This window comes from Sus scrofa, chromosome 12 (genome assembly GCF_000003025.6).
Source record: "Sus scrofa isolate TJ Tabasco breed Duroc chromosome 12, Sscrofa11.1, whole genome shotgun sequence".
NCBI lineage: Eukaryota > Metazoa > Chordata > Mammalia > Artiodactyla > Suidae > Sus > Sus scrofa.
In genome coordinates, this window is record NC_010454.4 from 10,337,974 (window position 1) to 10,626,331 (window position 288,358).

General features: G+C 40.9%; 3 protein-coding genes and 1 long non-coding RNA gene across 14 annotated transcripts; 2 read left to right on the plus strand and 2 right to left on the minus strand.

The window, feature by feature from the left end:
• On the minus strand, positions 13,986-42,658 carry KCNJ2 (potassium voltage-gated channel subfamily J member 2). 7 transcript variants are annotated; one of them, XM_021066222.1, is made up of 6 exons: positions 42,484-42,658; positions 37,276-37,352; positions 33,440-33,527; positions 24,958-25,055; positions 21,584-21,702; positions 13,986-19,065 (listed from the first exon to the last, which is right to left on the minus strand). In XM_021066222.1, the coding sequence occupies exon 6, from the start codon at positions 18,840-18,842 to the stop codon at positions 17,559-17,561; it is 1,284 nt and encodes a 427-aa protein (XP_020921881.1). In that variant the 5' UTR covers positions 18,843-19,065; positions 21,584-21,702; positions 24,958-25,055; positions 33,440-33,527; positions 37,276-37,352; positions 42,484-42,658; the 3' UTR covers positions 13,986-17,558.
• LOC110255979 lies at positions 24,381-26,696 on the plus strand. The gene has a single exon (XM_021066710.1). It carries the CDS (start codon positions 24,405-24,407, stop codon positions 24,885-24,887), a length of 483 nt encoding a protein of 160 aa, XP_020922369.1. The 5' UTR covers positions 24,381-24,404; the 3' UTR covers positions 24,888-26,696.
• Positions 55,199-200,450, minus strand: KCNJ16 (potassium voltage-gated channel subfamily J member 16). Of its 5 annotated transcripts, XM_021066712.1 has the most exons (3): positions 200,360-200,450; positions 192,897-193,061; positions 55,199-58,559 (listed from the first exon to the last, which is right to left on the minus strand). In XM_021066712.1, the coding sequence occupies exon 3, from the start codon at positions 58,472-58,474 to the stop codon at positions 57,215-57,217; it is 1,260 nt and encodes a 419-aa protein (XP_020922371.1). In that variant the 5' UTR covers positions 58,475-58,559; positions 192,897-193,061; positions 200,360-200,450; the 3' UTR covers positions 55,199-57,214. The 5 variants fall into 5 exon arrangements, with proteins under 5 accessions (XP_020922371.1, XP_020922370.1, XP_005674131.2 ...); XM_021066711.1 differs by lacking the exons at positions 192,897-193,061; positions 200,360-200,450 and adding an exon at positions 110,488-110,649; XM_005674074.3 differs by lacking the exons at positions 192,897-193,061; positions 200,360-200,450 and adding an exon at positions 79,914-81,335.
• Positions 112,539-123,037, plus strand: LOC102166398. The gene is made up of 3 exons (XR_002337049.1): positions 112,539-113,075; positions 120,291-120,455; positions 120,801-123,037. It is a non-coding gene; the product is annotated as an uncharacterized LOC102166398 (long non-coding RNA).

The window sequence follows — 288,358 nt, forward strand, 5'->3', positions numbered from 1 at the left end:
CCAGCGCAGGAACCTCCATATGCCGCAGGGGCAGCCCTAAAAAGACCCCCCCCCAAAAAAAAGTGTTTATTGATGATTACCATAAAGCCCTGGGAATGTGAATAATGCAGTTTGTACAGAATAATGGAAGCAGCAAGGGAGGGAATTACAGCCTGGCAGCCAGGCAAAAATATCCAGGAGATAGAGTCTCCATCAATAAGAAAATGCTGTAGCCCTAGTAGGATGTAAGTTTCTTAGGATCCCGAGTCTATGTGAAGAATTTATGTGTCCACTGGAAAAAAGCATCTATACTGAGCATGGCAGATCAAAGGCACATCCAGTTTTTCTGCCTGGAAGCTGTTTCTCTCACAGCATATGAAAGCTGGTGGATGAAAAGAAAATGAAACATCTTCTCCTGCCCTTTTCCCTCTTAAGAAGCTTGCCATGATGTTAATCTTTCAGCAGGTCTCAGAGTGGGTCTCCCTGGTGTGTGTTCATCTCCTGGGGTGAGTTTGACTGCTGGACATGGAGACAAGTATCTTAAAGATCTTGGTACCAAATCCAGCCCGGTCAACACAGTTCATGGTAAATACGTGCTTCTGCAACTGGTACATAGCCCTTTGGCAAACCAGCTATGAGGAAGCTCAAGCACCTTAGGCAGAAGGGTGTTTTGCAATTGACTAGAGCTCAGTTGCCTTATACCATGCTTACTCTCCATGGCACAAACTCAGACTGCACAGCAAAAATATGCTTGGAAGCCACAGCGTATGTAGATTCCCTAACGGCGTGATTCTTTGGAGCTGGAAGCCTGAGGAAATCCTGAGGTGGATAAAAATGTGCCTTGCATAAGTCAGAAGGAATTAAATTGGCCGGCCTGCCTTCCCAGGAATGGATCAAAATGCCTGTTTCTGGCTGCTGTGGGCATCAGCTGCGGGCAGTGATGTATTCCTGGCCTCCTCTGCTGCCACTCATGCGGCAAGAGGAGGAGGGACGGCATCGCTGCCCCCTGGCAAGAAAGACGTGTCTAACAAGAGCACCGTGGGTCAAGTTGCAGCAGGAGTGATGGCAAAAGCATGGGAATGAGTCAATGCAGGCTCAGAACAAAGAGCGTATTTCATGGAAGCCTCTCCAATGTACATGTTGGGATGTGCTGAACAGTCGGCTTGGGTGGATATGTAGCAGCATGTGAAGGTGATTTGCATAAATGTGAACTCATGCCCAGAGAGCCAATGTGACTTGCAAATTTACAACCCTGAAATCGTGCAAGATGTACACAGAGGCGAACGCAGCGTAAGCAAAGCCGTTGCTCCCCTTGACGGCTGGTAAACCTTTAGTGAACCCCAATCAGGCACGACTAGGATGGGACTGATTGAGGGGTCCTCGCTCATTGAATTGCTGAAAGGCCAAGCCCGGGCCCCCTCTCACCCGAGAAGGTAAAGGTTATATTGTTCTCCGTGAGGGTGATAACTTGGATTCACCCTAACTGGAAGAGTTTAGGAATGTAAACACGAGTGTTACTTTGACTCTCTCTGCCTTCCAGCAGCCTTTTTTTTTTTTTTTTTTGCTTCTTATGGCCAAACCTGTGGCATATGGAAGTTGCCAAGCTAGGGGTCGAATCAGAACTGCAGATGCCAGCCGACAACACACCCATAGCAATGCAGGATCCAAGCCACATCTTCGAGCTACCCCATAGCTCATGGAAATGCCAGATCCTTAACCCACTGAGCAAGGCCAGGGATCAAACCCAAGTCCTCACTGCTGAGCCACAATGGGAAATTCTCCCGTAATTTAAACAGTTACCAAGTCCTGGACATTCCTCTTCTGCACCATCTCTGGAATTGATCACTTTCTTTCCGTTCTCAAGTTCAAGTACGCATCACCTCTCACCTGAAATATTGCCCTGGGCTCTTGACTAGTCTACTAAGTTCCCGTCTTCATCTCTTACTCCTCTAAGCAACTCTCTGTATTTGACACTTCATCTTCCTAAAAAGCACACGTCATTTTAGCTTCCAAAATAGCTGCATCATTCCCTCACTCAAATATTTCAATGGCTGCTCACAACCTTCTATTTCAAGAACAGCATTTCAAATCCTTGAGCTACCTTCTGATCATACTCCCCTTGAATGTCACAAAGTAGCAACACCCTAGACCAGAGCTTCTCAGCTGCTACTCTCTTGACATGTTGCACTGAATAAGTCTTCCTTGTGGCGGTCTGTCCTATGCATCGTAGGCATCATAGAAAGTTTAGCAACCTCTCAGTCCGGATGCTGACAGCGCCACCCCCATCTTCCCTCTGCTTGTGACCAAAAGATCTCTAGGCATTGTCAAAAGTTCCAGCAGAGCAAAATCCCTGCCCTATAGGCAAGATGGGTCTCTCGAGGTCATCGAGATTCACCTTAGGTCTCCCGTGTTTATATGTGGGGGTGCAGTGGACCCTCTGCTTGAAATGTCCTCTCTCCCACCTTTATCCACTCAAATCATACCCATCATGTCAGGATTATCTCCAGAGCTCCATGGGATGAAAAGCCTGTGAACCAGACTCCCTGAAGAATATTTTCCTTCATCTTTGCATCACCATAGCGCTTGGTGTATTTCCTAAGCCATTTATGTTAGCTTGTCCATTTTCCTTTCATCCAACAGTTAAGAATATATACAGAAGCAAATCTGGGGCTCATGATATACACATATAAATATTAATGGCACGACTTCTGTAAGCCACTCTCTATTCCATTTGAATTTTACTTCCTATATGTGTATCTTTGCCTCTAGCAAAAAATTGCATCTTTTTGTATAAAATTTTTACTGGCATATAAATACTAAAAGAAAAATGTCTTTATGTAATTATCTCAAACTCATTGATGCATACAATAATGAGATGGTTTCTTTTTATCAAATGTAGTAGAAAATAAACCATAACTTCTTTACATAGAGGAAAATAAAAAACAAAACCTCTTGTTAGCTGGACCTTAGAAACCAACCGATCTGTCCTTTTCATTTCTTAGAAGGATAAATGGCTTTCCCAAGGTGGTAGGTCTAGCTTCTTATGGTCAAGATACGTATCCAGGGCTCCTGTTCAGAGTCTATGGCACTAGACCTGTTGCTCCTCCCTGGATCAGCAACTTGTGCACCACTTGAGCCTGCTACTTAAGACACTCTGGGGGTGGGCTCACCTCTCCCCGTTGGTCTAGTGCAGGAGATCTCAAATGCAGAAGGAGCTAGAGGACCTGTTTACATTCAGAGGGGTCTTTGGCCACATGCAATCTTTGGGTGAAACGTAAGCTGATGTGGGTTCCCAAGACCAGACTGTGAAAAGCAGCTGTGCTCCATATCAAATTAACAACCTGACCTATTTCCTGGAATTTACAACTTAATCCAGACTCCTTGTTGACGTAGTAAAGATTTTTATTCTACATGAATCACTGTAGTGTCTGTTTCATCTTAATTTAGGGAGTGAATTTGCATCAAATTTAAAATAAAAACCCACTAAAATTCATTCGGCTCTGACTTTTATCACGTACCATAGGGTGCTGAAATGCTAAGCAGAAGGATATGAAGGAAGAGGAGAGAGTTGAAAACCTGTTAAGTTTTGGGGGTTTTTTGTTTTGTTTTGCTTTTTAGGGCCGCATTTGCAGCACATGGAGGTTCCCAGGCTAGGGGCCTAGTCGGAGCTACAGCTGCTGGCCTACACCACAGCCACAGTCACGCCAGATCCAAGCCGTGTCTGCGACCTACACCATAGCTCACGGCAATGCCAGATCCTTAACCCACTGAGCAAGACCAGGAATTGAACCTGCAACCTCATCGTTCCTAGTTGGATTCATGGAATCCGCTGAGCCACAACAGGAACTCCAAAGTTTTTGTCTCCTTGAGAAAAAATAGACAAAAATGGAAGCAAGTTCTAGGCAGTTTCACAATGATTTGTTTAAATACAGTTGTTAAATATTTAAGGACAACCAGTAAAGTAAGATACATAGAATGTAAATATAAAAGCCAATAGAAGAAAAAAACCAAGATAAATGTATCAATACATTAATGGATGGAGAAGAAAGAAAGAAGGAGCAAGGAAAATGAAAAGTATGTGAGTAAGTATCCATAATAGGATAATTATAAATATTCTCCTCAAATTTAAAATAAAAATCAGATGTGTAAAAACAATCAAACATAAAAAGATAGAGAATAAAGAGACAGGGAAAGGATAGACCAGATAAATACCAAAAAAAAAAAAAAAAAAAAAAAACTAAAGCAGCACTGCCACATTAGTGTCTGACAAAAAAAATTCAAGGAAAAAGATAATTATTTTATTTGATAAACAGTAATTTGCCAATAATTTTTTTTTTTTTTTTGCTTTTTTGTTTTGTTTTGCTTTGCTTTTTTAGGGCCTCACCCACAGCATATGGAGGTTCCCAGGCTAAGAGTCGAAGTAGAGCCACAACTGCTGACCTACACCAGAGCCACAGCAACGCAGAGTCTGAGCCGCGTCAGCAACCTATACCACAGCTCACGGCAACGCCGGATCCTTAACCCACTGAGCAAGGCCAGGGATGGAACCCGCGTCCTCATGGCTCCTAGTCAGATTCGTTTCCACGGCACCACAATGGGAACTCCTGTAATTTGCCAATAAGATTTAACAACATGTGCCATTAAATGCAAGTTATAGGGATTGCCTGGTAGCCTGGTGGTTAAAGATGTGGCATTGTCAGTGCTGTGGCTCGGGTTCGATCCTTGGCCTGGGAAAAAAATTCCGCTTTGACCCTCAACTGGCCAGGGTCAGAGAACTCGAAAAAGCAAACAAAAAAACAAAAAAATAGAAGTGGAAATGGACTATTCCACCACGATGGTTGAGACTTAAACACACGTATCTCAGTAGTCAAGAGATTAAACAGATTAAAAAATATTTAAGGGTATTGAGTGTTTGAATTATATAATAATATAATTAACAGTTATACAAACACATAGACCTTGCACTGAACAAAGAACAAATAAACTTTTATTTCAGTCATGGCAGAGTCACAAGAATTGGCTATTATGTTTTAAAGAAAATAATATATTATGTTTTCTGATCACAGTTCAATAAAATTAGGTATTAAAGGAATTCCCATTGTGGCTCTGCAGTAATGAACCCGAGTAGTATCCATGAGGACGCAGGTTCAATCCCAGACCTTGCTCAGTGGGTTAAGCATCTGGTGTTTGCTAGGCTGTGGTGTGGGCCAGCAGCTGCAGCTCCAATTCAACCCCTAGCCAGGAAGCTTCCATATGCTGTGGGTGTGGCCCTAAAAAGACAAAAAAAAAAAGGTATTAAAAACCAAAGGAATGAGATAGCCTTCCTGCATGTACACACACACACACAAAGCACTCAAAAAAACCCCAAATATCCAACTGGACCTTTTAAAAGACTCTTTTTGATAACCTTTGGATTATTAAAAAGTGATTAGAAATTTTAAAAATACATATGAGAATTCTACAAATCCAAAAACCTATAGATTCTGGCAAAAATCAAACTCAGATGATATTTTACAGACTAATGCATTTATTCTAAAACAAAAAACACAAGACGGGGGAAAATGAACTATGAGTTCAACTCAATCATCTTGAATAAGACCTAAAAAAGGAGGTATCTTTTCCATGTAAAAAAAGATCTGAAAATTATAAACAAAGAATGAATTTATAAAATGAAAAAAAATGAGAGTCACCCACAATCCCACTATTCTTTCCCTTCCTCTAACCATAACACATATAAGGATCAATCAGTAATTCAAGTCAAATGCCTCAAATTCTGTGATGTTTATCCTATCAATATCGAGCAAGTCCCCTTTCAAGTGAGGACCCTGGGTGTTTTCATGAGAGTATTTAGTTTGACGTGTGTGTGTGCAAGTGGTACGTGTGCACACGCATGTGCTATGGTGGAGCGATGGGCAAAAGGAACCTCCTCATCATTCTTTGTCAGGAATACCGCTTTCCTTTTAGAAGAATTTGTCAAAAGGGAAAAAAATGGCTCATTTTAGCAGATTTTCCAGAAAGTTTTTGGTGACATGAAAATTTGCTAAAGATGTGGCCTGCAAAATGAAGTGATAAAAACAGTGAAGGAAAAAAAAATATGTATATATATATATATATATATCAGGAAGTGATCGGGAAAGAATCCCTTGGAGTCCAATGAGGGTTAATCACTTTGGGCTCTGAGGTTAACAGAGGAGGTTTTCTTATACAACCAACCCTGATAGAAACACCACTGAACTTCTGCCAAAGAACAAGATCACTTTCGTTTGGCTAGAAGGTCCAGGAAGAGCCAATCTTTCACATTTGGGAAGCGGTCGTGTTTTGGGTCAATAAAACCATTTTGTTTAGCAGAAGGTATCTGGGGCACTTAATGGGTTTCTTGTTTGGGCATTGACACTACTGGGAGGTATGCCAGGAGACTACACTCTTCTCTTGGGAAGAATGAGAAGAAATAACCAGCATGTCCAAACAAGCTGCGAAATCCTATCCCTTTTGCCCCCTGAAATGAGTCCAATGCCCTAAGATAAAGGAAATCCATTCTGTAATCTGATGGGTTTGTTACCAAGCCTTTTGCCAAGAAAAACACCTTCCCTTCACATAGTGCCAGGGTCCAGGTGCATAAACTCCAGTACAAAATAAATAAATAAATAAAATAAAAATCCTTGGCATTTAATGTATATACTCTAATGACAGGTAACACTATAGATTTTCCCAGCAAGGGCAAGGAGTGTGCTTCCCTCTCTTGCACAGACACTGTATTGGAGGTCTTTTGGTTTGATTGCCAAGGTCAGAGCACAAATATAGAAACCTAAAATTAGATTACTACCATCCTTGTTGTCGTTCTCAGGGCTCTCTGAAAAGATGGCCTTTGAATTGCCACCACTCATCAGCGTTCTAGATATTCAATGCATGGTGAATATTTCTCAAATGAGATGAGCTCTTTTTTCTTTCTGGGTTGGACTTAAATGTCGTCAGTTTGGGGTAAAAATTATGTGAGAAAATGAAAACCTGATACCACAAGTATAAGACTCATTTGTATCTATCCGTATACAGTGCTTTATAATTGTTGAAGCACTTTTACAAAATCTCTCTCCCTTTACATCTCACAAAATTCTGCTTTTATTCTTATTTTCCAATAAGCAAACCAAGGCTCAAAAGTCTTAAATAACTTGTGAAAGGCAGTTTCTTGCAGCCATTGCTCTGTAGACGATGACCTGGGTTACAAATAATATTTCCCTAAGTGGGGTTAAATCCATCTTTCACGGAAATAAAGAGATAAGGGAGAAAGCAAATCTGCTGCACAAAACTTATAGGCATTCCTTTAAGGATTTCTTCCAATTGCAGATTTCTTTTAGAGACTGTATATAAACAGTATATATGTGTGTGCACATGTATTTGAAGGTCATCAAACACAGCTTTAAATGTCTTATGGCTCTGAGTTCAGATGGATTGTTTCCAGGGCTCTTACTGTTGCTGTTGTTGATTTATGTTTTTGTTTGCTCCACATCAACGTATGAGAATTCAACTCCTCTGTGCCACAAAGACAGAGTGATAACCTCCCCTGAGTGGTTGTCACACACCTTTAGAGGAAAAAGTCTGGAAATTCTATATTCACTAAAGTAAAAAATTTCCACTCTTAGGTAGTCAAGGAAATTCCTCACTTCCTCTTTTTTTTCTGGCAAGCACATAGCTAGGTGTCCTAGGCATTTAAATAATATGGCTGGTCTGGTTTTACCAATGGCACTAGCTGGACCAGCCACATTTTTTTTTTTTCTATTCTGCAGACTGCCAGCTCTCCCAAAGGGGAGAATCCTTTCATATTTTATTCATAAAAAAGACTTACTTCGAAGAAAGCCTTCGTCGAGGGCGCTCCCACTATGTAAAATGATGAAAGGCTTGTCCTCCAAAACAGGAGAACAGACAAGGCAGATTCACAGACATCAAATAGGATTGTATTCTCGCTCACTGGACACACCTCGTACCTTTGCATTTTCCTTTTTAAGTAAATTCTATATTGCACAGAACTGCATGCAAATCACTGGCAGGAAAGAGCAACCCAAGCCCTTTCTAAAGCGTGCACATGTGCAGGTTCAAGATGGCCTTATTTCAGTAAAGAACAGGAGAAACAAGTGTCAAGTTTTTCTTCTAGTAAATGTAGGCCATCAGCCCACTGGAAGGTGTAAAGGACAGGGGCAGAGACCCTTGATTTTAAACCTTTTCTTCCAGGTGAATACTGCGGTAGGACCCCTGCTGAGGTATTTGCATCTCCCTCCCCCATCTCTCCATTGGGAAAGGAGCTTGTTTATTGCAAGTAGGAACAGGATCTTAAAAAAAAAAAAAGTAATTTTGTGGGCCTTCTCCACTAATTGCTATTTTGGCAGTCTCCTGTCCACTTCTTTTTATTATCCTACAAAATGATCGTAAACCTATAGAATGTTTAAGACTAGTGAACGCCTACAGGCAGAGCAATTGCAGTAAGCCCCAGTGAGCTTAGATGGCCCAACACAGACAGACACTGGCAGCGGATCTTGTTTTAAGAGACCCTAAATTCAGGTGTCATGTATGAGCCAAGAGAAGGCAGAATTTCAGAGGCAAACTACCTTATCATGGTATATCTGGGCCTCGCTTCAGTTAAACCTTAAATGAAGGTTCCTGCTTGCAAAGTTCAACTGTTTTGAAATAGAAGGGAGAAGTGAGCTGTAGACTGAGGCAAAAGTACATACTGTATTTATCATCGAACACAGCTTTTTATATAATTACCTCCTTGTGCACTTTTTATTTTTGGTTCTTGAATAAAATCACTCAGATGAAATTAAGGAGTGTGCAGGAGAAGGTGCTTCGATGCTACTTTCTGTCTCTATGGCAACCCTGGGGCATCTTATTCAGCTGCCTCATTGACTGAGTGTGCCCAGTGATGCAGGCTGGAACTAAAAGCTGAGCCTAGAAAAGGCAGGAAGGAGAGCATCCTTGGTCTCACAGCCACCAAAGAGCTCATGACAGGGATTGCGTTGAATTTGTAGATTGCCTGGGGTACTGTAGTCATTTTGACAGTATTGGTTCTTCCAATCCAAGAGCATGGTATATCGTTCCATCCATTGTGTCATCTTTGATTTCTTTCATCAGCATCTTATAGTTTTCAGGGTATAGGTCTTTTGTCTCTTTCGGTAAGTCTACTCCCAGGTAGTTTATTGTTTTTGATGTGGTGGTAAATGAGATGGTTTCTCTGATTTCTCTTTCTGATCTTTCATTGTTAGTCTATAGAAATGAAATCAATTTCTGTGGGTTAGTTTTGTATCCTACAACTTTGCAAAATTCAGTGATGAGTTCTGACAATTTTTTGGTAGTGTCTTTAGGATTATCTAGGTACGGTATCATGTCATCTGCAAACAGTGAAAGTTTGACTTCTTATTTTCCAATTTGAATGAATGGGCAATGGGGTCCTACTGCACAGCACAGGGAACTGTGTGTGACTGGGTCGCTTTGCTGTACAATAGGAATTGAAGAAACACTGTAAAGCAACTATACTTTAACTTTCTTTAAAAAAAGAGCTCATGACAGGGCAGAAGAAAACCTCTAGCATGTAAGATCCACTTTCCCTAGTTTTTGTATGAAAGGTTGCCATCTGAGCTTGCTTTTGCCAAGTTTAGTTCGGGATGTGTCCACACTCGCCTTTGAAATGTCTCTGTTGGTAAATAATCTGTTTTAAGGTCCTAACGCAGCTATTTATATATTTTAAAGGAAACTCCTATCTGCTATGCACGCTTTCCTTTGCAGGATCAAATAAAACTTGCTTAACTGGGACTTTAGATATGAAAGTATATTAGCACAAACTTGAAAAACAAAAGTAAATAAAACTACATAGTACAAGATTTGATTCATCCATCTGTCATACAAGAGTGAACCTAGCTATTTGCCCAAAGACAAAGATAGTTTCACAGACCTAATCCAAACTGAGTTTGGGGTCATTTAACATGAAAAAGCAGAAGAACAGTACTGAGGGGGGCAAAGTTTTTACAAAACCAACTCAAAGGATTCCCATCAACTTGTTGCAAAAATAGTGGAATTCATGTTGACATCCCTGTATGAGATTTAATTAAGTGAAGATTTTTCTGTATCTGGAGGGCAAGAACTGTATCTCTGTACCTAATACATCACAAGTATTCAATAATTGGTAGTCATTATTATACATAAACTTTTTATATACACAACTCAGTTTTAAGATAAAATAAATATACAAGAGGACCACCCATTTTCCAAACTGTGATCTATTGAAGACAAAGGCCATTAGTACCGTATAATAACACCTCAATAAATTTTTGTCAAACTGAATAGAATTTTCTAGAAGCCAAACCCCTTAAGAGGGTCAACCTCTCAGAATATAATCTCACACTTGAAAAAAAAAAAATCTCTGGTAATTAATACTGTCGCCACAAAAACCTTACACTCAAGCCATGTCTTTTGTGTCTCACCTGTACCTTTCTAGATGTTAGCCATACAGTCCTTATAATGGGTCATCTGGTTTCCTCAAAACCTCAAAATATCAGATAGTCCCAAGAACCAAAATGGTGCCAAGAACAAAATAGCAGCTGATAGTTTAATGCACACATTTCTAAGCACACCCCACCAGGTAGAGATGCACTTAGTAGCTCGAATCACATAAGGAAACTTTTTTCTTTTTTGGCTGCACTTGTGGCATATGGAAGTTCCCTGGCCAGAGATCAAATCTGAGCTGCAGCCACGACCTCTGTATGCTGCATCTGTGGCAGTGCTGGATCCTTAACCCACTGAGCAGGGCTGGGGAGCTAAGTGACCACACTGGGAACTCCAGGAGATGTTAAATAATACATCCTATTTGTTTTGGCTGCACCTGTGGCACGAAGAAGTTCCTGGGCCAGGGATCAAAACCCACAGCACAGCAGGGACAACAATGGATCCTTAACCTGCCGAGCCATCGGGAACTCCGGCATCCTATTTTTGAATGAGGCAGAGAATTATATGAATTGTACGATACTTTAGAAAATCACTCCTCCAAAACAATGAATGGCCTCAAGGCAACAGATTTCAGTTATTCCAAGAGAACCACTTATGTGCAATTATTCATCATTATTATTCTTCCTATTTAGTAACACTCCGCTGAATCTGGCTCATTTTCCCCTAAACTCTTCCCTTCCACATTCTTCTTACCTGCTTTTCTCCTCACTTCCCCAACAATTCCCCTTCTCTAGCTTCCGAAGGAGATGACTGACTCATTTCAGTTTGCCTAGAACTTTGCCAGCTCCAGGACTGCCAGTCTGGCATCTCAGGGAAACCCTTTGTCCCAGGCAAACCAGGACAGCCGGTCACCCTGTTTATTCCAGAGCCAGGTACTGGGATATTTTTATTGCACTCAAGCCTTCTAGGTATCACCTTATAATTCTATTTTTAAAAAATCAAGTTATTATAACAATCCTCATATAGTGGCTCAAATCATCAGATCACCAGGCTCCTTGATCTAAACTGTTTAAAAAAAAAAAAGGCTCTGATATCTTGAAATATACTGATCATGGACCAGGTTCTTTTCTGAACATGCACAGAGCTAGTCTGTGTGTCTGTCTGTCTGCCTTCCTTTCTTTTTTTTCCCTTTCTTTTCTTTCTTTATTTCAACTTGGGAAAGCAAATCTGATTGATGTGGTCAGTTTTTGAGCATGAAAATGGAAATTTCTTGGGAGAAAGACATTTTCTTCTTTGCAAGCAGTATCTGGGGAGCTGGAGTGGGAGGCCTTGTTTGGCTGGCACTGAAAAGAAGGCTTAAGCAGAAGAACACTGAAATTCCACCCTGGCCTTTTCTTTTGGTATATATATTTCATTTTTTTTTTTTTTTTTTTAAAGAGCAGAGACCCATCTAGCGTCCAACTTGCTGTCTAGAGTTAGCATTATAGATCTTGTTTAATGGGAACAATCACCAGGAAGATTGTGTTCCACCTCAGGTGCCCACAGGGGGAGGAAAGCAGACCTGCATGATGTGGTGAGGTGCTTGCCACTTGGTTAGTAACAGAGTTCTGTGGTTTCACCTCGGGCCAGGTCTAAGCAATTCCTAGCTAAGTGAAATTAATCTGAAGTTTGAAATGTACCCAGATCCCACAACTGATGCTTAAATTTGTCATTAGTCTACACTTGTGAGTCATTCCCTCTCCCTTGAACCCAAGGAGCAATGGTGGAGCAGGTTATGGAGGAGTTGGGAACCTGTGCTCATCCATGCTGTGCAGAGAAAAAGAATGCCTTCTCATCATCTAAGAGAATAAACACAGAGACTCAGCGAGGCCTTTGATTAAATGGTGAAACTTTTCCTAAGAATGCCTCCACGTGGAAAGTAAACACAGCCCAGTGCTAAATGGCCTCGGCTTAATGCTCAGCTCTAATATCTACCAGCTGTGTGTGCTTGCATAAAGTGCTCAACCTCTCTGGGCCTCAGTGGCCTCATTTCTTTTTTTCCTTCCTTCCTTCTTTCCTTCCTTCCTCCCTTCCTTCCTTCCTTCTTTCTTTCTTTCTTCCTTTCTTTCAGGGCCACACTCAGGGCTAAGGGTCAAATCAGAACTGTAGCAGCTGGCCTCCACCATAGCCACAGCAACATGGGATTCGGACTGTGTCTTCAACCTACACCACAGCTCACGGCAAAGCCAGATCCTTACCCACTGAGCTAGATCAGGGATCGAAGCCGCATCCTCATAGATACTAGTTCCCACAAGGGAACTCCTCAGTGGCCTCATTTCTTAAAGAGGGATAATAATAGTACCTAATCTATAGGGTCATTGTTAAAATTAAATTATGTAATAAAGAACTTAAAACCATCTTGAAACAGAGTAAGTGCTCTATCAGTGTTTGTTAATATTACGCAGCATCCCATATTTCAGAATGGAGATTTTTCTCAATGTTTCCAGGAGTGAAAAAGAGTTAAGCTATTTGAAATTTGCCAGAGGAATTGGCGTTTTCTCTGAGATCACATATCCCTGGTAACTTTGCGCCCTGAAACACTAGCTAGCTTAGTGGATTAAGCTAAATTTAGAGGCAGATAAAACCTGAATCTGAATACCAGCTTAGTGATTCATGAGCTTTAAAATCCAGCCTCAGTTTCTTCATCTGTAACAGAGGTCCATAACTCACAGCTCCTGGGCCAAATCCGGCCCACCACCTGTAGTTACAAATAAAGTTTTATTAAAACACAGCCACACTGTTCATTTTCATATTATCTGTGATTGCTTTTGCAGTGCAAAGGCAGAATTGCATAGTTGAGGCAAAGACTCAGTTCCACAGAGCCAAAAAATATTTACTGCCTGGCCTTTTATGGAATACATTTGCCAACTCCTAATCTATAACACAGGAATCATAATATCCTGATTTGGTTTTTGGAAAAGGATATGATATAAAAGGCAGAACGCTACACAGTTAGGTTCGATAAGTAATAACTATTATTGTTATACAGAGAATGAAAATCTTAATCTTATACTTTTAGTTTGGTTTGACTGTTTTCCCGTCTATGTTCTCTCCACCTAAGACATTCTGTCCAAAAACAAAATATGAGCTTGACTTCCTCTAACTTGGATTAAAGTAACCTGCCACCCCATCATACCTGTCTGTTTCGGAGATTTCTATGGCTCTATTCATTCCAACTCTCAGGGTTTATGTCTCATTGTTTGGGAAGCTTTGCTTTCTATCTCAGAGGCTACAGTAATCATAACAGGGGGCCCAAAAATTCTTGCACTGATTTGTTTTCAATTTTTAATTTTTTATTTAGAAATAATAAAATAAGACATAATATATAAAAATATGTACAATCCATGGTTTGTGCAGTACATTAGGAAGACTTCAGATACAAAAAGACAGCAAATGGGAAAATAATAACTATCACGATTGTCCAAGGCCGGGATTGTTCAATTTACTGGAACCCAGAGCTGAAACCCAACATAACTAGAAAAGGGATTCTAGTCGGGAGTGAGTGACAATGCAACACTTTTTTTTTTTTTTTTTAAGAAAAAAAAAACAAAAACAAAACTGAACATCGCTAGACACAGAGTGAAAAACGACTCACTCTACTTCTTAGAACAAACTTTTTTACCTTTATTGAGTGGCTGATCCTAAACTACGAACCGACATTTGTTTTTTGCCAGGGTAACATGATTTGGGGAATAGAACCCACTGAATAACATTGAGGTTTGAGATGGGCGTTTATAGGGAAGAAAGGAAGGGAAGGGAAGAAATAATACATTAATAGGAGGAAAAAAAAAAAAAGGTAAAGCAAACTTTCTCCAGGAATTTGGAAATGACTACAGTGCTACAGTGACATCCTTAAAATGTCTGATTCAAGTATACTCTTAGAGGGATAGAAAACTATTCCTTTCTCAATAATCAAAATAGAATTCACTTTGCTACCTTTTATTTAAAAATAGGATAAACAGGAATCTATGCCTCTTCCCCAAAATAGAATGCCCATATAGTCATGGGCAAAAATTCTTTAAAAGGGAATCATTCCTAAATAAAATTCAATGGGGGGTTGCTTGCAACAGAGAAGAGACACAGACCTGGGGATAGGCCCCAGGTATTCACGGTGAGTCTCTTCAGTCTGCACTATGATGACAAATATCTACTAATTAAGGAGACCCAGTCAATAAGGACAAATGTTTTGAAGGTAAAATGCAGCAAAAAAAAAAAAAAAAAAAACCAACCTTGTGCATTATCTGTGTCTTGGCTCTTAACAACAAGAAAAATTGCCATTTAAAGCTTGTAACTGTTAAAACACTAATAACCAGAAAAAGCTTTCAAATGAACAGTCCATGCTGAAATAAATAACAGAAGAACATAGCAATACGAACCTTATAAGGCTGGTAAATATTTGCTAAAACCATGCTAACCGGTAGCATATAGGTACTAGCTCCCAGAAATGGCTGCACTGAAATTATACTTTCTATGGCAATTTTTTTTCCCTTTACAGACTTCTATTTACATTTGGCTTTAAATATGAAAATATCTGATAAACTTTATAAAATGTACACTTTAAAAACATAGCTTCTGCAAAATTTTCTCGGAAAAAAAAAAACGAAAACAAACAAACCTGTGCACCAGAAATTTTAGAATTTTTTTTTCTCTTTGTCAGAAAGAAGTTGAAAGATCTCCCTCCCCCGTTCTTGCCCCCACCCCCACCCCCTTTCAAATAGCTCAAGTCTTTTTAAGTGGCAGCACTCTGTGATGGGAAGGTGCCTTCTCTGCGGTCACCCCCCTTCTCCACTGTATCTTCATTTAATTTACCTATCACTGAATACTCTTTGGTTTGATTATTTTCCTTTGCAAAAGTATCGAAATAGCAGCAGCTGAAAGTCCTCCATCTCCTCTCACCGTCCAAGGCCAAACGGTGGGCCATGGACAGAAGACTAAATTCTCTCGCCCACTCCATCCCGGTTCCTCCAATTCTCTGAACAACTTCCCAAATCTGCCTTTAAATTTGGACTTAAAGCAGCATCCACTCACTTGATAGCTCTGACTTGGTTTTAATGAAAAGAATGCCACAGTTTTCAAACCCGTCGGCTTTGAAGGCTGAGAACGGCAGAGACTGTCATGGTATTGCAGGCACCGCATTCAGATATGGCTGTTCAAGAACCAGAGACCATCACAGGCATCAGTTTACAAAATACAGGATTTTAGAACAAGCTGTTTTTTAATGGCATACAGGGACATAATACCACGAGAGAGCTGATTCGGAGACTCCAATTAAAAAGAAAAGTCAGCAGCCCCAGAATTCACAAATAAGGAACTGTCGATCTAAAGAGAGTTCCGTTATGGTGAGCTAGAGCAGAAAACAAAACAAAACAAAACAAAACAAATGTTTCTGGCAGGTCAAGCAGCCAGGCAGGAGAGGCTTCTGGAAAACCATGCGTCCCAAGAAACCTGGTCTCAGGCGCCACAGGCAAAAGGGATCAGCTCCGATTCAGGCCTGAGTGTACACCCATGAAGGGGAAAGAACCCTTTTGACCACTGTCTCCTTTACTTGTGACTGTCAGAATTTCTACGGCTCTTACTGACCCTAAAATACTGAGACATTTTCATTCCTACTCTACTGTTCAAAAAAAAAAAAAAAAAAAGGCAACATTCCCCTCCATCCTGAATATTTGAGCTGATGAGGTACAGAAAATGGTTTGTCCACATCTCACTTTGGCATTCACTGCCCGCTCAGGCGCTGTAGGACTCACTCCAGACCCAGGACCGGCCTAGAGGCCAGGCGTGGCATCTTTTGGAAGATGAAGTCAAGCTGGAAATGTACTGACAATCCGGGCGAGGAATTCAGCCGCAAGGGTTTAAACCTATTGATCTTTCATGTTGGATGGCTCAGCGTGAAGGATGCCAGCTAGCGTCAACCTAGGTCTTATGGAATAAATTTTGGAATGTGCAAAAATGGAAAAAAACCAGAAGAAAAAGTCTAAGAGCACATCATCATCTCTCAACTTAGGTGTTCGCCTGGCCAGCACCACCTCCAAGGAAAGAAGAGATGTTTCTATCACGGGGGTGTGTGTGTGTGTATGTGAATTTTACTTCCCCTGTCTTCTTCCTCCTATCATGTGAAAGTTACATGAAAGAACAAAAATGTAAAAGCACTACACTCACGAGACTGTGTGTGTGATGTTCTGTTTTCTGAATAAGGTGCGAAAGGAGAGGGCAGTTCAAGGTCTTGCTGAGGTTCCAAGTTAGTGTCTCTTGATGTCAAGGCAGCTGTGGGGCTTGCTTTCCTTTTTAGTGTAAGCTCCACTGTGCAAAAATGTGCATTATCTTTGGTATTTTATTCTAGGTAGTCTAACTTAAAATTTGAGATAACCCATTAACATCATGGAGGAAAAACAAAAACAAAAACCAACAACAACCCGGAGGCTACCATTTGGCTAGTGTTACATAATGCCCTTATGTAACCAGAGAGACAGAGAGACAGAGAGAGAGAGAGAGACAGAGAGAGAGACAGAGAAATCAATTCTAGCAAACAAATTACTGGCCTCAAAAAAATCAGGCTCTCGTTTTGGCAGCTAATAGCCAAATACTTGCCACTTTGAAGCACATATCATGAGCTTTCAACCAAGTTCAACACTGACTTTTAAATTACACAAAAGAAAAAACTACACTGCAACAATACAATTTGTGTTCATGTAGTTAGCAGCTTTTCAAAAGTTAAGGCAGAGTCTTGCCTTTAAAACATTTAAAAATGTTATGCCATTAAAAACATTCTTGTTCCCTAAAGAGAAGCATTCTGGATAAGTCAAACACCCAACCAACCAAGGCTTGCCTGCAAGTTCAAGTTTTGTAAAAACACAAAACACAACATAAACACCCCACCCTAACTTATTCTACAACATGTATGTGCCATCATCGGGTCACGGGGAGGCATGTTTAGTGCTTTATGTTAATCTTCGAGCTTACAGTCCTTCTTTGAAGCCCTCTGTGCTAACCTCAGTCCCTCGCGGCCACTTGTCTCGACCCACCTCTTCACCAGTACCGTCGTCTGAATCACTGTTTTGGGCCTTTGACCAACAGACTGTGTTTTAGAGTAACTATTCCAGAGGCGGGTCCAGTCATATCTCTGACTCTCGCCGCAAGGGCCTGGGTTCTAGAGGTACGCTTGCCTGGTTGTGAAGGTCTATGTCCGGGGGGGTGTCCGTACTCGTGCTTTCTGGGACTCCGTTTTCACTGTCGTCTTCCTCTTTGCTTGTGAGGGCCACTTCATTTTCATAGCAAAATGAGTTAGCGTTGGACAGGATGTATTTCTTTTCTGCTAAGTCCCTGGCACTGCAAAGGGGAGTGTTGGGTACCTCGTAAGTCTTGTGGAACCTCGAATAGTCCACCTTGTAGTAATGCTTCTCTTCAAAGAGAACAGGCTCATAGCGGTGGCCCCAGAGGATTTCGTTGGCCAGATACGAGCTCCGGCACTGTGTGGTCATGGCGGTGGCTTCGACCATGCCTTCTAGGATCACAACAATTTCAAAGTCTGCATTGTCAATGTCCTGCTTACTCAGATCATATAAAGGACTGTCTTCATCTATTTCGTGGACGATCGTGATTGGGGACACCAGAAATATACGGTCAATGCCACTGTCAAACCCAACGTTGATATCTATTTGATCCAGGGGGATGTACTCCCCTTCAGAAGTAATTCTGGATTTGAGGAGCTGCGCGCGCACGTGAGCCTCCACCAGGTGGCTTTTCCGAAGGTTGCCCACCCGCCACATCAAGCAGAGCTTGCCATCTCTCATGGCGATCACCGCGTTGTGACTGAAGACCAGGGTCTCGTTTCTCTTCTTGGGCTTGGCCATCTTGGCCATGACTGCTCCGATGATGAAGGCGTCGATGATGCAGCCCACGATGGACTGGAAGACCACCATGAAAACAGCGATCGGGCATTCGTCCGTGACACACCTGAAGCCGTAGCCGATGGTCGTCTGGGTCTCAATGGAGAAAAGGAAGGCGGCCGTGAAGCTGTTGACCTCGGACACACAAGCTTTGCTCTCCTTGGATGCATCCAGATCCCCATGGAGCAGAGCTATCAACCAAAACACACAGCCGAAAAATAGCCACGAGAGGACGAAGGCCAGGCAGAAGATAACCAGCATCCACCGCCAGCGAATGTCCACGCACGTGGTGAAGATGTCTGCCAGGTACCGCTGCCCCTTCTCGCCCACGTTGATGAACTGCACGTTACAGTGGCCGTCCTTCTTCACGAAGCGGCTCCGGCACTGCTGCCGGGTGTGGACCTTACTCTTCCCGTTCCCAAAGCCGTTGGCAACCGCCAGGGTGGCCAACTTCATGCCGTCTTCTTCTGAAGAGACAATGCTGTAGCGGTTGGTGCGCACACTGCCCATCGCTTCGGCTGTGGACGCCGGCGCTTCTGCTTTGGAAAACAGTCTGAGTTTTTGCAAAACCCTTTGGAGAAACAGTTTTGAATGTTCGGTGAGGACACACACACACAAAAAAAAATAAGGAGAGATGGGGGTCTCCAGGAGCCTTGAGGTTCTGTCTACCAGGGTCTGTCTCCTGACATGCGGAGTCACCTTAGCAACTCAGCTGACATCCAGAGAACACGTCCTGCAAAAACAGAGAGATCCCTCATTACAGGAGTCATTATAAAAGGGTTCTACACCCTAGGCAACGTTTCCTAGCAAGACATGGGGTCAGATGTAGATAAACAGACTCCAGGTTGACTCACTGGGTTTCTCCTTTCTTTGTATCCCCTCCCCCCCCCCCGCCCCCGCAAGTATTTTCTTATTTTAACGAAGTCATCGAACACAGAAGAATTAGTTACCTGTGACAGTCTTTCAACCAAAATCACAGGTTCCCCCTTTCCCCTCTTCTTCTTTTCTTTTTTTCCCCCAACAAATCTGGAATGTTCTCTTTTACAGATCCACCTCTGTCCTCTTTTTCTCTTCTTTTGCCTCCTCTACTTGCTCTGCTCCCGAGTGACTAAGCAAAAGGAAGACTCCCTTACTCCAAGGCTTTGTCATGAAGCTTTGTGAACTCGGACATGTCTAGAGAGCATTTCACCTTGAATGTAGAATGTTACTATTAACTGAGTAGCAGGTGCATTCTGGGAGAATACTGGAGCCTTTGATGACAGGGTTGAACTGCGAAGGCACAGACTATTCTGTTTAAAAGATAAAACTGAGCAGACAGCCCTTATAATCATCTGAAATGGATCCCACTTTCTGGAGACTGTTTGGGCTTGCTCCATCACTTCACACACTTTAGAGCAGCCACTGTGCAGAAACGCCTGATAACATCTTTGTTAGCGCAAGGGATTCTGACTTCAAGACGCAGGTTTGCTATGGGGGATACAGAGCGAGTCTGTTGCCTAGCAAGCAGAGTCCTGAAATTCTCTGGAGATGGGATTGCCATGTGTAATGACAGGCTAGGAAGTAAGCACCTTTGCACCCAAGGACCAGGTCTTTAGCGGATTGAGATAAAGCTGGAACTCATTTCATGTAAGTCCAAGTCTGTGTTTTCCCAAACAGAGACAGCTTTGTAGGAGTACATTATAAGGATCAGGCAGCTTACTTTCACTTCCAGGGCTACTGCTTGCCCTGTGTTCCTATGGAGAAGGTGCTCACCTTCACTAAATGTGAACAAACAGTAGTTTTCAGTTTTCTCCTCTTGCCCCCCCCCCCCGTAAAAACCATCGACTGACTTTCCATTTTTGCTCCAAAGAAACAATTTTTCCTTGATTAACAAAAGCCTAAGAGAAAGTCTAGGGTGTTCTGTGAATCAAAGAAAAATTTCTTAAACTGAATATAGCACAGAACTGAAAAATAAAAGCAATTCTCAACTTTTCAAACAACCAAATCTATCTCTCGTATTAAAGGGGGACAATGAACAACAGATGGGGAGGATCGGAAATGTGTTGAAGTCCTGATGCCGAGGATTCCACTTTTCCTTTCTCCCCCCAAAACCACATTCAGATTAAGCAGTTAACAGCACCAAGTTCAGCCAAGCCAACCACAAACAAAGAAAGCAAATCACCACTCTGTTTTCCTGCACCCCTTTAGAGAGAGGCAAGGTGCACTGTCTTTGAAAATGCCTTGTTACAGTCTTTTCACTTCTCCCTCTTTATCCAAGTTATTATGCAAGAATGTGCCCCAACACATTTTTCCTGAGATTAGTCATCTGTGAAAATTGCAATGTGTGTTACATTTTGGCAGCTTTTGACACCTAAATGATGCCCGATTTGAAAGTGCCTTTGAATTATTTTATAAAAAAAGAAGTTACTGTGCCTTCACAGCCTTCCACCTGCTTCAGTGTTTTGTCTGCTTCCCCATGAAGTTTGTACTTGGACAAAGGAAACAAGACTTCTGTTCCTCGGGGTTCTAGATCCTGGACATAAAAATGATTTTTTTAACAGTGATTTCAGCTTTTTTTGGCTCATATGAAATTGCCCAGCATTTCTACACAAAAACAGAGATAATAACGTGGTACTGAAGGCAGGTGCAAAGGTGTGTGGTGGGGGAGCTCATCTAAATAGCGTTTTATCCTTGAGCTCTGACTGACTTCAGAATCTTATAGTATAAGCTGACACCAAGAAATTCCCTTTTCATGATTCAAAACAATCCTTCCATCTGAGTTACCATTAGGGACCATGAGTAGACAGTCTCAAATTTCTTCTGACTTATTTCTGCACTCTTTCCAGATTAAGGCATAACAACCATATGAAATCTAAAGACTGAATTACAACTTTCCAAAAATCTTGACCCCAGGACATTAGTTTGAATTCCACAAAACACACAATACCAGCTTCCTCCGAATAGCTTTCCGCATTTAGAATCTTGAAAATAGCCTGTATTGAGCGACTATTATTGTCTTATTTCCATTGCTAATGACAGAATTTGTTCCATATGCGGAGCATCATTTAGAAATTCTACCATTCCTGCCTGGAAAGGGGAAAAAATATTTTTTGGCAAAATGGAAACTTTTGTCACTTCTAGTAGATATGCTCCAAAACAGATTTATGTGTGTATATGTGTGCACACACATTACATGTATTCAGACTTTTGTGGAGCTGATGACAGAGCAAAAATCTAGAACCTGCCAAAGTTCGATAGGGTAATTGTCTTACTCGTTCACTATGAAGAATGTCTTTCCTATTAACCTGCCCACATGCCTGAGTGGCTGCAAGCAAGCAGAAGACTTCCTTGTCTGCTCTTCTCACACTGAAAATCACCAATTCTTGAGCATCTGGCAAAAGAAAAAAAGAAGAAAAAAAAAAAGCCCTTTAATTTGGAATAGGGCTTTCATGCAACTTCATTTTAAGATAGAGTCAAAGTAATTTTTTGAGAAACATCTGATTAAGAATAGATGAAAACATCAAGTGATTCGACTCCCTGATGGGTACGACTCTGGAGAATTCGTATCTGAATTGGTGAGCTGTGTGTGCATTCCCTCTTGTCAGCCAAAATATTTCAGGGCCTGGTCTAAATGTAATAGATACAAATAATCATTTTTACCCACAGTATAACCAATGAGGTAGAAAGTATTTCTGGGAAATGGAGAGGCTACATGTAGTGCTGTTCATGTTAAGACTATTTATAGGCTGAGCCAAAATTAAGCATAAGCAATGGAAAAAAATAGTTCAGCTTCCATCTCAAGGTGGATGTTAAAGGCAAGAGAGCTGCAGAGAAACACAAGGTCCAGGAGACAGCACGGTGCAAATGAATGAATCCGGATCATTTGTATCATAAAGGAAAGAACCCTACTATGGATTATAAGAGAGCAGAAACATGTAATCAAGAAGAGTAAATGAGAATAAATGGGTCTCCTAATATGGTAGCAGCATATAGTGAAAAAAAAAAAAAGTTTGTAAGTACGAAAAGGAAATAAGGAGAGGAGAAGAAAGTGCGCTGGGCTGAAGGAGAGGTCTGCTAATGAGTGTTTAGAGCAGCTATTCCCCAGCTGACGCCATATAGACGAGCCTGAGTGTGCTCTGGGCACATGTTGCTATGAGAGCGCAAATGCTAGCGAAGTAACCTCTTAGAAGCGCAGTAAACAGAAGGGAGGGGGAGGGGCCGAGGGGGAGGGGAGAGGGATGCCCGCTTATCTCTGTGAGCTCTACCAGGTTCCTATTCAGTAATGCATGTAGCATCACTTAGCACGTGTAAACGCTGGAAAATACACCTCTTTGGTAAACAAAACTATACAGTAAAAGAAAAAAGCCTGAAACAGCCGGTCTGTTCAGGTAAACAGCGTGGTCAATCGTTCACACTACTCGAAAGTCATACAAGGACGCTACAGCCAACCAGAGAGTCTAGAGCCGGAAAGTCTGAAGGAAGTAGAAATACCGTGTTATTTTTTAATGTCAAATTCAATAGAGTTCGGTACAGATATTCCTAATGGATATCAATAACGTAAAAGAAAGTGCCCCCCCCCAAGAGAGAGGGGGAGGAGCTGAAAGCGAAGTGAAATGACCTTGACCCCAACTCTCACGCTTCCCACCATCCTTAAACATCTCTTACTCCTGAACATGGCGATTTTTCCGGGTAATAGCAAATATAAATAAAACACTTGGGGGCCGGGGCAGAAGTGAGCAGGAAGAAGCTAGCAAGTGTACAGGTAATATACAGGAGACATATAACAGTGGTTAGCCAGAAGAAGTCTGGCAGCCTACCGAGTATGAATATGGAAAGAAAAGAAGTGGTACAAAGCAATATTCATTTTTTTTGCATAGCCAAAACACGTTTACAATAATGCCTTATTTCTTAATAGGTAAATTCAGAGTTTATGAAAATCCCCAGGATTCACAGCCTTATCCTAGTTATGATCCTACTGATAGGATTACCCAGACGCAGGCAATAAACTGCCCATTTCCTATCTCGGTTTTTTTTTTCAATTGTCATGATGAGTCTATGTTTTATGATGCAATCTTTTGCAGAATCAGGTCGTTTTGACCACTGTGCTTCCCTGAAACCACACTGCCTTTAATTTCGGTATTAACACTATTATTACTAAGAAAAACAAGTTGCTTAGGGGAGAGTGACAGATGATGTAAAAGTTTTGCGGTCTTCAGGCTCAAAGCCAACCCGAGCTCCCGCTCTCTTCCCCAGGAAAGCAACTCTGAGACGCTCGCTCGGTTTGGAACTGGAAGCTACACTTGAAGCAATGACAAAGGGGGGGGGGGGAGGAGAGACGCCAAGGATCAGGACTAGTACCGAGTGCCAAGATTTGCCAAGATTTGAGACCAGTACTCCAGACGCACCCCCCATCCCGCCCCCGCCCCTTTTTTTCCCTTAGAGTGAGAATCGAACACAGGCTCCCTCGCCCTTGTCTCCAAACGCTGTATCTTGCTACAGCTGGTGCACTGGAAGTTATGAGCACAAACAGATGCTGCAGAGAAATCTGTTTCTATTGCTCAACTGTTCCAAGCATGTCTCAGTATTTTTAGCTCTGGGGATGTTCTGGTGCGCACACAAACTCTATAGGCATGATCTGGGACTCCGGAGCGTGGGTGAGCGCTACAACAGCGTGACAGCTGGGCACCTCTGGAGCAGCCGGGCAGGGTAGGGTCGGGGACGGCAGCCCGAGTCCACTCCCCAGGATACACAGGCAACAAGAGAAAAGGAGGGAAGAAAATACACAGCAGCCCTTACCTGTTGCTGGCGCAGGAGCATGGGGACATGGAGTGGAAGTGGGGGGTTACAGAGGCATGTAAGATCCAGTAGTTTGTGAAAGCGAGTGAGCCAAAGCAAACCAGAATTCCCAAGACCCAGCTTGCCGGCGCCGGGGAAGGCTGCGCGCTGGCTAGGGCTCCAGTGCGCTCTGCAATATCCTGGGCTCTTTTGAGGCCGTCCGGGAGATACCGCCTGGCCCCGCCCCGGCCGCTGCCGACCAATCGCAGCGCGCCTGACCGCGCGGCCGGCCCCGGGAACCTCGGCGGGGAGGGGAGGATGCTACACCCCGGCCTGCGGCGCAGCCAGCGAGGAGAACCTGCCGCCGCTTCCTTCCCCTCCGCCCTCCGAGCCCGGTCTGGGAGTCCGGCGGGGCCGGGGAGGAGGAAGTTGCGCCCCAGCTGGGACAGCAGCAGGTGGGAAGCTCCGCGGCCGGGCTTTTGCGGCTGCCTAATTGCAGCCTGGCCTTTGGGCAAAGCTTCCTACCCCTTTCCGAGCCCCACACTTCCCTTTTTCTGTCCTCCGTGGCGGCTGTGCCATGCGTGTATCCCAAGGGGCTTGCGGGGTGCCTGTGTCCGGGCGAAACGCTGGCAGCGGTGGAGGCTTCCACCTCAGCCGGGGCGCCTCTTCCTCTCCCCTTCCCTCCCACCCAAGAGCCCCCACGTCCCTCACAACCCCCGCGGAACCAGCGGTGCGCGGAGGAGCCGCGAATTCAGTGGGGAAAGGGACCGCGACCGGCGCGCAGAACCCAGCTGGATTTAGACGCGCGCAAGTGTTGCAACTGCCTAACCGCTTGGCTCTTCCTTCTCCCGACTGCTGGTGAATTACTTACAAGCGCCTAGACTGCTCTGGAGGGTGAACGACTCGTTCCCTCTCGCAGTGTCCGCCCTCAGTTTCTTTTTCCACCAGCGCCCGGCACGCTCTGCTGATCTAAAATCAGAGCAATTAAAGAGTAATGAATTCTCTGGAACGGCAACTCCTACAGGCACTCAGCTCTGCCCTCGCACCAGCGCCTCCCAGCCCTCATTCCCAGCAACCAGGCAAGAGCATGTAGACCCTTTCAAAAGCTATGTCAACGTCAGTGTTAACCGGTCCGGATCCTCGAACTTTACAGATTAAACCGCGCGCGCGCGTGTGTGTGTATGCGTGTGTAAATTGGGGTGGTGCATAAATCTGAGTACTTTGGTGTCATAGTGAAGCTTTGCTCTCAAAGGACACAGTATATTTAGGTGTCTCTTCCTTAACACTCAGTTTGAAATCCCTGTGTGTGTTGCATGTTTATTACTTCAAGCGATCGAACGTGTCTTCCGTGCAGTTTATTTAAGCCTCTAAAAGGCCTCCTAGAGACGCCAAACTCCTTCAACAAACTCGCTGGCGTTCTGAGCGGCAGAGCCCGGGGGATTGCTGTGTATGGGCGAGGTGAAACTGAACAAGGAAAGGGTCTGCACCGGTACCCACCTCCTAGCCTCATACCCGCACATGGCCCCTAGGAGGTGCTGGTGAAATGCGCTACGGTTTTGCAGATGGCTCTTAATCCTGCGTTATGCCGCTTGCCCCAGCACAGAGCAAAGATACTGAAATTAAAAGGGTAAGGAACAGGCTGTGCACGCGGCGTGACTCTGATAGCCAAATACTTGCTTGATACAGTGTGCAAGCCCTGTTACCCACCATCTTGCCTTTTCAAGCCCTCTCCGTGCGAATCAGGCTTCACACCAGGGAGGTCTAATTTAGCATATTAAACCAAGTGTTATTGGTAGACAGTTTGGATTAACGCTGCAAAATAGATGGATACATAGGAAGCCAGGCTGTAGCCTAAATCTCAAAGAGCCTGGAGACGGAGAAGCTGATTCATCTGAAGGGCAAGAGGCTGAGGAATAGTTCATGGGGCTGCAATAAGCTTCTTCTGAAATGTGTTTCCTCATGGACTTCTTCTAAGAAACAGGAGCGGTCTAATTAATCCTTTAAGGAGTATTAAACCTCAGTGAAAAGAGGAAAGTAATTATTTATATATGTTCTCTTAATTATGATTCATTCTGTGCATCTGGAGATGGCTAAGAATTTTCCAAACCCCCTGAATGCACAGAGACAACACTTTTATTTCCAGGTAATGAGCTCTTTTGGAAAACTAGTCACCCAGAAGGCAACGCCATTTCTCCGGAATTAGGGTTGAACTTGTTTTGCGTTAATATGCTACTCCAAATAAATGGAAGGCACCGCAGGCCAAGAGTTTCACGTAATAGGAAAAACCTTTAAAGAAATGAATGCAATGTTAATAAGATTGTGGTTGTTTGTATAAGCTTATTTATGGGAGGGGGCAAATAAATAATGTATCCTGGTCTTTCTCATCATCACTTTCCCCTCCCATGGAATGATATGCAGCAAGGCTTATTTACTGAAGTAGAAAATTAAAGAAAAGTTGATTATTTTAATGAATAAAAATTTTACCTTATCTTAATAAGGAAGCATGAAGGATTAAATTTTGTCAGCAACTGAAACTTTGTTAAGTGCATGAGAGCAGTGATTAACTTGATTGCTTTACCTTATTAGGGAAAAAAATATAAATGTGCCTTTTAATTAGTGAGTGACTTTTCACTATATCCCTATTAAGAAAATTCTAGTGTTCCAAAACAGTCAGCGTTTGGGTAAATATACTTTTTATAGCAATACGTGATACAGATTTCTCTAGTCAGAGTATATCTTTTTTGGCTGGATCGGTCCTTATTTAGCAAAAATCCCCATTAGTTTTGGACACCAGTGCAGTTGGGTGTTGGGATCCATCTGTGAATTAAATTTTTCCAAGGAAGTGACAATTATGCTCTTACTGATTCCTTCCACGGTAACCACCTATCATATTAAAGCCAAATATTAGTCACAGTCTAGATCTGCAGTCAGATTATGAATGATCGTGTGACACAGAAGGAGATTGTTCCACTGGGAACATAAATCTTTCCTTGGCACTTATGCTAAGACCACCAGCAATCAGATATATTCTCAGACTTCCATTAACCATGTAGGCTGTCCAATTTCACAGTGATAAGAGATGAGAAGCTCCTGTCATCTGCATCTGCTAGGCAGAAAGAGCCACTTACTAATCTTCACAGTGATAATTAATAGTAGTACATAATAAAGAAAGAAATGTTATATTGAATTTAAATGCAGACAGGATGAGTTTATAGCCTGCTGCTATGAGGACAAGGCACCTACTAGGGAATTTTAAGCCACAGAATGTTATCTTACCCATTGGAAAACTCCTTTGGCAGTTTCACTTACTGCACTGGCAAGATTTAATCTTTGTATTAAATTCAATAAAGTTACTGGTTGAGTAGCTGCTTTGTACCTGACCTATGTACAAGGTGATCTGGGAGACACAGAGCCCTAGAAGGAAGAGTGCCTTCTTTCTAAGAAGTCACAATCTCTAATGGAGAAGACAGACCATGCACATGTGAAATCAAATGGCCAAATGACAAGATAAGGCAGCCTATGATTTAAGTTTTAAAATGGATTGTGGGAAAAAGAAAAATCTGATGAGTTTCTGAGAAGTAGAGTGAAATGGAATAGAATTTATGGTGAAGTCTTTATAATGAAAGACTTAATATCTATGACATAATAGCATGTGTAGCTGTGTTAAGGATGCTGAGAGCAAGCCAGAGGACAGGATCAGCCCCCTCGCTAGTTTGTATCCTAAATGTCCATTATGCCTCCAGCTCTGTCTACATATGTGTAATCATGTGTATAAATTATAAGCTGCTTCTAAGAACGGCAGGTCCTTCCTGCAAGCCACTGCCTGCACAGACAGCTTCCTCTAAAGCTGCGGGAAGCAGTTGTGGTTTATTCCAGCCTTATTTGCCATTTGTCACCGCTGCAACACACAGTGATGAGATGCCTGATTTATCTGGCATTCCTGGGAAGGCAGCATATCACATAACGGCTTTTCTAAATAATTGAAATTTGTTTGATTTGGAATTATTTTCTGTTACATGCTATATGCATCCTCAAACTCTAACTGGTTGTCTCTGTAGCACTTTGTCAATATTTCTAGTATAGCACATTTTGTTCCTCTCGTGTTTTTACAAATATGGTTTTCTCTATGCCTGTTTCCACCTACCAATGGGGAGCTTTTCAAAGTTCTCTGCCATGTTTTTTTAATCTTTATATTCTCATTTTCTTGCACATGACTGAGTAAATAAATCAATCTCAGTAAATGTCACTTGAATGATGAAATGAATGAAAGTAACAATATGTTTGAATATAACATCTCTTTTGAATCATGACTCAGGAATGACTCATTACAATAAACATAAGCTATTTCATTTTTACCTGCAATAGAGAAGGCTTATCAGGATACAAGAAGAATAGTGTCTTCTACATCAAATGACCTAAGACTAAGCTTATTTAAGTCTTTCTGCATATTTTTCCTTCTTCTCCATCAAGGAGCCTTCACCTGTCATTTTTGCTTCTGCAAATGTGCCTTGAATCTATCAGGCTGTCACCATGCTCTGCCTAATTTGTTGATTCTAATGGGCACTGGCCTGAGAAATCACATAACCGAGGTTGTTTAACAATACATGCAAAGCAAAAGTAAATATGATCTAAAGGGTTTAAAGTAGATGTATATTTTTGCCATAGTATGAGTGTAGGCTAAATTTGGAGTTACTTTGTTTTGGTTAGTTTCCTTTTTGGATAAAAAAGCTTCAAGATATGGACTTATGATATCTAGTTTAGCTTCTCAGAGCATTTAAACACAAAGATCTTGTATTTGCTGTGTTATGAATAGTTCAGAAAGTGTTCTGGATAAGTAAGACACTGTGTTTGCAAATAAGCATATGTGTATACTTTTCTGTACAAAAAACTCGTGCACTCATTTACTGAGAAATCATTTGAATGCTTATTATGTCCTTTTGTATGGTCTTTATTTCCATCAAATATGTTAAAACCAACAACAGGGAGTTCCCACTGTGACTCAATGGTAACGAATCTGACTTGTGTCCATGAGGATGTGTGTTCAATCCCTGGCCTCACTCAGTGGGTTAAGGATCTGGCATTGCCAGGAGCTAAGGTGTAGGTCACAGGCAGGGCTCAGATCTGGCGTTGCTCTTGCTGTGTCATAGGCTGGCAGCTGTAGCTCCAATTCGACCCCTAGCCTGGGAACTTCCATATGCCATGGGGCAGCCCTAAAAAAAAATAAAAAATAAAACCAACAAGAGTAAGTGAGATTGCTTTTTAAGAAGCTAACACTTCCGGAGCAGCTGAGTTATTGTTTAGCCACTTATTCTCTGTCATGCTCTGGAAGTCTTCATTTATCTCATCTGGGTGAGACATTTACACTCCAAAAATACCCTATTCATCTTAGGGCCAGACCCCACATGACTGCATTCTTAACACAGAGATTGTGGTGTTTCATTTGTGTTATCTGTGGCATGTTAACTTTCTCAAAGGTAACAAGCCTATAGCTTAGGTTCATTCTCTTTTTACATGGATGGTGGTTCCTTCTGTCAGATAGCCCTGCCAGGAGATGCCTACAACTTGGCTTTTTCCAGAACTGACAATAACAGCAACAAAACAAACAATTTCAGACAATCAATGCTAGTCGCTATTGACGACATTTAAGGAATTTGCCACAAGCTACAAAGAAAGTGCAAAATGTATTTTGAGTAATTTCAATAATACTGTACTGGTACTTTTGAAAGAAAGGGTACCTACATAATTGAATATCTAGGCTTGGGGATATGGACTTTAACAGTTTATGTATGTGGGGGTTTTTTTGTTTGTTTTTTTTTTTTGGTCTTTTTAGGGCTGTACCCTCAGCATATGGAGGTTCCCAGGCCAGGAGTCTAATCAGAGCTACAGTTGCCGGCCTATGCCACAGCCACAGAGATGCAGAATCTGAGCCACATCTGCCACCTACACCACAGCTCATGGCCACACCAGATCCTTAACCCACTGAGCGAGGCCAGGGATCAAACCCTCATCCTCATGGATGCTAGTTGGGTTCATTAACCACTGAGCCACATTGGAAACTCCTGTATGTGGTTTTTTAGCTGTAAAGTATATTTAGGTCTTTTTTTTTTTAATTGTGAAAATAATATATGCTCATTGTGAGAAATATACAAGATAAAGATGAAAATTATAGAATAATGTGGGAAAACATAAAAAAGAAAATAAATCCATATTCCCACCACTATAAATGCTTTAGTATATCTCTTCTCTTTTCCCTTTATTTCTGTTTTTTATCTTTATATATTTTTTATAATTTTAAATGTGTCATACTTTTTGAAAAATGAGTATCATACTTTTTATATTTAAGCATTTGTCATGCAATTAAAAATCATTTGAAACCATGTGTTTTAATGTTTGCATATATTTTATTTCCATCATATATGAAGCATGCTTTAATTAATCATCACCTATACATATATTTTTATATTCATGTTTGTTTTATACTTACAAGGATACATTAACTGTCCTTGTAGATTAATGTTTATCTTCACCTCTATTTTCTTAGAAAAGGGTTCCAAATGTGCAATTACTAGGTCAAAGGGTATGATCTCTTAAAACTTTTTCTGAAATTGTAGTTCTTTCAAATTAAATCCCTATGCATTGAATTTCAAGGATATTCTAAATTATGACCTTGACAACAGGGCTCGCATTGGACAGTGGGGAGAGTCTGGACTTTTGGTCAGCCTGATATGATTTGCAACACTGATCTAGCTCACTGTGAAAGAGTCTTATAGGAATTAGAAATAATACATGTGAAATGCCCAACCCGCAGAGATCATTTTTTAGACACTTTCCCCTCCCACCCGTGTTACTGCTACCAGGGATGATGAAAATGACCAGAGCAGTAAATAAAATAACTTAGTTGGAGGGATAAGACACTTTGTTAAGACCTTAACATAATATGTCTTTAAATAACATAATAGTCTATTGCAGTGCCTGATTAAGTGCTAAAATTGTAAACAAAGAGGCATTCAGGAATACACTATAGCTGTATCTGGAAGTAGAAGTTGGTATTAGATAAGAAAGTAAAATGTATTTTCCAGGTGATAGTCAGGACTTGAATACATTCACGAATAAAGGGATGTTAGAATTGAACATGAAATTGGGGCCAGATTTTTGACCCTGAAGACAAGCATGAGTTGACGCTTTAGTCTTTAGACAAGGAGGGAGTTACAGATGAGTGAGTTGAAAGATAAGAGATGTAAGCAGAACTGTCAGAACATTAATCTGACTGTCATTTCTTCCTTCATTGCTTTTGGCTACAGCCCTATCATGTGATTTTTTTTTTTTTTTTGGTTCTTTTTTTTTTTTTTTTTTTTTTTAGCTTCCCAAGTCCTTGGTTTAATTTACCAAGAAAGAGAGATACAGAAATTATGTTCCAAGAGAGATCCTCATGTGAGTGGAAGGAAGCTGCAGATATGGCTTCTAAGCCTGCTGACTTCAAAGCCAGTGTTTCTTCCTCCCCTTGCTGCAGAATACAACTTTTCATAGCTGCTCAGTCAAATCTGGAAATCCTAGAATAGGACATATATTTTTCATAGACACTTAGTAATGCCCCCAAAAGTTATTCCTACCCTGACTATAGTATGTAAAGTTTGGCCTTTTTCTCTTTACATGGAACCTAAATTCTCAATGGCTCAGTTTTCATGCTTCTCTGTGGCAGAATTTCTCCCATTTTAAAAATAAATTTGATGACTCTCTGAGGATTTGATCAAATCCTCCTTCACTGATGAGTTTCTGTACTGTGGGCATATAACCTCAAGTTACAATTTAATTACAAGTTTCTGAAAAATTTATATTTTGATATTCAAAGTCCTTGTGTATAAGTTGCAAATAAATAAAACCTGTATTACAACTATGCAAAAGTAAAATGCTTGTATACTACTATGGCCAATAATATTGATGGCAAACAATAACAGAACAAATAACATTAATAGCATTATATGATTATTTAAAGAAAATCCATATTAGATCACTACGCATTTTATAGGTGCTTATTAAGGTATTTTAACGTACTAATTAGGGTCAAATCCAGCTGTTTTTTCCCCTGCGTGTACCTTTGAGCTCCATCCAGTCCATTTCAAATGTTAAAGAAATTCAAATGAATTATCATTTTAGATAATAGCCTTTTAGAAAATAGAGTTTATGGTTAGCAACAGATAAACTCTGGCTTTATAACACAGACTTAAATTCTGTCACCCAGTGTTTCACCTTCTGATCTTCTTATCACCAAAGAAGATCTCGTTTCATAACCTGTATTTGTACCAAAATCTATTCTTTTATACGTTTGCATAACCGAGCCACCACGTTTTAGCCAGGCAGGAACTGACATTATAAATAATGCTTTTTTTGTAACCTGATTGTCATTTCCCTGCATATAAACTGAAATACGTGAAGACTCACACTCTACCTGTTAAGTCAATTTGGGGAAAACAAATCAATTAGGAGGAGCTTTCCTGTTTATTGAGATTAAACCTCTTATATCTGTTAACATATTCAATAGTGCTTCCAAAAAAAATCCTTGAAAAATAATGATATATTTCCAACTCGGGCAAGGGTCAAACTTCAAAGTAATTGCTCTTCATGCCTATGCCTATAATTTTTATATAAAAAATGTAGGGCCTCCCCAGTACAAGATTAAGAAAAGGAACAAATATGCTTCTTTTAAATTAATTAGCAGAAAACACACATAGAATTCTATCAATTGATCTAAATAAAGACGACACCTCTGAAAACCTCATGAGAGGTTGAGAACAGCTAAATTTTGACTTGTAGTTGCTTCCTTCTGACAGGAGACCTGTAGTCAGCATGGAGTCTCCATGTCTCAGTAACCTGCTTTCATGATTCTGATTTCACGGTGTTCAGAGTTCAATTATATCTTATAATGTGCAATTTTTAAAAAATCATCTACTCACCCATTGCACCCGTATTTCTTATGCACTGAAATATGAAAAATTCAAAGTAGAGAGTGGCAAATCTCTCAGTATTTTCCAACAGTAGAATAATCTATAAATCTCTGAGGCTCAACCGCTTTCCTATTTCCGCAAAGCACTAGCTAAGTATATAAGTACATAGCATAGGCAGTTTCCTTAGAATAGAAGACAATGAAAATGTTATTTGCATTTTCTTGCGGAAGTGATCTGGACATCTACCTAGTCAAAGCATCATTTAGCACAAAAGACTTAGTCACCAGTGCCCCTATCCATAGTTTCAAAATCCAGGCAGTATAATGGAAATTTATGCAAGGCTCTTTAATCCCGGGCTCAAAATGAATCTGTGCTCGTCCGTAAGTGAATTAAGCACAGAAATTAGTTTACCCCTCTCTATGTTCTATCTTCTTTCCTCGTGCTTTGCTTGTCTTGGTTCATTTTTTTTTCCTCCATGGTCCGTACATTATTTCAAATCCTAGAAAAAAAAGAGAGGGTTTGGGACCCAAACATAGCCAATAATCAAGGCAGAGTGCCCAGAATTATAGGACTATCATAATTTAGTATTTGGTTCCTCTCTGGAAATGCAGTTCAGCATCTGCACGATTGCAGCTCCACAGACACCCTTGAAAAAGCATTAACCTCTCAAAACAACATGCTAGAAAAGCACCACGCACACTTGGTAATCTAAAACACCAGCCCATATCCTGCAAGTGCACTCAGAAAAAAAAAAAAAAATTTTTTAAGTATCTCTCCGTTAGAGACAGCATCTTCTGTGAATTGACTTATAGGCCATGACATTAAAAAACAAGAAAAAGAAAAAAGAAAAGTCAAGAAAAAAAGAACCCTAGGCATTGAGAGATGCCCTGTTTCTTCTCTTATGTCCAGAGCCTGCTTCTGTGTCTCCAGCCAGAGGCAGCCTGACCTGCAGCCCATTTCAAGCCACATAGGAACTGGTGTCTCTCCTAGGAAAGACCTCACCCCTAACTCCACTGAGGACCCCCGCAGATCAAGAATATTTTTTCTCACAGGACTGATTTTGAGCGGATCTGGGAGTTCAGGCTCGAAGTGAATTTCCTAATTTCCTTTCTGTGCAAATACCAAGGCATTTATTTCTCTTACGTAATTTCCAGAGAGTCGGTTACATGACTTCTATTCTGTTGGGCTACTGAGGGACCTTACCGTCAAACACTCACCCTGGGTGAGAATGGACCACGGACTGATCTATGACTGCAAAGGAACTTAACAATTCCTGGAAGGAAAAGGGTTAAGTGCCAGTAACAACAGTATAAATTTACACATGACCTAGTGTGATTACACTTTTATTCTCTTCCTTGCAAGGAACAATAAGGGCAACCTCTGTAACTAACGCTGCTAGTCTAAAACCTTCTCCCCGAAGGACGTGTTTTCACCCCCTGCAGATGACCTCAACAACCTTCTGGTCAGAAAGGCTCTCCAGACAGAGGGATGTACTTGCTGGTGATTTTTCCTTCCAAAGGCTCGCAAAGGTTCATGACGTCATGGGAAAATCATCTCAGCTATTGGGCTGAAGGGAGCAGCCTTATGCGATTGGTTTGTGCTGGTTGGATTCTGGCTGACAAGTGCTAGAATTATAAGCGCCCCAATCTTAACTTGCTAGGAAGGAAGATGGCTTGAATAGCCAGAGGACTTGGCTTCAGAAAGAATTATGGGCAGATAAAAGCCACTGCAGTGGCTTAAGTTCAAAAAAAACCTGGCTCTGAGAATAACACCTTTCATCAGGCGCCACGCGCTGCCTTCTTTCTTCAAACTATCTGAAGAGCATGATCTAACAAGGGAAAAGTAGTTGGGAGAAAAATAGCGGACCTCAATTTGTTTCCCTTACAGATGTGAGCAAATGCTCCCAAGAGTGAATGAGAAAGGTGCCTGTCTTTTCTGTCCCGAGCCTGTGTAGAGGTGGTGTCTCTGGATGAGCAAGCCTAGGGCTGCAGACTGAGCTTTCAGCGGGAGGATTTCCTTGGCCTTCTGGAAAATGGGAGGAACTGGGTTGCAGCTTCTTTTTCTGCCAACTCAGATCGCTTAACCACCCAGCAGCCCCCTTTCCTTTTCTCCTTATCCTTTCTCCTCTAGGAATTTTCCATCAGCTGTGAGCAAGGTCATCTGTAATCACACTAATGGAAGAAGGTGCTCTTTTGCCCTTGACTGTAGATGCGTCTGGGTGGTCTGTGTTCACCTGTCGAGCCCACTAGTGCTAGAGGGGCAGCCACTGCTCTGGGAAGGCCCTGCCAAGGCTGCCCTCTTCTAGTCCCCCTTTTCCTCCTCCTTCCTTGCTCTCTGCACCTAAATTCCTCAAGGAAAACCTCTCCGTTTCCTGGCCACTGAGCTCAAATATCCAGATCTGCAGATATCTAGAAGGGCTAGTCTTGAGGACTTTTGAACGCTATTAATTCAAAATAGTATTCGAGGAGTTCCTGCTATAGCTCAGCGGTAACAAACCCGACTAGTATCCATGACAATGCGGGTTTGATCCCTGGCCTTGTTCAGTGGGTTAAGGATCCGGCATTGTTGGCATTGTCGTGAGCTGTGGTGTAAGTCGCAGATGGGGCTGGGATCCTGAGTAGTGGCGGCTGTGGAATAGTCTGGCAGCTGCAGCTACGATTGGACCCCTAGTCTGGGAACTTCCATAAGCCTCAGATACAGCCCTAAAAAAGACAGTATTCAGCCCTAAAAAAAAGATAGTATTCAGTACTGATGTACTGATGTACTGAAGTACTGATGAAGAACTGAATTAAAATGGAAAAAGCTAGCAGCCCAGGAAAAAATAAAGAAATATTTGGAGATAACGCCATTGGAAGCTTTTTCTTTTCAAATCAATTCTTCAAAAGCTTCTTTGCATGGAGGAACTTCCCTGGCACCAGATAGGGCCAACTCTGAAATGAGTTCTCCCAAGCATATCCTGCCTTTGTTCATGAAAAAATAATATAAAATTGAACATTTTTGATGGGAAAGTATCTACATCAGGAAAATGACCCAAAGTAGAGAAACAGACTTTGTAAGGGACTATCCTTATATGAAAAGAGCCATAGGAAATGAAATCTTTTTCTGAAACCCAGCTTTTTCTAAGACTTTGAATCAAGGGTGTCAGACTTTCCATGGTCATAGAACAGGCATCTGCAACCTATAGCCCACAGACCAGATCTGGCTCCTTATCTATGCAACATATCAGCTAAGAATTTTTTATGTATGTATGTATGTACGTATTTTTGTCTTTTTAGGGCTGCACCCACAGCATATGGAAGTTCCCAGGCTGGGGGCTGAATCAGAGCTGCAGCTGCCAGCCTACACCACAGCCACAGCAAGGCCAGATCCAAGTTGCATCTGAGACCTATACCACAGCTTGCGACAATACTGGATCCTTAACCCACAGAGCGAGGCCTGGCATTGAACCTGCGTTCTCATGGATACTAGTTGGGTTCTTAGCCCTCTGAACCACAATAGGAATTCCTGTTTTTATATCTTAACTGATAGGAAAAAATCAAAAGCTGAAAATATTTTACAATATTTGAATTTTATAACATTTGAATTTTTGGACTTATAAATAAGAGGGCCATTTGCTTTCATGGTGTTGCTGATTGTTTTCATGTTCCACTGCAGAGTTGAGTGGATAAGACAGAGACCATATGGGGCCCACGAAACCTAAAATATTTAGTTTTTGGCCCTTTACAGTAAAAGGTCTGCTGACTGCTGGCCCAGGTCAATGCTATGGAGCCTAAGGCCAAGCTGAGTCAAAAGGATGTGAATGCTCCTGTATCTCTGATTCTAGTTAGGCTGAAAACATTTAATTGAAAGATTCATTTAACTGGTGGGGCCTCCTTGTCAAAGTAGAGATAAAACACTCATAGATTTATTTTAGGATTAACTATATGATGATTGTAAAATATGCATTCAAAAAATACATAATCTGGTCAAGCTCATTTTTGTTGATATATTTTGATCAAATTCACTTACGTATGAACATGAAGGGGCCTCCAAGTGGGTTCGTGAAATAGAATTAAGGTTACTATTAATATCGATTCTTAAAACTAGTGAATGTCAAAACTGATTCCACAGCAACTGAGTACATTTTGACCTATTTTTTCAGCATTGTTTATTTTCTCGATTTTTGCAAATCTAAAGCTAGATGGTTTCAAGCTTGCGCTTCTGTAAAGAGATCTGAGAGTCTGTGAAACTACCAGGAAATTCGTTACCTTTGGATGGCCTCAATTCAATCTTTAATTTGATCTCATTAGCTGTCATTAAGTGCTGCACTCAGTGGTGTGTGGCACTGAAAAACATCAAAAACAACAAATAATTGAATAAGTCAGATTATTTTGCAGTAACAACAAAAAGATGTCCTGAAAAACATTTAAGAATTTCTTTTAATTTTGAGTGAAGATTATAATTCCATTTCTTTGAGAAAAAAAAAATCTTTGTTTATATCAAAATCTATATCTGCACCTCTTTCTATATTTGATTTCAGTGTCATGGTTAGGAAGTAATAAGTAAGGCACCACACACTTCAAGTAAGAAATTTAAGAGACACCAAAAAGCAAAACCAGAAAACCAGTAACCAAGATAAGTGATAGATTAATGCACAATTTTTAAAAGTAAGAAACAATGCAAAATAACCCATAATAAGCAAAAATCATTATTTCATATATATGTATATATATACATATTTATATATAAACTCCAACTAGATATATTACTCCAACTAGTATATATATAATGGTGTGTGTGTGTGTGTATTAGTTGGAGTTTATATATAAATATGTATATCTATAATAGTATATAGATTTGTATAATAGTATATATTAGTGTATATATAGTATACATATACTAATATATATACTAATACATATTAAATAGTATAATAGTCTGTACATACTATTATATATACATATATATATATATATATATATATATATACACATAAAACCCCATTAAACATGCCTAGATGTCTATCTTGATCTTATTCTGTAAGAGTTAAGTTTTTGCTCTATTCTAATAGCAGAAGTTAGTATTAAGGATATAGGATTTGGGACGTCTGCTCATTTGAGCACTTTCTTTAAGAGGAACAGAAGTGGCGCGTTCCATCCTAAGTCTCCTGGCCCTTGATTGTTAAACAATATGAAATGCCAAGCCCACGGGCAGACCCCGAGAACTAGATGTGCAAGTCTTCCTGAAAACACTGATTTTCAGTGAGCTTGCTTCTCATAGGTTTGTCACCTGACATTTTATTTTTAACACAGTTAGATAGTAGCATTTGTGATTGTACCTACCTGGGGAAAAATTAACTGTTCAGACTATGTGGCCTAAGGGGGTAAAATTTTCAGAATTGCATTTAGAAGTCAAAGAGAAACATCATGGGGGTGGGTAATGAATATGAAGATTATTGGATTTTAAAAATAATAACTGATTGCATTTTGTGAGAATCCCAGAAAAAAATTCATCCATTATTAAAAAGAAATAAAGCCAGGACGTAGTGATATTAGTTACCTCAAACAACATAGGATACCCTCAAATCCTTTATATTTAATGTCACTTTTTTTTATTTGAAAAAAAAAAGGATTTTAGCAATCTTCAAGGTTGGAAAATCATGGACAAATCAATTTTCTTTTTTAAACCCTGTTTTTAATTATGTAAATGTGGAAGAGGGAGTTAAAAAAGATCTTCCCTAAAGTTCTGCCAAGAATTATTTTTCTGTGATCACTTTGGCCAAACTAAAACAGCAGAAATTTTACTTTTTTAATTGGCTCTCTTACAAATTTGGTTTACTAGAAATGAAATTTTTTGTTTGTTTTGTTTTTTGCTTTTGAGGGCCAAACATAGAGGTTCCCAGGCAGCATACAGAGGTTCCCAGGCTAGGGGTCTAAACAGAGCTACAGCCACAGCCACAACGACGCCAGATCCAAGCAGTGTCTGCCACCTACACCTCAGCTCATGGCAACACCGGATCCTTAACCCACTGAGAGAGGCCAGGGATCAAACGCCAAACCTCATGGTTCTTAGTCGGATCCGTTCCTGCTGCACCATGAGGCGAACTCCAAAATAAAATTGTTATAATTAGTTTTTAAATTTTTGCATGAATCTAAGTCCTCTGGGAGGCATATAATTTAAATTATTATGATATAAACACAATTCAGTATGAGACACAACCTTAGTCCTCCGCATCCTGGGTTGTTTTAGTTCTTTGACATTCGACATGACTTCATTATGTTATTTTGTTCTCTTTGTTTTCGCATAGTTACTTGAATCTGATGGTCTCTAAAAGCTGATCTAAAGAGGCTGTTATTATTAACACTATTACTATCAGCGTTAACATTGTGGTTTCAATACGTGAAAAGCTAAGCTAGGGACCACCACTTTCTTTCTTCCTGGCCAATAACTGTATAGAAGTTTAAAAACAATGATGTTTTGTCTTTTCCACACAATGTTCTTACAGGAATACAGATTTCTTTCATACAGGTTTTTGGAAAGACTAAAGAGACTGGTAGCTATCATTGCAAATAATCAGAAAACAAGAAGTAGTGCATTTGATACTTTCAAGACTGTTTCCTCTGTAAATAAACACGCCAGCAAGTTTTTGTAAACCTCTTTCTTGTTTATAGATTATGATAATCAACGAAAATCAGTGATTTATTCTAGCGACCTGATCAACAGGGATTGACTATAAACTACATGTAAACGCATCCCTCATTCAACTACTACAACCGAGTTTACAATAGCCACAAAGTATGCATAAAAATAGCATTTTTACATCATGAATGCCTTATTTTTCAATACTTTTAAGAATACACACTACACATGTCCCATTAATCAATTCGGTTATGCATGCCCGAACAGACCCAAACACGGCTTTAAAACTACTTCATTTATTCACAGAAAAACCTATTATCAGACATGATTCATCACTCTCCCTTTAGGACACTTTCAATGAAAAGTGAATGTATTTAGTTTTTATGTTCTGATAAATCAATTGCAAACAGGCTAATTAGATTTTAACATCCCCTGACTGTGTGAGCTCTTAAAAGAGAATTTTAGGGAGTTCCTGTTGTGGCTCAGTGGTAACGAACCAGACTAGTATCCATGAGGACGCCAGTTTGATCCCCGGCCTTGCTCAGTGGGTTAAGGATCCAGCATGGCGATGAGGCTTGGATCCTGTATTGCCATGGGTTTGTGGTGTAGGCTGGCAGCTACAGCTCAGATTCCACTCCTAGCCTGGGAACTGCCAAATGCTGGGGGTGCAGCCCTAAAAAGATAAATAAATAATATAATATAATTTTAAAAGCATAGAGGTAAATTTTAAAAGACTTTGTTCTAAAAGAATACAGAGATGGTATCCCAAACCAAGACAGCACCAAATCCATTAAGATCGCTCCCCTCCCCCACCCTCAAAACTGGATATGGAAACGTTCCGTTGGGGAGGAAACGCTTTGGCAATAGAGAGGATGTGAGCGGGGCTGGCTTTCACTGAAAGGACCAGTGTTGACATCATATGCAATTGTGGTAGGAAAAACCCTCAAATCTAAATGAAAAAAAATGTTAAACTATCATGAAAATAATGTTTGATTGAAATTTTCATTTCTCCATTGATTGCTGTTTAGTTCCAGCCTCAACCCACGGTAGCCAGGTGGCCACTGTGGTAGAAGAATTTCCGTTTAAAAGAGACTCATGGTTGTCCAGCTCATGCACTCAGCCGTTAGCTCCTTTCGCTGTGCTTTGTTACTAAACGTGGGCAGACCCATGGGCTAGGATAGAGTCCCAACACACTTTACACTTTTCCCTTCCAGAGTCGGTTGTAATATATGACCAAAGAGAGAGAGAGAGAGAGAGAGCTGGGATTTGCAGAGTCAGAGGGATCCTCCCTTTGGGATATTTATGTGGTAAGATGTTCTTCTGGAGCCACAATAGTGATCCAGCCACTAGTTTCTGTAGCAGATAAAAGTAGTCTCTCTTCCTGAATTTTCTAAGTGCATGTACCACACACAAAAATAAAACATGTTCATTCGGAAAGCTGGACTTTTTTAAACTGATAAATTCTTAGGAGCTAAACCTCATGACAAATGCTTTAGATGAAGAAAGACACGCAGTTGTGCTGGCTGCTGTTACTTTGAATATAAAGGAGCGAATCTCAAAGGGGACTTTGGGACTGCGGGGCCAGCCGTTCTATTGCCCTAGTCCGCTCCCACTCCTGGTCTGGGAGAGGAGGAGCTGAACCTTCTCCGTTTCCACTCAAATCGTGAACACCTTCACTCTCAGCTGATTCCCTTGCGTCTCATCACCACTGGGGTGGGGGGAGAGAAGAAAACGTCCTCCATCCCCAGGCCTCTCTCCCCCCACATGAAACCAATTTCTCCATCCCGACCTGGATACCCTGTATCTGCGGCTAAGATGTCACCCCTCCCTCTACTTGGAGACTAGATGCCATCCCTTCTCATCTATTCAAGGACTCCACTTCTTTAATTATCTCCTCTCTCCTACATCATCTATTTTTTCCTCCCTATGGGATCAGTCCCATCTGCTCATAAACATGCTGAACCACCTCCCACAAACGAAAGAAAGAAACATACAAAGAAAGAAAGAAAAGGAAAACTTCCCTTGACCCTGTCTTTCCCTCTAGCTCTTATGCCTTCACCCGTTTTCTCCCTTTTGCATCAAAACTTTTCTAATGTTGTCCCTCCTTGCTCCCTTTCCATTCTCCACTGAAGCTTCCTGAGTCAGGCACTTCCCCCAGCGGATGCTCAGTCACACGGTCAATTCTGTTTTCTCACAAACGGCTTCTCAATAGCATCTGATACTCAATCACATCTTAAATCACTTTCTTTACTTTGCTGTTGAGTAACCACTCTTCTCTGCCTCTTTTCAAACCCCATGGACTCTTCCTTCTCATCCTCCTGTCACGAATTTTTGTCCCTGTCTTTTTGCCTTTTCTAGGGCCGCACCCGCAGCATATGGAGGTTCCCAGGGTAGGGGTCTAATTCACCGGCCTACAGCAGAACCACAGCAACTCGGGATCTGAGCCTTGTCTGCGACCTAAGCCACAGCTCACGGCCACGCCAGATCCTTAACCCACTGAGCAAGGCCAGGGACCGAACCCACAACCTCATGGTTCCTAGTCAGATTCGTTAACCACTGCGCCACGACGGGAACTCCTGTAACGAATTTCTTATTTGTCTCTAACTCACGACGTTGTAGTACCCCCAGCTCTAGTAGCATGCTCCCCTACTCCCATTCAATTCCTGATAGAGCGCATGCTAGCTCTACCTTTAATGACAGGTGTATGCAGAGGGAGGGCTTCTGCATTCACATCTTTAACCTCTGATCTCTTCCTCTAACTCCAAACTCATGCCCACAACTTCCTATTGTTTGTTCCCACTGGAGGATCAAATAGGCATCTGAAACACAAAACTTACCTCTTAATTTTGCTACCCCCTGAGGTTCTCAATCTTGTTGCTGCTATAGGGCCTTTGCACTGGTTTCGAATGCTCTTTCCCAGGTAGCCGTATGATTCGCTTTCTCTATCCTAGGATTCTGAGTAAGTGTTACCTCAACCGAGAGGCCTTCCCTGATGACCCTATGCAGACTGGCATCCACAGCTCCTAAAAAGATACACACCATCATTTTTTTTACATAGCACTTCATTATGCCTGGCACTAAATCATTAAATTATGTATTTATTTCTGTACTTTCTGTCTCTCCCACCAGATTTTAAGTTCTAAAAGGGCAAGATCATTTTTCTGGTGAGTTTCATTATTGCCTTCACGATGTCTATGAATGAGCAGATGTAAGGCAGAGCAGTCATACGTCAATGCATGAATTAATGAATTTTAGAAAAGCCAGAGATTGCAGCTGAAAACTTTTTTTTGGTCTTTTTAAGGGCGAACCCGCGGCCTATGGAAGTTCTCAGGCTAGGGGTCAAATTGGAGCTGTAGCTGCTGGCCCACATCACAGCAACGCCAGATCCTTAACCCACTGAGTGAGGCCAGGGATCGAACCTACATCCTCACGGATACTAGTTGGATTTGTTGCTGCTGAGCCACAATAGGAACTCCCGCAACTGAAAACTCTTATCTCACTGACTGTATTAATTCTAGTCTTGATAGATAGATAAATAGATAGATAGATGATAGATAAAGGAAAGAAGGAAGGTTAAAAATAGACCAAAAAAAAAAAAAAAATCCTGGCATAGCAGAAATGAATCCTACTAGGAACCATGAGGTTGCAGGTTCGATCCCTGGCCTTGCTCAGTGGGTTAAGGATCTGGTGTCGCCGTGAGCTGTGGTGTCTGTCGCAGACACAGCTCTGATCCCGTGTTGCTGTGGCTGTGGTGTAGGCCGGCGGCTACAGCTCCAATTCGTCAGTTCCTAGCCTGGGAACCTCCATGTGCCGCTGGCACAGCCCTAAAAAGCAAAAAGACAAAAAAATAATAATAAATTAAATTAAATTAAATTAAATTAAATTAAGTTAAATAAAAATAAAGCTGTGGGTTTAGAGTGAGAAGCACTGTTCATTGCCACCAGCACTGGGTAAATATAGAGAGGTAGAAGCTGTGGATTGGTGTATGGGTTCTGGTACTTAATTATGTGATGGTAGGCAAGATGCTTCCTGATTCTTAGCATTTCATGGAGTGCTTAGAAGAGGTACATGGGAGATTTTTCTGTTTAAAATTCTATGAGATACACATTTAACTTATGGTGATGGTATACCCCTAAATAAGGCAGCAGTGCAACATCTTACAACGACAGGGATTTGAATAGTAAGAACAGATACTTTTTTCAGACTATTAAAAAAGAGACAGTCAACGTGTACTGGTCACATACGCTGAGCTACTATTGTCTTCAGTGATTTTACATGCAATTTGTCATTTAATTGTCACAACAACTTTATGGGGTAAGAAGCTATTCCACAGATAAGGAAACAGCGTTTGAGTACTGTAGGCCCTCTCCATCCGATTCAACCATCCATGGGGTACATGCAAGGGGGTGTGGAGCCTGCCCATACTGAGGGTGGGCTGCTCTCTGCTCTTTTATGTAAGGGACTTGAGCATCCATGGATTTTGGTACCCGCAGGGATCCTGAGACCAGCTGCTCACAGCTGGGGGAGGATGACTGTAGTTTGTTTGCCCCTGGGCACACTAGTAATCCCCAGAGATAGGATTCAAATCTAAATCCATTGGCCGCCTAGAGTTCAGTCAAAGTTAAGTTAGTGCGTAACAAAGAGAGATACGAAGATACAGGGAGACTAAAATATATGGACAATGAGAAGAAGAGAAAGCAGTAGAGATAGAGAAATTCATAGATATAAAGACAAACAGAGGCCAGGAAACAGAGAAGTGACCAAAAGAGGAATGAAAAGACCTAAAGCTGATATGAGCCTGGAAATACACTTGTGAGAATTTATTAAACTCTCTCATTCTGTGTACACACACACACACACACACACACACACACACACACACTTATAATAAGAGGATTGCTGGAACTTCATTTATTTCTAACAATTTTATCCTTGCTAAAAAGCTATATGTTTTATGAAACAAACATTAGGAATATAAAACGGTGGCCTTTCAATTTCTGAATTTATTACAAAATATATCATTTAGCCCCCAGCAGACAGGACTCTGTTGGAAGGTGGCCAATCCTATCTTTCTGTGTTCCTCGCATCTGGTTGCTGACATACGTGGAATTTAGAAAACAGAGAAATCCTTTAAACAAATATCACAACTCTTTGAAAAGCATAAAAATTATGGAATCACAGGAAACTATATCCAATCACTTGTGACAGAACATACTGGAAGAATATGAGAAGAAGAATGTATATATGTATGACTGGGTCCCTTAGCTGTACAGCAGAAATTGGCAGAACATTGTAAATCAACTTACTTTAATTAAAAATTTTTGAAGAATATACATACTTACAAAGCAAATCTTTCTTCACGTGATTCAAATCACTTTATTGAGCTGTTTCTCTACAGCATTGACATGATTATTCTAATATAGTATGGATAATTGATCCCTAAATTCTGGCTGCTTTTTCTTGCTATAAATAGGTTGCTGAATTATTTATTAGATTCTCAATGAAAGTGATACAGACTTTCATGTCTCTGTTTGCAGATCTAGAATGGCAACCTAAATGAACTCAAATTTCATCTTCTACATGGACTATAATCCATGTCTGGGTAGCAAAGGGAAATTTTAGTACATGGAATCTATTCTGAAACCACTGCCATTTTTTTTTGCTTTTAAGTGTACGTCATTTTTTACTTGGATGGTGCCCATTATATTTTGTTTAAAGGCTTCTTTGGCAACATGCTTCACAAGTTATTCTTCCAAATATCATCCCATGGCCTTTGGGGGGAAAATAAAAACTTAATGGATTTACTTTATGGAAAAAAATGTGCTCTCTTGTGACCACAAGGTGGCACAATGGTGACCAAAAATAGTCAACATCCTAATACAATTGCAATTACCAGAGGCTTTTACATAATTGCTATTATTATACTATTGTTATTATTATCACTATGGTATTCCAAAAGACCAACACCTCACCCTAGCCTTTGGTGGAAAAGAGAAAGTGCTTTTTTTTTTAATGTTTTTATCTTCTTCTTCCTGCCTGCAAAGTCATTAATATTTTGCTTTCCTGCATTTACCAAACCCCCCAGAAAGGACAAGCAGGTGTGCAGATCCTTCATTTAAGGCCTAAAGCTTTAGAATAACGAGTAACAACATAGATAATGCTACATTTCTAGAGAAGGATAAACAAAACTTTATACTGTTTGGTGGAGCTGATGCTGCTCTCAGTTAACGTTGTAGTCTTTCATGACTACTCTGATAGTTATTTGTAATGCAAGAATAAAAAAGCCATTTTGGAAACTCTGGTTTACAGTAAAGATTAAGATTTGTTATTTGCAAATTGCTATTTCTCTGGGTCCCACGCCAGGCGTGATACTGGAAAGAACACCCAGAATATCCCAATGTGTTCTCCATTATTTTATGATTGTTTGGGATTGAGATTAGACTATCTCTCCTCATGGCTCAGGGGACTAGGATACGACTGGGGTCTGGGACTCTGGGTGCTGAAATCATAGTCAGTTATGTACTTATCGGGAAGACGTTAAAGAGCAGAGCCACTTTTTCCCCAGTGGAAATGAAAGACAAGCTGGCCAGGGACAGTTGTCTAAGTCATTCACTGCACAAGTCAACCAATCTGAAGAAGCACCTTTTAATAATAACACGAAGGGCTAAAGGCACCCTCTACTGAGCATTGGCCCCCAACTTCCATAGATTGAGCATTCTAGTATTTCAAAAATTTAGTACCGTATTTGATTCCTTTGTTCTCTGGTCATCACTTTAGGCCACCTCATCAGATGTAGCCGTGCTCTACTTTAGATGCTACATTTTTTAATGCCACTGCTTGCTTCTTGCATGATAATTACAAAAAGCAGTATTTCATTTTTTTTATAAAATCAGATTTTTAAAAGACTTTTTAAAGCCCTGAAAGTTTGCTGTTTAAAATAGATCCAGTTTTAGAAAAGTATAGTAATATGAAACCCGAAAACTCAGTTCAACAGATAGTATTGTTGTAAATGAATTATTGATTTATTATCTTGAGACATTAAATGTACATTGCAATTAATTATACATTAAGGAAAGACTTTAAAAGAAGGCGAAAATAACATGAAAGAAGAATTCTTCTGTTAGATTTAGATGGTCCAATAATCATAATAGGAAAGATTGCAGTGAATTATGTATGTTAATGGGAAAAAAAGCTTTAAAAAAACAAGAAACCAAAAAAAAAAAAAATCAGGACTAGAAGTAGAGTGAGGGAAAATCATCACGTTTTGGGGGCTTCCAAGAATCATGAAAAAATTTTAAGCAACATTTATTCCAGAGGTATTTGGAATCAGTGGACCAGAGATGTTGAGTAACTTCCCCAAATCCCAGAGCTCATTGGTGACAGTGCGGGGACTAAAACCAGTTATTCTTGGGAGCAGGAAGATAATACATTTAGAAACCTTACCTCAGACATCAACTTACACATCACAATGAAAGCATGAATATTTAGAAAAAACAATTTTGTGATCATGAACAGAGCCTTGTTATTCTACAGCCAACGATGCTTTTGCTTCCCGGTTCCTTTGAAACATACTACTGACACCAATACATACGGAGGAACACCAGACTTGTTAGTTTATTGAGCAACTCCTATGTGCCAGAGAATTCTGTCTTTGTGCCTATCTTCACTTACACACATATGGGCACACATATGTGTGAATTGTGAAGAGTAAGTGTATCAGGGAGTTCCCGTGGTGGCTCGGTAGTAACAAACCCCACTAGTATCCATAAATGAGGACGTGGGTTTGATCCCTGGCCTTGCTCATTGGGTTAAGAATCCAGTGTTGCCGTGAGCTGTGGTGTAGGTCACAGACTCAGCTTGGATCTGGCATTGCTGTGGCTGTGGTGTAGGCTGGCAGCTGTGCCTCCAATTTGACCCCTAGCCTGGGAACTTCCATACGCTGCAAGTGCAGCCCTAAAAACCAAAAAAAAAAAGAGTGTATCAGGATACATGTGCGTTGAATACCCTGAGAGACTCTTCACAGTCTACAAGGTCAGTATTATTCTCTCATATGATATACTCATAATTCATATATACTATGTATTATGTGATTATAAAATATATACTTACAATATAAAATTTCTTATACTATGTAACAGTATATTCTATAATGCTATATAATATATAATAATGGGAGTATTTGCGTATGGTATACTCATGTGGTATATCTCATATAATATACTCAAGAAGAAGCTGAGACTCAGGGACAATTAGGGCATTTCCCAGTTCACACAGCTGGCAAGGGGCACACATGGAATTTGAATCCACTTCCGTCTGATGTAAAGTCCACGATCCCCCTACTACAGTAGGTCACATGTTAGAGAAATAGACTTGCTATCCCCATCCCGAATGAGTTCAACACCTCCTTTCTGGCACAACAAGTGAGGCTGCCAGTTTCCTGGGTGGGTTGCACATTCATGGGACCTGCCAGCACATCACAGACCAAGGTTTTCCAAGCTCAATATTCGCAGCAGCTTATTTGGGTTACAATAGGTCATTTTTGGATAATGAGATTGTTCCTCCTGGGACCCCTCTTAGTGAAAAATAATGTGACCTTTGAATACGATACAATGTATTATGATATAAAGTAGTTAAAGGCTTTTTGAAATAGCTTAAATTTAATGCCCAGCAGTTATTTTACACAGGGGCGTACCCTGTGTGATGGAGTCTGTGTAGTCTGGTTTTCCCTTGGCTTGGCACTGTTTAGTAAGCCCTCTACGGATCTGAGCAGTGTTTTTATTCTCAAAGCACCATTTTACTGAATCCCAAAGCCTCACTCAATGGAGAGGAAGTGTGATTTACTTAATCCAAAGTGCTTTTGGTAAGATCGAATACAAACCCTTCCCATCTGGGTGGCAATAATTTATACTCCTTCTACCAAATGATGGCTCATTTTATTTATTTATTTTGGCTTAAGTCAATGTGGAAAGCTAAGGGGTATACATTAATTGAAAAGACTAAGAGAAAGGAAGAGTTTGCTGCTGGCGATCATAATAGAAGCTTGCACTTACCACCATTCACTCTGTGCCAACTACTGTTCTAAACACTTTACAAATATTATCTCGCTTAATCCTTACAGCAGCTGTGAGGTGGGTGCTATTATTTTCCTCGCAGTTGAGAAAACTAGGGCAGAGAGAGAAAGAAAATTGCCCAAAGTGACACGGGAAGAAAAGAGTAGACTTAGACTCCAAACCTAGGCCATCTGGTCCATAAGCCTGCACTCAATCTCAATTGAACGCAGCAGGCAAAACTGCACATAAAGAAACTAAGAATCATGACCAGCAAACACATGAAAAAATGCTCAACATCACTGATTATAAGAGAAATGCAAATCAAAACAACCATGAGATACCACCTCACACCAGTCAGAATGGCCATCATTAATAAGTCCACAAATAACAAGTGCTGGAGGGGCTGTGGAGAAAAGGGAACCCTCCTGCACTGCTGGTGGGAATGTAAACTGGTACAGCCACTATGGAGAAGAGTTTGGAGATACCTTAGAAATCTATACATAGAACTTCCATATGGCCCCACAATCCCACTCTTGGGCATATATCCGGACAAAACTCTACTTAAAAGAGACACATGCACCTGCATGTTCATTGCAGCAATATTCACAATAGCCAGGACATGGAAACAACCCAAATGTCCATCAACAGATGACTGGATTCGGAAGAGGTGGTATATATACACAATGGAATACTACTCAGCCATAAAAAAGAATGACATAATGCCATTTGCAGCAACATGGATGGAACTAGAGAATCTCATACTGAGTGAAATGAGCCAGAAAGACAAAGACAAATACCATATGATATCACTTATAACTGGAATCTAATATCCAGCACAAATGAACATCTCCACAGAAAAGAAAATCATGGACTTGGAAAATAGACTTGTGGTTGCCTGATGGGAAAGGGAGGGAGTGGGAGGGATCAGGATCTTGGGCTTATCAGACACAACTTAGAATAGATTTACAAGGAGATCCTGCTGAGTAGCATTGAGAACTATGTCTAGATACTCATGTTGCAACAGAAGAAAGGGTGGGGGAAAAAATGTATACATGTAAGGATAACTTGATCCCCTTGCTGTACAGTGGGGAAAAAATAAATTAAAAAAAAAAAAGAAAAGAAACCAAGAATCAGAAACTCCAGCTAAGTTGCTTCACATTGCACAATTAATGAGCCAAGCCAAGTGTTGGCAGCCCAGGGCTTGGGGCTCTCTCAGCTTGGGCTCCTTTCCTTGGTCTTGCCTCAGAAATGAACCACATCCATTCAGTGTTTGCTTCATCACACTGCTCATGGTGTTTGCTTCTTCCCTAAGGCTGGCCCTGCTGGAGGACCATTTCTGCTTCCAACGTGAAAGGCTTGGTGGCTGGGTCAGTAAGCAGGGATATGATCCCTTGTCTGTTAGCATTGCCCTGGAAAGGGGTTGAGAATTTTCTGTAATTTTTTTGGAGCATAGTTGATTTACCATGCAGTGTTCATTTCTGCTGTATAGCAAAGTGATTTGGCCGTACATATAGAAACATCCATTCCCATATAGGTTATCACAGAATGTTAGGAAGAGTTCCCTATGCTATACAGCAGGTCCCCATTGACCATCCATTCTATATAAAATAGTGTGTATATGCCATCCCAAGCTCCCAGTCCTTCCCTCCCCACCCACCCCTTCCCCTTTGGTAATAGCAAGTTTTTTTTCAAAGTCTGTGAAGTGTTTCTATTTTGTAAGTTTATTTGTATTATTTTTTTAGATTCCACATATAAGTGATACCATAGCTGTCTCTCTCTGTCTGACTTACTTCACTTAGTATGATAATCTCTAAGGTTCATCCATGTTGCTACACATGCCATCATTTCATTCTTTTTTATGGCTGAGTAGTATTCCATTGTCTATATGTACCATATCTTCTTTATCCATTCTTCTGTTGATGGACATTTCAGTGGCTTCCATGTCTTGGTATTGTAAATACTGCTGCTATGAACACTGGGGTGCATATATTCTTTGAATTATGGCTTTCTCCAAAGAGACGCCCAGGAGTGGAATTGCTGGATCACATGGTAATTCTACGTTTAGTTTTCTGAGGAACCCCCATACTGTTTTTCATACTTATACCAATTTGTATTCTCACCAACCATGTAGGAAGGTTCCCTTTGGGTGAGACTTTTTTAAATGCCCTCATTTTGTTTACATTTCAGAGAAGATGAAGCTCATTCATCATTTTTCTTACCAGCTGTTTCCCACATTGTTTTCCTTGCCCACACTCTAGCCTTTCTAAAAAAATTAATGACCAATTAACAGTTCTGTTCAGAAGCACTTCTAGAAAATAATGGGCTTCTGTTTAGCAAAGGGTCTTTTTTTTTTCTTCTTTTTTAGGGCCACACCCAGGCATATGGGGGTTCCTAGGCTAGAGGTCGACTCAGACCTGTAGCTGCCAACCTGTACCACAGCCACAGCCGTGCCAGATCCAAGCCATGTCTGTGACCTATACCACAATTCCTGGCAACACCAGATCTTTAACCCACTGAGCAAGGCCAGAGATCGCACCTACGTCCTCATGGATACGAGTCAGATTCGTTTCTACGGAGCCACGGCAGAAACTCCCCAGCAAAGGGTCCTGCAGTGATCACTTTTCCCATTTAATGATTACAAATGGAAACTGTGTCAACCTCCAGCAGCATCAGGACTGATTGTGGCCTCTGCTGATTCTGGAGAGCCCTGGTCCTTCGTAGCTGTGATTTCTTCCTCTGCTGCCCCTCCATGGCTTTGTCTCTGTCGGCAGATGAACTTTCCCTTGGGTATAAAATGGATTCTGACTGGATGAGCTGATGTCCCTTTGGTGTTCTGAAGAATCTTTGATTCTGGAATTGGTAGCGACTGGCAGAGGCTACCACTTACCTTAACTCTACCCCTGTGGCCTCCCTTGAAAAGCGGGTATCAAACAGCATCGAGAGGCAGCACAGCACGCAAGAAGTAATTGCTCGCCAACGCGTACTTCTAATGCAAACAGAGAGCCTTTAGCCACAGTGCATGGGACTGGAGCATTTTATGTGAAAATGTGAAGTTTTCTGATCACTTTCTGTAAAGAAGTTTTCACAGGGTCTGAACCTCTTGGGGCTCTTTCTATCTCAAGTTCAAGTTACTTAGATAGTGATGAAGAATGTTTTATAGGCCCCAGTGGTAAATGATAGACTAGAGAAAAAGCATTCTTGGGCTATGGAATGCAGCAAAACTTAATCTCTCTGTTTGGCTTTTCATCCACCGGGCTTGCTGAAAACTTTAAATGATTAACCTTTCTCTCTTCAGCCTGCAAGGTCTCCAAAGTTTCCATCGAGAGCCTGACATCAGAGATCACCCAGCTCAGGGGGTCTTAATTATTTAGAAGACCCTCAATCTCAGTCTAGTGGCTTTTTCTTGGGATGATAGACAGACTCTAGACCCAGGATCCTTTTCCTTTGCAGTATTTATAAAGCAGAATAAATCAATGAGACCAAACAGCAAAAGGCAATCGTTTATTTTTAAATATCCCCTGCTAAGTGGTTGAATGGTTAGATTCCTTATAGTTGGTCGGCAACTCAGAGTCTACTAAACTTTGAAACATTCAGCCATGTTGACCTAAGCTTCCAAACTCTGTATAAAAGATCCCAAACCACAGGCCTGGACATGCCCCAAGGAAAGGAGCAGAGGGTGACATGATGTAGCAAGATGCTGCTTGCCCTCGTCCAAATCTCATGACCCAACCACACAGCCCTAACAGGATCATGTTAAGTTGCTTTAGTAAACTAAGAGCCGTGAAAGAGGAACTTGGGAATTGACTGGGACATAAGGTTTTTCTTACTGAAGAAAAGCTCCAAAGCCATGCAGACGAATGACGGTGTCCAGGCAACACTGGGCTTCTGCCTCTTCAGGAAAATGTCCCTGTAGGAGGGCTTGCTTGCCCTCTGGCCACAGAATTATCAGAGCAGCGTCTCAGTTACCCACTTTCATTTTCAAAGGTCTCCCATCCAAAAGAGCCTTTGCTGAGAATTTGCCAAGAGCCTCCCTCCTGCTTTATCGGTGTTCCTCCTCTTTGCATTCTGCGTGCGGTACTCAAAAATTTTTTCTCCAGAGTAAGGGTCATACTGCTCCTTTAAAAATGAAAGTGAGAGGGAGAGGGAGGCGAGACAGGGAAAGCAGCCACACTAAATTTAGAATTGGGGTAGGGCTTGGTGATTTACAGAGTACCAAGGGTGTGGAAGGGAGGTTTCTAGAAGTCCACAGGCTAAGCTTGGCTTCCAAAAGAACTCAGGGGCTTATACACATGCCTCCCAGAACATTCAGAAGAGAAGAATCGATGCCTGTGACAGATGGAACTCATGGAATATTTTAAACTGGGTCGAATTTGGTGCCCCATCACTAACAAGAGTGGTCCAGAGAACCTGCTTGGCACGTATCCTTCCAAGGAGTTAGGTGTGAATATTTAATATGAAACCTGGGTTCAGAGCCCACGTGGGTGAACTCGGGCAGTTTGGTCTCCCCCGGAGGTCCTGAGACACAGCATCAGTGGAGTTTTGCTTTTCTGCCCAAGCTGTGCAGTGCTTGCTGGCCTGAGTCTCTGCGGCTTTCAGGTCACTAGTGCTAGTGACAGTCCCATTAAAACAGGGCATGTAATTCTGCAGGAGGGAAGGAAGAAGATAAAGAGAAACCTGGCAGTAGGCCTGGTCAATCCTCTTATCAGGGTCACTCAGCCCTCAGCGTCTCGGAGGGATTTCCAGGCCAAAAGTCATTCTTTTGTATTTGTTTTATAATCATAGTGGCACTTCCTCAACTCCCCCATAAAACATGTGCTTTCCACAGAGACCAACTCCATCAAATGTCATTTCCAAGTTCAAGTTGGACATAACCAGCTCATCTTTTTTTCCTTCCCGGGCTCTGTTTCCTAGGTAATCCCCTCCAGATACATGGTTCACTCTGTCAGTTTGAAATCATATTGATTGTCACCCCTGCACAAGTCTGGAGATGTGCAGTATTTCCTACTTGTCCAATTTCCCTTGTAAGGAGTGTTCTCGATTCTTAATTTCAAGAGATGGCTGCAGGAACTTCTGCTACCACATTCGAGGTCTGGGTGAGGAGGAGGAATGAACACAGGGGGTAATAACACACATTTATTGGTGTCGCTTATGGTAGAAAAAAAGTTCCTACACCCGATGCACATGACCCGAAGAGTTAAATAGAACATTTTCAAGTGAACACATGCCCCAGCCCAGCGAAGTCCACCCCAGATAAAAAGCTTTTTAAAGGTCACATCCAGAGTGTTCTGCAAGCATCTCATGAGCCAGAACCATGTCACAGAGGCACACCCTCCACCTCACCCCCAGTTGCAAGAGACTGGGAAGCACAATCATAGATTTTCTTTTTTCCTTTTTGGTTTTGCTTTTTTCTTTATTATCCCAGTTGGGAATCTGCCAGTCAGGAGCAAGTCCAGAATGAGCTATTTGAGGGCATGGAAATTAAAAGTATCCACCCCACCCACCATGTTGTTGGCGGCGGCAGGGGCCGGGGATTTAAGCGTCTCTGGGCAGAGCCCCTAAGAGTGTGTGACGAGCTGGTGGCGCGTGAGAATAGTGTTTCCTTCTCTCTCCCCATGTTTCCTCCTCACGGGCTGGAGCTTTCCCACCCAGTGGAGCACTGCCTTGATGCCACAGTCTATTTTCTGTCTAATTAAGTCTACTGAATAATGTCATCTCTAGGGGAAGATGAGTGCCAGAAGAAAAAATATTCTCCTCATTGACAGAGCATTTCCAACTAGAAAGGCCACTTTGCACAGTGGCGTTTTGCAATTCTTGCAGGAGCACTTAACTGTCAATTCCGAGAGCTGTTCTGCAAGCTGTTCGAAACTCATAAAAATGGTTTCCGATTCTGCCTATGTCCGAATTCAATGAAATGGCAGTCTCATATTTGGCACCCATACCCAATTCTGACCACATCCGCAGATTTCACACTAGCACAGGCACACACTTTTGCACGATTTTAAGATCTTTATTAAGTCCTCCATCAGGGTGTCTAAATGTGTTATCAGTCTAAACAGAAAATTAAACATCCTACAGGACTGCTGATTGCACATTCTATGCGGGGGAAGAGCACTGGACAGGGGAGGCACATAACCTGACAATGTATTGACTGGACTTTGATGCCTCTGTTCTGATACTAACAAAGCACCGCTGTGAATAGGCAGAGTCCAGGAAGCAGAGTGAATGAAACTAGATGTGTGTGAAACAAGCTGAAGAGGGGGAAAGGGGCAAGTTTGTTGGTTGTAGTGCTGGTGGGCGATGGTACTCTGGCTGAGAAACTGCTGCTGCAAAACCCAAATCTACAGGGTGTGTGCAATTTAAAACTCGGATTCTGCCTTCCTGAGGCAAGGCAGAAAGACACAGGGATTGTTTAGTTCTCTGATGTTAAGCCTCAAGACAATTTTGCAACTTGTGACCTGAAGAGATCGCTTATCCATAAAACAACAGGAATAAAAGATTTCCACATGTGAATTTATAAAACATGTTTATTGCTCATAGGCAAAAGGGAGAAGGAGGAGGAGGAAGGGAGGGAAGAAGGGAAAGGGAGTATAAAGAAGAAAACAAAAGAAAAACATTCTGGGAGTTCCCATCGTGGTGCCATGGAAACGAATGCCACTAGGAACCATGAGGTTGAGGGTTCGATCCCTGGCCTCGCTCAATGGGTTAAGGATCCAGTGTTGCCGTGAGCTGTGGTGTTGGTTGCAGACCCAGCTCACATCTGTTGTTGCTGTGGCTGTGGTGTAGGCCGGCAGCTACAGCTCCGATTTGACCCCTAGCCTGGGAACCTCCATATACCGCAGGGACGGCCCTGAAAAAAGACAAAAAGGACAAACAAACAAACGACAAAAAAACCAAAAAACAAACAAACAAAAAATTCTGTGTACCTATATATTTTACTGTTACTGGTAATCTTGGACCACGTGACTCGGTTCAATTTATTTGTGTTAATTTAAATGGAGAGAGAGATTTTCCATAAAAAATGCAAAAATTATGTATATATATATATATTTAAATAATATAAGCAAAAAACTAGGGCATATATATATTGTCAGCTCAGCAACAATGTAGGAAAAAAAACCCCCAAAACCCATAGATAATTAAGAATGTAGCTAATAACTCTCCGATTTACAAAGCTTAAAAGGACTCTTCATTCATAGGTGACTGGATTTGTGTTTAAAATAATCATGGTTAACATCTTTGAATGTGGAAATGAGTATACCTGTGTCTCATGTCCTACAATTTAAGCAGTTCTAAAGCACTCAGCTTACTGGCTTTATAAGGTGCATTAAAATCACCTTCATTATATTTCACAAAAGCTTTAATTTAAATGATTGTTCCAAATTCAATGGAAGAGTTTCTTAAAATCCACAATTCAAGTTATTTATGTTTCTACAGTGACCAAGACAGGAAACACAGACAAAATAAATACCTTTCGCTTCACGGCCTCCCCACCCCCTCCGCCTCTAACCAGCCCCAGCAAGTGACAAAGTAAAAAGTTCCATGTCTTTGGCCAAAGCCCCGGTCTCTCTGGACGAGGAACTTGTTTACCCCAAAGAGTCTGAGAACATCGACCTACCCCTTCCCTCACCCCGGCTCTACCATTCTGTTCCTCATTCTTGTCCCCAGAAAAGGTGGAGGGAGGCGTGTGTAAGAAACCCCGTCACAGACTTCACAAAGCTCATGTCTGCCTTATTTCTGCTCTTCCACGTAAAGCCGTTCATTAGCATCAACCAGGGCCTTTAGGAGAGAAACAGCTCTCTGAACAACAAATGCCGACTACTCTTCTGCCTCGTGGATGAGAGAGAAAAATGGCTCTAGCACTTCTTGAGCCTTCCCTGGGCGAGTGGCAATGGAGGAACTGTCTGAATCAGGGGCACTGTTTATTTCCTACAGCCACTACCCCCGCCAGCTGATACCGCGACACAATGGGGGACAAACATTGTGACTTGAAGGGGCCAGCTGATTTCATGGTTAACTATTTCAATAGTACAATCCACTGAATGCATACCTTGCGTATCCTGGGTACACGATACGGTGTTCTTATAGGTAACCACTCATTCATTATATTATGGATTTGGATACGCTGAAAAATGTATCATTCATGCTGTTTTCCTGTTCTACTTTCTATTATTATTTACTCCAGTATCCTACCTTTGTCCCCCATTATTGAATATTATGCCCCCAATTGATGAGTCTACAGAATAATACAAGGAAGATGAAATTTGAATTAACTAATTAGGCTTCTTAATAGCATCCCTAATCCAAATTTTCTAAACCCCCCCCAAAAAAATTAAGCAATCAGGTGCTATGTTATTTTTAGATATCTTTTACCCAGTTTAACCTGCTCTTTTAATCTTCCATCACCATCAAAGATAGCTCTAACCTTCTTTAAAAGCTCCCTTAATAACTACTTGCCTTAAGGTGACTGGCTAGCGAGTAAAGAGGAGTGAGTACTAGCCCTTGCTCTTATCATTTAGGACTACATCTGGGATTCTACGGAGATTCTGTTTAAAGTCAGCAGAGCTTTCTGATAGGGTGCTTCCTTACATTCATCCGTGGCAGGGCCGGTGGTCTCCTCAGGGTTTTCACAGCTGCTGACAACAGCAACGGCACTAAACGACCTTCTTCTGACCTTGGTGTCCGACGGGCCGGCTCCCCTGACCGGCGGGGCTTTTTCCAGGTTGTGGAGCTGCTGGTCTTTCCAGTCCAGCTGTTTGGCGCTGCAGAAGGGCGCGTAGACTTCCACGCTGCCCTCGAACTGTAAGCAGTTCACCTTGTAATACTTCCGCTTCACTTCTAGGACGTCGTTAAACCGATGGCCCCAGAGAATTTCTCGAGGCACGTAGGAACTCCTGGATTGGTGGCACGTTCCGGTAGAATCACCGGTATAGATAAAGGTCACCAAAATCTCAAAGTTATCTTTGGCCACGGCTTTGCGGTCAAGGGCGTACAGGGGGCTCTCGGGGTCGATTTCATGAACGATCGTGACGGGTGTGACAAGGATGATCTGGTCATTGACTAACCTTAGGTCCTTAAATGCCATTGTCATCCGCCCTTCGCTGTCCTCCGTGTAGCGGAGCAGCTGGGCTCTCACGGTGCCCTCGACCACGTGGTTGGGTCGGAAATCTCCGATGCGCCACATGAGGCAAAGCTTGCCGTCTCTCATGCCTACGAGGGCGAAATAGCTAAACCGAATGGTCTGGGCTCTCTTCCGGGCCGTTGCCATTTTGGCCAAGGCAGCGCCAATGATGAAGGTGTTGATGATGCAGCTCAAGATGGACTGAAGGATCACCATGAGCACAGCCACAGAACACTCTTCCGTGACACAGCGGTAACCGTAGCCTATGGTGGTCTGCGTCTCCAGCGAGAATAAAAACGCGCCCGTGAAGGAATGGACGTTGTCCACACAAGGCGTGACGTCGGGCTCGTTTAACAGATCTCCGTGCTGAAAGGCGATCAGCCAGAAGATGGAGCCGAATATCAACCAGGAGAGAATGTAAGACAAAGAAAAGATCACAAACATGTGGCGCCACTTGGTGTCTACCAGAGTGGTGAAAATGTCCACCACGTAGCTCCCCCACTCTCCGAAAATGTGCTTGAAGTACACGTTGCAGCTGCCGTCCTTGTGCAGCAGCCTCCTTCGTGCTCTTCGCTTCTCCGCGATAACGTGCTCCGGGGGGTAGCCGGGGTATTTGGGGTCCACGCTGACGATTGGATAGCTGCTGCCGTAGTAGCTCATTCTTTTCTATGGCCTTCCGGCATCCACGTGACTTCAGTTGTTCTAGGTGTGCTGCTATGTATTAGTTTGGGTTTTCAGTGACAACCTGAAAAGGAGAAAATTAAACACACTTTAGCTTTCCATTGCCATCTTCAGAGCACCTGGCCAAACTGGAAGCAATTTTATGCCATCTGAAATAGCTAAGACTTCATTTGAATGACAGAGGCATTAAGAATTGATTACTCATTCCAGCTTAGCATTCAACTCAGTCATTATAAGAACAAAATATGTAATTAGAGAAAATAACATTTTTATATATGCATAGGGTTCAGTAAACACTCTGATTATACCACATGGAGCCTCACCATCTTTTCTGATCTGATATTTAAAAAAAAAATTCATTTTGCACTCTTCTGGCCTCAGGACATATAGATAACAAAATAATCTGCAATGTTAAAAGGCAAAACAGAATCCAGGACTTGTCCAGTAATCTTAGGAGCTTTCTAAGTCAGACGGTTTTCCTTAGAAAAAGGAGGCAGTTAAGAGTTTCTACCTTCATGCTGCCATGTAACTTACATGCAAGGTGCTGTAATACAGGCAGTGGTCCCTCACCTTCTGGACCTGTAGCCTCCTCTCTCTTCCACGGAGGTTTCTCTTCTTGTGAACTTCCCAGGTCAAAACAGAACAGACAAGGATGCTAGTTCAGATTCAACTCCTTTACCCTAGCTCCACCTTTGGTTTTGAGAGGAAAAATAATCTTTCTTAACCCCAGAGGAGTTAAAACCACTCCCCAGGTAAGCTTTCAATAAAGTATAAAATTCCTTCTGCTTTTGTCTCAAAACATCTATCCTTTTTTTTTTTTTTCTTTTCTTTCTTTCCTTTTTTTGGATACTGGAAGCTCTTCTCTTTCCCTCTGAATAGAAGCCGAAATTTTGCCAAGGTTGCTAATCTTGTTTCCCTCTTAAAGGGAGCATGCTCCAATTGGACCCTTGTATTCCTGATGGTTTCACAGCCATCCCTAGGCGAAGTCATTTTCCTCCCACCAAATTCATTCAGCCTTTAAAAGACCAAGGCAGAAGATACAGTTATTATTGTTTTTAGCATCCATGATATAGGTCAGTGGTTTTCCTGCTCAAGTCTGAAGCTGAATTTTAAAAATTCAATACTAAATGATCTTTGGTTACTTTCAAGCAAAAAAAAAAAAAAAAAAAAAAAAAAAAAAAAAAAAAAAAAAAAAGTCATGGCATCCCAATTTGAATAGTTTAGTAAGAATATGTTTTCCACATTGTCTACCTGTGCTAGGTGGGAGGAGGGGAGCTTAGGGAAAGGAGGGACTTTTATGTATTTAATTATTAATTTATTTATGCTGTTTTGGCCACCCCCATGACATACAGAAGATCCTGGGCCAGGGACAGGATCCAAGCCAGAGCTGAGATTTATGCCACAGCTGCGGCAACACTGGATCTTAACCCATTGCACCAGGCTGGGGATCGAATCCTCGCCTCCACAGAGACAGGCCAAATTATTAACCCACCGTGCCACAGCGGGAACTCCCTATTTAAAAAATTTTTTTGGCTACACCTGCAGCAGAAGTTCCTAGGATCCAAGGATCAAACCTATGCCAGAGCAGTGACCTGAGCCACTGTAGGGACAATGCCAGATCCTTAATCCACTAAGCCACCAGGGAACTCTGAGGAGGGACTTTAGATGGGGGATCCTGCCACTGGGCTGCATAGAAAGTTTGGTAGGAGTAAATACTGTTCCCGACCCGGAGATGCCCCTTGAAATCAGCCAAGAAAATTAACCATCCAGCACCTTCCCCACTACAAAAGGAAGGAATGGGTTAATTTCTCTCCACTCAATAGGAATCATTCTTCTTCTCCAGGGATCAGGCCTATTTCACAATAAAGACTTTGTCTGGAGGACCACTCTGAGGATGGACACTCCGGCCACAGCCAAAATGTCCTGGAAGGCATGTCCGAGGTTCTCTCTGTCCGGCCCCCCGGCCCCTGGCCGCCTCACCCACCCATCCTCCTAATCGGCTCTGAGTGGTTACATCCTCTCTTTTCAGCACCTCAACTGTGTTTCGGGGAGACAATTGCATCCTTGCAGGGTGTGACCCGAGGCTGACCAAATGCTCCCTGCAATGGTGAGAGTAAATTAGTCCCACAGTTTTTTCCCACAACATATGTGATTCTTTGTGGGTTCCTGTCTGATGTGTCAGTGAAGGACACTTTATAAACAAGCAGCTGTTCATCGGTCTCAGGTTCCACTCTCTCCCCTGACCCTGGGAACAGGACAGTTATCATCAAAGGCCCCTATGATTGCAAAGGTAGAAGAAGCAGATTTGAAGATAGGGTTATTTTCTGGTTAAAAGCTTCCTTCTAACCCAGTTCCTTAAAGGGACCTGCACACATCATGGAAGTCTGAGAGTAAGAAAGCACAGCTCTTAAATCAAGAGCTACTGTGAGACTCTGTTCTATCCTGGTGCCAGAAGAAAAAAGAAAGGTTTTTATTTGAAATGGCATTTGGTTGGCATCATTCTGAATTCCAGTAGTGCCAGCAACTGGTATAAATAAGCCATTTTAAAAACACCTTCAAGAGGATGCTAATTGGTGAATGAAGTTTCAATTAATAAAAGCCACCAGTGAGCAAATGTGAGTATGTGAAAAAATCATTTCTGATTAATGTAACATTTTCAGGGGTACAAGTTAACAGCTGTGAGAATTCTACCCCAGACCCATCATGTCCTCGGCTGTGGTTCATTGTCATGATCACTCCTTTCAACTTCTCCAAGAAAAGCTTTCAGATTCTGTTTAAATGCATACATTTTACTCATCTATTCTTTGATTCTCCAACCATGTAAATGATACATTTTCTAAAAGACAGATTGTTTTTAAGCTAAATGACAAACTATAACCAAACTGATTTTATTTACTATTAACCATTTCCCAGCCTCCATAATGAGCTAGGATGTTTACAGAGGTCCTTTTGTCAAAATGGCTAGACAAAATAGATGTTTATTAATCTCTCGTTTCATACGTTGTATTAACTTGAGCACTTTTCCAATCGTTTGCCATTAAATAACAGAAGCTTAAGGCTTGCTGATTCATCCTTCTACACTTAACATTTGTTTTTCTCAGGATTAAAACCTGGCTTTAAAAATGCCTTCATGCTTTCATAATTATCTTGTCACCATCTATCGACTCCAACAGGAAAAAGTATAGTTTACTGTGTTATCTCAATTTCTGCTGTACAGCATAGTGACTCAGGTGTGTGTGTGTGTGTGTGTGTGTGTGTGTGTGTGTATACATTCTTTTTCTCATAAATCTTCCATCATGTTCTATCCCAAGAGACTGGACATAGTTCCCTGTGTGGCATAGTAAGACCCCATTGCTTACTCATTCGAAATGTAATCCTTTGCAGCTCCTATAGTTCTTGCATGTTGGGTTCCTTGCTCTCCTGAAACTGATGGTGGCATATTTCATTGGTAGAAAAATTCTTTTTGATAATAAAAATGGACATGCGATCCCTGAAATCACAAAATTGTGGGATATAAAGTTCAAAAATAAATGCTAAACCTAAGGTCTCCTTCTACACCAGTTTCAAACTATCCTGCCTGGCAATGAATGACAGAGGTAGGAAAGGACCCTTGTTGTTACATGCAATTTCATCATGACATGAAGTTCTTTTCCACATGGGGCAAGAGCAAAAAGCAACACACAATGAGGATGGAGGAGCTTCCTGAGAAGACCCAGTTCATGACAATTTGCAAAGACAGCTTTTAAAAATTTTTTTATTTTTAGATCTCTGCATGAATTCAAAGAGAAATCTTGACAGATTGAGTGTATTTCATATGGCCTAGATCAACGATGGGAAACATTTTCAACAAAACAGATCAGCAGCCTGCATACCTCCCTCCCTTCCTCAATGCACTCAAGTGCCTTCGTCAGACTCACCAATTTGGAAGCAGTTCCTCTGGCATTTTGCCGTATCCTCTCAAATGTACCCAGCAGACTACTCTGCAGATAGTTCTTCAACCTTAAGCTTGTCATTAGCATGTTGAGGGCCCAACACAATGGCTAAGACGTTACAGCCCTGTGTCACTTTGATAATAAAATTTGATCCCATCTCTAGCATCTGCTTAAGAGAAATATATTCATAGTAATAGTAATCATCTTTGTATAATTTGAGATATTCCACAAAAAGGTCTAAAACATCTTCTGTAAAATCCACTTATTAATGCCCGTGACATTGGAGATTGGCAGGTGCCTTTGTTACCATGTAAATGACTTACAGGAAGTCATATGTAATCAAGTTACTTTCCTGGCAACTATCAGATGAGATAAACTGTATGGAAATGTGAGCGCTGACAGGGCAGAGAGTAGAAAGAATGGCCTCAGTTCTGCGGGCGGGTCATTGTCCTTGAAGGTCGGCTCAGGTGGAGGTCTGTGGTTTGCAGAGGGGGAGGGGGCTCCAGGAAGGTCCAGCAGAGCAGGTGTGCTCCGAGGGGATGAGGGGTGGGCTCTGGTTGCCCAGGAGGAAGGAAAGATGGGTGTTAATAAATTAGGGGGGAACCCAAACAAGTTATTTTACTCAAAACCTGTCCCACAACTTCTTGCTTTGGAATTAAGCCTAAGCCTTATCTTGCCTGGAATCCTGCCAAGACATTCAGACACACGTAGGTGGACGTCACCATTTAGCCATGGAACACCTGCTTCACCTGGTACCTGGCAGACACTGCTTGTACTCCTCCAAACAACCCCTGTCTCCCGAATGTCAAACAGCATCCCCTGTGTTGACAAACTCAGGGTGTTCCCATGTTTCCTTCTCAGCTGCTGTCACCCTCAGAGCAGCCCGTGGCTTGAACTATAGCTTTGGTGCCCTCTCTTTTCTTTTCTTTTTTTTTTTTTATTTGTCTTTTTGCCTTTTCTAGGGCTGCTCCTGTGGCATATGGAGGTTCCCAGGCTAGGGGTCCAATCGGAGCTGTAACTGCCGGCCTACACCACAGCTCACAGCAACACGGGATCCGAGCCCCGTCTTCGACCTATACCACAGCTCACAGCAATGCCAGATCCCTAACCCACTGAGCAAGGCCAGGGATCGAACCCGCAACCTCATGGTTCCTAGTCGGATGCATTAACTGCAGCACGACGGGAACTCCTGGTGCCCTCTCTTTGCTTTTCGTTCTCCCAGCCCTACCCTCCAGCCCCGGTCCAGCTTCTCAGGGACCACGGCTTTTACCTCTTTTCTTGATATGACCTTACTGTTTCTCCTTCTGGACCAATTTAGAAAGTTTTATGTCAGTTTATGGAATAGAGGGACTTCATAATAGGAAAGGGGTTATCATACCAGCAAACTGAAAGAGGCTGAGAAGGAGATGCTGGGAAGAAGCAGAACATGACAGCATTCCTAGTAACTTCATGTGGAGGGCCTCTTTCCAGCCCAGTTTTTCCCTGCGTAATATCTATCATCTAAGTGCAAAGCCTGTCTCCTTGCAAATCATGCTGGGTTTTATAAAGAAGTAGAAGAGATCTAAAGTCTAGGATTATGTTTCTCCATTTTCTGGATGTCAAGATCATACCAAAATAATATGAACTACAACAGCCAACTGTTCTGGTTTAAAAATCAAATAACCTTATTATTAAGAAATAGTCTGAAATAAAATGTTTTTTGGTAGTGTGGAGAAACCATGAATGGGGAGGCAGACTCCAGTTCCAGATGTGTCCTCCACACCCTGAGTGGCTTAGGTAAGTCATGTTTCTCTGAACCTCAGTGCCCATGACGTGGGGACGCCTGTGTTACTAAGTTATCGTGAGGTTTGAATGAGATGAGGAATGGGCAGCCATGGGTCCCTGTGCTGGGCTCAGTGTAGTTAGTGATGCAAGAATTATGGCCTGGATCTGAATCCCACGAGGACTCAGTTTGGGGTAAAATTTCAGAGCATGTGCTCTCACCCTCTCAGAGAGTGTTCCACTTGCATGACAGCAGAGCAGACAATAGATGGTTCCTAACACATATAGATGTCACCACTGTTTCCTACTGTTAAGCTACCTGAGCCACTTCTCTGTCCTTCTACCACTTCCTCAAAACCCCAGGGACCAGGTCATTTTCTTTTCTCTTTCACAACTGTTACCAAATGAAAAACCCCAAGTCTTTGTTCTCAACAGTCTCTCTCTCTCCCTCCTATATACACAATACTACTTCCAGCTCAGTTTAAGAATTTTATCACTATTTACTCTGAGGAACCAACCTAAAGGAAACAGGACTGACAAGCTTGGTGAAGTTAACAGGTTAAAAAAAATTCACGGAAGGTCCTACCACATTTATTCTTTGTCTTGAATGGAATGTGTGTGCTCTTCGAAGGGGACTCTGAGGGTTTCTCTGGTTGTGATCTTAAAAACCAGCCTGCCTGTCCCTGTCGTGGGTGGACACGAGCCCCTGTTGCTCAGGGTTTACCGTGAGTTGGATCTGGGGTCCAGCAGAGGCTGCACGTCAGGAAACCCTAATGTCTCTTGAGAAGACCTCAGCGCCGTTTCCCCGTGTTGTGTAAGGAACGTACTTCCCCAGTGGTGTCGAAAGTCCTCTGGTGGAAAATTCATTACTGACTGTTTTCGTTCTTGTTTATTATTATTATTATTATTATTATTATTATTTTAATTGAGCTTCTGCTATGTGCTGGACCTACCCACCATCAGGAATTAGTGATGGGGAGTCCCAGCTTTGTGGAATTTGCATCTGAGGCATCAACAAACATGAGGACGATAAAATGAGATGATAGCATATAGTAAATACCAAAGAGAAAGCAAAATGAAGTACGAAGATGTTGAACGGCTGGAGCAAGACGGGAGGTGGTCAGAGACCGTTTGGTCCAGGACCCGACACTCAAGCTGAGAGCATGCTCTTGAATTCTTCTCCAGCCTTAGGTAAAAATGCTCTCAGCTCAGGCCTTGTTCCCGGGTTTTGTTTGCTTGAGGCACAGTCACTTGTTGTTAAGGCTCTCAGGTTTACAGGTGTCGTCTGACTGTTGCATCCTTTGTTCTAAGCTAATTTTAAGGCCTGGTTCTCACAAGAATCTGTCATTACAAGAACTCATCTGCATTTTATCACTGAATTCAAGCTTTCCTGATGCGCTAAAAACGTGGTTTTATCTGGTTTCTGTAACAGCCATCTAACTCATCTCTTGCCACTTTCATCCAGCATGCTTATTCTGAAATGTAAATGGCCCTTCTCCTGTTACCATGGGCTACAGTCCATTCTCCACAATAAGATCCTCTAGTAGCACAGTTAAAGGGCAGGAGTATGCAGACCAAAGACTTGGATTCTGGTTATGGCTTTACTACCTCTTAGCTGTATGATATCGGCGTCTTACAAATATCTCTAAGCTACACTGTTTATTTAAAACATAAGGACAATGGTTGACCTATCTCGAAATGTTTTTGTAAGGAATGATTGACATAATATAAAAGACCTCAATAGCTAGCACCTTGGAAGCTGTCTTTATAATCTTCCTTCAAACCTTATCGTGAATAAATACTTCTCCTATTTCTTGCAATAGCTTTTAATACTGGGTCCTTATGGAGTTTCGAAGAGATGGATGTCTGAAAGATGAGTACAGGTAAACTGAGAAGAAAGGGGAAAGAGTTTTCCAGGCAGAGGAATAGCATTTGCAAAGGATCTGTGGCTCAAAGATGAATAGGGCATGCCTGCCAAAGAACTGAATTCAAGGCAGGGATGGGCATGGGGGAGATTTGAAACTGAAAAGAGAGAGACCGAGCATTCATGACCTATTAGGTAGAATTAAAGATTCAGGTCTTTCTTCCAAGAGCAGTGAAAGCAGCTGAAATATCTTAACCAAGGGCACAGCGTGATAAGGTAGTTCATTAAAAAACAAAACAAAAACAAACAAAAAAACCCAACAAAGGTCACTCTGGCTGTCCTGGAAAATTGATTGGAGAAATTTAAAAGCAGACATGGGGAGGTAAACTAGGAAAGTATTTCAATAACCAGGTAAGAAATGACGGTGCCTGGGAACAGGATGATACCAGTAGGGTATTCTGCCACTTCTCACTACTGCCTTTCTTCACTCTGTACCTGGAACAGGGTCACCTGACCTTGGAGTGACCAATCAGGACTTCACAAATAAGAATTTGATTCTTAAGGAAGTGACACAAGCACACTGAATCCTATTATTCCAGGCAACTTCAAGGAGTCGAGAGGCCAGTGATGTCCTATTACACATCTATTTCTCCTGGAGAAAGACATACACTGCAGCTCTAGGGAGACGGTCCCTGGGATTAGATTTTCATTTTGCCTCTTGATTGTGCACAAATCAGGGTCTCTGTCTTCACACTTCTTTTGATTCTATAAACGACCTGATATCTTTTCAATAATATTTTCCTCTACTTGGGTTTACCAGGGATGCCTTCTGTTTCTTGAAACAGAAAAAAATCCAGTTAACAGTCATTTTAATTTACATATTAAATTTACATGCAGTTATATGCAAGCGTGGCGGTCTCTCACTCTTCTTTACTCCCATTGTGTGAACTAGCAGCGAGTCCTGTTCATCTTCAAAGCACATCTTAAAATTAGTCTCTTCTCCTCATAGTCAAATGACCAGGTCTTCAATGGATTAGGACAACGACTTCCTAAGAGAGCTTCTCTTTTTGCCCTTACTGTACTTTGATTTTTTTTTTTTTTTTTTTTGTCTTTTTAGGGCCATACTGGCAGCATATGGAAGTTCCCTGGCTAGGGGTAGAATTGAAGCTGTAGCTGCTGGCCACAGCCACAGCCACAGCAACTCCAGATTCAAGTCGCATTTTCCACCTACACCACAGCTCACGGCAACACTGGATTCTTATCCCACTGAGCGAGGCCAGGGATCAATCCTGTGTCAGATTCGTTTCTGCTGAGCCACGATGGGAACTCCCCTACTCTTTTTCAAAATGAAATCAAAACTTGTCACTCCTCTGCTTAAAACCACCCAGTGTCTTCTGACTGCAATTAGAGTAGTTTCCATAATCAGCATTGTATACATATTGTGTACATCTGACTTCTGCCCATCTCTGAAAATTCTCTCCTAGTATTTTCCTTCTCATTGTTCCTTGTCTATCATCATTGAATCTTCCTTTTTCACTACTACAGGGGACAGAAAACTATAGCCCGTGGGGCAAATCTGGCACATTGGTTGTTCTGTAAATAAACTTTTATTGAAACACATTCAGACCATTGCTTATTCATTGTCTGTGGCTACTTACTGTCACATTACCACTGCAGACTTCAGCAGTTGCTACAGAGACCGTGTGACCCACAAAGCCAAAAATATTTACCATCTGGCTCTTTATAGAAAAAGTCTGCTAAGCTCCACTCTAGCACACAAGGATGTTCCTGCCCCAGGGCCTTTGCACTTCCTTCTCAGTCTGTGTGGCTTCTTATCATCACTGACGTATCATCCTTAAGGTCACCTTTTCAGAGGCCTCATCTGATGAGGTTCAAACTCATCCCCGTACTATTATTTTCTGTCCCATACTATTGTTTTGTGTCTCATGAACATGATTTAGTTAGTTTAAAACTCTTACCATTAACTGATTGATTTATTGGCTGGATTGCCCCATGGAATAGCTTGTAAATTTCTTATCAAGAGCTCTTCTTATTCCTATTTACCACTCTATCCTAAGCAGCTAGGGCAATTTATGGCGTGTGGCTTTCACTAATTCTACTTTGAAGGAATGAATTAATAAATAACTGAATACCACCTGAACAATACAATATCCTCAAGGAGAGTCCAGTCCTAGTAAGAAAAACAGCATTCCTAGAACTATAAAACCATCAATACTGATGGCTCTCCAAAAACCAACTCTCAATTTCCTCCACTTATCTTGCCTTTCCCCCCATCCTAGGTGCCAGTTCATACGTAGTTTTAAAAAAAGTCTTACTATCTACTTTTGCTTAGGAGCGCCCCTAGAACTGAAGATTTTAGTATAGTAACTATGGTAACCATGCTATACAACTCTCTGGAAGTCTGGAGTTGGGGGAAAAAAAAGTGCCCGGCACTAGTTAATAAAATTTGTTAAAATGATGACTGAATTATTAGAAATGTGGTTCTCCTAACAGCAATGCCTGTTATTATATTGTCATTTCAAAGATGTACTACTATGTTACATTTTATATATATATATATTTACTTTGAACTATTTCTGGAGGTGAGCTGGCTACATGTGACAAGAGTCTGCGAATTTGGTACAGCCTCTGATCCAGCATTTCCACTGGTGGCAATTTATCCCGAAGAAGCTATCATGAATGGGCAGAGCAACATGGCTAATTTGTAGGGCTATTTGTAGTAGCATGTTTTGGCTATGGCTTAGCCATCTAATAAATGTGGGATTGTTTCATAGGTAATGGTACAATCATATCATTACTCATTACTTTTAATGTAGCTATGAAAAGTGATGGAGTAGAAAAATGAGAGAAAAAATATAAAACATATTGTTCGGTGGAAAAAATAAAAGAGGACTATAAAACAGCTTGTGCAATGTTTTTTTTTTAAGTTTAAATACATTTAAACACAGAGAAAAGACAGAATGATACAGACAAAATGTGAATTGTGGCCCTCTCTGGTATGATTATATTTTTGTCCTCTTTTTTCTTCTATTCATTTATTTACATTTTCTACAATTTTACAATGAATATGCATTAATTTTGCACAAAAAGAAAATAAAAACAGATATTTTCATCTGGTACTTTGAAGTTACCCAATTCTGAGGCTCCATAAAGGGAAAGCAAAGCAATATATCTAAAAGCATTTATTAGTGTGTTTAAAAGACAACTATAAATAGCCCAGAGAGGCAGACAGTCTTAGAGCCATTTAAAGTCAGACATTGATGCTGTAATTTTTGCTGGAACAATTCACAGAAACAAATATAGTGACATTTAATTCATCTAAGTAAAACCAGATCTCATTTAAAACAAGCAAGCGGGGGAAGAGGGAGTTGGGTCATATTTGGCCGCTGGAGACCAATTGGAGAAATCATGAAACCAATCAGGGTAACCAAGCAGGGATACAGGAAGCGGAGTTCAGAGGAAACAGGCATCGAATGCAGTTTCCCTTCTCCCCTGTCTCGGTCCAAAACACACGAAACTGCTAATACCTTCACTTCTTGGCATGGTAAACCAAAGTCTGTTTAAGAATCTTTCTTTAATCCGAATATTTTCAATAACTTTGGGGAAAAAATGTTAAAATTCGTGCTACTTTTCAACTTCACCACTTTAAGGTCTATGTTAAGAGACTTCTGTTGCTCTCTTGTGGGTTAAGCGTTGTGCCTGAGGCGGCTGGGGTCGCTGCTGTGCCTCGGGTTAGGTCCCTGGCTCGAGAACTTTCACTTGCCCCAGGAGTGGCCAAAGTATATACATATACTTTTTTTTTAAAGAGCCAGAGAAATGATCTTTTGGAATGGATGGATTTGAGGAAGGCATTTAGATATTTATGAGGTGGATTTGCCTAAATAGCCGTCCCTGGTCAGTTCTTAATAATTCATATTCATGAACTCCAGAAGCTCATGGAGAGGCCGCGACGTGCGGTGTGCCAGGAGTGAGTATTCTAAAGGGCAGTCTACCAACCTCAGCTTCAGGGATCCTCAGGGAGCATGCGGTACTTGAAGGTCTTTGGGTTCCCCCAGAATCATTCTGATCCCATTGCCCACTCCCCCAGCTCCCCCGAGGAGTCTCATATATCCTCAAGATGCAGATCTACTTGGAGTCTTACGAACGCGAATGAGTTTAGATGCCTGCTGGACCACTAATAAGACGAACAGAGCACTTCTGCATGAGTTAAGTCTTTGAGCCTCTGGTTTGCCCTTCTGAAAAAATGCAGGTCACAGCATTGCTAGGAGAAGTAAATGAGCTACGTTCCCAAAGTTCCTTTCACAGTACATGGTGTTTAATAAATAATCTAACTGCCACGCCTGGAGCTATGACTACAGTTCATTCAGGTACAGAGCCAAGTGAGGAGTGAGAAGAGGCAAGGGAAGGAGATCCAGGGTATGCTGCCATTTTTCTTCCCAAAAGAATTATTAAACTGGCGATTCCCAGACTTATTCCAACGATCCCTTCTAGCATCTAGTTGCCCTGATATAACCTTCAGGGAGCCAGGACAGCGCTGCGTGGAAGAACCACGGGTATCACCAAGTAGAAGAGAAATTGTTTTGTACTAGTCCCCCACTTTGCTTTCTACATGCCAGGTTACCTACGGCTGACCTTGAAGAGCTCCCCTGTTGTTTGGTTGGGGAGCTGCTTCGGTTGAACTTAACTAACTGTTCATTCCAAAACAAATGAATTTTATGGAACGTGTTTCGTGCTGTCATGTTTGACCTTCTCCGAGTTTGGTATTTATGGTATTCCAACAGAAAACCAAGTCCTATCTCTGTGCTGTTGTTTTCCCATTTTGTGAGAAGTGCCTGCAAACTGTCCATTTCGGCAATTAAAGAGAGTCTACTCGTGTATTCAACCTTCTGGGTATCATCGAACTCACAGATGTGGTTTGCTCCCACACTTGGACAGCGTCTACAATTTCTTTGAGCTTTAAATGACTGAGTTTCTGTTTTCATCTGTCAAAATGAAAACCCAGGGCATCTTTATTGGGGAGGAAAATACAGCAGCTGTTGTTGGCTATTATCTCAATTCCTGTTTTCTCTTGTGCATACAGATACATTTCGAAGGCCTTAAGATACAAGACAAATGATCTCCCTAGGAAGATCCAGATAAGACAGCCTATTGAGACCATACCTTAAGCCGTGTGCTGCCCATCACATGAGATTAGCTTTCTATTAGTCTGAGCCTTTTCAAGGGCACTTGGCAAAAAAGCATTGCCATTTAAACTGCAGATAAGAGAAGATTTACATAGCTAACAGAAGTTAGTGCGTTTGAAAGAGTCTTGAATTTCCATGCACTTCATTTTCTATACTTTCTCCACTGGTTGTCCTTCAGTCTCCACCACAGGGCTCTAGAAGAACAAATCACCCTACCTAAGTTGGAAGGCTTGACTTCATTATGTAAGAACACCTATGCCCACAGAGGGGACCCGAGCTAGCAATAACTTCCCTTAAGTTCCCAGCATTTCTTAGGCTGCACTGTTCACTGGGATGAACAGCAGGAGTTGAGTTTGAGAAAGATGGGGGCACTTTCCCCTAAATCTCATGATAAGATGTTTAGACCTGCACTGGAAGAGATGCTACCATGTAGCTCAATATTCCTTAATATCCCAATGCCCACCGTGAGCTGGAAACAGCCTCTATGGATTCTTCAGCTCAATCAACATTTAACATATGTGAGTCATCATAGGGCCTATTCCTGAGGATTATGGGGACGGCCACTGCCCTTGAACTGCTCAATCTTGCCAAGCAGACCTCACACCCTCTGTGAAGACAGGCAGCTGGGAATGGAGCCTTCTCTGGCAGAGTAATATCAAAGTAGGATAATGTTGTGCATCCAAAAGAAAGGTGGTTAGGTTTCAGACCTTTCCCAGCATTTAAGGCACAAATGTGCTTCCCCAGCATTTTGCTTTTGTGGCTAATTCTTGATTTTTCTAGCCTGACGAAGGAAGATGGTGGCATAGATAAGCCAGAGAAGGAAAGTGGTGAGAAATCCATTTGCATTTGGCTTGGGATAAATCACAGGCTCTGAAAAGAATGCCCCACTTCTGTACATTGCTGGCTATTAACATGATTTTCTGTTCCCTGAATTCAAGCTATCAAACAGGCAGGATGTAATCAAGGGGAATAGTCTGGGTAGTTGAGCAAAAAGGCAGTTTAGGAATTTTTATTTTTAATTCCTTGGGCTAATTCACCCAGCAGATAATCTGCCTAAGGAAATTTGAGTGGTTCTTGGCTTGAACAAATCGATTTCCCACATCCAAATCAAAATTCATTCTTAGCCAAGAATGCACACAGCATAGCGATATGGAGAAGGATCTCCAATAAAGTTTGAAAATTCAACAATTTTCCTGCTACTGATTTTATTAAAAATCATTCATAGCAATTGTAACTGTGGCCAGCATGGGCCTCCTTGATTTGAGGCTGATTGGAGGAGGGGATGGAGAAGAATGTTTTCTCCGGTAATAAAATAACGTTTGGCTTCAACTTAATCACAATGCCACTTTGCACCCATGTGAGGCAGATAACATTTATGAAAAATTCATTCAGTTGATGAATCCTGGCAGTACTGTAGAAGTTTAAATCTTAACGGAAAGAATATGCTATGAATTAAAACAGCTTTTATCATTCACAGAGTTCAGGGTGAGAGTATTGGCTTTTCCACTGAGAAATGCAAATATCATTGACAAGTTGAAGTCCCCAATCTCATGCAACTTTCCTATAGAAAGATGTTTTTTCCCTCACTGAAAAAAAATTACAAGTCAGTCCTCCAAGACAAATGTTCAACAACTTGTGACTCCACCCACGCCAGCTTCCATATCCACAGTCATTCAAGAGAGGGGACATATTAGGACGAGGGAATATTTGTCCTGTAGTCTTTCGTATTTGGCTAAATGACATTAAAATCTGGTGAAAACTCCTCCCCAGCATCACCAACCAAGAGCATCCATTTGCTTCTTGGTCCCAAGGTTGCCTCGGCATGGAAACACAATAGCTCTCCCTGTGCCATCAAGTAAAGCTGGTCTCCACTTCTCCCCTGCACAGTCCTTCATCCCTGTCATGTGAATCAAAGGACACTCTTGTATGGAAATGACATGTGGGGATTTGTGACCTTATTCATCTGTGGGCATACTCCCCCAGCTCCTTTCCGCAAGATTTTACCATCAGTTCACTAGAATAGGGCTAATCAAAATCTCAGCCATCTAAAAAGTGATGGCCAGGAAGTGGAAAAGTACCACCAAGGAGTTCAGAGTGATGCAGCCCAGAAGGTCCAGCCCATAGGCAACTCGTGATGCTCATCGAGGTTGCTCTGTGTGCTCCCAGCTTCCACTGCTAGTGACATTTGCCCCTTTATCTGGCTGGATCTCTTCTCTCAGGGGCTCAGTTCTGCCACTCTCCCCTAATTCTAACAACACGCCTGGAATGTTTATCACATCTCTTTTTGTGTTGCAAATTAACAGACCAAGGCTTAGAGAAATGAAGTTGTTTACTATGGATCATAGAAGTAGACAACGAAAGAACTAGGGTTGCAACGAGATAGCTAGATTCTAGAGGGTGCATAAAGGTGAATGCCATGCACTTGGCTTTTGTATCTCAGGTTTAAAACAGGTTTTCCAGAATTAAGGAGCTTGTATGCAGTTCCTGGAACTCTAAACACATGGGTCATGGGAAAGTATTTCAGTATCTGTGGCTGTTTTCCAGCTTTCCTGAGATGTCCACCCACTGTACTGATAAGATCAGCCCTTGATGTGCACACAAGTCCACACAAGCACCAGGGACTGTCAGGCAGCAAAACCACCTGATGGAACCACTGACAGTCTAAAGAGGGTCAGCAAGGAAAGAAGCCAGAGGAAGCCCGGACCTGGGGTGGGGGTGGGATGGGGTAATGCTGTCAGTGAGAGCTAACTGGGCGACGCCTCTTCACGGGGAGGAGACGAAGGTGCCCTGTCGTGAGATTCCACGGCCCGTGGGTGGGTTGGAGGGAAGCTCTGTTGCCCTTGGATGCCCTTTGGAATTAAGCCAAAGTGTTGGAACACAAAGGGAAAAACACTCCAGTGTGGATGATGTCACAGAACATCCTGAGGAAAGCGGCAAGGATAAAGCTTCCTCCTGCTCGGATCCAAAGAACACAGACTGACTGTGGCATTAATTCCTTCTGCAGCCAGAAGCTTGCCTCTTACGGAGGGCGGGTTAATCCACATCATAAAGACTCAGAGCTGAAAAGGAGGGGTGTGTGTGTGTGTGTGTGTGTGTGTGTGTGTGTGTGTGTGTGTGTGTGTGTGTGTGTGTGTCTGGTTCCGGGCCTGTGAACTAGAGAATCAACATTCCAAGCCCCCTTCCACACATGCTCTAGGTTGTTTATGAGTCACTGGCACTAAGCAAAGGCCTTTACACCAAGGTACACAGAACACTGCCTTGCTCTCCTGAGGACACTTAAAACGTGATCAGAGGGAGTTCCCTGGTGGCCTAGTGGTTAAGGATCTGGCATTGTCACTGCTGTGGCTAAGGTCATTGCTGTGGCATGGGTTTGGTCCCTGGCCTGGGAATTTCTGCATACCAAGTGACCAGAAATATGCCCATCTCATATAATAATGGTGATTATTAGATACAGAAAGAGTGGGGGTAGGGGAGAGGGACCCCAAACTAAAAAAGCTTTATGTCAGTGGCAGCTCATAAAGAAAAATCATTTTACTGTTGACAAAGGAGGGTCTGTTTGTCAGGTCAAACCACAGATGAAGGAACTCCTACGCATTGCAAACACTTTTTTAAAATTAAAGTGTAGTTGATTTACAATGCTGCGCCAATTTCTGCCATACAGCAAAGTGACCCAGCCACATTCATATATGTGTGTGTGTATGTGTGTGTGTGTGTGTGTGTACGTATGTATATGTATGTATGTGTATATATACTTTTTCTCATATTGTTTTCATACTATTTTAAATTTTGTCAGTTACGGCTTGACATCCTAAAATGAAAACAAAAACAACCCGAAAACTATTCTAGCTGCAGAGAAACTGTCCCTCCCAGAGCTGGCCAATTCTTAGAGACGGAAAAGGAGCCAACCCGGAACACGATTTTGGTACAGAATCAACTCCTGCAGAGCCACACCCTTCTCTGCGGCTGCGGGCCCAAGGACACGGCATTCTTCCTTAATCATCCCAGGCCCAGGATCAGGCACCTGGAACCGCCCTTCTCATCCAGAACTCTCCAGTAGTATTCAGCCTTTCATCCCGTGCCGTCTTGCCTTCTCATGCAAACCCTGACAGAAGCCAGCCATGACCTGACCTTCTCTTGCTGAGGTCTCTGCCTCCTGACCACCCTTGTGTCTGCCCCGTGTGGTCCTGGGCTGCACACCCCGCACCTTCTGTCTCAAGGACCTTTGACAATAATGAACTTAGTTTTTTATTCCTGAGCCTTGATGCCGTCTGTTCTTGTGGCCCCTGCTGACCGACCATCTCATAAAAGAGACATGAGAATGTTTTTAGGTGGAAGGGAATGCCTCCTGCTTTGGAGGGACCTGGGGGACCGCCCCAGACGGAGCCCTTCAGCCTTGGAGATCGTTGCTAAAGCTGGGGGAGCAGCTGGCTGTGCTTGCTGTAGAGTTTCCTGCTCTGCAGCCTGTGGGCCTGGGGAGCTGAGAGGGGCAAGCCAGTGGTTGGGAGCAGGGGCTAAGGGAGAAGAGAGTAATGCCTTTCTAGCTATCAAAGCTGAGATGTGTGGACGAACAGGCAATAGAATGGCCAGACTCCTTAAGGTCAAAGGCCAAGGCTTTAGGATTGCTCACTGGAGCGGGGCATGTGTTGCGCCTGGAGACAGGTCCATCTGTGATCGGGGGAGGACAGGAATTCAGTTGCGTTGCTAGAGGACAGCATAGGGAGAAAGAATGACAGGGCTTTTGTCACACAGTGAGAGGCCGAGGCGAAGAAGGAAGGGGAAGCACAGAGCTGGGGAGTTCAGGGGAAGCGAGTGGGGCAGCAGGAGGTCAGGCAAGCATGTTGAAGACGTGTGGCCCTTTGTGTAACTGAGCCCTTTGTGAAGAGCTGGGATGCGGGATCCGGGCTCCAGACTGAGGGAGGATAAGGGTTATATGCAATCAGCCTGAAAAGAAGCCCTCCTCAAGTGCCAGGCGCCTTAGGAACGTGTTTAATTTTCCCCCAAACCCTGAGAACCAGGTATCCATACCCTCTCTAGTTTAAGGATGAAGAATTAAAACTTAACTTTGATAGATTCATCCGGGGTCGCCCAGATAGTAAATGCTGGTTGGAAAAAAGGAGTCCAAGAAATTCATCTCACTGTAGAGCTATCATTTTAAGCCTTAATAAGAGAGAAGCTGTTGGAAGCAGAAGCGGGGTGAAGGTGGTTCTCTAGACCTGATTTCAGCAACAAAAAAGAGGAGACCCAGTCACTGGGCTGGGGCACAGGTTCAGAGCAGCACTCACAGTGGGAGATACTGGCTGAGTCCCCTTAGGTGTGTTCTGGAGCCACATAAGTGCTCTACAGGTTGACGCATCTCAAAACCAGTAGCAGAGGGTGTGGGGGAGGGGGTCAAATTGCCGAAGCCCTAGGGATTAGAAAGATTCCCAGTAGGGAAATCTAGGCAGAGCGTTACAGAAAAAGCTGATCAATGTCAAGTTCAGAAGGCCAGCCAAGAGGAGCAATGAGAAGGGGAGGGGTGGCAAATGAGCTGGAAAAAAAAGAAAAAAAAACTTTCCCAGAAAATCAAGGCCAAGATTCAACTAAAATATTTCTTTTCATCCCCACAGAACTTCCAGTGAAAGTAATAAAAGTTTATCTAATTGGAGAGATACCATATCTGAATATCATGTTCACTTCTGGATATTCTGCTTTTAAGAGGTCCCTATAATAGTGAAGGGCTGGGCCAGGAAACATGGGAAAGGAAACAAAGGAGAAGGAAATACTCAAGAAAGAAACACCCACATGTTCCAAGCCTTACTGAGTACCAGCTCCCGTCCCTGACCCTGAACTAGAGGCGCTGAGATAATTAAAACTTCCCCCTGGGCCAGGTAGCTCACACTCTTGAATTCAAGATGGGACGTCTACATTCATGCAGTAAGGAAAGGGACCCTGCTGGACGATGCTGCAGAGGGTGGGCTAGGATTGATCCACAGAATTAATGGGGAAGTAGATTTGATAGATCTATCAAGAGGACTTTTTATTATCAGAATCTCTAGTATTCTAGTAAAGATTGGGCCGATCGACTCAGAATTTGCATGACCAGCAAAGACTAGAGAAGAATTTCCAGAATGTGTTAACGAGTTGGATAGGTAATTCAGAAGGCCTCTTTAACACAAAGATTTAACCGTTTTATGTTATGTGATTTTTTCCTTAACTAGTAAATAAGCATTCACTCCCCTTTTCTGAAATGAACACTGGTGAAAGACTGTCCCAGAGGATTAAAATGAAGTGTCAGAAAGACCTCATCTTCTCATTAAAGTAAAAACACTGGGGTCTAATTTCTAATTTTAATAATTATGAGCCTTAGTTTCATGCCAAAGGGAAAGCTCATACCGACTCATGTTTTGGTGCTATGTGTGCCTGTTTTAGTTGCATCAACACTCTATTTCAGTTGTTCTGTTTTTATCTTCATTTTGTATTTTTGTGCATGTCCTAAATTCAAACAAAACAAAACAAAACACCCCTAACAGCCTGGATTGTGGAGTTTCTTGAAATAAAAAATAGAGAAAACCCAGGAAAATGGCTGACAGGGAAGTTTCCAAGGGCAGAAAGTGCTTCTAGATCAGTCACGCTCTGCTCCGGTGGCCCTGACTCCCACTGTGAGGTCAGGCATCCCATCTCTTACAGATGAACCAGACTCAAGGGTTGATGGTCTGGGTCCCAGAAAGGCTTTATAAGGTTCTTTCCACAACCTGCTAAGCCACATATATTATTTATGTCAGTGCAAACAAAATAGTACCTTTACCGGAACCATTTAGGTTTCATTTCTGGAGGCATCTCTACCACTTAGCATGTGGACTCAGACGGGGTATGTTACCGCTTTGATCCCCATCCCCCCACAGGGTAATTATGAGCGTTCAATCAGACGGCACTGCGCCATAGCAGGTAGCCCACGAATGTCAGCCGTCTTCACCTGGATGAGACAGGAACTTTGCCTTAGCTGGTCTGAAGCAGTCACGGTGACAATGACAGAGGCAGATGCTTTGATTTTTAAAAAGATCAAAATGGGAAATGATTGACTTGTCTTCATTCAACTACATACGCATGAAAGAATGTCCCTGGCCCGGACTCTCTTCTTGACCCTCAGCGCCCTTCATGCCAGCCCATCCCCAAATATCTTCCCTGACCCCGGCTGCGTCGCTGATGAGATGGGGCTCGTCAGAGAGGCGAGGCCGCAGCTTGGAATGTGGATGCCTGCAAGCCGAGAGTGGATGCTTGCTGCTCAGAGAACCCTGCCAGAAGCAGGTCCAGTTTGGCCCTCATCGCCAGAACCACCTCTGACATTGTGGGTATTCTACCTTCCTGGTGGCAAAATTTCAACTGGTTCATATTTTCTCAAACCTAAGAACGAGATGTATGTTCCTTGGACTCGAGCCATTTGAGAGATGACTTTTAAGCTTAGCTATGAACCCACTATCACTGTCTGAATCAGAGTTTCCCTCCTCTCTGGAAGGGAGTGGATAATAATTGTCTCCATTTAGTTTGTGCCCACCAGGTGCCTGGTATCCTATCGAATGAGATTAAATGATATCTAAGAGAGAGAGAGAGAGATTATTAAAGGCTTTTGAAAAGGAGGCAGAGAGAGGTTCAGTGACTTGGGAAGGTCACGCTGGTCAAAAGCAGCTCATTTGAACACTACTTTCAGGATTATGGACTTTCAGAACCTCTAGGAATATTGCCCCCAACTCCCTCTGAATCCTCAGAATGATTACCAGGCTCTTGGGAAATTAAAGAGGGAAGGGGAAGGGCTTAAAAAAAAAAAAAAAAAGCTTAAAGAGTTTTATAAATAAGACGCATTTATGGTTAAACCCATGGCCATGCATCCACGGTGTCCTGGAATTTCCAGGTAGACACGTTGCATTATCTTAGCCTCTGCTCCTTTCACCAGAGAAATGGAAATCTGAAGCCACGGAGTGTTACAGACGTTATTTACTCCACGGCAACAGTCCAGATTCAAATCAAAAGACAGACAGCAATGAGTAGGAGAGAAACAAAGTTAGAAAAAGCCCAATTTTATACCTTTTGGGCTTGAGAAACTTACTATTTATCGAAGCTGCCTTTTAGCAGTTTTTTCTCCCTAATAAGTCTTGACAGTATTTCTGTCTTTATTTTTAGTTGCAGAGATGTGATTAATTACAAATCAATGACTATATTTTATCACACAGTTTCAGATCCTCAATGCCACTTTGTTGACACTTGGAACAGTGGAAGAATGACGAAGAAACACACAAAGATGGTTTGATGAATGATTATTTCCACAGGAAATTAAAGACTCATCCTTTTCCACAATATCCCACGTCAATAAGTAGCGTTCAGCTGGCTAAGTCATCATGCTCTTAAGTCTCTCTCTGAACGTTATTTCCCTTAACTGATCTATAAACGGCACTTGCATTCTTAATCTGTTTCGTTCAGCTCTCCCCAGAGACTGCACGAGGGAAAAAAAGGCTATTCCCAGCTACAGACCGTGCAACAATCAAGCATGGCTGAGGAGCCAAAGACGGCATCATAAAGGTGCCTATCAGCAGACAGACACACAAAAAGATAGGAACTCAAGCGAGCAGGAGAGCAAACACATACAGTTCAGGCGTGAGTCACTCTAGCCCACGAAAGGGTCTTACCTTAGTTACAGACAATGAAGTTCAGCTCAGACCCCCGAGTCCTTTTCATCTGATAAGAGCACTGCAGCCAGACCTCTGGGGACTCTGCTCTCTGCTCCTCTGGGCTCTCTCGGAGGCTCTCAGCACCTACCGCCATGGAGATGAGAAAGCCCACGGGAGCATCCCATGCCTCTTTGCCTTTCCGGACACATTCACCACACACAAAGGCCACTGCTTTCTCTGCTTCACTCTAGTGAATCAACACTTTTTTTAACTCGTTCCCATGCCTACACATAGTAGATGGCCCTGCCAAGGGTGGCTTCCAGAAAACACGAATCAAGAAGAAATGTCCTTCCTGCCTGCCCATCCATCTCTCTGTCTTTCGCATTTCTTCAACAAGGATCTCTACACGCCACAAAAATGGCCAAAAGTTGCTCTTCGGCTTCTCAATGTCTCGAAAGCTGGGACTTTTCTTACCAACACCTTGAGGGTTCGTCCAACTTCTCCCAAGCGTGTTCTTCCTCTGGTCACTGCAAAGATCTTCTATGCAAGCACACGCCCTGTCTGACTGTGCGTAATCTTACACCCAAGGCAGACGGCCTCTTGCCCGACGTCCTTTCATCTGGGCTCCAAGGACCCGTGTGCCCCCAGGAGACCACGGACAACCCTAGTGGTGGCTTCGAGGACACAGTTTAGACTTTTCTTCCTGAGAAGCTGGTTTTAGTTTCTGGTTTGTTTGTTTGTTCTAGGTTTGGGATATGGGAGTAAGCTTCTTACTCAACGTCCATTTTTCGCCTATTGGGAAGTCTTATAATTTGGAATGAACTGGTCCTGAAAATGTGGGCATTTAACAAGAAACTGAGTGAATGCTGGCACCAACAATGAAACTAGGAGAGAAGACATTTTGAAGTGGGGCACTCAATGGCTGAGGCTTGACGGTGGTAACTGGATATGCTGACAGCCCGATGAAGATGTCCGGTGACAATATCTACTATTCTGGACGTGAGGGGAGAGGTCCAGAATGGAGGCACAAGATGGGGCGTTATCAGTACCTACCAAGTCCTTAAAACCCTGAATACAGAGGAGAACACACGAGAAGTGAGGTCAGTCAGCAGAGAGGAAGGTTCCAACGACTAAGCTCTGGGGAAGCCCAATCTGAAGGTGGGACGATAAGGGAGATTTGACAAGAGAGCTTGAAAAGGAGAATTGCTTGAAGTAGACAGAAAACAGTGAGGTGTGGTATGAAGTGAAGAAAACCATGTCGAGAGAAAGGGAGGGATCCCCTGTGTCAGAGACTAATGATGGGTCAAAATGAGGTCTAAGAACTGACCTCTGGATGTGGCCGCGCCATGTCACTGGTGGCTTTGATGAAAGATATCACACAGAGTTTTGGAGACAAATGCCCGATTAAATCAGCAATAATAGGGAACAGGGTGAGAAGAAGCAGAGGTGATATGCATCCCATTTGTAGGGAGTTCTGCCAACAAATGGTGTAGAAAAACGTGGTGATGGATGAGAAGGAAGATGGAGGTCGAGAGGGGCTTATTTTTCAGAGAGAGAGTTTCTTTGTTTTGTTTTAATATGAGGGATACACAATTCGTCACAGAAGATGTTTCCAAGTTACTAATTTTTTAATTAAGTAAATGTTCTATAATTACTCTTGTGTGTCATTTCTATTAAAGTAAGTATTTATTTTGGGAGACTTGCAGAGGTGTCCTGTTTGGTCTCATTACAAAATCATGGGGAAAGGATGGAATGTTATTATTGGATCCACAACTGCGTCTGGAGAGTTCCTGTTGTGGCTCAGCGGTAATGAAGTCAACTGGTATCCATGAGGACGCGGGTTCGATCCCGGGCCTCGCTCAGTGGGTCGGGGACCCAGTGTTGCTGTGAGCTGTGGTGTAGATTGCAGATGCTGCTTGGATCCTGTGTTGCTGTGGCTGTGGTGTAGGCCAGCAGCTGAAGCTCCGATTAGAGCCCCAGCCTGGGAACTTCCATATGCTACAGGTGCGGTCCTAAAAAAAAAAAAAAAAAAAAAAAAAAAAGGAAAGAAAGAAAAAAAAGGTGATTAAGAGCTGAGATGGGAATACTGCTGTTTTGAATCCTGACTCCTGCTACTTTATTTAGGTATATGGTGTGTTAATCCCTGCATCTGTAAAAGAAAGAGAATAAAAATACCTGTTCTGTTTAGCCCTCAGCAGAATTAAATAAATGAATATTTGTAAAGCACTTCTAGGAGTGTCAGGAAATATTTGCCATTTTAATGTTGTTAAGTAACAGTCTGATGAAGAGACGTGCATAAGGGCTGGTGGGTGAAAGTCAAGGTTCCGGGGTGGTGAAAAGTCAGACAAAAAATAGAAAGCACTGGAGGAAGTGATATGGCTGAAGGAACGGGCAGAGAAGTGTTCGGGAAGCCTCAAAGTGTGTCAGTGAAAGGCACTGATCTTAGAGAAAAACTACACAACTATTTTTAGGACAATCCATAAGATAATCAGACCAATTCAGCAGAGTAATTTGAAATAGAGGAAAAAGACTTCCATGTGGTACAAGGTCCACAATTGTTAGTGGGCAAAACTGTATTTCAACGTAATTTTCCACACCTAAGGGAGAATTCTAACTTGTGTGATGTAACCTCAGCCCCTGCCGAAAGGAAGCTTTTGGAGAGACCCAAACACACTTCACAGGAGCCATATTTGGGGGCGTCCTGGTTTCACTCTGCCCGGACCACAGGCTCCAGAGGAAGAAGTGTCTGAGGTTTGCACTGTTAAACTAGGCGTCCCCATCCCGCTACACAGGGTGGGCTCTCCAGTGGCCTGTGTGCCTACGTGACTTGAAACTTACTGACTTACCTTCCTCTCTTTGGCCCAACTGTGCCAAAGTAAAGTAAATTATCCCAGTAAATTTCAACATTTGGACTCAGAAATCAAGCAGTCGTAAATTGGTTAGCATGAACTTCCTCTCAAATTAGTGATAATTATCCAATTTTAAAGTTGAACAATGAGACATAATAAAAGTTTATGTTGGGTTCATTTCCTTTTTCTGAGTTTGAATAAATTATTTCTCCAGCTGGTTGTCTCTCATAGCTTTCATAAGACTTTCCTGTCCTTCTGCAAATAGTGTCCTACTTCCAACAGCCAGTTCTTGAGACAAAAAAAAAAAAAAATAATAATAAGAATCTGGAGTTCCCATGGCTCAGCAGAGACGAATCTGACTAGTACCCATGAGGACGCAGGTTCGCTCCCCGGCCTCGCCCAGCGGGTTATGGATCCGGTGTTACCATGAGCTGTGGTGTGTGGGTACAGATGCATCTTGGATCTGGCATTGCTGCACCGCAGTGCAGGCTGGCAGTTTCGGCTCCCATTCGACCCCTAGCCTGGGAGCCTCCATATGCTGTGGGTGCGGCCCTAAAAAAAAAACAAAAGAAAGAAAAAGGTAAGACTCTCATAGTTACTTCTTACTTTCAAGTCAGTCTTCACTTCTTCCAGTGAAAACTCTCCAAAACCTCCTGTGTTCCTGATTTGCACAGTGGCTATTTAACTTGTCACTTGGGAGAGTGAAAGAGTTGGGACAAAAGCCAAGATGATGAGTCACCAAGACAGCAGGTGTCAACCAGGACTGCTGATATGCTTGGCTTATTCACAAGCAATTGTGTGCTAGTGAATTTTAATAATGGGCTCTCTGGAGGGGTGAAAAAAGGACTGATTGGAGACGTTGCCAGTTTCTGCAGTATAAACGCCAGCACTGCTGGATTTCAAGTTACTGACGTGATATATCACAATTCAGAGTTAGTAACGGGTGCACAGGTAGATTTCACGGCCTGATGCCAGCCCGTCCCAGTGCAGCACTGGGTCATCACCCATGTTTTAGGTCATCCTCATTTTAGGATTTGCTCAAGATCCTGATTTCTTTTAAAAAGTGACGTATCTTAGTTTACAATTATTGGGGTGACCCGCCCAGGCTCCACTCAAAATTCCACTTCAAAGATCCAATTCCATCAAAATTCAACTTCACAACTACTCTGAATGGGGGGAGGGAGGTAGAGAAAGGCAAAGTCACTGAAGTGTCTAGCTTCTAATAGTTGGGTCAGGGAAAAATTGATCTTTAGTGTCTATACTGAAAATAAAATTAGGCAAAGCTGATATACATTAAATTATGTATATATATATGTATATATATATATATATATAAATCACTAAACAATTATAATATACCACTAAGTTCTAAATAAAGTTGCCATTTTTTTAATGGAATGAAAAACAATTGGATTTAAAACCGACGGCTTGTTAAGAGGGATAACACCAAAAAAAGATTTAAATTTTTAAATATTTCCATATAATTCAGTAAGCAGTTATGAAGTTCTTATTATGCATTAAAGAAACTATAAATATCAACTTAACACTCTATTGTTGAACACATTTATTTTCATGTGCAGCCTTTTTCTCTCTTGGCCAGGCTCCTACTTTCTTTAAAGTTCACGACTGATCTTTAGTGAGTGCATCCATTCTGCCGTAGTTCCTTGGGAGGCATTCTTCCCCAAGGGGGCAATTTACACCCTCACCCTAATCATAGTAAGTGCAAGGGATTGAGACAAACTATGTAAGCACCAACTAGGAGTTAGCAAGAAAAATTAAAATGTTTATTTGGCTTGATGGTGGGATCTAGGATGAGGAGAAGCATGAGAGAGAGCCACAGTGCTGAGAAGCATCTGGCAAATCAGGTTAAAGCATTTCACTTTTCTAAGACAGGACTAAAGGGCTTCGATCAGGGGAGTAAGGCAATCTCATTGGTACTTAAGAGAGTGCACCCTGGCAGTGATGGTGAGAATGGACTGGCCAGACAACGGACAGGGAGGGCCGTGGGGAAGATCTTGTGTAACTAAGGGGAATAAAGCAAAGGGAAGAGATTCAGGAGATACTTGGGAATCTGAATCCTCAAGAGTCATACATCCATCAGGGAGGCAGGGGAAAAGAGAAAAGAGATGCCCAGTGAAGGAAACCATGGGGAAGGGTCAAGGCCGATTCCAAGGAAAGAATGGGATGGCTGTGAAGCAGGAGATGGACGGGTCCCAGGCTGAGCAACGTAATCTGTTCCCTGTGGACAGGTAACGTCACGATAAAGCCTACGGCAGGAGCAAGGAGGAGCTGCGCCCTGCCTGGATACAAGGTAGAGACCACCTATTTCTCACTCTTGAGATCAACGCCCTGCCTGGATACAAGGTAGAGACCACCTATTTCTCACTCTTGAGATCAAGGTGACCTGTGGATCCACACACTTGCAGAAAGACTCTTCAGTGGCCAGCGAAAGGAGGGCATCAGACCACAGCACACCCTGTCAACTTCCCAGAAACGCTGGCGGTAGAACCCATCCTGGCTCAAGATGCGTGCACACAGGCGAGCGGCCTGAGTCAGGCCAAATGAGGGCTCAGGGCCAGACAGAGCAAGATGATTGGCCAGAGGGAGCCAGAAGGACATCCCCCACGCAAGGGATTTAAGTCACCTCCAAAGCACGGGTCTCTCTCTTCTCTTGCTCTTTCTCGCTATCTGTCTGTCCGTCTCCCTCCCTCTCCCCGCGCCCCCACCCCCACCCCCCAGAGCCTGCCCGTGCTTCCTCCACACTTACCTTCTCTCTTAATAAACCCTTATTTGCCTCACTACCCTCAGTCTCTTTGCTGAATTCTTTCTCCAAAGGGACAAGTTCTGGGACCTACATCATGTAGTTAGGGTTCAGCATCCTCACCCCACAGCCACCCAAGAATAGCTGCGATCAGCTCTATAGGTTGGATAGCAAGAAGTTGGTGGTTTTATTTCCTGGTTAAATAAGGGTATGGTGGGTAAAGGAGACAGATCAGAGATTTAAAGAGAATGGAAAGCATGTGAAATAGTCACTGTAAGGACGCTGGAAACCACGTTACGTGGGGCTGCCCTGAGGCCTGACCTTAGGCTCATTTCCTCAGGAACTGAACTGAATGCATGTATTTGGAGACCGTGTTCTAGGTGCTCTCGTGAGCTCTTCCCGCTTCCCTATGATGACCTGTCCCTCCAGTTTTTACTGAGACTCACCAAGGAAAACAAACTCTTTTTGATTTAAGGATTTTAACGAGGTAACTCATTCCAATCTTGGTTTCCAGATTGACCACAAAATGGCCTTTATGACAAAAAACAGTGAACTTCCCACAAATACTTGTTCCGAAAACATTTGCTGGAGCGCCCCCACCCCCGCCCCTGCCCTCAAACAAGTCCCTGACATCAGCAAGGGGACAGGCGTGTATAAGCAGTGCAACCGACGGTGTCCTTGCGTGGAACTCTGAAATCGAGTCAGGGAACAAACCCCAGTGAGGTCATGTCTCGTTTGGGATTAAATGGCTAATTCTGAACCCTGGGATCATATTAAGAAAGGCACACATAAAATGCCCAGGAATTTTTCCTTTGTTGGATTCAGAAACCGAACATGCACACGTCGCGTCTGCAGGATGAGCATTTTGCCGGGTCAGACGCTTCCTTTGACTGTAACAGGATGTAAAAGAAAACAAAGAACAGACTCCCTTCTTCAGCTGGCTGGTGATGAGCCTTACTGCACTTCTGCAGTTGCACAGTTTCTTTTCTTATTTTTCTCTTTAGAGCTATACCTGCAGCATATGGAAGTTCCAGGCTAGGGGTGGAATCCGAGCTGCAGCTGCCAGCCTACGCCACAGCCACTGCGACGTGGGATCTGAGCTTCATCTGCAACCTATACCACAGCTCGCAGCAACGCCAGATCCTTCCCACTGAGTGAGGCCAGGGATTGAACCCACAGCCTCGTGCATACTAGTCGGGTTTTTAAACTGCTGAGCCACTACGGGAACTCCAAGGAGCTACACATTTCCAGTGTAGATCTGCCATCACTCTAAAAAGTACAGTTTACATCCAAAAATCTTAAGCAAGTTACTAGCTATAACCTGCCTAACCCGTAGAGGCCATTGATAACTCGGAGGTCAAAACATATCCTCCCCTGCCTAACCCCAAAGCCCCCTGGTTCCGAGAGGCTTGGTGTTCAGTAGAGCCGAAGGTGTGCGGCAGCTGCATCATGAAGACAATCAGCTTGATTCTCCATAGGATATAATACATGTGCCATCCTACAGCAGCACTTACTGGATACCTAATACAATCTGAAAAAACAGCAAGTAACCAGCAAATCTTTGCTCCTGCAAATGTTCTGTGTTTTCGCATCAGACAAAAAAGGACTATTGAGGAATTTCTGTTGTGGCTCAGCAGGTTAAGAACCCGACTAGTATCCAGGAGGATGCGGATTCAATCTCTGGCCTTGCTCAGTGGGTTAAGGATCTAGTAGTGGCACAAGCTGTGGTATATGTCACAGATGCAGCTCAGATTCTGGGTTGCTGTGGCTGTGGCCGGCAGGTGCAGCTCCGATTCCACCCCTAACCTGGGAATTTCCATATGCCACAGGTGTACCCCCCAAAAAATAAAGGACTATTCATCTGGAACTAGGAACCGCTATTTTGATGTGATAATCATAACCATTGTTTATTGGATACATACATACTACATATTAGGACTTTGGTAACAGTTTTACATAAATTATCTGTTTTAATTCTTATTTTTCTTTCTGCCTTTTTAGGGCCACACTTGGAGCATATGGAAATTCTTAGGCCAGGGGTCAAATTGGAGTTGTAGCTAAAGCTGCTGGCCTACACAACGGCCACAGCAACAGCAACACCAGACCCAAGTCACATCAGTGACCTACACCACAGCCCATGGCAATGCTGGATCCTTAACCCACTGAGCAGGGCCAGGGATTGAACCTTCGTTCTCATGGATACTAGTCGGGTTTGTCACTGCCGAGCCATGATGGGAACTCCCTGTTTTAATTCTTAAGCAACCCATAAGATAGGTATTAATGTCACTACCAAATTTTTTTTTTTTTTTTTTTTTTTTGTCTTTTTGCCTTTTCTGGGGCCGCTCCCATGGCATACGGAGGTTCCCAGGCGAGGGGTCTAATCAGAGTTGTAGCCACTGGCCCATGCCAGAGCCACAGCAACACGGGATCCGAGCCGCATCTGCGACCTACACCACAGCTCACGGCAACGCCGGATCCTTAACCCACTGATCGAGGCCGGGGATAGAACCCGCAACCTCATGGTTCCTAGTCGGATGCGTTAATCACTGAGCCATGACGGGAACTCCTAATTTTTAAATAAGACAAATATAGGGATAGATTCTCCCAAAGTCTTGTTGTGAATAAAAGTTATTGATAGGATTAGAATTGAAAATCTTTGGCTTTGATTCTAAAATCAAAAAGCCCATACTTCTCAATTAATAAAACAAATTAGACCTTGTCACAGAAATAGAGCCAATTTGAACTCATCACAGATGAGGTCCTTTCACAAAGAAAACAACCCCCCAAACCAGACTGTGTGCAGGAGACACAAGCGGTAAAGACCCTTGCTGCACTGACCTAGAGAGAGGGCTGGATATTACAAATGCCAGATTATCACAGATCTGAACCAGGTCGAAGAAATCTTGACCCACATTTCAACCAGTTCGAACCGTCTGTCTGGCTTTCAAAATTATTGGCACTACACTGAATGTCCAGTGGCCCTAAATGATTTTCTAAACTTGACCATGCCTCATCTTGCCATTTAAAGGTTTCTAGATGGAAATTATAATAATTATTGCAGAAAGAAAGGCCATCCAAATGAGAACAAGTAGGGACTATCATTCAGAGTTTGCTACAGCAAGAGGGTCAGCCACTATCATGTGTGTTTGGCAGAGACTCAAAGGGAGGCAGATGAATGGTAAACCATTATAGTTTTTGTTTGCTTGTTTTTTAAAAGGAGGGCTTTGGGTATGGTCAGACCCAAGGCCATTGGCATGAGAAACTGGAATCAAGTTAACTAGAAGTGGGGCATCTTCAGTGACTGGGAAGCATATTTTGCTTTCTCTGGTTGGTTCTGAGTTAGAAGCAGGAAAAAATAGGGACCCGAGAAGTCAAAGACCAACTCCTGACCATTTGGTGCCCATTGCTATAAAAAATTGTTTTCCATGGCTATTTGCTAAAGAGATTGTGGGTCAGAGTTGTATTGTCATATATGACCTTGGCCATTGTTTGTATATTCAATCTCTCAAGATAAACAGTACAATACGGTAGCTAATGAAAAGTGGGACAGCTACTTGACACAAATACGCTTCTTGAAGATATAACCTCCACACAATACTTTAAACTGAATCATTTGTGAATAAACCCCCTGAAAGAAATTACTCAGACTCCCCTATTATAGGAGTAAAAAAATGCATTTAATCACTCTTTTTTTTTTTTTCAAGGCAGCTTAGCTTTCTTAGAAATCTAATTATCTATTAGCCAATATATTAAAGCTGGGTTGATTTAATTATAATTGAATCTGATTTTAATGAAAACTACTGTAACAAATCTTAAATGATAACAATCTTCTGTGGGGAAAGTGCATGGCTTTGCAGTATAGGACCTTGGAAACGACAGTTCCTGCCATCTCTCAGGACTCACAGACTGGAACGAGTTGGAGGCATCGGGTTCTTGAACACATGACATTTTGCCCACTTTGCATTTCCTTCCAGATATGACTCTTGCAACAGCCTTCTAAGTTGGGAGGGGGTGGTAATAGATAATAAATTCTGCCTAGTCAAATTAACCAATTCAAATATGTTTTAGTCACAAAAAGTAAGGCAAACTATTTTAGCATTGTCCGTGCCTTTTCTGCTGGCCATATTTCTCTCATTCATCCCTGCATTGGCTGGTCAAGTACAGCATGGCTGGTGTGGCAATCGGAGTATTTTGCCAGCCCTTTCTTTTAATCTAGGTGGTGTCTGTGTACACAACACACACTTTCAGCAACTGTTAGCAGCTCAAGTTCTTTCAACTTCTGCAACATTCTCAAATTTACAAATGCCATACTGCCTGATCGATAACCTCTTCAGCACCCAGCTGTTTTCTTCCATAGAAAGATTCATTTGATAGTCTCAGCTTTCCAACCTCACCTTGAAATTTGCTTGAACATTTTGCTATTGCTGCCATGAAAATAAGGACCAAAAGACAGCCTTAGCCAAGACAGTTGAGTCAGTTGTTCCCTGCAGACGCTCCTGGAAGGTTACTTTTATTTTCACTTTGATTTTTTCCAAAGTCTTAAGTAAATGCAAATGTTACTATTGTTATTTCTCTTTAGGCTAGGAAGTCTGGAAAATATAGAGGAAGCTTTAGAACACATGGCTGTCTGGCACAAGAGAAGTTATGGAAGAAAATCTGAGTCAGGAGGTATTGCGTCAATACTCAAATCCCTATTTTCTCCATCTTTATAGGGTAACTACTTCTGAGAATACTGCATGTCTTTCACCCTTCCCCAATTCATGGTTACTTGCTCCTCTTATTTTCCCTTTTTTTTATTTGGCCTTTCCTTTCCTTTTTGTGAAATAATGTTCTTCCATTTTGTTTATTAAGCATTAAGGTTACCTGCTTACTGACCACTAATCGAATTCCAATAGTCATGGCAAATTACAAAAGGACAGTCGGGCCATATCTCTCCAAGGGGACAAAAGACTCAAAACAGTAAGGAGGAAAATAAATGTTTCCCTCTAGCATTATCTTATCATTCCAGAATGGCCAACATAAACTACAAGCACAGTGATAGAGTCAAGAAAAAAAAAGTAAAGCCATTCTTCATTTCACTGTGTTTTTCTATCCTTTTCTGAAGAAAGTATGACGTCTCTCATTTCTTTGCCATAGCCACCTGTTATGGGTTGAATTGTGTCCTCCCACAAAGATATTTGCGAAGTCCTAACCTCTGGTACCTATGAATGTGACCTTATTTGGAAATAGGGTCTTTGCAGATATAATCAAGTTAAAATTCCATTAGGGTGGGCCCTAATCCAGGATGACTGATGGCCTTAAGAGAAGGTAGGATAGAAATGGAGAAGTCCTGTGAATATGGAGGTGTTACCCATACATAATTGAAAGATCTCTGCTTAAACCTATTCCTATTCTTGTTCCAAAACACCTGAGGTTTGGCACGGGTGTTTTCCAGTTGAACCTCAAAGGAAACATGACAGTCTACTGCCCTGAACCAGTTCCAGCCTAACTGCAAGGGCAGAGCCTGTGCAGAAAAAACCTAGACGTGTCCCCAAGTTGCCTTTGCTTCAACATGGCACTCAGATCTTTACAAACAGGGAACCTGTACCTTGCCAGGCACAATCCGTGCCATGGGCAAGGGAATCTGAGGCACTGTGCCTGCATGGCTGTTTGTGGAAATCTCCACCCTTTTCCCCCATTTCTGATGATGCACCTGCCCCTGACCCCTTAAATGTCCCCTGCTTTCCTCCCTTCAGGGAGAAAGTGGCTTTAGGGCATGAGCTCTGCCCTTTCCAGTCCTTCATCAGTGAAGAAATCTTCTGCTCTGCTTTGCCAAACCTGGTCTCCTTCGGTTGAAGGGGGTTGTAACAGGCAAAGGAAGGACCCAGATGGGGTCGACCCATCCGAGAAGGCTGGTAACAAAAGCAGAGGTGGGAGGAACCCCTCCGAGCTTTTGGAGGAAAGCAGCCTTGATTCCAGACTTTCAGCCTCTGGAACTGGGAGAGAATAAAATTCTGTTGTTTTAAGCCACAGTTACCACGGCCTCAGGAAACTAATACACATTCATACTTGCACTGGAAAGGTTATTTTACACCTTTTAGAAGTTGCTCCCATCTATTTCTTCCTCTCTGAGGAATCTTCTGCTACCTCTCAACCTTTGCAAATTAATAGCCTAGTATATTCACTTATTTTCAACTATAACCTGAGCTCCCTGACATAATGGCTTTCCAGAAGTGCCATTCTAGATATTAGAATTATCCTTAGGTTGTAACATAAAATATTATCAAGAGGTGAAGGAAATCTTTAAAGGTTGCTATTCAACTTTACAGACTACTGGTCGTCTATTTCCTGGCAATAAATCTCCTTATCTAGTGTATTCCATAAACCAGAATATATAGGCTAAAGGGAAGATGTTGTTTAAGCTATTTTGATCCCACGTGGAAAAGGAGACTCCTAAAACAATAAAAACTAAATTAAAAAACAAAGTAAGAGCTTACTGTGCAATGTGCTTTCACATGCATACATTAGAATTCTTTTATTTGTGATGCAGGCCACACTTTAGACCTTCTGATGCTGTATAACACCTGATTTCCTGGCCTATAACGAGGCTTGGCTTAGACAGGATAAGTAACCCCCCCCCTCCTATGTGGCCTAAGTTAAACTCCCCCTCCCCCCCAATCAGGCTGCACCTGCTAATGTTATCCACTGTGTGGTCGGTGCCCCCAAGCATTTCAGATTCAATGTAAATATTACTTGGGAGGGTAAAATAAGGGAGAAGTACTCTTCAGGGGCTAAGGGACCAAGGTGACTCCAGGGCACAGGTGAAAATCCAGCCAAGCAACCTGGAAGTGTCTCATAAAGCCCTACATGAGAAAACTGAAGACCTACCTGGGAGAAAAGCAAAGAACTAGACATGCAACAGCAGAGGAGAGGAAATCTGAGCACCAGTAGGGGGGGGAGAGAGAGAGAGAGAGAGAGAGAGAGAGAGAGAGAGAGAGAGAGAGAGAGAACTGGAAGACAGAGTAAGGGACAGAGGAGAAAAAGAACCTGGGATAAATGCTGCCTGTTTTTAACTTGTTCACAACTCATCCTACCAAGGAGTAAATCCTGTTATCATTTGTCAGCCTAACTTTGGATTCTTTGCTTCAAAGAAACAAGCGCTGTCCCATACGCCTCCCCTTTTTATTAGGTTCAAGGTGGTTAGTACGAGGCAGACTGGGACCTGGGACCTGCACCTTTACCAAAGTGCCTGTACATGGACAGACATCTCCTCTAGCAGGAGAACACAAAGGGACGACAAAGGGACTAAAAATAACTGCACAGATGTGAATCATGAATAATAAGATACAAAAAGGCCAAAACTCAAATGCCACTTCCGAGGTGCCCGGAGCAAAAGCAGGAGCCTGCTCATGCACGCATCCTGCACACAGCACCACCAAGGGGGATGGCAGACAACCTAAGCCATTCCTCCTGCCCTACCCACTAATCTGCCCCCCCACCCACCCCATTTAAGGGATCAACTCGCCCCTCTTTGGGCGCAGGAGCAAAGGCACCCGTTATTTGTTTTTGTTCCCTCCTGTTGCAAAACCAGTCCCAATAAAGTCTTGCCTGAATTCCTTGTCTGCCCTCTTAACAAATTCTATTGATGAAAGAGTCCAAGAAGTTGGTAACCAACAGGCTATTTGCAAATTTAGAATTGATACGACATGATGCCAGTCTGTAAAAGGCTAGTAAGCTATTCAGAAGACAAGATAGAACCCACTTAAATTCAATTTTTACTTTGGTTTTACTTCGACTAACAGACGAATGAGTGGGAAATGGTCATGGATGCTGGTCACTGAGTAGAAGAGGAAATAGGAACCATGAATGAACTCAAAGGAGGGTGCACCCTGGTTGGTCTCTTTCAGCTGGAAAAGCGTCCAGTGAAAAGGTGAATTTGGCTCTCACTTGCTTAGATGAGTGAGTTAAGTGGGAGAAGACATATATTCTTGAGATGCAGGAAAGAACACAGCACTTTTGCAAAGTGGGAAAGAGAAGTGGTGGCAAAGAAGGCTAAAACATGAAGTTGGTCCCCAAATGGCAAAGCTTTTACCTATCTAAGGACTCTGAATCTCTTTTTTCCATAGCCATACATCTTCCTGAAACATACTTCTGAACAAAAGTTTTGGTTACGTTTCTGGCCATCCAGCAAACAAAACAGATGACACTTCCATCTTTTAGATTCTCTGCTTGACAAATTTAGCAAAAATCTACAGTGCTTGATACCCTGCTGGCCACTCAGGTAGATAAACCATAGATGACTGAATAGAGAATACAGAATGGGATCTTTCAAAATGACAGCTCTGGGACTTTAAGGGCCTTTAGCCTGTGAGTATGTTAAACGCACCCAGTGAATTCACCTCCGTAAGTAGTACTATGTGCCTGAACTAGGTCCATAATTCGGCAGAGGAAAAAAAAAAAGTACCTGGGGAAATAAACGCCCAGGATTTCCACTGACCTCAATTACTTGTATACTGTGTCAGCATTATCCAGCCAAAGTGCAACAAAGACGATCTGTTTTCTCCCAGCTAAAGGCCGGTGAGAAGGCACACTGTTGGGGGGTAGCCTTTCACCCTTATCTTAGAGCTTTCAAGCCTGTAGCATTCTTTTTCAAGCGAAAAATAAAAAACCAAGAACAATTGCCCCATTCAATTATAAAATCACAGCCTTTCTACCCTTGACCCTTCGGACAGAAGCAGAAACAGCAGGTTCTGCCTAGACTGAGCTGCCCTGTTTATCAGCCTAAATACTTTGGCAGGAAAATAAGTAAGTGATTAAATCCGAGGTGGAGCCTAAAAAAAAAAAAAAAAAAAAAAAAAAAGCTTGAGCAAATGATTGAACAGCTCTCTTGCAGTGCAAAGAAAGAGCTGAGGCTGGACGGAAGTGGACACCACCGGTTCCCCTCTTAGTCTCTTTGCTTACAGCCCCAGAACTTCAGGACTAGGCCGAATGGCAGCAGTTCCCGAAAGGATTATGAAGTGTTAGAATATCACATTCTGCCTTTGTCTTCAGCGTGGTGTAACTGGAGATTCTAAATTAGCTGGACCCGTGTGTTCTCTGTAAATATTGGAGTAAATATTGGATTAACTAACTTTTAATTTGTTTTAATCTACAGAGAGATTTGGTAAACAGAGATATGGTAACCTTCCGAAAAAATGTTACATGTGGTGGTTAAGTCTAGTTTATAGCTAAATATTTTCCCTTCTTCCTAGTGAAGTAAGTCTATTAGTGTGCTCTCTGATTATAGACTCTACCACAGTTACGGAAACCCTGCAGTTTTACACTTTAGTATCAGAAGGCTCCGTCTCCTCCAAGTCAAGAATTTCACCTTTGGGAACTACTGGAACAAGTAAACACAAAAAACATGGCCTCAGGTGGTTGTTTCTCTTCAGACTTTAGGAATCTGGGCAAACGAGAGTAGAAAGCAAGCAAGCATAGTTAAGGTACTTGTTCTGTTCCTGGTGGTTAAAATTCATGTACAAATTGTGCAAGGTTCTTCATTTGATTAATTTTTAAATTTTCAGTAAAAAATAAAAACAAGAATTTAGGTGGCCAAATAATGTGGTTTAAACGCTCCAATTCTTGCTGCAGAAGACCACCCACCCTATCCCACCCCCGAAAAGAGCCAAGTCAATAAGGATAGAGTGACCTCAAGCTTACAGCATGGTGCCTGGGACATGGCAGGTCCTCTGCAAGAATGCTCTACTCTTCTAAGTCCAAGAAGAGGTCAAACAGGAATCAGAAGGAGAAACTGACTTCGTTTGCTTGTTCCTATCTCTGCACTCCACATTGCTCCAGAAGACCGACTTTCAGATGTTTTGGTGGACACAAGACTGAAAAATTTCTTTTTTTTTTTTTTTTTTTTTTTTTGTCTTTTGTCTTGTTGTTGTTGTTGCTGTTGTTGTTGTTGCTATTTCTTGGGCCGCTCCCGCGGCATATGGAGGTTCCCAGGCTAGGGGTTGAATCGAAGCTGTAGCCACCAGCCTACGCCAGAGCCACAGCAACGCGGGATCCAAGCCGCGTCTGCAACCTACACCACAGCTCACGGCAACGCCGGATCGTTAACCCACTGACCAAGGGCAGGGACCGAACCCGCAACCTCATGGTTCCTAGTCGGATTCGTTAACCACTGCGCCACGACGGGAACTCCTGAAAAATTTCTTCATTGAGTTTTTAAATTGAATTTATAGATTTTTTTAAAACTGAAGACTTTTAAATTACTGAGCCACATGAAGATATCTAAAATTTCAGTAATTTAATACATGAAACTAAAACTGGTCATTGGGCAAAGCTATTATGACACAACTGCCAGAATCCCGTATAAGCAAACAGCAAATAAAATGCTGGTGACAAAGACAGAGGTCATGTCCCCACCTTGGCTTTTTACTAAAGTTCCTGGTAGGGGAAAAAAAAAAAAAAAAAAAAAAAAAAAAAAAGACAGGTATTTGACTTCATTTGATTTCTTTTCAGTGGCAACCACTAACTACTTTGAATACAGTCAAAGAGGGCCGTCTAGTTTACCCTTAAGTTGAAGAGTTCTCTTTTCACGGTTTAAAACTAATGCTGCACCCAAGAAAGGTGATCACTTCACTTCTGACGTCAGAGGACCGAATTCATTGAATGAGTTACCATTAATCCTTGTAATAACATTCAATCCCCTGGAAACTTCAGACATTTCTAAAGTGCCTGTCTGCCGTGTGTTAGCTCTTCATAGTTACTGCCCCCAAACTCATAAGAGCTCTGTATCTGTATCACAGCTATCATGGACCCAACTGAAAGAGAAACACAAATTCTACGGGTGAAGTGCTTCAGCCTATATATTCCACCGGTTCCCAAACTTTAATGTGCATCAGGATCACCTGCAGCATTTGTTAGACGTGCTGGACTTTGTCCCTGGAGGGGCTGATTCAGTAGGCCTGGAGCCTGAGAATTCGCATTTTTTTTTTTTTTTTTAAGTTCTCAGATGATTCTGATGCTACTAGGGCTGGCCCACAGAGACCCTCTAGCCTAAATTCCATAGTGCCTAAGGGCAGAGCCTAGATTAAAACCCAGGTCAGTCCAATTCCACAATGCAAGCCGTTGTAAGTGGAGAAGTCACCTGTTACTTAGGATTGCTCTCCTGCAGAGAAGGAAGAGGACAAGAAGGATCTGGAAGAGTTACACAGCATGTGAAAGAGAAACGGATCCAGAGTCGAAGCCCTTGTCTGCCGTGAATGACTCAACTGACCAGGTCCTTAGTATTTCCATCTCTAGAGTGAGAATCCTACCACTGTTTTTCTCACTGATCTCAGAGTTATTTTGAAGATAAAATGAGATCACTGCTATAAAGGAGTTTTCTAAGCTTTTAAGTGCTACCACAAACATTGTTATTATTTTCATGAGGAGTCAAATTAAAAAAAAAAAAGTAAAAATGAACAAAACAAGAAAGATAAAAATACATGAATGAATGATCTGGTCTTTAGTTTAAAAGCTGAGACTACACAAAAGGAAACGCCAAACACAGCAAAGAAGTTTATTAGACCATCAGGAGTTCAGTGATCTTTAAACTAAAGACACTAACAGTCTCAAGGGGAGGGCAACTGCCAAATTTTATCCAATAGTTTTTTTTTTTTAACCTTAAAAATAAACATCCTTTTTCTTCAAGAGATAGTCTTATGACGAATCCTGGGAAACGATTAATAAATAATTAATTGGGAGTTCCTGTTGTGGCTCAGTGGTAATGAACCCAACTAATAACCATGAGGATGCAGGTTTGAGTCCTGGCCCTGCTTAGTGGGTTAAGGATCTGGTGTTGCCAGTGAGCTGTAGTGTAGGTCGCAGACATGGCTTGGATCTTGAGTTGCGTGCCTGTGGTGCAGGCCAGCAGCTGCAGCTCCAATTTGACTCCTAGCCTGGGAACTTCCATATACTACACACACAGCCCTAAAAAGCAAAATAATAATAATGATGATTATTATTATTTAGAGCTGCACGTGCAGCACATGGAATTATTATTATTATTATTTTTGGATGTAATTATTTTTGAATAGTAAAAATGTAATGTTAACTGCTTTCTTTTAGAGAATGCTAAAAATATTTTACGATTAACAATACAGTTTTATTATGCTGATCACTGGCTTTGTCTGAGTTTGACTTCATTTGTAATAAATGGCTAAACCAATGAAACACAAGATTTGCTATGGCATGAATGGTTAACATAGGGGACACTTCTGATCACTTAGTTAATTAATTAATTAATTAATTTATTTATTTATTGTCTTTTTGCTATTTATTGGGCCGCTCCCGTGGCATATGGAGGTTCCCAGGCTAGCGGTCAAATTGGAGCTGCCAGCCTACGCCAGAGCCACAGCAACACTGGATCCGAGCCGCGTCTGCAACCTACACCACAGCTCACGGCAACGCTGGATCATTAACCCACTGAGCAAGGGCAGGGACCGAACCCGCAACCTCATGGTTCCTAGTCGGATTCGTTAACCACTGCGCCACGACAGGAACTCCACTTAGTTAATTTTAATGCCTGAGTGAAAACAAAGACTGCTCCTATTTTCTCCACGAAGACTCTCATTGAAGGTATTAGCATCTCAACAGCAGTAACTTCTAACTGATGAAGTAAATACTGGCAAAAAGAAAGGGCTTATTTTTTTATTGGATTAATTAGAGAGAGACTTTATACTCTTAAGCTAAGAAATCTTTCAAGGCTCTACTTTTATGTATATTTTCCCCTCAAACACCTGGCTTGTTTGGCATTAGTTCAGTATTTGCTATGAAAGCCAAGAGACCTCCATATGTCATTAGGACCATGAAGAATGATGGTATTTTCCCCAGCAATGAATGATCACTTTCCTTAGACTGAACATCCTGCTTGCTCAATGAAGTGAAATCCTTATTAATTACGGTGGTAAAACTCTGTGTGTTTATTAACTTTTGAGGAAAATGACAAATCCTGTGCTGGTGCAGCCTGTTAGAATACAGGTATCTCCTTTTGTATTTCTGATTTGCTCGTTTTTTATTCTTTAAATGCCTTTGATGGAGAAAGAACAATTTAATGCTTGGCATGCAAAATAGAATACTTCAAAGAAACTAATAATCAGAGAGCAGAGAGCAGGATTCACGGGGTAGGGTTTGATTCTATTTTATCATTTCAGTACCTGAACATTTCTCAGGCTTCCACCGTGAGTTGTGTACAAAGGTTTCTTGAATGTTAGATGTACCTATAATTTAACTTTCCTAATAATCACACAGACATGAATTTATGGGGAACTGAGGTTCTTTAGAGGGCACAGATTAGCAGTTAAGAAGGCAAACAATGTGCTTAAAACACATATAGAAAGGCTGCCCACTCCAAAATCAGCTATGCCATTTTACTAGCTGTGTGACCTTGGGAATGTTTCATGGTGTCTCTGTGCCCATGTTTTCTTTCTTTTTTTTTTTTTTGTCTTTTATTTATTTATTTTTTTGTCTTTTTTTGCCTTTTCTAGGGCCGCTTCTGCAGCATATGGAGATTCCCAGGCTAGGGGTCCAATCAGAGCCGTAGCCACCTGCCTACACCAGAGCCACAGCAATGCCAGATCTGAGCCATGTCTGTAACCTACACCACAGCTCACGGCAACGCCGGATCCTTAACCCACTGAGCAAGGCCAGGGACTGAACCCGCAACCTCATGGCTCCTAGTCGGATTCATTAACCACTGCACCACGACGGGAACTCCTCTTTTTTAAAATTAAAAAAAAAAAATTTTGCTTTATAGGACCACACCTACAGCAAATGCAAGTTCTCAGGCAAATCAGACATGCAGCTGCCAGCCTTCGCCACAGCCACAGCCACAGCCACAACCACTTGGCATCCGACCTACACCACAGCTCATGGCAATGTTGGGTCCCAGACCCACTGAGCGAGGCCAGGGATCAAATCCATATCCTCATGGATACTACCAGTCAGGTTCATTACTGCTAAACCACAACGGGAACTCCCTGTGCCCCTTTTATCTTATCTGTGAAAATGAAGATCCTTGGTGGGGGGTAGAAGGATTAACACTTGTAAAACACTTAAATAATGCACAGTATACAGTTAGCACCCTGTATTTGTTAAATAAAAATCAATGAGTAAATTGAAAATATTATTTCTGCTGCGAAATGTCACATGTTCCTCTGTTACTGGTAGGTTAAACATCTCGTAAGTTTCTCCATATAGCCTCATATCGTTCGTGGAACATTTGGCAGAAATACCTTCTTTTTCTGACTTTGGTGACAGAGCTTTTGGTATGTGGATATGAACTTGTCAAAGAATGAAGGAGCCCATCTATCCATTGTGACTACCTTTGTGATACAGAGAAAACAGGAACTCTCTGAAATGTACCAAATCTACTCCACTAGACAGCATCAAAGGAAGAGAAACAGAGGTGGAAGAAAGAGTTAGTCAAACAAACGTTAGTAAAGAAATAGTAGAGAACATGCAGCTATGATGGTGATGATAAACGTGTCGTTTTCAGAGGAGAGTTTTGGCATCACATTTTGAGGCTATTTCCTGTCTTTGGTGCTTTTCTCTTTATGATCGATGATCAAGGAAGTCTGTGTCTGGTCAAGGAATTTCCTAATGTATGTTTTATTTCTCCTCAGTTTAAAAGAGGGGTGAGTTCTACTTAAGCAAGACCAACATCATCTCTGTGAAAAAAAAAAGGCTGGTCTCTTCAATAAGCAGGAATAGTTACATGAACGAAAAGATTTGGGTTCATGTAGAGATTTGGTCGCTATCCATTCAGCACCACCAGCTTCCCACGTGAAATAAGATAAAGCCAGAAGGATTTCACGGAAGACACATTCATTAAAATCTTTGGAACAAATTCATTTTCCAGTTTATGGTTTTAAAATAGAGATAATATAATGTCAAACTGCCAAAATGTGACTCTGAAAAACCATTAAAAGGTTAACACTTCCAAGGCTTGCTCATGTGTATTATTCTTACTTGGTGCCTGTGCTCTATTATACAAATAGTTCAATTATACCGCATATCAGAGTGATTAGAGACTCTCTCCCACCGTAGAGTTAGCTGTCTGGAGATAGGAACTATGTTCAATCATTTATTTCTTTATATTCTGAATGACAGGGGTCCGAGGTGGTAGATTTGGATGGGATCGATTTAGGTAAAGTGGGACTCCAGGTTCCAGAATTACACTTCCTTCATAGTTCCAGGTGGCCTGGGCCATGGGAAATACTGCACGTGACATTTGTAAGGCAGAAGTACACCAGGAGCCACATGCTCTTTACACCAGAAGGTCTGCACAGGGCACGAGGCACTGCGGCGAATTTCACGGGTTGTCACTAATCATGTTGTTGGCACAGAGCATCAGGTGAACCTGTGGTTCCTGCTGGGTCTCCTCCTTCAGCGTCTATGGTTCCTGGGTTACACGAGGGAGGGCAGCAGCTTCCCATGCTGGTCACCTCATGATCTTGTTGGAGGCTCAGAGGCTGTGAGAGATGGACATGGGTTCCATTTCATCCTGGTGACTTCCAGCCAATCTTTGCTGGTGCTCACTTTCCCCCCTTAATTTCACATCCACCTGGCCTTGCAGCTTCAGGCTCCAGCACCAGATGCATGACCCAATATATAAGGTAAACTCTCAGGATAAATCTAAATCTTACGATACCTAAGAGGCTTGGTTTTCAGAGTTTGATTAGGAAAGCAGAACCACTAGAAGAATGAATATATGTATATGTGTATATACATACATATATTTATACTATATATATATACACACACACACATACTATTAAGTGTTGAAGGAATGAATACATGGATAATGGGAATACTTTTTATTTTGAAGATGAGGAAATTGACAATGAAGACCCACTTATGGTCAAATAAAAATAAATGCGTAATGATAGTAAGACTGAAGACTTCTGACTTGGAGCCTCATGTTCTTTCCACAGCCTGATGCCTCTCCCAGTGTCTCTAATTACCTCCGGTATACAGAAGAACTGAATCTTTACAGGTGGATTCTAATACCACCCCAGGCACTCCATTCAGGCGTGAAAAAATACACTGACCATGAACAGAGTGACAGCAGGTTGTTATTCATACAGTTTAGGATAATAAAGCAGGGAGAACGGACAACTTCAGAAGAAAACAGAGCCCTGTTAGGCAATCATTAAGTAATTTGTCTTAGAAAGAGTTCTATTTCTTGGAAAAGACCACCGGCATGGGAATCAGAGTCCTCTGTAAGGCAGAAAAACATCATCAATTAGCCGCTTCTATCTCTTCTCTGTTCTCTACGTTTTCTATTAGATCCTCCTCCTTTCCCAGAATCAGTCACAGGTAATGGGGAACTCATTCAGTCCTAGAACTAGAGTCGCAAGTGATTTGGGGAAGAAGGGTAAACCCTATAAACAGCCCTCCCATGTCAGCTACTACCTAGGCCATAGTCACTTTATCCCATGTATCCCCACCCTGCCTCCTTCCTCACACCAAGAACCCTACACTCCAGGCACAATGAACCTGTCATATTTTCCCAAAGACGTCAGCCTCTTTGTAGATCAGGCGGACATACCTTTCTACTTCAAGTTTATGCACTGGTGTTACTTCCAATGTCAAGCTTCCCTCAATTGTGCAACAAAGTTGGTTTTTCTGCATGTGTCCTCCTTTGCTAGAGGCTTTGTCTTTCCCGCCCACTAGGAGCTGACCGATTTATCTGTATATACCCTAGGGCACAATGGAACGAATATTGTACACCTACTCTGAAGAACAGAGGTGCTGTTTGTTCAATGTGTGAAACCAAAATGTAAAAGACGACAACACTGTGTCTACGGAGTGGCAATGTGGTCACTGAATGCTATTATTTTGACGCCTAAAATAATCAGGTCCACAATGTGGTTTATCATGGTATTACTCTGTGCATAATTAATAGTCACACAAAATTCCATGCACAACTGGAGAAACAGTGGCCCTTCTTTATGCCAGGAAAGAACAGGAATATGCTGGCACAAGTGTTTAGGACAAGCACATAAAAAATATTCTGCCTACAGCAATTTAAGGCGTGGAAATACCATCTTGATTCCCGTTGTGAGTATAAAGCACAGAGTATTTTTGCTTCAGTTTGGTTTTGTTTGGGTCTGCTCGTTTATGATTGTGCTTCCTTCAGCTTTGTTTCTCTGAATGTTTCTTTAGCTTTAAAACTCCTCCTGTAAGTGGTGTAATCTTATCTGCAACTCAATATTGTTATCTAGTACCATTAAATAAAAATTTAGTCATAAGGAAATGAAACCGCCTTCTATTCCCACAAAGCCTAAATTTAAATATGTGTAACTCCTAAGTCTTAGATAATTCTCTCAAATTAGCCACACCACTTTCTCCTTGAGTGTTCTCTAACCACCCACAAGTTGACTCAATTCTGGCCTAAACAAAAGGAGCAGGTTTCTGGATGTGACAATCCTGGCACATGGCTCATAGCCTCTAATAGCCTGGCACCTTCTCAAATTTTAGTTGCAAGTCTGGGGAAGGATTTGACTGTGCTATCTATAAATAGAACTCAACAGTACATGATGAGAACGCTAAAAGGTCAGTTAACCTCCAAGTTCATCAAGTTGGCTGAGTGTGTCTTTCAGGTAAGTGCAAGGTGGATAATATTACTCAGTTCTTATCCAGCAGACCCACCCAATGCACAGGAGAGCCTTGAGTTAGAGACCTGCTGAGCAATTTTTGTGGTCCAGCCATTATGCCAGGTGCCTTGTTTTGTGAGGTTACTTTGGATTATTTTCCCAAAGCAGAGACAGAACGTTCTGACTTACTATGGTTTGGAACAGTTTCACATGAGATAAGTGCATAGTTGTGAGAAGACTGGCTGAGTTTGGGGGTGAGCCGGTATTTGGGTGGGGGATAGAGGCGGGCAGAGTCCATTCCCTAATCGAGTTCTAACCTAACTCAAGTATTTGACCTCAACAAAAATCATCTTTGAATAATGCTTCTCAAAATTTTCCATGAAAAAACAGAAGAGAAATGAATATATTCTTTTTAGCCTTACCCAAATCCTAGGTGATCTGAGAATATAACACAAAGGACCAGGCCTAAGCTCAAAATATTCCAGTCTTAGGAATAAACTATATGCTGCATTACAAAGATAAATATTTAACCTGCTTTTCAGTTAAATTATTTAATCTGCCCATGCTCCATACAAATTGCTGAATTAATTAATGCTTTGAAAAGATACATCATGTTTATCTTGCGACTTCTCATAGCTCCCAGCACGCAGCTACTATTGTGGGCACAGTCATCTGGATGTAGGACTCAGACATATGAAAAGTAAACCACACAAAAACCTAGGAGAGAACATCTAAGAGCCAAAATAAATGGTATGGAAAGTGCAGTTAATAGAACAACAGTTGAGGCCATTTGCAGGCTTGACCGTGGTGTCTTTTAAAATAATGTGTTCTTTGTCTCAATGAAAAGAAATCATTTTCTCTTTGTCCAGACTGCCTATTAAAAAATTATAGCACTGCAAGTGCTGTATTAAATGACTGGATGCTTCCGTGCAAAATTATGGTATTTTTTAGACATATTCTTCTTACAGAATTTAAAATATATGTAATAAATAAAATATAGCTAAAATGTTTTATAGAAACGGAAGCTTCAAACTTAGAACGTCTAATAATTGTATGGTTAAATACAATCATAGTGAAGGTGCCATGTGTTCCTGGGATGAATGATTTTTTTTGTATCAGTTTGGCCAGGCTATGATGCCCAGTTGTTTGCTCAAAAATCATTCTGATGTTACTGTGAAGATATTAGCTAGATGTGATGAACATTTGCAATCTGTAGACTTTGAGTAAAGCAGATGACAGTGTGGGTGGAGGTGGGCCTCATCCAATCAGTAGAAGGCATTAGGAGCAAAGACTGAGGTTTCCAAAAGAAGAAGCAAGAAGTAGTAATTCTGGTCCAAAGCTGCAACATACTCTGAGTTTCCTGCTTGCAGTCCTGCCTCACAAATTTTGGACTTAAGATTGCCAGTCCACCCTACAGATTTCAGCCTTGCCAGCTCTCACAATCATAAGACGCATTCCTTATATTAAGTCTCTTTTTCTCCCCCCCCCTTCTTTATTCCTTTCTTTCTATCTATCTGTCTATCTATCTGTCTATCTCTCTCTCTCTCTCTCTCTCTCTCTCTCTCTCTCTCTCTCTATCTATCCTATTTGGTTCTATTTCTCTGGATAACTCTGACTAGTTACCCAACTATAAGCGAAAGAAAACAGGAAAAGTAAGAGAACAATGAGTGAGATTCTGGCAACAAAAATAATCTTGTAAAAGAGTTCATAGTAAAAATGATACTTTAGTGCCTAAAAGTTCTTAATGCTAAAAGCATACCCAGGACAATGGCAACATGCCACAAATTTGGCTGTCGCCCTATTGCTTTCCTGAAAAAAAGTTCAATTGGTTGATGTGCTAATCATATTTTATGTTATCAATGGTACTAGGCCATTGGATCGCTTTTAATTATTTACAGATCTGCCTTTTTCTGCCAGACTGAGGGCAGAGACCAGGTCTTTGTCATCTTGGTATCCAGACCCAATGCATGACTATTGATTGCATGGGAACATGGTTCTAATTTAAAATGTAATATAATGAAAAACGAAAATTCCCCATGATGAAATACGTTTTTGGTCATGTGTGCTGGAACTCACTTTCTTTTCTTTAAAAAAATAATTGAATGTTTGTTTTTGAGTTAAAAAAATAAATCTTAAGGAATATAATCTAAAGCCATGTAACAATTTGAAGTCTTTATATTCAAATAAGCAAAATAAAATCAGGACTTGAGGTGAAATTTCTGTACATTGTTAAGGTAAAAATCTTTATGTGGAATTGTTGAGTAAATCTATTTTGGGGCTGTTTCTTACTCAGATGATTGACTTTTTTCAGTTTTCCTTTGCATCTGTGGACAGTTTCAGGTCTATTTTTGAAACAGAGTAAATGTGGAGCCAATGTAACCAGATAAAGTTTTAAAAGTAAAACCCTCTTGAAAATTCTATATACATTTTGCATCTGAATCCTTGGTTTCAGAGTAGTAAGCCCTGGAGTGACAGGAGGGAAAAAATGGACCCTGTTTTTATTTTTTCACTAAAGAGAAGCTGTAAGAAAAAATAAAGTCATCAACCCCTTATGTTTAAATAACTACAAAGTCCAGGGTATATATGGCCTAAAAATGATGATAAAAAGCATTATCTTCCAAGTCTCCTGAGGCTGGCCAGCTAAGAAAGCAGGATGCAGCTGTTTCTACAGAAGAATACTTCAGTACAAGGCATTGCAGAGTACAGACAGGCCATTTTTTCCCCCTAAAGTTGAGCTCTTGGGCCTAGAAAATTTAATGAAAAACAACCTAACTGAGTTTATTTCAACACGAACTGATGCTATGCACTGAATGTTTGTGTCCTCCCAAAGTTCATATGTTGAAATCCTAACCCCCCAGTGTGATAGATTGAGGACGTGGTACCTTTGAAAGGTGATTAGGTCGTGAGGGTGGGGCCCTCATGCATGGAATTAGTACCCTTATAATAGAGACCCCAGAGAGCTTTGTTGCTTCTGCCATATGAGGACACAGTGCAAAGATAGTCCTCTATGAACCAGAAAGTGGGTCTCACCAGATAGCCACTTTTCTGGCACTTCGATCTTGGATTTCCATTCTTGGGAACTGTGAGAAATAAATGTCTGTCTTTAAATCACTCAGTCTATAGTATTTTTAGCACAGCAGCCCCAACAGATGAGGACAATATGCATCTCAGAAGCACTGGTTGTTTAGAGGTCTTACTTCCATGGTTTCTAACAAAGGGAGCATTTGAAGATTCTAAGACTTACGGGTGACTTGTTGGCCATTACTTGCTAAAATTAGAAGAGTGCACCCTAACTGGGAGAGCGGCATTTGGAGAAAGCCTTCTAATACTGTTTACTGCCCAAGATATCTACGTTTGCTTTGTATCCCCTGTCTGTTGGTAAGAGCTGGGGTGAGTTTCTGTGTTGATGAGATTGGTGTGTTCCTTACAAGTCACATTTGGTGAGCAGGACATCAGCCTCTGTGTTAAGATAGCTTTTAATTTTTTCATTGGTCAAGCTGGAGGCACAATGTCCCCCTCATTCCCACCTCTGTATCTTGTGGTTCATCACTACCTGCCTGCCATCCATATTATTCTTCCTCCCTGTCAATTTCTTCAAATATATACCTCCCCTGGTCCTTTATACCATCTCAGACACATGTAGCTTGCAGAATCCTCTCCATATTGGAAAGAAAAACATCTTGGCATATACCTGACTTCATCTGTCATTACTCTTCCCTTTATAACTGTGCTTTAGCCACACTGTTCTCCTTGTTTCTCCAACATGCCCAGCACATCAGAGCTTTGCATAGGCTATTCTGTTTGCCTGGACTGCTCTGCTTCAAGTTATCTACCTTGCTCACTTCCTCATCACCTCCAACCAAGTCTTTGACCACTTATGTAGTGAAGCTCCCTTTGACAATCCTATTTAAATCCTATTATAATCCTGTAAATCTTGAGTGGCAGCTTTGGAGATGGCCCCCAATGATCCCCGCCTCCTGGTGTTCATCCTTTGGTGTAAACCCCTCCCCTGGTATCAGCTGGCATAAGTGACTCATTTCTAATCAATAGAATATGGCCATATTCTGTCCTCCTTCCTTGCTTGCTTGAGCTAATGGAAACCAGCTGCCATGTTGGGCGCTATGTTATGGAGAGGCCCAAGTGGCAAGGAACCCAAGGAGAACTTTAGCCAACAACTAGGAGAGACTGAGCCCCCCTCCCCCCAATCCAACTGCCCCAGAGCAACAAAATCCTGCCAAGGACCATGTGATTGAGCTTGGGAGAGAATCCTCCCCTGGGTGAGGCTTGAGAGGACTGCAGTCCCACTGGACTCTTTGCAGCATGAGAGACCCTGACCCTGATCCAGAGAAGCCTGGATTCCTGAACACCACAAACAGTGAAATAACAAATTGTTGTTCTAAAACAACCAATACAGCACTCTCACTCCTCCATTCCCCACCTGGTATGTTTCCTTCCATAGGACTTATCACCATTGATGTCCAATTTATTTTCCTTATTGATAGTCTCCCCAGCATCTATTAAAACATGAGATCCATGAAGGCAGGGATTTTTGTCTTTTTATTTTCATCAATGTATCTTTAATGTCTAACCATTGCCTGGCACAGAGCAGTCAATCAATATGTATTTATTAAATACATGAAATATTATATCACTCCATGACTAATTATGTTTTTCCTCTTTCACTAGTCTTAAGTTCTTAAAGAAAAGGGTTTCATTGGAATAAACAGTCTCCCATGTAACCATCAGGCTTTAGGACTTTTAAAATATTTGTTGAGTGGCTCAATCAATGAATAAATTAGAGACAAATGTTTTTTGCTAAGTGCAGTAACAATCAAATCAGGGAAATGACTAGATGACCCATTATCTCCATGTCAGTGGGGGTCAAGGAATTAAGACTATGGTGGCCAAAAAAAAAAAAAAGAGGGAAAAAAATCAGAATCCTAGAGTTTATTTTTTAATATGCAAAATGTAGGTCATTGCCTTCTTAAGAAAATTAATTTATTTCCTTTCCAATATTAAAAAAAAAGGTATTAGCAGAAAAAACAAATAGTGAAATTTCCTGTGTTCTAGAGGAACTTCTTTTATCAATGTGATGTAGTTGTATATGCCTAGAAAAGAAGAGCTGTGTCAGACATCATTTTACAAAAAGAATCAGAGTAGATTCTTGAGGGTTAAGGTGTCAGCTATGCAGAGTGATAGGGCTACAATGCTGAAACCTATATCCATGGAGAAAACATCAGCAATGGGTTCAAGAGTGAGGATATTGGTGAGGGTATTCTCAGCCGCATCCGTGCACAGTGATCACTTGAGTGCAATCTTTTGGGGGCATTTCCTGTTGGCCGTTTGAATCAAGCCTAACAACGCCCAGCATTATCATATTAGAAAAGGTAGGATGAGAAATGCATTCATTTTGTAATTCGGACAAGACTAAGTCTGAATCTTAGACGTGAAGAAGCTGCATGACTTCCTCAATATGACACAGCCAGAAAGTGGAAAACCTGATCTTCACCTATAAAGTGAATATAATGGCTCCTTTCAAAGTCCGAGTGAAGCTCTAACAAATTTAGTATTTAATCATCCAGAACAAAGTCAGCACTTGAATGCCTTCTTCCCCGCTCTACCGTCATGCATGTACAGACTATGTGACATCCGAAACAATGACCTTTTCCATCCTCTATTCCTAAAGATAGATTTGAGGTCACTTTTCCTAGAACAAGCAAGTAACATAAAATGCTCAAGGTTAAATCTGTAGGGGACAAAAGCTAAACCGTTTGTTAAGTGATGGATTTTACAAATTCAAAAAAGAGAAGGTTAGACTAAACCCTTGGGTTGTTTTGATTATAAATATTTACTCTAAATACTTTTCGTATATCTATTGGTTTCCCATAAACTATCCTTTTTGCTAATTTCTAACTTTCCACTAATATATATCCAAGTCTTGACATGGACTCACCACTCACATATATAATGAAAAAAAAAAAACAAAGAAAAACATTTTTTCAAGGTCCTTGAAAACTCTCGTTCTTTTGCAAATAAAAATATACTTATTTAGGAAAATGCATTAAAATAGCATATTGAATGCCTCTCCCACTTCAGTCTTTTCTTCCAGTCTCAAATGTTGTCATGGTCTTGTTTTGCACGGCACTGTCTTGGATTTACCATAATTCTCATGTTCTAAAAATAAACTTAAGCAGGAATTACATCGATCAGTTACTCTGGCTCTCTCACTGCCTTTCTCTGTCTCTGTTTCACTCTCTCTCTCTCCCTTTGCTGATTTGGATTGAACTCTAGACCCTGTTCACTTTTAAACTTATTTTTGGCTTAATTTCAGGAACTCTAAATGGTATTCTACAAAACAGCTGTGGTTTAGGCGCTGCAAGTCACTTTATTGGTTAAAATCTGACTTAGGGAGTGGTTGGTCTATATTTTCCAAAGTAAAGTGGCAAAAGTACATTAATATATATATATTTCCTCCGAAGGATCTGTCTCTTGCAGCTGTAAGGATAATGTTCAAAAGAAATACTCCAGTCCTATTTCCCCAAAGGCCTTTTAGTTCATATGACTACATAAAAGTATCATGCAAATGGCCCAAATCCATGGATTTTATAAGAAAGTTCTTATTTATCACCTACATCCAACCACAAGGGAGACAATTCAAATTTTATATGTTAAAGAATTCATGGTGTCCAGAGAGCAAGGGTAGATAAGTCTATAGTTTACTGAATAAACACTCAAAGACAACAGTTCTGTGGTTTTAATGGACAAAAAAAATTTTTTCTTGAGAAATTAAGGTGAACACAATAGGAGAAAATTCTCTACTTCTAATATATGTTAAAAAATAAGTCTAGAAAAAGGATATTTCATTTCTTCTCATGTCACTACATATAATTCTTAAAAAAAATAATGTATTTTTTCTTGAAGTTTTTTCAGAGGATGTGTAAACCCACTTTTCAACATTCGAAGCCATATATTCATAAATATATAATGTATTCATAAATGTACACATTTATGCAGCTGTAGTAACTTGCTTTTGATAGAAACTATGGGACACTCCATCAGGTATTGAATATGGGTTATGAGGAAGTCACTTTTAAATATCTACATATACAGTGGCATATAGGATCTCTAGTAAACTCTGCAGAGACCAATTTGAGACTACTTTTGACCAAAGCTTCAAAAGAACTCAAGGAATATGACACAGACACCTACTTAAAGCATTTGTATAGGAAATTAAATGAACCTAACTGCATTTCGTTCAGCGCTGATATTTTCATTGCTGGATACACAGCATTGCATTTAATCAAAGAGGCCAGCATGAATGAAACATAGGCTGAATGACTTTGATAATAACAGACAAAAAGAGCCATGCTTACCTGTATTCACTCTCCCCAGAGAGGATGTGGGAGCTGGGTACTCACAGCTGAGCAATGGTAAAAATGTTCTTTAGTTAATAATACAGGAAAGAAAAGCTCCAGATAACAAGAACCTGGGTTAACCATTGACACTGGTTTGTTCCTACAGTTCCACCCTGGGAATCTACATAGGTAGCCCTTGGCATCTTATAAAGCAGGCGATAGCCGGTCAGCTGAGGCTGGGTTTAGGGCCCCGCCCCCGAACCTCTGGAGCAGGTACAGTGGGAAGGGCATTCAAGCACACCTGACTTTTCACTTGGTCTGGGAGGCAAAGGAGGAAGATTTCCTGGGCCAGAAATAAGATCAACAATGACAGTAAATGACTCAAATATTTACAAACAGGGTTGTGGGGAGCTAACCTATGAAAACACTCCTGCCAATTTTCAAACTTAGAGCCATGCAAAGAAGCTCTTTTCACCTGGGTTCTTTTGTCTACATCTTAGCAGGTAAGAGTTGAGATTGGATGCCAATAAAAACAGAGACAAGACAACCAGAAATAGCCAAGCAACCATTCATTCCTTTATTCAATATGCCTTTAATGATTATTTACCCGGTGCAACACAGTTGTGAAGAACTGGCAGCCACAGCTGAGTAAGCCTTGATGAGCAGAAGGCTGAGGTGGGGGGGCTAAAGGTTTCCCCCTCCCCCAAACCTTAAGAATCAGAGTTTAGGACGGAGATGACAAAGAAAACACAGGCGGCTGCCCAGATCCAGAATGTACAATCTGATAGCTCCTCTGCTCTGGCCATCAGTCCTCAGGGATTAAATGCAATGTTGAGGTGGTCATGTGGCCAAGCTGGCTGACCCGAAGTCAGAAAAACTGAGTAAGTGAAGAGATGATGGAGTCAAGAGAAATGTCCCAAAATGTGAACGGTAGCCCCAAGAGACTAAGGAAATAACAATCTGGGCTCTTCAGAACCTGGGGGAGCTGTGTCCACGAGATCTCAAAAGCAGTACTGTGCTAGCAGGGAATTAGCATTTTTATTTATTTATTTATTTATTTATTTATTTATTTATTTATTTATTTTTATTTTCCCACTGTACAGCAAGGGGGTCAGGTTATCCTTACATGTATACATTGCAATTACAGTTTTTCCCCCCACCCTTTCTTCTGTTGCAACATGAGTATCTAGACATAGTTCTCAATGCTATTCAGCAGGATCTCCTTGTAAATCTATTCTAGGTTGTGTCTGATAAGCCCAAGCTCCCGATCCCTCCCACTCCCTCCCCCTCCCATCAGGCAACCACAAGTCTCTTCTCCAAGTCCATGATTTTCTTTTCTGAGGAGATGTTCATTTGTGCTGGATATTAGATTCCAGTTATAAGTGATATCATATGGTATTTGCCTTTGTCTTTCTGGCTCATTTCACTCAGTATGAGATTCTCTAGTTCCATCCATGTTGCTGCAAATGGCATTATGTCATCCTTTTTATGGCTGAGTAGTATTCCATTGTGTATATATACCACATCTTCCGAATCCAATCATCTGTCGATGGACATTTGGATTGTTTCCATGTCCTGGCTATTGTGAATAGTGCTGCAATGAACATGCGGGTGCATGTGTCTCTTTTAAGTAGAGCTTTGTCCAGATATATGCCCAAGAGTGGGATTGCAGGGTCAGCATTTTTCTTTATGCCAAAGAGGCTTAGCAGCCAGGGCATCAAGGAGGTGCTATCTAGTTTGGTCAACCCTCCAAATTTAAGGAGCTAGGTCTAAGTTCTGACCACAGTTCCTGTTTGGAGCTTGTTTGGTTTTTGTTTCCATGTTTAATAGCATGAACACGCGAGGAAGCAAGATCGGATTTCAAAGCTGGTTCTGCCGTTCCCTAGCTTGGTGACACTGGGAGCTGATCACTCTCTCCCCGTGGCAGTTTCTTCCCCTGTAAAGTGGGGATAGTAGTAGCAACAAAGGTAACTCCTCCTCAGGTTGATACTTAGTGTTCCAAACCTGTTAGCTAGCATTCAGGTTTTGACAGTATGATAGGATCACAAGATTTGCAACCTGTTACACAGTAACAGGTAGAAGAGTTTGAACCCTCCAAGGGACCTGACCTATCTTTTCATCACCCACAAATGTCCACGAAGCAGTGGACCCAGAGGTTAAGGTTTCTGCGAAGAAATCTGAAGACTGGAGAAATGTTACATTTCTATCCAAATCGAGGCCACTTTCATTGCGGTTTGCTCGTAATAAACCCGACTCGATTGCTTAGTGAGTATGAACAGTTACTTTGCTCTGTACCCAGCTTGTTTGAAAGCTGTGCTTCTTTTATTAGCGGTCCATCTGAAAGGACTTAAAAAAGAACAAACTGTCACAACACTACAAGAACTGTCTCAGGAAAGGTGGCTTTGTTTGTGTAAGAGTTTGGATTGATCTGAGAAGATGAGGCATCCAAGTGCAGCACAAGAAAGATGATAGAGAAGAGCAGGACAGGAGGCAAGATGAGAAACTGGATGGCTTCCCACCGCTCACTGAGTCAGGGCATCACAGCCTGCCTTCATTCCTTTGTTTGAAGTAAATTCCCGGAACAGCAGACACACCCATACTCACATGTAAGTAGAAAAACACTTTCTAAAGCCAAATGAAAATGATTATCTGGAGTGGCTTTTCTGCTACATTCTATGCTTCCTAAATCCACCTTGACTGAATATTAAATCGACTGATGTCCAGTTTGGGGGAACTGGTACCCTCCCTGAAATCCAAAGGGAAATTGAGGCAAATGGAAAGGCCATGTTTTGTTTTAAGATTTGTCAAATTATAAGATGATGAAGGAATTTATTATTTGAACACAGAAACTTTGATAAATAATTCTCTTCTTCAAGAATTTATACTTTATTGCTGCCTGATGATTTTATTTCTTTATTTTATTAAATATAGTTGACTTACAATGTTGTGCCAATTTCTCCTGTACAGCGAAGTGACCCAGTCATATATATACACACATTTTTTTTCTCATATTATCCTCCATCGTGGTCCATCCCAAGAGACTAGATATAGCTCCCTGTGCTACGTAGTAGGACCTCACTGCTCACCCATTCCAAGTGTTATAGTTTGCATCTACTGACCCCAAACCCCCAGTCCATCCCTCTCTCTCTCCCGCCTCCCCCTCTGGCAACCACAAGTCTGTTGTCTATGTCTGTGAGTCTCTTTCCGTTTTGTGGATAGGTTCATTTGTGCCATATTTTAGATTTTAATAATGGTCTAAAAAGAAGATAGACTAGACACATTCTGTGTACGATACGATAGTCTAGTATAGAGAGCTGAGGTATTCCAAGTTTAGCCTGTCAGAGACAAATGATTTTTGTTTGGCCTTACTCCAGGTTTTCTAAGACCCAGGAGCTAAGAATAGTTTTTACCTTTTTAAATGGTGGGGGGAAAATGAAAAGAGGAAGAATACTTTGTGATGTGAAATTACATGAAATTCAAAGTTCAAGATCCACAAACGGTTTTATGGGAACACAGCCCTACTCCTTCACAGTCATTTACATACTGTCCATGGCTGCTTTCACCCTGTAACAGCAGAGTTCAGTGACCCTAAGAAGCTCCCCAGAGACCATCTGGTCCTCAAAACTTAAAATATTTGGTATCCAGCCCTTTACAGAAAAATGTTTGCAAATCCCTGAACTAGCTAAACCATGCAATTCACTATTCTCCAAAGGCAATGTTCTTTTCTGATTAATGATTAGCACATACTTAATTCCAACTCAGCTGAATTTCTATACTTTAAAATCCTATCTGTTTGCATACTATCTAGCAATCATTCTTTCTGCAAAAGAGTTAAAAACCTCTGTCCACACAAATACTTGCACACAGATATTTACAGCAGTTTTATCTATAACTGCCAAAACTTAGAATGAACCAAGACATCCTTGGTAGGTAAATAGAAAGTGGTACCTCCAGACAATGGTATGCCATGCAGTGCCAAAAGGAAATGAACCATCAAGTCTTGAAAATACATGGAGAAACCTGAAATGCATATTACTAAGTGAAGAAGGCAATCTGAAACGCCTACATAACGTGTGATTCCAACTATAAGACATTCCGAAAAAGCTAAAATTAGGGAGGTAATAAAAAGCTCAGGGGGTGGTGGGGGGCAGAGGGAAGGAGATATGAATAAGCAGAGCACAGAGCATTTCTAGAGAAGTGGGAATACTCTGTATGATATTGCAATGACAGATATATACCATTATACATTCCTGCAAATCCACGGTATATGCAATAGCAAGAGTGAGCCCTAAAGTAACCTATGGTGATTATGCGACTCATTCTTAGTAAATGTAGGTTCATCCTTAGTTGTTTTTTTTTTTTTTTTTAAGTACCTTTCTGGTGGGTGATGCTGGTAATGGGGTAGGTTAAGCATACGTGGGAGCAGTGGGTATTTGGGAAATCTTCATACCTTCCCTCAATGCTACTGAAAACCTAAAACTACTCTAAAACATTCTATCCTTCCTTCAAGGTTTCTTTTACTAGTTCCTTCCTTGCCTATCATAAATATCAATTCAGAGTTTATTTTAAAAATTACTTTTAAAGGCGTTCCCGTCGTGGTGCAGTGGTTAACGAATCCGACTAGGAACCATGAGGTTGCAGGTTCGGTCCCTGCCCTTGCTCAGTGGGTTAAGGATCCGGCGTTGCCGTGAGCTGTGGTGTAGGTTGCAGACGCGGCTCGGATCCCGCGTTGCTGTGGCTCTGGCGTAGGCCGGTGGCTACAGCTCCGATTCAACCCCTAGCCTGGGAATCTCCATATGCCGAGGGAGCGGCCCAAGAAATAGCAACAACAACAACAACAAAAAAGACAAAAGACAAAAAAAAAAAAAATTACTTTTAAAAAGAAAAAGCTTTTGAAAGGCTCTGTCCCTTTCAATCTATATGTCATGGGGTTTTGTTGCATGTGTCATTTCCTTCACCAAGTTTTAAATGCTCGTGGGTAAGGATGGACAGAACCTTAATCCATCACTGAATTCAACGAAGTGTCTAGCACAAAACTGTAACACAAGAGGTACCAAGGAATGAAAGCTTTTGTTAAGTAAGCTAGAATACCATATTTGGAGACCAGACACTTATTGAATGACTGACTGACTGATTGATTGATTTTACTCTCCTCGACCCCTTACTTCGGGCTGCTGTCTTAATGGGCTTCCCTATCATTCCTGTGTGTCTCCATCTCTCCTAAGGTCCAAGACCCCCTTGCTACCCATATATTCCACCCAAAGTCGTCATTACTAGATTGTGCCCGGGTTCTTTCTCTATCATCCCTGCTTTCAAAATTTGCCTTCATTGTATCTCATTTCCACCTGAAGAACTCTGTGTTTTACCATGTGCCAAGCCCTTCAGAATATATAGGAAAAGAGGCAAAGGCAAAGAAAAGAAGTTAACTGGAATTTGCTTCCTCGAGGAGCAATTCAGTTCAGCATTTTTATAAGCTGATGCACAGGATTTCAGCCAGAGACTTAAACAAAAATGATGAAATTGACTATACCATACAAAAGAGCTTATATGAATGGTGCTCACAGGTCAAGAGCTGCATTATCCTTCCCAGAGGGGAAAAAATAGGAGAATACCTTTAAAAATCTCTCTCGATATTCAAGTTATGTATGTTTATCATAGATGATATACATAAGAATACAACGGAGGCCACACAAATTAATCACAAGCCTCAATTTCCATTGGCAAAGTTATTTCCAGTCTTTCCCCCTATTGTTTTAAGGGAAAAAACTGAGATTTATTATATATACTCTTTTGAATTTCACTTTTTAACCTTTGTCAAGGAGCTCTTGTCTTGAAGACAAAGAATGAAGCCCTCGCCGTGAAATTCCCAACATCTCTAGAAGAAGCAGAAGGAGCACAACGTTTGCAGCATGTGCTGGCTTCCATGTACTCTTCAATCGCACCTGCACTTACTGATTTAGGGTTTACTCTAAATTGTGGGCATTAACTGCAGCTGTAGCCTGATTAGACTTTGTAAACTGTCCAGCGTGCCACCTCCGTGATGCCACGCTGGAAGATGTGCCTGAACACTAGGTACGTCCTATTTCTCCACAACAAGTGCTTACACATTGAAAAGTCATCACCCTCCTCAAGGAAGCATGCCTTATGGGAATGGGAATGGCATCAAACACGGCTGATTGGATTTCAAAGGATGCCCATAGTCTAAAGACTTTCTTCTCTGAACTCTTTCTTTGTTTCTCCTCGGGAAGAGGTGAGAGAATTACCTGACTTCTTCGAGCCCCCAACCCCTAACTCACTTCATGACCACATTGGTTATTCCATTAGGAAGTATTTCAGGGAGGTTGTGTCCTTGATTCTTCGATTTTTATATGGCAGCAAATCCTCCCCCACCCCCACCGCCATCCCTTCCTGTCCTCTCTCAAGGTATAGGAACAGATTGCAAAAAAGGTCCTCTCCGCCTCCTCCTCCAAGACAGTTTTTTCCTCTAATGCTTTCCTTCCTCCCCCCATCCCCCCGCAAATAAGAAATAAAAGCGATATTTCTTTTGACAGCTGGTAACTAATCCCACCTTAGCCGGAAAGAGAACAGGAAGCCAGCAACGGAATTTTCCATTCCTATGTCTCTTTTAATCTTTTTCCACATCAGGTACTTTTCAAAAACTAGACATTTCCAGCGAGTCTGTCTATCTTCTTGTTTTGTCTACAAGAGCCACGTGGTCTTCGGTTCTCCTGCGCGGGCCGAGGGGAAGCCTGACTGATTGGATGTTTGTCCTCGGAGGCTGGAGAACTTGAGACCACGGGAGTCTCCAAAGGGAATATAACTGCAGTGTGGTGCCTGGGCTTATGCAAAGGGGATTTTTCCTGCTGTGAAGATAAACTTCACAGAGCTAGTCCCTCAAACCACAAGCCAAATGCCTTGTATTGTAAGGAGAACTACAACGCTGACTCTTACAATGTCTTTCTTGCCAGACCGCCTTCCTTGATTCCTTCCTTGCTCCTCCTCCCTCCTTTCCTCCTTGCTTTTCTGTTTATATACTAAAGGGCTCTGTGTTCAGAGTGTGTATGATAAGAAGTCGGCGTGGGCGGAGGGGGGTGATAATCAATTTTAATGTTTTTCCTGAAGAAGCAATCTATGTTAGCATTTTCATAACACACTGCATCTTCTTTCTCCCTTCCTCCCTCCCTCCCTCCCTCTTTCTCTCTTTCATCTTTTTAGGGCCACATGGAGGTTCCCAGGCTAGGTTTCGAATCGCACCTGTAGCTGCCTGCCTACACCATAGCCACAGCAACGCCAGATCAGAGCTGCGTCTGTGACCGGACACTGCAGCTCGTGACAACGCTGGATCCTTAACCCACTGAGTGAGGCCAGGGATCGAACCCATGTTCTCATGGATACTAGTCGGGTTCAGTACCACTGAGTCACGATGGGAACTAGAGCTGGTGGATTTGTACAAAAGGAGAATTAAATCTAGCTGTGTCAAATAGTGTCATTTCAACTGAAATAATTTAAGATGTCTATTGCAACATGTTAGATTTGATATAAGTAACTAAAAGCATTGCTCTAAACTGAAGTCAACTTTTGTCAGAAATCTTCCAACTGTATATTTTTACTGTGGCATAATCATTAGAATATAAATAAAAGTCACAAGAAACAATTACTCAGTGGATATAAGTAGCAGGTACCTGTTAAGACACTTTTCAGGTGTTCTGTCATTTATTTTCCTCACTTAACCAATGGGGAAACTGAGGCAGGCACAAACATCTTAAGTTGTCTGCTCAAGGCCCCACGTCTAACACATGAAGGCCCCAGGATCTGAACCCGGCAATCTGGCTGCAGAACTGGAGATCTTAACCACTTGTTTCCACCTAAGTATGAGCTGAGGAAAATCTTTCCTCAGTCTAACCAATATATTGATTAGGTATCAACAAGGAACCCCAGACCCAATGTCATCAACCCCCAAGGGAAAGCGAAATCATTGCGAATTATGGCACCTATCAAGCAGTGTTTGCATCTCTATTCCAAATAAGATCAGAAGCTAGTGAGAGAGGGAGATTTGACTAAGTCAGAGTGAAAATCTCAGAATCTGAAGTTTAGATTATGTCTCTTTTTGGACAGATTTAAAACTCAATGTAAATCCAATATATCAAGTAAATGTATTTCTTGGTATACTTTTCTGTATGCTTATTATTTGGTAGGTGTTGAATGTGTTTGCTCAACTGAGAATAATTCCCACTTTGTAGAACCCTGCGGACCCTGCCTCAAGTACTCACAGCCCCTGGCGTCCCTGCCTGAGTTCTGGACCTTGCAGTGGATCTAATGGGAAGACCGCCCCCATCCTCTTCCAGGTCCTTCCAGACCCTGATTACACTTCATTCCTGTTTCACATCACACGACTCACTCCTGTCATAAAGTTCTCTCTTCCCATTTGATATCTTTATTTGTTTAAATAAACTCCAGTCCCTAGGACTTTCATATCACTCACATAGCAAAAATGAACGTCATTAAGTTACACCAACCCCTTGAATCTTTTCACGGACTCTTACATCTATATATAGTAAAGCAGACACAGAGTTAAGATTTTGGCATTTTTCTAGAAGAAATGGAAGGGCAGGGAAGGATGGAGAGAGGGAGGATGAGGAAAAAGGATGTGATGGAAGGAAAGGAGGAAGGATCTTTATCTTTTAAATTTTAGAAATATAAAAATTAATATTAGAAATATATTTAGTTACAGAAATATATACTATAAATTTATAAATATAATTCTATAAATATATATCATAAATAAATATATATATAATATAAATTTGGAATTTGATTTAACACACACTGACTGAGCACCTGTACACTCCAAGGAATATACTAAACACAGCAGTATGAACTTGAATAAGATATGGTTCCATGCCTGCTCTCAGGAAGTCATTAGTCTAATAGGACAATTCAATAAGTGTACAAGTTTTTAAGAAATTGCTGGATTTTAGGTAATGTGAATACTTCAAAGAAGAACAAAGCATTATTTATGGAAGCTTAGTAAGGACAGGTCCATGCATTGGTGGAGATGAGCAAGAGCTGCATGCAACCGGTGATGTCACAATGAACCAATGAACTTCCAAGACACGGAGGAGGTTACGAATGTATTCTAAACCTAAAGAAACGCATGCACAAAGGCTGGCGAGGGAAACCCTCGGGGAAACAATACTGGTGAGGTTTGAGGGCACCTATAATGAAGCAAAGACTGAAAAAAGTGATTCACATCAGAGCCTGGAAGAACTTCATCATCAGATGAGGACACCGTACTTGATTTCAAAGGAAATGGGGAGCCACTGAAGGCTGGGGTCAGAAATGTGAATCCAGCCCATTTCAGTACAAGTTGAATGGAAAAAACACAGTCAAGGCAGAAGGGTGAAAAAAGGAGGTATAATTTAGAAAGGATAAGATAGTAATGAGTGTTGAAGTCAGTGAGTAGAAGAATTAGGCACATGTAAATGGAATAAAATACCTTTATACTATGTGGCAGCTGAAAAACTAAGCAGTAGGAAAAAAGTCAAAAATAATTCTGAGTGTTCATTATCTAGCACACAGAAGAGTCTTCCTGAAGATTCTTCACTTGTTAATAAAAAGAATATTCTTCTATCGCGTCAACTACGTACAAGCAGTCATTTTCAGAACAACATCATTAGAGAAAATGTCAGGAAACCTGATTTTACTTCTGAACCGACAACTGACCAGAAGTGTGACCTTTATCAAAACACTTTGATTTCTTGGGCTCTTCATTTTCTAGTATGCAAAATAAAGAGTTGGATGGCCTCTCTCATCTCTTTTAGGTACTGCAGACAAAGAAGGACAGAAGATCACTCCTACCACTCGGGTCTAAAAGGGTGAAGTCATAACTTACTCCAGCAGCCCACCAACCATGCACCTTGAGCGGAATTCAGGAAGGAAAGCAGGATAAGGCCCTCTGTGCTTTGGAGAAACAGATCCCTGGACAGGTAGGTGCACATCTTAGAAAGCATCTCCATGACCCCAGATTCTCACACCTTCTCATACATAGAAAAGCATTAAAATCATCATTTAAGAGATCTGTTCTTAGTGGTTAGCAATAGCATTTTGCCAAGAGATATGCTCAGCTGCCTGTATTTCTCAGCCAAGAAATTCATTTATCGACTGGCTTCTCCCCTACCTCTGTGGAGCAGTTTTCTCAGTACTAACTGGGTGACGGTCTCCCAGGCTACAGTCCTCAGTATGTCCCCGAATAAAACGTAAACTCACAGTCTCCTGTTGTGGGTTTTCCTTAAGTAGACAGTATGTAACTTTATTGTTCTATCTGCTCATAGGATCATGAAATGAAGCCACATCAGTAAGACTAGGGATAACGTCTTCTTTGTTCTGCATCACATACTCAACACCTAACACAGGACCTGGCCCATGCTATTGAAGCAAGAAATAGATGGGTCCCAGGCTGAGCAACTGTAACCTGTTCCCTGAGGACAGATAACTTCAAGATAAAGCGCATGGCAGGAGCAAGGAGGAGCTGTGTCTTGCGTGGATACAAGGCAGAGACTATTTATTACTCATTCTTGAGGCCCAGGAGACCTCCAAAACCACAGAAAGATCCCTCTGGGGTCAGAGAAAGGAGAGGCACCAGACCACAGTATATCGTGTCAACTTCCCAGAAACCTGGGTGTTAGAATCCATCCTGGCTAAAAGATGCGAGCGTGCACACAGGAGAGGGCCCTGAGTCAGGCCAAATGTGGGCTCAAGGCCAGACAAAGCGAGATGATTGGCTAGAGGAAGCCGGAAAGGACTGGCTCAATTCAGGTGATTTAAATCACAGTGTCTCTCTCTTCCTCTCTCTGTCTCTCCCTCTCCCCACCACCCACTGGAGCCTGACCGTGCTTTTCCCCACTTCTATCTTCTCTCTCTTCTCTCTGAATAAACGCTTATTTGCCTCATACCCTCAGTCTCTTTGCTGATTTCTTTCTCCAAAGGGATAAGTTCTGGGGAACAACATCAAGTGATTAGGGTGCAATGTTTTCACCCCATAGCCACCCGAGAAAAATATGTGTTCAATAAACACGTTTACTGATTGAATGTGTGAAAAAAATGGACTGATCAATTCAGTTTTAAAAAAAAAATCCAAGTAGCCATTTGAAGTTTTAGGGTAAATATTTGGGTGGGATCATGCAGACAGTCAGACAATAAAAAATTATTGTCATCTTTATAAAGCATAAGGTATAAAGGCTATATATATAGCCTTCTAAGACTTAAAAGTTATTTGCTATTGCTCACATATAAATGTTCCCAGCAGTTATTAGTTTTCAAAATGGAAGATTTCCATACATTTTTGTATACTCTTATTACTGCCATCATATCTGTGATGGGGATGGAGGAGGCACAGGTAGTTGTAGGGGTCCCAGTGAGGGACCACAGGTAGAGAGGGAAACTTAGGGCACTTCGGGAGATCACTGTAAGTTAACAAACTGCTCAAGAAAGCCATCAGAACAAGTCAGCCCTGCTTGGTAAGTGGAGGTGCGAGAATTGCTTCAGGTCTTTGGATGGATAGGATTAGGCCTGCATTCAGATTCAGATCAAGGGCTGGAGCTTGAGGACCGCCCTTCTGCTGATTTGCATACACTCCATTCTGGATACGGAGGAGGAGCTACTAGGCTGAGAATGGAAGAGGAGGTCTTTTCCGACCCTCACTCCCCTTGGATGATAAAACTATAGCCCCCCTAACCCTGGGGCAGAGCCTCCTTGCCTGCTTGCTTGCATCTGTCACAAGCGTCCTATCTTAATAAATCTATTTCTTGCCTATCTTTTTCTCTCTCGCTGAATGCCTTCTGCACAGAGGCAAAAAGAACCTGAACCTCGGTGAGTGCAGACACCAGGAAAGTGATTTTAATTTAACACTGTGTGTTTAAATCCCAGTCTGGATTTTGGCTGGCTTTGAGTCCTGCCCGGCACATGGCTTCCAGTCCCACTCTGGGTGCTGGCTAGGTTCAGGCCATTAGTGCTGTCAGGTTCATCCACAGGTTCTTACCCTGCACTGTATAAAATATACATCTACTTACAACTGAAATGCATAGGGTTACCAAGAGATTTCACAGGCTTGGAAATACTGCATTTAGTTGTGGATTTGTATTGTGCTGTTTAAAGGCAAACTAATTCTTGACACTTTTTTTTTTCTGAGATAAATTGACTATATTTACAATGTTTAGTTGCTTCAATACTTTGTAAATCAGAATCCAGCTTAGAAAGCAACATATTTCATATTTCAACTATTTGATTTGATTTATACATAAGGGCAAAGAATGAAGGAGCCAAAATTTATCAGAATTGTATAGATGAACCTCTGCATAAAATTATTCTAAAAAGTTTATTTTGCTTAATGATTTCTCTTAACCTGATCTATGCATTTCAAAGATTGCTAAGGACCAGTATATTCTCTCTCCCTCTCTGTCTCTCTCTCACATACACACACATTACCAAATACCTGAATGATTAATATTATGTAAACAAGATACCTGGATGATAGATTTTCACTTCCAATAAAGACGTTTGAACAGTTCTATCTAATGGGTTACATACTATCCATGGCAATCCTTTGCCCACTACCCTCTTCTCTTTTTAAAAAATAGTATAATGAATTAGATATGCAAAAAACTACTTCTAAGTGTGATATTGTGATTTATAATAAGACCTCTTCCTGGCAGAGCTCCTAATACCCCTGGAATTTCCTGTGATAAGAGCAATAAACATGTCTTTTGTTATGTTAATGAGGTAACAATTGCTCAGCCCTCTAGTGAGGGCTGGTTGCCAGGGAAACCAACCTTGAGACTTGAAGGTCAGAACTACCTGTCCCATCCCCTTTAGCCTCTGGGGAGCTGAGAGGGGCTAGAGGTTGAATCATTTACCAGCAGTCAATAATTTTTTTTGGGGGGGGGCTTTTAATTAATTTATTTTAATATTTTATTATTATTATTATTTTGGTCTTTTTGACATTTCTAGGGTCACTCCCGCAGCATATGGCGGTTCCCAGGCTAGGGGTCTAATCAGAGCTGTAGCCACTGGCCTACACCGGAGCCACAGCAACGCGGGATCCAAGCCACTTCTGCAACCTACACCACAGCTCAGGGCAACGCCGGATCCTTAACCCACTGAGCAAGGCCAGGGATCAAACCTGCAACCTCATGGTTCCTAGTCGGATTCGTTAACCACTGAGCCATGACGGGAACTCTGATTATTAATGTTTTTAATAGTTATTTCCCCAATACAATTTTTTTTCTACTGTACAGCATAGTGACCCAGTTACACATACATGTATCCTTTCTTTTTTCTCACATTCTCATGCTCCATCATAAGTGACTAGACATAGTTCCCAGTGCTTCACAGCAGGATCTCATTGCTAATCCATTCCAAAGGCAATAGTTTGTATCAATTAACCCCAAGCTCCCCAACCACCCCACGCCCTCTCCTTTCCCCTTGGCAACCACAAGTCTATTCTGCAAATTCATGATTTTCTTTTCTGTGGAAAGGTTCATTTGCGCCTTATATTAGATTCCAGATATAAGTGATATCATATGGTATTACCACCGGTCAATAATTTAATCAGCAATGACTATGTAACAAAGCTTCCCTAAACCCCCACAAGGGTGGGGTTGGGAGAGCTTCCCAGCTGGTTACCATGTGTAGGTTCTGGGGCAGTGGTGGGCCTGGAGAGGGCCTGGAAGCCCCACCTTTCCCCATACCTCACCCTATGCATCTCTTCAATCCAGCTGTTGCTGAGTCATATGCTTTTCTAGTAAATGAGTGATCTAATAAGTAATGTTCCTCTGAGTTCTGTGAGCCACTCTAGCAACTTTATCAAACCCAAGGAGAAGGTCATGGAATCTCTGATCGATGACAGTTGGTCAGAAGTCCAGGTGATCACCTGAACTTGCAATTGACACTCTGAGTTGGAGGGGGCTGTAGGAACTTCTAATTGGTAGCCAGTCAGTGGTCAGAAGCTCAGCTAACAACCGGGCTTGCACCTGCTATCCCAAAGAGGGAGAGGGGGCAGTCTTGTAGGAGTGAACCCTTCGCCCGTAGAATCTGACGCTACATCTGGGTACATGGTTTCAGAACTGAGTTGGATGACAGGACACTCAAAAGGTGTCTGGAAAATTGCCCCTTTTTGTGGGGACATTGTCCCTGCGATGTTGGAACTGGGTCTGGAAACCGAAAAGAATGTGGTGGTCTGGAACACTCACAAAATAGAGTAAAAATAATACCTTCAAAGATGTTATTTAAGAGTATCCAAGTAAGTCAGTATAGCGTATTCATTTCAGTAATTTATAAATCACGGAGAGTTAGGTTTTTTTTGTTTTTGTTTTTTTTTTTTGTCTTTTCTAGGACTGCACCCTCGGCATATGGAAATTCCCTGGCTAGGGGTTGAATCAGAACTATAGTTGCCAGCCTCCGGCACAGCAATGCCGAATCTGAGCCACGTCTGTGACCTACACCACAGCTCACGGCAATGCGAGATCCTTAACCCACTGAGCAAGGCCAGGGATTGAACCCACGTCCTTGTGAATACTAGTCACATTCATAACTGCTGAGCCACAACGGGAAGTCCAACCTTTTTTTTTTTTTTTTTTTTTTTTTGTCTTTTTGTCTTTTTTTGTTGTTGTTGTTGTTGCTATTTCTTGGGCCGCTCCCGCGGCATTAGTCCAACTTTTTAAACAGTAAATTTAGTTCATATTAAAGCCAAGCTGTATATTGTTTATCCACCAAGTATTTTAATAGGTTCGGTGTCAGAGATCATTCTGTTTCCTAATAATGAATTTAGAATGGGGGCTCTCCCTTCTTCTGCAAACTGATATCTCCAGGGAGCGGGGGTTGGTAGAAGAAAGAAGGGTCACAGTGGGTGCCAGTGTGTGCCTGTGTGTGTGTCGGCTTTAGCTGAAAGCTAAGAAACGTAGTGAAGTAACACTCCTGTTGGTTACGGGAGCAGAGTGTTCTCGAGTGGGTGGGATGCTGGGGCTCTTCTGACAGTGGGAAACAGCCATGTGAGCGCTCCACATGCGGTTTCCGAGCCCACCTATCCTTCTCCGCTGCCCACAGAGCGGAAAGGCATGAAGAATACGCAAGATTGGACTTCTCCTTTCCACTGAACCAATTTTCACAAAATAGAACCCAGTGAAAGAAAGTACTGGGCTCCCCAAATGCATATTGAAAAGTAATCCATTTTTTCACTCATCAGATAACAACACTGAATGACTAGGGTAACCCAACTTCTCTTTCCTACGGCCTTAATGAAAAGGCCAGTTCATTCTATTTGGAAATGAGTGAGATGCATCGTAATGAAAAGCTCTGATTCTTGGCCAGGACTTCGCAAAGGCCATGAATAGCCCAGCTTAAAAGTTGAATTTCTTGTTTTCCTTCCTGTGTGGCACTCTTTGAAAAGGCAAGAAAATGGTCCATTTGGTCTTTGGAAAACCCATCTCTGAGTATGAGGCACTGCCAGCTGGTTAGGTTCATTCTGGGTAAATGAAGCCATGGGGGCATTAGGAATGAAATGGCTAAAGGACAAACTCAAAAATGAAGACAAAGTAACACATTTAGTTTTTTTTGCTAATACAGTGAGGGTGGTGAACAGATCCTATTGGAGGACACAGCATCTCCAAAGCAGAGTCCTGGCACATTTGAGTGTTTAGTGTCCCACATGCTTGTCACCCATAAGTTCTCCTCTGTGGTCTAACAGTTCTACTACAAAACACATTCAGTGTTCTTAAAAATCACCATAGTCTGCAAAAACATAAAAATGAAAAGCAAAAAACAAACAAAAACCAAGGACTTACGGAGAAAACAGGGTAAGGGGCACAATACTCAAAAACTTCATCAGTGACGTATTATTAAAAGATAAAAATAAGGAGTTCCCGTTGTGGCTTGGTGGGTGAAGAACCCGACATAGTGTCCATGAGGATGCGGGTTTAATCCCTGGTCTCACTCAGTGGGTTAAGTTTTGTCCCAAGCTGCAGCATAGGTTGCAGATGCAGTTCCGATCCGGTGTTGCTACAGCTGTGGTGTAGGGCTGTGGCTGTGGTGTAGGTCTGCAGCTGCAGCTCCGATTTGACCCCTAAACTGGGAACTTCCATATGCTGCAGGTGCAGCCCTAGAAATTAAAAAATAAAAAGACAAGACCCTGATAAAACAGTGGAGTGTCACTGTTTTATGCATGGTCAATATTAAAGAATGCATAAATGCTACAGTGAACACAGCATTTTGCCTTGGGAAAGGCCTGAGGTTTACTTGGGGAAGTGGGCATTGGAAGAAAGGTTTGCAGTTTGCAAGTTATTGAGAAGTGGTGGAAGGAGGGTTCCCTGAAATCTGATGGAATTAGTACTATTAAATGTAGGTAGATGAGCTCATAACACATTTGGTGAACTGAGATGGCCAGGGATAGAGAGAGAGAGAGAGAGAGAGAGAGAGAGTGAGTGTGTGTGTGTGTTGTATTCCTCTGTAGCTCCGCTGGCTTGGGTGCAGTTTTTTCACTCACCTAGTATTTCTTGAAAACAGAATCACAGGTAGGCCAACAGGAAGCTTGTTCAAATGACATGTTATGCTCAAGCAAACACATTATGTCCAATTGTTCCTTAATATATTAAATGCACTGGAACTAATCTGCATGTTCAAAACAAGTGTTATGGCAGAACTGACTGTATCTTTTCAGGTTATGCTTATTTAATACCTAACAGTCAAATGAAGAGTTCAAATTTTTCTTAACTCTGTGAAGGTTTCCAAACAGCTGTTCAGGGTTGTGTGGACATATGAAATCACCTTACTTCTATGTGTTTTTCTTGTCCCCAAGAGGACCATAAGTATGATAGAGTCAAAGACTGTTCAAGAGCTTCTGATAGGATGGAGCACCTTACTGACTGATCGTGTTATCTTTTTCTGCTCATCTTCTTTACCCCAACTCTGGGTTTTTTTTTTAATTCTTCTGTTTGTTCCAGATTTTAATCAAAGCCTTTTATAGCATAGCATATATATAGCATTGCTACTGTTATATTCTGAAAATGTATCCAGCAATTTCTTACCCTTGAAATGTTCTTTTCTTGCTTCACTTATTTGGATTTTGGGTTATTCAGTGTGTGTGTTGCCAATTCTCTGACACTGGTTTACTTACATAAATAATGCAAAGCAAATGCTTTTCAATACATCTCATCTGGTTTTTCAATAATGGGCAAAGTTCAGAATATCCTCTGTCTAGGAATCTTACTTACTCTTTGGAAAGGATTTTACAAAGATGCAATGTAAATATAAAATAACAGGAACACCCACATCAGGTTGGGCCTCTTTTTCATCATGTTTTTAATTAATGCTAATCCAGAAAACAACCTACAAAACATGCATCCACATATGCACAATGCAAATCTTCTTATACATATCCCTTCTATGATTAAATTGATTCCTGAAGAATTGGCTAAGACAATCAGTACCAAAGGTCAGCTTCAAAACTTCCTCTGCCCCTGAGAATGTTTTGTGTTAATAATATGCATTTGTTTTATAGTCACTTAAGAAAGCCTCTTTTAGGTCAAACTAGAGAGCCAAGATTATAACAAGGGGGAGGAGTTCCTATTGTGGCTCAGTGTAAAGGAATCTGACTAGTATCCGTGAGGACACAGGTTTGATCCCTGGCCTCACTCAGTAGGTTAAGGATCTGGCATTGCCGTGAGCTGTGGTGTAGATCACAGACGCAGCTTGGACCCCATGTTGCTGTGGCTTTGGCGTAGGTCAGCAGCTACAGCTCAGTTTCGACCCCTAGGTTGGGAACCTCCATATGCCACGGGTGCAGCCCTAAAAACACAAAAACCAACCAACCAACCAAACAAACAAAAACAAGGGGGAAGAGTCTACCAACTCTATAGAGTTAAATGAATCCAGGCTTCTAGAAAGAAAAGAAAGCCAAGTTTTTTTTTTTGTTTGTTTGTTTAGAAAGGTTACTAAATGTCTCAGTCTCTTGATATTTTATCCCGAAGCCTACAAACAGAAAGCTGTGCCATCCAAGGACAGAGGCCATATATTGATCTGGACAGGATGATAGATGAGGAACAGAGGAAAAAGCCAGGCCTAGGATCACAGTTAGAAACCCAGAACAAAACAGGGAAAATCGATTCTCAAAGTTAATAAACTTGCTAAACAGAGTTTCTTTGCCATTAAAAAGGACAAAATTTTTTTTAACTTCTTCACATTTAGGGCAATATGTTTCTTAATTTTCTTGACCATAATCTAGTAAATCTTTAGCAATCACTCAATCCCAGGGCCTTCCTGGGGAACTCTGCCTGAATCACCATCAAGGAGTCATGTGAGAACAATATTTGCTTTCTAGAATTAAAAGGAAATCAGCAGATGTTTCATAGAGGGAACATGATTTCATTGAAGGTATTAAACCCTTTTACCTACATTTCTTTGAAGACAAATGTTTCTGTTTCCTTTATGGAACCAATATATTTTGTTTTCTCAGAGTAACACTGTACAATTCTTCCATAAACCACTGATGACTGGTGAGTCACCCTTTTTTTCTTCCCTAGAGTTGAGAGATTAACAGAGCCTGAAGTCTGAATGTTGTATAACTGTCCCTACTCTACCAAGATTTCAGAAGTTTTAAGCAAAGAAGAGATCATGATTTAAAAAAAAAAAAATCTGATTCTTTTAAAAGTAAGAACACAAACTTCCAATGCTCTCCCTTACTGAGTTATTGCTGTCATTCTTCATGGGAGATTTCTCTCATATGATTGTAATTCCCAACAAAACTGAGCTATTGGAACACAGCATCAGGGCCTGCCTATAATAGTGCCTTGGGTGATTTATTTAAGAAAAAAGAGAGCGAGCTACAGATGAATGAACCATAGGGATTCAAGAGGCAGAAACTGAATTGTGCAGTGTATTCAACTTGGCAGCACAGTCTCAAGTTCATTCATTTGGCCCAGCTCAGGTCTCAGTAACTGGAGGAGAGCAGAGAACAGTAATCAGTGGAAAATACTCCTGTCTGATCAGTTCTAAGCTGTGACAGGTGACATGCGGTCCTTGGGGGAGAGGAGGTAAAAAATGAGGAGTCCAGAGGAGGGAATAGTCAACTGAAACTCATAAATGTTAAGTGGGTATAAAGAAAAAAGTAAAAGACACGGCATCATCGATTGTTGACACTACAAATACCCAGGAGGCCTCATCATTTCTCCCGCAGGAGACATTTTGTTTGTTTGATTAGACGTGCATGTTGCTTGCACGTGCATGTTAACTGACAACCTCCCCACTCCCACAGCTTTTTCTAGCTACTGATGCTTTTGAGCCCGGCCTCGGATCAGGCGATCCAAGGATTTGCTTGTTGCCGCTACCTGCAATCTACTGTCGTTCCCCCTCCTGGTTGATCTGCTGGTACTTCACCCCTTGTCCAGGTAGAGTGTGATTTTCTACTCTTTTTTGGTCACCATATCTTGGGTGAATGCCTCCCTCCCCAGTAGGTTAGTCTCAGGGCCATGGTCATTCCTTAATGCAAGCCTAGTTGCATCACTGGTTTTCTGTACTTTGATTTGGACCCATCAAAGGAAAATCTCAGCTTGGCTAGGCAGGTTGGGGGCCTGATGCACAGCTAGCACTTTAAATATATCAGTAAAACAATGTGTGAATAAATTGATTTGACAAAGTCAAACTGTTGAGTCATCTAAACAGGCAGATGTAGCTTGTGCTGTCACAAGACCAAACTCCAGGCATCGTGATATAATAGTAAGAAAACTGCTACCATTTCCCTCAAATTAGTCAGAAATGGACAAAGCAACTTCTACTAATAACCATTTCTCTGACATGTCTCTGTGAAGAAGAAAGTGCATGGAAGGAACCAGGCATTTCACCCCTGGGGTACATGCTTAGGATAAGTTGTAATGATTCATTCTGATTGATGCATGAACTGAGTTTTCCCAGAATCCAGTCAGTTGCCCTAGAAAAAAATTTAAACATTGTATATATAAAACTATATATGCAATATATACAACTACATATAATACTATATGTCACTACATATAACACATAACTATATATGTGCAGTTATTTTTCATAAAATATAAAAGTATAACTAATAGGGAAGTCATTTCTGATATAAAATAAAAGGTAAATTCTGGATTATTTCATTAAGTTTCATCAATGAATTAGCATACCTCTGTGTTTTAGAGGGTATCCATAAAAGATGGTAGGAACCAAATTGGTGTGGAAATAGGTGTGTATTAAATTAAATGCAATTGAAATGCAAAATGTGGAAAAGAAGACACAATCTGATTACATACTTTGAAAAACACTGAATTCTTAAAATTGAGAGACTGAGTTTGTCTTTCCAACTTTGCCACTTACTAATCTGTAACCCTGAGATGCCATTTGCTTTCCCTTTGTTTCAATATTTCATCTCTAAAATTAGGAGGGCCAAAGTCCAACCTAAGACTCCTTCCAGCCTAGAAATTCCATGATTCTTGGATAAGTCTTTGCCATGTTCCTATAATCTATTTGCAGTTTATTATTCCATGAGATTAAGCTAGAACTTTAGTCACCTCCTTCTCTCTTGCTTTCCTTTTAACATACAACCCAGTTATCATATAGTATGTAATGTATTTAAATAAAATAAGTCAAATCATTTTACCTTAAAGGTGACTGTTTAATGTGTGATTCTGAAAGTTGGTACTTTTGCTGGCTTGTGACACGATAATCGGTCCTGTCTCTGAAAATGGAGCTACGAATCTGTGCATTATAATTCAGATACGGAATTTTTCTTGACAACAAATAATACGGTCTCAACGAAGCGAATTAGAAATGATTTGGGTTTGAGTAAAAACTTTTTTTTTCTTTTTAGGGCCACACCTGTGGCATATGGAAATTCTCAGGCTAGGGATCAAATCAGAGCTGCAGCTGCAGGTCTACACCATCGTCACAGCAACACGGGAGCCGGGCTGCATCTGTGACCTACACCACAGCTTGGGGCAGTGCTGGATCCTTAACACACTAAGCAAGGCCGGGGATTGAACTCCCATCCTCATGGATATTAGTCGGCTTCTTACCTAGTATCCCCGCTGAGCCACAATGGGAACTCCCACAAACAGTTTTAAATATTGTATATAGTCTACACATGGAACCTGCTCCCTTAGTTTGTCCCAAGCTGGAATGAGACGGTGACGGCAGTATTCCGAACAGTGGGAAAACGGGGGCTCTTACTGACAATGCAGCAGAATTCTGTCACAGAAACACATCCATTCTGGCACCTGGACCCTCAACATTTTTGTTTCTGACCCTTCACTATTTGTTGGGTTGGTCAGTGGACAAAGCAAAGTTGTTCCAAGACAACCACATGGAAAATCCCAAGCTCAGTGAAACCTGAGAATTGTGTGAACAAGCGCCACATGCAGCAAGGTAACAGTGCCAACAACAGATTGAAATCCCTCAAACTACAAAAGTGTCATCAATGTGTTTGTTAAAATGGGTTAAAAAAATATAATATTAATTGTCAGCCATCTAACTTCTAAAAAGCAGCACCTGCTCTGTTTGTAGAAGGAATTTGTACCTTTTTACTGCCAGCCTGGCTCAGTGGGCATCTACGATGAATGAAATAAAGTCACTTTAGAATGCAACAAGTGTCATCTTTATCTCTCTTATGGGTAAGGCAGGATACCCACTTTCTAGGGAGCAGAGATCTCTTCAGAGCTAATCCTAACAGCACACTAATTCTATGCTAATATTGTAATTCTAACAGTGAGAATTCACCATTAAGCCTAGTAAACCAAGGAAAACAATAACACACCCTGTCATGGTTCTTGTGGCCTTTAGTTAGCTAACCATTTAAAAATGAGGAACCCCTCACAATATATTTAAATTGCTCTTGTTCCAGGTATTTCCTGAGGCAAAGCTTATATCATAACAAAGGAGTAAAAAGGAGTAAAAAGTAGGTTTGTTCCGTGTGACCTTATTTTCCCCCCAAATAGATAAAAATCCATTACTACCATCCAGTTGAAAGAGATCCACTGCAGGGGGAAAAATCCAGTAGGAAACAACTATCTTGAGCTATTAATAGCAGCTCTCTCCTCTGTAGCATTTGCTGAAGGTCTGGCTAAAGTATGTTATCTTATTTAATCCTTATAACCTCATGAGTCCACACAAAATTATCACTTACATTTTACCAATAAAAATAGGAGCCTTGAAGTTGACTTCAATGTCACACAGCTAATAAGGAGCCCTGGGTCTCTCATCTTGACCTTTGTCGAGTACCTATGCTTTTGCCTGTGGTACTTGGGCCAGACTAGACATGAACTTGTCAGTCTCTTTAATCTAAACGAGTAATTTCCTCTTGAATTAAAACTGATTTCTCGTGGTTATTCTCTGGGGAGAAGAATGCACATTGGCAGAGCCCAGCTTTTGACGGAATGTTCACTGTCCTGGATACTGCAATTACCTTGAAAGGAAGTAGGAAGCTGTACCTTCCAAACGTTTGTCCAGGTCTCGTCTTCACTGTGAGTGGGCCTGTATGTGGTGTTCGTCGCTTTTCTTCCTTGAATTCTTAACCATTTCACTGAAAGTATTTCTTTTCCTCTGACTTAGAAGAGGGCTTTCTGGTCCTGGAAGTGACTTTCAAGGTTGTCGGGAGAAAACAGCAAGCTCTTTGGAAGCAGGCACACTGACAGGTGGTCAGATGGGGCACTCGGCTTATTTCCTGAAATTACGCTGAGCTCTCAAAGCTGATACTGATCTGGAAGTTCCTGCATGCCCTGAACACCCACACCACAAAGGGCGAGTGGAAAGAGGTTCCACGGGATTATCCTAATGGGGTTTTCACGGCCCTTGATAACGAGCAAGTTGAAATGCAAGAGCTTCACAAGATCTCAGGAAAGATAAAGAATCATAAAGCTGGAAAGAGTAGGGATGGACACCCTCACTTCAAAATGGACCAGAGGAATTACCCCGTCTCGTTCATTCTTTTAGCCCATTTTAAAGTTCAAAGTCCTTTTTGGTAATTTTCCCCCAGAGGCTCGCTTCCATTCCACATTTTAAATCTCACTAGAAACGTTTCCTTTAACAATCTATTTCCAAGCTATGCCACTTTCTGTATGGAAATCATGGGTAAAATGACAAATTTTGTGGACAAAAAATCAGGATCTATGGTCCAGCTGAATATGTTTCTGACTTATGGCTTCATTTCTGAATAAATAAAATGTGATTCTCCGCTTAATGAATTGTCTTCACTGAGAAGCATATGAAGGCACTCAGGCAGACGGCTATAGGAAACCTGACTGGCATGGTCACGGGGCATCTTAATCATTAAACAAAATAACAGTCGCTTGTGAAAACCTTAAAGACTTAGTAATTTCGATTATTCTAACAGTTAAAAAAAAAAAGCAACTATCACCTTCAAAGTAAGGAACACATTTAACAGGTACAAGTCAAAGTCATTTTGAATTCAGTACGGTGATAGTATTTCTATCACTAGCTATTAGTCATAATATTTTGAAATTTATACATCAAGGCTATTTTAAAAATACAGACTGATGTTAACTCATTAAAGGACACAAGAGCCACCCAGAAGTTATTTTTTTCCCTGCAAATCCTGTTTATATTAATCTATGACTTGAGACCTTCCAAGCAGAGAGCCAGGAAACCAAAGATAGAATTTTGTCCCAAGCTACCATTCAGTAGGCGTAATCTGGTATCACTCCAGATGCTTTTCCATTTTGTTTTCTCCTTCCTAAAAGTCCTTTGCCCCATGGCATTCCCAAAGATGAGTGCCACAGATCGTCAGGAGCAATAAGAAGTGGGGAGAGGAGTTCCCATCGTGGCGCAGTGGTTAATGAACCTGACTAGGAACCATGAGGTTGTGGGTTCGATTCCTGCCCTTGCTCAGTGGGTTAAGGATCCGGCGTTGCCATGAGCTGTGGTGTAGGTTGCAGACGCGGCTCGGATCCCCCGTTGCTGTGGCTCTGGCATAGGCCGGTGGCTACAGCTCCGATTAGACACCTAACCTGGGAACCTCCATATGCTTCAGGAAGTGGCCATAGAAAAAAAGGCCAAAAAAAGACACACACACACACACACAAAAAGAAGTAGGGAGAGAGAATTGCCATGGAGGACCATGGAAAGAGAATCTGCACCAGGCTAGAAAAACTGCCCTCTTTCTCCCTTTTCAAATTATTTTTTCCATCCTGTCTTTCAGAATCTCCCCCCTACCCTGTGCTCCCTTCTAAACATAAACTCTTGGGTGAGGTCTGGATAGAACTGTAGTGCGCGCACGCGCACACACACACACACACACACACACACACACGCACAGTGGTCAGTGAGGTAGGAATGTCCATGCTGTAACCTCACAAGAAACACTAATAACAAGTCAAGGGAGTTGCTGATGCAAATGAAAGTTTGTTAAGCTGTGCCTAGTTCGAAAAAAAACAAGCTTTTGGTGCTTCTTCCTTGCCCTTACCACCCAGTTAGCTTGGACCAGCAGAGACCAGAACTCAGGAGACCTGTGCAGATTAAAGCTGCACACCAGCTACTGTTCCCTGTTCTTAATGTCCAAGTGTCAGCTGCTCCATCCTACTCCTGACACAACTGAAGGGCCATTCATAGGGGATAGAACATATTTGTAGCATGAAAGTGGACTCATTTATTTGTCTAACTGAGAAAGCTTAAAGTCTAGAACTGCTACATATACTGTACCCTTGACTTACTAGAGGTCCTTACATCCTCAACAAACCTCCCCCTCTTCTCAGGCAACACGCATCTTCCCTAGCAAATGGTTTAGGGCTCTATTTCGCACTGGTAACTACAAATGATGATATGGCACAGCTCTGTTTCCCATCGTACTGTGACCTGCTCAAGGCCCTGTTTTCATCATTGGGGCATCCACCACCCAGTTTCTTCAATCTCTCCAACCCTTCATGGTAACTGAGAGATGGGAGGCATTCCATATTGGTATTTTAAGTAAATACAGAATTGAATAACCAAGTCACCTTTGGCTGTCCTTCATGTTAGGGAATGTCTTGTCCTTCAGAAGCACGTGGCATGTGATTTTGCAACTATCCTTTATCAGAAAGTCGGTAGGCACCATGAGATCTGAATTACTTCCTCGGTCGTATCTTGTTGACTCTTTCTATTACAGGATGATGGGAAGGCTGCAGGCTTCCTGTTTGCTAAAAGCAAATGTGCCTGCCCTTGACTGCCTTCTGCAGGCTGCCCTCAGTTCCTCAGTGGCTCCCTTCACATAGAAGTGCAGCTTCCAGCTTTGGCATGGTAGCATCGCTATGAGGGGATCCACACTTTCCAGCTGGTTAAAAATGACCTTTATTCTTTATCTATCCTATTCAACATCAAGGTGCTTTGAAGACGTGTGAAGTTCATCTCGGGACACAGGACAGAAAAACAGAATGATATCAAAGTCAATGGTTGTTGGAGTTCCTGTCATGGCACAGTGGTTAATGAATCCAGCTGGGAACCATGGGGTTGTGGGTTCGATCCCTGGCCTTGCTCAGTGGGTTAAGGATCTGGGGTTGCTGTGAGCTGTGGTGTAGGTTGCAGATGTGGCTTGGATCCCACGTTGCTGTGGCTCTGGCATAGGCCAGCGGCTACAGCTCCAATTAGACCCCTAGCCTGGGAACTTCCATATGCCACAGGAGCAGCCCTAGAAAAGGCAAAAAGACCAAAAAAAAAAAGAAGAAAAAAAATGTTGTCATGGTGACTAGATGCCTTCCAAAAATTATTTTTTTAAAACAATTAAATTTTCTTGAGAATCTAGGCTTCTACAATCTTCAATAACATTTCCCATTGCAGCCATGATTTGTGGTGGGATTAAAATAATTAAATTGGATAGGCTAGTTTTCAAAGTCAATCATTCTCATTTTTGTAAGCATTCCCAGGAAAGAAGAAATGCAGCAGAGGTCAGAGGGCTCCGGGTAAGAGGAAAATGTCCACAGATCCAGTTTCAAACCCCCACTCCCACTCCCCAAGAAGGTCATAGCCAGAGACAAGAGACTTGCCTCTGAAGAAGGAAGAGGATTCCAGGGACACATCTGAGAAACAAACACCCAAAATGAAGTTGTCTTTACACCTCTGAGTATATAGCAGTTGAGTGTTGAAGTAATAATTGAGTGTTTAGTTTTTGAAAGCATTGGACTGGAGGATATTATGGAGCCACATTAAAAATTTTCTTCTATTGCAAAAGAAAATTTAATTGCTGAATTATAGGTCAAGGCGATGGTACTGCCAAAAAGCTGTGGGAGTAATATGAAAAGGTTTATTCAACTTCTGCACATGTGTGGCCTGGCAATCCTGGCAATAAAAACTTAGAATATCAGTAAATGTCCTAATAGCTGAAGAAATATGCTTTCAGCAAGGTGAAGGCAGCACCACACAGAGGCACTGCCTTCCTCCTGCTGTGATGCATTAAGGAAAAAGTGTCTAGCATTTGCCGCAGGTAAATGAGTCTCATTGACTGGAGAGAGCCAGGATTCTCTGGGTTTCCAGCTCCACAAGTCTTTTGCACAGTACGAAACGCTTTCAGAGGTTTAAGGGAGGTGAACTACATGGGCTCTGCTCATTATCAGCACAACCTCACTGGGTCTTCTGCAATGTGAGGATGAAAATACAGCAGGACAAAAAAATATACTATCGTCTTTGAGTCCTTGGAGGAATCACAGGCTCCATCACCTGGAGACTACTAATGGGAAATTTACCAAAACAAACCAATAAGGAGCTCCACTGACCTCACTTACTCGGGTTGGTGTATAATCCTCTGATTCCTTAAATGCGTCCATCATTTCCTTTTCAGTCCTTCTTGCAAAACTCGCTGGCAGTAGAGGGGATTAAAATGTAACACTGTGACACCCCATGCTCGTGGGCGGATTTATAATCAGAAACTTACTGAAGGGTCTCAAGATGAGATAAAATTCGAACTTTCACTCAAACAAATTTAGGTTGTAAATTAAGAATGATTTGAATTTGGTTTGGGGTTCTTAGGTAGAATGTTCAGGCTCTGTTTTCTGTTGATTTAAGAAATGATCTAGAAATTCTCCCTCTCTTATTTTCCAAATACAGTTTTCTTCTAGGTCTTTAGTCATTGTCTTTATGAATTAACTATTTCAAATATCTGCTCTGCATGGATGAATATAGCTATCTAGCTCAAACAGCATAATTATTTAACTTCTTTATGGGAGAATAATTATGAAAATAATTAGAATCAGGGAATGTGTTCCAAAGGCCAAGGGTTTTATTTTTATTTATTTATTTTGTCTTTTTGCCATTTCTTGGGCCGCTCCCACGGCATATGGAAGTTCCCAGGCTAGGGGTCAAATCGGAGCTGAAGCCGCTGGCCTACACCAGGGCCACAGCGATGCTGGATCTGAGCCTCGTCTGCAACCTACACCACAGCTCACGGCAACACCAGATCCTTAACCCACTGAGCAAGGGCAGGGACTGAACCCGCAACCTCATGGTTCCTAGTTGGATTCGTTAACCACTGCGCCACGACGGGAACTCCCCCAAGAGTTTTAAAATAGCACTAGGCATAAACTCTCTCTCTCTCTCTCTCTCTCTCTATATATATATATATATATATATATATATATATATATATATATCTCCAAAGTCCTTTATTTCTAGAAGGAAGGACCTCTCATTTTAAGCTGAAACCTCTGTGGGAACCAGCTGGAGTAGGGAAATATGAACTGTGAATGACAACTGACAGAGGCTCAGGATAAGTCTGGGAGATAAAAGCTCCAGGAGAGTACAGATACTTCTTTGAGATTCTGATTTCAGTTCCTTTGGATAGATACCCAGAAGTGGGACTGTTGGATAATAGGGTGGTATAATTTTAAATTTTCTTTAGGAAGCAATATAGTGACTTTCGTATTGGTCGTACCAATTTGCATTCCCACGAACAATGCGCAAGGGTTCCTGTCTTCTCTACAACTTTGCCACATCCTTGGCAACTCTCGTTATCACTTTTTTGATAATAGTCATCCTAACAAGTGTGAAGTAATATCCCATTGTAATTTTGAGTTGGGATTAGCTTCAAAGCTGTATTTCTTGCTGATCATTAAGTTCAATAAATGGTATTATTCTTTGGTGATCTACAACAGGGGGAGGACACTTTTCACTAGGTTTTGAAAAAAAAAAATTACTGTCTTCTTTGCCATTCAAGACACGAGAACATGAATGTTTATTTTACTTCAAAACCATCAAGTCAAAAACTCAACTGAAACTCACTTAGAGAGTTCTCACTTCTGGCCATAAATCCATAATGCAGTTCTGCAAATACCAGGCTACTTCTCAGAGCAAAAGCCAACCAGTGACTCGAGGTATTAATAGCATCAGCTCTCATTTATTTACTGCCCAGTCTGAGGAAGGCCCTGGGATGGAGACCTCACAAATATCAGCTCTCATTTTTTTTGTCTCTCTCTCTTTCTGTTTTTTATTTTTTTAATGATTTTTATTTTTTCCATTATGGTTGGTTTACAGTGTTCTGTCAATTTTCACTGCCTCGCTAGCCTCTAAGCCCCATTTCACAGATAAGAAAACTGAGGCTCAGAAGTTTAAAGTTAACTGATCTAAATTCACACAGATAAAAAGCACTAGACCTAGAATTCAAACTCCCTGATTTGAAAATGCTTATCTTCTCCACAAGAACAGATCAACATTGGACCCTGACTCAGACACCCCAGGAGGATCCCTGAATGAGAAGTCAGGAGATCTGTTCCCATCCCAAACCTTGGCCAACTGTGTCACTTGAATAAATCACCTCCTCTCTCTGAGCCTCATAGTCCTCCTGTGTAAAGCAAAAAGACCTAAAATGATTTTTAATTACAATGCAGCTCGACATTTAAATACATTATTATAAAGGGAATTACCATAAATAATCCTTATTAATACACATTTTAAAGACAATATTATGAACAATATATTTATGGCAGAAGCATCTAGACCAAAGCTGACAGCACTAAGTTAATCCAATAGGTAGGGGGAAAAAATCTGCCTTACTATTACTACGAATTATTGAAGTTTAAAGTTTTGACTTACCTATTTGTAGGCTCAGAACTTCTTGCATGAGGAGCACCTTTAACTTCCTCTTGTTACCTCATACTCAGGCTAAACAAAGCCTGTTTCCTGCTTTGACCATTCTCTGCTAATCTCTTTTTATCAGAATCTCAGTCTGATGTGCAGCCCAGTCAGTCCCTTAGAATCCAGATAACTGTGAAATTCTGACGCCAGTATTACGCCAACATAGTGTTCATAAACCCTCTCCCCTTCAGTCAAACCACGTGATCACCAAATATCTGAGGAGAAACTCACATGAGACGGAACTTAGAGAAAAGCCCAGAGCATCTCATCACTCTATCGCTGGCTTCCTCTAGAGATTCACCGCCTCTTTTCCAGCCCGGGCTGGGGACGACTGCGACTTGTAGAGAGACTGTGGGTTATTCTGAGCAGCCTCTGAGCCCCAGGATGACTTAGAGATTGGTGCATGAACTTTCTAGAGTCCTAGCTTCATGGAAAAATCACACTATGTTCCCTCACACCTCCAACTTCACATCTCACATCCAAATCTCACAAGATCTTTTGCCACTTTGCAGTCCTAGAAAGCTCTTACTTACCTCTCTGTGCTTGGTTTAATCATCACTTCTTCCAGGAGGGTTGTCCCTATATCGTGGCTGCAAATCATATGCCGACTATTTGTTCCTAAGGTATTTTTATGCTAACACCCGCCATACTGTGATACAATCATATTTGTACAGGTTTACCTTTCCTTATAGACAAAGGAATCTCGGCGACAAGACCTATGATTTAATCTTCCTCTAAATCTTTCAGAGAGCCCAACAGAGTGCCTGGTACATAGAAAGCCCAGATGAAATATTTTGGGAGGCAAGAGATGCATCAAAATACTATTCAAGCAGTGGGTTCTTCTACTTAGAGAAACCTTCAAAGACGAAGAGGTAATTAGCCCTTTTCGTCCCTGCAATGTTGTGTCATCCATCCAGCATCTATTTATTGGACACCTACTATGTGTCCTGTGCTCTTTAAGGCTCTGTGGATACACCCTCAAAACAGATGTAACATCCTGATCTGTGAAGGGTAACATTTTAGTGGGGAGAGACAAGCAACACACACACATACACACAAAATCCAAGTTTTCTAAAGATGAAAAATCCTATGAAAGAGGCAGGAAAGGAAAGCGCCGGACACAGAGAGGAAGGTAACTAATTTATACAGGCTATTCAGGTGGACTGCACTGGAAATACCAGCTGAGGGAGAAATAATACTAAGGAGCAGGAGGTGGAGGAGAAGAAGAAAGAGGAGGAGGAGAACAGGAGAAGCAGCAACAACAAAGAGCAGCCACCAGTGATTTGTCTTTTGCACTGATGACTCACAAAGCAATCATACAGAAAGCCTCTGGAGTGCAGGCAGAGTGATTTATCAGATCTGCCCACATCACGTCTTTCTCATTTCAGCTCCTGGTTCTAACATCATCTACTTCACTCTTCGCCTGTAAGAGCAGCAGCTGGGACTGGAGAGATAACTTTTGCCCCACTAGTGAGACGGATGGGCCGAAGGGTTAGCTTGCCTTCTGGAAAACATGTTCTTACGGCTTCTTGAGTTGTCTAGGGATTTTTGTTCTGTGACGCTCGAATCTCAAATGAGAAACGATCTCCCTTCACTGATGGTGACACTAGTGCAGCAATAGCGAACTGGCAGAAGATTTTCTGGCTTGATTATTTCCAAGTGGATGATTCTGAATTCATCCGAATAACCTATGACTTGATTGGCAACAGCTGATGACACTGCCTCACTTTGTGTGTGTGTATATGAGTATATCTGTGTGAGTAAATGTGTATGTATGTGTGTATGTGTATTGCGTATGTGTGTATACATGTGTGTCTATGTGTGTGTGATAATGAACTTGAAAAAAAGTTAAACTTATGTAATTAGTTGCCTATGCACAAAATTAATACACTGGGACACTTTTTTTCTTAATATAAAATCCATGCAGCTTTCTTTATTTTCTTTTACAAATGATCATACTTAGAGCTAGTAAGATTTTGGGGAGACATCAGTTAGGTATTGCCAAACTGCTTTCAAGAAATGACCCATCAATTTATACTCCTCACAAGTAGCAAAAGAATAGGAAGCCCTACAAATATGAATAGCTCTGGACTAGAAATCCTACCGCTAGGAATCTCTTCTCAGGGCAATTTTGGAAATGCAGACAAAGTTGTAATCACTGAGCTGTTTGTTCCAAAATTTTTATGAGAATAGGAAATTTTTGGAATAATCTAAAAGCCCAGCAATAAGAAAATAGTTGAATAAATTAAGGTATCTCTATAAGATATTATACTGTATTATACTATAGCTTAAGGGTCAACAAATTGGTTGTGGGCTGAGTCCAAACCACTCCACTGCCTGTTATTTCATCCTGCTTTTGTCAATAAAGTTGTATTAACTGCTTTCCTGATACAAGATAGAATTGAGAAATTGCCGTAGAGACTCTATGGCCTGCAAAGCACCAAATATTTTTTAATCTGACCCTTTATAGATGTTTGCTGACCTTGCTGTAGCCGATCAAGTTGTTTATAAAGAATTTTTAAAGATAAGTATAAATGTGAAATGTGTCATGATAAATGAAAAATTAAAAAAAATTACTTTTATTCTGATATATTAACACGATATTTGCTTATTAATAATACTACTACTACTAAGGTATGTTATAAAAACAGTACCTAGTATGTTACAATAGTGAATTTTAAAATGGAATGCGTTTATACTAAGATTTTAGACTCATTTAAACTGAAGTATCTTTTTTGGGGGGTAAATTCTTTCCCAGAACTAGTAATTCCTGCAAAGTGCATCATATCTTTTTGCCTCTACACAACCCATGCTGCACAAACATTAATCTGTGATAATTTATGAAACTTTCTTCCCCAAAGGCAAGCAAAGCCATGGCCAATGATGATGTCATCTGTCATCTATCTTATCCTTAAAGGGCAACTTTTCCCCCCAGCTGACTTTTTGATCCGGTGACCATCCGTTTTCACAGTACATCAAAATCTGGAATTTGCCGACTGACCTATTGGGTAACCCTTGCCTGGAAAATTAGGTCAGTATACTACAATATCTGTTTTTAGGTTCTTAAGAAATTGCAAAATGAGTGCAGACCTTCCCTAACTGCACTGCCTTTGAAAACAAACAGTGTCTTCCAGAGAATAAATCACCAGGAAAGAGATGATAGCACAGAAATCGGTGTTCACGTCTCTCAATTGTTTTTGTCTGGTTCAGAAATCATTAGCACCTGATAGTAGTTTCAATGTTGTCCCAATGGGGAAGGGCGATTCCCAGGCCAGGTTTCTGTCAGATAGGGAACAATCTATAGAGACAATACCTCAGAAACAAAGAGGCTTGCAAACTTTCAAAGAGTGTATCATGTGCCTTATAGACAGAATTTCTTATTTGAGTTTCATGGTAGAAATTACACAAGGACGGAATTATATAAGGATAACTAATCCCAGTTAAATTAGCAAAGATGGGATCATATCAAAAAGTAAACTGATCAAGTTCTAATTCTTCGATTAAAGAATTGTCTATTTCAAGAGGTATGTATATGATTTCCAATTGCAATTGATTCCATTTGGCTGAACTCAAATGGAAAATCAAAATTGTCTGTGAATTCTAACATGACTTTGAGCGCAAAATGAACCTGTCATATTTGGAAACAGATTTTACATTATGTTTACTTAGGCAACTGGTATATCTCAGACAGGCATGGTCCTTTTTTCAAATACGAGAGAGACAATATTGAAGGTTTTAGTTCATGTTGTCTTTTTTAATGGCTTGTTTATTATTTTTTTAAATAAGCCTCCAATCGATCCTTCCTTCAAATATTTTTGTATACTTCATATGTTACAAATCCTCTGACCTATACGGTGAATGCAGACTATAGTAAGTTACAATCCCAATTTTTCTGAAGAAACTCAAAGACCAAGAAGAGAGTAATGAATAATGAAGGGCAATGAGAACCACCAGTGAGAGCTGGGTTATAGAAATAGAGCTAAAAGGAGAGCATTCTGGTCAATCCCATGAAATAATAATTCTGTTGTTTCACATGAAAAAGGAGAGCCAGAGCCAGTGTAGGTCAAATGGAGGCACCAAAGCCATTGCAGGTGGTACGAGATTATCTACACATCCTGGTGTCACTTTTTCCAAGTAGGAACGTGGACTTGGATATAGAAACAGAAGATATTCCTCAGATCTCAGGTGAGTAGGAAGGCCTAACATTTGAAAAACACCCCCAGTATTTGAATAATGAAGACATTTTGCAAAACATTCAGATATTAGTTTAGAGATGCAACAGACATCTCTTCCTGGGAATCTCAAGCCAGAATACAGAGGAGATACTTCACACAGGTATCAGGGTAGATTTTTTAAGGGTACAGGAAGAAATCTTTGGGTTGACGGGATGAGAGAGTTCATTTCGGGTGGAGAGAAACCAGGTACAAAAGCAAAGAAGCATGGATAGCTTTGAGCAGCCGCGTTCCCTGGGGACTGGAGGAAAGAATACAAGGACAGGCTAGATAAGTAGAACACATCACTGCCAAGCGTTCTGTATGCTGAGATAAGAACTTGACTGAATTTATTCCCAAGGAAGTGAAAAACATTTTTTCTAACATTTTGGATTCACCAATCAGGCAACTGCGCAGAGGATGGATTTGAAAGTTCAGAGAAGAACCATAGACACAGGCCAGTAGGATACTATCGAGCTGACAGAGAAGAAAGATGCTAAGAATTACAGATGTATAGAGCAGAGTACTTCTCCTTAGAAATATACCTAGAGCCACATAGGCAATTTTCAGAATTACCTAGTCTGAATACTCTAGTAGCCCTATTAAGAAGGCATTAAAAGGTAGCTAGCCCTATTAAAAAAGGATGGACAATCTCTGGGTCCATCCATGTTGCTGTAGATGGCATTATTTTGATTATTATATTAAGTGGAGTTAGATAGTAAAAGACACACATCAAATGATATCATTTATATGTGGAATCTCAAAAAAAAAAAAAAAAAGAGATACAAGTGAACTTATTTGCAGAATAGAAACAGACCCACGGACTTTGAAAACAAGCATGGTTACCAAAGGAGACAGGTGTCAGGGAATGGGGGTGGGGGGATGGACTTGGGGTTGGGGATTGGCATATGCACACTGTGGGATATGGAATGACAGGCCAACGGGGACCTACTGTATACCACAGGGAATTTTACCCAATATTCTGTGATAATCTATATGGGAAAAGAATCTGAAAAAATAAGGATGTGTGTGTATGTATAACTAAATCACTTTGCTGTACAGCAGAAATTATCAGAACATTTTCAATCAATCATACTTCAATAAAACTTTTAAAAATAAAAACAAAAAAATGTGAAATTAATTTTAATAATATATTTTATTTAACCCAAGAGATCAAAAATGTGATGATTTTAACATGCAATCAATGTGAAATTATCAGTGAGATATTTTACATTCTTTTTAGGTACTGGTTTTAACCTTTTGGGGTGTATTTTACATTGACAGCGCCTCTCAATTTTGGCTAACCACACTTCAAGGGTTCAGGGACCACATGCATTAGTGGCTGCCACCATTTTAGATAGCGAACGTGTAGAAAATAGAATCTGCAGGACTCACCTGCCAACTGGATACATAATAAAAATCATAGAAAAACAAGGCTACCATTTAGTGAGTTCTAAATATAAGACAGGGCAGTGACTAGATATTATTTCACTCACACTTAGTGGTGGGAGGTAGGAAGTTTTGATACAAGTTTAGAGAGGTTAAGTAACTTGACCAAAGTCACATAAGTGATAAAACTGGAACCCCCGCTCCTCACCATTAGGCGATATTGCCTCTGAAAGCAAAATAGAAGAGGAATTGAGGTTGATTCTGATAATTCTAACACAGAAAAGCTGATGGTTATTCATACCATCACGGCTATGGCAGCTGAAGGAAAGAAAACTCATAGGTCTGGAGAGGCAAATAGTGTGCCTAATTTTATTTTATTTCATTTTTTAATCGAATTTTTTTATTAAAGTTTAGTTGATTTACAACACTGTGCCAATTTCTGCTGTACAGCAAACTGATCAGTTTTATATTCATACACACACACATATATACATAGTTTTGTTACATATATGTATATTTCCTTTCTTATAAGCATGCTTGACTTTAGAGTTGTTAACTTAAAAATGCCACCTCCCCCCATTGTTTGCTTACTGTCCATCACACTAAAGTCTCCGAGCATAGATATTTTTTGTCTTTTTTGTTATTACCATGTCGCTAGAGCAATGCCTGGCATTCAATACATATTAAATAACGGGATGGATGGCTGAATTAAGATCCATAAGAAAATGCTACTAATGAGGCAATCTATAGAAAAAATTTTTTTTTTTTTGTCTTTTGTTGTTGTTGTTGTTGTTGCTATTTCTTGGGCCGCTCCCGCGGCATATGGAGGTTCCCAGGCTAGGGGTTGAATCGGAGCTGTAGCCACCGGCCTACGCCAGAGCCACAGCAACGCGGGATCCGAGCCGCATCTGCAACCTACACCACAGCTCACGGCAACGCTGGATCGTTAACCCACTGAGCAAGGGCAGGGACCGAACCCGCAACCCCATGGTTCCTAGTCGGATTCGTTAACCACTGCGCCACGACGGGAACTCCAGAAAATTTTATATAGAAGATAAAGATTTAGGAGTGACTTTTTTTTTTTTTTTTTTTTTTTTTTTTTGGTCTCTTGTCTTTTTAAGGTTGTACGTGTGGCATATGGAGGATCCCAGACTAGGGGTCAAATTGGAGCTGTAGTTGCCAGCCACAGCCACAGCCACAGCCACACAGGATCTGAGCAGTGTCTGCAGCCTACACCACAATTCATGACAACACTGGATTCTTAACCCACTGAGTGAGGCCAGGGATTGAACCTGCGTCCTCATGGATGCCAGTCAGATTCGTTTCCACTGAGCCATGCAGGGAACTCCCTAGGAGGGACCATATTTAGGAGTTAGTTAAATATGTGATGTTGACCAAGATTCAACATGAAAAACATGGAAACAAAAACAAAAATGGGAACGGAGGAAGAGAACGATCATCTAAAAAACATTAGCATTTAAATGGTTTTGGGGGGAACTGGAGCTAGAGAAGCAAACTAAGAGAGAAAAGTCAGAGAAGGAGTGGGAATGAAAGAATTATGTCGAGCAACTCAAGAGAGGTGAGAATTTCGGAAGGGACTAGGCATCCATGTCAAATAGGGAAATGATGTGAAATATAGAGAGATTATGGTGACGTCATTGTGTTTGGCAAGAATGAGTTCACTGGCTGACCTTCATAAGAACAGTTTCGTTAGAATAAAAAGAATTTTTTAAAAAGTTGGGCGTTCCCATTGTGGCTCAGCAGTAACAAACCGACCGGTATCCATGGGGACATGGGTCCAATCCCTGGCCTCACCCAGTGGGTTGGGGACCGGGCATGCTGTGAGCTGTGGTGTAGGTTGCAGACGTAGCTCAGATCCCGTTATTGTGGCTGTGGTGTAGGCTGACAGCTGTAGCTCCAATTTGATCCCTAGCCTGGGAAACTCCATATGCCACAGGTGCAGTCCTAAAAAGCAAAAACAAAAAAACAAAACAAAACAAAAAAGTTGAACCAAGTTGACCAACTAAGGAAGGCCAGCAGTGGAGAGGATGAATGAGGATGCTTTCTTATGCATTTCTTCTAATAACTTAATGGGAGCCAAAATAAACTTCTGACAATAGGAGACCAGTTCAATAAATCATGGTAGTCCTTTATCGGTCAGTAAGTAGAACTTGTTTAAGCTACTCCTCGGGTGTGCAAAGGAGTCACCTTACTTTCTCAGTTCTTTTTTTTTTTTTCCCAAGGAGAACGTAATCCACTCAGGGGATCCTCCTCTCTCTTCGTGCAGTCGCTCCTACGTATGAGTGCTTCAGTCGGATGGAGCAGAGCGGAGGAGAAGGATGTGTGGGGGCCTCGTCTATACTATAATCCCCAAGCTCCTTGTTCAGCCTGACTCCCGCTGTGCTTGCCCCTTCATTCTGCATCTCTTGCGGTGCCCACATGCCTCTCTGTTCTGAATGCTGCCAACCACGAAGATTTCCCATGAGGCATGCCCTTGGCTTGAGTCCCTTTCAGTTCACCAGCACTTTCTGGCTCATGTAAGGCTCATATCCTTTATAAAAGCACAGGTTATACTGGACTCTTCCTCCAGACCAGCCTGGGGTCACAGAAAGCTTAGTGGGCTGCACCACTTCCATTTCCACTCAACTCTTCACGTCATGATGGTGCTGGGAATTTTAGAACAGGGAGCCCAATTCCTTTCTATTCTCAGGGACCAGAATCTAGGAGTCTCTCTTTTCTACCCTTGGATTTAGAAAGAGGCAGCACACAAGCCAGATCATTTCCAACTCTCCTTTCCACCTTACCCATGGGGACATCAGTCATGGGGACCATGGACACTGCCCCCAGCTGTGTCAGAAACTTTTTAAAACCAGACCCCTGAAGACTCCTGAAGGGAAAAATGTTCCTACTATCCCTAGTGCTTCTACCATGAGTTGTCAAAGTCTGTCTTTAAAATACTTCATTTCTGCAATGTAAAACCCGGTTAAAATACCTAGCCTGGTATGCACAGCATTGTTTTGGGGGAGACGCTGGGAGAAGGAGGCTGTGATAAGCAAGTGCAAGAGGGTGCACATAGAAACACATAGCTTATTGCTTCAAGGTATCATCCAGCTACACCACAGGCTCCGATTTAGCCACTAAGGGTAACACTATAAATTAAAATGCAGCGTCACTGAACAACCTTCATACAATATGAATCATGGAACATGCAGGCTATAAAACAGTGAGGTCAATAAAGAGCCATTTTAATGCTTTTAAAGTACGCTGTGACTAGACACATGCTAGAAAGCCATACCAGCTGATCGTTATCATCTCCAGCTATTGATATTATGATCATGCCTTCTCTTTTCCGCTCCTTCTACTTTATTGACTAATTTTGTAGAATGACTATATATCTTTTTGGCAAAAAATAAAAAAAAACAACAACTAAAACCTAGTCTCCATTTTCTCAAAGCTGTGGAGGTAGGAGAGGAACAGGCAGTCGCTGGAAGGAGACGTGAAGTCACAGGAGGGTTTTGTTGGGAAAGGCAGGTGCTCGCTCCTGTTTGTAACTGCGGGGGAGGAGCCCTTGCGCAAAGGGAGGGCTGAGGATAGGCAGGGAAGGGCGTCACTGCTGGAGCAACGTCTTGGAGGAATGCAGAGGGAATGGAATCAGGAATCAAAGGGACAACTGGAAGGATTGCCATGATCCACAACAGGAATGCTTTTTCTGTTAGGAAGAAAGGTGCATGTAGGTGTCGAAATATTTCTAGGAAATCAGAAAGAGAGCCACAGAGAGAACAGGCAGGCCATCTGAGTTCATTTCCCTGGGCATAAGCGATGCTGCCTCAGTACCTTTGCTTCTGCAGAACGGCTCTTTCCCACTCACCCTGCAGACCCAGCTCCAGCCCACCCTTCGGGTGGGGTCTCAGCACCTTTCCGACTCTCTGGGGATCAGGGATCACTGACTTCTCTGGATAATTGGAACACAGAACCCTCTGGGGAACCTGCCCCAAATCCACCTTCTTAGGATCCCACACCAGGAACATCTACTTGTAGAGTCTAGACTACTGCTTCTTCAACTTTGATGTGCACACGAATAGCCCAGGCAGCTTACTGAAAATACAGAATCTGATGCAGTGGGTCTAGGATGGGGTGGTGGTACATACTGCATTTCTAACATGTTCCCAGGTGATCCTCTGAGACCACACTGAGGACCAAAGGGGCTAGAGTAGGAAGCTGTGTTTTTATTTCTTTTCCAAACAGACTTAATGCAACCAGTCTAGAAACAGCACATTGAAAAGCATTCAGGAACTTCCCCTCACCACACCTCTGGCTGCTAGTATTCGCTCTCTTGTTTTATCACAGTTATTTATGTATATGTTTGGCTTACACCTTCCACTGACCCACAACTCACTGAAAAACAGTGCTATTTCATACCCTATGCACCCCTCCATCTAGCAAATGGTCTTGTAGACTCAATACCAAAGCAACATGGAAGAACATGAATGATGCTGCTGCTTTAACACAGGTGCATCACCGAGAAAGTGGTTCTAAAGTTGCAGCTCCAATAAATACAGAGCAAAAATGAAGAATGATTTTATTTGAGATTTCATTTGAATGTTAACAGAGGCAGTTTCCATTAAGAATGACAATAGACAGGAGTTCCCATTGTGGCTCAGCGGAAATGTATCTGACTAGTATCCATGAGGTTGTAGGTTCAATCCCTGGCCTCGCTCAGTGGGTTAAGGATCCAGCATTGCCGTGAGCTGTATAGGTCGTAGACACAGCTCAGATCCCACATTGCTGTGGCTGTGGCATAGGCCAGCGGCTATAGCTCCCATTCGACCCCTAGCCTGGGAATCTCCATATGCCTTGAGTGCAGCACTAAAAAGACCAAATAAATAAAGAAAAGAATGACAGGAGACATGTTGAAATATACCATTCACCCTCTTTGGTGACACCTCCCCTGTTTCTCTGCTATATTTATTATTCATCTGGCCTCAGATTTGCTCTAATTACCAGGTGTCTTGTTCCCTTCTGCCCACACCTGATTTCAGGATGCTGAGGTCAACTGCTCTCCTTTCCAAGGGACTCACATCACACCATACCCTCTTCTGAACACCTGAAGTGTATAAAATCTAAGGTTAACATAGTTTTTATGGTGTCCTTTGGGGCAGGAAAATATAAAACCTGAGCTCTAGGAATGGCCTACTTCCTGTTTTTATTGGCCATAAAGGTTTCATGGTGGGGGCAGGGGCCAGAGACACAGAATGGACTAACTTCTAGCCAGACTCTTTCCTTCCTACATGAGGGTTAACCTCCCGTTCCACACTGAAATGACGTTGAACACCTGCACGAAAAACCCACTACGGTGCTCAACCTCATGTTAAGTGTGCAATTCAGTGATTTTCAGTAAATATATGTAACTGTGCATCTGTCACTATAACCTACATCTACGAAGTGCTGCACTACTTTACATTTCCACCAGTGATGCAGGAGACTTCTTGCTTCTCTCTATTCTCTATATTGCCTACTTTTTAAAAACTGTCACCACGCTCTGAGTGTGAAATAATATCTACGCTTAACTTAGCCTTTCCCCAATAACTAATGATACTGAGAATCTTGAGATGTTTCCATTGAGTTGGTTTATTTTTAATGTAAAATGATCTTAATGCTTCTTTCTCTAAACTGATCTCACTTCTGCATGTGATGACAACGTGAAACTCTCATAGATCAAGCACTCTGCAAATAAAAAAGGGTTTAACAATATTAATAGCAGATACAGAAAATGTAAGCTGCTTTTTTGTAATGTGCAATAAAAATGCTTTGCTAACCTGAAGTTTTTCCATTAATTAACTTGCACTTCAATTGGTTGAATTCCTTTTTTTCTTTCCTTTCCTAGCCAAGCCTCCCCCCTAAACCTCATGGCAGGCTATTATGGCATTGGGAACAGATGGTGAAGGTTTCCATAAAACAGAAGAGGAAACAGACCTGTCTTCAGTGAGGTAAGTAAACACAGAGCACATGAATGGTGAGAACTGAAATGGAGTGTTAAGTACAAATTAAAAATAGAAATCACGACTACTAAGCTTGTTTTGGAAAAAAAAAATATCTTCTTAGAAAACGGCTATTAAAAGGCATGCATAAGCCCAATATTATTTTTATTTACTTTTGGAACTTGGTCATATACCATTATGTGGACAATAAGTAAAATGTTCACCAATAGCAAAATAGAGCAGAAGAGATTATCTGATAATTTTAGTAACACTCCCAAATTTTACAGGGAATGCCTTTCGTTTTGTCTTTCTTTATGAAATAAAAAATGATTGCTCATATGAATCAAATAGGGAGATAATTATTCTCTTCTTCACATTTTTAAAAATGTATGGTCGCACTTGTTAAAAGGAAGCCAGAAGATGGCCACATTTTCTTCTTCCTTGTGTTTCTCCTATTAATTGGACGAGAACATATAGAATAATCATTGTTACCTATCATATAGGGATTGTGTTGAGTTGAGCCAGAAGACTCTGAGTTTTTCGTTGCTTTGTTGTGGCTTTTATTCTTTGTTCCCTGTTTTTTCTTTCTTTTTTTTATTTTAATATCCATATCTTGAAAAAAAAAAGGCAAAGATTCACTCAAACTCCTATTTCCTCTTCACAAATTAGAACAAAGAGGAAAATGGGAACTCTTCCCTTTGCAGGAGAAAGAAATTATTTTTTTTAATCTTTTGGGATCATGTGTTGTTTTTGTGCAGGACTTCAAAGTGTCTCATTCCTCACAATGAGTATGACATGGAAGATAAGGCAAGAAGAAACTCACATATCAGATTTGCTCACAACTGTGTCACCGATATAGAATAGTGTTTCAGGTACATATGAAATGCAATTGATACATATTTGTTGACTGATATATGACTAAAGCAATCAATACATATTTGTTGACTGACTATATGACTAAATGAGAGACAGATGAAGATAAATTATTCTTGAACAATTTAGATTAGTTCTTGCTTGATTGAAAGACAATCTTTTTTTTTCTTTTCTTTCTCTCTTTTTATTTATTTGCTTTGTAGGGCCACATCTGTGGCATATGGAAGTTCCCAGGCTAGGAGTCAAATCAAAGCTGCAGCTGCCAGCCTAAACCACAGCCAAAGCAATGCCAGATCTGATCTGACCGACACCACAGCTCACAGCCAGTTCCTTAACCCACTGAGCAAGGCCAGGGATCGAACCGGCATCCTCATGGATACTAGTTAGGTTTGTTACCTCCAAGCCAGAACAGTACTCCTGGAAGGGCAATCTTTAATATCAAAAAAAAAAAAAAAAATTCCCGGGGGGGGGGGCAGAAAAAATATATATCCTAAATTTTTATTTATTTAGTTCTCTGTCCTTTTTTTAGGGGCCGCGCCCAAGGCATATAGAGATTCCCAGGCTAGGGGTGTAATCGGAGCTACAGTTGCTGGCCTGCGCCACAGCCACAGCAATACCAGATCCAAGCCTCGCCTGCGACCTACACCACAGCTCACAGCAACGCCAGATCCTTAACCCACTGAGCGAGGCCAGGGATCGAACCTTCAACCTCACGGTTCCTAGTCGGATTCGTTTCCGCTGCACCACGATGGGAACTCCATATATCCTACATTTGGAACATTTAAGTAGCAGACTTAGAAAAATCTCTTCAATGTCATCAGTCTTCATGCTGTTATGCAGGGCCCTTCACGGTATGAGACCACTGTCCATTGGACGGCAGTTTTCGAGAGCTTTGCACATCTCCCTCCAGCCCTCGGACGCTCTACATGCACGGTGTAGTGCAAAGAGCTTCTTAACAGTCTACATGCAGTGAGGACTGGAGAACACGCAAAGGACAAGCAACGACAAACTGCAATTTTTCTACATCTTCCAAGAATCGTATCCCCTCTTCCCAAACCCATCTGTGCCCACATAGCAATGACGTATTTATTGGTATACACTGCAAAAGATAATCATAGAAGTTCACAGATTCCTCTGACCCACTGTCAAATAATAACTAATAATGATGTAGTCTAAGCACTTAAATAATCCTGTGCTTACAAAATGCCCAAGATTCTGCTAAATTAGACTTCCTCAGGTTCTGATTATCTACTTAGCCTTGAATACATATCTGCTATCCCTTCCCAAAGGATCAAAATTTTATTGCACTCTTAGTGGGAAGAAGTAGTGATTAATATTATTTACAAATGCAAATAATTCTTTTAAAGACGTCGACTTGGCCTTGAATTCAGATCAAGAATTTCCTTCCGCACCTGGCAAGGCTCCCTAATTAGTTAATTAGGCTAATGTTTAAAATGAGCCCATAATCAGAGAGGAAAGATTAAAAAATATAATAAGAGGGTGATAGAAGCTGGCCTGGGATTTTAGAATTGCTCTTTTCATCACCCACCGAGATAATCACAGGGCTTATGGAGTAACCATACGTGCCATGCGTGAACAGCACTGCAATGATGGATACTACCAATAACACCTTGCCTTTGGGGGCTTCCAATGTACAATATACTTTCCTATACATTAGCTCACATAATAATCAGAGACCTCATAGTATAATTACGAGAGTCATTATATTCCACAACTAGAAAACTGAGACTGGCTTAACTAGCCAAGGAAATACCACCAGTAAGTGAGGAAGTGAAGGCTTGAACCTTGCTTTATTTGATTCAAAATGATAAACTTTTGAGATTTAACTTTGGCTTCACATGTAGGAGAGTGTGTAGAAAGGGCTTTAGCTTAATAAATCAACATTCATTAGTTAATTTGTGGGAAACATTTATATAAAACAAATAATTACAACTCTAAGAGGTGCAAATGAAGAAATATTTCTTACGGATGTTCCTCTTAATTAAAATTCCTTAGCTGTTAACAGACTATTTTGAGATCAACATCTAAGAGAGAAAGAGAGTGAAACTGAGTATTTCCATGCCCTAAGACACAGCATGCCTTACTTCATTGCCTTTATTGACATCAGTGTATTATTTTGCTCAGATAATACATAAATGAAAAGTGACTGGTGGACACACAGGAAATAGGGAGGAACTCAGACAGGGCATAAAGGCCTTGAAATTCTGTAGTGTGTTTCCCCACCCTCCTCCTTCCCCCGCCCCCCTGCATGGGAGACAGATTTTTTTTTTTAATCTTGGCAATTTTTACACTAAATGTTGTAGTACGTTTTCATTGTTGTCGTCCACAAATTTTGAAAGCAGGTATGTGCGGTTCAACCCAGTACTCCTCATGAGAACTCTCGTGAGACAAAAAAGCAGCAAACAGCACACTTGGGAGATACTGATACACCGGATTTCTTCACAAGTATCCGACTAGTTACATAGTTCAATCTGATACACTAATTTATGCTAACCAAAGAAGGGTATTTTCCCTGTAGAAGTTTGTCTTTTTTTAATTATTTTTTGTTTTTTAGGGCCACACCTGCAGCATACGGACGTTTCCAGGCTAGGGATCAAATTGGAGCCACATCTGCTGGCCTGTGCCACAGTGACAGCACCACCAGATCCAAGCTACATCTGCGACCTACATCGCAGCTCATGGCAATGCTCGATCCTTAACCCACTGAGCAAGGCCAGGGATTGAACCTGCATCCTCATGGATACTAATCGGGTTCAATACTGCCGAGTCACAACTGGAACTCCTTAAAATATTTTTATTAAAGTATAATTGATTTACGGGAGTTCCCATCATGGCTCAGAGGGAAAGAATCCAACCATGAGGTTGCAAGTTCGGTCCCTGGCCTCACTCAGAGGGTTAAGGATCCGGCGTTGCCATGCTGTGGCATAGGTCACAGATGCGGCTCAGATCTGACGTTGCTGTGGCTGTGGCGGAGGCTGGCGGCCACAGCTCAGATTCGACCCTAGCCTGGGAACCTCCATGTGGTGTGGGTGGGTGCGGGCCTAAAAAACAAACAAACAAACAAACAAAATATAGTTGATTTACAATTTTGTATCAATTTATGTGGTACCCACAAAGTGACCCATTCATACATAGATATATTATATATATATATATATACACACACATTATATACATATATACACACACAAACACAAACTTTTTTCCTATTATCTTCCATCATGTTCTATCCCAAGAGATTGAATAGAGTTCCCTGTACAGTACGACCTCATTGCTTTTCTATTCTAAATGTAACAGTTTGCATCTATTAACCCCAAACTTCCAGTCCATCCCAATTCCACTCCTGACCAACCTGTGAGTTGGAACGAAGGGAACTGAGAGACCACAGAACAAACTTTCTTGACCATAACCTGGGAGGTGCAGTACCAGCCAATGACTTCAGATTTTCCCCTGTGGTGATCAACAAAGATCCCACGGCAAGGGCTGGAAGCAGCGTGAAGATAATCCCGTTGGCTTTATTACCTGAGTTTGAGTTCAACCTTACATACAGCTTGGAGTCAAAGGTAAAGTCCACCCACACGGTGTTCAGATGAGAGTTTGGGAAGTCTACTTCCTCCTTGAGGTCTAGCTAGCACCTCATGGCAGAGTAGGATGGGCACAGAATTTTTGGTCAAAAAACCTTAAACACAGACTTCTAGCTTTCCCACTCACTGTGTGACTAGTTCATTAACCTGACCCAGTCCCATAAAGTAGTTGTAAAAGGTCAAATGGAAATAGGTTTTGTGCAGAGGCTGTCACATTATCAATAGATGTTGGGTCCTTTTCAAAATAATGCCATTTGCAGCAACATGGATGAGACTAGAGATCTTTATACTAAGTGAAGTAAGTCAGAAAAAGAAAGACAAACACTATATGATATCACTTATATGTGGAATCTAAAATATGGCACAAATGGGAGTTCCCGTCGTGGCACAGTGGAAATGAATCCAACTAAGAAGCATAAGGTCATAGGTTCGATCCTTGGCCTTGCTCAGTGGGTTAAGGATTCAGCGTTGCCATGGCTGTGGTGTATGCCAGCAGCTGTAGCTACGATTAGACCCCTAGCCTGGGGAACCTCCATATTCTGAGAGTGTGGCCCTAAAAGGCAGAATAAAATAAAATATGGCCCAAGTGGACCCATCTACAAAACAGAAACACACTCCCGGACATAGAGAACAGACCTGTGGTTGCCAAGAAGGAGGCGGTTGGCGAGGGATGAAGTGGCAGCTTGGAGTTGGTAGATGCAAACTATTACATCTAAATGGATAAGCAATGATAGATGTGCTACTGTGCAGCAGAGGGAACTCTATCCAATCTCTTGGGACAGAACATGATAGAAGATACTATGAGCAAAAGAATGTGTATATATATATGTATGACTGGGTCACTGAGATACAGCACAGATTGACACAATGCTGTAAATCAACCATACTCTAATAAAAATTAAACTAAATTAAAAAACGTTGAGTCCTTTTCCTTTCTGTATGAAAATGTGTATAAAATAAACCTCAAGGACAGTTCGTTTGAAAAAGATAGGGAACGGAGATAGAAGAGAGAGTTTTAACACATGGAAGCTGGTGTCTCAGAGACCTTATGTTTATAAACATACTGTAAACATTTGGAATAAAACCCAGAGAAAACATCAAGGTCAAAAGAAGAAAGGTCCCTGCTACTTTTCTCACTTCATCTTCTACTTCTCACCCTCACTGTCTGAGCTCCTTGCCTTCCCTTGAAAGAATATTCTTTAGGATTGCAAATTCTTTTTTTTTTTTTTTTTTTTGTCTTTTGTCTTTTTGTCTGTTGTTGTTGTTGTTGCTGTTGTTGCTATTTCTTGGGCCGCTCCCGCGGCATATGGAGGTTCCCAGGCTAGGGGTCGAATTGGAGCTGTAGCCACCAGCCTACGCCAGAGCCACAGCAACGCGGGATCCGAGCCGCGTCTGCGACCTACACCACAGCTCACGGCAACGCCAGATCGTTTAACCCACTGAGCAAGGGCAGGGACCGAACCCGAAACCTCATGGTTCCCAGTCGGATTCGTTAACCACTGCGCCACGACGGGAACTCCAGGATTGCAAATTCTACTCTCACTTATTCACATGGCTGCTCTCTCACTAAACCTACATCTCACCTCCGATCATGTAGTACCACCGCCAAACAACTTCCCCAATCACCCATTCAAACCAGTTTAGAAGTTTGAAGTCTATTCAAACTTATAGACTTCAAAAATAAACTTATGGTTACCAAAGGGGACAGGTGTGAGTGAGGGATGGGTTGGGGGTGTGGGGTTGGCATATGCACACCATTGTATACGGAATGCATGGTCAATGGGGACTCGCTGTGTAGCACAGGGAGCTCTACCCAACACTCTGTGATAACCTATATGGGAAAAGAATCTGAAAAAGAGTGGATATGGGTATATGTATATCTGAATCACTTTGTGGTATAGCAGAAATGATCACAATATTGTAAATTAACTACACTTCAATAAAAAAAAGTAGAAATAAAAAAATTTCAATTCAAAAAATAATATTGAAGCCCTTGACCCCACTGAATGTGTAATGCATATTCACATGTGATACGGACTGAAACCCTTTCTTGAAAGTGATTTCATGAAGTCATGTAAATATAAGCAAATATGGTGCCTTTCAATTGGCCACGGAACGCTGGCACAAAACATTGTGTTTCATGTTGAAGGCCTTCCTGTGTGGTCACCAGCTTCTATGTTATCAGCTCACACCTTTTTCCTTTGAGTCACTTCCTATAAGCTGCTCACTTGATTACGGTAATTAAAGAAAACAGGTTCCTATGTGAAATAAGGTGTGAAAGAACAATCCAAAAAGAAAAAAAAGGGAAAAAAAAGGAAAATGGTGAGAACATTTCTCCAGGCAAAAGCAATTTCCTCTTTGAAAGAGCTCACCTACTATGATCTCTGCAGAGGCATCTATTTTGAGACTGTGGCTTCTCCATGGTGGAGAACAAACTCATCTCAGGGAACCAAAATGCCAGGACAAGTCATAATGACTACAACTTTTAATTCTTGACAATCAAAACACATTAAGATACAACATCATGAAAATAAACTCAGAACTAGTAAGGTTCTTCAGGAAGAAAACCATTTTCTTCCTCTTTTACTGTGTTATATTCGGAGCATAGATATACACAAATATGCCTACATTCCTATTTATTGGTGGAATTTAGCTTATGAGATCCTGAGGACCCTACATTCAGAAACATAATTTCCTGACAGTTCTTAGTATTCAGAAAAATGTTCAACCATCCAATATCCATCTTGAGCTATTTATATGTGTGGCACTGCATGTTGTTAAATTTTAATCACAGTGTTACAAATGATTTTTGAGAGTCTACTGTATACAAAGTATTATGTCAAATGCAACTGGAAAAAAAAAAAAACATGATCAAGGCATGGGCTCCAACTTCAAAGGGTATCAAACATACATGGTTTGGACTGTCAGAGAATCCAGCATCTAATTCCAGAGAAAGGTCAAGTGGATGATAAAAGCCAGTGAATACTCTCTCAGATAGAAGGGCTAGAAAAATAGGGAAAGAGAAGACAATGTGACTTCAGGCGGTGTTGGTAAGTGGCTTATCATGCCATCATTCCAGTTATAGGTGAAGGCAAAGAAATTCCTCTTACTCTTTAATCCTACTAGGCTTCCATTAGCATAAACCATAAATCATGCCCCCTAGATCTCTAGCCATTTTTTTTTTTTTTTGTCTTTTGTCTTTTTGTTGTTGTTGTTGTTGTTGTTGTTGTTGCTATTTCTTGGGCCGCTCCCGCAGCATATGGAGGTTCCCAGGCTAGGGGTCTAGTCGGAGCTGTAGCCACTGGCCTACGCCAGAGCCACAGCAACGCGGGATCCGAGCCGCGTCTGCAACCTACACCACAGCTCACGGCAACGCAGGATCGGTAACCCACTGAGCAAGGGCAGGGACCGAACCCGCAACCTCATGGTTCCTAGTCGGATTCGTTAACCACTGCGCCATGACGGGAACTCCACTAGCCATTTTTCATATCTGACCACATCTTACTTTAGGCACACATGTAGATGATGTTACTTAAAGGAGATGTATGTGTCATGAATTCGTTTTAATGAGAGGATTTAGTGGTCCATCTATGCTTTCCGTCTGTGGTCCATCAATAACACAAGTGCCTATAGCGAGAGGCATTTCTGGGTTACACAGGGAGCCAATTTCTGTCCTTAGTTACATGGAGGTCTTGCTCTTCTCAATGGAATTAAAATCAACAGTACTTCAAGAGGTAGTGATATCGAAAAGCATATTTCCATACTCATTTCTTTGGGAAAAAGAAAAAATGTCAGGGAGCATTGGTTGCCCTTTGTATCCTGGTGAGAAACAAGGGTATAAAAGCTAATTCCCTAGTAGCTAACTACCATTTTCACATGGGGGTGGGATCCTATCCTAGGATGGGGGGGGCAAGCACATCATTTATCATCTGCCTTAGTCCATGCAGGCTGCAATCTCCTCAATACCATAGACTGGGTGGCTTAAATAACAAGTGCTTCTCCCAATTCTGGAGCCTGGGAAGTTCCAGATGGAGGTACTGGCACATGCACATTATCGGGCGACAATGATGATTATTTTAACTCAAGTGCCTCAGTTATTAACTAAAAATTATATAGACAGTGTAATAACTTCCCCTTTTTAAAAAAATCTCTAAATCCATCTTTTGATTGTTAAATACTCCTCTAAAAATACCCAAGAATTTTTTAATTCAAATCTTTTCCCTTTCTAGTCACACAAAAAACATCAATAAGAGCATTCATGTAAGTTCTATGAAAGAAAGAGCCTGAGATATTTTAAGTCACACACTTCTCAGTCGAAAGAAAAATTTCAAGGCTTTTGAGGCCCTTGTCAAATTATTTACCTTCATTTTTAGATGATGCAGCTGAAGCATTGCAATAAACAAATATTCACTTGGAAGATTACAGATGGTGAATATTAATTGTTGCATATATCAAATTATAATGGAACTTTGTAATTATAGTTAATGGATTTCATAATTGCCAGAGGCCTAGGGAAGGGGATAAATCTAAAGCCAAGGAAGATAAATATTTGCTGGGACGGAGGTGTTTAAGGCATTTGTTAAATGTTTCTAATTTAAGAGAGCGTAAAAAGGAGAGCACGTGGTCCTTATCTATGAACTGCAGGTACCATAAAAATAAAGCAAAAGTCACACCTGATACAAAAGGCAACTGCCAGAACTCCTTAATTGGATTAGGAAGGATCAGCACTTACCTCCGTCACTTTGGTTTATGAGTAAATAAATCATTGGGAACCACCTGATGTTGCTCTTGCAACAAACATGAGAGAAGCTGGAGCAGTAGGAACAGACTCTCCTTTTGCAGAGAATAATTCTAAAGAGCCCTGGACTTGGATTTGAACCAACTTAAGGAATTTCCTACCTATTCGGATGACAATTTAGGATCCAGATCAACCTCTTGGCTCCTGCCTTGTGAAGAGCTATTGAAGGTGGGGGACCAAGCAGCTGCCAAGCCGTGGTCCATGAGAAATCACCCAATATTCCTTCTATCACATATCATGTCTAGCTCGAAGGAGAAAGCCGGGACTATAATCCAGTATTGCTCTGAGACCAAGGACAGGAAACCCCCATTTGGAACCACTTGTTCTTTCCAATCCACTGCAGCTACATAACTAGAAGTGTTTTGATTTTTTAAATTACTTTTGTTTTTTTTGTTATTTTTAGAGAATGATGTTAAGAGTTGCTGAAGGTGGCCCATGAGGGTGGGTTAAGAAGAAGTGGAAGAAATTATTTCTGGCTTATTCCTCTAGTTAAACTCCTTTTGAGACAAAAAGTCAGTGGTTACCACCTCGTCACATATGTATCTGGACACAACTGATGGTCATAAAATTTAAATAGTTCACCTCCGGTCCATCTTCCCAATGAGAAAGAGACCATGTGGTACCATACAGTAGGAAGAATACTGGATTAGTATAGAGGGACCTGCATTCCTGTCCTTACTCTGCTCCAGACTAGCCAGGTACCCTTTTCTCAGCCTTAGTGTCCACATTTATAAAATGAGGGGTTTATTTTTCTCAAAATGACTCCTAATGCCCTGCTTTTGCGCCTCATTTTCCTTATTGAAGGTGTCCAAGTTCTTTATACTTGCAAATTGCCATAGATTAGATTTCTCTGGAGTCAGAAATATATCTATTTTCCTTATCCCAGATATTCAGTAACTTTCACTTAGTATGTAGGAGTCACTCCAATTGCATTAAATGAAGAAACAAATTAAAAATGAAGAAGTTATTCTAAATATAAACACAGGAATTTCGCCTGTGGCACAATGGGATCGGCAGCATCTCTGCAGTGCTGAGATGCAGGTTCAATCCGCAGCTGGGCACAGTAGGTTAAGGATTTGGTGTTGCTGCAGCTGCAGCCTAAGTGGCAACTGTGGCTCAGATCTGATCTCTGGCCTGGGAATTACATATGCTGTCGGGGAGCCAAAAAAGAAAAAGAAAATGTTAAATAAATAAATATAAATATAGACTTTTTCTTTATCATTAGAATATATTTTATTGATCATTTCCACTTAATTTGGCTTCTTCCAGAAGCTGACTTTGAGATAGAGATTCAAATTCAAGTAACGCGTCTGATGTATGATCCCAGGAAATACAGAGCGTGTCAAAGTGAGATGGGGGCAAAGAAGCTAACAGAATGTTACCAAGACGGTTGCCACGATGGGTAATTGAAGCTTGACCCAGATGGGAAAGTACAGACACCAGGATGGAGCATGCACCTAGAGTTACAGGGGAGCTGGGGTATCTGTGTACTGATGCTCACCAGTCATTGTTCAAGGGATGAATAGCCTAGGGGACCAGAGGAAGCCCTCTTAGTGTAAAGGGAAAAGGTGCTGGCAGCTGGAAAATAGACTAGCACGCACTGACGCAGGAAAAACCAAGTGGTTTACATCAACAGTGTCTACTATAGTTTCAAAACATTATTATTTCTCATGCCTTTTTATGGAGCCCTGCTTATATTTATTTATCTTTATTCCTCACCGATGTATAATCTTCTGGAAGGCAGAGAATATGGCTTATTCAAACCTGTAGCCTCAATACCTTGCATAACATAGCTCATTTATAGTTGGGGACTAAATGATAAATCTATAATAAGGGCATAAAACCATCAACTGTTTAAGTCTGTACAAGAACTAGATTAAATCACGTAGATCAAAGCATATTGAGAAGGGGAAAGTGCTGTCCACATCCAAGAAAAGAATTATGTGGAGAAAACGGAATTCCACTCCAAACTAATGTGAGCTAAGAGACCTCCATCCACCCACAGCGGCACATCTTTTTTAGTTGGCTACCGGCCAAGATGTGCCCCAGATGTCATCAGGCTTGAGAAAAGATGGGTCCAGCAGTGAAGAATTAACGGAGCGCTTCTGTCTAGTGGGGTCTTAGTGGCTAGGCAAAAAGCTTGAACTTATGAAAATACCCCTGCTAAAGAGCATGCAAGGGTGACCTGGGATCGAGGGGAACAGGGAGGAGAGAAAAGAACGCTTTTATCTAGGAATATTTCTCTTAAACACAAACTCCCTCCATCTTAAAACGGTGAGAATAAAGTAAAACATGATGTTAAGGGAGTCTGTGGCTCGAGGCTGTTTTGATCCTTCGCAAGCTTATTTATGAAACAAAAGCCGAAGAATCAGGCCAGTATTCTTCTCTAATATGAAAGGACCCCCCCCCCATTTTTTGGACTACCAAGAATCGAAGACTTCCCATTTCCCACACCAGATTTGAGAAACCTCTCCATGCCTCATTCCACTCCAAAAAAGCTCCAAGTCAGTTGCAAATGGAGTAGAGAATTAAATACAAGTTTAATCTAAGGCCAAGGTCTTTCTATTACAATATACTGCTCGGTGGCTTTTCTTCTTTGGAAGCTTTAATATAGGGAAGTTTTTAATCATTCTAAGAAAGTTTAGGTACATACAACCTTACTCACGGGGAGGGGGTGGGTTAGAGAAACCTGAACCATTCTCCTGCAACCATGATTCCATTACTCAGCTGGGCAGTCATCTGCCAATTACAAAAAATGGGAAGTTCTTTGCGCCCTGAGTGTTTGCAAGCAAGTCATGTGATCTCATTTATAGTAGACAGTTTTCAGCAGCATTTGCCACTGTTTTCCTATGGAAAATGCCATATCACGAAGCCCTGACCTAATAAAGGGGAATCCACTGAAAGAAAGAACCTTTTAAAGCAATGTGACATTAATAGGATTATAAACAGCCCTATTGGTAAAAAAACACTATCTGAAAGAATGGCAGGATATAAATGGAGCAAACTCAATTTTTTCTATCAGTGCTAGCACACAGTGTGAGAACAATTCTCATTCTGCTTCCGATCACATGTGTCTGTCCTGCAAAGGAAAAGATTGTTTTGTTTGACACGTTTAGTTTGGAATTAGCAGTTTTTTTGTTTTACTTTGGTTTTGCGACAAGGAAATACATCCTAATTTCTTCTCTGTTTTTGTTCTTATCTTCTCCAGCTCTAGGAAGCCAAAGTATATGTTACAGAAAAGAGGGGCCAGCAACATGCCCTAGAAAAAAATAACAATGTCTCCTCTAGATCAAGGCAACTGCACAAAACTAAAATTGGAATTAGCTAGCATACGAGGCAAACCCAGTCTTGCAATTAATGTTTTATCTTTTTGCAAGTCCTACTTGAGGTTCATTTTCGTTGTGAATAGAAACCAGAAATTGCCATGTTGAACACATAGCTCTTTCCTGACAGATTTCTTATCTCACTGTGTTACGGATATTATAAGGGAGAAGCTGCATTATACGAAACCAGCATGATTGTCTGTTGATGCTCAGCTGCCTGGGAAGGAATGGGATACGAAGCTTAGAAAATAAAGTTGCCTGAACTATACGGAGACCTGCCAGCCCTCTCCTTCACCCGTCCTGACAGAGGACCCTGGAGGCTGTGCTGCTGTGTGGGATAGTTGAGTCGTTTGCATATCCAACTTCTCCTTTGTAATTCTATGTGCAACATTTGGCCACCCCTCACCCTTTTCTCCAATATTCTGGAGGTGTATACACTGAGCTGCATGCACTATGAAATCAGATTGGCTACAGATGAGGAGATGTCCCCCACACCCTCCTCCCCCGGGCCAAGGGTACCAAACAACTAACAGTGCAGTTAACTCAGAAGATCGCATATAAGACTCCCTCTTATATGGAGTCTCAAAACTTCTTTATAAAGGTGTAAGAGGTACTTTATATATACAACGGAATGCTACTCAGCTATAAAAAAGAGTGAAATGATGCCATGTGCAGCAACACGATGAACCTAGAGATGATCGTACTAAGTGAAGTACGTCAGAAAGAGAAAGACAAATACCATAGGATATCACTTATATGTGGAATCCGAAATAGGACACAAAGTCACTTATTTACAGAACAGCAACAGATTCACAGACAGAAAACAGACTTGGGGTTTCCAAGGGGGAGGGGCAGTGGGGGAGGGATGGACAGGGAGTTTGGGACTAGCAGAGGCAAATTATTATATACAGGATGGATAAATCAACACAGGGAACTACATTCAGTATCTTATGATAAATAAATTATAATGAAAAAGAATATGAAAAAGAATATATAGATACAGCTGAATCACTTTTCCGTACAGCAATATAACACAATTACACTTCAGTAAAAATGATTAATAAACCTATAAGATATAGCTTACATGATGTAAAGTAAAAGGTATTTTTTTTTCACGAAGTAGAATATCATGAAAACAGGAAAGAGTGCCTCTATCACTGTCTGTAATCATACTGCTATCCACTACAAACTAAAAATATGATTGAAAGACACAGCTCTGAAAAGGGCATGCAAAGGACTCACAATTGGTTAAAGGCAATGAAATAGGAAGACAGAGCTGGAAATCCTTGAGTGTTACAATCTGCTCAATTTGGGGTCAAGTGGATGCTAAGAACCATGCTTTTAGAAAAGTCATTATTTCTGCCAAGAATTGCACTTCTTGTCTGGCTCACTGCTATCTTTCTCAGGAACACCGATGGCCCGCTGATTATTTTCTGAGTGATTCCAAAATGTTTAGACTTTCAGTGTAGCATATAATGTTCTATTAATACCTCAGGTGATAAAAGGATGATGCTGTCTCTAGCTGATAAATTCGCCACCCTCGTGGCCCCACATTTTAGATAGTGCATTACCCTGAAGAGATACATCACAAGCACATCACTAAAAGGAGATTTTAAATTAAAAAAAAAAGAGAAACTTTGAAATAACCCCTGCATGTCTATTCTTTAAGGACACAAACCAGCCTGAACAGATAAAAATGGATTAATGCAGATAGTCCCCTGAATCTTTACAGTGAACAATAATTAAACAACAACAACGAAAACAACAACTTAGAAGTCATCCAGCCCAAGTTCTTTCTTTAAGTGTTCTTTCTTTCTACATGTGAGGAGACTAAAACCAAGGAGGTAAACTGCCTTCCTCAAGGTCAAAGAGCAAATCTGAACTGTGGCTGCATTGCCTTTTATTCACACAGGTCCTATCAAAATTCAAATGTGACATGAGATGGGAATAAACGGAAGAGTGAAAGCTGACATGTTTCTGCCGCACAGACCTGCCATTTTTCTCATTTTGGCCGTTGTACAGAAATTGCCAACGTAAAATCAGTGCTTCATATTAACACTCAATTCCCTAATTTATGGGGGAAGGAACCAAAATGATGGCTTCTTGACTCAATATTGGATGGTTAGTAAAACCAAATTTGGCAAAATATAATCAAGATGATATCAAGCATGAATACTTGCAGGTATCTCCCTAAGTGCCATTTTAAGAAGCCTAGAATGAGGTCTGTGAGAGAAATATTTGATGAGAAAACATTCTTCTGGAAGGTGTTATTAAGCAGATAAGTTATTGGAAAGCTGGGCCAGAAAGAATCAGATTTGAGAAACGGAGGGTCAAAGATATTTGCAGAAGAGGGTGTTTGTTATCTTGGAAACACAGAATTGGCACCCGGCAATTTCAAAGCAGCCTACAGCTAATTTTTCTAGGCAAATCATAATTAAACTGTAAAGCACTTAATGCTGAAACTTGATGGACACAACTGATGGGAGGAAGTTAATCCAAAGCTTTGTTGAAGTCAAGATAGATCACATTTATCTCACATCCTCCGGGAACTGGGTCTGTCAGTCAGTCACAGAAGATTAGAATCAGGCAGTTACAGAAATTTGGAACTGGCAGAAACTCAGAGATTCGTCTGGATGCTTTGAACTTCTTCAGCGCAAAGAGACGAAGGAAATGTCGCATCTGTCAATGAGGCTGCTGTTGAGAAGGGCTTGGGAATGAGCGCACCAAGTTAGGGAACAAGGCAACTTTATAAAAGAGAATTAATTATGCCATGATTCATAGTCACTGGTTGTGCTATAAATACTTTTATGGAAGTGTTTTTCTTTTCCTTTTTCCTTTCCTTTTTTTCCAAAAAGGCAGTGTGGATGAGCACTGCTTCCAGGACTCACATAATTGCACCTAAAATCACAGGATGTTAGAGCTGGAGGAATCCTCAGAGTTTGCCTAAGATCCTGCCCTGGCATTTTACAGGTGAGGAAACTGGAGCCCAGAGAGATGAGGAACTTTCTGGAGGTCACAGAGTGAGCCCCTGGCAGGCTGTGAGCTGGAGCCCTGGCCGATCCCAGAGCAAAGTGCACTGCACCTCCCCTAGTCATTTTCCAGAGTGGACAAAGGACGTTCCCTGGACAGGGCTCTGTTTCCTGCGACCAGACCTCAGCACCAGAGCTGTGTGCAGCCCGAGAACCTGATGAATTTCCTTCCCAGAGTTCCCACTTTAATGGGAAGGTATTTTCAGCGCTTTTCCTCCCATGAGCGTTCTTCCAATTCACTTTCAGAGCTGTTGGTTCAAGCTTAGAGGCCAGAATAACTTTTTTTTTTTTAATTTAAGAAATCCAATTCAATGCCTTCAGTGAATGACTTCAATGCATAAGGCACTGAACTAAGCGCCTTGTGAAAGCAGACATGAATAAAATGGATCCCTACTTCTAAGCGGCTCACAGGAGATGGAGGAACGGCTTCCGCAAGGAAAGTGGTTTTGGAAACATGTTAGAAAACTAGAGAAACCAGGTACTAGCAGCAGACTTTACTAGGAGTCAGGCAGATTTAGTTTCCAGGTGCTGCTGTCCCACTTATATGACAATGATGAATGTGCCTCTATGTCTTCTTCTGTAAAGTGGGGTAACTGGTAGCTTCTCCCTAGGGTAATGCAGGAAAAACACCTGCATTGGGTGTGTGGGGAAAATGCAATTAATGGTTTTTATTGCTGGTATTATTTGCATGCATCTAGAATGTACAGGTAACCAGAAAAGGTCCAAGCTGAGGATTGTGAGGCTCAGTCAATAGACAAGTTGACTGTGACCGTTGAGAAAGGCTCAGAAGAGGAGATGACCTCGAATGATGGTTAGGGTGTTAACAGGTAGAGATGGGGGAAAAGACATCTCAAACAGATTTACCAGAAGGAGTCCAGCACTAAGTCAAAATATCTTAAGACACATCCTATATCAATGTTACTGGCGTCTAAGAAAACGCCAGTGACCTTGCGTCCCCCACGTACACACAGATGGCAGAGCCATGGCCCCTGACCCTCACCCAGTCAGCATTAGTGCTGTGCCCTGATGGGCTACCCAACACCTGTTGATTCAGGAGCCCAGGATTTAAAAGGAGCTTACAAACTGTCACAATCAAGAGTTGCCTGAGGAGACATGATGACTAAATGTAATGTGCTCCTGATGGAATCCTGGGGCAAAAAAAAAAAAAAAAAAGAACATTAGGGGAAAATTAAAGATGTCCGAATCAAGTATAGGCTTCTGTTAATAACAGAGGTGTCAATATCATTTCATTCATTGTGGCAAACGTCCCACACAAATGGAAGATATTAACAGCAGGATGCCTGGTTACTAAGAGTGGTATGTAGGAACGATCTTATTACCTTTGTAATTTTTCTGTCAACCTAAAATCATTCTGAAATTAAAAGTTGTTTTTTGTTTTTGTTTTTAATACAAAAAGGGAAAAAATGGCTCCTGGGCAGACTAAGCTTACCTTTGTTAATTTGCTGGTCTGTTTTCTGCTTACCAAAGGAAACATTCCGGAGGGCTCCTCAAACTGTTCCTTTTTAAACTAGCAGTGTTTAAACATTGACAAGCACACATAGAGAACATTTTTAAACAGACCTCATTGTAGCAAACTATTTAAGTACTCCCTTTACCTTTTTTTTTCCCTCGGAAGATTTCTTTATTTAACTGCTCTTAATTACATCCAGTTGCACTGGCCCTATCAAGTTGCTTTTAATAGCATTTCTAATAAACAGAACTACAGAGAGAAATCTTGGTTGGTACAGGTACAGGCTGGGGTGGAGATGTAAGTCATAGGTGTGTACTGACTGGGTCCCCAGGCCGGGAGCACAGTTACGGGGGTCAGTGATTGGGTAGGGGGCAGAGAGGGAAAGGGGACATAGGACAGACATTTCTTCTTTTTTTCTTTTTAGGGCCATATCTGCAGCATTCGGACATTCCCAGGCTAGGGGTCCAACTGGAGCTGTAGCTGCCAGCCCACGCCATAGCAACTCAGGATGCAAGCTGCATCTGCGACCTACACCACAGCTCTTGGCAACACCAGATCTTTAACTCAGTGAGTGAGGCCAAGGATTGAACCTGCATCCTCATGGACACTAGCTGGGTTCTTAACCCACTGAGCCACAATGGGAACTCCAGGAAAGTCATTTCAAGTCTAGTGGATGAGTGATTCTCAGCTAGGAGTAACTGCCCATCCCCTGGAGATACCTGACCACACCTGGGGACATTTCCTATCGCCATAATTTGGGCAGGAGTAGAATGGTGGTTGGAGGGCTGCTACAGGAATCTAGGAGATAGAGGCTAGAGATACTATTCAACATCCTACAGTGCACAGGGAAGCTCACCCCACCTCCCAAAGAATTCATATTTAGCCGCAAATGCGAATAGTGCCAAGGTTGAAAAAAGTGCATTAGATAGAAGAAAGAAAATAATGCCTTTGCCTCCGTTTCCTATCCACGCCCCCCACCCCAACAAGGGAACTAATAATTCTCTGAGTTTTCAAACACTTTTATATTCTTTTGAATTCTACCGAAGGATAACTATGACCCCGTCATTATTACCAAGCCCTTGTTAGGGAAAATGTTTGAAGATTCTTTGGGGGCTCCATGTTCACATCCTCTTGGTCCATCTGCTACCAAGGCGATTGCTAATGCAGCAGTTGCTAGCTGCCAGCAGTGGAATCTGACAACCTCTTGCTTCAGCTGCACTTTGCACATTCTGCCCTGGGGCCTCTCTAACACCCACATTGTGGAATGATGACCAGAACCTTCCAGGGCACTCATAATGTGCATGCTGGAAGCTCTAAGGAATCCTTGGACAACAACTGGGGCATGGAGTTATTAACACTTGAACATTGGCAGATGGGAGCTAGTGAATACATCTCTTCTTCCTTCTTTCAGTTGGGCAATTCTAAACCCAGACCATAGAAGAGCCCTGCAGGCACAGGCAACAGAGCTACTAACCAACTGGACAAGGCTGCTATTAACTGTCTTTCCCCACCAATCTTGCTTCTCTTTCGGCAACCCTCCACTCCGCCTATCTGAGATTACGTCCTCAATTAGCACCCCCACACCCACCCCAGCCCTTGCCTCAGGTTTTTCTTTCCAATGTAAACTAACAACTTGCTCTTAAATAATTTTTTCCACCTCCTGGTGATGGTGTTGCGTAAATGGTGATTTTTTAAAAAAATTAAGGTATAGTTGATTTACGATGTTGTGCCTATTTCTACTGTACAGCAAAGTGACCCAGTCATACACACACACACACACACATTCTTTTTCTCATATTATCTTCCATCATGGATCATGGTCTATCCCAAGAGATTACTGGATCTGGTTCCCTGTGCTGCATAGCAGGACCTCATTGCTTGTCTATTCTAAATGTAATAGTTTGTATCTACTTACCCAAACTTCCCATCTGTTCCACTCCTTTAAGAATTTCTGTCAAAGGGCAGTTCCCATCGTGGCGCAGTGGTTAACGAATCCGACTAGGAACCATGAGGTTGCGGGTTCGGTCCCTGCCCTTGCTCAGTGGGTTAACGATCCGGCGTTGCCATGAGCTGTGGTGAAGGTCGCAGACGCGGCTCAGATCCCGCTTGCTGTGGCTCTGGCGTAGGCTGGCAGCTACAGCTCCGATTTGACCCCTAACCTGGGAACCTCCATATGCCGTGGGAGCGGCCCAAGAAATGGCAAAAAGACAAAAAAGAATTTCTGTCAAAGATTTTCCTCCTGAGTGGTAAATATGGATTATTATGCGATTCATAGACTCTCTCAGCCCTCAAATCAAGGAATAATTCTGATAATAAGTATGAACAACAACGAAAGTAGTTATTTATGATAGTCTTCTTTACACAAAAGGAAAGGGAGGTTGGCCTTATAGAAATCCCTTGTGGAAAGCCAGGATTTGACCCCAGTCTACCTGAGCTCGAAGTTCTTACCACACACAGGGGCCAGAAGTTTTCCTAGAAGCTGTACAAAGTCCTGGTACAAAGCCTGAGAACAAAACATTTTCTTCTGAAAAACAGCCTTGTTACCCTGTTCTAACCCACTGAACCTCTCATGAATGCAACACAATGTCTAACCCAGCTAGATAGTTAAGCTCATGCTGGAATTTCAACAACTCATGATGCACAGATTATTCACGAGAGTTGTACAGCACCAAAGTGAGTCTCAGAGAGGGAGGTCGATGCAGGGAAAACCACACACGCGGTCTAGTGTGTGTCTAGTGTGTGTCTGCGTGTCTGTGAAAGAGACAGAGACACAGAGAGAAGAAAAACGGGAGGGAGGGAGTTAGAGAGAGACAGAGAGGTTTTGAACCTCCAGCCCTAAAGCCAAAATCCAAATTGTAATTAGGCTTTGTAGCTCATTGTTTTCTATTTTCAAAACCGTCACACTCCATGTCTGCCAGCACTCAAGAGCTTCCTCCAGCTGCAGTGAGCGTGACTGCACTGGAAAGGAAATAGCTTTGCCTTTACAAAAAATTAGGAGATGCCCTTGCCCTGCCTTTACCCCTCGAACCGTATGACTGGCAGGTGGTGTTTGTCTGCAAATAACGGTGCTGTTGTTACCTTTTCAGTGGTGGTGTGCTTTTATATTTTTCTGAAATAACTGTAGTTTATGAGGCTTCCAGGGCCCTAGTCTTTGAATCAGTAAAACTAAATTTAAGTTGCTTAGCTCTGAGTAACAGTAATTGCAGAAATAGTTGTATGAGTATGAGTAGTAGCAGGAGCAGCAATAATGAAAATAAAAAAATGTTTGTGGACCATAAATTCTGTGCCAGATATTCCGTTAAATGCACTACATGCCTCAGCTCATTTAAATTCCCTCCATGATGCTGTGAGGTGAATACTATTAGTATCACCATTGATTAGATGATTGATTAGATACAACTGCAGGTAGAGATGTGCCCTCCTCCCAAGTCATGCAGCCAACACATAGGATACTCAGGATCCACCTTAGTCTCCAGGCTCCTGACCCGCTTCTATTCTGCTGCCCTACGTAACACTGGGCTTGTTTACTTACCCATTAAATGGAGCTGGTTCCATTTTCTCCATGCAGGTGTTGTTGGAGCAGGGAGTCTTTCTTTTAGGGTGGAGTGGGAACAAATGATAGCAGACATTTGATTGGAAACAATTCCTTGAAATCCACAAGCTAGACTGGCATTTTGGGCTGTCATTGTTTTTTTCTTTTTACAGCCGCACCTGTAGCATACGGAAGTTTCTGGGCTGGGGGTCGAATTAGAGCTGCAGGCCTATGCCACAGCCACAGCAATGCTGGCTCTGCGTTGCATCTGTAACCTATGCTGCAGCTTTCAGCAACACTGGATCCTTCACCCACTGAACGATGCCAGAGATTGAACCCACATCTTCACAGAGACAATATCAGGTCCTTAACCCACTGAGCCACAACAGGAACCCCTGGACTATAATTTTTTAACTGATGAAAATGCCAATATAAGATAGGTATGAAGCATAGCAGATTATGCTAAACTTCATGACTTTCCACTACCTTGGGGGAAAGTCCATTGCCCACCACGGCCTGAAGGGCCCTGTGTCTTGTGGTTTCTGCTTTTCCTGCTACTCCATCTGCAATCACTCTCTACCTTGCTGACCCTGTTCCAGGCATACTGGCCTTTCAGGTTTTTCTGATATCTCTCTACGGCGGTCACAGCGTGACAGCATTCTAGGCAGAACTTTTAGTAGCAGAGAAGACTTTAAGTAAAGTCTGATTGGTCAGAAATATTGACACGGACCTTCTTGGCCCAAAAGGTTGTTAGGCGGTGGCTGGCAGTGGGGGTGTAGACAGAGCTCAGATGCATGGACTGGGATGTCCACACGTGAGCACGGGGGGCTGCTCACACTGCAGCGGGAGATGAGAAGAAAAGGAGAAAGAGGCTTAGGGATGGGGTTGGCTGCCATGGGTCCGTGAAGAATGCCCAAAGGTCGAAGAGATTCTAAATTTAAAGCAGCTTCTGCTTGTTAGGGAGACTTACTTGTCAAGGTGGGATTATGGAGAATACTGTATTCATAGCTTATGAGCTTGATTGATAACTTTTAAGAATTTAGACGGGGGCATAGTGCCCACTGACGGGAGGTCCCGGCCTGTTTTAATGCCTTCTTTCAGTCTTCACCCAGGAGGCTCCTTTTGGCCTATCAGATGTCGGCATAAATGGTGACTTCTGAAAAAGGTCATCTCTGACCACTCTGTTCTATGCAGCCCCTCCAATACAAGCTAGCCACTCTCTAGGTCTTTCCTCTATTTTAAACATCACCCTTGCCTTATTTACTCTCTTGTCTATGGTCCCTCTAAGCCAGAATGTACCTTCCTTGGAAGTGAAGATCTTTTACTTCTTCAAGGTGGGCTTTCTAGTGCCTAGTAATACAAAATAACCATTCCAAAAATATTTGTTCAATGATAGAAAAACGGAATACTGAATTCAATGGATGGATTCATAAATGAAATTATCGATATATACATACACACTTTTATCTTATGTAATAATAATACGCAGTTGTACTGTGTGGTGCTTTTCCTATGGAAGTGCATACAATTTTCTCCTATTCCATTTGGACTTAAGAGAGAGCCAGCTATTTATAATAATTCATCACTAAACAATGCTTGTGACAATGGAGCAAGAAAGAGAAGCAGCAGATTGTTTTATGTTAAACGATGTTAAACAAAATAGTAAACAAAATGGTTTTAGGGGAGTTCCCATCGTGGCTCAGTGGTTAACAAATCCGACTAGGAACCATAAGGTTGCGGGTTTGATCCCCGGCTTCGCTCAGTGGGTTAAGGATCCATTGTTGCCATGAGCTGTGGTGTAGGTCGAAGACTTGGCTCAGATCCTGCATTGCCGTGGCTCTGGTGTAGGCCAGTGGCTACAGCTTCAGTGACACCCCTAGCCTGGGAACCTCCATATGCCATGAGTGCAGCCCTAGAAAAGACAAAAAAAAAAAAAAATGGTTTTATCCATCCCCTTCCTAGCCTCTTCTGGACCCAAGACAAAGAAACTAGGGAAAAGAAGAAACTAGGGCAAAGAAGTCAAACAGGATTTCTTCTTGGTTCCATAAGAAAATGCGGCACCTGTTACAAGTGTTACACATACGCCAATTCTTTTCTAAGACTAAAGGAAGAAAGAAGGATGCATATTCCAATAGCATCATGGTCAAGGTCCACAGTTTCTTACATTAATAATTAGAAGTTCGTTTTCTGAGAATACACACACATTGTTTAAAATCTTAAAATAGTGCCATTCCCATTGTGACTCAGTGGGTTAAGGACCCGACATTGTCTCTGTGAGGATGCTGGTTCCCTCCCTGGCCTCACTCAGTGGGTTAAGGATCCAGTGTTGCCGCAAGCTGTGGCATGGGTCACAGATGCAACTCAGACTTGGTGTTGCTGTGCCGTGGCGGTGGTGTAGGCCTCAGCTGCAGCTCTGATTTGATCCCTGGCCCGGGAACTTCCAGACACCACAGATGTGGCCATATACTTGTAATATTTAATATCACTATTCCCTTTAAATTATATTTGGGTAAATAAATACATTTTGAAGGAAGAAGGATTTGGGATTCGGAGTATGTCTCATAGTCTATTTGCTGTTGTCATTGTTGATAACAAAAACTTCCATTTCAAATCTTTGTAGAAAGGGTACACATGGAGCAAACAACCTATTAAGTGATCCCTTAGCCAAAACTAAAATGGGTAAATACTTGCCCTATCTTCAAGTCTCATAAAACAGATTCAGAGCCACATTCTGTGGGAATGAGAGTCCCTGAGATGCAGTGCAGACTGCTTCACGGTAGTAAATTCGGTTCACTGTCTCCGATACGCCAGCTACATACGATCCTTCTTTTCCCTCCTACCTACTTGATTCCCCTTCTTTTCTCCTTTTGAACTGCTGACCCGAGTTAGTAGCCAAACATAATAATACAGTGTTTGATCCTCTGGAAACCCATAAAATTACAAACCAGCAACCACCAGGATGTTGGCAGAATTTCTGTGGACAGCAACCAGCCTGGGACTTTTTTCCTTTGGAAATGAAGCACTACATTGCGAGTGTTGATACATTAGTAGGAAGGGGGTACCTTTTGCCAGCTCCTCTCCCCCACCTAACTCTTATAACCACTTGCGATAGGGAGAGAGAGTTCATCTTTTAAAATATTATAGCCTTCTCTCTTTTAACTTTTACTATTCATAGTTCCCTCCCTTCATTCATTTGAAATTCATTCTGCCTATTTTTATTAAGCACTAATGGAGTTTTATAGCACTGAGCTAAGTACTACAAAGGATAAACATATAAATAAAACCACCGTCTACATGCCTTCAAGAATAATAAAATCTAACGGCAACTTTAAGTTCTGATGCAGTGAGGGGGTCTCTCCTCACTACAATGGAAATATCCAATTAATTGGCTAGCTGAATCCAAATGAAAGAAAGGGAAATTCCCAGGTTCCAGAAAGAGAGACAACTCAAGCTAGAGAGATTAAACTCATAAACAGATGCCTGAGGAACCCGATAAACTAACAGAACAGCTAGACCATGGAGACTAGGGACTGGTATTTTAATTCAGACAGAGGAACAGGAGAGGTTGCATTGAGTTTGCCTTTGATTGCTTCCTGATTGAGAATTAGAACTGAGATCCTTACATCCAGCTGGACCTGGTATAGACTTGAATCTTCTATACAGAGTGGTCTAGATAAGTCCATTTGCCAGCTTGTGCATATGGCAATGAGAATGTTTATCTTGGCCTGAGCTCCTCTTATTGGGAAGAGAAAATAAAGTGTCCTACTGGAAGTTAAGTGTCTCAGGCCAACTCCACATACTGGTGTGGAGCAAAGTTATGCTACTCACATGGTGCCTGAATCCAGGAAGGTGAGAAATCAATATAAAAGCTGGTCATTAGTCCTTGAAACCCTGGAAACAAATTGTAGAGCAAACTAAAAGCACACACATTCACTGAGACTGATATCTGTTCAAGAGGGCTGCCACACCTTAACATCATGAATGTTGCACTGCTCCAAAACACAAAACAAAACAAAACAAAACCCCCAGCGAACAAAACAAACAAAAAACAAGTCTTGAGGAAGAGTCAGCAAATAGAAGGATGACCATTCAAGACCTGAAGTAACAGAATAATGTAAAAAAGATATAACATAGGTATATGTCAAATAATTTAGTGTATAAAATGAAGAATGGGAAAATGAGGGGAAAAAATGGACTGATTTAGAGAGGGAGAGGGAAAGACCAGAATTAAAATATGTAATCAAAGAAAAAAGATCATTGGACAAAATTAAGCTGCTGTTGAAGTGATGCCTAGTGATCTGGAAGACAGATCTCAGGAAATTATCCAGACAAAGGGAAATTCAGAATATCAAGACATCGAGAGAGAAGAAGGATAGAATAAGAAAGTATAAAAATGTCTAATAGAAATTACAAAAGGAGAAAGTAGAGAGAATAGAGAATATATGAAATAAAGAGAGCGAAACTGAACATTTTACAGAATTGCTAGAAGAGATAAATCTTTACATTTTAAGATCAGAGGCTCACATGTGGTTATGAAAGGAGATTCAAGGAGTTCTGAATCCAGTAGTGGAATAGAAAAATATTCCTGCAGATAACAATTATTAATCAAGCAAAATTGTAAAAGCAGCTTTGAAGGCCCTGCAAAGTGATGAAAAAGAGAAGCTGGGGACATGGGATCCTTGGAGGAAGGGAACCACAGTGGGTGAGACCCTCGTGTATACAGTGTATACAGGGCACTCCCCACTGCATGAAGCACAAAGGAGCTGGGAGTCATCACTCTGTATGCAAGAATTAATTCAAGACAAAATAAAATACAAAATAATGTGAAAGTTAAATCTAAAACACCTCTAGAAGGACACACAGGAGACTCTCTTTTCTACCTCAGAGGAGACAAGACAGGATGCACTAACCATTAAAGAAAAAGTAATTGATGAATTGGATGTTATCAAAATTAAGACATCTCTTCAGACAATACCACAAGAAAATGAAAAGGCAAACTATGGCCCAGCAGAAAACATTTACAATTAATTTACCTTAAGATTATCACTACATCAAGAATATAGAAAGTGGAGTTCCTGTCGTAGCTCAGCAGAAACGAATCTGACTAGCATCCATGAGGATGTAGGTTGGATTCCTGGCCTTGCTCAGTGGGTTAAGGATCTGGCATTGCCATGAGCTGTGTGGTATGTAGACTGCAGCTCGGATCTGGTGTTGTTGTGGCTGTGGCGTAGGCCAACGGCTACATCTCCTATTGGACCCGTAGCCTGGGAACTTCCATATGCCTCAAGTGTGGCCCTAAAAAAAAAAAAAAGAGAGAGAGAGACGAAAAAAAAATCATGCAGTAGTTAAAAACACTGTCTAAATATTAAACTGTTTAAAAATCAATCAAAGTAGAAAAAAGGAAATCATAAATATAAGGATGAAAATCAATGAAACAGAAAAAGAAAGAAAACTGATAAAGTTGGTTCTTTGAGCCAGGTAATAAAATTAATACGTTAATAAACCTCTAGTTAACTACATGTCTATCAAAAACTTGAGTTCCTAACCAAAAATATTCCCATAAAGAAATCCCTGGGCTCAAGTCATTTACTTAATTCTGAATAGAAAACGATTCTATGTTCATGCACAGGAAGATTCAAGACTGTTAAATGTAAATCTCCACCCAACTGATTCATAGATTTCAATGCCATCCCAATATAAATCCAAGTTGATGTTTCTGAGCAACTGGAAAACTGACTCTAAAATTGACATGATCACTGAGAAAAAACTAGAACAAAAAAGTCTTTAAAAGATCAAATATTTAAATTATTTGATTTTAAGTCTTACTATAAAGCTACAATAATTCAGACAGTGTGGTATTGGCATTAACAGCAGACAAACAGATCAACAGAACAGAAGAGAGTCCAAAAATAGATTCACATATAAGTCACTTAATTTTCTACATAAGATCCAAGGTAATTCATTGGAGGAAGAGGTTTTCCTTACAAATTGTGCTGGAATAATAGCTATCTATATAAAAAAATAATAAAAGAAACGACGAATGAAAGAGAGACATAAAGAGGGGAATTCAGAAAGAACCTCAAGACTTCCCCCACGTATGCAAAAAACCTCTCGAAATAGATCATAGGAATAAATGTTACGAACCAAAACTAAAAGCTTTAGAGGCACAGTTAAATTAAATCTCACTGGCAAGTGCAGAGGTGGTGTTTGATATAATTCTCTGAACTGCTCTGAGTCTTTGAAGCATTGTATTTAATAATTTAACTCTGAAACCTTTTTTATCTCCTTCAATTTCTGAACCAACTTTCGGCATGTCTTGCTGACTTCTCTGTGAAATAAAGTATTCCCTGGGCTTCATCTTCAGCTTTTTTGTCTTGTCGCAAGGATTTTTTTTTTTTTTCTGAAAGTTCACAGTTCTTTTTAGATCTCACTCTCTCCCCATATAGGCCATCCTCCTATACGACTCTGGAATTATTAGCTGGAACTTTGGATTCATTTAGCCAATTGCCAATTAATTGTCAGCACCTAGACATCGCATGGACAAATAAAATTCTCTGTATTCTAATTGAGCTGAATAGTCTCCTCTTCCACATCTGCCTCTTTTCTATTGTGTTTAATGGCACTATTTATTTTTGTTTGTTTGTTTTTAGAGCTGTACCTGTGGCATATATAAGTGCCCAGGCTAGGGGCCTAACTGGAGCTGCAGCTGCCAGCCTATGCCACAGCAACACAGGATCTGAGCCACATCTGCAACCTATGCCTCATCTTGTGGCAATGCTGGATCCTTAAGCCACTGAGCGAGGCCAGGGTTCTTAACCTGTTGAGCCACAAGAAGAACTCCTTAATGGCACTATATTACTGAGCTAATCTAAAGCTCCAGAGATATCCAGACTTTATTTTCCCTTTATCACCACATCCAAAGAGTCATTAAGTAATGTTGATTTTATCTTCCAATGTTTTATTGAATATTTTCACCTCTCCAATTTCTGCTGGAACAGTATTATTTCTTTCAAACCTAGAAAATGGTCCCTAAATGGTCTTTAGGGGCCACGTCTTCCACACATATGGCTTTTATAATATGTCCTCTACACTGCCATTAGGTTGTTTTTTTGTTTTTTTTTTTGGTCACAATATGATGCTAACTTACTATTCAGCTCTATTTCATAATCGTTCTTGCCTAACATTCCAGCCTTGCAAAACTATTATCCTCTAAATACATTACGTGTTTCATGCCCCAATATGCTGCTCCCCATACTTTAAAACCTTTCCTTCCCTTCACATTAAATTTCAATTTGTCTTTTTAGTTTCCCGTTGAAATTTCTCCTTCATGAAATCGTCCTAATTCCTTAGACAGATCAAGCCACTTTCTTCTCTATTCTCGTAGTATCTTTGTGACTATTTCTAACGGTGGTGCTCATCAATCTGTACCTTAATTACTGCTTCTCTGCCTCTCTTTCTGATAGAATTTGAGCTTACCAAGGGAGAACCTACGTCTTACAATGAATACTGTGCCTGAGGCATAATTAGTGTTCGAAATATGCTGAATAAATCAGCACAAAAGAATGAATTAAGAAACAGAAATCAATTTTTTTTTTTTTTTTTACTTTTTAGGGCTGCACCCAAGGCATATGGAAGTTCCCAAGCTTGGGGTCAAATTGCAGCTGCAGTTACCGGCCCACACCATAGCCACAGCAACAGTGGGATCTGAGCCACATCTGTGACCAACACCACAGCTCATGGCAACGCCAGATCCCTGATCTACTGAGCAAGGCCAGGGATTGAACCCGCATCCTCATGGATTCTAGTAGGATTTGTTTCCACTGCTCCACAAAGGGAACTCCCAGAAGTCCTTTTACTGTCCTTTCAGAGGCATCTCTAGCACATAAACGAAAAATGTTCCTTTGCCATTAACTTGGAAGATTAAACTCATTGAGATATTTTCACGGGTGAAAGTCTTAGAACTGGTTGGATACTTAATTGGGACATGTTAATTGCAAGGAAATCTTGGAAAGGTAAAGTTTTTAGATGTGCATGAGCCTAAATAAAAACTGGCATGAATATGGGGGTTTTATTTCCATAGGAAAAGAAAAATAGATTTTTGGTAGTTGGATAATAGTATCTACCCTGATAAAACCCCAGCATTCAAAATGTATTCATCAGACTTCAAAACACATGCTCAGAGCTGGTGGTCCTCAGCGGTCTTCACCAGTCTCGTCTATTCAAAGTCATCTCATTTTACTGAGCCCTTTCCTCTTTGGTTGAATAGTGTATATTTACTTCAATTTGTATGTTTCATATCCATGTACACGTAGCACATGAAAATATTTATGAACTCAAAGATGAGGAAAACCCAAACCGTTTGATGTCTAAAAAACCTTGAGTTAATTTTATAAACATTTTTCATCTTCTTTAGCAGCATGAACTCACCCTTGGCTAAAATTTTTTAGTCACAGAATTAAAAGAATTTAACATAGTTTTAAAGGTTCTGAAGTGGTCTCCTTTAGGATGAGAGGAACTAGTAATTGGCTAAGAAATCCACGCTACACTTAAGTAATTTTGATTTTATTATGAAACTTTCATCTTTTCGTGATTTTCTCACAACAAAGTAAAACAGTGAGAGGCTCATGGTTCTCATTTGTGTTGCTATAAATCATTATTTAGAAAAATAAAGATTTTTTTAAAAAGCTAAATCTGGTCAAAATTTCCCCAAATCCCCTTCGTGGGTGAAACACATAAGCCCCACAAAATCATGTGTTACCATAGATTTAAAGGTTCTTAAAATTCTTGCAGGAACAATGCTAAAAAGACCAGTTTATCAGTGTCAACACAAAGAAATACAGTAACACCTTGTTTTATTATGCTTTGCTTTACTATACCTCATGGCTACTGTATTTTTTACAAAGTGCAGGTTTGTGGCGAACCTGCGTGAAATAAGTTCATAGGTGAGCATTTGCTCACTTGGCATCTCTGTATCACATTTTGGTATTCTCGCAATATTTCCAACTTTTCTATTATTATTATATTTGTTATAGTAGTCTGAGAACAGTGATCTTGGATGTCACTCTTAGGACTCGCTGAAGGCTCTGATGATAATTGGCATTTTCTAGCAAAAGTCTTTTTTTTAAGTGTGTACATTGCTTTTATTAGACATAATTCTACTGCACACTTAATACACTCTAGTATAATGTAAAGATCCCTTTTATATGCACTGGGAAACCAAAAAATATGTATGACTCGCTTTTTGCAATATTCACTTTATTGCAGTGGTCTGGACCCGAACAGGTAGAATGGCCAAGGTCTGCCTACAGTAGTTCCAGATGTGAACAGACCCATGAACATGGCTTTACATGAGAACAAATGGAGCTGGAGGCCAATGATTTTGTTTTGGTGGTGATGTTACTTAGGATGAGCTGCCTGGGAAGGACGAGGATAAATAACTAGCTTTAGGCTGTCTCCATTCCTCTGTCCATGGGCTTGTTTGTGTGAAGGATGATCTGCACAGGAAGTGTCTTATAGCATCTCCTATAATATTAACTAAACAAGAGACCCTCATGAAGCCAGTCAACATGCATCCAGTGATAAACTGAACTCTGGCAAACTGGTAAACTGTTACATTACATGGCAAAAGAGAATAAAGACGGCAATGGAATTAATGGTGCTCATCTGCTGATTATTCTGGATTATCTGAGTGTGTTCATTATAATCACAATGTCCTTAAATAGGGAGGAGGAAGGCAGAAGGGTCAGCACCACAGTGGACATGAGAAAGGACCTGACCAGCCATTGTCGGCTTTGAAGATGGAAGGAGGCTATGACTCAGGGAATGTGTGAGACCTCTGGAAGCTAAAAAGTCAAGACAGATTATCCCCTAGAGCCTCCAGGAAAAAAACAAAAACCTACAGCCCTGCTAACATCTCGATTTTAACCCAATGGAATCCATTCCAGACTTTTGACCTCCAGAACTATAATATAATAAATGTGTGTTGTTTTAAGCTACTGAGTTTGGGGTACTGCGTTACAGCAGCAATAGGAAATTCATAAACCCCCTTGGTGTTCTCATCTATTCCTGGACGCACTCTCATCTCAGATGGAAAGACCGCTACTTGTTACTACAACTACAAGTTCCTTTCTCAAAGGTCCAGAGAACCTCTAGCTCCAGCCCACTCAGAAGATTTCTGTCTAGTTAAATAACTGAGGTCACATGTTTATAGTTTGTTGCTAAAAGACAGAACGTTCTTACCTAGTATCTCAGGATCTGACAAGCAGCACTTCTAATTTCCATGTGCTACTTTCAAATGAACAAATTAGTGTTTGTTACCCATAATTTTACAGCTAAGTGAAAATGCCAATCAGTCTTCGGAATCTCAACTTGCACAGAACACAAGTTCTTTTGAATTATGAATCAGAAAAATAGTATTGGGTGTGGAGAAAAAGGAACCCTCCTATCCTCCTGTTGGTGGGAATGTAAACTATGGAGACGAACACGGAAGGTCCTTAAAAAACTAAAAGTAGAGTTACCATATGATCCTGCAATCCCACTCCCAGGCATACATATATCCAGTGAAAACTGTAATTCAAAAAGATATACGCACCCCAATGTTCATAGCAACACTATTTACAATAACCAAGACATGGAAGCAATCTAAGTGTCCACTGACAGAGGAATAGATAAAGAAGATGTGGTACATATATTCAATGGAATATTACTCAGGCACAAAAAAAGAATGAAATAAGATTATTTGCAGCAACATGGATGAATCTAGAGATTATCATACTAAGGGCAGTAAGTCAGAAAAAGACAAACATCGTATGATATTATTATATGTGGAATCTAAAAATGTGATACAAATGAATTTATTTACAAAACAAATGGAGGAACAAGCTTTGAAAACAAACGTATGGTTACCAAAGGGGAAAGAGGGTGGGGAGGGATAAATTAGAAATTTGAGATTAACACATACACATTACTATGTATAAAACAGATAAACAGCAATGACCTACTGCATAGCACACTGAACTATACTCAATAGCTTGTAACAGCCTATAATAGAAAAGAATATATCTGAATCACTTTGCTATACACCTGAAACTAACACAACACTGTAAATCAATTATATTTCAATAAAAATTGAAACAAAAAAAGAAAAAGATAGTATCTGAAATGACTGAAACCACCAAGATGATACTTTTTTTAAAATATATTACCTTTTTGTGCTTTTAAATTGACTTTAATTACTAGTTGAAACTCAGCTGAATTAGGAAGTTTGTAGTAGCTGGCAAATAAACAAGTTGAAGGTGAAGATTTTTGACTTCACCAACTATAAATACTGAATTAAGGTTTCTTGGTAGAGGATGGAGTCTGTACATGTAAGCTGATAAATCTCCAGTCCCTGGACAAGTGAACATGATAGACAATGGATAAATACTTGCTGAATTAATTAAGAAAAGTGTGACTACTTCTCTCCAGAGATCTGGTGACTCATTGATTATCAAGTTTAAGTAACAAAGCAAATGGAGACACTTGAGTCACGTGCCACAGACCGGAGGTAGAAGAGTCAGAGACCAGTATCATCACATAGAAAAATTCCCCCCAAGTACTTTACCTCAGACTGATATTTTTAATAAGAATATCAGAAGTAAACCCAGGGCTTCTCTACTCTTCCTTACAACATCTTCTCTTTGGGGTATTGTAAGCTGAAAATATTTTTCTGGATTTCAATTCCAGTTTAAAAAAGAGATGCTGTGGAATAAATCTATAGTGTGTGTGTGTATAATTAATTCGCATGTAGTGGAAGTCACTGTCTGGTACATAGTTCTAAGGGATCTGAAGGGCAAAGTTTTAGCACCCTCCAAATTCCCTCACACTGGTCCTTTGTGGTCAACTGATATCCCACTCACAACCTCAGGCAACCATTGATCTTTTTGTCTTCCTTATAATTTTGCCTTTTTAGAATGTCATAGAAATTGAATCATAGAGTACGTATATAGCCTTTTGAGTCTGGCTTCTTTCATACAGCAAAATATACTTGAGATTCATCCTCGTTGATAAGCGAATAAATTTAATTGTGTGGATGTAACACAGCCTGCTTACCCAAACACTACATGGAAAACATCTGGACTGCATCCAGGTTTTGGTGGTTGTGAAAAAACTGCTACAACTGTTCTTGTAAGGTTTTACGTATAAAGCCCCAATTTTCATTTTTATTGGGTAAATACTAAGGATTAAAATTGCGGGGTCATATGATAAATGTATGTTTAACTTTAAAAGAAATTGATAGATTATATCCCAAAGTGACTTCATCATTTTGTATTTCCCTCTGCAGTATGTGAACATTCCAATTGCTCTACACCGTCTCCATCAGTTGATATTATCCTTTTTATTTGTGTGTATGTTTGTTTCCACCAATCTAATAGGCAGAGAATGGTAAGGGTGTTTCTTTAAATAATTTCAAAGAAAAATGATTTTGCTGATTCTCTGATACTTTATAAGACCGCTTAGTCTTGGATTCTAAGAGAAAGAATATCTCAAAGATATGACTCAAATGGCTAATTATAACTGCATAACAATGGTTCCAGTTTTACGCTAAACGATACTCCAGGATACAGGCCTTTAGAAAGACTTCATTTTAGTGACAAGTTCAAATAGCACTTGACTGATGATCTAAGTCAGGGATTTGATTCTTGAATAGTCTTCTTGAATTCTCTTCATCTTTTGGGATAATCCTGAACCCAGTCTTTCTTTTTGCAAATGCATTCCTTCTGGTATCAGAGGCATTAGGAAGGTCTCTCAATGGTTCATGGGAAACCAGTCTATTATTTAGAAAAGTAAACTCAAGCCTGCCTTTCTCTTTATGGCACATCTTCTTAATATATGAAGAATAGCAATATTCAAAATGAGAATGGTTGAAGACTAAGAAAATGGAACACTTTGCAAGTGTAAAACATGATCCCAGGGCTTCTAGAGCGTTTACATTTCCATCCGACACAATTCACTGAATACTACGCAGTCAATGCCACATGAATTACCCTTCGGTTCTTTTTCTTATAAGGCCTATCTCAATTAAGTCGTTTTCTTCCAGCTTTGAACTTTTAAGGGAAAAGAGAAAGATAAAATCTGTGGGTTACTTTGGTAACAAGTTATGTTCTTTCTCAATGAATTTTCCATGACATGTGTTTAGGAAAATCTCAGAATACACAAAAATGAGATAATGAAGGGGTTTTGTATTTATCAAAGGCTGCCTTGCCCCCATGCACAAATAAGCTAACTCCGCATTGCACGGAAGGACACTTTCGCATGCCCAGAGGCATAGTCCGTGAAAGGGAAACTAAGAAGGGAAAACTGGTCCCGATGGAAAAGACCTCCCTGAATCCTCACCAAAAGCTGGAGCCATCTCAACTTGGTGGCTTTGACATTTTTATCAATGCGGTTTCCCTTTTGCTTTTGATTTACTTGTCTTTCTTGTTCTCCTTCCAGGTTGGACTTGAAAATAAATTTAAAGTTCTTGACGATAATGTATTCTCAGAGGAAGACTCAGGACTCAGAAAGATGACACATTCCTTTAGAATGTTCCAGTGTTGGTCCCAAGCAGTAGCTGATTCAGAGGGGGCTCATCTTTACCAGTGATGAGCTGATTTAAACAAACTCATCAGGCATCCTCGCTTGAAGGCAAGTGTGAGCTCTGCGAATGAAATAGTTTTGATCTTTGGAGTTCCCACTGTGGCCCAGCAGAAATGAATCTGACTAGGAACCATGAAGTTGCGGGTTCGATCCCCGGCCTTCTCGGTGGGTTAAGGATCTGGCATTGCTGTGGCTGTGGCATAGGCCAGCAGCTGTAACTCTGATTGGACCCCTAGCCTGGGAGCCTCCCATATACCGTGGGTGTGGCAAAAAAATTGTTTTGATCTGATGTGTATTTTTCTCTCTTGATATTTTCAAATGCTCCTTAATTCATCACTGTGATTAAGAGGGATAAAATTCATTTCCATCTTCCTGGTCACCATAGCAGGAAATTACTGGATTTTTTTTTTTTCTTTTCTTTTCTAGGGCCGAAACCGCAGCACATGGAGGTTCCTAGGCTAAGAATTGGAACAGAGCTGTAGCTGCTGGCCTATGCCACAGCCACAGCAAGGCAGGATCCGAGCTGCGTCTGTGACCTACACCACAGCTCACGGTAACACTGGATCCTTAACCCACAGAGCGAGGCCAGGGATGGAACCCCCAGCCTCATGGTTCCTCGTCGGATTCATTAACCACTGAGCCATGATGGGAACAGTGGATCTTAATTCTAGCTGTAAGTTCTCTCGAAATGCACGCTTATAGTGGCTACTGGCGATATTTTGAGACTTGTGTGCACTTCTCACACCTCTGCTTAAAAAAGTATCTGTAAGGTTAACTTCAGACTGTGTTTTTGTCTAACTTCTCTTGACAATAAAAAGCATCTCTTCCCTCTTAATCTTTTTTCCACAATATCAGCGAGAGTGTCCGCAGATGCTGCCCTGGGTCTGTTTCTCCAATCCTCTACCTGTCATCATTTGCCTCCTCACTTCGAATGTTCTCCTACTAATAATGCCCCCACGTCTCTAAATCTACACCTCACACGCTGACATCTTCCTTTAATTCTGTCTGGAGTTACTAGCTGCCTACTGGAGCTGAAGATCTATGCTGTGCTGGTACCACGAATACACATGAAAGAGAACTCTCCACCTCCTGCCATCAAACCAAACCGATGCTTCCCCCTGATTCTTCTTCCCCTGTTCATGCTGCTCCATCGCTCCTGCACTCAGATATCCAAACTCCCACCTTTGGGACTCCTCTCCCGACATCAAGTCCAGGAAATATCTTTACGCTATGTGGGTTAATTTTTTTCCTAAAATCTATTTTACTTTACTCCTTTCCTTTCTAAATACTCAGTATCTTCACATGACATTTCATACATTCAGGGATTTAAGATCCTCAGTAAAGTAAGCTCTTGCCAGTCAATCCACAGCCCAGCCGTCCTCATGGCCACCACGATAACCTGCCTGAAATTCTACTTGAATAGGCGATTTTTCTAAACAAACAAACAAACAGCTCTATTTGAGTGTCCAAGAAAGTCCACTGTCCTAAGAACTTCACCCAAGGCTCAAAGCAGACTGACGTGTACTTTTCCAAGACCGACAGGTACCTCTTGGTATTTCCTTATCTGTACCCTGCACACCCACTACATGTTTGCTTTCAAACACCCAGAATGGCCTATCTTTGGAAGCTAGCCTTTGGTCCATATTCTCTCCACCTAGAACAGTTGTTTAACAATTAGATGTTGACATCTCATCTTTCCCTTTAGAATCTGTTGTCCACATTAGCACATATCAGAACAAACCAAAGTGAATGGTAACATTTGGATTTCCCTGTCCAGTTTCAGAATTTTGATTTAGTAGGTCTAGGATTGGACCCAGGCAGCTATAATTTTAATGAGTTCACCCAAGTGATTCTCATACCGATGGTCTTGGGATTTCTCAAAAATAACTTTGAGAAATACAGAAAAGGCCTGGCTGATTGTATATATAAAGACGTCTCTGATGTCACTTGTTGAAAATATTTCACTTTCACTGGAATACATTTTGATTATATCTGAAAAGAAGTGGGTTAATTGCAGATAGACCCCTGAAATTAGCATCCTGTTCCCATCACTGTCTAGTGGCCTTGAGAAAATCAATTAATGTCTCTGATACCCTTTTCTAATATGCAGAATGGAGCAAATAATGGTACTCATGTAATAACATTGTTTTGACCTATGAGAAGCACCTGGCCCAGGTTCCAGCATATGGTAAATAATCACACATTTGCTACTACTGTATTTCTTTCCACGGTTCCTAGACACACAGTGACTTTTTATGTCTTTGGATTCTGGTCCCAACTTCCCTTTTGATCCACTGCCAAACATCAGGTTTATTTGAGAACAGGGCCTTTTTCTTTAACAGATCGTAAGTTCCTTAAAAGTAGTGATCACGTTTAGAGAGTGAGTATGAAAAAAAAAGGCTCAATAGCAATGTTATTTTATTCTGCTCATATTACCATGTCTAATTCTCGGAACAGAGCAAATGTGCAACAAATATCTTGAATGGGTTAATTCAGAAGTTTTGTGAAAATGGGCTAGGACCTCAGTGTATTCTGAGCACATTAAAATCAGAGTACACACTAAAGAATCTTAAACTCTATTATTACTATTATTAAACTGGCTATCATGCAGGCAAACCTATTAAGTTTAGTATGATAACTTTTCAGAAGATGACAAAGAAGCTCAGAGAGATAAAGGGCTCAGTTTCCCTCAGTCAGTTGGTGGCAGAGCTCTAGACTCCGGCCCCAGCCCTATCTCTAGTGAAGCCCTGCCATGATGGCTACCAGCGCTTTCCAACCAAGATCTCAAAAACAGAAATGAAAAACTAGTTAAAGTTCTCTGAAGACATTCATAGATAGCATAGGAGGTGCACATGTACTATTCTGAATAACTAATTGAGTTCTGGTAGAGGAAAGTAAGGAATCCCTACAAAACGCCTCATGGAAGGGCTTACTGGAAAACCTTTTAAGCTCAGCATATAGAATATGCTTAAAACTAAGGATGTCTGTACAGATGGCCAATAAGCACACGAACAGGGACTCAACATTGGAGTTCCCGTCATGGCGCAGTGGAAACAAACCCAACCAGGAACCATGAGGTTGCGGGTACAATCCCTGGCCTCGCTCAGTGGGTTAAGGATCTGGCCTTGCTGTGAGCTCTGGTATAGATCGTAGACGTGGCTCGGATCTGGCATTCCTGTGGTGTAGGCTGGCAGCTGTAGCTCTGATTCGACCCCTAGCCTGGGAACCTCCATATGCTGTGGGTGCGGCCCTAAATAGCAGGGAAAAAAAAAAAAAAAAAAAAAGCTACTCAGTATCACTAGTTATTAGAGAAATGCAAACTAAAACTATAATTAAAGGTACCACCCCACACCGGTCAGAATGGCCATCATTAACATGTCTACAAAAAACAAATGCTGGAGAGGGTGTGTAGAAAGGGAACTCTCCTACACTGTTGGTGGGGATGTAAATCAGTGCAGCCGCTATGGAAAACAACACAGAGGTCCCTCGAAAAATTAAAAATAGAGTTGCCATATGACCCAGCAATCCCAATCCAGAGCATAGACCCAGACGAAACTATTTCAAGAAGATACATACACCCGTCTGTTCATAGCAGTACTGTTCAAAAGAGTCAAGTCATGGAAAAAAAATCTAACTGTCCATTGACAGAAGAATGGATAAAGAAGATATGGTAGATATATACAAAGGAAAACAACTCAGCCATGCAAAAACGAAATAATGCCATTTACAGTAACATGATGCAACCAGAGATACACATACTAAGTGAAGTTAGGTCAGAAAGAGAAAGACAAATACCACATGATATCACTTATATGTGGAATCTAAAATATGATACAATTGAACTTAACTGCAAAACAGAAACAGACTCCCAGACTTACAGTTGCCAAGGGTGGGATGGGAGGGAAGGATTGGGAGGTTGGGGTTAGGAGATGCAAACACTTTTATTTAGCATGGATAAACAACAAGGTCCTACTGCACAGTACAGGAAAATATATTCAATATCCTACGATAAACCAGAATGGAAAAGACTATAAAAAAGAATGTATATATGTGTGTAGCTGGATCACTTTTCCATACAGCAGAAATCAATACAACATTGCAAATCAAAAAAAAAAAAGTTTAATTAAAAAAAAAAAAAAACCAACAACTACGGATGTATGTGAAGAGTCCCAGAACCAGGTCTTTACTCTTTTAAAACTCAGGCTGCATGTCTATACAGTAGCAGATTTTTAGTCCTGACATGCAGTGTCCTACTTTTATAGCAGTACAAGAAGCAAAACGAGAGAAAGGGGGCCATGAGCTGGCAAACAAACAAACAAAATGACTCTGTGTCTAGAAGTGGGTTTCATACTCCAAAGTCTGTGGTCCATCCAGGATATCTTGTGTCTGTAATGTCAAAGCTAATATGAGGAACGAATGTAGACAGAGCCCAGAAATCCAGCAGCTGCTTATTTCCTATTTGAAGCTGTGATAACTCCTATCTGTGTGATGAAAACAACTGTTTGAGAAATCTCACTGATATCTCATTGATCAGACACTCCTGGGAAAATACTAACACCAGAACATGATGAGACAGCCCTAAAAACCATAGGGGCCATAACAAGACATGAAAATTACTGGCTTAATCTCTCCTAGTTTCCCAGTTTTCGCCCACAAGGCAATACTGGATAGCCAGCCAGTATTAATTTTCCTTTTAATTATTTTTTAAAATCAAATACTTCACACTTCCTCATGTGTTTATTCTATTATCTCACATGTTTTTACCTAGACTTTCTTTATAGCATGCCTATGTTTTAAAATTTTAGGTTAATCCAATATTTAAACTTACTTTGTCTTTTTTTTTTTTTTAAACATGTTATAATCATTCTTTTAGTTCCCAGGCTAGGAGTTAAATTGGAGCTGCAGCTGCTGGCCCATACCAAAGCCACAGTAACACTAGATCTGAGCTGCATCCACGACCTATGCCACAGCTTGCAGCAAGGCTGGATCCTTAACCCACTGAGCAAGGCCAGGGATCAAACCTGCATCCTCATGGACACTAATCCGGTTCCCAACCCACTGAGCCACAACATGAACTCTAGTCATTCTTTAATATTACAACCTTTGCTACCGCCTGGTTGCTTCTTTCACCAAAGATAGATATGGCTTATGAATGGCATCATTAAACACAGAAATCAGCACTGAGACTCTTGCAAGAATATACATCTTGCTCCCCGCCCCATCTGTCTCCTGGATAAGAGTAATGTAGAAAGTCAGGAAAATCAATGCCTATCTCTTCTGAAATAACGGAGAATGATCGCAGAAGGAGTAGCACAAGGTCACTGGCCCCAGTGACAACACTCATTGTAATTACCTGACTTCATTGAAATTAAGACAACCTTCATCTTGTTTTTGAGGAGACTAAGTAAGGTCGGACACCTTTTGGTTTTGGCTGAGAAGTGGAATATTCTCTATATTTTGTACTTCGCAGGAATAGGACATACTCTCTTTTTCTATGATTATTTGCTACGCTTTATAGTAAGGTCTGTTGAAAAAGTAGGAAATTCGATATCTAATACTGTGGTCTATGAATTGAAGAAATGCTCTGGTGTGTGTATTTAACATCTAGAGACCTAAAAATGAACAGGTTGGTGGAGAGACTCTGAGGCAACCTCATGCTCACGGCCCTTGTTCAGGCCTTTGTGACATTTGTTCCTCTGGGGAGTGGGTGGTTCCTGTGACTTGCTTCTAACCACAGAAAATGCAGAGATGTTAATTATGTGACAAAGGTGATGATGTCACTCCCACAATTACACTGCATTATATGAAATTGCCCTCTAGCCGTCTCATGTTCAAGACTTTCTCTTTTGTTGGCTTTGAAGGAATGAGATGTTTGTTGTGAGAGGGCCTAAAGAGAGGGCCACATGGCAAGGAACCGTAGCTGTCTGTTAGAGCTGAGAGCAGCCCCTGGCAAACATCCAGCAAGAAGCATAGAATCTCAAGTCTACAACCACAGAGAGCTGAATTCTGCCAACTGTATGGGTTTGGTAGCAGATACATCCCCAGTTAAGTCTCCAGATGAGAACTCAGCTCTGACCAACACCTGCGACATATGGAAGTTCCCAGGTCAGGGGTCAAATTGGAGCTGCAGCTGCTGGTCTATGCCACAGCCAGGGCAATGACAGATCCGAACTCGTAGCAACACCGGATTCATGACCCACTGAGCAAGGCCAGGGACTGAACCCACATCCTCACGGACACTATGTTGGGGTTATAACCCCCTGAGCAACAACAGGAACTCCTGATCAACATCTTGATTGTACAGACAACCCAGCTAAGCCAAGCCCAGATTCCTAAACCATAGAACCTATGAGATAAGTCACAAAGTTTGTGGTCATTCATTGTGGAGTAAAAGAAAACTACTCCAAATAAGTACTTCATGTTTTCCATATTGCGATATTTAACAACTCCTTATAATAGTCTCCTGAATTCCCTACAACTTGGCCTTGTGGCTCAATCATTATTTGAGTCAACATCTCTGCAGGATTTGCCATTTACAAACTAGTTTTATACATACTAAATCAATTGTTCACTGAGATAAGTTGTTATTATTGCCCCAGATAGAGTCTGTGAAGTGTGAAAGGACTTACCCAAGGATAACTAACCAGTAAAGGACACATTTTGGTTCTGGTCTCAGGACCTTGACTACAAATCCCAGGTTATTCAACCATTTTGCCTTCTGTAATTTAGCCTTAGATCATTAAAACATAGCAAATGAACCACACTTTCTACCCTTACAAGGGCCGGTTATATTTATTCTGTCCTTTAGGATGGGGAAACGCCTTCCATTTACCTCAACAATGCATGTGTTACAAGACTAAGAAATACATGCTTGTAGAAAAAAATCCCATGGAAAAAGGATTAAAAGGCCTCCTTCTAGGGATCGTGGCTCAGAAGCATCATCCTTACCTAAAATCAGGTTTTGAATTGCAGATAGGAGTGTTATTATCAGCAGGAGCAAAGGCACAAAGCCAACTTTTTTTCTTTTTACAGCCACACCTGTGGCATAAGGAAGTTTCCAGGCTAGGGGTTGAATCAGAGATGCAGCTGCTGGCCAATGCCACAGCCACAGCAACACGGGATTCGAACCACATCTGTGACCTATGCTACAGCTGAAGGCAACACCAGATCCTTAACCACTGAGCAAGGCCAGGGATGGAACCTGCATCTTCATGATACTATGTTCAGCTCTTAACCCTCTGGGCACAAGGGGAACTCCTAAAGTCACCCTTTAAAGACATTTTTACATGGTCTACTCAGGCTTAATTTTTTATACTTTCAATAGCTGGAAAAAAATGGGCTTTGGCAAAATAGTTTATGATTGAGGCCCAAACCCTAAACCTTATTAGGAACCAAAGCAGATGGCAATACTAGCTAGTAGATTAAAAAAAAAAAAAAACTGTTCTCTGTTGAAAGAAATATTTGGAAGTGATGTGAAGGACTTAATATTTACCTCTTTGTGAATGGCCAATGCTGGAATTCTAACTGTGAGGTCTGTTGCTGGTTTGATCCAAAGGCCAGTTAATGGGGCACATGGCAATCTCTTCTGAAATGGAGCAGAGCATTTTCTACAGCAGAGATCAAAGGCTCTAGTGCAACAAGTCCTCAAAGTGGGCACCTGTAATAATATAAATGAGTGATTAAAGTCATCCCACCCTGTATTTCACATTACTCAACTGGAATAGCAGTCATGAACATTTTCCCTCACGCTAGGCTCTTTACTTAAACCTATCGGTATCACTGAAGCTGTGGGCGCTTAAGAATAATTTTATAACAAATAAAGGATTGTTTCATGTTTGCCAGACATTTAATAAGCTTCTAGAAAATATCCTGTTTTAGTTCAGTTCAGAATTTGGCCCAAGATGAGAGAATTTTGTTTGATTGTTGGTTGCTTATTTTTCTGAACCTACATTTTAAATGACAGCAAGTTTGGAAATAAATGTGATTCAACCTTGGAATGTTCTTGCTATGTGTCTGTGTGTCTTTTATCAGGGCCCTTGATTAGAAGGAAAAGAGAAAGGAGTCCTTTTTGTTCCATCTCTCCCTGTTATTATATTCATTATGAATCTTTCCCTTTCTCTCCGCCAATTAGGACCTGTACCAATATGGCGGGACCTCCAGAGAACCAGCATTGCCTCGCCCGCGTGATTCTTTCCAGAAATCACTTGGCTTAGAATTCAGTGCCCACCCCCTCCCCTTTTAAAATAAGTTCAACTGAATTCCAAAGCATTTATATTTAGAGCTTGCATGACTTAAGGATTTATTATCAAAGAAAATGAGAATGCTTCTATTTTCACCCTTACCTAAATAAACAAGCTCACTGGGTGCAAAACATTTGAAATACTTTGCCCCTGATGGTTGTACTATAGAGAAGCCTCTTATCAGTTCAGGAGGAGAAAGCAGAGGTGGACAGCCTGGACTTGGATTCTAATCCTGACTCCACCATTTACGAGTTCTGTAGAATTCAATATATTAAGTAACATCTTTTTTTTTTTTTTTTTTTTTTTGCCTTTTTAGGACCGAACCTGGGGCATATGGAGGTTCCCAACCTAGGGGTTGAATCAGAGCTGCAGCCACCAGTCTATGCCACAGTCACAGCAACGTGGGATCCTTAACCCACTGAGCAAGGCCAGGGATCGAACCTGTGTCCTCATGGATATTAGTCAGATTTGTTTCTGCTGAGCCACTCTGGGAATTCCTAAGTAGGCTCTTTAAGTCTATTTCTTAATCTGTACCGGGCTTAATCATGGCTTCTTGAGGCTATTGAAAGGGTTGAAGGAATGGTATACACCCCTCCATCTGGGACATGGGGACTCAATTAAAAGTGTTATTATTTCAGCACTGAACACTATATTTTTTTCTTTGATTGTCTTTTTCAGTTAGTTGCTCTCTCAAGACCTTCTGGTTTGCCCTTAGTCTTGTTTGATTAGCTCCATATCAAACAAATGGGAGTTATATCTACATAGAACCAAAGATATGAAGAGCTGAAAAAGCACCCATTTATTCTGGTTATAAATTTGCTTTGGAACTTAGGTTTACCTTTACTGATCTCACTACATTTAACTTCAGAATTTTACTCAGCATTGTTATCAAGGTAGAGCAGTGACTGACATACAATTTGTTCATTCTTAAGGAGTGTTCCTACAAAGCATCGGGTACATAGAGCATTCAGGGCATGTTTGCTCACGAAATGCGTAGATAATTGAAATGATGACAATTAATAATAATTACGGTGACTGGTACATTGCATTTTTCATTAAAAGTATTTTACAATTAATCATTTACATTTAAAACCCTTAGCCTTATTTTTTGCAGTTTTATTACTCAAAGATCAATAAATGGGCAAGATGAGCATATTTTTGCTATCGCTATTGCAATTTATATAATATTGTTTCTTCTAATGAATGCATTTCTTATAACTTTCTATTCATTTAAATCTTCTTTATTATCTTTCAATACTGCTTAACATTTTGCTCCTATACATTATTTTGTTTATCCTTGGGAACTTTATACTTTTTTGCTTAAGTTGTAGAATATTTTTTGTTAAATGAACTTTTTCATTTTAAAATTGTCTTACTTTATTTAATTAATTAATTAATTAATTAATTTTTGTCTTTCAGGGCCACACCAGCGTCATACGGAGGTTCCCAGGCTACGGGTCAAATTGGAGCTGTAGCCACCAGCCCACACTACAGCCACAGCAACTCAGGATCTGAGCCGCGTCTGCAACCTACACCACAGCTCATAGCAATACCAGATCCTTAACCCACTGAGCAAGGCCAGGGATTCAACCCTTGTCCTCATGGATGCTAGTCGGGTTCGTTAATCACTGAGCCACGATGGGAACTCCCATTTTGAAATAATTTTAGATTTACAGAAAAGTTGCAGAGATAGTACAGAGTTCCCATACACCCCTCACCCAGTCTGTTTCCCCTAATGCTATCATCTTACATTTCTGTGGTCCTTCTGTCAGAACTAAGAAACCAACATTGGAACATTACTATTAACTAAATTCCAGATTTTGTTCATATTTCAGCAGGTTTTCCTTTTTTTTTTCTATAAACATTTTTATTTGGCTCCAAGATCTTATCCAGGATACCATATTGCATTTAGTTGTCAGGTCCCCTTAGTTTCCTCTGGTCTGTGACAGTTTTTCAGTCTTTCCTTGTTTTTCATGATGTTGATAGTTTTGAAGAGTACTGGTCAAGCATTCTGCAGAATGCTCTTACTGTCTGGGTTTAGCAGATGCATTTTTCATAATTAGACCAGACTATGTGTTTTGGAAAGAATATCACAGAGATAAAAAAAAATGCCCTTATCATTGTACAGTGATCAGTGACCGTGGATCCACATGACATCACCATGACGTTAACACTGATCTTCCATCTGGCCAAGGAAACGCTAGGGTTTTTTTTTTCCCCCCTTTCCATACTCTATTTTTAAAAAATCAACCTGTAATGGTCATCGTTTCCTGGAGAGAAGAGTATCTACATGTTTGGAATATTTGTATATTTGGAATTATTTTGTATGGAAAAGTTTTTTTCTTCTCCTCCATTTACTTATTTCTTGGTAAATTGAATTCTTCCTCTATTTCTGGTTTTTGGACCAAATATATATTATGTATATGATATTATATATGTATATTATGTACACATATCCATTTATGATATTTATATTTTTAAATATATACTATATAAAAAGAGTATGTATACATAATATACATACCTAATAAATGTTGAGTTTTGCTATATGTTTCGTCTCAGTCCATTGATATGATCAGGTGTTTTTTTCTTCTTTAGTCTGTTGATATGGTAGGTTACATTGATTGATTTTTCAAATATTTAGCATTGTATAACTGGAATAAAATCCTCCTGGCAATGGTACATATATTTAATACATATTTTTTCTGGATTCAAGCTGCTAATACTTTGTTTAGAAACTTTATGGCTAAGTTTATATGAGATATTGTCTATAGATTTTTTCTTTTGTAATGTCTTTGTCTAGTTGTGATAGCAAGGCAATTTTGGCCTCATTCAATGAGTTGCAGAGTGTTTCTTCATCTTCTGTTTTCTAGAAGGGGATGTGAAGAATTGGGCTAACTCTTCTTTAATTGTTTGAAAGATCTCCAAATATTGGAGTGACCTGGATCTTGGTCACCGAGCTTTGAGTCATTTCTACCTACATTCTGTTTTTAAGCAATGTAGTTTTCGTTCCTTTTAAAATACCTTTTACTTGCCGATAAATCCCAAATTTAGATCTCCAGATCAGATTTTTCCATTGAGCTCCAAATTTATATACAATTGTCTCTTAGTACTGGTAGAGGATTGAGTCCAAAACTCTCCACAGATACCAAACTCTGTGATTGCTCAGGTTCCTTATATAAAATGGAGTAGTATTTACATACAACTTATGCACATCCTCCTGTATACTTTAAATCATCTCCAGCTAACTTATAATACCTGATACAACGTAAATGCTACATAAATGGTTGCTGGTATGAGACAAGTTCAAGTTTTGCTTTTTGGAACATTCTGAAATTAAAAAAAGACATATTTTTGATTTGTATTTGGTTGAATCCATAGATACAGAGCCCACGGATATAGAGGGCTGACTGTATACAACTTCCCATTAGATATCTCCACTACAACTAAAATAGAACTCTAATCCCTGTCTACTCCATTCCGATAGCCTGTTTCTCCCCCAATGAGAAAGTATCTCAGTGCAATCACCCTATTCCCATTTGATCATGCCAAGATTGTCTGAGGAACACTTTCATACTCTCACACAGAGTATTTAGTCTACTGTATAATTCTGTTGGCTTGTCTTCAAAATACACCTTGAATTCCGTCCATTTGCATATTCTACACCATGACCATCCTAGTCCAAGCCACTGTCATTTGTTCCCAACTGGTCTCTCTCTTGTTACATTTGCTGTATCCAATGATTTCTTTATTCACATTGCAGCCAGAGTGACATCTTCAAAATATAAATTAGACCACACAACTGCCCTTTTTAACGATATTCCATTACACTTGGAATAAATCAAAACTTCTGAACCATAGAGTAACATATTTGCACAAACTGGACACTGGCCTCATTTTCAACTAGCCCCTAGGTTAGGTTCCCGTATTAATGTGTTAGAACTGCCCTAACAAAACACTACAGACTGAGTGGCTTAAACAACAGAAATTTATTTTCTCACAGTTCTAGAGGCCAGAAGTCAAAGATCAAAGTGACAACAGGTGTGGTTTCTTCCTGCTGTGCAGACAGCTGCCTTCCCACTGTGTCCTCACATGACCTTTCCTGTGTCCACGTGGAAAGAAAGAGGGATCTCTGGTGTCTCTTTATCTTCTTATAAGAACAGTCCCAGCCGATTAGGGCTCCACCCTTATGACCTCATTTGACTTTAATTTCCTTTTTAAAAGTCCTTTCTCCAAATGCAGTCACATTGAGGGTTATGGCTTCAACCTGGGAAGTTTTTTTGTTGGGGGGTGGGGAGGAAGCACGCGACTCAGTCTGCAAGAGTACCTGATCTCACTCTCTAGCATCTAGATTCACAGGTTTTTTCCTACACGTAAAGGACACCAAGCCCATTCCTATCTTAAGGCCTTTACTGCTCTTCCCTTTGGCTGAAATGATCTTCCCCTGAGTCCACATGTTCAGACTTATTTTATTTTAATTTTTTATTTCTAGGGCCGCACCTGTGGCATATGGAAGTTCTTGGACTAGGGGTCAAATCGGAGATGCAGCTGCCTGCCTACACCACAGCTACAGCAATGCCAGATCCGAGGTGCATCTGTGACCTATGCTGCAGACTGGCAATGCCAGATCCTTAACCCACTGAGTGAGGCTAGGGATCAAAATGATATGCTCATGGATACTAGTCAAGTTCTTAACTGGCTGAGCCACAATGGGAACTCCAGATTCTTATACTTCTGTCTCAACTCAAATGCGACCTCCTCAAAGAGGTCCTGACAACCTAATATATTTTATTTTTTTTAAAGTTTTAAAATTAAACTATATATAGTTGATTTACAATGTTGCGCCCAATTCTACTGCAAAGTGACTCAGTTACATATATATATATATATATATATATATATATGAAAACATATATATATATATATATGAAAACATATATATATATATATATGAAAACATATATATATATATATATATATATGAAAACATATATATATATATACACACACACACACACACACACACACACACATTCTTTTTTTATATTTTTCTCCATCATGGTCTATCCTAGGAGACTGGATATAGTTCCCTGTGCCATATCACAGGACCTTGATGACACCCCAGTCTCAAATCTCATCTACATCCTGGTCACCATTTTCCATCCCCATGACTCCGTTTAATTTTCTTTATAGAATTTATCACTATCTAAACCAACCTTTTCTATTTATTGATTTATCTCCTCTCTACCTCTCTCCCTTTACCCTACACTAGAACAGAAGCTCCAGGAGGGCAGAAAACTATTTCTATGATTTACTGCTATATTTTTGGTTCTTAGAACACTTAGTACATAGCAAACGACTAAAAGTATTTACCAAATGTTGAATGAATGAATGTGGTTTAGTCAGTGCTGACAGATTGCATGGGACCTACTCAATGTGGGAGTCCTGGGGTGCCTGGTGGTTTTATGAGGTTTAAAAGATAGGGCAGAGATAAGATGCTCTGTCCTTTTTGTCAAATATTTTCAAAAGAAATAGCGACAGCCACCTCATTATTTGATGATTATGAGGAAGACATTTAAGGATGCTAGGTTCTTATACCCTAAATTCAGAGTAAAAAGATGGCAACATCAACCACCAAAATCCTCTCTAGTTTCTCAGATAACAAATGAATGTAAATGAGACAAATTTGCAATTCTTCATTTCTAACTTGTCACCCAGGAAGTGCTCAATGGATACATGTATACAGTCTAAAGAGTGCCAATGAATAAGGAAAATCTATGCACAGACCATATACTTTTTTTAAAAAAGCTGCATTCTTTACCACACACAGTTTCCCCTGCTGTGAATGTTATGGTTAATAAGCCACACACCTGAGCATACTAGCCTTGTTGGTACTCTTCTTACACATGGCTTCCCTTTTTAGTCAATATAGTTATTAATGGATGAAATTAGCTCCAAGTTAAGGTAATGGGGGTTCATTTTTGTTCAATTAAAGATTCACAGGAAATTGATACCTGCACATTTCAGAATTATCAAATATTCAGGTGCTTATATAGAGCACAGAACTCAATTTAGGTTGAAGTCAAGAAATAGTCTCAAGGGCTGTGCTATGGCTGTTTTTTTTCTCACTCGCCTTAATGGAGCCTAGCTTTTAAGAGACCTCTACATAAGAGCTTTGGTACAAATTTCAATGCTTTCTTGAAAATATGTGAACAGAAACACCGAGGAAAGGTACAATAATTTTATTGGATGGTCATTTTCAGGTTATCGGACTCCTGAATCCTGCAAGTCTAAAAGGAACTTCGATTTGTGGAGATTTCAGTAAAGAGATAAAATTCAGAAACTTCTGCTTCAGTAAGCAAATTCTGAATTTAGAAAGCCCAAATAATTAATCCGTGGGCTGGATCCCATGTTCACATATTTTCTACTGCAAATGTAAATTAAATATAACACTTGGGAGATTACAAAGAAGGGAACTTGGCCCAGGGAAAGGTGGTGCATTAAGTCAACATTCTTTCTTAGATTGAAACTTGGTCCACGATCCTGAGTCAAGCACCCAGGACAACATAGGTCATTGTAAGAGTTCCTAAAACCAGGAGATCTTTTACATGATGCATTCCCCCAGAGTGAATAATGGTTGGCCTCCACAGCCAGATTTTTCCAGGATGACTTTTTCTAACACATCGTAAAAAGGCAACCCCATCTTTTTCCTTACCTTAAGTACCTTTCTTGTCAGATTTGTGGCTTCGTTTGCAATACACTGCTTTATTGACTATTTCTCTGAGCGAGCTCTCTCATCAAAATGAATAAACCTATAGCATGGAAGAGAGGAAAATGTTGAGAGAGGAAGATGGAAAGCCTGTTCTAACGGGACACTTGTGGGCTAGCTCTTGGAGACACCTGCACCTGAGACTGTACTACCGGCAAGTATATTTAAAGGCAATGACATGATCCCCCATGAATCGAGCCCAGGAACACACTCTTCCCCATCTAAGATCGGAGCTAAGTAACGTGTGGAAGGCAAGAAATGGTTTCTATCAATAATGAACAGGCAACCCACACATTAAAATCACTTTTCAAAATACACACGTCTTGCAATATTTCAAGAGTTTTAAGACAGAAAAGAAAATTATTTTTAAGCTAATCTTTGGTTTCCTTTGAAAGACCAGTCAAAGGGTATAGAGAATTGCATATGAAAGACACAACTTTTGTTATATAGATAGACGTATTAGACTAAATATATATATATTTATACTCAATATATATAGATATACATAAGAATAAAGTAATATAGTACATACTCTGTAAATCCATAGTATACATCTATCTTGAGCTATCTATTTATCATTCTAGGTAACATCTTAAGCCTTGGAAGTATTAAAGTTATTTTATTTTTATTTTTAAGAAACAGCAGTGATTCTCAACCAAGGGCAATTTGACAATGCCTGGAATCACTGAGGGGGGAATGGGGGGTAATGGTATCTAGTGGTTAGAGGCTAAGGATGCTACTCAACACCCCACAATGTACAGGACATTCCCTCTCCCAGTAAAGAATTATCTGACTCTAAATAGCACTAGAGCCAATGTTCAGATAACTTGATGGAATTATAAACTGGGCAGGCAGACCTATGAACTCTTAAGATGCTGTCGGTCTATGACCAAGTTTATGTGGGGGAAAATATCATCAACCTGCAGTTTAAAAAAGGACATTCTTGCCCCTCACTTCTCTAAGAGATCAGTCAATACATTCCACTGTTTTCATTGCCACATCATAAAAGATACGCTTATTTATTTCATTTCCTGGATGAGTGAGAATGAGAAAGTTGCCAGTTGTCTCAATAATTTCCAGAGGATCTCAGTAACTAGCACATTATACCCCAAGTCTGAGAAAAATCAGCAAACATTTCAGGAAATTTCCCTTTTTTGGCAAAACTGAAAGTCCACAAACAAATTCACTTTCAAATTGATATTTAAGGGCATGTTATGAGTCTTTTGGATGTCTCTCCAAGTCTTGTTGGCATTGCTGTGCTGAAAAACTGTAAACTTAGTTGCAATAAAATTGACATTACTTTTAATTGTTTCCTCTCAGCATTATCACGTATACACAGATTTTATTAAAAAGCATCATGGAAAATCCGTGTTTACAGTTCCAAACAGATTACATACTGTCATCAGTCTATATTCTAAGGTGTTTTTGCATTGAAAGAAAATATATTAGTGGAGAAAAATGAGGAAAGGAAAACTAAAAACTACCAGATGTTCTCGAAACCTTGGAAGACAGCATTTGTATCCTTGGTAGCTTCACTGCTTCCAGGTATTATTATCCATGCGGAGGATCAGAGCAGCAGAGCTAGTCTTCAGCTCTGAAGGTCAAGGTTAACCTCACCACATCCAGGATAACTGAACACTGAGGCTCCACTAAGAGTAGTTCCAGGAACCCATGCAATTTGATTTGCTTTTCAAAAATTAAAATGTGGATAATTAAAAAAAAAAAACAGAACATACTAATCCCTATAAATTATCATAAAAATTGAAAACTGGGGCTACTTGACACTAAATAGCTAGGGATGCTGAACACGTGCATCATGGACCAAATGTTCCTGTGTACAGTGCTTTGTAAGTGGAGAGTCCTCTGGCTGGGCTGATTCCTTTTGACAATTAGTCCTCTTGATTCCACCTGGACATACGGTACTCTAAATGTACATGGCACCTCTGAATTTATGCTTGATAATAATGATTGCATTGCCCTTTTCATATGATGGCTCTGTACCAACAGAAATTGTATGAATGCTTGATTATCAGCCCCTACAGTCACAAAAGCAATACTGAAGTACGGATTCAACTGCATAAATACATGATAAGAAATTTTACTGCCATAAAGAATTGAAAATGGGAGAAGTTCAAGGATCTAAAACTATGAGACCTGGCATCATGTCTTCTCTGCTTTCATTAACAAATAAACTGCTAGAAGAAAATGTCATGAAATGAACAGACTACACAAATAATTGCTTATTTCTTTGGCATCATCACTTCTTTCTTTACCTTCATCTTATGGTTCAAGGGAATACTTTGTTGTTTGTTTTCATCCTAAGCAATGTGTGTACAGATAATACAGTATCTTAAAATATAGGAAAAGTGCTTTACAATGATTGATTTCTTTTTATTCAAATTTCAAAACAGGACACGTAACCAGATTCTTTCAAGATTCAGGGCAAAGCCAGGTTTACCATTAAAGGATAATGAAGATGTTTCATTACTGAAATATGAAGGAATATGAAAGTAACAACAGAAAGATCATATTCTCAGTTATCATTATTCATTTATTTCTATGGGATCTTTCCTATACAACTTGTCCTTCACTTACCAATTTTAAACTAACTGAAAAATAACTAGATTAAGAACCCTTCATATCAGAGGCGAACAATCTAATAATGACCTGCATTCAAAGATATGTCCACTTGACCACTTAGCCCACATGCCACCTATAACATCTCCCTCAAAAACGGGCCTTATGTCTCAAAGTATAAACACAAGGAGGACCAGATTGAATGTTTGTGAATGGTTTATCCAAAACACATTTTCACTCCTGGAAATACAATCAAATCACACATCGTGAGCTATGTGGGGACCTGCCATCATCTCTATAAGCAAAACAGCATATTCATCTGACCTTGAAACACATGACACTATTAAGCCCTCTTCTTCAGGAACATGCTAAATAGAGGACAACAAATCAGGACTTGTATGCAGCAACTTGAACCAGAAAAATAAAACATGTTGGGACACATTTAATTGTACCAAAGGCATTAGACAGAAGAATTCACTTACTTATTGGGTTATAACAAGATAATTAGTGAAGATGCTTATAAGAAACCATACTGAGAAAAAAATTATTAATGCAATATCGATGTATATTATGCAATAAAAAATGAAAACAGAGGAACTAGCACAGGCACACCAAAAGTGCTGAGGTGTCTTAGCTCATGCTATGCTAAAAAAAAAGTTTAAGAAAAAAACAGGTGTCCTTCATTTTCATTCAGTGACAATTCACTTCATTATATTTTTCAAAATGGACTTTTTAAAAAATTAAGCATCTACTATGTTCTAGGCACTTTTGAATAATCTGTCTCACTGAATTTTCATATCTTGCCTTCCAGATCAGTTTCCGTTTCATCACACAACCAAGGAAGCTAAGGATTCAGCAGGTAAGGGTAACAAATTAAGTCTGGGGTTGGAATTACACGACTTTTGTTTCTTCCACTCTTCCCTAGCTACTTTCAAATGGGTTAAAATTTACCAGACTAAGTCCTTTGTATCGTCCTGGGAGGGTAACATTTCTGTATAATTATTGAACCTAATGTGTGCATGGAGAAAACGATGACCCACAAAATGAATACCTTCTGATGAATGATTACCAAATGAAATATAAACTCAACACATACAGACACTAAAGCCAAGGGGAAGGCAATTAACCTCAGTGAGCACCACCAGATACACTGGTTCCCAAAATCTCTTTCATTTCTGTCCCTATTTCAGACATGAGAAAACAAATGTTTGGAGTGATTCAGAAATCTCTTGAAGGTGAAGCTGTTAATGATTTGTGCCCAGGTTTTCTTCATTCCAAAGTCTTCTCTCTACATCACGATCTCTGCCTTGTAAAACTATATATAAGAGAAACCAACTCCTGGATGCAGTGTTCTGGTAAAGGCACTGACTCGGATTCACACAACATCCAACTATTGGTTGTCTCCACGCATATTAGAAACCTGTTCTTCATGTTGTCCAATCCACAGTATTGTGTCTGTACCATGAAAATCTTACAAAATGGGGAGTTCCTGTTGTGGCGCAGTGGTTAACGAATCCAACTAGGAACCATGAGGTTGCAGGTTCGATTCCTGCCCTTGCTCAGTGGGTTAAGGATCCAGCGTTGCCGTGAGCTGTGGTGTAGGTCGCAGACGCGGCTCGGATCCCGAGTTGCTGTGGCTCTGGCGTAGGCTGGCAGCTACAGCTCCAATTAGACCCCTAGCCTGGGAACCTCCATATGCCGCGGGAGCGGCCCTAGAAATGGCAAAAAGACAAAAAAAAAAAAAAAAAAAATCTTACAAAATGTTTTCCTCTTTGTGGAAATCTTGAGTATTTCATCACCTAAACTCTATCTACTTGTAGATAGGTTTATGGCACATGATTACAAAATATTAAGAAGGAAAAGAATTTCTTTGGGTTTACTCATTATTTTTCTGTAGAATTTCTCTTTTTTTCCTGGAAATCCATTTTTTAAAAGCCCTCAAATCTGGTCATTCTTTGAGAGTTCCCCATTATACATTTGATGCTTGCTCTTTAGCAAAGAGCATCCATTAAAGGCAATATAAATGGACTAAATCACAACTATGAAAAGATTCTGGAGACAATATCACTGCTTCTTCAGGTTCATATATATATATATATATATATACACACACACACACACATATATATATATATATTTTGTCTTTTTAGGTCCACACCCACGGCATATGGAGGTTCCCAGGCTAGGGGTCTAATTGAAGTTGTTGGTGCCGGCCTATGCCACAGCCACAGCAACGCCAGATCCGAGCCGTGTCTGTGACCTACACCACAGCTCACAATGACGTCAGATCCTTAACCCACTGAGCGAGGTCAGGGATTGAACCCGCAACCTCATGGTTCCTAGACGGATTCGTTTCCACTGCACCACGACGGGAATTCCCAAGTTCATATTTTTAAAGACAATAACTTATGCCAATTGAAGCAAAACTGTAGTGGAAAATTTTTATTTTGGTGTCCTCTTAATGCTCAAGAAAGGTTAAAGACAGTCATCAAAAACAGAGTCTATAATGACTATAGTTATGGCTTAAAATTCTAGCAAAAACAAATTTTATCATGTTGTTAAGCTTATATTAATCTCAGAAATATTCCTGATAGAAATCTAAATAAAAAGAAAAGGCTTCTAGAAAAAATCCACCCAGCATTGATAGCTCTTCTAAAACATTTTTAACTTTTTCCATCTGGTCATTTCCAAGAAAAAATATTTCGGACTTCCAAGTAATGAAGAATCAAACTAGGTAAGTCCTACTCACAGAATTTCAGAAAGACTACCAGAGGGAATAAAAAATGCTCTTAAATTTCAAGACACAAGTTTTTCTCCAACAACTCTGGAACACTTCATGACCTTATTCTGAGGTTATAAAAGTAGATGGTCCACCAGAAGGCATAATCACCGTGGGCATGCAAAGTCTATGGCTTTTTATGACAAAACTGGCCAAAGCTCAGTGTCAATTAACAAAGACTAGTATTTTCATATGGTTATTTTCCCATCATATCTAGACCCTGGTACCTTGACAAGCACAAATGCCCAAGCGGTACACGATTTCCCTTCCCATTTATATTCTTTAGAGAATTAAAGGCATTTGTTTTACAAGGAGAAAAAAAATGCTCCTCTTCTTTTCTCGGTTGCATACTCAAATGTTGAGAAGCAAGGAATAAGAAATGCTCGTCCAAATGCACAATGGAATTCCCTATCTCCAAAACTGTTTCTCACTCTCCTCCACCTGCACCTGTCATTATTGTCACACTAGCAGGGTATCAAGGTGAGGCGAGGCCAAAGGACTCTTTCCTCTATAACCAGGACATCACCATAATTTCCAGTCTAGAACAATTTTGAGGTTAGCTACAGTTACCTAGGGTGAGGACTGTTCATGAGATTTCAGAGAAAGGTAGATAACTACAGGGTTCCCTGGCCAGGGATCAGACTCACACCGGGGCCGCTGCAGAGATAATGCCAGACCCACCACCTGCTGCACCACAGGAAAACTCCAATTAGTTATGTTTATTCAAGTCTCTTTCTCCTATATGTTAAACCCTGTTATAGACCTGAGACTCTTCAAAACAGTAATTAAAACAAACTAATATGCTTTTCTCTAGCCTATCTCTCACTTCTTGCACCTTACTAAAAGTAGAAATAAGAAACCAAGCAACTCTTTCTTTCTTTCCTCTTTCCTTTCCTTCCTTCTCTCTCTTTCTCTTTATTTTTATGGCTACACCTGCAACTTATGGAAGTTCCCATAGGCTGGGGTCTAATTGGAGCTACAATGCAGACCTAAGCCACAGCAACAGCAACACTGGATCCAAGCTGCATCTGTAATCTATGCCGCAGCTTACGGCAACATGGGATCCTTAACCCAATGAGCAAGGCCAGGGATCGAACCCCCACATCCTCACAGACACTATGTCAGGTTCTTAACCTGCTAAGACACAATGGGAACTCCACAAGTAGCAATTTCAACACCCTGATTGGAAATATTCTTAGCTACCTTATCCAGAAACTGAGATAATAATTGTTTGGTTTTTTTTTTTTTTCTTGATGCTAAGTTTGGTAGTAATTTATTATACAGCAGTATATAACTAACACATATGTTAATATCAACAGTGGAACATTGCCAAAATACAAACCTAAAATTTGAGAGTGGCTTTGTAACTAGGCAATGGGATTTGGGAAAAGTGTTAGCAACTCCTGAGTGCCCTCAAGTAACCATCCAGAGAAGCTGTGGTCATTCATAAAGCTTCATGTGAAGGCTGGAAGGTTCAATGAGGTTAAGATGTATCTATTGTATAAACACATATTCTTTAAATCAACAGTAGATATATTAATTGTTGTTGTGACTCCATAATGGACGGAATCTTTACATCTAATTTTTTAGGAAGGCAAAAGGATAGCTTCTGTAGTTAATCTTTCTTATTATTTGAAATACTTACTGGCTGACATTGAGGTGTCCCTTTCTAAAGAAGAGTTTTATATCTCTAGCATGAATATGTGACTTTCTTTAACCAATAACACAAAAATGGTAGTGGCACGGATCACTCTCAAGCAGAAATCTGAAGAGTTAGTGCATGCTTCGCTGTTTTTATGTCCCCTCTGGTGAAATGTCTCTTTTATAAGAGCTACTCTATCAGTCTGAGTCCTACAATGAAGGGATCCAAAGCCAGCCAGCAACAAACTTATATTTGAACAAGAAATAAACCTTTGTGGTTAGATGCCATTGTCATTTGTTACTGTTTTATACAATAGCCTTCCTGAATGATACAGTTCCAGACAAGAGCTAGATTGAAGGATGATGAGGATTCTGATGCAGGGAGGAGGGGAAGAAGGCAGTCCAGATAGATGGGATGGCAGACCCCCAGCCATGGTGGTGTGAGGGATCATAGGAAGAGGGTGGAGGTCCAAAATGTAACATGCAAACTGGTTAGGAAAAGCAGTGAGGGGAAAGGAAAAAATGTATTGACGAGGGCATGTATTCCATGTTAAGAAAACTGGCCCACCTGTCATAATAGGGAGTACATTGCATTATAAGGGGAGGGACAATATGACCAAAATTTATGTTAAAAAGTTAACAACAGCAGTGTCATAGAGGGTACAGGACAGGTGTGTGATATACAGGGAGGGACGCCATTATAATAGTTTAAGGAAAGTATAATGCAGACATAGCCAAGGAATGGAGAACAGTGAAAAGGCATGAGAGATACTAAAGAGAAAAAAAAACAAGAGAATTTAGTGACTAGGTTGATGTGTTTACGACATCGTTAGGACACGAAGTACAATATATGTTGCTCGGGTTAGATCAGATTGTAAATCTGACACAGTCACTCCATTATTCTTCAGTCTCCAACACATTAGTACGTAACTTACAACAATGTGGGAAGGAAAGGATAGGATGCAAGCTCCAAGCCTGGGCCTGGAGAGGCATCACTTATTTTTTCTCATCCCCTCTGGAGTCCTCCATCCCGCTTCCTGAGGACATTCCCCATCTAGCCTCCTGACCCCAGAAAATGAACACATGAAACAAACCTGTTCCAAATCTGTGGATGGAACCCAAGTCCAGCAGATCCCAGATAAGACCAGAGAAGTCCCCCCACCTTTCTGCCATGCAGACACCAAGTAAGGAACAAGTGTTTATGGTTGTGTGCCACTGAGTTCTTATTGCTGTTTTCTAGCAAAAGTAGATTGGTACAGGAACTTCCTGTGTGGCACAGGGGGTTAAGGATCTGGTGTTGCCGCAGCTGTGGCACAGGTCTCAACTGTGGCGTGGGTTTGATCTCTGGCTCAGGAACTTCCACATGCCATGGGTGTGGCCCAGAAGAAAAAAAAAGTAAATTGATACACCACTGGACTCAAAGGTCTAAAAATCTGAAATATCAAGGAGCTACTATCCCCAACTCTATGTCCCTTTTAAAAATAACTGACTACCAGGTCCCAGCCAAAATTTATCATCTTTTCTTTCAATAATAAAAGACCAAAAGAAGATAACTCTTAAATGTTATGTTTGACAGATTTTTATTTGGGGGTTTGTTTTTAATCATTTATCCCTGTATAACTATGAAACAAGACATGTAGTCATAATTATGCAAACTTCCCATAAAATATGAGCATGTAGATTTTTTTTTCAGTTATTGATTGAGCAAGTTGATTAGTTCTCACTAGAAGCAGCAGCATAAAGCCATGTAAAAAGTAAATCTGCAAAAGTTGATTTCACTTAGACTTTAATAAGTGATTAGCTTAGGTTAATCAGTTATATGTTTCTGGGGTATGGTCAAGGTCCTACTCCTAAATCCACTCAACGAAGAGCTTTAAAATTTTTAATCTTTTCATCCTTTTTAAATGCTATTGTTGGCTCTCTTCTTAGTTTGAAATAATGCATGTAATGTTTTTATTAGTGTAAAGAGAAGTTAATAAAAGAGTGATAATGCATTAGGAAGAGAGTTTATTTGCAAGCCTTCAAAAGTAGTTTATTTTAATACCCAAGGTACATGCAGATTATAGTCCTGATATGAGGGCACATAATAAACTGTAATAAAATTCATTGAAAGGTTTGCCAAGATACATTCTCTTGTTTGAATTAAACTTACTCTAGGAGATTGTAATTGTCCTTCTTTCATCAAATGATACTAGCCTTGGTTTATTCCTGAAATATTTATGTGTGTTGTATCATTTGACATGAATGGACTGGGAAGAAAGCAAGGGGAACCACTGGAGCATTCATCTGAAGTCTAACGGAGTGATTCCCAGATCATGCAAATATGGCCAGAGAACACCAATAATGGTGATGTGCAAAAGCTTTTTTAGATTGTTTAACACAATCTGTTGGGAAGAAGATCTGCCCATGAAATGTGAGGAAGCCTCAGTTTGGTGCAAGCTCCTGTTTATGAGTTATCCTTAGAGGTTGTGGGCTGGCATCATCAACATATTGGCCCTAGACTGCTCAGTCTCTCTGAGTCTGTTTTTAATTATGGAAGTAATACAACATCACTAAAGGAAGAGGATAAATACGGTCAAAGAAATACTACCATTTTAACCTCACTCCTCTTTTCATTTTTGTATGTCTTTCCTAAGATTTTAATGGAGGGCTTTTTTTTTTTTTTTGAGTAATTTCTAAGTGTTTGGTAGCACTTTCTCTTCCTCAGCTCATGTAAGTCTCATGACCACAATAGCAAGTATTATCCTCTTTTCAGAAAAAAGAAAGTTGGAGGTTTTAAATAACTTCCTCAAGGTTACCAAACTACCAAGTCATGAGGAGTATTAGAACTAAATGTTTTATTTCTTAGCCCAAACTTCTTGATAAGTATCTTACATAGTTGTAAATGTGGTGTGAAGACAATTTTGTTTCTTGGCTTTCCCACTTAATGCTCAATTATTTTTTGCTGCAGGAGAGCATGGTCTGTTACCACTATTTTCGAAGCCTGTTCTCTCTTAATATAGGTACGTCCAACTTCCTTAACCTTTCTCCTACCATGGGACTTTGGATTACTTCCAAATTTTGCAGTTTTATAATTCATACTACAATAACTATCTTAATGCATAACATGCTTTTACATAACTTAGGGTTTTTTTTTTTTTTTTTTTTTTGTCTTTTGTCCTTTTTAGGGCTGCACCCACGGCATATGGAGGTTTCCAGGCTAGGGGTCTAATCGGAGCTGTAGCTGCCAGCCTATGCCACAGCCATGGCAACGTCAGATCCTTAACCCACTGAACGAGGCCGGGGATCAAACCTGCAACCTCATGGCTCCTAGTCGGATTCGTTAACCACTGCGCCACAACGGGAACTCCAACTTAGGGATTTTTTTCTCTCTAGTTTAAAACGCTTAGAAAATTTTGAAGATTTTTTTTTATATATATGTGCAAAGTCTAAGTGGTAATTTTTCTATTGCTTCCATTTTCGCTGGGATTTCAGAGCTGAAAAGTTAGACGACCAATGTCCTTTCCTTCTAGAGTGAGATGCCTGGTCATTTACACCTATGACTGTGAAAGAGGCTGCCAACACCAGGTTCCGCTCCTCTTAACCCATCACCTGCCTTCCATTACATAATAAAAGTTAAGAATGCATCATGAAGATTGATTAATAATTTTCAGAAAGGGAGTTCCCATTGTGGCGCAGCGGAAACAAATCCGACTAGGAACCATGAGGTTGTGGGTTTGATCCCTGGCCTCGTTCAGTGGGTTAAGGATCTGGCGTTGCCATGGCTCTGGCATAGGCTGGCAGCTACAGCTCCGATTAGACCTCTAGCCTGGGAACCTCCATATGCCGTGGGTGCAGCCCTAAAAAGGACAAAAGACAAAAAAAAAAAAAAAAATCAAAAAAATAATAATTTTTAGAAAGATTGTCAGTAAGCTCTACACTTCTCTTCTCCTCCACTATGCTTTACTAACCAACCTCAGGCTAAGTGAGAAAACTTAGAGGAATTTGGAAAACAAATTACACTTGGAAAGTGTAAAGGCAAGAGCTGGATGGGAGTAATCCCAATGGCTGAACGCAGCAAGAAAACGGAGTCAGGGTGGACCCCCCAGAGGACAAGAAGGCGTGACCACCTCGAGCAGATTCCATTCTGTGGTTTGCCTGCCAGGGCTGAGAGTCCACAAGGGTAAGAGGTTATCAGAAGATCACCACCACAAGCAGGAGTTCTGACGGATGTCATGCACGGCCACCCAGCTGGGGCATTGCCCAGTTTGGGAATGGTATTGTGGGTAGTCCTTGAAGAAGCCATAAAATACCCTGAGGCAGAAAGAGCAGCATTTAAGTACTTCCCTCCATCACAAGGCACTAAACCCAGGTTACAACTGCGCCAGTGGATAGATAACTTCTAAGCCCTGATGTCTCGTCTCTGACTCCTTATTACCAAGGAGGGCCCAAGGAACAACATAGCTGGTAAGGGAGGAGGAACAAAAGAATGAGACAGACAATAACAGAGTATCCACCTTCTCTACTGTAGGATTCCAAGCTCCAAGTCAGAAGGAGTTTAGTGACGAAGCTTGAAACAGGATTATATAATGAAGGATTTGTTTTTGGTTTGTTTCTAAATCTCGAACTGGACTTTTTTTTTCTTGGCCTTGTCTGCAGCATGAGGAAGTTCCTGGGTCAGGGATCAAACCCACACAACAGCAGTGACAATGCAGGATTCTTAAACACTAGGCCACCGGGGAACTCCTCAAACTGGACTTCCGCTTACTTGAGAATTAATTTACCAGAGGTTTCTATCCAAAGGCAAAGAAGGAAGATTCAACACAAAACTTTAACAGGGTACTGTGGAAGAAAAATGTAATTATTTTACAGTTTCATACCTCTGAACCCAGCTCATTCAATCAACAAATACAGAAAATTTCAAGTTAAATTCCAAAACATTTTTACCAATTTACAATGCCCTCAGTGATGCAGGAAAGTCAGTCCATGATGTTTTTGCTAGCTTTAAAAATTCTCCTCTGATGTTTATTGTAATTTAATAAGTGAAATGTGACCTCAATTTAATGATAGTGTTTTTACAGTTAACATAAGTAAACATTCTCATTTGCATGTCTATTATTTGTATTTGCTCACTTGTAAGTCAGCTACAACACTGGACAATATATCTAATAGTTAATTATTTTGTTATAAATTTGCATTTGGCATTAAAAAGAGAGAAAAATTCCTTCCCCTGTTTGATACAACCATTGTGGTAATCTCTAGTTTGCCTTACAATACCATTGATTTTTTACATATAAAATTTTGAAAACGTATCAGAAGTCCAACTGTCAATGTTTTCCATTCACATTTCTCCTCTTCAGAAATTTGGGGGTGGGGAGGAATGTCTACTTTTTCTTTATTCTTTTGTCACGGGACTTCTAATGTTTAAATGTTTGACTGTTTCTCCCATCTGGAATTCATTTGTATAAGGGTCAGAATCTGATAAGCATGAGTTGAGTATAACAAGTTGGCTGGGAAAAAAACTGTTGTTTGTATGGATATATCACGTTCAGAAATATTCGTATTCTAGTTTAAAGACAACAAATGTTCTCACTCTCTAGTAAAGGCTAAGATAATTTCATAATAAATTTTCCTTACAAAAAAAATCCAAAGAGTTTCTCTTTTTATAAACATCGAGCTGCCGGACTTTGCTCTTTTTTTTTCCTCTGTCACAGCCTCTCCCTATTAGAATTTACACACCATCCTTTGTCAGGGACGCAAACTGTTCTACAGTTTGTTAATGTCCAAGAAAGGCCATCAACCTCTGAATCATTTTTTCCCCAAACATAAATCCTTGGGCCAACAAAGAAAAGAGGTATTTTTCCATCTCCAAAATTCCTGTTATTTTAAGTCTATCCTTTAACCAAAGTGGCTTTGTGTTTCTTTTTCCTTGATAACTCACAGGTTCAAATGTAAAAATTTATTATTACAAGGAACAATTATGAGGTTCAAAGCATACTGTGAGCATTCCATGCTTCTAGCTTCTGGTACTGATATTCGGAATGAAATACTTGTGGTTGTCTATTCGCATGAGGTGGCAGGGTTCCAAGCACTGGCGGTGAGAGGCTTATGAATGTCTGCCTTCGTCAGACCCAATGGGGACCTAGCATCATGGGAGGTTGCCCAAGCGCCACACTGGAGGCATCTCAAAAACAAACTTTTGACCATTAACTTATTCATTCCAGTTCCTCTTCAATGTCAACAATGGAAACCACAAAAAGGGGGAAAACGGATTTGCTGATTTTCTTAGTTTGAACATTCTAGATTTTAAGATTTCAAGATCTCTTTCCTAAAACATTGAACTAGAAAAACCACTGACCTTTTAAAATACGTTTTGTTTTTACTTCTTCAGTTTGGCATGTTTAGTATTTTGATAACCCCCTACTCATAATATTTCTTATTTAATAAGATAATACATTTACATAGCAAAGCAAAAAACAAAAACAGGACTCCATTCTTTATTGCTGACTTCTCCATCACCAGTCCTGTTTACTTTTCTATAAGACTGACATAATAACTCGCCTTTTTATGCTTATATAGCATATATATAGTTTTTAAACCATTTTTTTCATTGAAATATAGTTTATTTACAATGTTGTGTTTGTATTGGGTGTAGAGCAAAGTGTTTCAGTTCCATAAATATATTCCATATGTGGAACAGACAAATACAGATATATTCTTTTTTAGATTCATTTCCATTATAGGTTATTAAAAGATGTTAAATATTCTTCCCGGTCCTATTATTTATCTATTTTATATATAGGAGTCCTATAGGTTCTTATTATTTATTTTATATATAGGAGTGTGTATATGTTAATCCCAAACATATAGAGTTTTATTATAGAATAAAAGGATTGTATTTTAGTTACATGTGTACATGTTTGCCTCCTCTGGAACACTGAGAGCTTTTTGATGATAAGAATATATCCTGTTGATCTCCATTAGCCTAGCACTTAACACAATGCCTGATTACCAGGTGTCATAAAAGTCTATCAATGAAACATATAATAATATGTCAATAATACCCCTGTATATAAATGACTTCTGATCTAGGATGCTTTGAGAACTTCAAGATTCTAAGATAATTTTCATATCAATATTAAGCTATCCATATTATGCTGTAGCTGCTAAATATTCCATAACTATCAACAACAGTTCATAGGGCCTAAACAACACTGTATAACAAAGCGCCAAATACACTCAATTCCGTGTCCTCTGTGTGACAGAGACTGCACATATGCACCAAAACCCATTACCTTTTCCCACTGGAAACACACCACAAGAATACATATCTTATCACCCTTTGCAATTACATGTAGCCATATGCCAATTCTGAACAATAGAAGATGGGCAAAAATGATGTTCACTTCCAGCTCAGTTCATAACAAAATCCTACAAGTGATCCATGCTCTCTTTCCCCATCTGTTCCTGAACAGAAAAAGACATGACAACCTATAATAAGGTAAAAGTGTAAAATGGAAGGAACTTGTCCTTGAATGACGACATATACAGCTTCCTGATCAGAACTAGCCACTACGAACTACGATATGAGCTAGAAATAAATCATTAGAGTCCTAAAGCTCTAAGATTACAGGGTTTATTTGTCATAATACCTAATATTACATTAACTAGTTTAGAAATTAGTATTTGGAAGCTGGGTGCTAACATAGCACAGACCTAAAATTTGTGGCATTAGCTTATTAGTCAGCTGTAGTAGAGAAACTGATATAGGAGGCTAGAAAGACGAAGGTCTAGTTTATGGTGTTCCATGGGAAAATATATAGTAGAACTACCAGCTACAGTAAATAGAAAGCCAGACCGGACCTCACGTAATTATTAAGTCTGTGAGGTTATACAAGAGGTTAATGAGAATAACAATGTCTATTTGCTACTATTGGCCACTCTTAGCAATATATAACAAAAAAGAGATGAATAAACAAAACCCAGCTAGTTTTTGAAGCAGAAATCAAGGTGGATATGGTATCCAGAGATCAACAACTTTTAGGGTTGGATAAATTGAAAAAGGCTCTGAATGGCAAAATATAGTAAAATTCTTAGCAAAAATTAAAATAACAACAACAAAACACACAGCCTTAAGATCAGATCAGATCAAGGGTATGGTTTTCAAACGTATTTTTTTCTGATGGCTTTGAGGAGGCTGTGATTGGCTTAGAGGAAGGTGAATAAGGAACCAAATTAAAAAATCAGGAGTTCCCATCATGGCTCAGTGGTTAATGAATCCAACTAGGAACCATGAGGTTGCAGGTTTGGTCCCTGGCCTCGCTCGGTGGGTTAAGGATCTGGGGTTGCCACGAGCTGTGGTGTAGGTCACAGACATGGCTCGGATCTGGCGTTGCTGTGGCTCTGGGGTAGGCTGGTGACTATGGCTCTGATTAGACCCCTAGCCTGGGAACCTCCACATACTGCCTGTGCAGCTCTAGAAAAGACAGAAAAGACCAAAAAATAAATAAATAAATAAATAACAAAAAACAAAAAACCTCAGACCTGAGAAATATTGTTATTAAAAAAACCCAAAACTTCAGGAGTCCCATTGTGGCTCAGTGAAAATAAATCTGACTAGTATCCATGAGGACATAGGTTCGACCCCTGGCCTTACTCAGTGGGTTAAGGATTCAGCGTTGCCATAGCTGTGGTGTAGGTCGAAGACACAGATCAGATCTGACGTAGCTGTTGTCATGGCTATGGCATGGGCCAGCAGCTGCAGCTCCGATTCAACCCCTAGCCTAGGAACCTCCAAGGCCACCAGTGCAGCCCTAAAAAGACAAAACAAACAAACAAACAGACAAAAAACCCTTCAAATGCAGTTACTGGTACACGGGATTATCTAGAAATAAAAAAAGGTTATAGAGCATGTTAACTTTGGAGAAAATTATATCACTAAAGAAAGACACTATGAGCCTGATCTAAAAATACTGACTTCTTAAGCTTTAAGATTAATACTGGGTCCCCTAATTTCACCAGGGCCATATAGTCCCCAACATCCACTTCATTAAGCCCATGAGGGATGGTGGACAAAGATGGACATTGCAGAGGCCTGAGGCAGGATTCAAGGAGAACACTCAGAAGGGGAGGTTCTAAAAAGCATAATTCAAGATTAAATGAAGGACTTTCCCTACTCAGAGTAAGATCCTTCTTAATATTTTCTAGAAGAATTTCAAAATTGATGTGGAACAGTAATGGCTGTGTGTCTTTCATTTTTTCCTTTTTCAACCCAGAGTTTGAAATATGGTTTTCCTGCCTCTGTATCGTCATTGGATACTGAATGTGTGTGTAAGTAGATATAGTTCATGGGTTCAAGGAACCTTCTTCAGTCCTTGTTTATAGAGACCTGAACATCAGCAAAGGATCTGGGATTTGAACTTGAGGCAATGACTGGTGGTTACCTTGGGTTTTCTACCTTCGGGAAGGAGAGTTGTACTCCATGTGCAGCTGGAGCATGAAACGGATGTTCAGTGACTAGGAACAGACTGGGAAGAGGCTGACTAGCTCTCCATCAAGTACATGTCCTTTCCTTCTCAAGTACAGTGATAGTCTACACCTCCCAAGTTCCCTTGTTTTTAGGTGTAGCCACCTAACTGAGTACTGCCAATGGAATGTGAGTGGCAACAAATTTCACTATCTCCAGGCCTGACCCATCAAATGACACATACAAGAGACTGCCTTTTCTTCCCCACATGGTAACTGAATGGAGAAGACGATGAGGCCCTGTAGGAGTCTCAGAAGATGGAAGGAGCCTGGGGTCCCCTGAATAGTCCCCTGGAAGACTGTTCCGGCACAAACACCTGATGTGAGTAGGATTTAAATATTTAGTTAGTTAAGGTTTTGAGATTAGCTTTGTTTTGTTTTGTTTGCTAAGCCTCTGTTAGGCAGAGCAATGATGTTTTCCAAAGATACTCACTTCCTCGTCTTTAGAACCTGTGACTATATTAGCATATGCGGTAGAGGGAAGTCAAGGCTGAAGATGGAATTTAGGTTGCTTGCCAGCTGACCTTAGGTAAGAAGGTGGTCCTAGATTACATGGGTGGGCCCAAAGTAATTACAAGAGTCCTTAAGTCAAAGAGATGCAATGTTAGGACTTGACTCACTATTGCTGGCTTTGAAGATGGAGGAAGGAGATACAAACCAGGGTATGAAGGAGCCTCTAGAATCTGGAAAAGACCAGAAAATGGACTCTCCTCTAGAGTCTCTAGAAGAGAATGCAGCTTGGCCAACATCTTGATGTTAGCCCAGTGAAACCCATTTCAGACTTCTGTCCTACAGATTACAGGATAATAAATTTATATTATTGAATCCACTATGTCACGGCAGTTTGCTACAGCAGCAAAAGAAAACTTATACACATTCATTAACATTGCATTATCAAGTTTAAATTAAATGGCATTTAAGAAACTCCTCATGTGTCTCCTCCTCTTACTCTATCAAAACCTACTCTTCGGAGACGCCATCGTGCTTCAGTGGATTACAAACTCATCTCGTATCCATGAGGATGCGGGTTTGATCCCTGGCCTTGCTAGTGGGTTAAGGATCTGGCATTGCCATGAGCTCTGGTGTAGGTAGCAGATATGGCTCGGATCCAGCATTGCTGTGGCTGTGGTGTAGGCTGGCAGCTGCAGATCTAATTTGACCCCTAGTCTTAGACTGTTCATTCATACTACGTACAAGAGCCTAAAGAGTGTAAAATGGATGCCTCCCAGAAAGACTTTAACTTTAGAGGTAAACAAACTATTACAGTCAGTGTATAAATCTCTACCAGATGGAACTTCAGTCTAACCTAAAGAGTAGGAGGAATATTCTGGTCAACAGAAAGATAAGATATAGTTATCTTAGGTTACCTTCCAATGTTTCAGAACATTATTTTTTCTGTTTTCAGATGACCATTTGTTAAAAACCAAGGAAGCTCCCCAAATGGGGCTTGACCTCTGCCAGAGATTAGTTATCTAACTCAAAAAATTTACTTCACTCCTCTAACCTATTTCTGTTTTATTTTTTCTCCAAAATGAAAGAAATTAGATTTAAACTAATCTTTCCTACCCTTCTTTGTTCTAAGCTGCTAAATCTAATAGGTCTATATTTCTCTAACACTCTTCATGCAAATTAGTTCATTAGCAAATATAATTTGTGCATGTTTGACTTTTTCCTATTGTAGGTGTTCCTATGAGTAATCTGTAAATAAGAAGAAATGTGAAAAAAAAGTGAGTTACGTCAGAATAACCACTTGGGAATTGAAATGCCTTCTTCATTAATTGTTCAGTGGTTAGGAGATGTGGGAAAACTTCCTTTTTTGATTCAGGGAGAGACTGACCAGAGGACCTTAACTATGTGAAGTTTCATCAGCAGACATCAGGTTTAGTTGGATCACACACATGGTGGACATAGTCAACAAGGATGGAGAGAGGGTAAGGCTTCTGAAAAGGAAGGGAAATATAAAATCTCCACCAGAGTCTGGAGATGAGAACAGGCTCTCTGCTCTTAGGCCACTGTTATAAAATTCTGAATAGGAATTCTGTACCACAGCTGTTAACAGAGAACTGAAATACAACTGTGACAAGCAATGGAGAAGCAGCTGTTCATTCTCTGTGTCAGTTACACAGGAGGAATGGGCTTGGCAGCAGAGCAAAAGTGGCTTAATTGAAAGAAAAATTGCCAAAGGAGGGACTCAATTAGACAGGGGCATAGGAAACTCTAAGAGGTCATGGAATCTACTTTTCTGAGAGTTGAAAACTGGTTAAAATTTTCTCTGCCTGGTGTGTTATCTGAAGGCAGGAAGGTGTCCCAGTTAATCTCTTACAGACTCTTGTGGGGAATATTCTCATGTCTGTCCCATTTTTTGTATGTTTCTCCTCCAGATATATCTACATAGGTATTGCGTACTTAACTGATACGTTGTTGTTGTTGTTTTTAACTTTCCTTGCAGGTAACTCTTCCTCCTTCTGCTGTGGACTAATGTGAAGAGAAAACTAGAGGGAAGTCAGAGCGCATCCTAAAGGTTCTGCCCAAGGTGAGATCTCTCCACGGGAGACAAAAACTCAAAACGTGCAACTTTTCCAATCAAGTTTACAAAGCCTTCTCTTTCATCCTCGTAATTCCTGGCTAAAACCTACTGACGGAGAATACTATTAGAGAGTACTATTATGCACACTCTACAATAGATCTGAACTCCAGGCGACGACATGTCAGGGGATTTTCACCAAGAGCCATGAGCGCCTGGTCTGTCTCCCTAGAAGAGCTGGTCCCTCAGGATCGTCAGGTGGTTCTAAGAAGTTTGTTGCCTGTGCTCAGCTAGCAGCCGCTCCAGCTCTGGATGACCTGCCTGCCTGCTTGCTTTCTATCAAAGGCAAGCATTTTGATTCTGTCCAAATTCAGAAAGCAAACCCAGGAGTCCCAGGTTAAAGACAACAGTCCTGTTAACCGACGGGACAGACATGTTAATACACTGGAAACATGCTATTTAAATTCAGACGAGTCAAACAGGATGGCCTTTTGTCACTGACCAAATTGTTAAATTGGTGTCTTGGCAGGAGCCTTTTAGACTTTGCTGAAGAGTCCCTGGATCCAAACCTCTGTGGTATTAAAACAAACAGAGTAAATATTTTCCTTGCAGTTTACATCCCAGATCTAAATATTTCCAAGCATGTCAAACTCACTTTTCTCCACCACTCCCTGCAGGGGCCATGTAGACTTCGGCTGCCAGAGAACCCAGTTGAACTTGCCTTGGGAGGGGCTCCATCCCTGAAGACAGGCAAAGCTCAGAGTGGCCGGCCAGAAGCCCAGTGTCTTGCAGCTGTGCTGTAGGGCTTGGCAGCGGCAGCCTGTGCAGTAGCAGGTGTGCAATCTGCTGATTTCTCCAGACAGGGCGGGAGGGACGCTCTGTCCCTGCTGTCTGCTCCCTTTGCCTAACCCTCTGCCATTTCCCTGTTGCCTATTCACAGATAAGCACAAGCACCTGCCCGGGTGGGGGGTGGGGGAAGCCTGCCTTTCCTTTCGCTGGCTTTCACCATCCAAGCCATTCTGCTAGTGTCCTCACTTGCGGGCTGTCACTTAAGCTAGTTCCATCTGTAAAAGAACACGAGTCCTCAGAAGAACCTAACAAAGAGGCCTGGCAGACTCTTTCTTTCTCCCCATCTCCCCTGTTTCATACTTCTGTGCTTTCAGTCCCAGATGTAGTGGAAGTTCCCTTAGAAAAAGAAAACAGAGAATCACAATGGAGTATAAGTGCCATTTCAGCCAGTATTCCTTTAGACCGTGTAGCATCCTGGGGACTTATTCTGAAAGTGTCAGTGCTCTGCTTTTTAAGGAAGTGTTTCTTTTGCAGGTGCTGACAGCACATTCTCAAACTGCCGTAACAACGTAATTTCACTGAACTCAACCGGGAAATAAGGAACCTAACTGTAGGCACCCATACCCTTGTCTTTGGTCTCAGAGAGGAACTCCCAAGTAGAGGATACAGATAACTCCTGCCTTTAAAGAGAGCACTCCTGTTTACCTGGAGTTACCTAGTGTGAGTGAGCACCAGGCTGCACCACCCGGACCCCTCTTCCCTGAAGAATTGCTGCTCTTTGGCTGCTAAGAGTGCTGTGAACTGATGGCCAAGCTGTCAGCCACTTTAAGAATGGCCTCAGTTGCAAAGAGCCACCTTGCCTATGGTCCATCCCCTTCCCAGGGGGCCCACATCCAGTAACTGATTGATAAAGAAATAGGTCCTCTTGACATCAACCCAACCTGAGACAACTCTAAAGGGTCATTCTAGCTCCAGACCGCCCATGGGGTCTCCAAGGCTGCTGTTGGGGTCAGCGTCTTACTCTCCATAGTCTGCCTCCTTCTTCTCCCTCTTTATTTATTTACTTATTTTTTGACTTTTTGTCTTTTTAGGGCCGCACCCACGGCATATGGAGGTTCCCAGGCTAGGGGTCTCTTCAGAGCTGTTTCTGCTGGCCTACGCCAGAGCCACAGCAACGCCAGATCCTTAACCTCCTGAGCGAGGCCAGGGATCAAACCTGCAACCTCATGGTTCCTAGTCGGATTCAATTCCACTGCACCATGACAGGAACTCCATTCTACCTTTGTTGTTGTTGTCTTCTCCCTCTTCAGGTGTTGATCCCAAGAGTACCTGTAATAAACATCTTAACCTCTAATTTCCACCTCAGTATCTGCTTGCCAGAGAACCCAAAATTGGCCACATAGGCTCAAACTCAGCCCATCTGGGGGGAACTCATTTCTGTGTTTGATGAAAGCAGTTGATCAATCAATTTTGAAATTCTGATAATTGATATGTTAAGCAACATCCATAGGAAATTCAGCAAAGAATAACACTGGAGTTCCCTTGTGGCACAGTGGGTTAAGGATCCAGCTTTGTCAATGCAATGGTTCAGGATGCAGTTGTGGCAAGAGTTCAGTCCCTGGCCTGGGAACTTCCACATGCCAAAAAAGAAACGAAAAGAAAGGAAGGAAGAAAATAATAATATCTACACTTATCTATCATGGCAAGAGTCTAGAGTCTGGTAGGGAAGATAGCATGAACATATGAAAAGGTAACCCATGTATTATCTAATAATTGATAACTGTCAAGGATTACATGACATTGGGATTTATCAGAAGGGAATATTGATTTTAGGACAAAATAGTTGCTGGCTGATGTGGGGTCATCAAGGATATAGCAATGCACCATTACCTGCAGGCACTTCTTCTTTTGTGAAAGTTAATTTGTCAGTATAAAAAGAAGCCCTCACGTGCAAATGAGCTTGATGCCAAAGAACCTTTCTGCTTCTTCATGCCTTGTAATGAAGCTACCAGACAACTCACAACAGCCACAGGTAAAAAACATATTTCCGTAAAGACTTTTGCTGTGAGATTCGCCCTACTTGGCCCCCTTCTTCCCGGTTGCTGAGGTTCCCAGAGCTTCTCAGCTTTTCCCATCTAAGCTCTACGGCATTGGCATCCGTAAAAGGCGCCCTGCCCTTCTTGTTGGGCTGGTTTGCAGGCTCGGAGCTGCCAATTCAAATCGCCAAAGAGAGTTCTTGATCTTGTCCTGATTCATCTTATTTTTGCATGCTTTCCTCAGTTGACCCTGCTTTTCCTGGCATCCTCGTGGTCTCCATTTCTACTCCTAAATTCTCACCTCCATTTTGCTCCCTCTGGATTTTATCACCCTCTGTGAACTCCCAGATTCTATCTAGAACTAAAAGGATTTGCTCTCTCTTTGTATAAAATCACAGTCCAACATGAAGGCTAAGGGCACAATTATTTATTAACTGTGTGACTTTGGAAAAATTCTTTAATACCACTCATCTTTCAGTAGTCTCATTTATAAAAAGCAGACACTGATTCCTACTTTCCATAGATGATAATGATAACGATTAACCATGAACTGGCTTGGAAGCAAGTTTCCTGGGAAGAAGTAAAAACAAAGCACAAACACAAAATCCCAGCCCAATCATGATAATTTATCAAGTGTTTTCTATATGCCAGGCACCATGCAATGCTTTATCATAATATACAACCTTCCAGTAGAAATTCCAAGGAACTAAATGACAAGAAGTTGTGCCAGTTGGTGCTAAAAATATGACTTGGCTTTTGCTGCTCTAATTTGATCCCAGATGTAATCTGGAACCACTTCTCCTCCATTCTTGCACTTGATCATCTCTCCTTACCCTCTTTGTCCATTCTTACTCCCACCTCTTCCAGGGTTAAGGCTTAGAAGTGTGCAACTCATTTAAAATGCCTGATTAATTTCTCTAATTCCAATAGCATCTATCTGTACAATTCTCCTGCCCTGTCAAACTTGGAGGCAAGTAAAGAAAAGCTTCAGGGGGCAATGTCTAAGCTGCCAGGATGGAGATCGTGTTATCCACAGTAAACTACAAAATCAGAAGAGGAAACCTGCCAGGGTGAAAATCAGGACTGCTAATCTGAAGAGGACATAAAATGTAGAATGGTCTTAAATACACAATTGCAAGAACAAAAACGAGGAGACCTGATGAGCAAATTATATCTAAATACATATAAAAATTTAAATTCAACAGTTTTATAATAATGGTAGACATACAACTTTAAAAAAACTTTCTTTTCAATGAGTTTTAATTAACACATCATAAAATTCATCATTTCAAAATGTACAACTCAGTGCGTCTTATACTGTTCACAAAGTCACACAACCATCATCACTATTTAATCCCAGAACAGCTCATCACCACAAAAGGAGACCCCATACCCATTAAGAGTCACCACCATTATCCCCTCACCTCAGTTCCTGGCAAACACTAATCTTTTCTGTCTCCATGGTTTTGCCACTTGTGGACAATAGGTTTTGACCTCTGGCTGGCATTCTTCTGGTGGATATATTTAAAGAGACTGAAAGGTGGCTTCTTATATCCAACTTTTCGTAGGTTATACTGACTTCGCTGTCCCTCCACCAAGATTTTAAGTTCTCCTCTCTTCCCTTCAGATTACTGTCTGCACAGCAGGGCCCCAAATCCTTCATCTGAGTTTAAGATCCTGCAGCCTAAATTCCATCCTCCCAACAACTGTGCACTTCCTTACTTCCTCATTTTTGTTCATATGTACTTGGTCATAAAAATCCAAACACCAGCCTCATCCATCACATTTCCCCAGAACAATCCAAAAAGTCAGCTCTTTTCCTCTTTCGACCTCCAGCTCCCAGCGTGCTCTGTGCCACCGCAGGGCACTTACAGCTATGCATTCTCTGGTGTGCTGTACCTATTTCTCCCCCTGGACTGTAAGCTCCCTAATTGAAGGTATCATGTCTTTCACTCTCATAGTGCCCAGGATGCTAGGAGGACACAGTAAGTGAATTCACAGTTTGCTGAATGCATTATATGAATGAAAAAGAGACTGGATGAAATGCCCAAAGTAACTCCAACTCAGATAACCCTTACATAGCCTTCTGGAATTAAAGATCAAAATAATGCTGCCTACAATGTAACAAATACCATAATGTAACTATATCTAAATTTCAAATACAATAACAAATGTTAAAGAGTTCTATAAATTGTTAGACATACGCTTAAAGACCCTTAATGGGAGTCATATAACTTGAAACAAATACTAGTTTTAAAGCTGAGGAAAACCATTTTCCCAGTGAAATTGAATTATTACCCTATGGAGACTTAGATGTTGATTGGTCTTTGGAATGAAGAGTTTGGATTTAATAATTTCTCCCTTCTTGAAAAGCCATTATCTTCAACATGGCCATTCTTATCCCCTCACGTGAAAGTGATAATGACTCACCATAGCGATTATTTCTATATATACAGGGAGAGTCACATAACTTTCATCCTTCCCAACACAGTCCACCAGTTAGCCTGCCTTTCTAGCCAGTTTGCTTTGAAAATGAGAATTCCACTCAAACAGGCTTTTTTCTTTCAACATATATCTTAAAGTTCCACTGATTAATTCATTATGCAAACATTTTACTGAAGTTCTGACATGTGTGAGTATAGTGTTATACAAAATTAATACACTAAGGCCTCTGTCTTCAGGGATCTTATGGCTTAATAATGGATAAGGATAACTAAACATAAGTTAAAAAGATGGATGCACAGGAGTTCCCGTCGTGGCTCAGTGGTTAACGAATCCAACTAGGAACCATGAGGTTGCGGGTTCGATCCCTGGCCTTGCTCAGTGGGTTGGGGATCTGGCGTTGCCGTGAGCTGTAGTGTAGGTTGCAGATAAGGCTTGGATCCCACGTTGCTGTGGTTCTGGTGTAGGCTGGTGGTTACAGCTCTGATTCGACCCCTAGCCTGGGAACCTCCATGTACCACGGGAGCAGCCCAAGAAATGGCAAAAAGACAAAAAAAAAGACAAAAAAAAAAAAAAAGATGGATGCACAAAAGGTAGAGAAGATGTCTGTGACTTCAGAGAATAGCAAGATATTTAGAAGACTGATTAAAAGTGTTCTTTTGACATTCTTGTTTTTACCTGATGGACCCCATAACTATCAGACCTGATCATTTTCTTTTTGTTCTATCTACAGGATGAGCAGAACCAATCTGTGGTCCATCTCTAACCATATTATAATTCGAATCAGTGTAAATTTGATGTGTCCATGGAAGATTGAGGTTTGCTCATTTTGCCACTTTTATTTTCCCTTCCATGGACCTTATTCTTATTTTATGATTACTTTTGTTTTATGTGTATTTTTATTTTACTTTACTATTATTATTATTTTTTGCTTTCTAGGGCCACACATATGGCATATGAACTTTCCAGGCTAGGGGTCAAATCGGAGCAGCAACTGCCAGCTTATGCCACAGCCACAGCAACATTGAAACTGAGCCACATATGCAACCTACACCACAGCTCATGGCAACACCAGATCCCTAACCCACTGAGTGAGGCCAGGGATCAAACCCGTGTCCTCATGGATACTCATTGGGTTTGTAGCCACAACAGGAACTCCTATGCATATTTTTAAACCATCTAAAAATATATTTTCAATGAAATGAGACATAGTAATGAGATGCTTAAAATAATTGTGGGAAAGGCATAGTAAAGAGAACTGTAGAACTGCTTACACCTGTTCACTCAGAGCAACTATATTTTTTTAAGTCTCATCATATCATTTAGTTAAAAACTGCAAGAGATGTTAATTAGGAGATATTTATGCATTTTTATTCATAGCATACTGATTCACACACTCTAATTTGAATCGTTTGGTGTCATAATAGAGATCCAGGTAAAGGAAAAGAAAACAGCTAATTACAGGATTTGGAAACACTAAATATGTGGTCTATATTCACGTTGATGCTACCACTCAAATCCTAATCTGTACAGTAAAGTCAAGCTACGTAAAGGTAAAGGTAATCAGCATAAAATAAGAGGCAATCTATGTGGGGGTAATCTACATGAATGCCTCAAATCTATGAACCAACAAGCAACGTTTTCCGAGCTGAAGTACACTGGGTAGATGTTGACATGTGGTCTTGAACATGATCCTCAAACAAACTGTAAAGGCTCACATACTCTCCCCCATCTCACTGAGACTAGAGGCATAATGATGTTATGTAATCATCATTACATCAAAGAGAGATATGAATTAATATACCAACACTTTCCAAAATATGTGTAATAAGGTCTACTTATTTTTTTCTCAATTTATAATTGAAGAAATAAGGGAGAGAGAAGATACATCAATTTCCCAAGGTTATATAATTAGTGATGAAGCTGGGATTCAAACCCCAGAAATTTGACTTTACCTTAACCATTAAACTAAATAACTTCTCTAAATGTATTTTCCTCAACAAATGACAGACATTTATGTTCGACACCAAAGTCCATGCTCTTTAATGTACACCACGCTCCCTCAGGATTCAATCCAAACCATACCTACTTTTTTGTTGGGCTCAGACAGAATTAGTTATTCTTCACCCTGGGTCTTTCTAACATGTTCTCTCTCTCTCTTCCCCTCCATACATATATTTACCTTTAAAACACAATTTCCTTAGACGTAGGGATTAACTAATGATGAAATAACTTTTCTCATTAAATATATCTTGAAAATATAAATGAATCAATGAATGAACAAATGAAAAACCCCACAACATACACCTTTGGTCTATTAAAATTTCATCAATGGCTGAAATTCTGCACTTAGAGATTCATTAGTTTGGCTTAAATTTTCTTTTATCTCTTGAAGAGATCCTGGAAAGTGTTGGTATATTAATTCATATCTCTCTTTGATGTTTTAATATAAATATATTCATCAGATCCTTTCCAGGAGAACAGTTTTGATGAAGTGAAGTACAGATAGAATAAGACATTAATTCCTTGATAAGTCACCTGAGATAACCTCTGATAGAAGTTAAGGACAATTGAAGCAGATACTAGAAAACCAATTTCATGGACTTTAGAACATTATTTTTCTGGACTGGCCTTTATTAACATTCTCAAACACCATCTAAAATATCATTTACATCAAAGCCTGAAAAAAAAAGATATCTGGAATGAAAAAGGTATTGACAAGTTGTAATCTCAGATCAGATTTGCAGAAAAACAGATGCTTGAATTTAAAGGCAATAGAATCTATGTAAAATTCAGAGAGATGGAAGACTAAATATATTTTAAAATAAATCTCAGAAACAATATATTGAGCAATAGACCCAGACACAAGAGGGTACACACTGTATGGTTTTACATATACGAATATCTAAAATAAGAATATGAATTTTTAGTGACAGAAATCAGAAGAGTGCTTATCTCTGGTGGGGAGTAGGTTGAAATGGGGAGGGGCCTGATAAACTTTCTAGGGTGATACACATGCTCTTTATCTTAAAAAGTATGTTGCTTATATATACAACATATATATACATTTGTTAGAACTCACCAAACTATGCTCTCGAGGTCTGTCCATTTCATTGTGTGCCAATTACATCTGACAAAAATTATAAGGGAGTAACAGGGACATGGAAATAATCACATAACGTAAATGGATTTTAAAGAAGTAAAGCATCATTTATAAATAAAAGGTAGGTGGAGGACGATAAATTGGGGATGGTAAGTAGATACAAGTTAACAGCACATAAGCGTTAAAGTTGCAACCCATGATGCCCAAACATACCTGGGCAGTAGAACCACCTGAGGGCATTTTAAAACTTATCTTACCATGCCCCAACCCTAGTAAATCATCTGAATTCTCTACGGGTAAAAACAATAAAAATAAAAATTCTCCCCATGAGATTCTAACGTAAGAAGCTCAGTAGGAGAAAGCCAATCTGCTTTAGCAAATTAACATTTGAGGCCATGCGTCATCATACTCAGCATGAGCCAGGGGTGGTCTAACCCTTGAACTTTCTCTTTCCTTTTTAACACCAACTCTAAGCCACAAGCATCCCTAGCAGTGGTAGCGTTAGTGGTGTGGATGCCACCAGGACCAACCTCACAGGCATGGGACCTGTACAGTCACACAGGGGCCCCCAGTTAGAAGAGCTCTTTGTTTGATTTAACATACTGCTATTCTTCCTGAAATTCTTAATAATTTTTTTAAAAAAGGAATCCATGTTTTTATTTTGTACGGGCCCAGCAAATTATGCAGCTGGTCAAGGGTGGCACTGATAGGTAGGGAATTTTATGGAACATGGGTGGAAAATAGTCATTAGAAAGTTTTTAGATCTAATTGACTAGATGGAAATGAAGTAATTAGTGAGGGTATCACGAAATATCCAGAGGAGTCTTGAACAAGTCTGTTCTCTTGGTGGGTTTTGCCTTATCCTTAAAACAGAAAAGAGAACAGGCGGAGTAGGTAGCCCCTAGTATTGTGTCTAGTTCTAGTACTGTGGCAGAAACTGCTACGTGTTCAGCAAAACCTATTTCCTTTTCTTCCTTTACACACAGCAAGACTTCATGTCCAAACATCTCTTGCAAATAGGTATGGCCATGCGTGACAAAGTACCGTAGACAGGGTGGCTTAAACAGCAGAAATGTCTCTCTTGCCGTTCTGGAGGCCAGGAGGCCAAGATCAAGGTGTCAACGGGGTTGATTTCTTCTGAAGCCTACCTTTTTGGCCTGTGCACGGCCATCATCTCCCCGTGCCTTTACATACTCTTCCCTCTGTATGCGTCAGCATTCAAAGTTCCCCTTCTTTTAAGGACACCAGTTATGTCGCACTAGAGCTCATCTTAATGGCCTCCTTTTAACTTAACTACCTCTTGAAAGAAACTATATCCAAGGGCAGTCACATTCGGAATACCAGGGGTTAAGACTTCAACATATAAATATGGGGGCAACATAACTAAGCCCTTAACACCACTTGTTTAAATGTTGACCAATAAAGTATGGATAGGATTTAAAAATGTTACCTCAGGTCAATTCTATAGACACCCTGCATACATGCCCCCCAATCCCCTTTCCCCTTTGCCCTCGCCAAAATAGAGACCACCCTCTGGGCAACCTTGAAAGCACGTTTGAAAACCAATGATTCACAAAGTGGAAGGAACCTGGGCCCCTAAGTCAGTACTTAGAGAAGAGCCACTCCACCAAAAATGCCCACCAAGAAATGCCATGCACATTAGAAACAAGTTTTTATTGTGTTCGGCTCTGCATTTCTGGAGGGTTAGATGTTACAGCAGCCAGGTGCTATCATAGCTAACATAATCATTTCATGAAGAATCAGAGAAATGGAAAGATCACATTTGCTTTACTTCAGTTAAGCAACTGCCAATTAATTAGCACCTCCTGGGGCGGGGGAGGGGTTCAGAGTTGTGCTAGGAGCTGTAGGGCACAAAGAAATAAATAAAAAGCTCGGTGCCTGACCTCTGTATTGCTGGGAAGGCAACAGATCATAAGAACACCATTAAATGCTGACATGGAGAGAAATACCACCAAGTTAAGGTTTTAAAGAGTGGTTTCTCCGTGGAGGCTGGTGGAGTCAGAAAGGCTTCATTTGCTGAGTTGGACGTTGACCTTGGCCTAAAGCCCAGGAGGAATTCAGATCACGGCAGAGTATCCCAGGAAGGAGCATAATCAAGCAGGAAACCAAATGTGAGAAGAAGCCAGGCATAAGTGAGAAATGGTGAGAATTCTGCCCAACAGAAGCAGAGAATCCTGCTGGGGAGTGCGGGTAACAAAGACAAGCACTCAGCCCAAGCCAGATCAGAAGAGCCTAGGGCGCTAGGTCATTATTTTGAGCTGGTTTACTTTGGTAGAGCAGTCCAGCCTCAAACTCGATTGGGAAAATTCTTCAGAAAACTCTCTCTTGTGTCTTTTCTTTACATATCTACCTTTTACTTGTCTTTTCCCTTGAACACTTATTTCTGGAAATTGTGAACAGATCCAAAGATATAGCTCTATAGCACACCCCCCGCTCCCGTGGCTCAAGATCTCATTTTTATTTAATTATTTTCATTCTCCTATCATGTGTAAGTCTTATTTCTCAGCCCCAGACTGGTGTATTTTTTTTTTTTTTTTTTTTTTTTTTACAAAACTTCTGCTAAATTCGAAAGGATTTTCTCCTTTCCTCATGTATAATGTTAACAGGGTCTTAATTCTGGATTCTAAAATAAAAATCCCATGATCATCATCATCACCCATTTTTTAACTACCCCAGCTTCCATCTTTTGCTAATTTAACTCTCTTGTTGAGCATCTCCTTCTCTTGGCCATTGGTGACAAGACCCCAGCCAGCATTTCCTGCAGCACTCAGTAATGCCGTGGTAATAGTTTTTCCATTGAAAAACACCACAAGTACAATATTTCCAATGGAAATACCACAAGAACAGTGTTTCCAGTGAGCGTACCACAGCGAGAGTGCTTTTGTGGTATCTAAATTCTGAGATGAACTCGTAATGTTCATCTTGGATTCATTATAACTAGAGCCCCTGCTTTCTGGAAAGCACTGAAACAGGGATGGAATTTTTATTTGTAGTTTAAAAAAATACAATAAAAATAAAAGTTGGATGATGCCAAGACAATTTTGCACTTGCTTTTGTGAGTAAAATATAAATAGATTTAGCATGTGAAAAAATGAGGAAAAACTTGGTAAAAATGTACAGAGAGGCCTAACAGCTGGAAAAGCAAGGGTGTGTGTGTGTGTGTGTGTGTGTGTGTGTATGTGTGTGTGTGTGTGTGTCTGTGAGAGAGAGAGAGGGAGAGAGATAACACTTAAGGCAGCTCAGCTGCTGGGAAAGCACAACCTGTAAAAACACTTAACATTTACAGCCACTCAGTGGCTGGAAAATCAGCTTCTCATAAAATCGATTTAACATTTTGGTCGCTGTTGAAGATATTTAATGCATGCATGTTTATATATCTCTGTTTATTCTGTAGCCCAATGGATTTCAGTGGGTTTTAATAGTCATAAGTTGGAAGAGATCATTTGAAACTGTTGAGGGTATATAATGTTTTTTGCACCACGGACAATAACGATGTTTACCAACACACATAGACTGCGTTTAGACAATGTACCTATAGTCTGATTAATTATACTCACGGTATTAATTTCTGCATGTTTACCACCATCTCACTGATATGTAGTGTCCTACTTTTGAAAGTCTTTTTTTTCTTACAAAACTTTCAGTTGGAATTATTCTCTTATTTTCCAGGAGTTTAAGACTAAGCTTCTTAAATCCTGATCTGCCTGTAGTTTGGCAAACAAAATTATCTGTCAGGATAGTCCAATTTTTTCCATTTCCCTTGTTATGTCTTAAATCAGTTCAGTTAAAGAGGGAACATTTTGCAATTTTTTTCTTTTAGTTTTTTTTTTTTCGTGGTTAGTTTCACAAAATGAATCTGATAAGCAGCTGGTTAAAGAGATTTCTCTTTTTTTTTTTAATTGGGGGAGAGGAGAATGGAATTGAAAAAAAAGTGGTATTGGAATTTTAAAAATCTTTACTTGAACTTTTATAGTTAACAATACTGCAGCAAGTTATACTGGAAAGATGCTAAAATTCTAACACACAGCCCATCATTTATAGACATGTGACCTTGGAGATAAAGAAGTCACAATATCTAGAAACTTCACATTTCTACTTGTAAATATAGATAACTGTACTTGTCTTTACTTCCGATAGCTTTGAGCCTCAAATGATGTACTTTGTGGCAATGTGTTTAGGTGACGTCAAAGCACTAGACTTAAAATATTATGATAACACAATAATAAAACCATAACTCTCATGAAAACTTTAGCATGCTGAAAGTGAAAGCTTAATCAAAACTATAAGAATGTATACGTTCCTAGGCTTCCAATAAATGGACATTTTTTTTTTAATCCCTTTGGAAAATAAAAGTTAAAGAAACTAGAAAATGAATGGACAGGTCACACAAATGATCATGAAATTGTCCACTTTGAATCCAGGTAGTTATTTTTACCTCTTTTCTTCTCTGATCAGAGCCCACCTCTGACATTCAGATGGACTAATTACTCTTAACCTGTTTATTGTACTTAAGGTTCAAATCCTTCTTTTTATTGTTTAGAGAAAGGCTTTATGATTATTTATATCGGAGTTTTCTCAAAGTAACTCAGTCAAGTAAGATCCTGGATTATTATTATAATATTTCACTATAGCACAGCAAGCATGATGGAGGGTTTTTTCTCCTTCTGCTCCCCTCCTCCTTTGTTTTCTTCTTTGTATCCCAAGGACAGAAGCTACACTGAAAAATTGACTTCAACCACCTCGTTTCTGCATGACATTAGTATACTTAGTCATGCTTAGTGTCATGGCCTCTGCTAAGGTTCTCCCCAGCCCCCAAAATGGAGAGAAGCCCCTTAACAGACAGGTAGAGATAAAGACTTGAAATCTCAATTCTTAACAGCTCCCTGAATTGCTAAGCCATTGATCTGTCCAGATTAAAAACAAATAGTGATAACTAACAAGTATTTCAAATGTAGAACCTCTGATTCCATCCAGGAACACCCAGAGACATCCCCTCTTTTACTCTTCTTACCATTAAGAATTAGGTTCAAGTGGTAGTAGAAATAAAACATGGAAAGGAAAATATAATTCTTAAATGTTACTCATTTGAGGAATTCCCATGGCGGCTCAGCAGATTACAAACCCAACTAGTATCCATGAGGATACAGGTTCGATCCCTGGCCTTGGCTCAGTAGGTTAAGGATATGGTGTTGCTGTGGCTGTGGCTGTGGCGTAGGCTGGCAATTGCAGCTCCGATTCGACCTCTAGCCTGTGAACTTCCATATGCCGTGGGTGTGGCCCTAAAAAGGAAAAAAAAAAATTCATTTGAGAAAGATCCTTCTTCTTAGAAACCACACTCTTTTCTGAGTGGAAAAAAAGCAAAATTTGGGAGATGGACGTGATTGAACTTGTCCATAACTTCATAAAGATGCTTATTTTGTGCTCAGGGATGGCACTGCATTTTGGACATTGTTAAGAAGAAAGGACAAACAATAACATGCCTTAGTGTTAAGGCATGGCTATTTCAACCTCATAGAAAACCAAAAAAAAAAAAAAAAAAAAAAAGTTGTTGTTCTTGTTTTTAAAAAGTGTAAACTAAAGAGGTGTGAACTAACCCCACAAAAATCTCAACTAATCCCCACATCCCAGGTCACCAGGAAGGGTGTCCACAGGGTTCCAACCACCGTCCTCTCCTCTCTCCCTGGCGATATCCAAATAGCGCAGGTTAACCACAGACCCCGGGGGCTGTGCAGTCATCCTTCCTGTGTGGAGTGGCAAGACCTTCGATAGCGTAGGGACTTCCAAAGCACGAAAGTTGTAAACAAGATAAATCAAGAACTGCTACAGCAGAACCAGAAGAAGAAAATGGGAATGAGAAGTTGACTGTCTAACTGGCCCTGGTTTTTCTTCATTCTACTACTATTAAAGCCAAAGAGTTTCTCCTAGACCTGTGGACACTTTGGGTAATGGGTTATAACACATAGTTAGGCTTCCCGAATACAGGCATTATAACCTAGTGTAACCTTGGAGGGATGAAATTTAAAAGGCGGTGGGGGGGATTGTGGAAGAGAATTGTATCCTCTTATTGATACCTCTGTAATGTCAGGGAATATAAAATGCCCATTTGGAACAGGATATAAACAATCAATAGGTAACGAATAACAGAGCACATCTCAAATTTAGGAGAATCAAGAGTGTCTAAATGGTAAGTGAAATTGGACTGAACAAAACAGGTAGTTTACCCACTTGGTGGGTTGCACGTAACTTATAAACATTTTTTACTGCTGGCCAAGAGTTTTTAAATCAGCGATAAATGTGTGGAGATGAAAGAAATCGGCAGTATAAGAATATATGAGGATAAGAAACAGCAAGAAGCTCCAGTGAAGATAGAGTTGGATGGGGGGAAGAAAAAAAAAAAAAAAACTAAAATGAAAGAAGATGAGGACAGGGAGAGCAGGGGAGAAACTTCTGGAAAAAGATACTCTCTTGGCAAGATGAATGGAAAATAAAACTGCAGAATGAAAGACTGCTTAAAAGAGCAGTCCCTAATCTTCTGCCAACACAGGCTAATTTGTATTTCTGGAACTAGCAGAAAGGATGTCAGCTGAAACCCATGTTAGAGTCACCTTGCAGCAAATGTTCCACTGCACATGTGTAGTCAGGAGGGAATGGAATGAATTCAGGTTTCATTGAGTGAAGAATGACTTCAGGAACTCCAAACATCCCATTCCTGAGCTCCAACTTCAGAACATATGCTCTTTCATTCTAATTGCACATGGGAAATAAAGAGAACAGGGGCTGGGCTGTCAATTAAGGTCTAAATTTGGTTCCAAGTGAAGAGAAATAGCACCCATACAGCTGTAAATGCTTCTTTAATGAGGTATGAAGGACTAAGCTTGACACCAAGAAAAATATGCCAGTGGAGAGTTCAAAGCATTGAAAGAGAGGTGAACAAGCTCTACACAGACCAGTTTAACAATCTCCTTTAATTTGCTTTGGTTAGTGCGAAAGGTAATTAGTTTATGGTATACTTTGTCCATGTTGCTTTTCATGTCATTATGATGACCATTAAACTGCAGATCCCTAGAAAGTAATTCTTTCTTTAATCTTTCCTTCCTCTTTTCTTCTCGTTCTCCTGCCCTTCCTTTCCTCCTTCTTGTAAAATTCAGTTGAAATTACAAAAAATACGGTTTATAGAATTTTCACAAAATGAACATACCCTTAGGCATAGCCTGCACTCAGATCACAAAACAGAAAATTTCTAATATTGCAGAAACTCTGAATATCTCCTTCAAGTTACTACCAAAGGTAAACACAGTTATGACTTATGACAACATAGATTAAATTTGCCTATATTTGAACTTTACATAATTAGAGTCATACAATCTATTCTCTCCCTCTCAATTCTTTTGCCTTGGCATATGGAAGTTCCCAGGCCAGATGTGAACCTGTTTCACAGCTGTAACCAGAGCCACAGCAGTGACAAGGCTGGATCCTTAAACTGCTGAGCCACGAGGGGCCTGCCAGTCTATTTATCTCCTTTGTGTTTGGCTTCTTTCATGTTTTTAACAACAGATTATTCACATTCATTCTCCATTGTATGACTAGGCCACAGGTTTATCTATAGGCTCTTCCATTAAAAGTACACACAACATTTCATTGAAAGGACATATAATAATCAGATGTCCATTTGCTCCCAACAAATCTATAGAATATGTGATTTGAGCATGTGAATTAACATCCTTGAATATCAACTGTTCTATCTGTAGAGTGAGAATAATAATATTTATCTTATGAAATATTATGAGGACTCAATGAGAAAATGGTTACGAATACATGTGAAAACTATATAGACCTATAAATGTAGATTTATTTAAATCTATCGTAATACTTATACTTTTAATAAAACAGTTATTTTTTAAAGGTACCAGGTCAAATTTGTTCCACTTGTCTGTTGTGCTGCCATATATTTCTCATTACAGCTTTCTCAAATTTACCATAATTCTCTATTCCCAGGGTATGGCCTTGACTTTTGCTGTTCAAACTGTCTTCAATATTCCAGGTTAAAAGCTTGCAACTTGCAGTCTGTGTTCTCTTTGTCAACATCTAAGTATCTCCCCCCTCCCTCATACCCACATTTCATAGCCCTAAGAAAGTCAAATTTCTACTGACCTATCTTCAAGTTCACTAATTCTTTCCTTAACCATGTAGGGTCTTAAGGTTAACCTGGCTGTACTGGGTTGAACAGTGTCCCGCCGACCCCCACCCTGCAGTATTCATGTCCTTCCCAGAACTTCAGAATGAAAACTTATTTGGAAATAGTGTCGTTTAATAGGTAATTAATTCAGATGAGGTCATTCAGACGAAGTAAATGGGACCCTCAATCCAATACGACTGGTGTACTTATAATAAGAGTGAGGGAACAGACACGAAAAGAGAAGACAATGCCATCTGAAGACACAGAAGACACACAGGAAGAATGCTGTGTGACAACAGAGGAAGAGATTGAAGTTATGCTTCCATCAGTCAAAGCATACGACAGACTGACAGGAACCACCAGATACTAGGAGATAGACATGGAAGAGATTTTCCCTCTGAGCATCCTCAGAAGGGACCAACCTTGCTGACACCTGAACTTCTGGCATACAAAACTAGGGAAGAATACATTTCTGGTATTTTAAGCCATCCAATCTGTGGTATTTTGTTACAAGAGCTCTATGAAACTAACACACTGTCAAAGACATTCTTCATCACTGTCACAGTGTTTTATTTTTCAGGTATTTCTGTTTGATTCTTTTAGTCTCCATCTCTTTGTTGAAATTATCCATTTAATCTTGCATTCATCCCCTTTTTTCATTACTTTTCATCGTATTGATTGGTTCCAACATCTGAGTCATATCTGCATCTGGTTCAGTTCATTGTGTTGTGTCTTGGCAGTGTGTTATATGAATTTTGTTTATTTGTTTTGTTTTTTTAGTATGCCTTGTAATTTTTTCTTGCAAGCCACACATTTTGTGTAGGACAGCAAAGAGTGAGGTAAATAGGTTTTAATGCTTGGAAATGGGCTCATGTTTCCTTCTGCTGAGTCTTTAGTGTGGGGTTTGAAGCAATCTAGGGCAAGAGTTGAGCTGGGTTTGGGGTTTGTTGTTGCTATGGTTACCCTCAGTGCACCACAAGCTTCAGCTTAGATTTAGGTGGTAAAGGGTTTGCCAGAGGGTTTTTTCCTTCCTCAATTTCTGTTCCACTCCCAACTTTGTCTTCTCTTTACACTACGTCTCAGGAGGGCCTTTCTCTTGCAGTTTTGCACTATACTTATTATCAGTGGAGCTAATAAAGTTCCATATGCATAGAACTATTGGAGATTTTGCTCCAACTCCCCCAAATCATTAAACTCTGAAATATTTTATGCCCAAATAACTACCACCATTCCCTCTTGACTCATAAATCTTTTTTCCCCATATTTGAACTTCCCATTAGAGTTTACACTCTTGAATCAAACTGTCTAATGAACATTTTGCCTATTTCGTGAGAATTTTCAGATATTATCTTTCCTTATAACCACTCTTCCTCCTATATTTCTATTTCAGACAATGAAACCAACATCCTCTGAGCCAGAAGTCAGAGAGACTTTGTAGGGTCAGCCTTGTCCCTCAACACCCACATTCAATGAATCAGAACTTTGGTTATTGCACCTTCTAAATATCTATCTAATTTTCATCTGCCCTTTCATTCTCTTACCTCAAGTTTGAGTTGGACGACCACTGCCTAAATGATCTCTTTGCCTCTGATCTTCTCAATCTCATATTTGTCTTCCCTGCTCCTCAGTGGCCATATGTAAAGGATGGCCTTCATCATAATCCTGCCCTGTCACCAACAATAAGATAAAACCCACACTTCTTTTCAGGACATACCCATGGCTTTCTAGGTATCCCCTACATACTTCTGCTCCTGTCTCTCTTACTGTCTTTCCTGAAGTTAAATTAAAAATGTCACGCAAATTTCAGTCCTTTCCTTCCCTTAACACACACACACACACACACACACACACAAACATGCCTCACATTGACACTGATCCACAAATGTTTGCCTTTATCACATTACTGCTTTTAAAATGCAAACCATAAGCTATATTTTTAATATTCTATAAATCATAAAGTACTTGGTTTGTGGAATTTTAAAGCTCCTGCAAAAGATTTCTGCATGGCAGTTTCAAGATTGTGCCACAGTCCGATAAGATTTTTTTAAATTCTTTTTTTGTCCATACCCATGGCATGTGGAAGTTCACAGACCAGGGACTGAACCCAAACCAGGACAGTAAAACGCCAGGTCCTTAACTGCTATACCACTAGGGAACTCCAAAAAGATTGTTTTTAATATTAGAATGCATTTTTCCACAGACAATTTGACTTTCTCAGGACTATGAAATGTGGGTATGAGGGATGGGGGAGCAATTTAAGACACGTCATTTTGTTTTTAACGATAGCACTTTTCTTACTTATTCACTCTTATTTATCTTCTTTCCAGACTCAAGTCAGGTGCGATTTCCTTTAGGAAGCTGTTGCCGATGTTTTTAGGTTAAGCTAAGTAGCCTAGCCCCTCTTCAGAGCTCCATAATATCTTTATATTTGACATTTATGCCTGTGTCTCACTTTCTAGATTAAACATACTTTTCAAGAATAGGGATATTTCTAATATATTCTTTATCTTCTCAGACACTACTGTGAGTAATACTGGGAGTAAAAACTCAGCAGAAGAGGCTGTATTTTCTTCATTGTATATATTCTTGCTTCCTATGTCCTATATTATTGACCATAAAGGTGTGGGTTTATTTCGGGGCCTTCTATTCCTTTTTTTTTTTTTTAGGGCCTCACTAGCAGCATATGGAGGTTCCCAGGCTAGGGGTCTAACTGGAGCTACGGCTGCCAACCTACACCACAGCCACAGCAACACCGGATCTGAGCCGCGTCTGGGACCTACACCACAACTCACAGCAACACTGGATCCTGAACCCGCTGAGTGAGGCCAGGGATTGAATCCGCAACCTCATTGTTCCTAGTCAGATTTGTTTCCGCTGCGCCATGACAGAAACTCCTATTCTTTTATTATTATTATTTTATGGCTGCACACATGCCACATGGAAGTTCCTGGACCAGGAATCGAACCTGAATCTCTGCAGCGACCCAATCTGCTGCAGTCAGATTCTTAACCTATTGTGGCACAGTGGGAACTCCAAGGCTTTCTATTCTTTTCCACTGATTTATGTGTCTACTTTTATGCAAGTACCATGCTCTTTTGATTACTGTAACATTGTGGTATAGTGTGAAGTCAGGGAGGATAATGCTTCCAGCTTTGTTCTTTTTTTTCCTCAAGACTGATTTGGCAATTTAGAGTCTTTTGTGGTTTCATATAAATTTTAGGATTATTTGTTCTAGTTCTATAATAATGCCATGGATATTTTGATAGGGATTGCATTAAATTTGTAGATTGTTTTGGGGAGTGTGACCATTTTAACAATATTAGTTCTCCTAATCCAAGAGCAATGGAGAAAAGACAGCCTCTTAAATAAGTAGTGCTGGGAAAACTGGACATGTACATGTAAAAGGATGAGATCAGAACATTACCTCAAAATGTTATACAAAAATAAACTCAAAATGGATTAAAGACCTAAATGTAAGACCCGAAACCATAAAACTCTTAGAAGACAACATAGGCAGAACACCTTTTGACATAAATCATGGCAAAACCTGAAACAGTAAAACTCTTAGGAGAGAGCACAGGCAGAACATCCTTTGACATAGCTCATAGAAATATACTTTGGGATCTGTCTCCTAAGGTAAAGTAAATAAAAGAAAAAATAAACAAATGGGACCTAATTAAATGTAAAAGCTTTTGTACAGCAAAGGAAACCAGTGACAATATGAAAAGACAACTTAACTGAACAGGAAAAAAAATTTGCAAATTACATGACTGACAAGAGGGTAATATCCAAAATATAGACACAGCTCATACAACTCAGTATCAATAGCAAACAACCCAATAAAAAAATGGGCAGAAGACCTGAATAGACATTTGTCCAAAGAAGACATAAAGAGGGCTAACAGGCACATGAAAAGAAGCTCAACCTTTCTAATTATTAGAGAAATGCAAATCAAAACCACAATGAGATGTCACTTCATATCTGTCAGAATGGCTGCATCAAAAAGAAAACAAATAACAGATGTTGGTAAGGATGTGGAGAAAACCCTGTATACTGATGGTAGAAATGTAAATTCATGCAGCCACTATGAAAAACAGTATGGAGGTTCTTCAAAAAACTAAAAACAGAACTACTGTATGATCCAGCAATTCCACTCCTGGGTATATATCCAGAAAAAAAAAAAAACAAAACCAATTCAAAAAGATACATGCATCCCAGTGTTCATAGCAGCACTATTTGCAACAGCCAAGATATTAAAGCAATCCAAATGTCTATCAACAGATGAATAAATAAAGAAGATGTTTTTCATATATACATATATACATATATATATAGTTCCTTTTTATGACTGAGTAATGTTCCAATGTATGTGTATATACATATATAGACATGTATATACATGCCATTTACACACACACAATGGAATATTACTCAGTCACAAAAAAGAATAAAATTCTGCCATTTGCAGCAATCTGGATGAACCTAGAGAATATTATGCTTAGTGAAGTAAGTCAGAGAAAGACAAATACTGTATGATATCACTCACATGTAGAATCTATAAAATAAAACAAACAAATGTATATAGTAAAACAGACAATAGAATTCTCTTGTGGCTCAGTGGGTTGGGGATCCAGTGCTGTTGCTGCTGTGGTGTGAATTCGATCCCTGACCTGGGAATTTCCACATGCCACAGGAAAGGCTAAAAACAAAACAAAACAAAACAGACACAAATTCACAGATATAGAAAACAAACTAATGGTTACCAGTGCGGAGAAGGAGGGAAGGAGGACAAGATAAGGGTATGGAATTAAGAGATACAAACTATTATGCATAAAATAGATGAGCAGAAATATATATTACACAGCACAGGGAATCAGAGCCACTATTTTGGAATAACTTTTAATGGAGATAACCAATAAAAATACTGAGTCACTGTACTATACACCTGAAACTAATATAACATTGTAAATCATCTATACTTCAATGAATAAGAAAAATACAGCTTTTCAAATTAAAATGAATTTTAATTAAAAAAGTACTCAGTGGATTTTCTGTTGTTGAATAAAGTAACTTCTATGACCCTGTGAATATTTCTGGCACAGTCATCCTGTTTACCAGAATCAATTCTACCCAACCTGGTCTCTTAAGTTCCCTGGGATTTTCTGACACTTTACTAGCTCAAAAGTGCTTGAGCTTGATAGAGGGGTCTCTGCCTGTATTCCATTCTAGGACCTTCTTTATGCTCCACTGTCCTAGTGTCTTGAGTTTCTGAAGCTCTGTACTTGTTTGCTACAAAAATTCCTTGATGCCCTCAGCTGAGTCATGTGTGCACTGTGTACCATGGCTAGGTGCCCCTTTGTTCTCAGCATCCATTCTAGTGCTAGATTCATGATCTATGCTAAGGCTTGGCCTCTTTTGCTCTCCTATCCCCACTGCCATCCAAACTCTACTCATTTTCCTGCTCACATCACTCTCCACCCCCATGACTTGGTTCTCTGCTCCTCCCAGGGCACCACGTGGCTGGTATCACACAATAACATAGAGTGCCTCCTGACATAACACCTGTTCCTGCACCCTTAGCAACCAAGGCGAACAACCACATCTTCTTCTGTACCAGTCATCAACCAAGATTTTCGTAATGTAAACATTATGTTAGGAGTCTCTGCCTTTTTGAATTTTCCACAGAAAACCCTTAGCATTGCCAAATAAATCTGCCCCAGCCATAAATTACAGTTAGTGTTACCTACATGACCTTGGCTAAATCAGCACAGGCAGACAACTTGAAGCATGTTGGTTTCACATCCGGATATCCTCTGGGATGAAGGGCAGTTTTTTGCAATCTGCTTGAGTTCTTTCATTTACTCCAAGTTTCACTGGTGTAAAACTGTGGTCACTTTAACTGACTAGACTATCTGGGTGGCAATTAGGCTTCCTGTGGCAGTAATCTGTCTTGCTTTGTTTCTAGGAGATGAATTTCCACTATTAGTTATTCACCTCGCATTCTTGTTATGATGTTGTGACTTTCTAAAACTGTGATTAGCAAATGGCTCGTGTGTTAGTAACATAATAGGCTTACCTATTTCTACCACAAGATATATCTTCAAAGATGTATCAAAAATGTATTTATTACCTACTTTCTTTTTTTATTTTATTTTGTTGTTGTTATTGTTCTTTTAGTAGTAGTAGTAGTAGTAGTAGTAGTAGTAGTAGTAGTAGTAGTAGTTATTTCCCCAATACAATTTTTTTTCTACTATTCAGTATGGTGACCCAGTTACACATACATGTACACATTCTATTTTTGCACATCATGCTCCACCATAAGTGACTAGACATAGTTCCCAGTGCTACACAGCAGGATATCATTGCTAATCCATTCCAAAGGCAATAGTTTGCATCTATTAACACCAAGCTCCCAATCCACCCCACTCCCTCCCCCTCCCCCTTGGCAACAAGTCTATTCTCTCTCTCCATGATTTTTTTTTCTGAGGAAAGGTTCATTTGTGCTGTATATTAGATTCCAGATGTAAGTGATGTGATATGGTATTTGTCTTTCTCTTTCTGACTTAATTCACTCAGTATGAGAGTCTCTAGTTCCATCCATGTTGCTGCAAATGGCATTATTTCATCCTTTTTATGGCTGAGTAGTATTCCATTGTGTACATATACCACATCTTCCTAATACAATCATCTGTCAATGAACATCTGGGTTGTTTCCATGTCTTTCTTGGCTATTGTGAATAGTGCTGCAATGAACATGCGGGCACATGTGTCTTTCTGAAGGAAAGTTTTGTCCAGATATATGCCCAAGAGTGGGATTGCTGGGTCTTATGGTAGATTCAATGGAATCCCTATCAAATTACCCATGACATTTTTCACAGAACTAGAACAAACAATCCAAAAATTTATATGGAACCACAAAAGACCCAGAATTGCCAAAGCAATTCTGAGGAACAAAAACCAAGCAGGAGGCATAACTCTCCCAGACTTCAGGCAATATTACAAAGCCACGTCATCAAGACAGTGTGGTACTGGTACCAAAACAGACATATAGACCAGTGGAACAGAATAGAGAGCCCAGAAATAAACCCAGACACCTACAATCAATTAATCTTTGACAAAGGAGGCAAGAACATAAAATGTGAAAAAGACAGTCTTTTCAGCAAGTATTGCTGGGAAACCTGGACAGCTGCATGCAAATCAACGAAACCCTCACACCATGCACAAAAATACTCAAAATGGCTGAAAGACTTACTTATAAGACAACATACCATCAAACTCCTGGAAGAGAACATAGGCAAAACATTCCCTGACAACAACCTTATAAATATTTTCTCAGGTCAGTCTCCCAAAGCAACAGAAATAAAAGCAAAAACATACCAATGGGAACTAATCAAACTGACAAGTTTTTGCACAGCAAAGGAAACCAAAAAGACAACGTACAGAATGGGAGAAAAGAGTTTCAAATGATGCAACTGACAAGGGCTTAATCTCCAGAATATACAAGCAACTTATACAACTCAACAGAAAAAAAGCCAACAACCCAATTGAAAAAATGGGCAAAAGACCTGAATAGATATTTCTCCAAGGAAGATGCACAGATGGCCAACAAGCACATGAAAAAATGCTCAATATCCCTGATTATTAGAGAAATGCAAATCAAAACTACCACGAGATACCACCTCACACCAGTCAGAACGGCCATCATTAATAAGGCCACAAATAACAAGTGCTGGAGGGGGTGTGGCGAAAAGGGAACCCTCCTGCACTGCTGGTGGGGATGTAAGCTGGTACAGACACTATGGAGAACAGTATGGAGGTACCTTAGAAATCTATTACCTACTTTCAAAATACCTCCAAAGAAATGACTTGAATGTTTATACTGCACATGAATAGGTCATTTTCTTTAGTTGGTATCTGATTACTCCCTCCTGATTCCACACAAGCTAGGTGTTGGTTAAATAACCTCTTGTACTAGACATTCAAGATTTCAACCCTATTTGAGAGGGAAACACCTAACATCAAAAATGAAAAGATCACGTCGTCTCACAGCTTACCACTGTCTGCTCCTCACTACACTGCCGCCAGGGTAGCATGTAACTCTGCCCCTAAGTGTTCTGATCACCTTGGGTGGAACAGACCCTGACTAGTGAGGCCAGCGTGCCCTAGACACAAGTCACCAAAGAATTTTAAGAGCAACAATTATACAACATTGCCTGTGACCTTGCCAAATTTCCCAGATGGAAGAAACCTCCAAGAACACCCCACACAGTCATCCACTTCTCACATCAGGGTAGTCAGAAAGGTGATGTGACTGGCTTCACAACCTGGCAGCAGAGCAAGAGCTTTTCCCAGATCTCTCAGCTTCCTTCTCTTCCCTGTAATTTATTTGCATGTCTATATGTGTTTAAAAACAAATATTCAGTGAACACTGCCTTGCGATGGGCGCTCTTCCAGCCACTTGTGTGAAATGAAGAGCAAGACAGATGTAGCCCACGTCTTTATGGCAGGTGCATCTTAATGAATTCAACAGAACGCCTGCTGGTAGTTTCTCATTCAACCACAGTAGGAATGCAGAGGGCCACCAGGAGTCAGAGGAAGGCCTAAGTTCAGGTAGAGCTTGGACAAGGATCCAATCTGAGAACTGCTGTAACTGTTGATACCAGTGGGTTCCACTTCAGGAACATTTATCTTTTTTTTTTTTTTTTTTCTTTAATGGTTGCATCTATGGCATATGAAAGTTCCCAGGCTAGGAGTCAAATCAGAGCTGCAGCTGCAGGCCTACCCCACAACCACAGCAATGCCAGATCCTTTACCCACTGAGTGAGGCCAGGGATTGAACCCACATCCTCAAGGGTCCTTAAACCTGCTGAGCCACAATGGGAACCCCACTTTTATTTCTAAAACAGACTTCCTCTCTCACTTCTGATTCTAACCTTCACTCAAAATCCCCCTTTTAATATGGCCTCTGAAACGCATGCAAACCTACTTACCCCTCCTGGACCCATCACATTTAGCTGTGAATTTATGGAGGAGGACTGCCTTACCCCAGGCCCAAACAGTCATGAAAACAAATGGAACATCTTCTTCAGGGATCAAGGAGTACTTTCATCTGTATAGTGGTCCTCTGTGGGGGCAATTTCACCTTCCAGGAGACAGACAGCAATGTCTAGAGATACTTGGGGTTGTCACAATTGGTAAGGGGTACCGCTGGTGTCCAGTTGGGAGAGGCCAGGGTGTTGCTCTTCTGCAAAGCAGAGGACAGTCCCTCGCCACTGACAAAGAGCATGAGTCCCAGATGCCAATTGTGTCCAAGTGGAGAAACTCTTGCCTAGAGCCCTGGTTGCCTTATACAAAAGTAACCATAACCCATGAAGCTCCATGGTCCCTTCAGAGCCACTCAGAATAAACTGGTGTAACTGTTCTGAGTAGACTCAAATGCAAACCCGTTAAAGGATCCTAAATCACCTTGCTTGTTCTAGTTCTATCCCTAATGAGGAACTACAGTGTGTTATTCTATACACATAAATGCTTGTATAACATAAGGAATCTCAATCATCAGTATGGAGTTTATATACCAGCATTACATTTCTTGGTAATCTTCAATCACATATGAAACTACTATTAATATTAGCTGCACTTTCTATTACACTTAATGATAAATAAATTATAAGTAAAAAGCCTATCAAAATACAACAAACCTGAAAATGACTGCACAATAAACCAGAAATGTCAACATTGTGAAAAATACAGTAATCCTATTTTAAAATAGAATACTATCAACCCAAATTCTGAACTAAACCTATCCAAGAAGATGTGATACACTAAGGTATTTGCTCTAAATAATGTCAGCTCACCACTTTAACTACACAAAACTCTCACTCCCTGTTTGGGAAAAAAAAAAAGGAAGAACTGGTGATACCAATGGTAATCCAATGAATAAAGATTAGTGGGGTTTGGGGGGAGTTTTTTTTGCTTCTTAGGGTCACAGGTGCAGCATGTGGAAGTTCCCAGGCTAGGGGTGGCCTACGCCACAGCCACAGCAACACCGGATCCTTAACCCACTGAGCAAGACCAGGAATCAAACCCACATCTTCACTGATAACAGTCAGATTCTTAACCTGCTGAGCCACAACAAGAATTCCAAGATTAGTTCTTTTAACACAACTGCTAAGGCAGCAAATAATTATGTCACATGCATAGTCCATACAATAAAAAAAGCATGGTCTGCATAATCATAAGAAACCCTTCCTTACTGAATTCCTATCATGTGCTTCTTCATCATGGTCTTTAAAACGAAGGTTCACAACTTTGAAAGGCAGGTATTATTTTCTCTAGGTTAAGATTTAAAAAAAAAAAAAAAAGGCTAAAGCAGATAGACTAGCATGCTCCAAGTCACACAAAAGGAAAATCAAACCAAGCTAGATCTAGATCTAAGTCCCATACCACTTGTCCCACAGCCCTTCCTCCAGAAACATCACCTGCAGGTTGTCCCAGCACCTGCCATCAGTATTTCACAAAGGGTCCCTGTCTGTTCACCTTCCCTCAGTTCTTCAGGTTTCTCTTATAGATCCCATCCCCTCTAAGAGTCTGCAGGCTAAAGCAGCACAGAAAAACAAAAGTTTACCAGGGACAGGTCCCTAATTAGTTCTGTCATATTAACTCACCTAACACAGCTTATTTTTGTTCACCTTCTTGAGACTGGATGACACCATCAGATTGGGCACAACTAGCTGGACCAGTCCCATTCAGTCAGTGACCTAGAATTGCCTTTGATCAGAAGCAAACGTGGTTTGTGGAACGGACTGGTTTTAGATGCCAAAAAAACAAATACAATGATTTTTTTGGAGCTGGACAAATACTGGGAACGCTTACTAGCAACCGCAAAGTTAGTGTATTTGATCTTCCACGCTTGACGTCAAGACAAGGTTTTTAAATATCCTAGTATTTGGCTTGCTCTCAACTTAACATTTGAGATGTTTATAGATATTGTAGTTAATAATATTGACACATACAAGGAAAGGGGTCACAAGAAGGAAACATGCAGATTTAAAAAACTAGTGTGAAGAGCAGTAGTCCTCAACCTTGAGACACCATAGAAACTTCTTAGGCAGAAGAGGGAGCAACGCTTTTTAAAAATGCAAGTGTCTGAGTCCTGCTCCAGACCAAGAGAGTCAGGATCTTGGGGGACGATGGGAACTGTTGTTCTTGTTTGCACACTTCCAAGTAGGTTATTATGGACAGCAAGTGCTGAAAATTATGGTGTAAGAGAGGGTCTGACACAGGTGAGAAAGTCTTAGCACCTGCACAGACTGATAAAATCCACACCTTCTCTGACCTCCACTTTCCTCACCCATGATGCAGAATGAGTGGTCCTTACTACTCAACGAACGGTGTTGTATGGATTAAGGCAAGACATGAAATGCATCTGCCACATAACATAGGATCAATATCATTACTACTCTGAGATCCATCTATTCACATTATCTTAGAAGAAAAGGGTTTTAGTTATAAAATAAGTGAGCAGACAATTCTCCAAAGCTCATGAAACTACTCATGTATCTTTGTTTTCTTTCTCTTACTGGGCTAATCAGGGTTAATCTGCCCTGCTTTCACCTGGGTTGAAATCAAGTAACTTGTCTTGAAGCACGGAGAAGGCTGCCAATTCTGACTGCACTGAGATGTTTTGTGGTCCAGAGGCTGGCACTTGGACTGTGCCCTCACCGTCATGTAGGCACGTTTTCTGCTGGGATCCTGAACAGCAGAATGGGCTTCCATTAGCCTCAGAATCAAAAGTAGGTAAGACTGCCTTGAAACTTCTATTCAAGGTGACTGCTAAAATCCAGGAAGGAGGCTGAGCACATTAAAATTGTTATTTCATTTATTCCTCACAGCGGCCCTATATCAGAGGTATGATCTTGAATTTGCCAACCAAGAAAGTGAAATTAAAGGGCATATGAAAAGTCTCCCAATTACTAAGTGGCATTTCCTGCATTGGAAGCCATGTTTGATTCAAAAATCTGTTCTCTTAACTAATTAATTCATCCAGAATTAAAAGAAAACACAACACAGAAAGGATGAAAGTGCCGCCCAGACTACATCTTGCTTTGCATCCTCCTAGGTTTACTATTTCTGGGGTGAGCTAACCTACACAGCTGTGGCTCTAAGATGCTAGCCCTTCTCAGGTTTGTACAAAACAGTCTTCTAGAATGTGGATTCATATGTAAATTTTCAGGTCCCATTTGCTAGTGATTCAGAAATGGTAGGTCTGATATGGGGCTCTGAATTTGTGTTTTTAGCGTTCATTCTAGGTTTCTCTAACATGCATAATTTCTACGTTGTTTCCTTTAAGAACTATGTTTCTAAAGGATATCTATGGCTCTCATTTTATTGCTTTAAACTTGTTGTCCTAAAACAGGAGGCCCTAGACCAACAGAGGCCAGCCATCTGTTTTTGCAAATAAAGTTTTATTAAAACACGGCCACCCCTGTGTATCATCTGTGTCTGCTTTTGTGAGTGCAGAATCGAATATTTGCAACAGAGGCTGTATGGCCAACCAAAGCAGAAGATATTTACTATCCGATCCTTTACAGCAACAGTTTGCCAGCCCCTGTCCTAAAATGACTCTACTACAAGACTTTGGCAAAAAAGTGAACCACTGATTAATTCAGAAATGCTCTTCTGTACCTAACATCCTTTGAGTTGCCCAGCTTCTGGGATCCAATGACTATATGAAAAACCTATTTTATTCATGAAAAACATATCATTCATTACATCTTGAGCCATGCCTGTCAGACGAGTGTTTAATAAATCACACGATCTCTTTTTCCTACTTTCTGATTTGCCGCAAATCCAAGAGCAAGAGAAACAGACTTTTCTCCAGCATGTGACCAAGAAAACAGGTGCTCCCCCCATCCAACCTCTGCAAGACAAATGGAGAAACATTTGAGGACTTCATTAAGAATCCCTCTTGACTTATTTACTGAAAAAAATTCATAAAGGCACAAACCTTTCCATGTTGCCATATACTTACAAAAATATCAAGACTGAGGGAAGAGCCAGTTGACATTGGTGGAGGTAACTTCTTCCAATTGCTGACTCTTAGGAAAGTTAACCCACCTCTTCCTTTCCAACCCATCATTACGCAAAGGAAATAGCTGCCACATTAGGTCAAGCTCCTTTGGACCATAAAGGGAAAAAGGGACAAATCACCAAACCAGAGAAAAGAAAAGAAGATGAGTAAGATAATAATCAAGTGATCAGAAGGATGTAGTTTGGAATGATGAGCGGATGGAAACGGCAAAGAAATACAGATCGATATAAACTCAGAGATGGTCAAAGAGAACCTTCTATGTCACACCCATCAAGGTATGCTCAATGCTCCTTAAATGAAGGTACTCAAAAAATAAAGTTAAATTTGGGGTTCCAAAGAGAAAAGCAATGCTAGGAGTTCAAAGAAGGAAAATAAAAACATTTTTTTTCACATAATCATCCTGTATCATATGAATAACCTCTAAGTATTTTCCCACTAGGGAAAATAAAAGCCCAAATTCCTCACTTCGAACTTGGTTTCCTGGAGGAGCTACAGGCTTGACCAGGTCTAGACAACATTCTATGCTCACTCCTTTGCCAGCTCCTCTGGCATAAGTGGCCGGGTTCTGGGTCTGCCATTGCTCTCCCCACACTGGCTTGGTGCACTGTAGATTTCTCTGTCTGGTCAACAGGAAGTACATACTGTTTGCGGGATGCTGCATAGCTATTTTTAAGAGCTGAGCTACATACAGGTATTTATGACTTTAGATCCGATTTAGGGCAACAAAATATTTGCCAGCATGAGGGCAGTGAACATTTTAACAGCCAACCATATGGCCTTGGGAGGAAAATGGTGAGGGTGAACACGGGGAAAAGGCTCTCTCCTCAGCCCTTCGAAAGCCAGCAGTTCCTCCTGCAGGTCATAGCGTCACTTCTAAGAAATGGCCATTGCTGGCAGGAGTAAGGTGTTGAGCTCTCACCTGGACTGAAAGAATGGCAGGGCTTCCTAAATACTCTTCTTCATACCAAGGGACCCATAGAGATTCTACTTTTGCTTATATAAGTTAACCAGGAATCCAGTAGGGTTTGAACTAGTCAGGATTTTCCAGAAAAACAGAATAACCTATGGATAGAGTATACATATACAATGTGTGTGTGTGTTTATATATGTGTATAGGGTTATGCTTTATGCACATCAATACACATCCCATACACATGCTCTAAGTATTCTAAGCCAAATTAAAAATATGTATTCCATACAATAGCCAAGACATGGAAGCAACATAAATGTCCATCGACAGAGGAATGGACAAAGAAGATGTGGCACATATACACAATTGAATATTAGTCAGCCATAAGAAACACAAAATAATGCCTTTTGCAGCAACATGAATGGAACTAGAGATTATCATGCTAAGTGAAGTAAATCAGAGAAAGACAAATATCACATGATCTCCCTTATATTTGGAATCTAATTTTAAAAAATATATTAAAGAACTTACAAAATAGAAACAGACCCAGAGATTTCAAAATCAAACTTCTGGTTACCAAAGAGAAACTTGGTAGCGGGGGATAAATTAGCAGGTTGAGATTCACATATACACATTACTATGTATAAAACAGATAACTAACAAGGACCTACTGTGTAGCACAGGGAACTCTACTCAATATTCTGCAATAACCAATACGGGTAAAGAATCTAAAAATAATGGATATATGTCTATGTGTAACTGATTCACTTTCTGTACAACCGAAACTAATCCTACATTGTAAGTCAACTATACTCCAATAAAATTTTTTAAAAGTTAATCTCATCCAAAAAAACATTCACGCAGAAATACCTAGAGTAACATTTGACCAAATCCCCATGCACTCTGTGGTCCAGTGAGGTTGATCCAAAGAAGGAATCATCACGGGGTTAATGCAACTGAGCTACCAATTAAATATTCTAGGTACGACGTAAAGTGTTATCTAACGCAAACTGGTTGACCTTTGACAAAACCTTGTTTTTTGCACTGTAGCCGATCCATGTTTATGAAGCAACTCGCATCATTTAAAAAAAGTTCTGGGAGTTCTCGCTGTGGCACAGAGGTTAAGGATCCGGCATTGCTACAGCTGTGGCGTAGGTCCCAGCTACAGCTCAGATTTGATCCCTGACCTAGGAACTTCCATATGCTGTGAGTGGAGGCAATAAATAAATAAATACATAAATACATAAATAAATAAATCAAATATTGAGAAAATACTTGAAAACAATTAGCCCCATTACTTTGCACTAGGCAGCAAACAGAACACTGAAAAAGAATAGATGGATTTTTCTCTTCTTTGATGTTTTTCTTGTTAATCTTAGATGAGAAAGACTGTAAATAATTCAGTGGCCCCATGTACTCTTTGGACTCTCCTAACTATAGATTTTCATTTACTCTCTCCTCATGGCTTAGAACAAGTTCTCCTACCATCTCTGGATAAATTATTCATCTAGTCATTCATTCAAATTTCCCCTCAAATACTCACCTCTCTGTTAAGATATACTTGAACTCCCTCACTCAAAAACATCTGACTCCTTTGAGATGTCACATATTGTTTCTACCTTCCAAATTTGACTTGCTTTTTCCTTTCTTGTCTTTTTCTTTTTTGGTGTGATATAGTTTCAATGTGCAGGTGAGTGGGTAAGATCCTTGGAACATGGTTATCTTCTCCAAAGCCTAATTTGAACTTGAGTACTCCCTGACTACTGAATGAATATGAATGAATAAATGTGGGAGTGAAAATGTGCAGTGAAATAATGCTGTTTCTCACTGAGCCATTATTTTAGTAACACATCACACTCCTCCTTGACTTTCCATCATCTGACTTGCATATGGTCGTGAGTCCTGGCAAGTTTTGGAAGGCATGTGGTCTGTTAGTGACAGCAACTGCCTAATCTCACACCCCCTTGCATTTTCCAGTCTCGAAGTCACCATCAGAGAGGTCTCTTTAGCATTTCCATATTTCTGCATAAGAGATAGCAGATTTCACATTGGGTAAAATGAGCTCATGTTATGTTGAGCTGTGTCTCTTTGATTAAGTTATTTTGACCTTCAAGATGTACAGGCATATCTTCAGGAACTGGCTGTGCTCAGCACAAAGGAAAGTAAATTATGAAATTATAAAGGCATTCCTATTTTTCTTTTGAGGTTTTAAGATGCATGTTAAATTTTTAATTACCTGACAGTGTGTTAGGTCGTCTCTTACTGTCTTTGAAAGCAAAGAGACGATGCAAATCCCTTGGTTCTTAGGGAAAATCAAGCCACCCCCTCCATTAAATTTTGTTGGGTATTCAAATCCAGCTTTATCTGGTAATGAGTGAGGCGATTCCTGGAGTGAAATGATAGAAATAAGCTCGCTTAGATCTCTGTAACCTCTGAGCTAAGTGAGAGAATATATCTTCCAATCATAAACAGATATTGTCTATAACTGCAACTCTTTGGGGAGAAATTTTCCAAGAACATCACAGTTTATAGGTAGAGAGTGGTGTTACTTGCAAGGGTTTCACGCCACACATCAAGGTAGCTCCAAACAGTGGGAAAAGCCTTAGTTTTACTCAGTAATCCTACACATATCTTTGTTTTAAAACACCAAGGAAACTAGTGCAAAAATGAATCATTAGACTTAAATGTAACACAGAAAATTTTACAACTTCTGAAGGAAAACCGAAAGAAAAAAATCTTTGAGACTTTAGATGATGCAGAGATTTCTTAGATACAACACCAAAAGCATGAAGTATAAAGGAACAAAGTTGGTAAATGGACTTCATTAAAAATTTTTTAAAGTCAACTTTCTGAAAGACACTGGTAAGAAAATGAGAAGACAAGGCACAGACTGGGAGCAAATCTAAACAAAGTACATGGCAATACTGATAAAATGATGACATGTTTCCTATCAGAAACAAAGCTGGGCAGAAGATAATGAAACTGCAACTTTAAGGTGCTGAGAAATAAAAGAGGAAGAAAAAAATCCCTCTGTCATCTCTGTATAAACAAAACCCAAGCAAACTTCTCTCTAGTCGACCTAAACTACAAAAACACTAACAGGTTTTCTTCGGGCAAGGTGAGATGATATTTGTACGAAATTCAGGCACTGGAAATAGTAAATATGTGGATAAATATAAAAACATGTTTTTTCCCTTAATTTTCTTAAAAGAAAATTGATGTTATAAAGCAAAAGTAGCAGCAATGCACTGCGGGACTTATTCCCTAATAAAGCAAATTAAGTAAATAATTAAGTAAGCAAATAAGAAGTCAATTAAATAACAAAGGCAGTTCAGTGCACAGAAGTGAGGTAAATGGCAATATACATGGAAGTGGTAATAATTCACAAGCAATTAAGATTAATTTAATTATAGACATTGTAGTTCTGACATCAAACATGAAAGGGAAGGAAGGAAGGAAGGAAGGAAAGAGAGAGAGAGAGAAAGAAAGAAAAAGAAAGAAAGAAAGAAAGAAAGAAAGAAAGAAAGAAAGAAAGAAAGAAAGAAAGAAAGAAAGGGAGGAATAAAGAATGAAAGAAAGAAAAGGGGAAAAAAGAAAAAAAAGGAATCAAAATTTGTAAGCACAGAAATTACAGCTAACAACCCAACGGAGTAGATAGAACGGAAGACCGGAAATACGTATTTAATCCAAAATGCAGAACTACCTTGTTCTTTTATAACTATTCTTAGAACTAAAAATATTTCATGTAACTGAACTTTATACTTGGCTCATCAAAAATATTAATTGGCAATCTGTTAGCCATAATGTCTTAAACAACCTTTGACTTTCCTGAGGTCCAAAGGATATGTGTTACTATCTCCTTATGAAGTCCAAGTTCTGAAAGATGCAAATAATTCTGGTCTTATCCACCAGGTCTTAGGAAATGCAACTCCTCCTAAAGACCTGCTATTGATACATCTCTGTGAAATACATCTCATCAAGGTTTTACCCTCCTCCCATCATGCATTAGGGGGAAAACGTCAGGCTTCGATTACTTCTCCTTAAGTTGCGCTTTGGGAAGTTACCAGCATCTTATTCCCAGAAAGTGGATAAAATATATCCAGCCCTTGGTATTTTTTCTAAATAAATTGAATTGTGGCTTATTTGATTTACAAATTTTTAAAGGAAAAAAAGAGACAAATATACTGTAGCTACAAAACTAGTTTTTAAAGGATTGGAGGCAAATAGCCTCAGCATAACCCTGAACATTCCTTTGATGATACATTCCCCAGGAAAATGTTTTAAAAGTAAATAATTGTATATGTATTTGGTTAGTGCAAAAGCTGATTGTCTTTTCAGACAACCTTCTTGATGTGGTTGGAAATTGGAACAAGTTTGAAAAGCAATTTGACATTTTATAGCTCAGATATTTCCTCCTCTGCTTTCTACTTTCAGAAATGGAATACTTTATGATAGAGCAGCCAGAGACATGAAATTCAACTGGGAATAAATATTATATACTACAGGTAGGCTGTACTCTTCTGAATGCTATCCCTTATATGGGTTGTGCATTTCCTTATCTAGCTATCGCACCCAATTTCCTTTGAAAGCAATAGAGTACAACCAAGAAAATGTTTCACAATCTTTCTGAAGGTACCAATGAGAGATAGATTATGTCTGTTTATTACTGTACTTTGATATTTTGACTGAACCTGGAAAATTACGTTGGGTTGCTGGTGGTTTTCCTGTTTTGTTTTGGTACAAAATTACTTCTTTTCAACCAAGGCAGGAGGAGATGAAAGAAAGGATATTCTATTAACGTAGCATTACTACATTAAATGATCATCGGAAGAAATGTCTAAAGTGCTTGTGGGGAAGTGGAACTGCACCCTATGCTGCTGAGGATTTTGCATGCCAGAAAGCTTAACTTACTCACTGTCCCATTCAAGCACCAAACAAGAACCCATGGAAAATGTTCAACTTCCACAAGAGGAAAGTAAATTTCAGTGATTGAATGGGCCAGGGACTCATCCAGTTTTTGTTACTGCAACCAAAATGTACTACAGATGTGTCTTTTTTATGTGCACAAGGCCTTTCTTTCTAGTACTCAACCAGATTTCACCGAGCCATAAAGCTCTTTCAAGGATTTCCCTTTGTTAAGTCTCAAGATCACTTCATGAAGGGTAAGAGTGATGAGAAAGCATTTCCTTATGATCTCAGTATGCGTCTGCCCTCCAGGGGCCTGCCATAACCATCTCTTCCCATCTTCTCACACCTTTTCCTACCTGGATATCTTACAGAGAAAATAACAGAATGTAGTTTTCATCCATCGAAAAGTACCCAGTGACCAAGAACATATTATTTAAAATTGTCCCACTGAGCTAATTCTTCAACACACTACAATTCTTTTATTTTGGGGGGAGGAGGGAAGCTTTTTTTTCTTTTTTTTTTTTTAGGGCCACACCCGTGGCATACAGAAGTTCCCAGGTGAGGGGTCAAATTGGAGCTACAACTGCCTGCCTACACCCACAGCCAGAGCAACACGGAATCCAAGCCATGTCTGCACCTACACCACAGCTCATGGCAACACCAGATCTTTAACCCACTGAGCGAGGCCAGGGACTGAACCTGAGTCCTCATGAATACTAGTCAGGTTCGTTACTGGTGAGCCACAACGGGAATTCTGACAATTGCACTTTTTAATTACTTGGATAGCCCTGCTGAGGGGGGCGGGGACTGTCAAGTTGCTCATCAACAGACACAACATTTCAATTATGCAAGATGCAATAAGTTCTATAGATCTTGGTAGAACACTGCACCCAGAGTTAATCATGCTGTATTCTCCACTTAGAGTGTTGGCAGGTGGGTAGATCCCATTGTGTTCTTACCACAATGAAACAAGTTTTTTTAAAAGAAACTACTTGGATAACACTAAAATAATAATCTAATAGCAATATCTACCTTTTAGTTTACTGCTTTATTCCAGAAAATTGATGACTCCACCCAATTCTATATATGCTCTACTTCTCTCCCACTCTCCCTCACTGAAAGAGGTTTAAACAGCGTCTTAAAGAAGTCATTGAATAACTGATCCAACCAGGTAGCCAATATACAAATCCTGGACTGGCCTCTCAGTCTGACTGATTCCAAAGCCTTTGCTGAAGCTTCAATTTCATGCAGAAACTGCAATCACCTTGATATATCCTTATTCTTTTTAGAGACAGCCTGTTTAGATTAGGACAAAGTATCAAATGTCACAAGACAGAATTTCCATTTTATCCATGGAAAAAAACAAAGGATTTTTTAACTTAGGGTATTTCCCACCTTAATAGCATCTGATTCTGATTGCTCTTTCATTCTGTCTCCACTTTGTGTAAATACACCCATTCCGCATTGCAATGAAATCTTATTAATTCAGACCTGGCTTGTTTGGAATTTGTGATCATTTGACTGAGATGGGATGGGTTTACATTAATTTTTCTGTTATCTAAGGGGAAAGAATTTTTGAAGAAAGTGAATAATATTAAAATGATTTCCTGGAGTTTAATCTACCTAAGAATATACAGTAATTCTCAAGAACCTAGCAGCCACAATTTGCATATAAATGGTTAGTTTTCTCATATCTCTTATGAAGTGATCAAAGGCAGCCCACAAAACTTGGCAGCACTCAAATATTATTTCGTTCCCCTATATGGTTCAAAGAACTTACATAAATAAAATTTTAAGAGCCCACCTATAATAACACAAGCTGCCCATTCCCCCAATTATTTCAATTGGTGAGAGGTTTATAAATTCACTTGTCTTACATCCTGCTTTTTAAGTTTCGTTTTGTGAATATCTTTGGAGCTGGTGTGTCTGTAGCCCTTAAAGAAGCTATACATTGTATAACTAATTTTGTTTGTTTTCATCTGTTTTTTTTTTTTTAAGTCTTTTTGCCTAGATTTTCTAGGGCCACTCCCATGGCATATGGAGGTTCCCAGGCTAGGGGTCTAACTGGAGCTGTAGCTGCCGGCCTACACCACAGCCACAGCAACGCCAGATCTGAGCCGTGTCTGTGACCTACACCACAGCTCACGGCAATGCCGGATCCTCAACCCACCGAGCAAGGCCAGGGACCAAACCCACAACCTCATGGTTCCTAGTTGGATTCGTTAACTGCTGAGCCACGACAGGAACTCCTGTTTTCATCTGTTTTAATCTGAGTTTTGGACTGAGAGACAAAGATTCTAATCTGGGCTCTGCCTTTGATACAGTTACAATTCAGGCACATGACTTTGTCACTGGACCTACTTCCAGTAAAAACAGATAAAATGTCCACTATCCATTTGATAGCGAAGAAGTAAAAGATGTAAAGAACTGGGAAGTATCTCACGTTGTGCCTGGCACAGAGTAACCGCGTAACCAGTGAGCATTTACTTCCCTCCATTCTTTCCTCACACACCTGCTGGCCACTCTAGACATCTACATGCGGGTAAGGTGGTTTTAAAAGTGACTAAGGAGGTGAATGCAAAGGACCGTGTCTATGCCCATGGTCCATTGTCCCCCCCCGCCCCCCGAAAAAAACACCCAGCCCTTACTCCTCTCCCCATCCTGAATTGATTCTCCGGAAAAAACCCAAAAAGGGTCTCAGAGATTCAGACAAAGAGCACATCATAAGCTCTCAGACTGACATATAACAACTCCCAAAAAATGAAAGTATTGAGGAGGCCCAATAAAGCTGCCCACTGTTCTAAAGCTCAGGCTCCAGGTACCACTGAGAACTGAAGAGGAGGCAGAGTGAAACTAAGCCACTCAGGAAGAGAACAATTTCATTTGCTACCTGGGACTTTGCACTGTGACCCACACCGTGTCCTTCCTCTAGATCCTGGTCTGGTTATGATGGAGCAGCTAGTCAGCTGTCCTGTATGAATCAACAGATCTGAAGACTAGCTTTTTGAATCTGTCAAGATTTCTCAATGCCACTGTCATCAGAATGTGTTTCAGAGTCACCAGAGTCATGACAAAGTTTGTGGAGAAAGATGCAAACTTAGAATTTTATCTTTTTTTGCATTCTGGGATGCACAGATCTGGGATGCGTAACATCCATGGGGATGGAATGAGAAGAGAATTTTTTCATGTTAATTTTCATGGAAATATAGCTGACGCTAACACACTGCTCCTCCCTGAGGCAACCGGGGCCGGGAAGGAGAAAAGGGGGAGCGAGTTAGCAATCATATGGGTATAGGATTTTACTCCCTTTAAACCTTACAATCACCATAGTAACACTGAGATCAGAAGCATCATCACTATCCTCCTCCTCCTCATTATCATCACGTCATCCTTGATCTACAGACAGGATGCTGAAGAGCTGGAGGCACTGAATGACTTACCTAGATTCCATAAGCCACAGGCTCATTCCTACACATGACATTGTGCAAACTCTCCCAGCTCAAAGAAGGCAGATTTGGTGTTTGAACCCCCTTCTGCCGCTTCGCTATACGTCTCAGAGGACATCTGACCCTCTCTCATGACATCATTTTTTTTTTTTTTTTCTGAAAAATAAGAGGATTGAGTATGAGACGTAGAGCTGTGCTGGATAAAAAGTCGACGCCCAAAGGCAGATCTTTTCCACTTAACGCTTACTCCCACCAGCTGTCTTTTCTCTTTTAACTGACAGAAGAATCAGGAAACAAATAAGAATTGACAGCGCACAATAGTATTGCTGCCAACTCTAGAAGTTTGGAGGACCAGTCTTCCTCTTTAAAACACTCAAGGAAAGAAAGAAAAGAGACTGTATAAACAGCTCTGATTTTCCTGTCTCTTGATGCACTTCTGAACTTCACCACTAAAATAAAGCCTGCCAGCCAGTGCAGTCTGAAACTGCTTTCTGATCTCTGATCCAGTACAAACACAGGAACTAAATTATATTTCCAACCAATCAGTCCAGCTCCTCTGAAAAGGAAAAGCATTTTCCTGGACTGACAAATGAACTTGAATTAGGAGTGAATGCTTTACATTCACAGGTGGGCCAAGGAATTCACAAACCACAAGACAGGGGCAAAAGTCCCTACCCCCAGGTTAACCCTGACCCTGTTCTCAAGGCCGGAATGAAATGATCCAGGGCAAGGCTGTTAAAGAGTAATCTGAAGGTGGCTTTCATAACGGGCTGAGTACCTACAGAAACCTTTAAATAGAAACATCAGGATCTCAAGAAATGTAATTCATCATATCCATTTTTATCTGCAAAAAGCTTTTTCTGGAGGTCTGCCATAAAATCAACATATTCACGTCACTCGGGACCTATTAATCTAACAAAATATCAGCAATACAGAATGATTTGGGAAAGACATTTGGCAGAAAATATAAATGTCTCCGGACTAACGCATGGGGATGGGGGGTGGGGAGGTGGGGGAAGGAAGATTCTCTTGGAGTCTTTATTAGCTCAAATATCTGGCACGTATAGAATTTTCCAACTTGGCCATCTACAGAGGAACAAAATCAGTAGGGCCATTAGTACTGAAAGGGCATGCAGCTTCGCTCTTTTTTTTTATTTTGTAAAAAAACAAAACAAAAACAAACAAAAAAACCCAAAACCCTGGAGGTTACATAATGATTGCAGAAATATCTGGAAGTATAAATATTCAAAATGAAAACAAAAATAAACTGTAATTCCATTAACACAGTGGTGATTACCGTTAACATCTTGGTGCCTATCTTTCCAGACAGATTCGTGTGCTTTAATATCCAGACTTTGCTGTTTTTGCTATACGTCACTGTATTTGTTTTACAAACATGGAATCATAATACATGAACTTCTTTTCTTACCCAGCAGCCCAAGACTATTGTAGGAAAGTTAGAAAATTTAAGAAAACACAAAGCAAAATACATTAAATCATCTAGTTCTTAAATAGTTGGTGTCCATTTCCCCTGATATTTTCGGTGCACTTTTTATACATTGAATAGGAATTTTGTATAAATGTCACAGTTGTACAAAAGATGTTCTGTTGCCTGATTTCCTCATTAACCCTGAATATTTTTCATATCAGAAATTATGGGTATGCATGTCTACTACTGCCGGTCTCCTAGTCCATCCTTGAATAGCCTTTGTATTTCTGGAAAAGAAATTGTTGGTCCAGAAAGCATATAATTTAACCTCTCCAGAGCACTGCAGGACAGTAGCCATTTCCTCATAACCTAGCCAAACTCGAACCTCGCTGTTCATTTTTATTCTTGTCTGTTTCACGGAAGAAAAGTGTTACGTTTAGTGTTTGTTAAATCGAACTCACCTTGGAAAAGGTCTGTGTTCATATGTTTAACAAATACTTTTAGGGCTTTTACTGTGGGCCAGGCGCTATTATAAGTACTTGCCAGCTACTCATTTGATTTTCTTAACAGCTCCGTAAGATTGATACCATTACTATTCCTCCCATTTCACAGATGGGAAAATGGAGGCATGAAGAGATGAATTAACTTACCCAGGAACAAGAGAGCTGGAACTCGGACCAGGCAGTTGGGCTCTGGCATCTACTTACACATTCTGGCACTTGGGCCACCTCACAAATCTGCTTCTCTTACTGCCCACAAAGCATTTTTCAAACACTCCCAGCAGATTTTCCCTTATATGATAACAACATCCCATGGCTATAAGGCTGCAAGGGAGGCTTAGAAAATAAACAGGGAGCAGAAAGGGTTCAGATTACTATGATTGGCTTACAGAATGATGACTCACCCCCTGGGACTTGGCTTACGGCCACTCAGGGTCCTGTTTGCAAACAAGGACTGGGTTGGGGGTAGGGTGGTAATGACAGCTGTTGAGTAAGCAACCAAAGGCGTCTGTCACTCCAGCCTCCTGTGCTAAGGTCAGCAGCTGCCAGCGGAGGTCCCTGCGACCCAGACCACCGTGGTAGCAACCATGGACAGCAATGGCCCCCACAAATGGGAGTCTATTGCAAGTAACAAAGTGTCCCAGGCCTGGAGAACAGGTCACAGGTCTGCTGCCAGTTTCAGGATTCGCAAAAGTGAGGCTTGCCTTTCAGCATTGGCCAGTTCCGTTCTGTGCGTGCAAACCTCTCTGAGTGGAGGAGCGGGACTCTCACAGGGTGTGGAGACCCTGGGAAAGGGCGGACCAAGAGGTGCATCCCATCAGGATGCGGTCCAGAAGTGGCCCAGTGTCACAAGTGGGCCTCCAAACCCGCTCCTCAGGCAACAGACCCCCACGGAATGCAAGGCTGAAGACATTCAAGAATCAGAAGTTACACAGAGAGCTCGAGGCAGAGAGCCAAAAGCCGCAACTCGTCTGAGGGTCGGAAGAGGAGACCGGCCTTCAGTTGAGACATTGACACTGGCCCGAGTGAGAATGTGAATGCACGAGACACAGGTCAAAGTTCTGGATCCTCACTGGATCGGAGGAAGGAAGGGCAGAGAATTCAGAGCAGGGACAGCATCTCAAGGTCAACGACAGGTACAGGGACATGGTAACAGGCACCTGGAGGTCTGTGCCTCCTGCCCCAGCCCGCCAAGAGCCGTGAAGCACAGGCTGGCTGGGCTCCTTTGGAGAGCAAACCAGGGCTGGGCAAATAGTCTTCTCTCCAGAGAAGCTTCGCAGTTCATCCTCAGTGGTCACTGCACATATTTACTTGCGGAGGCTTCTGCGGGTTAAAAAGCTGGGCGATTTATCCAGATGACTCAGCGTTTCAAAGCTGTGAGCTGGAAATCACCCCAGTGCTCTTTCCACTGGCAGGCTCGTCAGCTCAGTCCCATGTAGAACCTCATCCCATAAGTGTATTGCGACGTGCAGGCTGCAATTCCACATTCACATCCCCCCAAAGATTTCTGCATTTTTTTAATGAGTATGAAGCTAGAGTCAAACAGTTGAACGACGCGAGGTGCTCTTTCTCCAGGCACAGATTATTCAAGCTGTGTAAGAATCGAACAATAAGGAATATGACAGGATCTCTGTGCCTGAGTCTAGAGTCAGTGAAGACCTCAAAGAGGCAGTCTCATGTACATGCACACACACAGACACACACACAGGCACAGGCACACACATGCATGTACACTTTTGCTAATTTAAGCCAGCAGGGAAGCTTTTCTTCTGAGTATCACCCACGCTCCCATACTTTACTTCTAACCTTTAAAGGATCAGAATATGTTTCTTATTGGAAAATGTAAAAAAAATAAATAAATAAATCCATAGAAATGTCCCCCGTGATTGAAAACAGAAGCTGGCCATTAAGACATTCTCATTGGAAAAAAAAAAAAAAAAAAAAGCTAATGGAAAGTCAAATGAAATGGAACACCACCAGTGCATTTTATCAACTGCATGTCGAGAAACCACACCCAACACATTTTATCAAAGGAATGACAGACACGCCAGACTGTTAATTACCTACAGGTTTCTCTTCTAAATTTATATCTCTCATGGGACAAAGGCTGAACAAGGAATAAGCTGGCTACAGAGAGCCTGCTGTAAAGGAAGGTGGGTTAGCGGTGACTCGGAAATCCGTGGACCTGTGTGTCTTGCTAAATCAGAATAATTCAGTTCAGCCCCAAAACCCCCAGGCCTACCTGGAGTGGGGTTGTTGTCTTACTGGCAAGGTGACATTCCAGCAATCAAAACAATCCGATATCATCAGCTCTGCACTTGGGCTTTTTGGTTTTTGTTTTGTTTTTTGTTGCTGTATCACCAGTTTTTTAAAAAAGATCAGGGAAACAGAAGTCATGAAAATCCAGGTTGGTCTCATGGTAGACACACAGAGATTTTTTCCTTTGTTCTGTCTTCTCTACCTCTTGATTATTAGCCTTGATTTCAGAGAATCCTACAGGAAGTGTTCCTAAAGTCATCGATTCATGTATTCTCTTGCTCTTTCTCCTAAATGCTCAGAGCCAAGGAGAATTTAAAAATCAGGATAAAATGATGGAATTTTGAGGAAATTTCTTTTGCGTTGAGAATGCTATGGGAATATTTCTCACTGTATCTTTGCCAGAGGGACCTGGCTGTGAATTTGGGGAAATGTATGACTGAAAGCTGACAAAATAGAAGAGTTATTTATGTGTATGGGTGAGTGTGTGTGTGTGTGTGTGTGTACATACATGTGTGGTGCAGGGAGGGGACAGGGAGAAAGTGATAGAAAATGTTCCTTGCTCACTGGGGACCAATCCTTAGTAATCATTTCAATAACAGAGTGTAACAGAAGGTGTGTAGCCTAAAGGAGACAGGTTCTGATCTGCACACCTCCCTGTACCTGCGAGCTTCCCGGGACCCCTCCTGCTCAGGCTGTAGCTGGTGTGGGGAGAAAGTTTCTGAGACTGTCCAGTAATGTCAATTCTAAGAAAGCAAGAGAAATAGATTCTTACACAAAACCACAGCAGGCTTCGTTTTTCCTTTCCTGTGGGGCAGGCCCATCTTACTCTTGAAGGGCCTGGATTCTGAGGCTGTGTGGTTTTCCATCTTTCCTCCTTTCACACAGATCTGTAGCCGTGTCCCTCCAGTTCTCCTGTGGGCCCTTCTCTTAGGAGAAGGGAGGCTCTGGGTGCTGGGCTCTGCCTGAGATGCTTTATCAGGCCGGCCTCCTTGGAGCAAATACGGCTTCCATCACGGGGATCGAGGAGCTGGGCTTTGTGGGATGGAGGCAGGGCCAGAGCAGCCAACAACACAATGGAACTTTGTGTTGACACTGTCCTGTTCTGATGTGAATGACACAGAAATATAGCACGAGAAGCCCTCTTCAAAACTTCTCCCAAATCTTAGGCTCTCTCGTGACCGGTGGATGGTGCAAGGCGCGACCTTCCATCTCAACCCAGCAGAAGTTAATAGCAGCCCAGGAGCTGAAAAACCAGCTTCAGAAACACTTAATGTTTAGATCCACTTAGTGGTTGGAAAAAACAACTTTAAAAAAATGTTTAAGAGCTGCTCTAGCAAATGGAAACAGCAACTCCTTATAAACAAACCTAACCTGAAGATATTTCTCAGTGGTGGAAATCTAACTTCATAAAGTCAGATTTCCGAGACTTTTTTTTTTTCCTCCTCAGAGACGACAAAAGCAACCACAATCTGTCAGTTGATGCATCAAATAAACAAACGCAAAGGAGAGATTTTCCATATTGTATGTCAACGGCATGTGTGTCTGATAAAGCGCATGCAAACTTGGGTCCCTGCTCACTGAGGAGAAAATCGTGAAGAAAATCAGTTAGGATGAAAAGCAGCATGCCTTCAGCTCCTCAGCTGAAGGGACGTCAACGACAGTTTTAAATAGGATCTAAGCAACCGGAGGCTGTTTCCAGATGCATGTCCCTCTCTTTCCAGCTACCTTAGTGGTTGTAATTAACTGTGTCCATTTTGAAGCACTGTGTCTGACTCGTCGTTGAAAATCCACCCCATAACCCAGCTAAAGGGGAGGGGGGCAGTGTCCGGGATGCGGGCCAGAGCCCATTCAGAAAAACCCTCTCCTGATCCTATTTCTCTGTGGAACAGAAACTGTTCAGGTTTCCTCACTGAATGACACTATCAGCTCCTCACCCCCAAAACTCATGGGAATCTACAATTAGAAATTAATATGATTCCACATCTTCTTCATCCAGTCCTCTGTCGATGGACTTTTAGGTCGTGTCCATGTCTTGGCTATTGTAAACAGTGCTGCTATGAACGCTGGGCTGCTAATCTATTTGAATTAGAGTTTTCTTTGGACTTATGCCCAGGAGAGGGATTGCCGAATCATATGGTAGTTAACCAGACTCTAATAAAATTAAATTTTACAAAAGAAATTAATGTGAGTCCACTGTGCTAAATAACTGCTCTTTAAGGGCACATATCCTTCAGTCACCGTGGCAGGAGTTTCTTGTTCTTCTCCAGTTCTAGCTCCACTTTCCTGCAGTGTAAATAAACTTGGGCAGGTTATTGAACTCAGTTTCCTTATCTGTACAATGGAACAATTATTCCTACTTCAAAGTGTTCGTATAGATAATCAAAGAGAGGTATGAATGTGAAAAGCGCTTGGTATTGTGGCTGACAGGTAACACAAGCTTCATAAAAGGAGGATGCTGTTCCCGATGAATTTATTTAAGCAGTTGTTTAAAAACAACTAAGTAACTAAGCTCAACTTTTAAGAAGATGCGTCGTTTGCTGGAAAGGGGCCACTGCGTAAGAGGGAGCTGGGGAGAAGTAAGCCTTGATTCGACAGACAAGTTGTTTCCTAAGTGAACCCAGTCATGTGCTGGGGAAGTTAAACTTTAAGGGGTATGGGAAAAAATGTTAGAACCTCTGTTTCGTTATTTGCCTCAGCTTGAGTTTGCCTTCTGTGTGTGATTTATAATGCATTAAAAATGTGTGCATAGTGTCACATGAATATAATAAATAAATAAATAAATAAATAAATAAAACAAATATTGGGTGCTTTTTTTTTTTGATGGGAGCAAAATTTTTGGAGACAGTGGACATCTAAAGAGCAGCCATAGGTCTTTGAAATCTGGGAACATAAAGCAAAGGGAGGCGGGATTGACACAGAAGTGTTAGCAGATAGTCCTAGAACCCAAAGAAAGAAGCAAGGTCAAAATGGACTTACTAGATTCCAATCATTTTGTCCTGTACCTTCCAAGTTCTAGTGGAAGAAGCCACGCTTCCAGGATCACCCCACGGCAGAGATAAGCACTGAGCAGAAGTGTCCTGCAACCCATCCCACAGTTACTTTTCATGACCTCACTCTGACACTACAAGGCAATGGTTCTCAAATTTGCTCTCCTGTCATAATTACCTCCTGCGCTTGTCTAAGCACCACTGGACCCTTCCCCAGAATTTCCAATTCAGCCGTTGTGGGGTGGGGCCCAAGAATTTGCATTTCTAAGGAGTCCCAGGTGATGCTGGGATGCCGAGGCTATGATATGGGGACACCACCGCCATAATCACAGGCTTAGATTCGGGAACTAATGTCCTATCAATGGCCAAAGATCTTTGCAATTTCTTTGCCAAATCCTTCTGCTTTCATTATACCAGACGAAATAAAATTGTGGGAGTGGGGAAAGTTTATTTCTGATGAGAAAAAGAGAGGAAAGGAGACAAGGAGCTCACAAGTGTTGAACTTCACTATGGGACTGAGGACTCTATGAGGAGCTGCAGATAGAGCTGTGAACAACACCCAGTGTAAGTCAGTCAGTCACACAGGGCACGGCGATGATGAATGCCAGGCAGAATGCTAGGAAAAGAAAGATCAAATCCTGGGTTAGGGAGGGCCTCACTGAGAAGCTGCAGTGGGACACGAAGCAGAGAGGGAGTCCTCTGAGGCCAGCCAGGTAAAGCGTGTTCCAGGGAGAAGGAACAGGCACAAAGGTCTTGAGGCAGAAGCTCACTTCGTGTGCTGAAGAGGCAGGAGGCCACTGTGGCTAAAGGTGGGGGAACCGGTGGGAGTGCAGGGGTGAAGTCACAAGGCCATGGGGGAAGGAAGGAGGGGAGACTATGGGCAGCTTGACGTGACTGCAAGAACTTTAGCTTTTGTCTGAGAGGAGATGCCAAGGAGGATGCCATGATCCAACTTATGGGTTAACAGGGTCTCTCCAAGGTTGGGCATAGACTCCAAGGCCACGAAGAGAGAGGCCAGGAGGTTGCTGCAGCAATGCAGGTAAGCGAGGAGGGAGGTTTGGACCAGGTGTCAGGACAGCGGTGGGAAGTCAGAGGTTCCTGAATACATACTGATACAGAGCCGCAGGCTGCCTGCATGGGGTGTGAGAAACAGGTGACACAAGGCTCACACCGATGCATCTGCCCTGAGCAAGGGGAAGCATGGAGTGGCCGCAGCCTGTGGTTAAGCTGAGACTAACACAGCGTCTGGCACATACCACGGACCAACAGGCATGAAATAAATAAACCCCAGTTTTAAAGATTAAAAACGCTGAAGCTCACAGAAGTTCGTTTATTGACTCCAAGTTATACCATAACTCGTGGTAGAGCTGGGATGGAAAACTAGGCCTGCCTGGCCCAAAGGCCACCATTCCCCTGTTCAGCCGGCTGGGATGTTCCCAAAGAAGTGAACCAGAGCGGGCGGGTGAGACAAACAGGCTCTCTGGTTTCCTTTCTGAGCATATCATGAGTCCTCTTGCCCAAGCTGATGCAGGCTCTGTCCAAAGGTCGCAAACCAGGGACCTGCTGGCCTAATAAGGCCTGCTGCCATGTTTTGTTTGGCCCTGGGAGCTTTATAAAAACAATTCATGTTTGAATGCCTTTAGGCTGGGCTTGTGCTTTCCAGCTTGGCCACACACACACCACTCCCTCTCGCTTACAGCAGTGCCCTGCATGGCCCCTGAAGATACTGGAATTTTCTACCAGTGACTCAAACCAACACACCAAGCGGTAGGTGGCTATGGGGCAACACAGGGTGCTAAAAAGAAGTCCATGGTGTCAGACAGATGTGGGTTCACACCCCAGGCCGTCATTTACCATGTGCATCTGTGTGAGCGCAGCTGTCCCTCGCCTTCCCCAGCTGTCCGATGGGGAGAAGAGTACCCTCCCTGAGCTGGTGCTGTGAGACCACCGTGAGAGACGACATGCATTGTACACAAGCATAGCAAGCGCTGGACGTGTGGTCATTATCCTAGGGCAGGAATTGGCACACTTTTTCTGTAAAAGGCAAGAGGATTTAATGTGCTAGGGTTTGCAGACCATAGACTGTCCCAACTATTCAGCTCTGCCGTGGCAGCACAAAAGCAGCCCTAGAGAATGTGTAAGAGAAAAAGCATCTCAACAAAATTGTACTCACAAACCTCGGTGGAGGTCAGCTTGCCACTGGGCTACAGTTTGACAGTGTGCTCCTCTCTGTGACGGAGCCTTTGCTATGATGCTTCCCAACCACCACCCCTCCCCATTCTGCTCTATCTCATCTCCTCAATGCCTACAAAAAAAAAAAAAAAAAAAAAAAAAAAAGTCTTTAGCTATGAGCAAAGACTATTTCATGCTCTTTTTTTGGCCACGCCCATGGCATGTGGAAGTTCCCGGGCCAGGGATCTGAGCCAGAGTGGCAAGCCAAACCACTGCCATGACAACGTCAGATCTTTAACATACGGCACCATCTGAACTCCTATTTCATGTGCTCTTAATCCATGCTGTCAGGTGGCATCATGGTGATGCTAGCTGCTGCTCTCAGAGTCCCCATCAGACATGAATAAGTGGCTTCTGTGGTGGCCTCCTTTGACGTCACAGAAAGCAGGGCCCCAGCAGGAGAGGCATCCCCAGCAAGGCTGGGCTTTCCTTGGTCAGGCATCTGGCAAACATAGGCTGGACGGTGATCATCCCTGGACTTCTGGAATCCAGGAACAACCCAGCTGCTTCTCCGCAGCAAGTTCAAGGACACGGACAGATGGGTAAAGGTGCCCGGACTGAAGTCAGTCTCGTGGCTCCAGGCCAACCTCTGAGGGAACAGGAAGGCTTCTAAGCCCTTGGCATCGAGCGCCCCCCGGGCAGCTCTGCACATTTCCCATCCTTTGACCTAATCAGAGCTTTGATTTGCAGGCCTTGAGGGAGAAGCTGCTGGGTTGTTCCCACTGGGTTATTTTTGGGAGCTGGCAGGAGAAAGGGAAGAGAGAGAGGTCACCACCGGCCCCGCTGGGCAGTGCCGCACAGGCCCCTGAGTAAGCCGCGGAGCAGGCTTAGGTCATTTCCTCTGCCAGAGCTCCCGGTCAGGCAGCACCAGAAACTCCCGAGCGGGGCCAAAGAGGGAGGAAGCGGAGGTCTCCATCCTCCTTGAGAAATAACCTTTTTTCCCCCATGTTCCCCACTTTCACCAGAAGGGATCTGATGAAATTTCAACAAAACTTGCATGCTTTGGGGAAGACAAAAAGAAGGCCAAATTCACAGACAAAATGGAGAAATCAAAATGACAGAAATACTCATTGTTCCTCTACCTCTTCAATTTTTTTTTGTTTTTGTTTTTTTTTTAAGCAGGACATTAGCAGAGTTTGCCTCTAATCATGAAGAATAAGTCAGCTCAGCAAACCTCCGCCAGCCTGGGGATAAGAGGCGTCTTAATTATGAGGCGTTGCATGAGGGGGATCAATGAGCAGGAGATCTACTGTGACATCCCTCAGAACAGTCACAGGAGCTGCCACCAAAGGCTCTTCTCCAGGGCTGGCTTCATCAGTGTGAGCTGGGTCGTTGGACAGGGCCTTACGCTTAAAAGGGCTCCATCCTTGGTCCATCCCGGATTTAATGCTCTGTGGCGGCCACCGTTTGAAATCTTCGATACATTGCCCCACATTTTCATGCTGCACTGGGCAGCAAATGACATGGTCTGCCTGCTCTTCTTCCCCGAAAACAGTGTTTCTTATCCCTTTTTCCCCCTCCATTTCTATCCTCTCAAAGAGTCTTTTTAGACATTTTTTTACCCCTTTTCTGTAAAAGAAGTAATCTCCAATACTCTCTTAATGCGGAACACCACTACGACTTCCTGAAAACATAGGCAGAAGCAACAAAAATAGACATACAACCGCTATACTGAAACAACTTTAGCAAAGGTTTACTGTGGGGCTGGTAACCTTAAGTGGCCACAGAGGTGAAGCAGGTAGCACGAGTGAGTAAAGACAATAGAAAGAGGTAGAAGACAGGCTAATGTAAACTCAGGAGGGCATGTCCTGAGTGAAAGGGGCTGTGGACAGTCCACCCTGCTGGCTGTTGCTGCATAGGAGTGCAGCTCCAGTATCATTAGATATTATGATTCAAAAGAACTCCCCTAAAAATCCTTATGTACAATGATGCTAATGTGTAGACGTGGACAACTGTGGCGGGCAGATCCTGCTGGTAGCCTCCATGATTCCTGCTGTCTGTGTTCATAGCCCTCTGTGATTCCCCTCGCCCTGTTGGTGGGTAGAACCTGTGACTTGCTTCTTGCCAACAGAGTATAACAAAGGTGAAGCCATTTTTCGGATTCCATTAAGGCCCCAAACCAGTTGGTTTTGAATTGATCAAAAAGCAGAGGATGGTGGGTGGGCCTGGATTAATCAGGCGAAAAGTCCCTCAATGAGGACGGACCTCTCTCTGAGATGAGATGGCCTGGTGGCTTAACCAAGGATGTGCCCATGTTGGAGAAGTCCCTGGAACCAAGGTCTCAGGAACCTGAATTCTAGGTTGCACAGCTATAAGGAAAGGAACCCTGCCAACAACCTGAACATACTTAGCGGAAGTGACCTTTTCCCCACTGAAGCCTCCGGATGAGAACACAGCCTGGCTGACTCCTTCGTTGCAGCCTGATGAGATCCTGGGCAGAGGACTCTACGAAGCCATGCCTAGACTCCCGACTCTCGGAAACTGTGAGGTAATGTAGTTGCCTGGTTTTAAGCTTCTGAGTGTATGGCAATTTGTTAGAAGCATTAGAAAATGAATACAATGGCTTATTCAAATTCAAATACTTTGCAGGCTAAACCAGCCTGAGGGCGATGGGTGGCTTACAGGCAGCCACTGTGTGATACTTGATTATGGAGTGCCCATAAAATGAGACCAACTGGGTGTTAGCCATGAAAAGATAAAAGGCATATATCCGGAGAAAGGTAAATATCATAATTCAGCATGTTGTGATTACTGCCAAGTCCTACACCACTACACTACAAAAGGAACAGAATTCCTAGAAAGCACGTATCAGAAGCTAATTGCAACCCATGTAAAGTCAGGAGCTGCTGTTTTACTATCTGATCTGCATGGCTTTTGGAAGAAAAACTGTCTTATCCCCATTCTCTGTTTCTTCCAGGTGGCTCCATCCACACTTTGCTTTCAAATCTTCTCATCAATGATTCACAGCTTCCTTAAAAAGAGATGAGAGTGCTCCTTTTGAGCTAAAATAAGAGAGCTGGGTTTATTTTTTTTAAGCATCATGGTATTTACACGTCCTTTGAGTTTTGTTATCAATCATCCAATGTTAGAATTTTCCCAGTTCAACAGGACAACAGTGAGGGGACAGAAACAGTGAGATTTGGGAAGTAACAGGTCCTCTGCAAGAGTGTACCATGTGGGCCCCTCATTTTCTGCTCAAGACATATGGCCAGTGTCCATTCCAAGTGGTGGATCCCTAAGCCACCCCGGTCATTGAGTATTTAAATGGAGATATGACCCCTGATGGCAGGTATGCCACTGAAACAAGATGGCACACCAGGAGGCACCTTGTCACTCCAAAGGCTTAGAGGAAGGATTACAAAGGAGTGAAAGGAAAGGCATAAAAAAGCTTCCTGAAGCCAAGAGCAGCTATCTTTCAATGTGGTGGGATAAAACTTGCCCTGTCATTCGGCTTGGGGAACAATAAAGGCAAAATCTGGAAAACAAACACCAAGCATACACTTGCTCTTTGCACTACCAATACCACATGAAGAGCGGAGTAATTATGTATTCGAATATCATTGCTGGGAAAACCTCCGTGTGACCCAAAGTTCAATACTCAGACACACTGGTTCCAGGCGAGATTGCCTTTCATGGTGGTATACCCTTTCTCCTCCACTGCCCTGCTTCCAAAGGAAATCAGATACGGCTCCTATTTACCAGATGGGATCTAATAAGGGCGTCTTCTTGATTACAGAGCTACGAGAATCAGCACTTTCTCTCTTGCTAGTAAGAAACCACATAAAATGAAAACAACAGAAACCTGTAAATATGTCTCCAGCTAAGTGCCATGGCTCAGCCACAGATACAGGACTGGGAGCAAGTTTCTAGAGGAAGGAGAGTGACCAAAGTGAAAGGAGATGATGTCAGCGGCATCTCTGTTTTCCTTCATGCTGTCTCTCCCAAGGCTGGATGGGTCCAGGTGGGCTGGCATATCACCTTACCAATGTAGCCAGAGGTACCCAGTCTACTCTAGGGAGGTGAGTGAAGAGATGAACATAAACCAGCATTCTCAGACCCATAATCTGATGTCCAGGTAGTCGCCTATGTTTTCCAACCCCCTAGTCCTGACCCTCAGTTTCCTTTAAGTGGCTATCCAATGTACCAAAGGGATGAGCTGGGTCTCTTTGAAAGTCTTTCTGACTCGCAAAATTCCTCACCCCTTTCCTAGTTCATGCCATGGTTCTGAGCTTTTGCCTTGGGTCTGTACTTATCAAGTCAAACACTACTATTTGCCTTTCGTGACTGAAATCCCATCCCAACCCTTGACTCTTAAAGCCAGGGTCCTACTGTATGACCTGCATTTGTAAATCCTCTTCAATGAAATAAAACCCTTCACATAAGGTCCTAATGCCCACAGCAACACCTGCCACATACCTGGGACTGCCCAGTGGACTTTCTGGTGTGACTTGCTAGATTATAACTCATTTCTTTGTCCTCTAAAGCAGGACCTTGGGCTGCCCCAGCTGCCATTGCCAGGATCAATCTCTCCAGCAGTCCTTTAGCACTGGTTTGTCTGCCCTTTCTTGGTTAATAGGTCCTAACCTGGTCCTAATGGTATGGCCTCCATCCCAGCCCATTACCTCTAAAATCCCAAAATTTATTGTCCCCTAACATTTGACCCTCAGGCACTCAGTTTAGTTGGGCTGACCAGACACACCTGGAGGATTTTTTCCTATTGGGAGAGCCTGCAACTGCTCATGATTTTATGACTTACAGCCTCATACCTGAAAACTGAAATGGAAGACATGCCCTTCCTACTGAGGGTAACTGTGCAGAGACCAAGCAGAGCTGTTTACCTCCTCATGGCTCAGATTTAAGTTTCTATTTGCTTCATCTTGTTACAATAAAATGTGACTTTTCAAAGTTTTGCTTTCAAATATATTTATCTAAGAGGATTTTGCTCCATTATGTAAAATAAAACAAAAAGGATCATTTGGGGGGAAAATGTAACATAAGTCCATCATTTAGTAAGCTTTTCCAATTATATCTATTTGATTCTGACTTTCTGCCCAGATGCGAATGGAAAGTTGTTGTTTTTTGTTGTTTTTTTTTTCCATTTAAAAAGCAAATATCTTTCATTGAAAATAGTGCAAACCCAAAGTGGGCTCTTTTTTTCTTTTTGTCTAGCCATCTTTGCTGTCTTTATCTCATAATGACCTTTCCCCAACATATTTTTCTGTTTCTCTTTAGTACCCAGTTTCTAAAAATAAAATGGCTGGTGGATCTTGGGATATAGGGATAATATTTTGATTTCACTGGTACCTACAATCAGGAAACGTATTTCTGTTTATATTCTTAAAATCAGTTGAGAGTTGTAGATGAAGCCACGTTCTGTCAGCACATTTTTTTTTTAACCTGGAAAATGTAACAAAATCCAAAGCAGCTGTAGGAAGTCGAGTATACACTCCATTTGTACTCAGCAGGAGGAGAGCTAACAGGAGGTAACAGGATCATTTCCACATGAAAAAGTTACAAAGAATTTAACCTGTAATGAAAACGCTGATAATCTCCAGGAATGAAAGATGCTTGGATGATGGGTTTGGGGTTTTTCATGAGTTCAAAGGATCTGGTTTTCCCTATAAATGCTACGCAAGAATAGGAGACATCCATGTGGTCATTGTTATGTCTGAGAGCCAACAAAAGTTCAGACCTCATCTTTAAGCCATTAAACGGTGAGTGTGTGTGCATTTTAAGACCACGAATTAGCCTGCCTGTGCCTATCTCTGAAGAACATAGAAAGCAGAATCTTACTCCCTTATCACTGTTCAACACCCAAAATAGGGATGCCCATGTGTTACTATCAGTTTTAAGAGTCCATGTGTGGAGATGCTGTAGACTAGAACTCCTTCAACTTTGAGATGCACACAAAGGAACTCCAGATCTCGTTAAATACAGATTCAGGTTCAGTAGGTGGGATGGGATCTGAGACTCTGCGTTTCTATCAAGCCCTCAAATGGTCCCGTGTTGCCAGACTGTGGACCACCACTGAGACAGCAAGAGGGCAAAGGATTTCCATCTTAGCAATTTTATCCCATCTGTTGAAGACAGTCTCCAAAAAGGTTCCCCTTGAACTCCCCTCCCAGGATGCAGGTCCTTGAGCAATTAAAATTCCCTCCCCTTGAGTGTGGGCTGGACCTGACTTACTTCTAACACCAGAATATGGCAAAAATGGTGGCACATCAACTGTCTCTTCTGAGGTCAGGTAACAGAATGAATGGAGCTTCGCTCTAGCTGTCTCTCTCACTGTCAATTCTCTTTCCATGGAAAACTTCATGACTGTGGGAGAAGCTAGCAGTCATGTTGATAGCTGCCTACATGGCAGCTGATTGACTGATGTCTGTGGCCAAGAGCTGGCAAGGACCTAAGCCTGCCAAGAGCCACAGAAGCGAGTCTCAAAGTACCTCATCCAGAGAGCAAGCCTGACGATGACTGCAGCTCCTGCCAACACCGTTCTCATGAGAAACTCTAAGCCGAACGCACTTAGCAAGGCCAGGTTTGGAGTTCCAATCCTCAGAAATATGAAAGAATAAAGAATTGTTGTTTTAATCAGCTAAGCATTGGGATGACTTGTTATGCAGCAAATAGATAACAAATACAGAGCTATTCATGAAATATAGGTTTGAAAAATTGTCTCTATTTGCATTTCTCTAATAGTCAGGGATATTGAGCATATTTTCATGTGTTTTTTTGGCCATCTGTATGTCTTCTTTGGAGAAATGTCTGTTAGATCTTCTGCCAATGTTTTGATTGAGTTTTTTGTTTTTATGGTATAAAGCTCCAAGAGATGTTTATATATTTTGGAGATTAATCTCTTGTTGGTTGCTTCATTTGTGAAGATTTTCTCCCATTCTGTGTGTTGTCTTCTTGGTCATTTGTTTATTTGTTTGTCTTTTATGGCTTCCTTTGCTGTGTAAAAGCTGTTATGTTTAATTAGGTCCTATTGGTTTATTTTTGCTTTTATTGCCATTATTCTAGGAAGCGGATCAAACAAAATTCTGTGGTACGTATATACAATGGAATACTATCTAACCATAAAAAGAATGAAATAATGCCATGTGCAGCAACATGGATAGACCTAGAAATTATCATACTGAGTGAAGTAAGTCAGACAGAGAAAGACAAATATCATATTATATTATTTACATGTAGAATCTAATAAAAACAATACAAAAAATTTACTTAAAAAATGGAAACAAGCAGATTTCAAAATCAATCTTATGGTTACCATAGGCAAAACCATTGGGGGGGGGTAAGGAGGAACTGGGAGGGTGGGAATAGCATATACACACTCCGTTGTGTAAACAGATGATTAACAAGAACCTACTGTGTAGCACAGGAAAATCTACTCAGTAGTTTGTAATAACCTATATGGGAAAAAAGAGTGGACATACTTGTATGTGTGACTGATTCACTTTGCTGTACACCTGAAACTAATACCTTACAAATAAACTATAAGCCAATAACATTAAATTTTTTAAAAAGTTGTCTTTAAACAAATCTAACCTTGGAGTTCCTGTTGTGGCTCAGTGGTAACGAACCTGACTAGTATCCATGAGGATGTGGGTTTGATCCCTGGCCTTGCTCAGTGGGTTAAGGATCAGGTGTTACCATGAGCTGTGGTGTAGGTCACAGAAGTGGCTCACATCCCACATTGCTGTGGCTGTGGCCAACAGCTGCAACTCTGACTTGACCCCTAACCTGAGAAATTCCATATGTCACCAGAGCAGCTCTTAAAAATATATATACATATATACATATACATATATAAAACCTTGGTGAACATATATTAGCTATTTATTAAGGTCTGAACATTCTGGATTCTCAAAACTCACTGTCCTACATTCCCCCTATTCTTCAGGGAGCTAGGTACTACTGGGGTCTGGGCTCTTCCTTCCCTATGACTTTGCAAGTGAGATTGGGATTTTAGGATCTCTTTACTTTGAAAGTCAAGCCAATCTGGGTAGAAGTGATTCAGAAGACAGTTAGTTCCAGGGCCCTTTTATAATGTGAAATTCTGATCTTTTGAGGATGGCTTCAAGGTAGAATCCACTATGTCCAGCTTCTTGAGTTAATGGCCTTCTAGTCTAATGGCTTTGCTTTCTGCTTATCTTCTAGAATTTTCTAAAGCAGGAGAGAAGCAATTCTACTTCTACAAAGACAAGGCATATTTACAAAAGAGGCAGGGCAGAAGAATTAGACATGGACCAGCAATGCTGCTCATTGCCTCCTAGGTTTGTTTTTGATTTCTGCTCTTGGACACATAGGTTGCCACCCATTTGTCTTAACCTGCCCTTTGCTGACCTGGTTCACAATGAGGACAAAGCTTCAGTGATCTGAAGTCTTACTGATCCTGATTTCAACCTGTAGCAACTGCACCTTTTTTCTGTGTTTGCCTTACTCTAATATACTTATTTTAAGGAGGGAAAGATCAAGGAAGAAAAAAAAGGGTTTGGAAATTTAAAGCACATGTGTGTTTTGATGACCTGATAGGACATAACACATGCGTATTTGAATTTCAAAATGTATTCACATAGCTCTCTGGCTTTTCCGTGCCTCCCCACAGGACAAGAGTTCCCAGAACTATCATACCTCATCCAGACTCTGCTGCAATCCCTGGCCTCCAGTCTCTTCATTTCCTGAAGTACAGTGCCTTCTTCTGTGCCCCAAAACGTGGATAATGCTACCCTGCCTGGAGGATTATGCCCACCGTTCACAGTTCTCTAAAGTCCAGTCCCAGCATGCCTTTCCTATATTACCACTCATTATTCACTTCCTTGAACTGTTCAGTTCTGCAAATGCCTAGGTCATTATTTGTACCATTCACCTTCTGGATTCTGTCTCTCCTTTCTTCCCATACAAGAAATGTATCCTCAGACTGTCTCTGGCTAGATCCAATGCCGCCCCCTGACAGGTCATTCCAGTTCACGATGGTATCTTCCTTCTCTGAAGATGCTGTCATCAGTCTGTATGACACCTACTTACAGCCCTTTCTTCTACTATTGTCACCATCATTTTCCTCTCGCATCATTCTGTATTTCAAGTAATCATGTAGTATTATTCAAATATTCATGTATTCCTACCTCCAAGAAATGAAGAGCTACTAGATTACAAGGACCATGTATTTATATTATTTACTTATTTCTTAAGCATTTAATTTCTCACATTTTAGATACTGATTTAATGGATGCTAAGTAAATACTTGTGAGTTTAACTAATAGAACTCATGTTTCAAAGTGTCCTGAGCCTAACAACAAACTCCTAAGAAACATGATAAACATGATTTTGAAATTAATGGCTAAATGAGATATAGAAGAGGTCGAATTAAGTATATTTACAGAAACCTAATTGTACTCAACTTGCCTGTGCCTATCTGCATGTCTGATTAACTGACCTCAGCAGACTCTGCATTTGGCAACCTGTGGGTGGGCTACCTCCCTTCTTCAAGGTCAACCTGCCTTATACACAGGATGAACACGGCAAAGTTAATGGGAACCAAACACCTCACATTCTGAACATACTGCACTAGAACACAGGCTCGGAGACTGCTAAAAGTAGAAATGACAGTCAGGGCCTAGTTTCCCATCCCCTGATTTTGCTAAGGACTGGGAGGATTTTAAGACGTGCCACACTCATGCAGCTGTGCAAAGCAGGGCATGACTTTTGATTCCCAGCTCACAGCGCACTCTCTCTTTGCCACTCCACATTCCTCTCTACCTCAAAATACACCATTGGAACTTTTACTAAGTTTTGTATGTGGTCAGGATATACTGGTGGAAGGTGAGAACCTGATGTTAAAGGTAAGCTCCAAGAGGACTTATTCACGGGCATCAAAGGGAACATAATAAGTCTTTGAAAGGCAAAAGAAAAAGCCTTGAAAGACAATCAGGATGAAAGGACACCCACCCATGGAAATGAATTACTAATTGCCACCTTGACCTTAAATCTCCAGGTTCCTATTCACAACACATGACTTTTACACACACAGAAAGAAGCTGCTTTTGGCAAGGTGTGGCCTTGACTAGAGATCAAGTTTATCTGGTAAAGGAAATTTTGCAGTCCTAAACTTTGATTTGTCAGTACTAAAGCAAAGGGTATACAGTCATGGGACAGCAAAGAGTCTGTCAAACTCATTTACACATGCTCACAACCAATTCAGTACATGCTGTATAAGGCACCTATTCCAGGACGAGTAGATGGACAGGCAGTCAGAAGACATGGTGGTGGCTGTGGAAATCTGAGAGAACATGACCCAAATGGAGAAGGAAGTTCTATGTTCTTGCTTGCTAATTTCAGAGGGAAAAAGGTAAGGCACAATACCAGCACGTACAGTGAGCATGCATGGAAATCCATGTCACAAAGGAATTTCTGGGCTCCGTCTGTGCCTATTTGTATGCTTAATGTTTGATCTGGAGCTAATTTAATATTTTGTTAAATGGTGTGACTTAACCTATCTGTATGACATTATACTTACCACCAAGTACATATCACAACTTAAGGGATTCAAAGAGGCTCAGAACACACACCTCTCCAAACCGGTACTACATCATCTAAATAATTCACTAGTAAAATCTGTGTACAAGTTCATCAGGGCAAGTGTGGCAAGAATATCATTACTGTCCTTCAATGCTATCATCTCAATTATTCTCGAATGCATCAGATTTAAGGGTTTGTCCATATTGATCCTTGACATTTATTTTTACTACTTTTTCAATATCCTTCTTTTTTTTTTGCTAAGAGGGGGAAAGAAAGAAAAATCTTCCTTCTCTACCCAAAGATCTCAGAAAATAAAACTATGACATTTTCCTTGAGCACCTGGAATCCTTGGGCTTGCCTTCAGAGATATCAAGTTCTACCGCCATCTGCCACCAATAAGCAGTCAGGCACATCATGACCCTGTCAAGGAGCACGTGGGACAGTATGTGCCTGTGAGTCAGTTGTATGCGCATGTGAATGTACACATGGGTACATATGTACGCGTGCATGTATGTGAGAAGGAGTGTGTGTTTATTAAAAAAAAATCTTTCTGAGAAGGAAACAAAATTACTGGCATAAATGGAAACTGAAAAACGTAGTGTGGAAGGATTTTTTTTTTTTTTTTTTTTTTTTTTTTTTTACAAACAGCAGCATCTTACTATATGTTACTTTGTTCCAAGAATTTATGCCACAAAGTCTCCCCAGTTGTTTTGAAGAATATGGTTTGTCCCTAGGGCTCTGTGAGTTTGAACTGTGTCAAAAAGAGATCTCAATCCTTTCTGTCTTGACCACTGAAGTCGTCTGGCATCTGATGAGAATGTTAATGCCCTGGGAATAGTAAACTATCTCATATATAGGTGCACAGTGGAAAGTACCCCCAAACATTCCCATCTGAGTGAGCCTATCTCTCCTACTCATCCAAGGTTGAATATAATTACGTTAATCTTAAAACAGTGGTAACTAAGGTACAAAAAGATTTGTGGAGCAAAACACAACTATTTTAGTTATAACACATAACAGTTAAGAGAAAGCGGTCAGTGTTGAAACCCTGGCTTCACCACTTACTAGCTATGTGACCTAGGGCAAGTTGGTTAACTTGCGCATGTCTCAGTCTCCTCCTTACAAAACTGGAATTAACAGTATGTGTATCTATGCCAGGACATTATTATGAGTACAAAATGAGTTAATATATGTAAAATGATTAAAACAGAGTCTGATACAGAGTAACTCCTCAGTAAATGTTTATCACTGCTATTGTTGATACTGTTGCTGTTGTTCTGATAATTATCACTAATTTAGGATTAGCCCTAGGACTTTTTATTCCCACTCCTGTATATTCCCTTTGCAGAGAACACTGTCTCAAGTTAACACTAAAACCTTCAAATGCAGTTGTCTTCAGAGAAAGAAAACTTAGGTAGTTGTCAGGCATTCAAAAGACATGCACTGGGTGTCTTGCCATGGCTTGCTGAGTGCTGGAGATGAGAAAAGCAAACAAGGTGGGCATGCACCCTGCCTTCTTTGAGCTATAGCTCCTGTGGTTTATAAGAAGTTTATTTATTGATTCTATTCAAAGAGAGCAATGGGTACTTTGGGGTTTTATAACATCTTAATTCAATGTTAACAGCGAGTATGTGATTTAAGGACATTCAGGTATACTCAATCTCTTCTGTGTAAATCTCTGAAGTACTTAGACAAAATGCAAGGTGATAACAAGATATTTACGGCAGCAAACATTTCTTGGAATTATCAATATTCCAAAGCTCTCTTCTCTACCTTCATAGAAAGTCACCCAGCCAACTGCAATTTTTCACTAGGAAAATGTGGTGCCCATAGGAGACAGAAGACGGTTTTTTTCTAAAGACTCATTGCCGATTGCTCTGAAGATAGGGGAAGAAAGAGGAGAGGAAAATAACCCCAGATTCCCTTTGGATCAAGATGAAATAATCTAGCAATATGAAACAGAGGAAAGCATCTAAGGGGAATAGTAATAAGCAACTCTTCATTGTTTTGGAACAAGTGCGCCTTCTTTGCTTGCTAACAATCTATCGTTGAGTGCCACGGTGCTGTTTCACATCAAGATTTCAAAAACTATTACAAGCTGCATAGGTATTGGAGGCTCAACCAGATGTGATGAAGTTTCCATTGTTTTACTTAGTGCATGGAAAATATTACTAATGGTTGGTGTCAGGGGAGGCTTAACTGACCCCAACTGGCCAAACTCATCTGGGCACATTTCTTTAAGTCAGACCCTTTAAATACTCTCTCTTGTTATTTCACAATCCCCTCCCCCATTTTATGAGATATTTGACCATATATAGCTCATTTTCGGCAAAGGAGAAATTCCATGACTGCATGAACAGGTGGGCTGGGGATTTGGGGGAGGGGTGAGATATCTTTCCTTGAGACTGAACTTTATTTACAGCCAATTCACGACTGTCTTTGACATGCAAGACAAAACTGAGAACAATGAGGAAACTGAAGTCCTCAAAATTCCATTTGGCTTTTCTCCCTGCCATTATTCTCCAAGAACTACTCAAAAGTTACAACATTTACACATCTAATTGAACAAAATTTTATCTGCTTTTATTATTCCTATTGCCCTCGCTAATGCATAAGCCGAGATACAAAAAAATGGGGGGTCTAACTGGAGAGAGAAAGAGTCTTAGAACACTCCTATATATATTAACCTGGAGGTGACATTCAATTTTTATTTTTAATATATATTTTGAGCTTTAAATTTTCTGGGGAATACTGACAATCACAAATTTCAGAGAAACACTCCACTTTCACTTTGGTAATATACCATAGTTAGCAAAATACTGAAGTTCTTGCTTCAGTTACACACCTGTTCTTCTCTTTTCTTTTTAGTTGAGAAAGCCTCAGAACGCATCATGGTTTTCTTCAGTGCATGAAGGTGCCCTTTCCTCCCTCCTGTGAACCTGACAATGTCTCCAGAAACAAGCTCATTAAGATCCAGAGTTCAATTATCAATTCAGAAGAACGGGAAAACTGTAAATGCTTTTTTAAACCTCATGGTGACGTTATCTGAACTTTGCGTCTTTATTTGAACCTTTTTTTGTCAGCATCACAGTAGTGGAGCTCCCCTAAGAATAACCTTCCTTGCAAGAAGGTTTCTGGCACTTAAAATTAAGCCTTGCAATCCTAAGTTAGAAAGAGGTCAAGACAATAAAATGTGACTATGATTTCAGAAATGAACAACATTTTAGTGAGCTCCATATATTTAATTTTGTTTTCAATGTGTTGCTCATTAAACAGGATTTTAATGAAGTGGCACTGAATTTTGATAACTTATAGCTATGATATAAATACATGATGGCCATTACTTTAAAAAAAAAAAAAACATCAAAACTCAGACATACCTGGTTCCTGGTTTAAAAATACAAGATAAGGGCATCATTAACAAAAAATAAAATCCTCATAGATTTTATAGCCATGTGTCAAATTAAAACTTAAAAGAGCCTTTTACTGCATAAGAAAAGTACCCATGTTTGCTGTGCAGTTGATATATTTTCATTGGCATCTTAGTTGTTTCTGTTAATAGAGTGGGTCCCTACGAATGATCTCTCCCTGCCAGACGGGAGAGTCAACTGAAGGTTGGCCTCAGTGTTATGAAAAGTGATAGAACTGAAAGACAAAAGAAAACAGTGTCCGCCCAGAGAGAACCAGCATCAAGGCCGAAAACATCTGATGTCATCACAAGCGGTCGGTCTGAATTCCGCCACATCTTCCAGTCTCGTTTTGAAATGATCCTGAAAAACCAAGGTCTCAGAGCCGGCGTAAACACTTAGTGCCTGGAATGAATTTAAAACTTAAGGGAACAAATGCAAGTTGAATGAAGGAAAGCCTTACTCTAGGAGAACCATGAGCAATTCCCAGGGCATGCTGCTGTCAGAACTCACGGCAGAAATATAATGGAATTTCTAATTTGCTTTAATTAGAAAAAAGTAAACACTGCCCTCAATATGTCATCATGTTTATATAGGAGCCCAACCAGCTGATTTTCTGCTGGCATGGCCCTGGAACCGCTCAATTAAATCTTAGGGCACAATTTCTTTTTTATGAATGAAATACCATTAGCATGAGGCCAGAAGATCTTTTTTTCATCTGCTTCATTGGCTGTGACTTTACAAGGACAAGTGACCAAACACAGCACCTTCCAATTTTCAATTAACCCATGATAACTTCCAAGACTACATTTCGAGTCTCTCTTTTGGAGGCATTAACACCATTATTTTTAAACCTTCCACTTTGCAAGACTAAGAGAACAAAAATACTTTATTCCGTGCATGCAACCCCTAGCAATAAAATAATTAATCTGAAAAAAGAGAGAAAGGGAAGTTTACTTCTTAACAGGCTTCAGGTAATCGTATAAGGTGAAATCCTTGTGAAGATTTATCATAACGTTTAGGATATTTATCGTAACATTTAGCTCTTTCCGGAGCTTGAAGGAAGGTTGGAAAGTATCTTCATGTTAGAGATTATACAACAGATATTCAACTTTCATAAATTGTTGAAGTTAGGGACATTTTAATACAGCATTGAGTCAATTATCCTGCAGTCTTTTAGATGAGTGAAATATGAATCACAATGAAACAAATTAGGAAAATTTCGTTTCAGAAGTAAGTAATCTACATGATTTTTTTTTTTTTTCATGAAAAAGGGATGGCAAAGATTCCTAGTACTCTAAAGCAGAGTGACACTGTAATTAAATACAGCAAAAAGTTAGTTTTTCTGCTCTTAGTGCAAAAGGAAGCAATACTAATACCAAGTAATGCCAAACAGCTGAATACTTTAGCAAAGAAAGAGAAAACCAAGCTGACTCCGGAAAACGGGAATTTTTCTCCAACTGACCAGTTCCATCCATGTCAGTTTCACATACAAGGTAAGTTCATTCGTAGTCTGTACATCCCAGCACAGGGGAACAAGCCCTCACAATTGCCAAGTTTTTAGCCATTCAGGTTTGCAACTATATGTTAAGGATATCCTTTGGCTTTGGAAATGCTCTCCTCTAACACCTCTGGCATCAAATTTCAAACGTGAGATCCAGGGACAGTTGCACCTTTATGGAGTCCTTTGCCCAGTTCATGTTAGGACTTTAAGTTGCAATCTTCCATACCTCACTTTTGTTATATATAATTTTAAACATGCGGAATAACAACACTTGACTTAACATATAAAACTGGGGCAAGTCCAAGGAACATAAAGAGGTATGCACTTTCATACTATTTGTTTAGATTCTTTCAAGTTTCTAATGATTCATAAATGCAGAGATCAAAGCTAAGGGAAGTTGAATCAACCAACATCCAAAAGAGGGATGCAAAACCAAATGAAACTAACTATCTCTCACAGGAAAGTACACTTACTTTTCTTGGTATATTTCACTTAATCCTCTAAGTATGTCACCTGTATGTGTGGAAGAGAGTTGAGTCCCTCTTTCATTTAAAAATGCAAAGCAGAGTTTAATCTAAAGATTCAGAGAGTTCCCGTTGTGACACAAAGGAAACGAATCCGACTAGTATCCATGAGGATGTGGGTTGGATCCGTGGCCTGGATCAGTGGGTCAGGTATCTGGTGTTGCTGTGGCTGTGGTGTAGGCCAGTGGCTACAGCTCTGTTTCAACCCCTAGTCTGGGAACTTCCATATGACACGGGTGCGGCCCTAAAAAGACAAAAAAAAAAAAATTATTATGTGTAAAATACTTGGAGCAGTCCCTCATAAATAAATCTGAGCTAAGATAACCCTTACTATTAAAGGGGGCATGCCCTATACCCTTTCTATAGTCCCTAATCAATTCCAGGGCACATCTTGACCCTTTAGGTGTATGCACATGCTCACTTCTCACTCTCACCTCTTGTTTGATCCCTGATAGGTGTATGAAGCTAAGGACAGGTAGCAGAGATTCCCTGTTGGTAATAAATCCAACAGGATCCATGAGGACTCGGGTTTGATCCTGGCCCTGCTCAGTGGGTTAAGGATCTGGCATTGCCGAGAGCTGTAGTGTAGGTTGCGGACACTGCTCAGATCTGGTGTTGCTGTGGCTGTGGCATAGGCCAGCAGCTGTAGCTCCAATTCAACCCCTAGCCTGGAAATTTCCTTTTGCCCCAAGTGTGGCCCTAAAAAGCAAAAAATTTAAAAAAAAAGAAAAGAAAGAAAGAAAGAAAGATTCAGGAGCCAAGTTTATCTAGAATAAGTGAGAAAAATAGTGATGGGGCTTCTTTGGAGGCAACCTGTATATAATAAAGTGAACTTCCACGCCCACCAAATACACATATAAATGCACACACACACAAACATACAAAGAGGCATCTATTTTTTAGCCTGTATTATTCAAATTTCATTTTGCCTCCTATATTGAACTTTCAATCTCTTCTCTAAAAACCATCAAGCTTTATAGGTTTTATTGCAGCGCTCAGTTTAAGCAAGGCAACAAACACCTTCTATGGCATCAGATCCTAGCATTTTAGATCATCAGGCACCCTGTCCCTCAATTCATCAAGACTGTCAGATCCCCAAAGGGCAGCTCATAAAACCTTTTTCCAACCACCCATCACACCAGACATCTTCAAGTGTCTTGCCTGGGACAGGAAGTTCTTAAGGTATTTCTCCAGATGGATCAGCCTATAAATACAAAATTAGACTCTATTTCCAAACTTTGAGCCAAACAATCAGATAAATCACTGACAAGGTGAGTACAGTAAGTACTTGGTATTTCTAGAACCATTAGTGCGCTAGAAAGACTTGGGCCACGGCTAGTTCTCTGTAGTCAAAACTGTTACTCCAGGCTGGCTGACCTCCTCAGATGATACAGATGTGAAGAGCGGACTTGCGTGCCCTCAGCTCCTTCTGGGTGCCTAAAGGCTACCTGCAACTCAACACGTACCTCTCTTAACACTACTCCCTTCCTTCTAAACTTCCCTGACATTCCTCATCTCAGTCAATGTCTCCAACGTCCATTCAGATAGACCTCAACTTCTCTGTCTTTCCTTGCACACTGAGTCATGTTCTTTGCTCAGAATAATGCATATTTATCTAACTCTCTATGGACTATCTCATCATGGTCACAAACATCATCTCTCCTAACTGATCTTCATGTAGCAGTCTGATTCCACCACAGACTTCTGTAAATAGGGGAACTATATACATCCTACTTCATCCAGAACAGCCCAAATTTGTACCTGCAGTCCTAGTATGAGGTTATTCTCCAAAGTTTCCTGATTTGGAGACTAAATTATAGGATCACTACACATCTAAGCCGAACTTCCTTTCAAAACTTCAAATCTAATTATGCCATTTTCTGCCTAAAACCCTGTAATGGTTTCCACCCATCTTTGGAATAGTCTCAACAGCTTGACCTGGTTTTAAAAACCCAGCATAATCTGGGTTCCATCCTATTTGTCAGGCTTAGGTAAGTCTCCCATTTGTCTTACTTTACAGAATCTTGTATTCTCATTATAATCCATCTCATCTTTTAATAATTTATTAATTTTTATTATAATTTTTTAATAATTATGTCACCAGTAGATAGGAATTAAGGGCAGTCATCTTCCAGTTATTTCCATGTAACATCCACTCAGCAGAAGTATATCACAAATAACCTTATCAGTCTTCCAATGTTGAAGTTATGGCCTCATGCTATATGACCATGAGAAAACACAATTCATAAAGAAAATGTGCTGCTTAAATTTTTATATATGCTAATGCATGTTATAGCCAAATGTAAATGTTCCCTTTTTCTTCTCTTTTTCACTAAAAGTTCAACAGCTTTTAAAAAAATAAAACAGTAGTATTTAAAATGCTATACCAGATTATATATGCCATGGGCAAGTCCCTTCCCACCTACTTTTTTTTTTTAAATCATGGATAATTTTTACATATTTGTATTTTGAAAACACAGATAAAAAGGTTGTTGTCTCTGTTCTGGCTCTGATGAGGTCACACTTATTCTACTCTTTTTTTCAGAAGTCTAAACTTTCACTTTGGCTGGCAGAGTGCACCCTAGTCTGCCAATAAGCTGATATGAAAACCTATTCTCAGTAGCTCATCATTCATCATGATCCTGAATTAAAAGTGCTACATATCAATCTATAGAGTTCCAGTTCCAAAAATAAATATTACCGATAAGGTAAAAAAAAAACAAAAACAGTTATCTATACATTTTCTTCCCCAAACATCTGCCAGCCTTTTCATGGCACACAAGGGTGAGTCTTGAAAGAACACCATACATCGACCAGGGCAGCACATTTCTCTAACACCACTCCACTATAATGAAGCAATGCTCCTAGTCATTCTATCTTTCATGCTTAAGCACTGAGAAAACCTCGAAAAAAGACAATGAACAATGAGTAGGATAAGTTCTTAAATCAAACACATCAGTTTTCCTTTCCCATTTCTCCCATGGGAACTGAGACATTAACAAAAGAATTGAGTAATTGTGGAAACCAGTTATATTTTTAGGCATAAATCACATCCCATAAAATTCACATTTTAAAGTATTTGTTAGTATATTCACTAAACTGCATGACCATCACCAAAATCTAATTCCAGAACATTTTCACCACTTGTCAAAGAAATGCTGTGCCCATAAGCAGTAAACTACCATTTCTGCCCCCCCCATCCCTAGCACTCTGCAAACATAAATCTACTTTCCGTCTCAACATCTCAACGCTGGCTTAATTCTGCACGTTTTACATTAGTGCAATCATACAATATATAGCATTTTGTACCTAGTCTCTTTCACTTAACATATGATTTTCGAGGACCATCCATGCATGTAGCATTTTGTTCATGCATTCATTCATTGATGGACATTTGGGTTGCTTCCATTTTTTGGTTATTATGAAGGATGCTGCTCTAAATATTCATGCTCAAGTTTTTGTGTAGATATATGTTTTTAATTCTTTAGGGTATATACCTAGGAGCGCCACTGCTGGATCATAGAGTAACTCCATATTTAAGTTTTTGAGGAACCACCAAAGTGTTTTCCACATCTACTGTATCATTTTACTTTCCAACCAGCATTATATAAGGGTTCCAAATACTCCGCATCCTTATCAATGACCGTTATTCTCTGTTTTTTAAAATTATTGTTATCGTAGTCACCATAGTGGGTTTGAAGTGCTATCTCATTTTGGTTTTGATTTGCATTTCCCTGCTGACCAATAATGTTGAGCATTTTTTCAGGTACTTACTAGCTATTCATGTGCCTTTTTTGTTGTCATTGTTGAAATTTCTATCCACATCTTTGTCCATTCACCCATTTTTTAATTGTTTCTTATTCTTTTGTTGTTGAATTGTTAAAATTTTTTCCATTTAAAATTGATGGATTTTATTATATATAAATGATGCCTCAAAATCAACAAAACAAGAATAGGTTTTAACAAAATTGTTAGAATTATTTATGTATTATGGATACATACCTCTTATCAAATATATGATTTACAAGTATTTTCTCCTGCCCTATGGGTTGCCTTTTCAGTTTTTTGATGGTATCTTTTTTTTTTTTTTTTTTGGACATGTACTGTCACTGGTTTTTATTATTTTGGGATGGTATCTTTTAAAATACAGCAATCTTAATTTAATGAAGTCCAATATATTTTTTGTGCATTTAGTATTATATCTAAGGGATGATTGTTTGATCCAAAGTCAAAATGATTTATGCCATTTTTTGATAAGAGTTTTATAGTTTTAGTCCTTATGATTAGCCTTTTGATTCATTTTGAGTTAATTTTTGTACATGGCATGAGGTAGGAGTCCAACTTCATTCTTTTTCATGGGGCTATTCAGTTGTTCCAGCATGGTTTTAAAATGCTATTCTTCCCCTATTGAACTGTCTTGGCCCTCTTGTTAAAAAATCAACTGACCATAAATGTAAGACATTATTTCTTATTTCTAAGTTCTGTTTAATTGATCTCTATGTCTGTCTAAGGCTAGTATTATTTTGTCTTGAGTGCAGTTTGTAATAAGTTTTGAAATTGGGAAGTTTGAGTCCTGAATCTTTTGTACTTCTTTTTCAAGAGTCTTTGGTTTTGCTGGGTCTCTTTCATTTCATATGAAAAT

Excerpts from the sequence above, each read along its gene's own strand:
- KCNJ2 (XM_021066223.1), bottom strand. The coding sequence starts at position 18,842 with ATGGGCAGTGTGCGCACCAACCGCTACAGCATTGTCTCTTCAGAAGAA.
- LOC110255979 (XM_021066710.1), top strand. The coding sequence starts at position 24,405 with ATGCTACACCCCGGCCTGCGGCGCAGCCAGCGAGGAGAACCTGCCGCC.
- KCNJ16 (XM_021066712.1), bottom strand. The coding sequence starts at position 58,474 with ATGAGCTACTACGGCAGCAGCTATCCAATCGTCAGCGTGGACCCCAAA.